Here is a 202,643-nt window from a genome sequence, read left to right as displayed (position 1 = left end):
TGCTTTGGTAAATGGTTCCCAAATATCCCAGTCCCTTGCTTTCTGAGAAAGGATGAGTGAGCTGGGGCGTGTAGGGTGAAACAGTTGGAATGGCAAGGGCAAAAAATAGGAACAGTTCCTTAAAATGCCTTCATTTACTGTTAACATATGTTTTTTAAATAAATATTTTGGGATCTACATTATCACAAAATTATACAAAATATTTTTTACAAGTATATACATAAGGTATCAGAACAAACTTTAAACTCACAAGGTTATAGCTATACATATATATTCTCACATTCTGAAAAATAACATTCTAAGAAGTAACTAACTCCACAGAAAATATAGTTATTACTGAAGATAATTTTTTAAATGTAAAAGTTAGATTTTTTTAAATGACAGACTGTATAATTACAGAGATCAGATGGGTAAACTGCAAAATAGGACTAAACTTTTGGAATACTGAATGAAAATAGGCTTTTGTATATGTGGTTTTAAAACTGTTAAGGCAAGAAGTGTCCAATGCTTTAGAATTAAATAACGGATCACTGATTTTAAAGACGATGTAGTTTTTTAAAAAAGTAAAGCTAAAAGTTGGTTAGAAAAGAGTTAATGCAAAAGGGATAGTAAAGACTCAAAATATTCTCAGGACCAAATTAAACTATTAAAAAAAAAGTTCATTGACTTGCTTAGTCATATACCCAAGGGATAATAAAACTACGTATGTAAAAGTCCACGTTTCAGAGCCTAAAACCAGCAGCCTTGTGGCCATCTCTTTTCCATTGAGAGAAGAAAGAATTATCCAGTTATTAAAGTTGCACTTAAAGTCTTTTAAGTTGCACTTTGCTGTGCTTATAAGACTTGAAACATTAGAAAAAGTGCACACAAGAGCATGCATAAAGCTATCAATCATGTAGTTAGTTAGGCTTGGGTGAAATGAATGACAATTCCACTTCATTCTAAAAAGTTTTCTTCATTGAATTGAAGGTATTTTTTCATTCCAGTGTTAACTTACTTGAGATGCTTTACATCTGTGCAGAAGAAATTTGATTTAAATTGTATTTCCAGAAATTTAAACAGACTTTTTAGTATCATTACTTATAAATGGAGTATAGTTGCATTCTCATAATTTCACTGTAAAGAACGTAACTGGGAAACAAGAGCTTAAAGTGGTTTTAGTTCAGCCATTTTACAGGGAAATAAAAACATGCTAAAATCAGATTGTTTTTTTGCTATTTAATAGACACAGCCTGGAGACACATTTAAGAGTTTTTTCCTTCAGTTGCTATGGTTTATGGGCAAGCTAAGGTTGACTCTAAAATATCTGTTGGGTAACTTGGTCCAAAATGAACCATCATCGAAAAAGATCACCAAAAATAAGGGAACAGACGTGGCTAGCATTCCACAGTGGAACCAGGGTGCAGAGGGTGCTCTGGCATGCATCTGCCAGAAACAGGACTAAAGGTGCTAGGAGAAGGCTCAGGTTACAAATTCGGGAGTTTAGTCAAATACTGCACACAGAAGTAATTCTCTGGGTTAAAAAAACATAGGTCATAATCTACATGGCCTACTGTGGTTATTCACCTTCCCGTAGTTGATGGCTGCTATAAGCAAGGTGGCTGTGGGATGACTACTTAAAATCAACGTGACCTTTAATCGGGAAACTGACAACAGTGATTCAGGCTGGCTTATCAGGTTGGCCACTGGGAAGAGCAAAAATGCAGTGGAAGCAATTTTATCCTATATAGTTTATTTGCTTAAGGTTATAGTTGAGTTTCTACCCGCACTGTAAAGGAACTGGAATTTCTCTTTAGCCAAAAGCAGGTGAACTTGACTCAAAAGGAAAATTTGAAACTGCAACAGCCTCAAAAATAGAGGGAGAGGAGAGTGTGGTTCATGGGAATTTTTTGCTCTAATTTATTGGCTGCTCCTTTATAATACACGTGAATAGAAACTTAATATTAGTGTTTTGTCAAATTGGGCTTAGTTTAGGAGAATCCATTGATAAGAAAAATGAAAGAAAATGACCTTAATGTTTCAAGCTTCTTAACAAACACCCCAATCAGTCCTTCAGACACAGCTATTCAGAGCTTTAAAACTGGCCAGGTTCAATCACTGCTTAGGCTTTCCATGATAAAATTCAGCCATATCTGTTTTTAATATTTACAAGGTGTTGCACATAGAAAACAGATTTCCAGAAACCTGAAGAAGGGGTCTATTACGCTACGAAGATATTTAACACATTAAAGTAAAAATTATAGGACCAAAAGAGCATCTTAAACTTCTTCATACTTAGAAAAATATATTTTTAAATAGCAGTCTGCATAACTTCCAGTCTTCAGGAAACTACAGATAAGCTAAACAGCAAGTTCCTGAATGGCAAGTACCGATCTTTGGCAGCATTTAAAGTGAATAGGAGTAAAGATCTAAGGGTTCAGCCCCAATCCACCAAAAAGGAATTTTTATAGACAAGTTTTACAAGTGGACCTATCTTCATTCCTTTTGAAGTCAGCCGATGGGGTGACATACATCTAACTAAACAAGTTTTTCCAATAGAAAAAAAAGGCTATAAAAATTTTATTTCAAGAGTTAACTAAACTGTATAACTTCGTAAATGAGAACTTAACGCTTTAGTTTACATGTTAAACAATGTTTCTATTAGACTACATCTTTAAATACTCAGTATTCTCTGCCAGTTAAATACTATTGCTATATAAAACCTTAAACTGTACACCACTGGAAATGACTGTTCATCATACTGCTTTTTCATTAATGAGGCCATGATCATATTTTACTCTTTCAATTATAGGGATGAATTCTGAACACAAGATTGACAGCTCAAAAATGAAAATGTAGCGATCATACACTACTAACTTTGGATTTGTTCCTGAATTTAAAATTTCCAGGAGAAAAATGTCCCTTATAAACAGGACTTTATTAATGCTTAAGAAGCATCATGTTCTCCAGTAAAGCCTGTGTGTGTTTTCTTAGGGAAAATAATGTTTGCCTTTTAAAACCTGTGATCCTTTAGGGTGATGGTGTATTTCCTTATGTGAACACAAGGATAAAATATTTTATTAAACAGTTGAAACTTGAAAATAAAATATAAATTCTAAAAAGAAAAAGCTTTGCTAAAAAGAGGAAGAAAATTATCCAAGTTGGATTTTTAAGGTTTTGGTTCATTTCTTTGAGGAGCACTGTCTGCCAAACCTCCCCAGGAAGTCTGCCAAATCTGCATCCTCCCTAAAATGGGGGGTGGCTTTTACCAGCAAATATTTATTCAGTCCCTCCTTGAAATGTAATTATCTGGCAGTGTATGGATTATGGACAGTTATTTAGTGCATATAACAAATATTTTGAACTTATCAATCTTTCTACTTTAACAAATTTGGATAAATCCCTGTTACAGTCTTAAGTTAGCACCACATGACCATGCAGCGTTTGGTTCTGGTTTTTTCCTCTTGTGTAGTTCTGGTTTCTCAAGGCTGTTGCTTTATGGAGTCTTCTCAGCATCCATATCTTTCAATGAGGCATATGTACACATTTCCAGACAAACAAACTGCAATCAGAGAAAGAACTGCAGTGAGTTCACTATATTTATAGATTTTCAGAACAGTTTACAATGTTTTAAATTAAGCTTTCAAATCATACATGTGTAAAAACTTTACTCTTTCAACTCCTTTTATTCTGTATTTACATAGTATGTGACCCCAAGGAGCCATATGGTTAGGCGACCTTTTTATGATGACTAGCTGAGTCCATAAACTGAACCTGTCAAAGAAATAGTAATAATCTCTTAACTAGTAAAAGACAGTCCCTGCTCTTCTTGGGCTGAGAAAGTTACCAACCTGCAGTCATCACCTCCAGCACTAATAACATGTCGATCACCACTGGTAAATCGAATATTTGTCACATGGGGTGAATGACCCAAGAACCTTTTGTGCTTCGCCTAAAAAACAAGAACAAAGCTCAGGGTGTGTGATGAACACAGAAGTCAAAGGTTCTTAATCAGGAGCTATTATCTCCATCATGAGTGCTGTGGAGAAAGCAGTTTGGAGCACAGCTAATGATGAAATGCTTTCTCAGAATCAGTAATGGATCTGCATTGAAAAGCATTTGAAATTTGGTAACTGATTAAAGGTTTGATAAAAGACTAATCACAGGATAGTCTGCGAAGATGGCGCGGCTTGGGGGCAAGGGGAGATAATTTCTAATAGCTTTTATTTCAGAGTAATGGATTTAGGAAGTTTGGAGAAAATTTTAGAATCACAAATTTAAAAGTATTTTCAAATCATGAGACAATAACATTTTAGCTATTATGTGGGAAAAAGTACTAATGATCAGAAGTCTAAATCAGGAGTAAAGTTGCATAAAATACTAAACCCAACGTAAACTTACAAATTTTTCAGGACATGGGAAGTCAAATAACTTAACCATGCCAAAGTCATCTCCTGTTACAAGGCTGATTCCTGAATGAGAGACGCAGGCACAGGTGACATCGGCTTTCTCAGCATGTCTGGACCAGATTCCCATAACTTCATCTCCTAGAATGCTAGAGAGAAGGAATAAAAAAATCCACCATAGCACATACAGGTTTACCATACTGAAAAAGTTTCTTGGTAATTAACCTCTGAGTACCTAGTTATGTTATTTAAACACAGGAATAAGTTATGACAAGGTGTTACCTTGTCATAAGCCTGAACCTGCCGGGATGGCACTCCCTCACCCCCGATACACACACCTTTTCTCAATGAAGTTCTATAATTTTAAGGGTTTATAGATTAATCCTTTATAAAGTCAGTTAATACTTTATGATAACTGATAGAACTATCTTAAAATTAAAAGTGTTGATGGCATTTTTCATTTTCATTGATGGTTATGCATGGTTATCTGTTCTACAGCCAGCAAATTTGAACCCATTTTATAAGGTTTCATTTCTAACAGCTGCTATCAATAGCATTCCTTTAGACAGGGAAATAATACAGTTGCCTAACAGTACCCAATACATGTTTTCATTATCTGTTATTAAACCTACTTATGTTAAGGAAGTATCAGGGCATCTTTAAAGTCACAACTTTGATTTCCTTTAATTAAAAGAACTGATAAAGCATAGAAATATATTTGATCAAAAGGGGTCCCAGCATGAGTAAGTATATCGTTGTCTTCTTAGGAAGAATTCAGGATGGTAACAAAAACTTAAAACTCAATTACTGTTCCTTAGTGGGAATGGCTCTAACTGTTCAGAAATAGGATTTTCCAGTTTTCCTTGCTGACCTTCAGTCAGCTCTTCCCTTCTGATACATGAAATATTTACCTAGTCCATGTAGCCCAAGTAATTCTGTCAATGGCAGCCTGATCCATAAGATGTTTTCCTGAAGGCACTTCATAGACATGCCGTTTATAGCAACCAGTGGAGACCTTTCATAATATTAAAATGGAACAATTCCATCATGTGAGAGGCAAAATCCAGAAGTAGTTTATAGTAAACTGGCAAAGTGCTACTTGATTTACATTTCTAACATTATTAAGACTAAAACATGACTACAAAAATCTGTGAGCAAAAAAAATGAAGAAAAGGACTGGTAAGAATAGATTAGTAAAGAATTTATGCAGAAACAGTGAATAGTAGTGAATAAAAGGCAAGAGTTGAGAAGCTCTGGAACTGAGGAGTTTTAAAAGCACTCACTAACAAAATGTAAAGACTATTCGAATAGTCTTGGTACTGTACCTGGAGATGTCTGCTATCTGCAGAGAAGTCCATTTGAATGACAAAACTTGGAATGTCTTTGCAGTAGCTGATTCTATTAAGGGTGGGACCCAATGTTAGGTCATAAAAATCCACTGAATTCTCACTGGAACCCACTGCCAGAAACCGGGAATCTGGACTAAATCTGAACATGTAACAAAAGATTCCATGTAAAAATGCATTAGACCACATGAAATAGTATAAACATTTAAGACCACTGACTTTTCAGTTCTCAAAAATAAGTATTTGAGACAAATAATGTGTGATATGGCCTCAAACAGATTTACCTGATAGTCACAACAGATTGTGTACACTGATATTTGTCTGTGTTACAGAAAACAGAAGGTTTATATTTTACTTCAACATTAAGTGGTTCCTGAATTTTCATCTCCTAATTTCTTTAAAAATAGCTCAGTTTTTTAAAAGCCACTAACAATTTACATATATTCCTAAATTACATAATTCAGTACGATAGGATCCTTTCATCTGGAAAGATCATATCTTAAGAGCAAGGGACACAGACCAGCTTAACTCATGTAACGTTATTAGATGAAGTGATACTACTTGAAGCTTGGAAGAAGTTATTTTAAAATAATAAAGTACTATTTGCCTATCGATGATGCAAAGCAGTATGGGACAGTTCAGTTTTTTGAAAATACTCCATAAGTCTCGCTGATGTACCTTTGGGAAACTGGAGAGCTGAGGGAAGCCATAATTACTGTTTTATATACTGAAGATCTGAGGAAGGCTTCATTTGTAAAAACGGTTTTACTGGTGAAAACAGTGCAAGCTTTTGACAGACCTGGATTCAATAATCTATCTTGATCACATAGAAGTGCTCAGTAAATGGTAACCACTGTTAATATAAGCTTAAGCACTGAAAAAGGCTCAAGAAAAGTTTTAATTAATTCATAATCTGGGGCATAGATGTTCAATGGCTATGGATTAAATGAATGAACTATATAGTCAGTGGAAATGAAGAGAAGTAAAAGACGTTTGGGGTTATAAGTTTAATTTTTCAGGCTTTCTAAGAGATGTTTGGGGTTATAACTTTAATTTTCCAGGCTTTTTTGGGGGGGGCTGCATTGGGTCTTCGTTGCTGCATGCAGTCTTTCTCTATGTGGTGAGTGGAGGCTACTCTCTGTTGTGGTGCGCGGGCTTCTTATTGCGGTGGCTTCTCTTATTGCGGAGCACACGCTCTAGGCACACGGGCTCAGTAGTTGTGGCTCACGGGCTCTAGAGCACGGCTCAGTAGTTGTGGCGCATGGGCTTAGTGGCTCTGCAGCATGTGGGATCTTCCCCAACCAGGGCTTGAACCTGTGTCCCCTGCACTGGCAGGCGGATTCTTAACCACTGCGCCACCAGGGAAGCCCTTCCAGGCTTTTTTTTTTTGCCACGCTGTGCGGCTTGCGGTATCCTAGTTCCCTAACTAGGGATTGAACCCGGGCCATAGCAGTGAAAGCGCCAAGTCCTAACCACTGGACTGCCAGGGAAGTCCCTAATTTTCCAGACTTTTAAGGGCAGATGGAAGATAATTCTTGGCAGGATGAACTTACTGGACATGTCCAGTGTGATACTAATTCATCAAACATTCCCTGAATACTTGCTATTATAAGGCACTGTGGCTGGTGCCCAGTGGACTCATAATTTAGTAAGGAGAAGTAGCTAAGTATACAAACAGCCATATTTCAGCATACAATTTATGATGTGTTGAAATGCTACAGGCACTAAGGACCTTTTTTCCAAATGCAAGCCGGGTCATTTAAAGAGTATCCTTGACATACCATTCCATTTGTTGACTAACCTGATATCGTGGATTGCACATCGTCTATCTCTCTTCTTTCCCCATATCTTTAGAGAGCTCACAAGTAAAATAATAAATTCTCCATTTTTCATTCCAATAGCCACCATGTCCCCTTCAGGGCTATAACACACAGTACGAGCAGCATGTCCCAAATTCACTTTGTTCAACATCTTCTGCATAAGAACCAAAAGAATCACAGAGAACTACATTAAGCAGAGTACTTACAAAGTAAACCAGTTTCTCCCCCAAGTTCTCAACACAATGCTGAGATAGTTCTTTAAGTGCTAGCAATTTAGAACTTTGCTTCTTAGAAATTGTAACATCTTTTAAAAAAAATTATACTTACTTTATCAGCAATGTCCCAGAGTCTCACTGTCCCATCTTCTGCAGCAGAAAGGAAAAAATCCCTGGAAGGATGTGTCGCCAGTCCCCATATAGGTCCATCCACATGACCGGTAACTAAAATATTACATGCTGCATTTTTCTCTCCAACTTCAATTATTTCAGCATTCCTTGTCCCTACTAGTATCTTGCCCTGAAACACAAGTGGGGCCAATATATTTAATGGAATACCACAGTTGCTCTTCTTAATAATAATGAGAACGACCTTCTGGCCTATGTGATACTGTGACTTAGAATAAGAAATATACAGATCTTCCTCAACTTATGATGGGGTTGCATCTGATAAGCCCATCATAAGTTAAAAATGTCATAAGTTAGAAGTGCATTTGACACACCTAACCTATCAAACATGATAGCCTGGCCTACCTTAAACATGCTCAGGACACTTACTTGAGCCTCTAGTTGAGCAAAATCATCTAACACAAAGCCTATTTTATAATAAAGTGTTGGATACCTCATGTCGTTTATTGAATACTATCCTGAAAGTGAAAAACATAGTGGTCGTCTCAGTACAGACAGCATGGCTGTAAGTGAATTGATTTTTGGCCCTTGCGGCTGACTGGGAGCTGTGGCTTGCTGCGCTGCCCGGCATCACGAGAGGATTGTACCGCACGTCACTAGCTGGGGCAAGATAAAAATTCAAAATTCGAAATATGGTTTCTACTGAATTTGTATCATTTTTGCACCATCTTAAAATCGAAAAACTTTAACTTGGGGATGGCCTATATATTTGGTCTGTCCCCGCTTACTGGCATGAAGCTCCTAAAACCCTTGGGATTTCCTAAGTGATGAACAAAAGAGGGGTATCTTTTGTTATGGACCTCACCAAAGGATGGGGGCTGGTTGCCAGGAGACCCAACTATGTGATTAGGGGTTAGGAACTGGCAGTTTCACTCTCTCCTCTCCCCACCTCGGGGATGGGAGAGGGGCTAGAAGTTGAATCAGTTACCAATAGTGAAAGATTTAATCAATTATGACTATGTAAGAAGCCTCCATAAAAACCCAAAAGGTCAGGGTTTGGAGAGCTTTCAAGTTGGTGCACACGTGGAGATGCAGGCTGAGTGGTCATGGAAGTTCCTCTCCCCTCCCCATATACCTTGCCTTGTGCAGTTCTACATCTGGCAGTTCATGAGTTATATCCTTTTACAATAAACTGGTGATCCAGTAAGTAACATGTTTCTCTGAGCTCTGTAAGCCACTCTAGCAAAATAACTGAACCCGAGGAGGGGTCGTACAACCCTCTCTAATTTACAGGCAGTGGGTCAGAAGGACAGGTAACTGACTGGTGTCTGAAGTCCAGGAGGAGTTGTTGGGAACCCCAAGCTACAGCCGGTCAGAAGCATAGGTAAGAATGTGGCATCTGAAGTGGCGGTGAGGGGAGCAGTCTTGTAGGATTGAACCTTCAACCTGTGGAATCCAATCCCTTCTCTGGCAGATACTGTCAGAACTTAGTTGAATTTTTGGACACGCTGCTGGTGTTGGAGAATTGTTTGGTGGTGTGTGGGAAGCACCCCCAAACTCAACATACACACATTGGATTTGGGTCCAAAACCAAAATAACATACTTTCAGAGAATTTTTTGCTTTGACTAATTTAGTAGCAAGCCAGCCATTAGCTCATGCAAAGCTTTCTATGACCAGAGGCGCATCTGCAAGAGCACTGAGCCAGGCTGCATGTGCAAGCCCACGCTAAAGATAATACACCTCGCTTCTCCAGTCATCAAAGTTTTGACTTTGACTATGATATATTAGTCTGAAGATCTCCAAAGAGGTGTAAGTGCATTGGGATACAGGAAGAAAGTATTGGATTTTAGTTAAAAATAACTATAAGTAAAAGTAAGCTTAACTAATATTTAATACACAGGATAATACATGTATGTAATTTATAAACACACTTATTGTGAGTGCATGCACAGTCAAATTTTTTAGAGCAATGTGTTTTTTTTAAACAAATGGAGACAGCTGCTTTAATCAAAACGAGTCAACTGGCAAATAAATTTAGCTGTCTACCAGAGTTGAATTAGCAGATGCAAGAAAATAAGGAGGTTTAGATACAGTGCTTAGGAGAACAGCTTCCTGTCTTTCTGCAAAGAAAGCAGCAGAGAAGAGGCAGAGGAAAAGCGGCAAGCAAGTCCATCTTTGAGTTATTATTCATCAAGTTGCGAAGGTGAGAGAATCACAGGAGTAACTGTTTTCTACTGTCTGCTGCACTGTAATGCCTCAAGAAACATCTTACCTTGCCTCTGCACACAGAACGGACACAATCTGTGACTTGTCCTGTCTCAAGCCTGAAGGCGCGGCATCGCCTCAGTTCCTGATCCCACAGTTTGACTGCTCCTCCTTCTTTTGACCTAAGAAAATAACAACCCAAACCAAAAGAAGCATTTATTATTGGCTATTACAAATAATTTTTATTATAAACAAATACTAAATTATAAGCAGAACAGAAAAAGAGGCTCCAATCTTATATTCTTCTAAACTTTCTATGGCAATTTTTAGATATAGTGTCTCAAACATTCAGTTTAAGCAAATTTTATTTTATGAACACTTATTTTTCTGACATCAGCATAAGTTTACTTAGCACCGCCCCCTGCCCATACATCATATATCCTCTCTCATAATACTTCTTGACTGAGGAAACGTGCAAAATGGATTTTTTTTTTTTTTTTTGGCTGTGCATGTGGCTTGTGGGATCTTAGTTCTCTGACCAGGGGTTGAACCTGGGCCACAGAAGTGAAAGTGCCAAGTCCTATCCACTGGACCGCCAGGGAAGTCCCCAAAATGATTCTTAATGTTAAGAGGATAATGGAAATGCAAGGCTAGATAACAGGATTACAGATGCTGTGCTACAGAATATATTTTCAGGGCCAAAAGAGCAGCACATTTCTTTCCAACCACTATTATTAAATATACTACTGAACAGTTTAGTAGGTTACTAGTGAGTAGGAGTGTGCAAGACTAGATGAGGTGTGGAAACACGAGTGTCAGAGTAATATGCAAAAGATAAATATAGCCCATTTATGTTTTTTTCTCTTATACAGTCTTCCTTTATGTGAAAAGCAAAAGCTGCTGCATATTTGTGGTTCTTTCAATGCTGTATAGGAATGTACTTACTTCCTGGTCACATATACATTCCATTTTAACATGCATATGAATATGCTAGTAGGAAATCAATGATAAGTATCTGGTTTCCACTGGGAGATTTGAAAACCACTCAGAAAAAGGCCTCTCCTCACACATTTTGAGGTCTTGTCTTAATTTTATCTAACAAGTTTGCCTCAAGCAAAAGCAAACAAGGCAAAGTTTATTTTTAGTATCCTCTCATCCTTTTCTAATGCAGCAGTATGAATTTTATCCCTTAGTATCCAGTTTGAACCAAAAAGAAAGCAGGCAGTCGAGATGCATCCTGAGTCCAATGGCAAAGATTCCCCCATAGATCACCACCTGCTACTCAGCCAGTATTTATACAGGCAGAGAGGCATTAAGAAAATCAATTCCTAACCTGCAAGATAGCTACCTATCCATACCTCAGAAAAATGATCACCCAGTTGGAGTTTAGACTTACCTACAATGTGAAAAACATTGGGAGGGATTTAAGACCAGAAATAAAAATCAACAAGCTGGTGCATAAAAGGCAGTAAAGGAGAAGCACATGAGGAGGAAGGTCAGAGGATAATCCATGTGGCCTAGACATAACTAACTGCAAACCAGAGGCATCACAACGCATGAATATTCAGTAAGGCTGTAAAAAGAAAGAGGACTCACGGCCTCTCCTTGCCACCAGTGACAATAAGTCCGTCTCGAAGGGTGGTGTACATGGCAAACACAGGCCCATTGTGAGCTTTGGCCACGATTCTGCACAATATGTGGTCTTTCCACACACAGACATCTCCACTGATGGTACCTGTAAACGTCAAGTTATTCTGAAAAGGAGTGGGGAAGGGGGAGATAAACTCATGAAAAGTTCAAATAGAGTTCAAACAGCAATTCTCTATGTAAGTGTGAGCCTATGTCACTTTTTTTTTTTTGGTAGTGAAGTGTTTATTAGGAGGAAAAAGGGTACGTGTGGAGAGACACATGGGTGGACTCAGAGAGAGAGTCACGCTATGTCACCTTTTTGATACAAAGAGCATGGGTGGCGGGAAAACAGTAGAGTCCAGAGTCAGAAAACCTGAAGTCAAGGCTTAGCTTTGTTAGGGCCATTTCCTTTTCCAGGTCTTTTGTTTATTAGCTGGAATAACTTTGGTCAAGACTTTTAACCTCTATGAGTATCAACTTTTTCAGTGTAAAATGAGGGATCTCTAAATCCCTAAAGTCTCTAAGGTCCCTTCCAATTCAAATATGCTGTAATTCTAGTTTATATCACCTCTTTGGATTGCTTCCCTGTAGCTGCCCAAGAAATAACTTAAAAGTCATTAGTAACTGAGAGTAAAAAAAACAGAATAGGAATAGGGAGTGAAAATAACTTTATTAGGTTTGATAAGGTATTTTGTCATGGAAAGTAAAACTATTATCTGTAGCAAAGTTGTAGTTTTTCAGAAATTGTATATGAAAATATTTGCCATGATTTCTTAAAATCAAAACAGCAAAAGTTACTGCCTTTCTGCAATGAATCCAAACTAATATAAACGTGTTAAGGCACCGAAAGCTTAAGAATGACTGAGGTGCCTGAGAACTGCAGTCCTGATGCAGTTCATTTATGCAAAAGCTGGAGAAAGCAAATCCTGCGTTATGTGCTAGTTTCGTCTCATTTTAGCTTCACTTTTAGAGCAACTTGTATAAGATCCTTCACCAAAAACAATATAGAAAGAACCAATAAGAAAATAAGATTTTGGATTGTATCAAAAACAGATTTTCTTGAATCTTTCTGAGAATACTAGTTTGTAGGCTTAATTTCCCTACAATTTAATATTACTTCAAATTCCTCAGCATTTATACTTAATCTCTGTATCTTTTATTTGGAAAACAATGATTACATTGGGTTGGCCAAAAAGTGCCTTTGGCTTTTAAGTAAAAATAAAAGACACATTTTTCATTTTCACCAAGAACTTTACTGAACAACATATTCACCTTTTTGTTCCACCACCTTCTGCCATTTTTCAGGCAACTTCATAATTTCATCTTCCCAAAATTTTTTATCTTTTTGAGCAAAGAACTGTTCCAGGTGCCTTTTACAGTCTTCCAGGGAATTGAAATTTTTCCATTAAGAGAATTTTGCAAATACCTAAATAAATGGAAATCCGAAGGTGCAATGTCTGGTGAATACGGCGGATGAATCAGAACTTCCCAGCCACGCTGTAACAGTTTTTGCCTGGTCATCAAAGAAACATGTGGTCTTGTGTTATCCTGATGGAAGATTATGTGTTTTCTATTGACTAAGTCTGGATGCTTTTCGTCGAGTGCTGCTTTCAGTTGGTCTAATGGGGAGCAGTACTTGTTGGAATTAATCATCTGGTTTTCCGGAAGGAGCTCATAATAGAGGACTCCCAATCCCACCATATACACAACATCACCTTCTTTGGATGAAGACCGGCCTTTGGTGTAGTTGGTGGTGGTTCATTTCGCTTGCCCCACGATCTCTTCCATTCCACATTATTGTACAATATCCACTTTTCATAGCCCATCACAATTTATTTAAAAAATGGAACACTGTCATTATGTTTAAGTAGAGAATCGCATGCAGAAGTACGGTCAAGGTTTTTTTTCGCTTAACTTATGTGGAAGCCAAATATCAAAGCGATTCAAGCTGGTGCAAATGATTTTCAGCACTTGATTTGGATATTCTGAGTATGTTGGCTATCTTCCTCGTGGTATAACGTTGATTGTTCTCAGTTAATGTCTTGATTTGATCGCTATCAACTTCAACTGGTCTACCCGACTGTGGAGCACTGTCCAGCGAGAAATCTCCAGCACAAAACTTCACAAACCACTTTTGACACGTTCGATCAGTCACAGCACCTTCTCCATACACTGCACAAATCTTTTTTTTGCATTTCAGTTGCGTTTTTACCTTTCTTGAAATAATAAAGCATAATAGGCCAAAAATGTGGCTTTTTTTCTTCCATCTTCAATATTAAAATGGCTACACAAAAATTCACCAATTTTGATAAGTCTTTTTTTAAATGCACACTGATGAGACAGCTGTCACATACAATCTAACAAAATTGTTTCTAATGACGTTAAAGACATCTAAGTGCTAATAGAGCCATCTTACAGAAAAAACTGAACGAACCTTTTGGCCAACTCAATACTTGTCACATAGGAGCATCTTTAATTCACGCCTTATCTGCGACTGGAATGTAAAAACTAACATTTTACTTCGTCTGCTCTTTTCATAGCCCCCTAGCATAGAGGATGCTCAAAAAGGCTTAAACTGAACATCAACCCATTTTATTATATAACATTCGCACTGATTGCACTGTTGCTTCAAACATAAAACGTCAATTATGACTAATATTCTTTTTTTATGAAAATATTGAGAAGGTTTTTATTTAGGCAAAAGAAAAATGAACAGGCAATAGTATCACTCTTTTACTTATAATTTCTAAAGGCTCCTCACATATGACTAACAGTATAATCTTCAAGTTTATTTTCTATTGGGAATGGGCAATTGACTAAATAAGGAATTTTATACACAAAGATTAGTTAACGTAGATGGGGCATATTAAATGTATGCAAACACTTGAATGCATAAGCTTTTCTTCTGGAAAGAATTACTGGTCTTGTATTAAGAATCTCCACAATATTTAACTGAAGTTTGACATGGCACAACCAGCACTTTCAATGGTCTCAAAAATATAAGTGTTCTTTAAGAATCTAGAATTATAATTTTCTTCCTTCGGGTATTACATACCCACATAAACACTTTAGTAAGAAAACCGACTTAGTTTTTTGATGCACCAAAGGATTTAAAAAGCCTGGCCAGGGCAAGGTATTAAAGGAAAGAGATGTGTCTTATAAACCACAAGCCCAGATGGAATGGGGGAGGGGAGGGGAGGGGAGGAAATGGCTCTTGAACACTCTTTCTAGTAAACTAGACCAGGAACTGAGCTCGCCTTCTTCCCTTTAATGAGAGACACTGGCCAAGAGCACTTCCAGCTACATAATAAGCAGTGAGTTAAGATGATAGGAAGCAAAGGAAATCCTAAACCAAGTACCACCTTAAATACTAGAAAAATCACGTTTCATGATTTATCTTTCTCCTATTCTGACAAATTATTATAGGACCTAGGAGATTCAGGGTGACACTTATAAAATGAAGGCTTTTGAGAATGGCAGTGGCCCAAGGACTCAGATGTTTTATAATCCTTCTCCCTCGTTAACTCTCTTTCCCAGTCCCTGATTTCTGAAAGTATCAGAATTTGAAAGCTGAAATATATGCATGACCAGGACATATGTAAGGATTAGGGGACTAGAGTGCCATATAAACAACATTCATGTGGTTCATCTATCTAAGGCAAGAAAATTCAAACTCGTCCAATTTGGGTAATTCACAGTTACACTACCACATGCATTTTAAGAGACATACTGCACCAAATGCAACAGCAAGCATGGTCTGCATCCGGGCATCTTGCAGTGTGCTCAGTAGCCCTTTTTTGCTAAGAAGAGCTCTTCCTGCCAATGTCCAGAACTTAACATGCTTTACTCCCACAGAGACAAACTGGGAATCTGAATCTGGTCGGAATTCTGCCACAAAAATACGTTGGTTGTGACCAGCTCTGCTGGCAATTTTGGCACCTGATAAAAAAGATACAACAAAATTTTCTAGGTTAGTATAAGAACTAAGCTAATTTTTACAGGATCAAACAGTTATTGAAAATATATAGTTCAAAAAATAAATGCTTATAAAAAGAGAGAGCAGGGAATTCCCTGGCGGTCCAGTGGTTAGACTCAGCGCTTTCACTGCTGAGGGCCCCCTGATCGGGGAACTAAGATTCCACAACTTGCGCCGGCACGGCCCCCCAAAAAAGGGAGAGGGCATGTCCCTTGCACTGCTACCTAGCAATCACATGACATACAATTAATAGTGTAGAGGGTCCTTTTTACATATTTTTGCAAGTGATGTGTGATTTATGGAAAGCTTTATTATAATTTAAGGGGCATTTTAGAAACCATATCTTATTTTTTTCTGTGTAGCTCTATGAATTTCACTTTTTTATAATGGCTATGTAACTGAAAAGTTTTGTCCGAAATGCGTTAAAGTAATATTGCCCTATTGCCCTTCCATTATCACTTAACAATATAATTCATCGCATTCTCGAGTAAGATCCTCTACAACCAAATAATAATTAGCAAGACACTTACATGCATAGTTTCTTACTGAAAGAACAGTGAATCATTTATAATATTAATAACTTTCATTAGTTTATACTTTGTTTACAATTTCACTGGGTTTTGAAAGTAGAACATACCTACAACTGTGTATGGGTATTGAGTAAGGCTTAATAGTGAATAATGGTTTCAATCACCAAGTTAACACAAATATGAAATAGAAAATCCCTATCACCCCATTTTTATTTTTTAAAATTACAAAGAAAAAAATTCCTACCTTCCTGCCATCTCCAAATGGTAATTGTATGTTCTGGGTCTAGCCCCACAGATAGCAAGAGTTTTCCAGTAGCACTGAAACTAACTGAACACACTCCCTTTGAATGGTAGCATCTTAGTATAGATAAAGTCTGCTTGTTCACTGCATCCCAGATGTGGATAGAAGGAGCTGTAGCTAAACAAAGATAAAATCCCAAAGTTGTAATACACCTATTACAAATGTTTCCATTTCTAAGGCTGATGCATACTCATCTCTGAAACACAAGAAAAATATGTACCAAAGAAAGACTGTACTTAATAAAAAATAGCTCAAAACTAAGACTGAATTAAAAAGAAAGAAAGAAAAGGGAAGAGAAAGGAAAGGAAGGGAGAAAAATACAGACTACTTCCTCAGGCTATAGTCCAAATTGCACTTTTGAGAAAATAGCATTTAGACAAGCAAATTAGGTAATCACAACTTTAAACAACTTTTCAAAAAATAATGTATGTTTTAGATACACGTTAAATCTTTATATAATTATGTGGAGAAATATAAAACCATTATACACTTATGAAATACCAGGATATATTTATTACCTATTTATATGAAGGAGAGATAGAAAGTGAATACAAATTGAGAAAGGCAGTAGGTAGGAAACCATGTGAATAGATCACAAAGGAAATCTTCAACTGCATAGGCATATATCTGGTAAAAAACTAAGTTCATATCACTTTATAAGACAGTAGTTTTGTTTTTTTTAAACAGGATTTCATGGAAGAAATTAAACTGCTAATCTTTTTAAGAAATTATATTTGTTGTTTTTTTTCTTTTTTAGATTTTTAAATTTATCTTGTCCAGCCTTTTTCTACTGCTTAAAATGTCTTCCCAGTTCTCTGTATTTCCTAGGTTAAAAAACCATAGCTTTGGACTGTCCTTTTTTCAAGAATTGCACCCTATAAAAAGGAATAGGTAAGTCAATTCAGCAGCTAATTCAGTCTCAGAACATAAGTACTTTTAGTAAAATAATCAAAATATGGAAGAGCATTTGCTTCAAATTATAAATGTGATTATAAATTTAATCTCTCCAATGATGGACTCTGCACTTAGCACGAATCCACACTCCTCTCCATGATCGGCAAAGCCCTACGTGACTGACTCCTGCCCCTCTCTAGGTTCATCTCAGAGGCCTTACTGCAGTCACACGGACCTTCCTGTTTCTTGGTTCAGCTTCAGGGCCTCCCCAGGAGGGAGTTAACAGATGCAGGACTGAGGTTACTATCACTAGAATGGCCTGCTTGCTAGTGTGTGAGAACTTGACTTTTGAAATGTTCCCTATGTTGATAAGGTTATTTTGTCCACGGGGGGCACTGAATACCTGCTTTCTTCTGGGACTATGGTATTTTAGTAGTTGTGGCTTTGTGTCTATGTGACCAGCCCCCAGTAAAAACCTTGGTCTCGGAGTCCTCAGTGGGTTTCCCTGGGCAGAAACACTGCACCTGCATTGATACATCTGGCTGCTGGTAGAAGAAGCAGGTTCTGTGTGACCCCTGGAAGAGTGTGTTTTGTTTTTTGTTTTTTTGCGGTCCGCGGGCCTCTCACTGTTGTGGCCTCTCCCGTTGCGGAGCACAGCCTCCGGACTCGCAGGCTCAGCGGCCATGGCTCACAGGCCCAGCCGCTCTGTGGCATGTGGGATCTTCCCGGACCGGGGCACGAACCCGTGTCCCCTGCATCGGCAGGCGGACTCTCAACCACTGTGCCACCAGGGAAGCCCTGGAGGAGTGTTTTGGAAGAGACATAGAAAGCCTGTGCCTCTATCCTCTAGGCTCCACCTGATGTGTCTTTTTCCCTTGCTGATCATTGTAATAAGCTACTGCACCGTAACTATCTCTGGGTCCTGTGATTCCTTCTAGTGAATCACTGAATGTGTGGGTGGTTGTAGGATTCCCAAACCAGGCCTCAGCCTAGAGCCCCCAGGTCACCCTTCAGGTATCACTGTTTTGTATCATTCTTGGCCTAGCTAAATGTTACCACCTCTGAAAAAACACTGTTTTGTGGCCCTCGCCCTATTTGTTGTTTTTATCACATTTATCACCATCTTAGATCATGTTATTTAGGAAAAAAAGTACTTATTTATTGCCTGTCTCCCTCTAAAGCAGACGTCAGCAAACTTTCACTGTAAAGGGTCAGATAAGAGACAAAATTGAAGGTATTATGCAGGTACTTGTGTAATAAAACAAATTTTCACAAAATTTTTATTGGTGAAATTCACTGAGTGAAATTTTTTATAATATAGATCTACTAATGAGAATGAAATTTTTTGGGGGGGATAATTCACTTAAGTAGGGTTCAAAATCAGAGTTCTTTATTTTTTTAAAAAAATTACAAATGTTCATCTGATAATGATCTATAATAATTTTCAACTTTGAAAATGTCTCACACAGATAGGTACTGTCAAATATGAATATCATCCAAAAGCATATGATTTTTTTTTTTTTTCTTTTGCGGTACGCAGGCCTCTCACTGTTGTGGCCTCTCCCATTGCGGAGCACAGGCTCCGGACGTGCAGGCTCAGCGGCCATGGCTCATGGGCCCAGCCGCTCCGCGGCATGTGGGATCTTCTCGGACCGGGGCACGAACCCGTGTCCCCTGCATCAGCAGGCGGACTCTCAACCACTGCGCCACCAGGGAAGCCCCGAAAGCATATGATTTTAATTGAGCATATTAATCACTTGGAAGGCATTCAGAAAATTCTATTAGAGTCTTATCTTGATATTTGCATTTTAGCATGTATTACATTGCAGAATAATAACTTTAAATTGAAGGTTAGGTGGAAGTTCCTCAATTGTACAGTTAAACAGATTTTTTAAATATGGAAATTTTCTCTACGCTTGTATCAAGATCTAAAAAATGCTGCTGGAACTGTAACTTGAGCCCAGAAAATACATTTGCTACAAATTTTTGTGGGAATGGGAATCTCAGTTCTCATCTTAATTTTTGACAGTATGAGAAGCATATAGTGAAGTTTGGTGTTACTTGTGAGTCAAAGATTAGTTGCCATCAAATGACTTTCCTGCAGTATAAGTTTCACATATATGCACTGTAACTGAAATTTCAGGTTGTAATTGTAATTTCCCTGTTATTTCAGGTTGAATCATTAAGAAACATTATCAAGTATGCAGCAAAAACTAATTTCCAAAGCCACTGAGTTTTCCATAACAGAGACTGAGGGCAGTTCTTCTCACTCAGAAAAATTTCAGTCCTGGCTCTGAGCTACATAAATTGCCAAAAAAACAAAAAAACCCAAAATGTTACCACTGCTAAACCACTGAACTGCTGTGGGGATAAGGCAAGTCAGGACTTTCACCTTCTATTTCTAACATAAATTAACAGAACTGATGATGGTTAAGTCTATGGGAGCAAACAAAATTAACTGTTGACTCCAAATAATAAAATATTGAAGTTCAATTACACATGACAGATTGAAATATTTTCCACAAACCACCTGCTGACAAAGAACACAATGAATAGCCATAAATGCCTTAAATGATTATAGAGGCAAACTTCAGTCACTTAAAAGTCTGCACCGATTCCTCAAATAAACAACTGGCAACATTTGTCAACCCATCAAGAGCCAAGGGAAACCATTAAAAATCATCTGCCTTTTTCTGGCTTTGTTTTTAGAGACTACTGATGTTGTTCCCAATGTCCTCAGTTCTTTTAGAAATGGTTTTTGCCAGAAAGCTAAGAGTCTTAAGTTTATTTTCTCTGGACACTTGTTCGTTGTAATCAAACATGATTTAATTAACTCACAGTAATAAACAGCTTTTCTTGATTAGCTAACAAATGAGTCATTCAGAACCTTACTTAGGTTGTAGCCACATTTTATTTTATTTTTTGAAGAAATTCTGTTGTGATGAGATATTGTTTTAAAGTTTCTAATTTTTTCTGATTTTTGCTTTCCTGTGAACTGGGAATACTGTGATAAAGTTTAGTGTGAAAATGTTGACATATATTGTATTCTTTCAGCACAGCTATAGTATCATTGCATAATAAACACAATGTTTTACCAACTAATTTCATAACAACATAATCCACACTTCACTGTGCCTTTTGAGTTTGACATTTGAAGTCTATTTTCCTTTCCTCTCTCTTGTTTTGACATGATAGATATACCGTGGTTAAAAAACAAAAAAATGGCAGCAATGTGGATGGACCTAGAGAGTAGCATATTTAGTGAAGTCAGATAGAGAAAGACAAATACGGTATGACATGACCTATATGTAGAATCTAAAAAACAATACAAACAAATGTATATGTAAAACAGAAACAGACTCACAGACATAGAAAACAAACCAGTGGTTACCTAAGGAGACAGGAAAGAGGGGAGGGGCAAATTAGGGATATGAGATTAAGAGATGCAAACTGCTTTGTATAAAATAGGTAAGGATATATTGTATAGCACAGGGTAATTATAGCCATTATCTTGTAATAACTTTTAGTGGAGTATAAGCTGTAAAAAAATGAATCACAATGTTTTACACCTGAAACTAATATGTACATCAACTATACTTCAATAACAAAAAAATGTTGTGGAATAGCAATACACGTAGCACTCAAAACCTGTCAAATTTTAAAAGAGAATCACTGCAATTTGCAGTGTGCTAAGCAGCAGTGGAAAGCAATGAGAGTGTTGTAAACAGTCTCTGTTGCAACTATTCAACACTGCCATTAAAGCACAAAAGCTGCCATAGACGATATGTAACTGAATGAGCATGGCTGTGTCCAATAAAACTTTATGGATACTGAAATCTGAATTTCATATACTTTTCATGTTTTGTGAAATTTTATTCTTCTCGTGTTATTTTCCAACTACTTAAATTAATAAAAACTATACTCAATCATGGGCTGTACAAAAACACGTGCTGGATCAGATTTGGGCCAAGGGCTGTAGTTTGCTAACCCCTGCTCTTGAGTGTAGACCAAGAGAGCAAGGACCTTGCCTGTTGTGTTGAATAAATTTGTAGTTAAATAGTCAAATCACAAAATCATGCTTTACCCTGGAGGAGGGGAGGGAAATGGATACAAATCACATAAATTGGTATAAATCAAATAAATGTTTTCTTATCAAACTGCTAATTCTTACTATATTATGTAAAGTGAAATACAGTTGAAAAAGCGTAGTTATTATAATATCTAAAAACAACAGGCACGCATTGTTCATCTAACAGCTTTTTAACTTCACAAAGCCACGGTCAAAATCAATAACAGGGCTTCCCTGGTGGCACAGTGGTTGAGAGTCCGCCTGCCGATGCAGGGGACACGGGTTCGTGCCCCGGTCTGGGAGGATCCCGCATGCCGTGGAGTGGCTGGGCCCGTGAGCCATGGCCACTGAGCCTGTACGTCCGGAGCCTGTGCTCCGCAACGGGAGAGGCCACAACAGTGAGAGGCCCGCGTACCGCAAAAAAAAAAAGAAAAAAAATCAATAATAAAAAGTTATTTTCAAATCTTTAAATGCTCTGTTGATCTAGTATGTGCAATAATTAAGATGGTTACATAAAAATAATAAATTTTTAAAAATTTTGTTTCTAGGCAATACAATTTATTGATTCATATTTAAGATCAAGTTTTAGCCCCACCTTTATTCTTACCAGCTATGTGATATTGGCAAGTTAATATCTACTATGAAGAATTCTTGTGATGACTTACAACAATGCTGGGCACACTAAGAAGGTCAAAATATATTACCTTTTTTTAAAAAAAAACTTATTATTGCAGATAGGGCTCAGCATCATGACATTAAAATGCTGTATTCTTAATTTAAAAGAAATCCAAAATAGGTTCAAGTATCTTATTACTCTATAAAAATTTGGGCTATCATTACTTAACAATACGACTAAAATAGAAAATGATTAATTTCCTTACCTGACATGTCTGCTGAATCACCTATAATGGAAATATAGCAGAATAATAATTATCCATAAATACTATAAGCAAAATTTGTAAAAACTCACTTATCATAAAATGATGATTTTAAGTAATTTAAATAATCGTTATATAAAAATTAATTTTATTATGCAAAATTGAGTACACTGTAAGTAAAGCCACTAATTTCAATTATATATGCATATTAACATTCTATGCATATGACCTTTCAATCTTTGGATCAATATTTTCTTTATATATAGTGAGTCACATGAAATTTTAAATATAACAACTTAAAATAATATTGATATGGTTTAAAATTGATATGACTTTATTTTGGTTTAAAAAATGCCCTGTTAACAGGTCCTTTGGGCTTTAATGGATCTCTACATGCAGGGAAGAATTAGATCTAAACCTTCTGAGAGAAATGATGGCAAAAGTTAGCATGTAGCTCAAGAAAAAAAAAAAAAAGCTCTTAATTCAGGCCACAAATTAACCCCTTTCTTATTTTTTTTAATTAAACATTTTCTGTATGAGTAAAAGATTACCAAAAAAGAAAACACGAAACTCATTATATTTGCAGTGGAAATATTTATTAACCACAATTTTAGAAGCAATAGTCTATTGCAAGAAAGAAAGCAGAAAAATTTAGCAATCTTTTCAAAATAGATGATTGTTCTGTGCTTTGGTAGAGCTTTATATCCCTATGAAATAATTATTTCAATGACATATGTAGACCTATCGTATCCTGACCTGGAATACGAGAGAAAAGGTAATGAAGTACTTGACTCTGCTGAACAGACCAGTCAGGATATAGCACTTTTAGTTTTGAACATGCTCTGATAACAACCAAATGATGAGAGGACTTGAAACTATGTCACATGAAGAATGGTTTAAAGACTGAGGGTGTTTGGTTTTGGCGATCAGGCTTATCCCAGAATATCTGCAGGGCCTGGGACAATTAAGAGTACAGATAAAGATCTAAACATCACAGGTCTAAATATTCTGGGTGCCCCAAAATGAGGACCAGTGAATTGCAATGAAAGAGAAATAAATTTTGGTTCTATATGAAGAAGCACTTTATAACAGAGCTTCCTGGGCTTCCTTCGTGGTGCAGTGGTTAAGAATCTGCCTGCCAATGCAGGGGACACGGGTTCGAACCGTGGTCTGGGAATATCCCACATGCCATGGAAAAACTAAGCCCATGTGCCACAACTACTGAGCCTGCACTCTAGAGCCCACAAGCCACAACTACTGAGTCCATGTGCCACAACTACTGAAGCACGCGTGCTTAGAACCCACACACTGCAACGAAGAGCAGCCCCTGCTCGCCACTCGAGAAAATGGCGCAACTTGAGAAAGCCTGCGTGCAGCAACAAAGACCCAACACAGCCAAAAATAAATAAATAAAATAAATAAGTTGATTAAAAAAAACAAACAAACAGAGCTTCCTAAGGAGAGGTTAGGTTACTCTGTTAGGCATCAAGTGATAATGGGGTTCAAGCACGTGTAGGAGGATCCTTAATCAAATATGTAAAAAAGGAAATTCAAACATCTAATGATGGACAGCTAATGATGGATAAAATGATATATTTGGCTCTGACATTCCAAGAAAAAAGAAAAGTTTGAATGTAACTGGCTAAAATACCACAAAAGCAAATATTTCACTTCCTCTATGATTTACATGACTTTTTAACAAAGAGAACCATATGCATTTTAGAAAGTGTTTTCGTGCTTTGTGGGTTTTAAACAAGCCTGGCATGCAAAGTACCTACTGATTCAATTTTCTTTAGGTTCAGAAGAGAAAAAGTCTCTTACTCTTTGATCTTCTCTTGAGTCTGTCTTACACTTAATTAGGCATCAGTAAAGAACTTTATGTCTTGTGGAATGGTACAAGTAGGGCAAGGCACAGAACTACATACATGATCTAAAATCCATCTCTGTACTGGCTGAACTTTGACTTGGAAGGAGAAAGAGGGGGAGATAATTAGCCATTCCACATTCTCTATAGTGTTGCCTTTCAACAAAAGAGAAAGAATACAAATATCAAATCATGCATTTGAAACTAACATAATATTTTATGTCAATTATATCTCAATTTTAAAAAAGGAAAGAAGTAGAGGTCAAATTTTATGAAAGATTAATTTGTGACATTTCTTAATCAAAAGAGAAAACTATAGCCCTAATATGGTAAACAAAGTTGCTTTTTCTTTTCTTTCTTTTTTTTTTTTTTTTGCGGTACGCAGGCCTCTCACTGTTGTGGCCGCTCCCGTTGCAGAGCACAGGTTCCGGACTCGCAGGCTCAGCGGCCATGGCTCAAGGGCCCAGCCGCTCTGCGGCATGTGGGATCTTCCTGGACCGGGGCACGAACCCGCGTCCCCTGCATCGGCAGGCGGACTCCCAACCACTGCGCCACCAGGGAAGCCCCCAAAGTTGCTTTTTTAAAGGGAGAAAAGGGGAAAGAAAAGGAGAAGGAGCAAAGCTGGGAAATGGAAGAACCATACCTTCTAGGATTCCATTCATCCACTAACATAGAGATTTTGTCTTTTTTTGTAAGCTGCTTATACCCCGAGCACCAAGAACAATACCTTGCACGTGGCAGATACTCAGTAAATTTGTTGAATAAATGAACTTAATAAAAATTAACTGATCAATAACTATATGCCAAGAGGCACTAAACATGATGCTTTCATGACCAAAATGGTAACTTGGTCTCTTATTCCTCATGCAAAGTGAAAAGAAGACTTCAATTTCAAAAACTTAGTGTGAAAATGGGCTAGATCTACGTATTTATATTCAAAGATTAGAAAGGCTGGGCCTCCCTGGTGGCGCAGTGGTTGGGAGTCCGCCTGCCGATGCAGGGGACGCGGGTTCGCGCCCCGGTCCAGGAAGATCCCACATGCCGCGGAGCGGCTGGGCCCGTGAGCCATGGCCGCTCGGCCTGCGCGTCCGGAGCCTGTGCTCCGCAACGGGAGAGGCCCGCGTACCGCAAAAAAAAAAAAAAAAAAAAAAAAGATTAGAAAGGCTGGATCAAGAGGCAGAATAGAAGGATGTGGAGTTCACCTTCTCCTACAAATACATCAGAACTACATCTACATGTGGAACCCTTCTCACAGAATACCTGCTGAACACCAGCAGATCTCATAAAACCAAAGTTGCAAGAAAGATCACCACGTAACCAGGCAGGATGAAAGAAAAAAAAAAAAAAGAAGAATCAGGACAGGACGTGTGCCCTGGCAGAGAGCTATGAAAGAGGAAAGATTCCCTCACCCTGGGAAGTCTCTTCACTGGTGGTGAGATCAGCTGGGACAGAAAGGGAGCTTCAGAGGCTCAGAGAAGAGTAGAGCAGCCGGTTTACAGCAGGCAGAACAGATAGAGACCAATACAGAGGGTCCTGGCCACCTCCCTGCCCTCCCCAGCCTGAGATGTGCATCTGCTAGTGTGTGCGGGGGTGCTGGGCACTGAAACTTGGGTTTCAGAGGACAGATCTGGGGAGAGGACTGGCGTTGGTTGTGTGGAGACAGTCTGAAGGGGCTGAAGTGTGGTCCAAGCCACAATCAGGGGTGTGCGCAGGAAGGAGCTTGGGTCTGCCACTGAAGTCCCATTGTTAATGCTCGAGGGGAGGGGCAGGGCCCCTGCCGTAGCAGCCTCCCATTCTTGGAGTGCTCGTGGTGGTGCAGCTCTGCCTCTTTGAGCTCTGGGAGAGTGTAAGTACCAGAGGATTGTCCACACTTGGAGGCAGGGCTGAAATCCAAACCGATCCCCAGGGGCCGTGTGACTTTGGAAGCAGGGCTGAAATCTGAGTGTCCCAGAGGTTGTGGGATCTGTGAATTTAGGCACTTTGTAAACTCAGTGCCCGTGGGACATCCGAGCAGATTACTGGTGATCTTGTGGATGGGGCGGGTCCAGCGATAGTGGCTGTGGGCTTTTCCACAGTCTGGGCTGACTCAGTAGCTCTACAATGGGTCCAGGTGCAAGACTTTGGCAGTCCCGGTACCTGATCTCAGCAGTTCTGCACCAAGGGATCTGCGCTAGTGGCTTTGTGAGCACAGCACCTGAGGGACACCCAGGACAACTGCCTGAATTCCCACAGTTGAGGTGGGGCCGAGGGCAGTGCCAAAACAGTGTACTTTGTGAATCCACACAACGGGTAACAGGCAACATCACAGAGCGCACTTCCTGGTGGACAGCTCCTACAAAGCAATACTCGGTGGCTCCTCTCCCTGCTCCAGCCCTGCCTACCTCACACCGCAGTTCAGAAACGGATCTGGGGGTGTCTACTCCAACAAGTGGGGAGCAGACTTTGCCCCCAACAGGGCTGTGACAAGCACAGACCAAAGAGGAGGGCCCATTCAACATCCAGTGCAGGCTCTGGTCACCACAACAACAATTACACCCCCTATCAAGGGGATAATGGTCAACACACACTGAGGAAAGATGTGGCAGGTATCCATACTAAAAACAGCCCTCGCACTAAAAATATTAGACTCATGGAGCATACACAGGGACAATTCCACATAAAAAGAGCCCTTCAGGACCACAGTAGATAACTGTTTCTCTTAAATTCATAAAGCCAGAGAAATATGAGTAAAATGAAGAAGCAGAGGAACCACTCCTGATTTAAAGATCAAGAGAATTCCCCTGAAAGAACAAAGAATGAAGCAGACCTCTCCAGTTTACTAGACCCTGAGTTCAAGAAGGAAATAATGAAAATACTGAAGGAATGAAGAAGGGCTATTGATAGAAATGCAGATTACTATAAAAAGCAATTAGAAACTATAAAGAGGAGCCGATTAAAATTAGAAAACTCATTTGCCAAGACAAAAGCTGAGCTAAAGGCAATAAATAGCAAACTGGATAATGCAGAAGAATAAATAAGTGATCTGGAAGACAGAATAATGGAAATCATCCAATCAGATCAGCAGACAGAAAGACAAATGAAAAAAACAATGAAAGCAACATACAAGACCTATGGGACAATATAAAGCATCCCAATCTATGCATAAGAGGGATCCCAAGAAGGAGAAGAAAAAGGGATTGAAAATATATTTGAAGAAATTATGGCTGAAAATTTTAGAAGGAAACATATATCCAGGTACAGAAAGCACAGAGGGTCCCAAACAAGATGAACCCAAACAGACCTATACCAAGACATATTATGACTAAAATGGCAAAAGTTTAAGACATAGGGAGGATTCTAAAGGCAGCAAGAGAAAATAAAGAGTAAATGACAAGGGGACATCCATAAGGCTCTCAGCTGATTTCTCCACAGAAACACTGCAGGCCAGAAGGGAGTGGCAAGATGTATTCAAAGTCCTGAAAGGGAAAAACCTGCAAAACAGGATACTCTACCCAGAAATATTATCACTTAGAATAGAAAGAGAGAGAAAGAATTTCTCAGACAAGCAAAAACTAAAAGAATACAACAATACTAAACCAATCCTAAAAGAAATATTGAAAGGTCTTCTCTAAATAGAAAAGAAGCAAGAATCTACAGGAAAGAGAAAATCACAATTGGAAAGTAAATCAAATAATCCAATAGACAGATTTTTAAAAAATCAAAAAAAAATTTGTGAAAGCAATAACTACAATGAACATCAAAAGGATAAACACAAAGATGTAAAAGATGACATCAAAATCATATAATGTGGGGGAGGAGAGTAAGAAATGTAGATTTTTTGTAGATTGTTTGTTTGTCTCAAAGTCTCTTTATTCCTTTGCTCATTCTTTATTATGAAATGCTTGAGACATGTCAAGTGGTTTTTTTTTTTTCTTTGTGGTCACACTGCACAGCTTTCAGGATCTTAGTTCCCTGACCACAGATTGAACCCAGGCCCCTGGCAGTGAAAGCACTGAGTCCTAATCACTGGGCCACAAGGGAACTCCCAATTTTTTTTTTAGAATGTGTTTGAGTCTACTACCTAGTCTACCTAGGTTTGAGTCTACCTACCTAGTCTACTACCTACTGGTAGTAGGACTACCAGTCTAAAGCAAAAAGATATAGTAATGAGTTATCATACTTGAGAAACAGTGAAAAACAGAGTAACCACAAATCAAAAACATACAACAGATTCACAAAAACCAAAAAGAAGAGAACATAAGCATAATACAAAAGAAAATCATCAAACCACAAAAGAAAACAAAAGAAAAAGGAACAAAGAAGAAACACAAAAACAACTGCAAAACAAGGTTTAAAATGGTAATAAATACATATCTATCAATAATTACCTTAAATGTAATGAACTAAATGCTCCAAACAAAAGACACAGAGTGGGGAGGGGATAAATTAGCAGTTTGGGATTAACATATATACACTACTATATATGAAATAGCCAACAAGGACCTATTGTATAGCACAGGGAACTATACTCAGTATTTTATAATAACCTATAAGGGAAAAGAATCTGAAAAAAATAGATATATGTGTATGTATAACTGAATCACCCTGCTGTACACCTGAAACTAACAAAACATTATAAATCAATTATATTAATAGTTCAATAAAAAAAAAGAAAATCATATGTACTCTCAAGTACAGCTGTAAATTAGTAATTATGCTCCTAAGCCTGAAAAATCTCAACCAAAGCCTTAAAACAGTGTGAAAAACATAAGAAAAGTCTCCATGATACTAAGAAAAAAAAAAAAGGACACAGAATGGCAGATTGCATACAAAAAGCAAGAGCCTACAATATGCTGCCTACAAGAGACGTGAAAGTGGTTTCAGGCGAAGAATACAATAAGTCCCCTATATACGAACAAGTTCTGTTCTGACAGCGTGTTCGTAAGACCAACAAAGTTAGCCTCGGTATCCAACTAACACAATTGGCTATACAGTACTGTACTGTAATAGGTTTATAATACTTTTCACACAAATAATACATAAAAAACAAACAAACAGAAAAAATAAAGAAGACTTTTTTAATCTTACAGTACAGTACCTTGAAAAGTACAGTAGTACAACAGCTGGCATACAGGGGCTGGCATTGAGTAAACAGGCAAGAAGAGTTACTGACTGGAGGAGAGAGAGGAGCTAGGAAGGAGAGAGTAGAGCTGAAGGATCATCAGCAATAGGAGATGGAGGGCAAGCTGCAATTTCACTCACATATGACGCTGATGGAAGGCATGTTCGCATCTTTGAAAGTTCACAACATGAAGGTTCGTATATAGGGGACTTACTGTACACATAGTGAAAGTGAGGGGATGGAAAAAGATACTTCATGCAAACAGAAATGACAAGAAAGTGAGGAGAGCAATATTCACGTCAGACAAAATAGACTTTAAAACAAAGGCCATCAAAAAAGATAAAGAAGGCCACTATATAATGATAAAAGAATCAATACAAGAGGAGGATATTACACTCGTTAACATACCTGCACCCAATATAGGAGCACATAAATACGTAAAACAAATACTAACAGACATAAAGGGAGAAACTGACAGGAGTACAATAATAGTAGGAGACCCCACTCACATCAATGGACAGATCTTCCAGACAGAAAATCAATAAGGCAATGGAGATCCTAAATGGCACAATAGACCAATTGGATTTAATTGATATTTTTAGGACATTACATCCAAACAGAATACACATTCTTTTCAAGTGCACATGGAACATTCTCTAGGATTGACCACATACTAGGACACAAAACAAGCCTCAACAAATCTAAGAGGACAGAAATTACTTCAAGCATCTTTTCTGACCACAACAGCATGAAACTAGAAATCTACCACAGAAAGAGAAGCGAGAAAAAATGATTACATGGAGACTAAACAACATGCTACTAAAAAACCAATGGATCAATGATGAAATGAAAGAGGAAATTTAAAAATACCTTGAGACAAATGACAATGAAAACACAATCATACACAATCTATGGGATGCAGCAGAAGCAGTTCTTAGAGGGAAGTTCATAGCGATACCGGCCTTCCTCAAAAAACAAGAAAAATCTCAAATAAACAACCTAACCTACCACCTAAAAGAATTAGAAAAAGAACAAACAAAACCTAAAGCCAGCATAAGGAAGGAAATAATAAAGGTCATGGAGGAAATAAATACAATAGAGATTTTAAAAAACAATTGAAAAAAATCAATAAAACCAAGAGCTGCTTCTTTGAAAGGGTAAGCAAAATCGACAAGCCTCTGGCCAGGCTCACCAAGAAGAAAAGAGAGAGGACCCAAATAAACAAAATAAGAAATGAAAGAGGAAAAATAACAACCAATACTGCAGAAATACAAAGAACCGTAAGAGAATACTATGAACAATTATATGCCAACAAACTGGAAAACCTAGAAGAACAAGTTTCTGCAAACCAAAGTCCAGGACCAGATGCCTTTACTGAGGACTTTTACCAAACATGCAAAGAACTTATACTGATCCTTCTCAATCCCTTCCAAAAGACTGAAGAGGAGAGAACACTCCCAAAGTCATTCTATGAAGCTGTCATTGCCCTAATACCAAAACAAGACACAGACAATACCAAAGATACTTGCCTGGTGGCGCAGTGGTTAAGAATCCACCTGCCAATGCAGGGGACACAGGATCGATCACTGGTCCAAGAAGATTCCCACATGACGTGAAGCAACTAAGCCCATGTGCCACAACTACTGAGCCTGTGCTCTAGAGCCTGCAAGCCACAACTACTGAAGCCCACATGCCCTAGAACACACGTGACACAACTACTGAGCCCACGTGCCACAACTACTGAAGCCAGCATGACCTAAGGCCTGTGTACTGCAACTACTGAGCCTGTGTTTTGCAACTACTACAAGAGAAGCCACTGCAATGAGAAGCCCGCACACCACTACAAAGAGTAGGCCCCGCTCATTGCAACTACAGAAAGCCCGCGTGCAGCAACCAAGACCCAATGCAGCCAAAAAATAAATTAAAAAAAAGAGACAATACCAAAAAAGAAAACTACAGGCCAATATCTTTGATGAATATAGATACAAAAATTCTCAACAAAATATAAGTAAACTGAATCCAACAACACATAAAAAAGATCATAGGCCTTGATCAAGTGGATTCATCCCAGGGTCACAAGGATGGTTCAACATACACAAATCAATCAACATGATACACCATAACAAGAAAAGAAAAGAAAAGGAAGGGGAGGGGAGGGGAGGGGAGGGGAGGGGAGGGGAGGGGAGGGAAGGGAAGGGAAGGGAAGGGAAGGGAAGGGAAGGGAAGGGAAGGGAAGGGAAGGGAAGGGAAGGGAAGGGAAGAAAAAAAACAGAAGGGAAGGGAAGGAAAAGAACAGAACAGAACTACATGTTCACCTCAACAGATGCAGAAAAAGCATTTGATAAAATGCTTTTGGATGCTTCAACATCCATTCATGATAAAAACTCTCACCAAAGTGGGTATAGAGGGAACGTATCTCAACGTAATAAAAGCTATTTATGACAAACTCACAGCCAACATAATATTCAATGGTGAAAAGCTGAAAGCCTTCCTGCTAAAATCTGGAAGAAGACAAGGATGCCCACTGTCACCACTTCTATTCAACACAGTATTGGAAGTCTTAGCCACAGCAATCAGACAAGAAAAAGAAATAAAAGGTATCCAAATTGGAAGAGAAGAGGTAGAACTGTCATATGCAGATGACATGATATATATAGAAAACCCTAAAGACTCTACACAAAACTACTAGAACTGATAAATGAATTCAGCAAGGTAGCAGGATACAAGATTAACATACAGAAATCTGTTGCATTTCTTACATTAACAACGAAATATCAGAAAGGGAAAGTAAAAACACATTAAAAAAATAAATTTATTTATTTATTTATAGCTGCACTGGGTCTTCATCACTGCGCATGGGCTTTCTCTAGTTGCAGCAAGCGGGGGCTACTCTTCTTTGTGGTGCGTGGGCTTCTCACTGTGGTGGCTTCTCTTGTTGCAGAGCATGGGCTCTAGGCGTGCGGGCTCAGTAGTTGTGGCTCACAGGCTCTAGAGCACAGCCTCAGTAGTTGTACGTATGGGCTTAGTAGCTCTGCGGCATGTGGGGTCTTCCTGGACCAGGGCTTGAACCCATGTCCCCTGCATTGGCAGGTGGATTCTTAACCACTGCGCCACCAGGGAAGCTCACACATTCTCTTTTAAAATCGCATAAAAAAAAATTACTTAGGAATAAACCTGACCAAGGAGGTGAAAGACTTAATATGCTGATAACTAAAACACACTAATAAAGGAAATTGAAGATGATTTAAAGAATTGAAAGATATACCATGCCCTTGGATTGGAAGAATTAGTATCATTAAAATGGCCATACTACCCAAAGCAATCTACAGATTTAATGTGATCACTATGAAATTACCCATAACATTTTTCACAGAACTAGAACAAATAATCCTAACATTTATGTGTGACCATAAAAGACCTAGAATTGCCAAAGCAATCCTGAGGAAAAAGAACAAAGCAGGAGGCATAACCCTCCCAGACTTCAGACAATGCTACAAAGCTACAGTAATCAAAACAGCACAGTACTGGCACAAAAAACAGACATATGGATCCATGAAACAGAACGGGGAGTGTAGAAATAAACCCACACACCTACAGTCAATTAATCTTAGACAAGGAGACAAGAATATACAATGGAGAAAAGACAGTTTCTTCAGCAAGTGGTGTTGGGAAAGCTGGGCAGCTGCATGTAAATCAATGAAGTTAGAGCACATCCTCATATTATACACAAAAATAAACTCAAAATAGCTTAAAAACTTAAATATAAGACATGACACTGTAAAACTCTTAGAAGAAACCACAGGCAAAACATTCTCTGACATAAATTGTACCAATGTTTTCTTAGGTCAGTTTCCCAAGGCAATAGAAATAAAAGCAAAAATAAACAAATGGGACGTATGCAAACTTATAAGCTTTTGCATAGCAAAGGAAACCATAAATAAAATGAAAAGACAACCTATGGACTGTGTGAAAATATTTGCAAATGATTCGACCAACAGGGCTTAACTTCCAAAATATACAAACAGCTCATACAACTGAATAACAAAAAAATGAACAACCCAATCAAAACTTGGGCAGAAGACCTAAACAGACATTTCTCCAAAGAAGACATACAGATGGCCAACAGGCACAGGAAAAGATGTTCAAATCACTAATTATCAGAGAAATGCAAATCAAGACTACAATGAGGTATCACCTGATACTGGTCAGAATGGCTATCATCAAAAAGTCTACCAATAATAAATGCTGGAGAGGATGTGGAGAAAAGGGAACCCTTCTACACTACTGGTGGGAATGTAAATTGGTGCAGCCACTATGGAAAACAGTATGGAGGTTCCTCAAGAAACTAAAAATAGAGTTGCCATATGATGCAGCAATCCCACTCCTGGGCATATATCCAGAGAAAACTCTAATTCGGAAAGATACATGCACCCCAATGTTCACAGTAGCACTATTTACAATAGCCAAGACATGGAAGCAACTTAAATGTCCATCAACAGATGAATGAATAAAGAAGATGTGGTATATACACAATGGAATACTCCTCAGCCATAAAAAAGAATGAAATAATGCCATTTGCAGTAATATGGATGGATCTATAGATTATCACACTAAGTGAAGTCAGAAAGAGAAAGACAAATACCATATGATATCACATGTGGAATCTAAAATATGACACAAATGAACTTATTTACAGAACAGAAACAGACTCACAGACATAGAGAACAAACTGATGGCTACCAAAGGAGAAAGGGGGTGGGGGAGGGATAAATTAGGAGTTTGGGATTAGCAGATACAAACTACTATATATAAAACAGATAAAAAACAAGGTCCTACTGTATACCACAGGGAACTATATTCAATATCCTGTGATAAACCATAATGGAAAAGAACGTGAAAATAATACATACATTTATATATAACTGAATCACTTTGCTGTATACCAGAATCTAACACAACATTGTAAATCAACTATATGTCGATAAATAAATAAATAATATATTCAAAGATTAGAATATTTTGTATATAACAGGTGAAGTATTGGTCTACTTTCTTTTTAAAAGTAGAAAATTTTACAGAAAGGAAGATTACAAAGGTCTTTGTGGCATAACTGTAGAACTAATTGATCAGAGAACAAGTTTCTAACTGATCAGTTAGTAATTTATGAAAAATGGAGATATTAGAAGCATAAGTTATCTTATTCAAGAAGAAAAAGACATCTGGAAAGCTGGCTTAGCAATTGAGGCCCACTGAGATCCAATAAACCCAATGATTTTGATAATTTTTACAAATTATACCAGGGTTGTGACAATGTGACTGACCGCGTCTATTATGTAGTAGTCATAGTGATCAATGACTGGTAGATATGTCCTAAAGAGACCTACTATCCTCTCAACATTTTGCTTGTGGAGTTACAGCCTTCGTTTAAGTTTTCTATAGAGTTGAAAGAAAACAGCAAGATAGGGGATTTCAAAAATAGTTGGCAAATTAGATCACTGCCAAAGAAAAGGGCAGAAGGGCTCTACTAACATGGAACAGACTCGGCTTCTCTCTTCTTTCTAGATTATGCCCTGCTGAGGCAGATGTGCTCCCCCTCTCAGTCCAGTTACTTCTCGGCTCCTCTTATTTACCATTCTCTCCTCAAGTTCTTCTTTTCTGCTTTATATGCTATTGAATAAAAACTTTTTGCTCATCAGAAATTTCTGCTACAGGACTAAATCCAACTATTTCAACTACCACAGAATAGCTTCTTCTTAATTCTGAACCATCTGAGCCAACTCAGATAACCCAAGTGAGAGAAAGGTGCCTGGAAGCAAATAATATGGTAAAAATGAGTATCTGCTTTATGTATAAATGCATTTTGAACAATACACAAATATGTTTTAGTTTTTTCCTAAGATATTAAATTAATTTGAACAAGACAATTACTTAAAATTGTTTCTTTTTAAAATATAGAAACATACCTACTTGGCCAGTTGCCACTATGTTGATAAATTTGGGGTGCTGATTTACAGTGAGGCACAGAATATCATCATTATGTTCCTGATAAAAACTCTGAGTCCCTAGAAAAAAAAGAATTTGAGAATTAAATCTGAAAACTTTAAGGTGAAATAGTCAAATGCACTTACATAGAGTAATAAACTGCTGTGTTTAACTTACTTGCTTATTTAACACACATACATGTATATATTTTTTGTGGCCGTGCCGTGCGGCTTACAGGATCTTAGCTCCCCGACCAGGGATCGAACCTGTGCCCCCTGCAGTGGAAGCGCCAAGTCTTAACCACTGGACTGCCAGGGAAGTCCCAACACATATTTTTTGAGCACAACATATACACTTCATCCTAAGGATGGAAACATGACCAAGAAATCCTTAAAGTAACGAACCCTGAAATGCATAAACCACGTAATACAAGGTTGAAGACATCAAGTGGCACAAAAGAGTTAAAGATCAAAATGCTATGGAAATTTGTAGCAGATTCTTCTTCTTACGAGCAGATGGCACTTCTGGACTGACACGACAGATTCTGTAAATGTGAATGTGAGTGGGGAAGGGCCTTCCAGGGAGAGGGATACTTGAAGCAAAGGTACAAAGGCAGGAAAGTACTGGGTATGCATATAGATGGCTCATTTGGCTGAAGTGTAGGGTAACAAAAAAGAAAAGAAAGAAATAGGTTGTGCAGGCAAATTGGAACTAGAATTACAGAGCATTTTGAAAACAAGCCTATTATTAAATTTCATACTTATTCTGTAGTCAGTGGGGAGGTACTGAAGAATCCTGATCAAAGAAGTAATGTGATTACTCTAGCAGTAGTGACAGTGAAGAGACCTTAGCAGACTATGATTGTGCAGGAGGCAGTAAAGGTAGGCTTGTGCAAGTAAAACGGAGGGGTGGGAAATGAGGTCAGCACGGTAGACTGGGTCCAGATGATAGAGTACCATCAATACTAGGTCCTCCGAAAAGCAAAACAAAACCAAAGAAAACATTTTTAAAATGTCATTTAACATATCTAACATTACTTTAAAGGAACTTCTCGCAGTGAAATGGGCTTCATATTTCCCAGGGCTGAGAGTTCAGTTAAAGGAACAAACAAGTAATTATATGTGCTGTTGGCTAAATTAGTAGATCAGCTAATAGGTCAAGACTTCTTGGACTGTAAACAGAGCAATGTATCTCCATAATGGTGAGGGGCCAAATAACCAGGACTGGAGCAGGTGCTTAGTCTTCCCTCTGCCATCTCTCGCTACATCCCATCATTAGAAAGATGATTAATTAAAAATCAGGAAATTAAAAATAAAGAAAATTACAAGTGTAAATATGAAAGTGTATTTATACTTTCATCCCTATGTAATTTGTCTTTTGTTATCGTCCCTATTCTCTTTGAAGGATAAGTGAAGCCTCAAAGAGGATTTTCTTTCTAAGAGGTATTTTTTTTAAATGACCCAAATTATTAAATGGAAAATTGCCACTGATTTGTGTAATACTGATAAATCTTTTTCTTAGGGCAACTAAAACAGAAATATCATATTAATTATTAATACTGACCAGGGGTTGGGGGATTATGACTCACATAATCCACTCTACCTAATTAGAATGAAGCTACCAGAGGAAAAAGCCAGAAATGTTTGGACTAGATAATCTATATTTTTACTTCTAACTTTTAGACTTTTATGAAGTTTACAACTATATGTAATAAAATAGAATTCAAAATTAATACTGAGTATTACTAGTAGAATTATCACATCATTGGTCATCAAATGATGCTCAGAGAACTTTCTTTGCTTTTCAACAATCCAATCAGTTAAAGAGAAATCAGGAAATATTTTCTCATTTTCTTGAATCTAACAAGGTATCATCAGTCAAGTCACCGGCAAGCAGCTTTCTTAGTTAACCTCCTCGGCTTTCCGAGGGCTCAGTGTGAACATTGCCACTCCACCCCGCTCCCTAGCAATCACTCATCCAACGTGCTGCTTTCAGTCACTAACCGTCAAAGACAACCATCCAAACCATCCACTTATGCGTTTAGGTTATGGGGAAATAGAATAAAGTCACAAATGGTTTCACTATAAAACGTGCTTTCAACATACAGTAATCCTTTACTTCTCATCGAGATCTTTGAGCACTTTGCGTTATGAAATCCTTTTTTGCCGTGTTAAATGTCTTCAAGACTGTAAATTTGTTACTTAAAATATTACTAGAAAGTTCTACAGTATGAAATATTTATATTCTAGATTCACATATTTTAATTATTTATATTTTTAACAAAGAGTTTTAAGATGCTAAATTAAAAATTCTAAATTTTAAAAAGTGGGGAATGGAGAATCAGGGTTTCCTACCTGTAGCAATGTTGTGCACAATTCCCACGGATGCAGTGTGATAAATTATATCATCACCATCATTTAAATAATGAACATTATTCCTACAGTCTCTGCCTCGATAGCCAAAAACAAGCTCCAACACAAGGTCCTATAACAATGATAAAACCATTATACAATTCCTCATGTCTAAATGTTCACCATTATTTTGTTATACAGAGTACTGGTGTCTTCAGTCAAAATGGAGGATGCATTTTTGATGTTTTACAAATTTCAAACACAAAATTAACCTAGATATACCTCTCTATGTAACCCGTTTTGGGCAGCTGAAACACACATTCCATACTTTTCTACATAAAGTCATAAAAATGAAAGGAGAACCACAAGGTCATCTGATTCCAAGAATTTTAGTTCTTGAGATTTCATGTGTTAAACATTGAGATACTTCTTGTGTCCAAAAGAAGAATATTTCGATTTGTGTTAAACTGTTAGTCAAAATATTTGATCTGCGTACGTAACTCAGGATAACTTATGTCCAAGTGATGTACTTTCAAGGATCCAGACAGTATATCAGCTTTGTGCACTAAGCAGGCTGTCTCTGATAACTCATGCTAAAGTTCTAGCAGATAATTCTGCTACTCCAAGTGTCCATTTTCACTGACCCTGTGAGGCTGAGTGGGGTAGGAAGTACAACAATCACCCTCCCACAGCTTTATGCCTTGTTTTAGACCTCACTTAGCACAGTTTGCTTGTTGCTGCTGATACTGAGATTATGAAATGCCTTCCTTTTTTGCTCAATTATTGTGCAAAGGTTTCTTTGCTTTGAAGCAGAACCTTCATTAAACCCTACAGTGAATACATTACATGGAGTAAAAGTTCCTGATTTGGTGTAAGCATTAAACCTTTAACTTATAAATTCAAACTGCTAAGTATAAGACACTGCCAAAGTGCCTATGCTTCCATAAACCACAGATCATTTCATACATTTACATTTAGAAGTTCTCTGAGATACAGTTCAATTTAGGGTATTATTCATAGAAAACTAAAAGAAAGACTAATAAAAAAAGGAACAGGATATCCATCCAAGACTCAGATTTGACAGTTAAGCAATCAATTTTTACAACCAAACAAAAAAGAATATTCATCAGTACATTTATTTTCATAAAGAATAAAGAAAAGATTTAGATGTTTTCCAAAAAGGAAACAAACTAAACCCTGTATACATTTTAAGGTACCAATTAACACCGGGGAGTGGGATTTTCCTCACCTCTATGGGTCTCTTTTTCTTGCCGACATTGTTGGTCTGGAGTTTCACTGGCTGTGGCGGGGCCCTGCTCACAGGAGGCCTGAAACAGGTAAGTGGGAAAGAGGAAAGGAACCCATCACTGGGTGCCTTCACTGGGCTTCTCTCACCTGCCCTCCAGAGGCAGATGTCTCTGACACACCTTCACAAAAATGAACCCAATCTGTGTTTCTCACTAGACTCCACCCTCCTTATCTTGATATCTTCTAAAGCAGAAAGGTGGAAAGAAAATATTAGAACTTCTATTCATTTTTCTTTTAAATTCTTTGGTGTATGTTTCATAAATGTAACTAATATAATAGCACAAGAACATATAGATGATAAAAATATACAAATGTTAGTTTTACACACTCAAAAACTTCTACATGGTGTACATTATCAACAAAGCCTAGATTACTGCTCTAAAGTAAGCTACCTCAGTATCTTTCACATGGCAGGTACTCAATACATTCTTCTTGAATTTTGAAAATATTTGTATAAACTTTCCATACTGTTGGCAACATAAGTCATGTGTGAGTTCAAATCTGTACTCTTTACCTGCTCCTCTGTGCCCTTTATCTTCTCTTCTTCTGAAGTCCCTAGTATGATTATGGCATCACCTTCAGTTAGTCAAGCAAGACATTTTACAGTTACAAAGCACTGTAAACCATACAACACTCTGTAAAAGGTTATTACTATTGTCTCCAACTCCTTCTCTCCCCTTATTCTCACTATTAACTACATATTTTTCAACTTTACCTACACAGTAGCTCTCAAATCTATCCCTCTCCTTCTCTGTTTCCATCACTAGTTCAGGATCTATTTATAATGAATGTGTCATTAGGTGTATAGAGTTCCCATTTTCTATTATTTAAATGTGGAGACTCTTCCCTAAAAAAAAAACCCTTTGTTTAATTTTTTAAAAATCCACACACATCATTTAGTTTAGTTTTAACTCAGAGAGCCGTTATTCAAATGTTTAGTAACCTAAATACTGAATCTAAATCAATCATATATCAACTTCCTCTTTCAAATTTTAATACTAATTTTGTAACAACTAAATCAGAAAATGATGTAAATTAACTTTCCAGTGGAAAACATTCCAACGTTTCTGAATAAATCCATAAAATTAAAGGCATAACAATATATTTGCATTTTCAAAATGATTTTCAAATTATACATCTATAAAAAGTAAATGAAGTGTTATATCTTGAACATGTAATATAAGAGAAATGTGTATTTTCATATATAATGTGAAGCAGTATGTAGAAGTATAGAAGCATGACTGGTGACATAAAAGTTAAATGTACTTGCAACACTCTATAAAGAACTTTTCAAATTATCACAAAATTTTTTGGTTTCAAACCTTTTTCATATACTTTTTTGAATATCTGTAAGTAATAAATATAACTCACTTTATAATATTTAAAAATATTTCTGCTAAAATCATTTTGAAGAATGACAGAAGCTTTGGCTTTACTTCCAAGTCAATTTTGTTGAACTTTATTCAACATTATTGTCTGAGAACTTTAATAAATGTATAATTTTTATCTATAAATCCTGTAAAATGGTTAAGCATATTTTAATTTTTATAAAGATAATTTATGTAAGATATATTATTGCTTGAAATTCTACAACTTGGAAAATTATACAAGTTGAATGAATAAAGTTTTAGTAAAGCAGTTACTTATATAGTACAAATCCAATAATTAAGATGTAGTCATTTCACGCATACTGATTTCAAAGGAGAAAAACATGGAAAACTGTGAATAGAAGTAAAGAACACCAAATAACATAGCTTATTAATGGTAAGTACGAAAGATAACAAAGATACAAAATTGGGTCGCATAGAGCATAGCAAAGAGAGAGGATTACCTGGAACCTCTTTCCAGCAGCAGATAAAAAAGGGAAAAGATTACAACACAGATTTGCATTTAAAATAGTAGTACAATATCTCCTGTAATAAAATATGTTTACAAGTTTAATGCAGATAAACTATATTGTATATAGTAAAGGGCTATTGTTTTTATTTATTGCTATATATAAGAAAAGGCCTAGGCTTAGGGCTACTCCATTCATGGCAGGGAAATCAGAAGAAAGAAGATGAAAAAGAAAAGAATTCAATATGTTCTATGTTGTAAACATTAAAGCTTGCCATTCTTATTTTTCCACAGTGCAGTCTGAATTTCAAACAAAATATTTAAGCTTACTTAATGTTTATTAACTTAAATGGCTGGTAGCCCTGGCCCTGCTATTAAGGACTGCCTAAGGAACCTAACTAAGCTCCCCCTCCCCTGACCCAAAAGGGATTCCCAGTCAGCCAGTCTAACCAAGTAGGCAGAGTGAGTCTCGGGACCATGCTGGATTTGGGACTTTTCTAGCAAAGGAAGTAACTTAAAAGAAAAAAAATTCCCCTTAACAACATAATGACTGAACAGAACTGGAAGGGATCACAGAAGTTAATCTTATCCATCCTCCCAGTGAAACCAGGAATCGTCTTTACATGTCTAGAACATCCCTTCATAGCACTGATGACAAGTGGTCATTTACTAAACTCTGCATGAACACTGCTCGTCACAAGGAGGTCACTCCTACAGAAGTCATTCATATCTAAGACAGCAATTATATCTCCACTTTGTTTTCTTTTTTTGAAACTAGTGATTCCCAAAGCGATGAATTATTCTTTGTGTAAAGTGGCCTCCCAACATTCCTTTACCCTCTGTTTCCTTCTAGATCACTGTAAACTGCCAATGTCCCTTTAAAATGCAGAGATCAGTCCTGAATAAGCTACTCCAGATCTGACGTTAGGTCTGAATGTTTTATTTCTTTTAAAATAGTATAAGATTATGAGGGCTTTTTTAGAAGTCACATCACAGTCTGGACTCATATCTTTGCACACATCACCTCCTGCTTAAAACAGATAATGAAGTCCTGATATCTGCCAAATTAATTAAGGAGTGCCTTATATTTGATGTGTTGTACAATCTGATCTCAAATCGACTTTTTCATCCTATCTGCCAGCATTTTCCTACTGGTACCTTTTTTACTTCTAAAACAGACTAGGCTTTTCCATATTGTCCTGTTTCAGAAACTGTCTGAAGACATTTTTATCTCACTAAAGGTAGCTACAAAAGCACCCTAAAGAGTCCCTTCTTGCACATATCATTTTATTAAACATACAAATATCATTACTGCCCATATGTGAATGTTTTGAAATTAATGAATACATTAAACAAGCATTAAATGAAGCTAACAGGTTTGTTATCAACTGAAAAAATTTTCACTGATAAATATGTGTGACTAACTGTTTTTATGAGTCTTTGAAATTTAAGGAAAAACTAAACTATTAGAGTATAGGAGTTTGTGAAAAGTCATTTGTAAAAACACTGATTATAATGAAGACCCTCATAACAACACCCACATATTGTATCTATAAATGCAACTCTTCTGTAGGATTTGTCCTATTTCACTTTCTGGTTCTTTCTCAACAAATGTAGTTCAATGTTTTATAGGGGAAAAAAACAAAACAAAACCGTAAAATACCACAAAGACCAAAATAGAAGAATAAATTTTTGAGTAAAGTATTTTCTTTAACAAAATACTTACCTTACTACTCCCTGCCTTCAAAAGGAGCAAGAGGAAAAAAGTAAGGAGATATACATGAAAACTGATGATGAATAAAATGTAGCAGTTTACTAAACAGATTAAAGATAATATGTCAACAGAATTCTAATGAAATACAAAAAGGCCTAAATTTTATGTCACATTGTTTTGAATATTTTTATTCAAAAATACTGGAAATTTGATTGACAAGTAACTACTTAAAATACATAAGATTAGCTATAAAAATATTTATAGAAAAAGAAAAACATAAAATTATTAATGTCATTTAGGAAAAAGACTCCATGAAAGTGTCAACTAAATAAAGTTGTCAAATTGTCATCAGAAATATTTTCCTTTTAAGTGGATATTTGACAAGCATTTGTTTTGTTTAAAAAGTGCTTTGTTTTGTATATGACAATATACTTTATTTCAAACATGAAAACAATTATGTATACAGACCATTTTATCTCCTCACAAAAATTCAAAGCTGATGAAAAGAAATATCTCTTCATTTTTATCTCCTTTGATTCCTGCATTTTATGAAAATGAAGGCTCCTAACTATGAATCACAATAATGACTTCTTCTGCGTTGGCATTTTCAGAAGAATTTAGTAGAGGTGAATTGTAAAATAATTTGAGGACAAAATGCAAAATAAAAAATAATTTTGAGAAAGTTAGCTATAAAAAATGCAAGCTAACAGCAAAGATTACAATTATGACCGTGTCAACCATTCTTTGTGAGCAGTAAAATGTTTCCATCTATCAGAACTCAGGTCTCTGCAGCAATGAAGGAGGAAATTTAAGTGTTTTACCATGAGAGATGGCCTACAGATTAAAATTAGGTCACATTTTCTGACATACCAAATTTATCTGATAAGTGATAATATTTTCTTCAAAAAATCAATATAATAAATGAAAAAGATTAATGGGAATGTCTAGAGTTCCTTCTTCCCTAAATTACATTTTTCATTACCTGTGAGGTATAATTTCTTTTAGGTAATATTAAGTACTATACTGCAAATATTCTAATTATGAACATCTATATTTGCATACTGATATGTACTCTTCTGATTAATAAATATATAGGTAGTGTTCATTACTTTGTGGATATTTAATTTCAGTACCAAAAAGAAAAACTGTTAGAGAGTTCCCTGGTGGTCCAGTGGTTAGGACTTGCCACTTTCACTGCCGTGGCCCTGGGTTCAATCCCAAGCCATGCGGCGCGGCCTGAAATGAAATGAAATTCAATTCAATAAAAAGGAAGTGTGTCAGTATTAACCAGGTATCTCCTTAGGTTACCTTGTATTTTATTCCAAGGAAGGGGCGAGTGAAGACTTACTACTTAAATTCTTATATACATTATTTCATTTCATGAAGTACTCCATAAATTGGGGATTATAATGCTTATTTTTCCTTTGTGGAAACTGAGGCTCAGAGAGAATGGTTTCTCAAGGTCACACAACTGGCAAATGATAAAAATGAATATTTTAACCCATTTATCTGATTCCAAAAACCATGTCGTTTGCACTATATGACGTAGCCTTCTACCAAGTCATTTCAACCTTGCTCAGCTTTTAAAAAACATACCTCTAGTTTAATAACTTGCCTCTTTATAAGTGATGAATAAACGGATAATCACTGTCTACCCTCTTTCTGTAAGGTGACCCCCCATTGCTATTATCTGAGGTATACCACCATCAGCAAATGGGGCACCTGGAAGAGGAGCTGTGGAGGCATCATGACCTCAACCTTCTACCTAGAATTTCAGTTCAACAGCATCTCTAGTTCTCCCCCCTTTTCCATCAATAACATGTATCTCACCCTTCCAACTTCATTCTTTTCCCTGGATATTAAATCCATAGGTGCAAACTCAAATTCCTCTGCCAATGCTTTCTTTTAATATTATTTCTATCTAGCTGGGCTCCAATGGTCTTTAGCACTATCCTCACTAACTATACATTCACTTGAATTTTCCACAAATTCTGTTCACTGTGAATGAATTCCCTTTCATTTTTAGCTTTTCCCTCAAATACTAACTTTTTATAATAACATTTTCCTCATCACAGCTTTCTACAGAAGAGGTCACTGCTGTTCCTACCTCCCACTGCTTCTTTGTTCTTCAATGTAGTTTCTGAATAATTTTTCCTTTATCATTTCTTAAAACCTCTTCATTTCTGAAATCCATGCCATTCACTGATCCATATGCCTCTTTATTGCTTTCTATCTTCTCTAATGATTTTAAAAGCATCAGGCTCACAGTTTCTCTCTTTCCTCATAAAACTGCAGTGCACATAGCCTTACTTTTGATTTGCTGATTCTAGACAAAGACCAATAATTCCCATTAGAGACAAGCTATACTTCAACTTGCCTTTTTGGAAAAATTTTAAAATAATGACTTTCTATCCTTGATCAAAAAGGCACATGGATAAAAAGGCCTTTTAAAAATTTAATCATCTCTCTGCTCATGTGCTTCCTAAAACATAATAGGTATTGGATTCAATTTGTATTACTTCTTGAAACCCTATCACATATATTTATAAAAGTTAGCAAATAAGATTCCTTTAATCATATAGACTTTATATGTAGCATCATTCCCTAAGCTACTTGCAAAAGACAGTGTCATTACCAAAAAGTATTTAAGGACAAACATGCTTTCTAAGAGGTGCTGGGAACTGTAAAATGCAAGAGTACCACTGTTACTGAGTTTTTGCAAAAATTCATTCAGTTAAACAATCAATTCAAGTTTTAATACCAATATCTTTTTCTTCATCTAGTTTTAAACTTGATTGTTACCTCTCATCAACTGAGGGTTCTTTTTGTTGCAAATGAGGCTTGATTCCAAACACTGGGCGAATATTTGTTGATAAGGCTCTGATGGTGTAACTGATTTCATTCTCCCTTGTGACATCACTGTCATAGCCTAACATCAAAATATAAGAATTATTCTCTATGTTATAACTGAGGAGCTCACTTATGATCTTAAAAATTGGATACAAGGATGTTCAACAATATGAAATAAGTTTAATACACTGTGTTATAATCAAATTATGCAATAACATACAGCCAGTAAAAATGATGTAGAAGAATATTTAATGATAAAATTCTCAAAGTATTGCTAAGTGATAATAGCAAGCTACAAAAAATAAACTCAATATGATATCATTTTCGTTAAAAAAATATAATGTATATAAACGCACATACCCCTATGGGTATGCCCCAAACGCTCAACAGAGATTACCTCCAAGTGGTCAAGTTATGGATGCTGTGTTTATTTTTTATTGAAAACACACTTTCTAATTTTTCTGTAATGAGCTGGTATTACTGGTATATTAGGAAAAAACCAAAATTAAAGTATGAGGCTCAATGCTATAAACTTATTTTAACAGTACTAATTTAAAGTATGATTATCATTCATTGGTAAATGAAGAATATCTAAGTTATTAGTATATGACAGCCTGTTGTTTTTGATTCACAAAACAAATTCTGTTGTTAAATAGACCGAAAGGACTAAAACCACAATTATTCAAGTATTATTATTACTTATTTAATTTCCACAGTTTAAATCAGTTGTGCTAAATTTTTTCTATGTTTTCGTTAAACTAAAATATTTTAAAATGACATACCCCCATCTTCTTCAGAATCTATATCAGATTCTTCACTATCACAAGGCCTTTTTTCTCGATATCCCTCCATTTCATTTGTCCAAACCATTAAAGACATATCTGTACCTCCTAAGGTAACCAACATGCTGTCATCAAAAGTCCAGCGCACATTTGTGACATGTGTACTATGGGCCACATACCTCTTAAACTTTCCAAATTTTCCCTAAAGGTAAAAAAAAAAATTCAAAAAATCTTTCTGAGAAATTTTATTACTTGAAAACATTGTTATAATTTTGAATTTATTTCTTAATCTGTGATTAGAAATTAATCATTACAAGGCACCTTGTAAAAAAAAAAAAAAGAAAATACTGAAACTCACTAAAATAAAAAATAACAATTCCCAAACCTGATGAGGACAGGATAAAACTAGTAGTTTTGCACATTGCTAGTACTATGGGCATAACTTTTTTGGAAATCAACTTGGCATTCTACATTGAAAAGCATGAAAATGCTGACCTTTGTCTCACCAATCCCTCTTTAAGAGATCTATGCTAAGACACTTTCTGTGCAAAAAATAGTTGCTACAGTATTTACTTATAGCAGTGAAACATTTTAAATACCTTAAATATTCAACAGAGCAATAGCTAATTACAGTGGATATCTTTGGAATAGTACACATCTGTTAGAACAATGGCTAAGCAGACATATTGTTGGAAATAGACACAATAACTGGGAAAATCAGTATATAAATGCCTATGTACATAGAGCACGGCCATATTAACAAAAAGTAATTAGCAAACATTTCGGTATATACCCAAGTAAATATCTTTCATCGTAGTTCATTACTGTTTTTGTTTATAAGCAGATGTTACACATAGGAATGTATTTTTCTTGTAAATATGAAGAAAAATCCAAGTTATAGATACTGGCAACTTTTAAATCTAAACACTAGCATTACCAAATTTCATAAGTAAATTTCAGATCAACATATCATAAGCAGGTTTTAGATGGACATCTTTTCAAGGGTGTTAAAATAAGAAATGTCTTAAATATACAAAACACAGTAATAGCTAAATCAGTGAATTCTTTGGAAATGAAGACTCTTAATAAAAATTAGCTGAAATAGAAGGTGAATCTGTCATCAAAACACTGTAAGAAGGTAGCTTCCCTAAGATTTTGTGGTTCTTGCTACAGTAAGGTGAAGAAGGAATCTGCAGACCAATATCCTAGAACGTATTTTTAAGGTTCCTATACCATCTAGAATATTGAGAATGATGTTTTTGACTAATAAATGTTCTATTGGAACACATTCTTATACAGAAGGTACTACTACTTAAGTGTATCTAAAACAAGGATTTGTGAAATATTTTCTTGGGTGCCTGAGTTCTCTACAGGAATTTTTAAACTTGTGTTTTCATTTCGATGCTGATCTAAAAATATTCATATGAGCAGTTAATTAAGACCACCATGCACTGAATATCACGATTTCAGTGCCATATTTCAAATTTATATTTATGTTCATGTTGGTACTAGATTACAACATATATTTGAATTTGTGACAATTAAGAAATAAATGCATCTATACTTGATATATGAATTTTATTTTTGTGCTAAGTGAAAGCCTAATGTTTCCCAGTGGTTTGAATAAAGGAAAGCAATAAAAGAATTTAGTCATCACACAGCACACAGTAGCATGGGCATGCACATTCCAAAGAATCTCTACAGTTTGGTTTTAGGAAAATAACATCACTCATTCACATTAAACCAAAGTTATTTTGACTTTATAGGTAGTGTCATTTATAGTATTTTGTATTTAATTTGTTAGAACATTTTAAATGTTACAGTTGTAAATATCAAAAGTTTATATTTCCTGTTAATGGTATATATGTAATCAAAAGAATACTAAAATTCTTTAATATTAGGGCTAAAAGAATGTTTCTTCTAAAAGGGCTATGGATACTCCTCAATACTGAGAAACTGTACAATATAATATATAACTTAAGGCATAGGATCATAAATTATAATACTACTTCATAAATTATAATACTACTATTATCTATAGCTAATACTTTTTATCTATAGATAAAAGCTATAAATATGATGTCAAGAATAGGAAACGTAATTCTGAACCTTTCATATTACAACATTACATATTCCATGTGTAATATTCATATTACAAAAAGAAATGCTATGAAAGGGCATTACTTTAACCATTTTTATAATTATGATCATTAGGAGAATTAAAGAAAAACACATACTTTAGCAGGATATCTAAATAACTTCACAAATCCCAAATCATCCCCAGTAGCTAGGACTGTTTTGTCACTGGTGAGGCAAGAGGCAGTTACATCTGTGACTTCTCCAATTACTGGCCAAATTCCCTCACAACATAAACCAAGCACACTTGTCCATGATGCCCAACCAATTTTTTCTACCTAAAAAAGAAAAAAAAATGCTCTAAGGTTATAACATCTAACCCTAAAAAATTAACAACAAAAAATCTGAATATTTTTCTTTGTAATTAATATATGTCACAAATAAATTAAAAATTTTAATAAAAACAGTTAAACAAATTAGTAGCTGTCTTGGTTTTGTAGCTTCCCAAGTCCACTAGTTCCTACAGAAAAATTTTAACATAACATTATTCAAGATGTATTTATTATATATCCACTGTGTATTCTAGATGCGGAACGTACAGTGATAATATATAAGACTTTTTCTGCTTTTAGAATAATCAAGAAATTTATTCTTACACTTCATGTCTAAACTTCTACTAATAGTTTATAAGCATATTTTCCAATTAATCATTACTGGAAATTAAGAATTTTACTTACAGTCCCTCTCCTTATTAAGCTACTTTCACGTTATATTTGTTTAGCTTCTCTTCCTTGGCCATGTCAAAAAATTTTGCTAATATATCAGCCACAAAACCAAACACATTTTTTTCTTTTTTTTCCCCCTCAAACGAGAATTTGCCAATAAGCATCTTAGGCACATGGGTTCTAAAAGATCTGACAGACATGCAGTACTCCAATCTTAGATGGCATGTCTTTTACATGCTATTGCATGCTTCTTATCCTTTGAGGAAAGTAATTAGAGAAGAGCTAGACATACAAGCAAGCAATTTATTTCTTTTCTTAATATAGAATCTCTTCCTTTACCCAGATAGGCATCAGCTTTCTAACCACTTTCTGTCATATCAACATTACAAGCACTACTATCTTCCTACCTCTCCACTGGGGATGGTTTGTTTTTTCCCTCTGGGAGCTTCAAAGAATAACTGTTCTTTAGCACCAGTGTTGACCTGTAAAAGCTTCCCTTAAAAAAAAATTTTAAAATATACACATATATAAAATATAAATACATATACAGTTAGTATGATATTTAACTTTTATGGGAAAAATTAAGCTTAAACCCTCTGCAGTCAACCATATATATAATAACGTAAATAAACTCATAAATGGCTTAATTTGTGTGTGTGTGTGTGTGTATATGTGAACTATTTCTGTTGTTATACATCCCAATCAATATGGGTTATGTAATTGGTAGTGCCTTTGCATATTCCTACTCGTAAAAATCCTAGAAATAAAATTTGAAACCTTTTTTTAAAGAGTATTTTGTTAAACTACATTTGGAAAAACTTTAATTTACAACACGAGATTTATATAGGTGACTATCTGAAACAAAAATTCCTAAAATGGAGCATTTAAAATATTTAGCATTTATCTAAATTATTAAACATTGCCATATGCCACGCATTCTGCTAAAAAACAGATACTCATTAAATTCTGTATGTTATACAACTATGACAATTTTAGGGAATGTATTTTATTGAATGCTGGGAAAATTACATTAAAACTGGGAGTTCCCTGGTGGTCTAGTGGTTAGGATTCCAGGCTTTCACTGCTGTGGCCTGGGTTCAATCCCTGGTTGGGGAATTGAGATCCCGCAAGCCGTGGGGCGAGGCCAAAAAAAAAGTGGGGGCAAATACTGTTATTAAAAAAAAAAAAATCCTCATTAACATAACTATTTTCCAAAATTTCAGTTACTATTTATATCAAGCTCATCTGACAAAACCAGGACAAATGACTAAAAAAAATTTGTATAATATTTAAATTACTTTACAAATTAAAGAATTTATCACTTACTGTACTATCATCTGAATTACATTAGAAGTATTGCAAAGTCTAAACTCACAGCATTCATCTTTAGGTGTGAAATAAAGTAGTGGAAACCATTTTGAGAATAATGTTTGTTTTTCACAATGCTTTTGAACTCATCTGTTGAATTACTTGTTTCTCCAAAATAGCTATACTAAGTCAAATGAAACTTTTATCAAATAGTAAGTTATTTAGAGTCTTACCTCTAACATCCCAATCAATATGGGTTATGTAACTGGTAGCGCCTTTGCATGTTCCTACTCGTTTACTACTCATTACGTTGTATATATCTATAAAGCTATCATGTGATGCTACAGCAAGATATTTCCCAGAACCTGTAATAGAAACATATTTGCTTGAAATTTTCTACCCTTAGAAATATTTTTTACACTCTACAACTAGGGTCAATTTTCTTAATTTTTTTTTGGAGGAACTCTTAGATGTTTCCTAAGTTGTAACAAGACATATGAGTCAAACGACAAATGGTAACATTTTCATGTATATTATAATTAACACAATTAAATAAAATTTTAATGTAGTGAGGTAGTTCAGTGGAAAGAAAATATCAAAAATTATATACAAAGTAATTTTCATATTCTTTGCATGTAACCAGAAAAAAAAATCTCTAAATTTACAAAAAATATAAGTAAGCCAACATAAGTAAATTTTGCCTTAACATTAGTAATCCTGTATTATAGTAGGTTTTGTCATTGGTAATGAATATATGGAAATTGAAGAAGCAAAACTCATGTAATTTCAAAAGCATTAAGAATATAATGAAAACAGTTATCCAATCTGTCTTACATTATAAATGAGGAAAATGAAGCTCAAAGAAATGCCTTGGCCCAAGTCACACAGAAAATTTAGGGACAGAATTGGCACTAAGCCAGATATTTTGCCACTGATCTAATATAGGGCTTTTACCTCTCATTATACTGCCTCTTCTAGTAAAAAACTAAAATTCTGAGATAAAATAACAGTTAATAAAAATCACACATTGATACATTCACTGCCATACTCAAGTTAATAATCAAGTATGATTTCAATGAAATCTTACCTGGTGAAAATCGAATATCTGAAATAATGTCTTTTCTGTGGTGAAAAGATACAAGATCCTCCAGAGTATCTGCATTTGCCATTAAGAAACTTCCATCATTGAGACCTACAGCTAAAGCTTTACCATCAGGAGAAAAACAGCAACATCTCCCACCTAAAAGAGAAAGAGAGCATGTATCAGGTAATTTCCTTTTATTAAAAAAAAAAGTATATGCTTAAGGAAACTTTAATTTCAAAGAGGATTCCTATATTTATTATGGTTTCTAATCAATATTAGAAAGAAATAAAGATGCAGATAATAAAGTTTTCTATTGAGATCAATGGTATGGCATTCCAAGCGTGAGTTAATACAAACCATTTCCTTTTCTGAATGTAACAAAAGTGAGTACTGATATTTACCTTAAAAGGAATTAAGCTGATGAAAAGAATGAGAGATGACTAACATAAAAAGTCAATGATATATGTGGAAAAGTTGTTGTTCGGGGAGTTTGCTACCTTAGTAGTTTCTATCCAACAAAACAGAAATTTAAGAAATAAGGTCATCTTTATAAAAATGTTTTCAAATTAAAAAAAAATCTGACAATAGGCAATTATCAGTTTAAGCTCGGAAGATTTATACATATTTCAAAACTATACATGAAGAAATAGTGATGTTAATATTATTAATTAAAAAAAAATAAGGGTGAATGCTGTATTGGCAAACACAAAAAATGGGCTTAACTTGACGGCAAGGGATGTAGCAGGCATATTCAAAGCCCTAAGGCTTTTGAAGTCTTGCATAAAGTTTGGAGTGGGAGGGATAGGGTACACCTGTTATAGAATGTAAAGTTATAGAATGAACTGAGAATAAGCAGTCATGTAATTATCAAGCATACATTAGAAATCTAGGATGTGATTTCTGATACTTAAGAGTCAAGAGATGATGGTGACCTGAAGCAGGGTAGCAGCAGTGGAGGTAGTGAGAAATGGTAGGATTTGTATATATTTTGAAGAACGAGATGGCAGGACCTTGACCAACTGGGAGTAAAGTAGGAAAAAGAGAAAAGTAGAGGCTATTTTTTCGTTTGATTGATGATGTCATTTGCTGAGATGGGAAAAACTAGGGGAGGTACAAGTGTTTGGTTTTGTACCTGTTATGAATGCCTGTGAGAAGTTCAAATGAAGACATCAAGGAGCCAGTTTGATACATTAATACTTCTCTGGAGTTCAAGGGAAAAGATATATACAGGCTAGAGATATACATAAGGGAGGTAACAGCACACAGATAGCAGTTATAGCCATGAAACTGGAGAAGGCCTGATATTAATTTATTGCCTCTCAGCTCCAAATCCACCCTCCTTGTTCCTGCTATATGATTACTGGAGCAGGACCCTATGGACATTTTTCCATTGCCAGTTGACTTGGTTTTGGCCAGTAGAGGGTGCTGGAGGGTTCCTGCAAGGCCAAAGAAGAAGGAAGGGACTTTTCTTCCTTCTGCTGTGCTGTAACCAGTGGATCAATTAGCGGACAGGAACTGGGGGAACAGGGGGGTTTCTCTGCCATCATAGCAGATCTCCTAGATCAGCCCTCCGGCAAGTTTCTTTTCCACTGGCAGGTTGTATGTTCCTGAGGCACCTACGCCCTCTCCAAAGAGATCTCAATCTCAGCCTGGGGGAAGAGGGGAGGGTCCACCCTGTAAGTTCATTCCTTGATCACCATCCACTAGCCCTATGGGTAGTAGCTGCTTTCTGCATCTGCTACTTCTATACCCCTTAGAATCCTCTTTCACACCTTTTAGTAGTTAAATCACCGTTCATTAGCTAACACTCCATATTAAATTTTCCCTGTTCAAATTACTGGGGTGGTTTCTGTCTCTGATTGATACAGAACTGGTACTGAAGTGGTCACAGGAGACAGACCATTAAAGATGGGGTTTGCAGAACTGGTTTAGTCATGCCTTTCTTTGGGCTTGAGCATAGTGCTGAGCCCTTGTCAATGGGAAATGGATGCTAGCAATCCAAGGTATGCACTGGCATAACAATTAACGAAGCTATCTCCTGTGGTTGACTGTGAAGTATCCACTGAAGCTGAGTGCCCTGGGAGTCCAAGCGGCTGCTGCCCTTGACCATTACAACAATAATGGTGACCACAAGTTCTGTGTTTGTACAAAAGATTACACTGAATACACAGAGCATTTACAGAAAGAAGTAACAAGCGCAGGTTCTTTTAAACTCTCAGCACGAGTCATGGTCTGAGTAGAGAACTTCCAAGACAAACCTAGAAGAATTTCTGACAGGGCTGATATTGCTGAATATTTACAATGTCAATTGAATTCACACACTCACCAAGTTTTCTTGTGTGAAAGTTAGGCCGCTGATTGGGAAGAGAACCCTTAACCGTGGAGTGGGAGCATCTGGCTGGACTCAGACAAAACTGAGAATCTTGAACTTCTGAGTTATTTGGAGTTTCACTGGCCAATGCAAATAGCTTCCTCTCCAGTGTCTGAGAACACACACCTTCTGAAACAGATGCCTTGCAGAGGATGCTTAACCTTCTGAAGAACCATCACAATCATTCCTTTGCTGTCACTAGACCCCTAACTCGGATCAAATCTCAGCATGCCCTAAGGCAGAGGTTGGCAAACTTCTTAAAGGACCAGAGAGTAAATATTTTCAGCTTTGCAGACTACTCAACTCTGCTACTGTAGTGCAATAGCAGACCTAGACAACACATGAAAGAATGAGCATGGCTGTGTTCTGATAAAACCTGATTTATAAAATCAGGAGGTGGGCTGGAGTTGATGTATGGGCTGACCTCTGATATACGGGAAGAAATCCAAAACCCTAGGGAGGTAAGAATGTTGGAGGAGATTTTTCACATGCAAACTGCATACCCTCCCATCAATTACATCCCTTGAAAAAGTCTAGAAAATAGTCCCTTCATGAAAGCACTGAGAAATACATTAATTAAGGGCAGCACCTGCATCACTGAAAAGCTCTGTGACTGTCCTCCCATAAAGGTCAGGAATGGGAAATGTTACCATTAATATGGGCTCCCTGATTCAAAAGATAATCCTGGAGAAGCAGAGGTCAAGCAGCAGCACTTAACCAACAAAAATAAGGTAGATTATTTTATCAAAAAGGGCAGCAGGGATGTACTAATAACCAGAATGTGCTGGCCTGTGGAGATTTCTGTTGGTGGCTAATTAATCATGGTGTCTCCAGGAACAAAATAAGTAACTTACTAGATTAGTGTTTGATCTGTAAGTAGGAAAAACTCCAGACCTGGTGGCTAAAACACCTGACTTAAATCACCACAATGGAGAGTCACAGTTTCTCAACAAGTTTTCAGACCTAAGCCAATTCATATACTCAGAGCCCCCTGATTGAAGGAGGGCCAAGTTCCAATGAGGAAGAACCCTGTAGCACTGTCACAAGTGTATAACATAAATCTTTCTCCAAGGATCTGTGGCCGCTTAGTAGAATGACTGTGAACTGAAGGAAAGGAAAGATCCAAACTTTCAGGAATTACTGGACATGGGCTCTGAACTGACACTAGTTCTTAAGAACACTAAAAGCTGCTGTTGTACAAGCAGTAAAAGTGGGGCCTTATGGTGATCATGTGATAGATGGAATCTAAGTCCAATTTTGAATCATAGTGGACCCAGGTGGTCTGTGGACCCCACCCAATTCCTGAAGTTGAATAGATATACCTGGCAACCTGTAGAATGCTCTACGGCTGGCTCTGTGATCCATGGGGTAAGGGTCATTACAACAGGAAGAAGTAAGTACAAACCCCTGGAAATTCCTCTCTACTAAGACAACCAGAAACAAAACCATAAGCCTGAGAATTGCAAAAATCAGTGACATTACCAAGGACGTGAAATATGCAGGGGTAAGAATACCTATCACATCATCTTTGCTTGTTTGGTCTGTACTGAAATAAGATGGATTTTAGCTAATAACTCTGGATAATAAATTTAATCAGGTTATGATTCTAATTGAAGCTACTCTTCCAGATCTTTACTAGAACAAATTAACACAGTCCCTAGCATTTCGCTGCAGTTATTGCCCTGGTTAATGCTTTTATCTCCATACCAATTTGTAAAGACCACCAGAAGCAGTTTGCTTTTACCTGGCTTGTATCTGTGGACACCTTCAAATCCTTGCCTCAGGGCTATTTCAACTCTCCTGTTCTTTGCCATAATACAGTCCACAGAGATCCTGATCATCTTGACATTCCATAAAACATCTCAATGGTCCACTACATTGATGACATTATGCTGAATGGATCTGGGGAGCAGGAAGCAACAAGCATAATACTTTAGATGCCTTAGTAAGACAGAAGTGAATCAAGAGAGTGGCAGATAATTCCCACAAAAATTCAGGAACCCTGCCACCTCAGTGAAGTTTCTGTGGATCCAATGATCTGGAATATGTCAAGACATTCCCTCCAACTGAAAGACAAGTTGCTACACCTCCCATCACCTACCACGAACAAAAGGAGCAGAATGCTTGGTAGGCCTTTTGGAAAGCAACACATACCACATTTGAGTGAGCTGCTCTCTCCATCTATCAAGCCACTTATAAGCTTCCAGTGGGGACCAGAACAAGAGAAGGCAAGCTGATCTTCCACTTTGGTCTTATGATCAAGCAGATTCAATGATACTCCAAGTGTCTATAGTAAATAGGGATGCTGTATGGAACCTCTGGAAAGCTACCAAAGAAGCATACTTCGGACTGGGAGAAATTCCATGCCCTCCTTTACAGATAACTATTTTCCTTTTGAGAAGTAGTTTCTGGATTGCTACTAGGTCTTATTAGACAGTAAGTAAATGCCTAACTATGGGATATCAGGTGACTGTATGTCCTGAGCTTTCTTTCATGAACTGAAAGCTACATGACCAACCTAGCCACTGACTGGGTGTACACAACAGCAATCTGTCATCAACTGGACACAGAATAGAAAAGACCAGGCTTAGAGAGATCTGGAAGTTACAAGTAATTTATATGAACAACAGGTGGCTCAGAATCTTTCAGCAATAAATCCTATAGTGCAAGGCCTCTTCTCTCTCTCAATCTACACCTATGGCCTCATAGGTGTTCATTATGATCAGCTGACTGAGGAAGAAAAAATCCGAGCCAGACTTACAGATGTTCCAACACAATATGTTGGTACCTGCCTGAAAGCATCATAGCCCCACTCAGGGGTGACCCTGAAGGACAGCAGTAAAAGTAAAACTTCCCAGCGGGCAGCCCTTCAAGCAGTACATCTGGTTTACCACTTTTGTAGTGAGAGACAACTAGATAGACAGATTTACACTGATTCATTAGCCACTGTTAACTATTTGAATGAACAATCAGGGATGGAAGAAACAGGATTGGAAGATCAGAGACAAGGAAATCTAGAAAATAGATTTGTGCGTAAAACTCTCAGAAAGGGCATAGGCTGTGAAGATTTTTGTGGCCTAGGGAAAGCCCAATAAGGGCATCCACTGCAGAGGAGGTTCTCAATAATGGTCAAAATAATATGCTCTATGGACATCAGGCAGCCTCTTTTCCTAGCCAGCTAGCACTTGCTTAGTGAGCCAAAGGTGGCAAGGACAGAGTCTATGCTCGGGTTAAAAAAACATGGACTTTTCTTTACAGAGGCTGATCTTGCTACCACTACTGCTGAGTGTCCAACCTGCTAACAGTAGAGAACAACTGAACCTCTGATATGGCACCATTCCCCAGGGAAACTAGCCAGACACCTGGTGGCATGCTGATTACACTGGACCTCTTCCATTATGGAGAGGACAAAGAGTCATCCTCACTGGAATACACATGAACTTTGGATTCACCTTCCCTATTCACAGTGCTTCTGCTAGCACCACCACCTGTGGACACACAGGATACCTTATCCACCATCACTGAATTCCGTGTTTCTGATAAAGGAACTCATTTCAGAGCGAAGGATGTGCAGCATTCAGCTCATACCCATGGAATTAACTAATTTTATCACATACCCTCATCACCCACCGAGGGCTACTAACAGAATGATGGAATGGCTTACTGAAAACTAATTTATAGCACCTTTTGGGAAACAGTATCTTGAAAGACCAGAGTTTTGTCTTATAGGATGTGGTATATGCTTCACAGCATAGACCATTATATGGTGCTGTCTACCTCACAGGCAGAATACATGGGTCTGGAAATCAAGAGGTGGAGGTGGGAATGGTTCTTCTCACTATTATATCTAATCATATCAAGTATTTTTGCTGTAAGCTTCTTTGCCATAGACATTTTGCCGCAAACATCTTTGGTACATAACTAATTGACTGTGAGGCAATTCTGCTGTAGAAGATAAAATAACTGGTTGACAGTTTGGTTTGACATATACAATACAAAAAAATATGTATGATGATGATTTCTTATTTTGAAACACACTACATTGGAGGAGAAAGAGGCTGAGGGCCTAGAAGGCACAGAGTTGAACCCACAATTCCTATGGAACTTTATAATGTCTATCAACAGGTGTGTGACAATCCATGCTCATGGATTAGTAAAATATCTACACTACCCTAAGCAATCTAGAGATTCGATGTAATCCCTATCAAAATTCCACTGGCAGTTTTCAGATACAGAACTAATAATCTTACAATTTGTATGGCACTACAAAATACCCCGAGTAGACAAAGCAATCTTGAGAAAGAAGAACAAAACTGGAGGCGTCACACTCCCTGATTTCAAACTATAGTACAAAGCCATAGTAATCAAAACAGCATGATACTGGCATAAAAACAGATGCACAGATCACTGGAACAGAATAGAGAGCCCAGAAATAAACCCATGTGCACATGGTCAATTAACTTACAAAAGAAGTCAAGAATGTACAATGGGGAAAGGAGAGCTTCTTCAATAAACTGTGTTGGGAAACTAGAACAGCCACATGCAAAAGAATGAAACTGGACCACTATCTTATACCACACACAAAAATTAACTCAATACGGACTGAAGACTTGAATATAAGATATGAAACCACAGAACTCCTAGAGGAAAACTTAGGTGTTAAGCTCCTTGACATAGATCTTGGCAATGATTTTCTGACTGACAGCAAAAGCAAGAACAACAAAAACAAAAATAAACAAGTGGGACTACATCAAACTATAAAGCTTCTGCACAGGAAAGAAAACCATCAACAAAATGAAAAGGCAACCTACTGAACTGGAAAAATAATTGCAAATTATATATCAGGTAAGGGATTAATATCCAAAATAAATAAAGAACTCATAAAACTCAACAGCAAAAAAACCACATTGATTTAAAAATGAGCAAAAGATCCGAACTGACATTTTTTCAAAGAAGACATACAAATGGCCAAAAGGTACATGAACTGATACAGAGAACAGATTAGTGGTTGCAAGAGTAGTGGGGGGTGGGGGTGGAGGAAAAAATTCAGGTTTGATTATAGTTAAAAGCTAAAGCCATAAATAAGAGTTTTTAACAGGAATTTTCCAATATGTCATTATACAGAAAAGTGCAAAGGCTAGCAAATATTTGGAAAATACTGACTTTATACACATTAAGAATTCAGACATTAATTCATGTTGCATATTTATACTTTGGTTATTCTATAACTAGTTACCATAAAATTGGATAATTTGGCAAAATTTTCATAGGATAGTTTATATTAACTATAACGACTTAGGGCTTCCCTGGTGGTGCAATAGTTAAGAATCCGCCTGCCAATGCAGGGGACACGGGTTCAAGCCCTGGTCCGGGAAGATCCCACATGCCGCTGCCGCGGAGCAACTAAGCCCGTGCGCCACAGCTACTGAGCCTGCACTCTAGAGCCTGCGTGCTGCAACTACTGAAGCCCGCGCACCTTGAGCCCATGCTCTGCAACAAGAGAAGCTACCACAATGAGAAGCCTGAGCACCACAATGAAGAGTAGCCCCCACTCGCTGCAACTAGAGAAAGCCCGCATGTACCAACAAAGATCCAACACAGCCAAAAATACAAATAAAATAAAAAAATGTCTTAGTTATAAAATGTTAAGCCTCAGGACCATAATCCTTGCATGTTCATTTTCTGAAGAAAACAGTATTTACTTACTGAATGTTTGAAAGAGATAACTGTGTTTTATAATATTTAAACCACTATGACTTCAGTATTTTGTTATAATTACGTCAACCAGCATGTCCCTTTAAGGTTATGAACCATACATGTCCCTTTAAGGTTATGAAAATCCACTTGTCTTCCTCTTGAATTAATGATGATGAAGGAAAAATGAAGTGAGTATAGAAGAATATTTAAAAACAAAAATACAGAATCATGACTTTTCTCTACAACCTAATATAAAGATCTACTCCTAGAAGGAGCCAGTAATACTGGTAGACATTTTTTCTGGTCTGATATAAGATATAAGTCCAAAGATTCAGGAAACACAACAAATCCTAAATAGAATAAATAAATAATAAACCACATACATGCACAATGTTATTAAACCTCAGAACTGCAGAACGATGTAAAAGAGAACAATGGAAACCATAGGAATAATAATTCTGAATCAAGAACTCTAGAAGCAGTTAAATTAGCATTCAAGAATGAGAGTAAAAAATGAAAACATGTTCAGACTAGTAGTATACCAAGGGCAGGGCAGTGGAAACAGTTCCCCCGAGGGGCAATATATTGCCAATCAAAAATTTTAAAACAATAAAACTGAATAAAATTTCTTTTGCTTTTAAAGAATTGCAATGTCAGTGATAAAATATTTCTCCTGCCAAAATAGACCACTCCCACTGTCCTAGTCTTATATGCCACTGGTTCATCCAGAGGAAGATGAGAGAATTTCCAACAAGTCCTTATTATGGATATTCTAAAACTGTATTTTAGAAGAAAATGACAAAAGAAAAAGTTTGAGATACAAGAAGAAAAGGTGAACAAAGAAATGCATAAGCATAGATAAATCTAAGTAAACACTGCATGAAACAATAATAATGTCCAATTGAAGGGAGGTTAAAAAAACAAACAGAGATCCTCAAAAAGTTACACTCCTGGGTATTTATCCGAAGAAAACAAAAACACTAAGTCAAAAGGTATATCAACCCTCATGTTCACTGCAGCATTATTTACAATAGCCAAGATATGGAAACAACCCACGTGTCCACGAATGCATGAATGGATAAAGAAAATGTGGTATAGATATGTCTGTATGTATATACATATATATGCATACATACACACTGTAAGATTACTCAGCCATAAAAAAGAATAAACTCTTGCCATTTGCAACAACATGGATGGGCACTGAGGGCATTATGCTAAGTGAAATAAATCAAACAGAGAAAGACAAATACCATATCCCACTTATATATGGAATCTAAAAAAAAAAGCTCAAAGATACAGAGAACAGACTGGTGGTTGCCAGTGGGGGGTGGGCAAAATGGGTGAAGGGGGTCAAGAGGTACAAATTTCCAGCTATAAAGTAAAGAAGTCATAGACATGTAATGTACAGCATGGTGACTTCAGTTAGTAATACAGTATTGCATAGCTGGAAGCTGCTGAGAGAGTAGATCTTAAAAGTTCTTCTCGGGCTTCCCTGGTGGCACAGTGGTTGAGGGTCCGCCTGCCGATGCAGGGGACATGGCTTCGTGGCCCGGTCCGGGAGGATCCCACATGCCGCAGAGCAGCTGGGCCCGTGAGCCATGGCCGCTGGGCCTGCGCGTCCGGAGCCTGTGCTCCGCAGTGGGAGAGGCCACGGCAGTGAGAGGCCCGTGTACTGCCAAAAAAAAAAAAAAAAAAAAAAAAAAAAAAAAAGTTCTTCTCACAATAAAAAAAAATTTGTAAGTATGTGTAGTCATGTTATTATGGTGATCATTTCACAGTATTTACAAATATTGGATCAATATGTTGTGCACCTGAAACTAATGTAAAGTTCTATGTCAATTATATTTCAATTTAAAAAAGGAAAGAAAATCTGATAGGTAATAAAAACAAGTGTGTTCCAAATCTGACTGGTCAGGACTTCCAATGGACTTGGGAAGGAAAGAATCTTTTGACACAGTGGTTTTCTGTGCACAAAGAGGTGTGACTGTGGTTTTGAAATCTTACTATAACCCTTCACACCGAAAGTTCATGTACACAACCACTGGTAATTCTCCCTAGTTTTTCAGAAAAAAACAAAAGAATACAACACACACACACACACACACACCAGAGAATGAAAATGCTGAACATCAATAACTCAAAAAAAAAAAAAAGAAAAAAAAGGGAAGGACAGTGACTAGAGCTCTAGAGTTCCAGAGATTGTGATTAACTTCAGATTTTTAGTTAAGCATATATGTTAAATATTTAATAACAGCACTAGAAAAAGAGAATAGACTTCTATTGACTTAAAAGTCAATATAAGGAAGCAAAAATAAATCAACTGATTGAATTATAACATGTTACCTAACTTCAGCTTGGTCTCTACATTGCTAGCAATTCTTACTTTCATCTGCTTAAGCTATCACATTTCTTTCAGTCACAATTCCCAACTTTTTCAGCCAGAGCTCCTCCTACAATATCCTCATGCTATAAAATAATATTCCCTACCACTTTACTAAGAAATTTGAAGCGGGTGGGATAGGGAGGGTGGGAGGGAGGGAGACGCAAGAGGGAAGACATATGGGAACATGTGTTTATGTATGACTGATTCACTTTGTTATAAAGCAGAAACTAACACACCATTGTAAAGCAATTATACCCCAATAAAGATGTTAAAAAAAAAAAAAAAGAAATTTGAAGCTATTGTATATCCTCATCTGGCCTAAGTTAATAGTAACAGTCTTGCTCCAACAATTGAAGCTCTTGTCGCTCTATATTGATAGGGTAGCCTCATTTACCTCCTACAAATGTGTTCAGTTCTGTTTCATCCCAAAATATCCTCCTCTCAACTCTGCTACCCCTCTTTAAGTTAAGGCCTTCCTGATTTCTGATTCTGAATTATATATAATCCATAGTCATAAAGGGTAGAAAACTTAGCTTCTGTTTTCATCCTATATTCTTTTTTCCAAAATGATATTAAAAACTGACTCAGCGTAGGCATGATCATAGTAGGTCCCATAAAGCAAAGACCGGGTATAATTAATTTTCTTCATATACCATCATGAGCAAATAGACACAGAATAAATATTTTAAGTCTTTTTTATATATTTACTATTGCTTTCTTACATTTGTGAGGGTTAAATAATTGTGACAATTTGATCTATGCTCAAGTCTGAGAGGCACTTACCTTTTTTAAGTTTCCGGACAGCCAACATACAATGACTAGGAGAGAGATCCCATATTCTTAAGGTCTTATCATCACTTACAGTAGCACAGATGGGCAGATAAGGATGTGTAGCCAAACCCCACACCTCTCCTTCCATGTGTCCCTGTAAATAAAACATAGTTAAGATCAATTTAACCTAAAGATACTTGTATTTAGAAGAAAACTGAAGACAACATTCAATAATATATAATAATGATAGGATAATGAATAATAGATAAATCTAATAAAACTTTTCTCTTTATCTTTGGAATACACCTTAAAATAACTTCGTAACAGTTTTATCTCCACAGTTACAATATAATCAAGTTGCTGCTGAAAATTAGCTTCAAAATCCTACAACATTTAATGTAGAGAAAATAGGAATTGGCTGCCCTGGAATGCTAATAATTGTCATACAGGAGGGACTTCCTGCATGACAAAGTAAGGGAGTACTGCAGACCTGTGCACCAGTGAAACTGGTAGAAATTATTAAAAAAAAAATTAAGTCTCTGGAAATGGTTTCGAGGAAATAGAACAAATGAAGAAACATTTACTCAAGAAAATCTGCTAAAATTCAGTAAGAACAGTGAGTTTGCTGTATTTGAACCGAGACACCCCTTTTCTCCCTCTTCCCCACTCACTGACATGAAAACTCCATACCAGATTGATGTAACCAAGAACAAGGGTTGTCTCTCTCCCCAGCCACTAGGGGAGCTTTCTTCCCAGAAGGGGCAGGGGTCAGCATTTCTCATCCTCCCCCAGCTACCTGTTATTGAGGCTAAATTCTTGGTGATTGCTGCTGAGAGGTGGGAGCTCCCTCCTTCTATCCACCCCCTATTCTGAGATGGAGGCTCTATCTTAGGTGCAGTGGCCAGTAAGAATACTGGGGCCTCAATGTCAACTCAAGAAGACCTGAGGCTACTTGCTCCCTCCCCACCAACTGAGCACTGAGATCTAAAGCAACGGACACTCAGAAAAAGGAAGCATTCCACTGTTTTCACCCTCAACTACAGAGCCCTGGATCAGAAATTTTTCCGGGAGAGAGAGAGAAGCAAGCCATAAAACAGCTCCTAGCCGCTTTTCAAAGCAACTGACTTCATTTACTACAACGTGGAAAAGTTGAAGCCTAAAGGTGCTCTTGAAAACAATGGAGGTTGTTATGAAAGTTAATTGGGAGGCAACTGACAGACTCACTGGACATGTCTAAAATGAAGGCCAGCTAGTCTGTCTAGGAAAAACAGGAAAATCTCATAGACAACGGGAAGAGACTGCTTGACTTCAGAACAAATCTCAAACAGTAACCTAGGGAACTGTCCCTTTTAAGAAGCCTGAATTTGATTGGTTTAGCCTGTAAAGGAATTTATTCTCCAGGAAAATGCTGGAAACAATAATCAGTGAGCAATTAATAGAGTTTAACAGCTGGATGTGGTTAGGGAAAGAGGCCATCAAAGAGGACAGAATACTTCCTAAATCATTTTATGGAGCCAATATTATCCTGATACCAAAACCAGACACATCACAAAAAACTACAGACCAATATCCCTTATAAACATGGATGCTAAAATCCTCAACAAAATACTAGCAAACTTATTCCAACAACATATAAAAAGAATTATATACCATGACCAAGTGGGATTAGTCCCAGGGATGAAAGGTTGGTTTAAAATCCCAAAATCAATTAATGCAATATACTAATTGCTTTTGACAAATGACACAATCTTTTTTTTTTTAACATCTTTACTGGAGTATAATTTCTTTAGGTTGTTGTGTTAGTTGCTGCTGTATAACAAAGTGAATCAGCTATACATATACATATATCCCCATATCTCCTCCCTCTTGCGTCTCCCTCCCACTCTCCTCATCCCAGCCCTCTAGGTGGACACAAAGCACCGAGCTGATCTCCCTGCGCTATGCGGCTGCTTCCCACTAGCTATCTATTTTATATTTGGTAGTGTATACACGTCCATGCCACTCTCTCACTTCGTACCAGCTTACCCTTCCCCGTCCCTGTGTCCTCAAGTCCATTCTCTACGTCTGCCTCTTTATTCCTGTCCTGTCTCTAGGTTCTTCAGAACCATTTTTTTTTTAGATTCCATATATATGTGACACAATCTTTTATGATAAAAATAAGCAACAAACTAGGAATAAAAGAGTAATTCCTCAACCTGATAAAGGGCAAAGATGAAAAATCCACAGTTACCATTATACTTAATGGTAAAAGACTGGATGCTTCCTCCCTAAAATCAGAAACAAGACAAGGATCTTTACTCTCATTACTTCTGTTCAACATAGTACTGGCAGTTCCAGGCAGCATAATTAGGTAAGAAAAGGAAATAACAGGCACCCAGATTGGAAAGGGAGAAGTAAAACTATCTCTATTTGCAGATGACATAATCTCTTACAGTATACAGAAAACCCTAAAAAATTCACCAAAAAACTATTAGAAGTAATATGAGGTAAGTTATTTTAACAAAATAACTACAAGACATGTACACTGAAAACTATAGAACATTGTTGAAAAAAGTTAAGGAAGATCTAAATAAATGGAGAGATCCATGTTCATGGATCAGAAGATTTAATATTGTTAAGAGGCGCTAGTCCCCAAACTGATCCACAGAATACTGCTGCTACAAACATTGTTGTACGTGGTTTTTTTTGGTATATACATGAATGCACTTCTACTGTGTACATACATTCCCGCACTTTTAATTACTAGTTTTATATTATCTTTATTTCTAGCACAGAGAGTTTCTCAAAAATTTCTTGACTATTTTTGAATAGTTTCTCTTCTAGATGATTAAACAAAATCTTTCCAGAATTTGTGAAAAATCTCATTAGGATATGGATTATGATCATACAGAATTTATTTACAGCTTTTATGCGTTTAGTACAATTTTATAGTTTTCTTAATACACGTCTTGCATATTTTTAGCCATCTTTATTTCTGGTTACTATATAGTTTTCTTTGTGAGTACCATTTTGTGTCATATGTGTTAGCTGATCATTGCGATATGTAGAAATACTACTGACTTTTACATGTTGACTTTGCATATATGCAATTTGTAGGACTCTTTAATTAGCTCTAATAATTTTTCAGTTTATTCTCTTGAATATTCAAGGCATAGGGTTATAATATCCGCAAATACTGATATCCATCCAGCGTCATCCATTTGCTTCCAACATGTACACCTTTAATTGTTTTCTGTTTTGTTTTGTTTTACTGGACTGGCTAAGACCTCACATACAATGTTGGACAGTAATGGTGAGACCTGGTATCCTGTCTTGTTCCTGACATTTAGGAGAGAGTAGATATGTGAAATCTTAAACTTTATAATAAATATTAAAAAAATAATGTCATTTATGACTTCTAAAAATCTCTTCTTACAATTATGAAATTGTATTTTTGAATAGGTCCATCTATGGATTCATCTGTAAAAGTGTATTTGTGTTTATATTTTCCAAGAGACCATAAATGCGTTAAACACCATGACTCTAACATCTTTTTACTTTAAAGGAACATCATGTGACTGAAATTAAAGAGTAAGACATGAAAGTTTGACAGTTAATTTAATATAAAATGTTTTTTTATTTGCTTACAAATTCTCCTTGTTACATCAGGATATTATGTTAACCTTAAAGCATGTGCAATGTTCTCATCTACATGTGCTCTTTGGTGTCTTAACAGGAGTGAAGTGGGGGGTTGGAGAAGAAATCAGTCTGTATTAAGAAAGAACATAATTCTTTTTCAGGGTAAAAGGCAAACCCAAAATGTGTTACTATACAGAGTTGCATGAGGACAATTTTTCATTAGAGTAAATACTACTTCACCTGCTGTGTTTTATAGTATCAAAAACCATAATATACATAGGAAATGTAAACCTGAAAATTAATACAGCATTCCTGATGGAAATGTTAAGGATTAGCTAATCCTGCTGTTTTATGTTATATTTCTGCCACACAAAGTGTGTACTTCTGGATTTTCAAAATCACTAACATATTTTCACGGATAAATGTTTTCAGCAGTAAAATTTTAGCGTACATTCATTTTTTACTTTTCTAAGTTAGAAACTTGAGAAAGAATGAACTAAACTGAAGAGTTTCATAGGAAAACAACTGCCTTAGGGTCAACAAATGTACTTCAAAGAAATAAAATTAAATATGAAATAAATGGACTGGGTTAAATTAATTACAACTCGCTTTTCTTTCCATTGGTTTCTTGCTTTGCAATAAGAAATTACTGAAAATATTGGCAATTATTCTACATGATAATGTGCATATTATTTACAGATACTACTCATTTAACTATGATTAAATTTATGTTTTGTAAATATTAACATTAACAAATATTTCCCTAAATAATTTAACATTATTTTTCACCACTGCCAACTTCTGGCTCTTATGTATTGAATCAACTGTATACAAAGGGAAAAGAAAGCATATTAACATTTAAAATTACCTGGACCAGAAGTGTTATTGGGCCACTTTTATCCACTTCTAGTATTTCACCATTCTTTGTACCAACTAAAAGATGACCATGTCCTAATGATATGGCACGTATAGATGGGTTATCTTCCAAGAGAAGACCTAAAATGTTAAACGGAGATGTTCTTCTAGGTATGAAGTTACTATAATACAAGGGTGTATATATTGCCAATGATGCTATTTTGACAATGCAAATCATGTTACACGGTTGCTTTCTCCTATATTTTAAGTATTCTAATAAATGTACCACATTTTCCCCAATCATTCAATTTACTAATCTCAAAAGTAAGTACCATTTATATGCTACAATTCCATGATTCTATATTATTCCAGATCCCCTACTACCAGTCTGACAGCTGTTTATTTTCCTTTTACATTTGCTCCTCATCCACCTCCTGACCCTCTTAGAGCATGTACAATATTCTGGTTAGTAATTTTAATTCAATTTGATTTAAGATTAATTCATTTATGTTTACTGTACCCTAGGCAGACTTCAGAGATATACTGGTAAACGTGATAGAGCCAAGCTTCTGCCCTCACAGAGCACACAAAGAGGAAAACAGACCTTGTGTGAGGAGCATATTGAAAATGGAACAAAAGGGAATTCAACCTTTTGTGAGGGGGAGAGGGGATGGGAGTGTAAGGAATCATTCTAGAAGAAACAGTGTTTGAGATCTGAAAAATGAGCATATGGTCAAGAAACTGGAGGAAGCAGGAGGGAGGAGAAAGGGAAAATTCTAGGCAAAAGTGACAGCATACAGGAAGGCCTGGAGGCCAGAGACAGAGTGCTGTAGTGCCTTAACGCACCATGAGAAAGGGTAAAGGAAGAAGGGCCTGCAAGGCTAGAGAGGGAGAGTCAACAAAACACTAAGATGAAACAAAAGGCCAAGTTTGAAAACAATACCCTGACTGGTGGAAAATGTGACACTCACATGGCGATTTTCTTTGAAAAATTAACATTGATAATCTTGTATTTGTTTATATATTACTATGCGTATCACTGAAAATAGATTTTGAAAGGACAGCAATGATTCTGGCATCCAGTTAAGTCGCTTCTCTTACTGAACTCTGATGCCTGTCTAGTAAAGAAGGAAAAATATACCTTACGTGCTCCACCTCAGTGCCCACCATGTTAATAAGCAATTAATCTTTTTTCCTACAAATCTCAAAATCTCAAATCACCTTTAGATCCTGGGGCCAAAGCAGCTCTTTTTATAGCATAGGTCTTGAGACATCTTTCAAAGGAGTCATCCCAAAGAGCTACTACCCCATCTTTCCCTCCAGTTACGAATCCCTACAAAAGTAAAAGTTTTAAGTTAATGAAGATCTAAATATTTAAAAAATAATAACCTTCTTTTATATTGAAAAACTCTGGAGGAAAGAATATTTATAGCCAAAAGTTACAGCTTGTAAAAAAACAGAAATTAGCATAGAATCCATTATGTTTTTTTAAACATCAACATGGAATTTGCAAAAATATTTACCATGACACAAAACATTCTACTTTTAGAATAGGACTTTAAAAACACAGTTTGCAATTTAGAACCATAAAGTAGCTCTACCACTTTCAGCACCTTCTCCTGGAGGCTTCATAATCCCATCCTTTAAAAAGAGGGGATAATAATAATAGCTACGGGACTTCCCTGGTGGCTCAGTGGTTAAGAATCTGCCTGCCAATGCAAGCGACACGGGTTTGAGCCCTGGTCTGGGAAGATCCCACATGCTGCGGAGCAACTAAGCTCATGTGCCACAACTACTGAGCCTGTGCTCCAGAGCCCGTGAGCCACAACTACTGAGCCTGCATGCTGCAACTACTGAAGCCCACATGCCTAGAGCCTGTGCTCTGCAACAAGAGAAGCCACCGCAATAAGAAGCCTGCGCACTGCAACGAAGAGTAGCCCCCGCTCGCCACAACTAGAGAAAGCCCACACGCAGCAACGAAAACCCAACACAGCCAAAAATAAACAAATAAATTTATTAAAAAATAATGACAGCTACCTCACAGGATATGGTGATAACATATAAAGTACCTAAACAATTTTTGACTCAGAATAAAAGATTAATAAATACTAAGTTAAACTTTTTTTTAATAACAGCAGACCTATTTCACTCTGGGTTCAGGAGTTTGAAAAGAGGAATAAAATACAGTCAGGAAGACTCTAGCTCACATATTATTATTGGGTAGCTCAGCTAAGTAGAAAGGTAGTGTCCCTGTACTTGTGAAAATGTTCTGCACTCCATGATCAAACTATGTTTAACTTAAAATTTATTTAGGTTACTTACTTTTTCCAATGCATGCATACTGAACACTGGTCCATCATGTGCTTTAACTGTCTTTACAAGAAAGATGTCTCTCCAGATACACACGTCTCCTGTGGATGTTCCAGAAAAAGCCATCTCTTCAGTCCATCCATATACTGCACACATCATTGTGTCATTTTTCCCTGGTGTGCCTACGTAGCCTTTTCTTCCAATCAATCCTCCCCCTGGTTCATAAAAAATATTATGAAAGTACCACTCTCAAAACGTATAAAATTCAAAGCAATAAAATTTCTTTTCGGCTGTTTTTCTTGTTTAAAGAGAAAGACATGTAACAGTAAGGAGAGTTAAAAAGAAAAATAAAGGTCTCTCAATCAGTGACTTGGGCAACACCTTGCTTGGCTGCGGCAGGCATACCCATGGCTGCTTTCAGGTCATAGCTTTTTGGATAAACAAAAATATGTATTAAGTCAGTTTAAATCAGTCTTTTGATTAATTTTTTAAAAATTATATTATGACATATTTAATACAAAAAGTAAAAAAAATACAATAAGCTCTTCTATATCCATTATCAATTTACATAAAATTACTAAACAATCAAAACGTATGCCAATCCCATCTCCCTTCTTCACCCGCTACTATTCTGAATGTGATCTTGATTATTCTCACACATTCCCTTATACATATTTTACTACTCATTTTTGAATTCTTAGGTAACACGTCATTATTTTTCATGTTTAAAATTGTCTATAAATACATATCCTGTATGTATTCTTTTGCAACCTGCTTTTTTCACCAACAATTTGTTGTGGAGTTTTATACATGTTGATTTGTACCCCTAGAAAACTCATTTTCCTGACTATATAGCATTCCATTATATAAATACAACATTTTCCTATTAATGGGGACTTAATAAAATTGCTTCCAAGATTTTGCTATTGAAAACAATGCTGCTTTAAACACTGCTGCAAGGGCCTCTTCTATAAAAGTGCAAGAGATTCTTTAGGAATGCCTAGGAATGGTCATAGCGTATTTGCAAAAGGAACAGCATGTAGATGAGAGGTATCATCTCTATGACCAAATTGTCCTCCAAAGTCGATACACCAACATATACTCCCATTAATAGTGAAAGGAGTTCCTGTTGTTTCCTACCTTTCAGAACACTTGGTATTATCAGACTGGGGATGTGAAATATCAACTGAATTTTATTGTGGTTTTAATTTGCATTTCTCCAATTATTCATAAGCTTTATCATCTTTTCCTATTTTTATTGGTCATTCATTATCTCTTGATATCTTTTGCCCATTTTTCCAAATGAACTCATTCACTCATTCATTTATTCAAGAAATATATATAGATACCAGACACTATTTAAGGCAATGGGGGCAGAGCTATGAACAAAACAGACAAGACAACAAAATTCCCTGCTTTCATGGAGCTTCCTGGTGAGAGACAGTCAATAAATATGACAAATAAGTAAAATGTGCGGGATGTTAGATGATGACGGGTGCTATAGAGAAAATGTAAGCATAAAAGGGAGATAAGAAATGAGAGGGGTCCATTTTAAGAAGGGTGGTTAAGAAAGGCCTCATTGAGAAGGTGGTATCTTCATGAAGACCTGAAGGAGGTAGCAAGAGCAAGCCATGCAAAAAGAGCATTCAAGACAGAGGAATCAGCAAACGCAAAGGCCCCAAAGCAGGAACGTGACAAGAATCTTCAAGGAACAACTAGGGAGGCCAGTATGGAGTAGCAAAGAAAGTAAGGGAGGCAGTAATGGGAGATGGGGTCAGAGAGGTCAAAGGCAGCATTACAGACCATTGTAAGGATTTAACTTTTACTCTTTATGAGATGAAAAACATTTGGGTGGTGGAATGACAAGACTTGGCATATTATTTATTACCGGGTTCATTCTGATTTCTGGGTTGAGGGTAATTTGAATAGTGGCAAGGACGAAAAGAGTTAGAAGGCTATTTCAAACATCTGGGCAAATGCTAAGGGTGGCATGGGTCTGGTGATAACATAGAAGATGATGAAAAGTAGTCATATTCCAAATGTATTCAGAAGATTGTCTTTTCTTAACATAGCAGCCAGAGTTGTTAGTGCACTTGGAAGGGCAGTTAAGTCAAGTGGTGAAGGGGAAAAAACAGGTTAGACTTCTCTCAAAAGAAGGAGAAGATAACTCACAAATTTAAAGTGTAAACAACTGTGTGGATGTGTTTTAGTACATAGGTAAGAAGAGAAATTGATTAGCAAATGGAAGGTAGAGCTCAAAGAGTAGTTTTGTTTGGTTTTACTTACTTAAGATGGAGAAATAACACCACATTTATATACTGAAAGGAAAGAGTTGGTAGAGAGGGAAAACTGATAATGCAAGAGAGAAAGGGAAGAAGAGTTGGAATGATGCCCTTGAATAGCTGAGAAATGGGATCTAGTGCACAAGTGGAGGGGACTGGGTTTCACTAGAGCATAGATTATCCATCCAGAGCAGGGTCAGCAAACTATGGGCTGTAGGCCAAATCCTGCCATCACCTGTTTTTGTTCAGTGCCCACTGGAGCACAGCTGCAGTGGCTACGTCGGTTTTCTTCTCTGCTCCCAGAGCCTGCCTCCCTGACTTTTGGCTGCCAACTAGCAGCTGCCTAGGGCCCGAGCTGGTCACCATCCACAAGTTGAGGACTTTGCTATGGAAACTTCTGGGCACCCAGCAGTGAAATCACAGTCCAGGAGTTGCCTTGCCTCTGGCCATCTGCCGAAGTTGAGAAGGTAGGGTTCTCCAGGAGGAGAAGACACACTAGAATCAGTGTGTCGCTAGGGCAGAGTGAAGCTGACTATGGTCTCCCCCGAGTCCAACCTGCAAGTCCTGTTCACTGCAGCAGGCTGATCTTGGAGGGAATGTCTCCAGTTAACGGCAACTGGGTGCAAACTGGGTACGGCAAGGCAGGAGTTCTCTCTCTTGTTCTCTAAGTATCTATATAATATTCTTGATTTTGTCTCTGTGTCTGGAAAGTCTAAAATATTTACTATTTGGCCATTTACAGAGTTTTTCACCTCTGGTTTAGATAATCATTATTGAGTTTTCTGATACACACAGCATAACATGTTTGTATTGTACAAGGTCATACCAGCCATGGAATAGAGTTCAAATTCCTTAGAGATTAATAATTCATAACTTGCAATTCTCAAAGGCTATATCTGGGATAGGAGGTAAGAAGCTCCCTTTTAGCCTTAGTCCTAAGTCATCTTTAACTTAGTTTACATAAAGCTATGCATTTAGAGGGAAGACAGATGGCATTTATTCAGATTAATAAAGTGGTTACTTATTTCCCAGTTGACTACTGAACTCTGGATCAGAACCTCAAAGTGAGGAATGCTGAAATGCACTGAAGTCTTAACATTTATCCTTTTATGGTTCAGTTTCAGGTCTACTTTATGTCAAATCAAAGTTAAAGAAAAAAGTTATTCAACTGCAAATCTTTTCACTTTAAGGCTATTTACTTTCTTTAAGTCTCTTATTTCAGACAAACTTATAGTTGTTTTTTTTTCCAAAACCTCAATAATAGCATTACTTGCTGGGTATTTGCAAGTCCAAGTGACTAAGATACTCAAAAGTTTCGTTTAAATGAATGGGAATGAAAATTACAAATGTGAAGATACTTCTTTTTACTTTGTAAATGTATATACACTATGATCTGATGAGTCTGTGATAAAGTATTAAAACAAGTCTGAAAATCGACTCATGTCCTATGTAGTTTACAATTTGAAAGTTAATTCAACTTGGGAAATATCTTCACTAAGCCTATTCTTTTCTAACCTATGTCTCACTTCTCTCTATAGCTATGTATTTTATCTGAAAGGTTTAAGTGTACTAAGACTTTGTCAAATTGCTGGAATTTATAAGTATGCTATCCGATTTGGAAAAGAGACTTTTTAATTTTAAAATATGAACTTCTACAGTCACTAATTTACTAAATGACTAAAGTAATATAACATTCCATTTCTATATCATTTTATAGCACATAAAGAATTTTGACACAATTTCTCATTTTTAGTTTAGACTAAAACACATGTCTTCAACAGAAGAACGAAGTCTGGACATCACTTGATTAATCTCATAAGTTAAATTCTTTTGCAAATATGAATGCTATATCAATGCAGCCAATAATGATAAAATAAATCTTAACTTTGTTTAAAATGTATCAAGACAACTGTGAATCATTCTTTTAAAAAAATAAACTTTTCACTTTTGAGAATTTAGATTTTCATAAAAGATGCAAAGATAACACAGAGTGTTCTCATATACTGCTCGCCCACCCAGTTTCCCATAACATTAACATCCTACAATACTACAGACTACTTGTCAAAACTAAAAAATAGACATATTTGATATATTACTATTAACTGAACTCCAAACTTCATTCAGATTTCATCTATTTTTAACTAATGAAACTTCTGTTCCAGGATCCAATTTAGGATACCACATTGTACTTAACACCAAATCGCTTTTAAAAGTAATAGTAGTTCTACCAAATGTAAAATAGATAGCTAGTGGGAAGCAGCCGCATAGCACAGGGAGATCAGCTTGGTGCTTTGTGACCACCTAGAGGGGTGGGATAGGGAGGGTGGGAGGAAGACGCAAGAGGGAGGAGATATGGGGATATATGCATATGTATAGCTGATTCACTTTGTTATATAGCAGAAATTAACACACCATTGTAAAGCAATTATACTTCAATAAAGATGTCAAAAAAAAAAAGTAATAGTTTCTTAAATTTCAAAGGAGCAAAAAGAAGCACTTCCTTACCTGCTCTACGCCAAAATTTCATGTGTTTAATTCCAGCTGTAATTAATTTATCAGGCACGTACGGGTTCATCTTTACAACAAAAATCTTATCTTTACTTCCTCTGAAATAAATACCAAAATGTTTTAACTCTGAAGATAAATCTCTCCTGTAATAACCTTTTGCCTAATCCAAACCCTATCTTGATTACTCCATTACTAAATGCTTGGCCCACTTGTCTCTTAGGTTTAGGCTACGTAATCATGCATTTGTACATTTGTTATTTTGTTATTATTTTAATTTATTAACTCCTCTCAACAGAATCTTAAAAGATAGGAACCGTGAGAACTGAACTTCTTTTGGATAGTACCAACTATAGTACTGTACATAGAGAATGCCATTTGTGGCATGAATGAGTTAAAGAAAAAAAATTTTTTATGGTACTCTGTTACAGCTTAATATAGTCTTTCCAAATACAAAATCCTCTTAAACTATCTTTTATTTGGGCCCTGTCTATATACTCTGCAGAAACCATTTATCTATATTTTAAAGTGCTTTTATGTGTCACTTTAGGGAATAGGAAGTTAAAAAAATAGTCTCTGAAACTGTTGACTATTTCCTCCTTTAAAGCAATTGCTAATATTTTTTAGTATTATAGAAATAATAATGCTCACTGTAGAAAATTTAGAAAATGAAAACTATAACAGAGAAAATAAAAATAATCTATAATTTCTTTGTGATACATGTGTGTATGTATCTCCTTTCACTCAAATATATAAAATGAGTATTTTATCATGTTTTCAATGACTACAGAATAGCTTATCTTACAGTGGAATTCACTCTACCTATAAATGGAGATTTTTGATAATCACTACTTCGAATATCATATTACAGTTACATTAAAAAGTGTGTGCACAAGGGATAAACCTACAATGAATCATGAAATCATTTGTCTTTTTACCACAATTATACTATTTATTCAATGGTAATAAAGACGGCAACAATTTAAAAAGTTACGTTGGCTTGATTTCAAAACCGTTATAAGTAAAAAAAAATTTAAGTCCAAGGTAATTTCAGTATTTTGCCAATGTGATATCAAGTTTTTTCCCTACCTTGCTATCGAAAGTTTCTCTCCTTTTTTCCAGTCCCATAGCACAATAGTGTGGCTATCATCTATTCCAACTGAAGCCAAACGTTTCCCATCCGCTATGAAAATTAATCACAGAGATAGACTGATCATTAACATTCAGAAGATAAAAAACACTCAGTACATATTCTGATACCACAGCACTATATTTAAATTTTTATAAAATAAAATATTGTTAAATGTTAGGCATACATACAGCTATGAAACAAAAAGCAGAATTTATAAGGAAGGGGAAGAATAGTGTCTCAATGCATCTAAACCTATCTGCTGACTTCTTCCTCTGACTTCACTTACCTCATCTTCTACCAGCTTAAGACAGGGGAAAGGAGGAAGATAAGAAAAGTAGAAAAAAGATATTTAAAAGATGAGAAGGAAAGGGAAAACTAAGAAAGAAGGAAGGAAGAAGTGATATACGCCAATGAATTTCACCATAGGAACTCTACTGTGATATAAGAAGTCATAGGGATTACAAAAAGCGAATCAAATGCAAAAGACACAGGTTACAAATACATATTGCTGTTTAATATGACTGTTGGTAGTGAAGGTCAATTATTTTAGTTGTTACTACCATCAAGCAACAAGTAATGACTATTAGACAAGAGATTGCGCTAAGTCAGTCATGCTGGCAGGTGTGCATATGTTTATAGGTTGTAAAGGCAATCTATAATAAAACATTTGCCACTCTGCCACACTTTTTGCAAACCTCAACTAGTATGTTATCGCTACCAGTGGTATTTTTCTTGTTGACTCCTTTACCATTCAGTTTCTTCACCTTTGGCAGATTTTAATATGTGTATATACAATTCCCCCCACAAACTATAGCAATTCACTATCACTTCAGTCAGAGCAGCAGGAAGCACAAATTTACTGTTTCTTAATATAAAATTCTCTATTAATGGTATTTCCCCACTCTTCCCAATCCATACCCCAGCTTTCACTGTAGATCTATCTGTAGTTGTTAAACTTTTATATATGTAGCAAAGAGTTAACATGATCTGAAATTATTTTGATAAGACAGATTGGAATTGTCACTTCATAGAAATGTTATACAACAAATATATCAGTTCTCACCTCTTTCTTAGCTTTCACCCTAAACATTTTCAAAGTTTACTCTGTGGCTGCAAAACATTAAATGAGATCAGGGTTTGCCCAAGGTTGGAAATACATACCACTAGTGGTAACTGAGACGGTTTCAGAGGTTATGTAGACAAACATTTTTTATTTTAATAGAAACATCTTTATAACAATGGGTATTAAAATTACATTTCATTAAATTATTATTATAAAACAGCTAGCAAACCCACACTTTCAGAGCCTTGATTGGTTACGACAACAGTATGCACATTTGATAAAAAATTGTGAAGGTTACTATTAAATGACAAGTTTAGGCAACACTAATTTAGACTAAAATGCCATGTATTGCCTCTGCATTTTGATCATTCTTACTGAGGCAGAAAACTGCCTTACCTGAGAAATCAACAGCACAGACACCATATTGGTGGTAGCCCTTTAATATCGACAATGGTTTAATGGTCTCTGTGTCCCATATGTGAACTGAGGGATCCCTACCTACCTAAAATAGAAAGAATTATAAAAGTCATTTTATGCAATTAAATTGTTTATTTTCATATCTATAAAAGGAAAACAGGAGATTTAACAACCTTTGTCATATTTGCTATAAATATTTATCAAATAAAAAGTATAAAGCAGACTGTATACGTGATCAACATTTTTCCCTTACATTTGTTGAAAAGCTAATGAGACTAGGCTCAGTGTTTCAAGGAATGTTCTACAACTACGTAGCTCCTAAACCTTATCCTATACTTCATCAATAAAGATAATGCTTACCAAGCATCTATTATTGGCAGCATTACTATGCTAGGTACAATGAGCACTAAGACAATTAGACAAATTTTGCAAACTCATTGGGAAAACGAGATATTTTCCGTTAAAATATGAACATCTGGTAATACATGCTTAATGGGGATGAAAAGGTTGTAGAGAAAATCTTCATGGAAGAGATGCTACTTGACGTGGGCCTTCAAAGAGTGTAGGTCTTAGATAAAAAGAGAAGTAAGCAAGTATATTCTAGGCTAGGATAATAGTGTAAACAAAATACAGAGGGGTTAAAGCGCCAAGCAGGTTAACACAACTTAATTCTTTATTCCTTTAGACTCAAGTAATCACTTTCTTTATACAGATTAAGAGATATAATAACTTTGCTTATGAAAGCAATTCCTGAAATAACTAACATAGCTGCCAATTACTGTTAATTTTGAGATTGGTTTTATATAAAGACATAACAAAAAACAATACTGCAATCGATCAATATTTCACTAAGTTATTAACTGCTTTCCTCTGTCCTGTCATTTGTCTACAGATCTACTGTTTTCTATATAAGCTGGAGTTCTAAACCATTTTGAGTTACTTTTGGTTTAGGTTTCTCCCAGGTGATATGAATTGCACCTGTTAATAAACTTTTTGTTTTTCTCTTGTTAATCTGTTTTTTTTCTTTGGCTGTGCCTCATGGGTTGTGGGATCTTAGTTCCCCGACCAGGGATCAAACCTGGGTCCCCTGCAGTGGAAGTGCAGTGTCCCAACCACTGGACCACCAGCGAATTCCCCTAATCTGTCTTTCTGTTAGAGTTCTGGCTAAAAGTCTAGCAGAGGAAGAGGTCATTGGGTATCCAGGGATGTCCTGTGGGCATACTGACTTATAGTTTAATTTGGCCCAAACTCCCTAAAATTCCAGAATTATGGTAGTAAATGACCAGTTTTTACAGTCTTCATTCCAGTAGTAGCAGAATAATGTCCAAACTCCTTGCAACAGCACAATGGGTACATAATCGTGTTTTAAGAGGAACCATTTATATAAACTAAAGGTGAAAGTAAATGGTGCCCCTGAGGCCTCTGCCAGCCCATTTAATTCGTTCTTCCGCTAATGTCCATCATGCACTCTAAGATTTGAATACTTTGCGTTGCTCACAGTTATTTAAAGAAGTTGTATTTTTATTTTTTTATTTTTTCCCCCACTGTTACACGTGATATGACACACTTAAAATACATTCCCCAACCTCCCCTCTATCAGGTAAACTACTCAGCTCAAATGTCATCTTCTCTATGAGGGTTTCCCTGATTCCACTAGGCACAATATATCAGTCCTTTATAATATTTCAAGAGAGCTTTATACATATCTCTAGCCTAGTGGTTCTCAGCAGGGGGTGACTTGCCTCCCAAAGGCTGTCTGGAGACATTTTTGGTTGTCACAGCTGGGGTGGGTGGTGTTAACTGGCCTCTAGTCCGTAGAGGCCAGAGATGCTGCTAAACATCCTACAATGCACAGGATGGCATTATACACAAAAATGCAATTATCTTTACAATAAAGAATTATCTGGCCCAAAATGTCAACAGTGCCAAGGTAAGAAGCCCTGATCTATACTTATGACACTGTATCACAATTTTCTTGCGTGTTTGTCTTCCCCCACAGAGTATGAATGTTTTACCATGGCAAGGTGTTTTATTTATATTCCCAGAGTCTTTCCTGGTACACAGCACATGCTCTATGAATGTTTCTGAATGAATAGAAGAAAGGAGGGAGAAAAGGAGGGAAGGAAAGGAAGGAGAAAAGGAAAGAGTCAGGGGAGGTACAAACAGAGTGAGGGAAGATGGGAGAAAGAAAAAGGGAAGAGCTTTCTCTCCTTTCAGGGAAGCTACATAGGATGATGCAAGTTTCCCACCCCCACCCTCAATATATCCCAGAAGGTATACTTACACAGTATTTAAAGCCAAACAGACTAAGGGCTTTAGGCTTTACCACTTATTAGCTGACAGATCTTTGAGAAAATTATCTAATTTCTTTAAACCTAAACTTCTTCATTTATAAACTGGGGGAAATGGTTTTACTCTCATAGAGATGAGGTGAGAATAAAATAAATATACATTAAGAAACTAGTAAAGTGCTTACACACAGTGAGAATTTATAAATATCACCCTTTCCCTTCCTTCTCTAAGAATATCCATATAGAGAGGTATCAGTTATGACTTTTCTCCATGTTTTCTACTTTGGTAAACCCGAATATGTTACTATCATGATTGTAAAATAAAAACATAGTCATCCTGTTTGTCACAGAACATTTCTTAGATAACTTATATTATTTAAAATAATTAAAAAAACAGATTTCTAGTCTTTATGGTTTTTGTAATTTTTACTCATAAATTTAAAAAATTAATATTATCCTGACAGAAAGGTGTCAAGCCAGAGGTCATAGTTCCAAATTCAAATTACAATAAGTAAAACAATAAAACTCTAAGGAAAACTATAAGAAAAAAGTTTTATTTGTAATATGAAAATAAAATCCCATTCTAAAGAATTCTTCATTTCCTAGAATACAAAAGATAAGGAAAAAAATGGACTAACTTAACTTTAAACCCAAACGAAGGTCTAACCTATCTGGGCTGTTGTCGCATAGTCTTTCAAAGGACCTACCTGGCCTGTTGCCACATAGTCTTTCACAGGATGAATAGCCAGGCAGAGAATATCATCATCGTGACCCAGGTAAAAGCGCTGTGTGTTCTGTTGTCGATTATAAATGACACCCACTGCTGCCACATGGTACACAATTTCACCAATTTGAGTATAGAACAGATTACTTCGACAGTCATACCCTCTGTAACTAAATATAGAAAAATCATATAACATTAACTTTGGCCTTTTACTGATAAATATGGACTATACAGAGGACATTCAATTTCCAGCTTTACAAGATACTGAACAATTTTAAAAAATACAAATATCTCAGATCCCATAAACTTTTGTGAACTGCTCTGATTACAAATAGCTAAATCCAAGCATAATACTAAATTTGTATACTATAAAGCAAAAGTTCCTTTTTTACAAGTGAAAGGGTATAGAAAAGAATATATATTTGTATTTGTTTGTACTATATTATACATAAATATTTCTGAAACTAGGTAACAGTGATTCCCTTTGGGTGGGGGGGAAATGATGGCTGGGAGGGCAGAGGTAGGAAGATGATTTTCAGAGTGTATCCTTTTATACACACTGTTCAACCATGAGAATAAAATATATCAATATATATTACAAAAATAAGTTTTAACAACAATTTAAAAATATTATACACATCCAGAAAACAAGTAGTCAAATCCCCTCAAAAATGATCAATATAGATAAAATAGATAACTAATAAGGACCTACTGAATAGCAGCACAGGGAACACTACTTAATACTCTGTAATGGCCTATATGGGAAAAGACTCTAAAAAAGAGTGGATATATGTATATGTACAACTGAGTCACTCTGCTATACACCTGAAACTAAAACAACATTGTAAATCAACTATACTCCAATTAAAACACACACACACACACACACAAAATGCTTCCAAACAAACAAACAAAAAGAAGTACTGTCTATTTTAACACTGGAAGAAAAATATTTTTACTAAATAAATCTGTTTTTTTTTCAAATTCTTGAAAACATTATAAGCCAGGTAAGACAATGATTACTAGGTGAGGGGAAGGAAAGAGTTGGACTGGAGACTCTGTTTGTCCTGGGATAAAATGTGAGATCTGTATTGCCAGATATTCTAAGAGAATCCAGAAACTGTATTTTATTGAAATTATAATATATAGGCCAAAATGCTTAGGCCAAAACAAGCCACAATATCATTACAAATTAGACATATTTAGGGGAGATGATAATCTCTCACATTTCACTTATTTTGTTTAAAGAGATCCATTTCTATAAATATAACACTAAATTTTCATAAGACAAATTAATTTTTTCTTTAATAAATACTTATATAGTGCCAGAAAACATTCTAAGTCACCACAAGTATTGACTTATTTACTCCTCACCAGAATCCTATAAAGAAAAATACTGTTATCTCCATTTTACAGATGGTAAAACAGAAACACAGAGAGGTTAAGTGTCTTGCTCAAAGTCACATAGCTAGTAAATGTGAACCAAAATTCAAACACATAAATGAAAAGTAGTCGTTTTGTACCCGTGAACAAAGTGTAATCGAATACTATTTCCTGGAGCCCGCTCTCTTCTTTTAGAAGTACCACTTTTTTGTTTCTCTTTGTATTGTTCTTTAAGCTGAGGTAGATCTTCCGTGTAAACCTTTAAATAATGTACATAAGTAGAAATATTCTTAGAACACAAATTTATAGAGGTGTTATATATTCCTAATGTAACTTCAGACATTGTGGTTACTATGATCGCTAAAGTTTTAACAACTGTCTTCAGTAGGAAGATTCTTTATGAAATTTACTTCCTTGGAAAGACAAAGGTATTTACATTTTCTAAGTATCACACTGACAAATACACATTTAGTTTCCATGAAATTTTTATACTTCGTAAGAGAGTACTTTAAAGGAAATAAATGTAAGTGTACTGCGACAAAAAGCACATATAATATATAATACAATACAATACAGGCACAGTTAGTATATCAAGCACTTAATATAAATAACATTTTACACAAGTATACTTTAACTCTTAAAGGGGGAAACAGCCATACATTTCTTGGAAAATTAAAAACTGCAAAAGATAACAATAGATGAGTAAACAACAGGGAGCAAGATAAAGAAGAAACTAGAATTTTTCAGGAAAAAATCACGTGGTAATAAAAATTACCTGCCGACGGTAGGTGAGCTGTGTCTCTTGTTCAATTTCAGAGTCCAGTTCTGGAACATCAGACAGATCTGAATCTGATTCATCACTATTAGAGTCAGCCAGATTTTCTGTAATTTAAAAAAATGAAACATTACCTGTTTAAAGAAGATTCATTTTCAAAACAGCACAATAAAATTAATGATTAAGAGCTGACTGTGCCAACTGACATGGAGACAAGCCATAAAACAAGCAAATGAAATTACCTATTCAAGTGACACAGATGTCAGTAAACTGTACTACAGATTATCTTCCTCTCCACTCACTGCAAACTCAATAGTTCCTTTAAATCCCTTCACTGGCTCCCCAATGACCGCTACATCAAATTTAAATGTCTGTGCAAATATAAGTGAATATAACCTATAATTAACATGAAAAATAGCTAGAAAATACCATAATGCAACAGATGAACTGACATTAGATAATTTTTCTTTGTCAAAAAAACCATACTGAAACCTAGATACCCATCTCCCAGAGAATATATTAAATGTTTGTTTTACTAATGCATGTTTTTTACTCATCATTTGATAGATGAAAGTGTAACCAAAAGTACTTTGTAGTCCATGCTCTGTGACAACTGAGTTTAAACATATAGACCTAATATTTTATTTAAAATTTCCACTAATAATAATAATCTATACTGTTAACATACGAGGCTTGTGTATGTTTCAAGAGTAAAATTGTTATTTGGGGGTTACTGAAGAGTTATTTGACAGAGAAATTGTTTAGGCAGTGTGTTCTACTCACCTTGGGGTGCTATGTGAAGAGCATCTTTTAGTTTTCTTTCAGGAATAAATTTCCACTGAAAGACAGAGTGATCTGCTCCACCAATAGAAATAACCCACTGATAATCATGTGACCATCTGACATTAGTTACATGAGCTGAATGGCCAATGTATTTTTTAAACTTGGCCCCTATAACAAAAATATACCTTTAAATTGATAAACAAATGCCAATACACACACACAAAAACACTATAAACAACAATTTCTATACCTGAACCAATGCATCCTATTTCTATTACCTTAATTATGATGAACGGGGAAAAATGTTAATTCAAAAATTCACTGAGTGAACAAATGAATGAGTGTACATCAAGGGACATAAATCTTTGCTCTACTGATTCACAATATAATTTGGTAAGAACCACAAGAGCTGTGAAGCATTATCTTACTGCTTTGAGAAAAGCCTGCAGCTACAAGGGGATCAATTGTTTTTATATTCAGATATTTGAATGTTTTGGCCTGACACCTTTGATCTTAAGTGATATTGACCAATCTCCTCCCCCACTATTCTCAGCCTTAGCTGCGAAGATCCTTTTAAAGCTTAAGCCATCAAGAAAATATTAGCAACATATAAAAAGGACTACACACCATAACCAAATGGGATTTATGCCAGGAATGCAAGGTTGGTTCAATATACAAAAATCAATCAATGTAATATACCATACTAACCAAAATAAAATACATCCAGTTGTCCCAACAACTATCTTTTATAGTCATTTTTTTAAACCTAAATATTTGGTATAATGTCCTTCAATGTGGGTTTATCTGATGTTTCTTCATGATTAGATTAAGATGTGTTTTTTGCACAGGCAATGTTGTGTCCTTTTGGATCCATCATTTTAAGGGGCACCACAGTTCTATCACTAGTGATGTTAAGTAGCAGCATTTGGTTAAGGTTTTATATACCAGACTTCTCCAACTGTAAAGGATTTGTTTAACTTTCTGGCTAATTTTTAAAAAATCTGTGCAATGATAGGAACCATTTTTGTGGTTCTAAGTTCAGAATACATTTTCTATATCTTGCTTAGATAAACTTGATATTTGGCAATATGTATATGTTCCTGTTAGAGTACACTAAACACAATAATGTTTGGTTTCATTTTGATAATGTTTTAGAAGTTTTATTTGAAGCTACAGAAGGCTTGTATTTCAGGATGGCAAAGATCCATCAATTACAAACTGGAGAAAAACCTTCACCTTGGCCATGAATTTAGGGATAGCCATCTAATCAAAGCATAAAAGATGTGACCCAAACTATATAGATTACAATTTACTGCTACCTGACAGTAATGTTATTTTTTTAAGAATCAATTTTTTATGTAGCTTAACAGAAGTCAGTAACTTTCTAGATGGGTAACTTGCCACAATTCACTCCACAAGTCCAATAAGGTAAAATTTAGTCCCATCCCTCTTATAAGAGAATGCATTATTTGCCTGTCAAGAGGACTCTGGCTATTACTTCCTTTGATGGGGCCCTTACATACTCTTAGGCAACAGAGAGACTTACAAGGTAAAACCAGAAATTTCAGCAAATAAAATTCCAAGTTTTTAAGGTGTACTAATTTTGTTATGTTTAGAGCAAATGAAGAAGAGTTATCTGAGCACCTATTCTAATTGACTATATTGGGTGATAGTTCCAAGAGAGGTGTAGATAATCCTATAAGGCCTTCCAAATGATTTTCTCTGTGACTTTTCAAAGATCAATTCCTCTGGAAGAACCAAGGCAATTCAACAAGAAAGCTATGGAATAAGTCTAAGGGAAGCCAGTTATTTCTAATCGAAGTGACTTTATTAATAATTATTCAATAGCCAGCACTGCTTATCTAACTATGATAAACAGTTTATCTTAAAAGTAAACCTAGATATCACATCTTTTAAGAAGTGACCATGACTCACCAAGACCAATCATATCCTCTTATCATGCTTCCAGAATTCCCTGTTATTACCCCATGTATTTATAACACTCAAATGTAATAGTCTAGGGAAGGCGGAAGATGGCGGAAGAGTAAGACGCGGAGATCACCTTCCTCCCCACAGATACACCAGAAATACATCTACACGTGGAACAACTCCTACAGAACACCTACTGAAGGCTGGCAGAAGACCTCAGACCTCCCAAAAGGCAAGAAACTCCCCACGTACCTGGGTAGGGCAAAAGAAAAAACAGAGACAAAAGAATAGGGACGGCACCTGCACCAGTGGGAGGGAGCTGTGAAGGAGGAAAAGTTTCCACACTCTAGGAAGCCCCTTCGCGGGCGGAGACTGCGGGAGGCGGAGGGGGGAGCTTCGAAGCTGCGGAGTGCACAGCAACGGGTGCGGAGGGCAAAGCGGGGAGATTCCCGCACAGAGGATCGGTGCCGACCGGCACTCACCAGCCCGAGAGGCTTGTCTGCTCACCCGCCAGGGCGGGCGGGGCTGAGAGCTGAGGCCTGAGCGCAGGGAGAGGACTGGGGATGGCGGCTTGAACATAGCCTGAAGGGGTTAGTGCACCACAGCTAGCCGGGAGGGAGTCCGGGGGAAAGCCTGCACCAGCAGAAGAGGCAGGAGACTTTTCCTTCCCTCTTTGTTTCCTGGGGCGTGAGGAGAGGGGTTTAAGAACGCTGCTTAAAGGAACTCCAGAGACGGGCGCGAGCCGCGGCTAAAAGCGCGAACCCCAGAGACGGGCGCGAGCCGCGGCTGAAAGCGCGGACCCCAGAGACGGGCGCGAGCCGCGGCTGAAAGCGCGGAATCCAGAGACGGGCGCGAGCCGCGGCTGAAAGCGCGGAATCCAGAGACGGGCGCGAGCCGCGGCTGAAAGCGCGGAATCCAGAGACGGGCGCGAGCCGCGGCTGAGGGCGCGGACTCCAGAGACGGGCGCAAGCCGCGGCTAAAAGCGCGGACCCCAGAGGCGGGCGGGAGACGTTAAGGCTGCTGCTGCCGCCACCAAGGGGCCTGTGTGCGAGCACAGGTCACTCTCCACACCCCTCGTCCGCGGAGCCTGTGCAGCCCGCCACTGCCGGGTTCCCGGGATCCAGGGACAACTTCCCCGGGAGAGCGCACAGCGCGCCTCAGGCTGGTGCAAAGTCACGCCGGCCTTTGCCACCGCAGGCCCGCCCCGCACTCTGTGCCCCTCCGTCCCCGCCGGCCTGAGTGCGCCAGAGCCCCCAATCAGCGGCTCTTTTAACCCCATCCTGTCTGAGCAAAAAACAGACGCCCTCCAGCGATCTACACGCAGTGGCAGGGCCAAATCCAAAGCTTAGCCCTGGGAGCTGTGAGAACAAAGAAGAGAAAGGGAAATCCCTCCCAGCAGCCTCAGAAGCAGCGGATTAAAGCTCCACAATCAACTTGATGTACCCTGCATCTGTGGAATACCTGAATAGACAACCAATCATCCCCAATTAAGGAAATGGACTTTAGGAGCAAGATCTATGATTTTTTCCCCTTTCCTCTTTTTGTGAATGTGTATGTGTATGCTTCTGTGTGAGATCTTGTCTGTATAGTCTTGCTTCCACCATTTGTCCTAGGGTTCTATCCGTCCATGTTTTTTTTTTAATTTTTTTTCTTAATAATTAATTTTAATAACCTTATTATACTTTACCTTCGTTCTTTCTTTCTTTCTTTCCGTCCTTCCTTCCCTCCTTTAGACAACGAATCATCCCAAATTGAGGAGGTGGTCTCTGACAGCAAGATTTAGGATTTTTCCCCATTTACCTCTTTTAGTGAGGGTGTATGTGTATGCTTCTGTGTAAGATTTTGTCTGTATAGCTTTGCTTCCAACATTTGTCCTAGGTTCTTTCCGTCCCTTTTTTTTTTTTTTTTTTTCTAAATAAGAAGTTTTTAATTCAATAACTTTATTATACTGTATTTTATTTTTACTGTATCTTCTTTCTTTCTGTCTTTTTTCCTTCTTTCCCTCCTTGCTTCCTCCCTCCCTCCCTCCCTCCTTTCTTTCCTTCTTGCCTTCTTTCCTTCTTTGCTTCTTTCTTTCTTTCTTCCTTCCTTCCTACCCTCCTTTCCTTCTTTCTTTCCTCATACTTCTACTAATTCCCTCTACTTTTTCTCCCTTTTATCCTGAGCCTGTGGATGAAAAGCTTTTGGTGCTCCAGCCAGGAGGCAGGGCTCTGCCTCTGAGGTAGGACAGCCAACTTCAGGACACTGATCAACAAGAGACCTCCCAGCTCCACATAATATCAAACGGCGAAAATCTCCCAGAGACCTCCATCTTAACACCAGCACCCAGCTTCACTCAACGACCAGCAAGCTACAGTGCTGGAAAACCTATGCCAAACAACTAGCAAAACAGGAACACAACCCCACCCATTAGCAGAGAGGCTGCCTAAAATCATAATAAGGCCACAGACACCCCCAAACACACCACCAGACGTGAACCTGCCCACTAGAGAGACAAGATCCAGCCTCATCCACCACAACACAGGCACTAGCCCCCTCCACCAGGAAGCCTACACAACCCACTGAACCAACCTTAGCCACTAGAGACAGACATCAAAAACAGGAGGAACCACAAACCTGCAGCCTGCAAAAAGGAGACCCCAAACACAGTAAGATAAGCAAAATGAGAAGACAGAAAAACACACAGCAGATAAAGGAGCAAGATAAAAATGCACCAGACCTAACAAATGAAGAGGAAGTAGGCAGTCTACCTGAAAGAGAATTCAGAATAATGATAGTAAGGTTGATCCGAAATCTTGGAGATAGAATGGACAATAGATTGGACAAAATGCAAGAATCAGTTAACAAGGACCTAGAAGAACTAAAGATGAAACAAGCAACGATGAACAACACAATAAATGAAATTAAAAGTACTCTAGATGGGATCAATAGCAGAATAACTGAGGCAGAAGAACGGATAAGTGACCTGGAAGATAAAATAGTGGAAATAACTACTGCAGAGCAGAATAAAGAAAAAAGAATGAAAAGAACTGAGGACAGTCTCAGAGACCTCTGGGACAACATTAAACGCACCAACATTCGAATTATAGGGGTTCCAGAAGAAGAAGAGAAAAAGAAAGGGACTGAGAAAATATTTGAAGAGATTATAGTTGAAAACTTCCCTAATATGGGAAAGGAAATAGTTAATCAAGTCCAGGAAGCACAGAGAGTCCCATACAAGATAAATACAAGGAGAAATACGCCAAGACACATATTAATCAAACTGTCAAAAATTAAATACAAAGAAAGCATATTAAAAGCAGCAAGGGAAAAACAACAAATAACACATAAGGGAATCCCCATAAGGTTAACAGCTGATCTCTCAGCAGAAACCCTACAAGCCAGAAGGGAGTGGCAGGACATACTGAAAGTGATGAAGGAGAAAAACATGCAGCCAAGACTACTCTACCCAGCAAGGATCTCATTCAGATTTGATGGAGAAATTAAAACCTTTACAGACAAGCAAAAGCTGAGAGAGTTCAGCACCACCAAACCAGCTTTACAACAAATGCTAAAGGATCTTCTCTAGGCAAGAAACACAAGAGAAGGAAAAGACCTATAATAACGAACCCAAAACAATTTAGAAAATGGGAATAGGAACATACATATCGATAATTACCTTAAATGTAAATGGACTAAATGCTCCCACCAAAAGACACAGATTGGCTGAATGGATACAAAAACAAGACCCTTATATATGCTGTCTACAAGAGACCCACTTCAGGCCTAGAGACACATACAGACTGAAAGTAAGGGGATGGAAAAAGATATTCCATGCAAATGGAAGCCAAAAGAAAGCTGGAGTAGCAATTCTCATATCAGACAAAATAGACTTTAAAATAAGGACTATTAAAAGAGACAAAGAAGGACACTACATAATGATCAAGGGATCGATCCAAGAAGAAGATATAACAATTGTAAATATTTATGCACCCAACATAGGAGCACCTCAATACATAAGGCAAATACTAACAGCCATAAAAGGGGAAATCGACAGTAACACATTCATAGTAGGGGACTTAAACACCCCACTTTCACCCATGGATAGATCATCCAAAATGAAAATAAATAAGGAAACACAAGCTTTAAATGATACATTAAACAAGATGGACTTAATTGATATTTATAGGACACTCCATCCAAAAACAACAGAATACACATTTTTCTCAAGTGCTCATGGAACATTCTCCAGGATAGATCATATCTTAGGTCACAAATCAAGCCTTGGGAAATTTAAGAAAATTGAAATTGTATCAAGTATCTTTTCTGACCACAACGCCATGAGACTAGATATCAATTACAGGAAAAGATCTGTAAAAAATACAAACACATGGAGGCTAAACAATACACTACTTAATAATGAAGAGATCACTGAAGAAATCAAAGAGGAAATCAAAAAATACCTAGAAACAAATGACAATGGAGACACAACGACCCAAAACCTGTGGGATGCAGCAAAAGCAGTTCTAAGGGGGAAGTTTATAGCAATACAAGCCCACCTTAAGAAGCAGGAAACATCTCGAATAAACAACCTAACCTTGCACCTCAAGCAATTAGAGAAAGAAGAACAAAAAAACCCCAAAGCTAGCAGAAGGAAAGAAATCATAAAAATCAGATCAGAAATAAATGAAAAAGAAATGAAGGAAACAATAGCAAAGATCAATAAAACTAAAAGCTGGTTCTTTGAGAAGATAAACAAAATAGATAAACCACTAGCCAGACTCATCAAGAAAAAAAGGGAGAAGACTCAAATCAATAGAATTAGAAATGAAAAAGGAGAGGTAACAACTGACACTGCAGAGATAAAAGAGATCATGAGAGATTACTACAAGCAACTCTATGCCAATAAAATGGACAATCTGGAAGAAATGGACAAATTCTTAGAAATGCACAACCTGCCAAGACTGAATCAGGAAGAAATAGAAAATATGAACAGACCAATCACAAGCACTGAAATTGAAACTGTGATTAAAAATCTTCCAACAAAGAAAAGCCCAGGACCAGATGGCTTCACAGGCGAATTCTATCAAACATTTAGAGAAGAGCTAACACCTATCCTTCTCAAACTCTTCCAAAATATAGCAGAGGGAGGACCACTCCCTAACTCCTTCTACGAGGCCACCATCACCTTGATACCAAAACCAGACAAGGATGTCACAAAGAAAGAAAACTACAGGCCAATATCACTGATGAACATAGATGCAAAAATCCTCAACAAAATACTAGCAAACAGAATCCAACAGCACATTAAAAGGATCATACACCATGATCAAGTGGGGTTTATTCCAGGAATGCAAGGATTCTTCAATATACGCAAATCTATCAATGTGATAAACCATATTAACAAATTGAAGGAGAAAAACCATATGATCATCTCAATAGATGCAGAGAAAGCTTTTGACAAAATTCAACACCCATTTATGATAAAAACCCTGCAGAAAGTAGGCATAGAGGGAACTTTCCTCAACATAATAAAGGCCATATATGACAAGCCCACAGCAAACATCATCCTCAATGGTGAAAATCTGAAAGCATTTCCACTAAGATCAGGAACAAGACAAGGTTGCCCACTCTCACCACTATTATTCAACATTGTTTTGGAAGTTTTAGCCACAGCAATCAGAGAAGAAAAGGAAATAAAAGGAATCCAAATTGGAAAAGAAGAAGTAAAGCTGTCACTGTTTGCAGATGACATGATCCTATACATAGAGAACCCTAAAGATGCTACCAGAAAACTACTAGAGCTAATCAATGAATTTGGTAAAGTGGCAGGATACAAAATTAATGCACAGAAATCTCTGGCATTCCTATATACTAATGATGAAAAATCTGAAAGTGAAATCAAGAAAACACTCCCATTTACCATTGCAACCAAAAGAATAAAATATCTAGGAATAAACCTACCTAAGGAGACAAAAGACCTGTATGCAGAAAATTATAAGACACTGATGAAAGAAATTAAAGATGATATAAATAGATGGAGAGATATACCATGTTCTTGGATTGGAAGAATCAACATTGTGAAAATGACTCTACTACCCAAAGCAATCTATAGATTCAATGCAATCCCTATCAAACTACCACTGGCATTTTTCACAGAACTAGAACAAAAACTTTCACAATTTGTATGGAAACACAAAAGACCCCGAATAGCCAAAGCAATCTTGAGAACGAAAGAAGGAACTGGAGGAATCAGGCTCCCTGACTTCAGACTATACTACAAAGCTACAGTCATCAAGACAGTATGGTACTGGCACAAAAACAGAAAGATAGATCAATGGAACAGGATAGAAAGCCCAGAGATAAACCCATGCACATATGGACACCTTATCTTTGATAAAGGTGGCAGTAATGTACAATGGAGAAAGGACACCCTCTTCAATAAGTGGTGCTGGGAAAACTGGACAGGTACATGTAAAAGTATGAGATTAGATCACTCCCTAACACCATACACAAAAATAAGCTCAAAATGGATTAAAGACCTAAATGTAAGGCCAGAAACTATCAAACTCTTAGAGGAAAACATAGGCAGAACACTCTATGACATAAATCAAAGCAAGATCCTTTCTGATCCACCTCCTAGAGTAATGGAAATAAAAACAAAAATAAACAAATGGGACCTAATGAAACTTCAAAGCTTTTGCACAGCAAAGGAAACCGTAAACAAGACCAAAAGACAACCCTCAGAATGGGAGAAAATATTTGCAAATGAAGCAACGGACAAAGGATTAATCTCCAAAATTTACAAGCAGCTCATGCAGCTCAATAACAAGAAAACAAACAACCCAATCCAAAAATGGGCAGAAGACCTAAATAGACATTTCTCCAAAGAAGATATACAGACTGCCAACAAACACATGAAAGAATGCTCAACATCGTTAATCATTAGAGAAATGCAAATCAAAACTACAATGAGATATCATCTCACACCAGTCAGAATGGCCATCATCAAAAAATCTAGAAACAATAAATGCTGGAGAGGGTGTGGAGAAAAGGGAACACTCTTGCACTGCTGGTGGGAATGTGAATTGGTTCAGCCACTATGGAGAACAGTATGGAGGTTCCTTAAAAAACTACAAATAGAACTACCATATGACCCAGCAATCCCACTACTGGGCATATACCCTGAGAAAACCAAAATTCAAAAAGAGTCATGTACCAAAATGTTCATTGCAGCTCTATTTACAATAGCCCGGAGATGGAAACAACCTAAGTGCCCGTCATCGGATGAATGGATAAAGAAGATGTGGCACATATATACAATGGAATATTACTCAGCCATAAAAAGAAACGAAATTGAGCTATTTGTAATGAGGTGGATAGACCTAGAGTCTGTCATACAGAGTGAAGTAAGTCAGAAAGAAAAAGACAAATACCGTATGCTAACACATATATATGGAATTTAAGAAAAAAATGTCATGAAGAACCTAGGGGTAAAGCAGGAATAAAGATGCAGACCTCCTAGAGAACGGACTTGAGGTTATGGGGAGGGGGAAGGGTGAGCTATGACAGGACGAGAGAGAGTCATGGGCATATACACACTAACAAACGCAGTAAGGTAGATAGCTAGTGGGAAGCAGCCGCATGGCACAGGGATATTGGCTCGGTGCTTTGTGACAGCCTGGAGGGGTGGGATGGGGAGGGTGGGAGGGAGGGAGACGCAACAGGGAAGACATATGGGAACATATGTTTATGTATGACTGATTCACTTTGTTATAAAGCAGAAACTAACACACCATTGTAAAGCAATTATACCCTAATAAAGATGTTAAAAAAAAAAAAAAAAAAAAATGTATGACTAATAAGAACCTGCTGTATAAAAAAATAAATTAAATAAAATTCAAAAAAATTCAAAAAAAAGAAAAAAAAAAAAAAAAAAAAAAAAAAAAAAAAAAAAAAAAAAAAAAAAATGTAATAGTCTATTTACTTGTTAACTCCTCTAATAAACTATAAGCTCCTTGAGGGCAGGATTGTATCTTGTTTATCATACATCCCTAATGCCTGATACATAGCAAACATTCATTAGGTATCTGAAGAAAGGGAAAGAAAGGAAAAAAAAAAAGAAAGATCATATTTTCCCTTACTCTGCCTATACACTTGAGTTGAAATGCTAGATTGTAGAGGAGGGAAGAAGAGTAGTGAAGGAGACTGAGAGGGCATGAACTCCAACACTTACAATTCATTAAAGGGGACAAAAAGTCTGATGTAAAGAGTATTGGAGTTGAAATCAAAAGACTAGGTTTGAGTGTCATCTTGACTACTTAATAGCACAGGAGCTTGAGCACATCAGTTAACCTCTCTTAGACTCCATTTCCATTTTAGTATAAATTGGATTATAAGCTCTCAAAGTCCCTTCATTATTAAAAACTGACATATGATAGGAAATGATAAAAGAACATTTAAGGTCTAAACAGTATGTCATCAATTAGGCCTAACATCTCAGAGAAAAGATTTATCAAAGCAAGCTAGAATGGTCATAGAAGCATTCCTAATTTAAATGAGAACAGAATGATAATTCTTGGTGAGGATAAAGCAATAGACTGAAATATTTATGCTTCAATGATCCCATGTCTTTTCTAATTTATTTTAGGGTATATTTTAACACAAAGTTAATATGAGTTAAATCTCTTCAATAAATTGTAGCAATATGACAAAAGATTTTTTTCCCATTTAACAATGTTTTGATGACCTTAAAACTTCTAGATATAAAATATATGAGAATATCTTTTTTGACCCTAGTAAAAAGTAGAATTCCTTAATACATAAAACAGCATTGTTCAGAAAAAAAAAGAGAAACTGATTTGACTACACTGAAATAAAAACTAGTCGACAAAAGACATCATTAAAAAAAATAACTAACAAACTCAAAAAAAGGCATCTGTAATCCATAAAAATTACAAATCATTTGTATCTATAGTATATAAAATTATTTCTATAAAACAATAAAAGAAATAACTCTAAAACATAGGCAAAAGATATGAACTTGTGTTTGATAGAAGAGGAAATGCCGAGAATCAAAAAATATTGGAAAAGATGGTCAATCTCATTAGTAATTAGATAAATGTAAATTAAGACAATGTGACACCATTTACACCAACTAGATTTACAAAAATAAAAAGTGTGGCAATGTCAAGTGCTTAAGAGGATGTAGATCAACAGGGTTTGTAAAATGGTATAACCATTGTGGAAAACAATTTGGCATTTTCTTATAAATTCTCTATGACCCAGCAATTTCACTCCTAAGTATACATCTTTGGAAACTTGTATATCATAGCAAAAGACTAAAGAACCCAAATGTCCACTGACAGGAGAATAAACACATGAACTGTACCACATTTTCACAAGTATTTTACAGCAATGAAAAACAAATACACTAGAGCTACATGCAACAATATCTTAGAAATCTCAGAATCTTAGAAAAGCGGTGTTGAATAATTCCCCATCACAAATCTGTTTTATTGTTTGATATTTGTTTTTCCAATGAATTTTCTTCTGGAATCTAAAAAATATTTTTACCAAATAGAAATGTTCATTTGTCAATAAGTACTGAAAGAGTCTTGGCAATTATTAACAGTGATGAAGGTGTCAGATTAAAGCAACCATGCCCTCACCTCTCCATCCTCCCCCACCCCACCTTCTCACCCACCACCACAGCCTCTGTGCTGCTGCCTGGGAACAGTCTGATTATTTGAGAGATTATGGTCAAGAGCAGGAGAATCTAGAAAGAAAGAGGATAACAATGGACAAAAAAAAAAAAAAAAATAAGAGGAGTAATACTCCTTTGGCCTGGGATTTGAGGGGGCTAAATGTGGAAGAGGAACATTCTGGGCTAATCTCACACATTTTGTGCTGCAATTACAATGATTCTATAACGTAAGCTATTTCTATTATTTAACTTCTTTCCACATTTTGTAAAAGCTTCACTTCTTAGAATGTAATGGATATTACTTAAGTGGACATCTAAAGTACATTAATACATCAGACAATCTTTTCTCAAACTTAAGTTGGATCAATAGTACAACTTATTGTAATGAAATAATGTACAACTTCATAACTAATCTAAAAGAGAGTTTTTCTAGTAATACTACTAGCTTTATGCAACTATGTAAATTCAATAAATACAGAATCTTAAAATACTTCTACTAATCTTTGTCTTCTTCTCTCCCAATTACCTACCAATAGTCTCAAGCTGACTCACAAGTGCCTAGAAATAAAAACCCTTACCATAAAATAAATGTCTAACAAAAATCTAAAAAAAACAGAAAATAAGAAAAACAATTTATATTCTTGAAGCAGTAACTGAACAAGACTAACTTCTCTTAAAGACTTTGGTAAAATATTCCTACAGCAATTCAGAAGACTACTACACATTTTGTAAATGAAACAAAATTATTGAGCAACAAAAATATTGTCTTCCCTGTTGCAGAAGATAAAGCTTGTGAGTAAATCCCATGCATTTGACTATGAAAACTCAGAAAATTACTCTTTTTCTGCAGAGAGGTCAGTGTATGAAACAGTGAGTAGAAGCAATGTCTAAGATTAATATCACCATGGTTAATCTTACTAAATCTCACACCTTCTAACTAGGCAAGTATCATTTTGAGTCACAATACAATTTGTTGTGCCTGGTGACTCTCATGTCCTGGCTATGTGGTGGGATCCAGAAATACGGTACTTCAATTGCTAGAGATTTGTTAGCCTTTATTAACACCCTTAGCATTACTTATGGAGGTACTTTCACATGCACCTAGGAAGCTGACATGTTGCAGGCAGGAAGTGACAACATGGCATAGCTGGTAGGATCTGGAACTCACCACTTTACTGTAGAGATATAGCAATTACCAGTCTAGACTTCTGGGAAACTTGCGCCCTTAAGTTTAACATCAAGGGGACTACCTAAACTATTTGAATAAAACTATTTCTGCTGTTTCCAAAATTACCTTTTTACTAAATTGCATTTTAACATTTGTCCAACAGCTTTTATTAACCGGGTAAAAATCATGACTGCATCTGCTATAGATGTTGATACTCTATGAATACACTCAGTGCACCTAATATAAGGCCCTATATTATGAGAGAGTTCTTTGAAAATTAAATCTCAGAAGAAACTTGGCTTTCTCTGAGCAGTAATAAGTATGCTTTTTTTTTTTTAAATAGCTAAAGTGAAAATTATTTTGTGCCCTGCTTTATTTTATTTTTGGTTTCCAGGAAGCTCAGATTCAATTTTGATGTTTGACTACTGAAGAAGAAAATGTCAAACATTTTCTTTATCTGATTTTAATATAATATTTCTATTTATACTTCCCCTGGTATGAATTATTTACTCATATAATTATTTTAGTACTTATGGACTTGTTATAAGCTGACTCAAATACCTTCTGGAACAAGGCATGGAACAAATAAATGACTAATAGAGCATTTCATTTAATTATTCTCAGGTCTATTAACAGAATGATTAATATCATCACTTTATAAGAGATCCAAGAAAGAGAGGTGATACATATTATATATAGAAAATAACCAGTGATAAGACCACTTATTTTTCTCCCACCCCCAGTTATGAAAAATAAATGTCAAAACAATACATGTTAAGGATTTTAAGCAAAAACACACTCTCAGATAAAAACCAACAAACAAACCAATAGATTCCAAACTGTGACCTGTACTCGCACAGCTGACTACTTCATCAGAATTCTTGAGAAAATGACATAAGAAAAATGTCTCCTAAAAGATATATGTTCAACAAGTTAAATGATTAAAGATAATAAGCCATAAAAAAAGTATAACTATCACTGTATATCCCAACTATATGAAGCAATTCTGGAAGTGGGGAGAAAAATGATTCTTTAAAAAGAAAGAGGTAAAGTATTAGCCCATTTATAATATATGAATTCAAAAATAATTTTCTAATAAAAACTTCATATCCCAAAATAAATGTAACATATGACAATAATTTCTGAATTATCAAAATACTATAAATAATTCTGTTCATTTTCATGAAATCCTTCACCAAACCAACAGCACCTCTCACTGCTGTGGCCTCTCCCGTTGCGGAGCACAGGATCCGGACGTGCAGGCTCAGGGGCCATGGCTCATGGGCCCAGCCGCTCCGCGGTATGTGGGATCTTCCCGGACCGGGGCACGAACCCGTGTCCCCTGCATCGGCAGGCAGACTCTCAACCACTGTGCCACCAGGAAAGCCCAGAACTTAAGTCTTTTATAAGACAGAGGTTAATTAATAATATTTTGAAAGAAAAGATACCTTTTCTTAAACAAGGATATCGAAATAATTTTACAATTCCATAGTCATCAGCTGTAACTAAAACTTGGCCAGTATAGTTTCCATCTACTGAGTTTATATCATTGATATCTGAATACTTGGGCCAAATTCCATTTACTTCAAGGCCTGAAACACATGTCCATGAAGCCCAATGAACACCTTTTATTTCTTCTTTATTTGTCACTTCTTTTCCTCCTAAAAATAAATCACAGTATTAATTTAAGAAGTTATTTCCTTTGATTTTTACTCAAGCATAAACTGTACTGATAACATGGTAAACTCCAAAATTTAAATATCTTCTCCATCCTGTTAAAGGATAATACATGAATAGGTAAGTGAATATAGTAAGGAAAGGAGGAAATTAAGTGCAAGGAGTTGTTAAAAAGCCACTACCAAAATTATGCTGATTCAGAGACATACAGATTTGATGATGATGTAGCTTAGCAGGTTCATGCATGTGGACAGTAAAACTGAACCCTATTAAAATCATGCTACAGATCAGCCACAATGGGGTAAGTTAGAAGGAAAAGTAAAAGCTATACAAAAGTGGCAAATCAGATATTGAAAAAGAAACCTAAGAAGATACACAGTTGAGAAAGATAACTGAAAGGATCACAAAGGAAGGATGAGTGACAAGTAATACATTTATGTTAGGTAACAGGACTTCAGGATTCAGTCAATCTTCATTACATACAGATTGTTAATGAAAATTTTGGAGAGATGCATTAATTTAAATATGCAGCTACTCTTGTTAAATAAGCTATTTTAATATAGTGACTAATTCACTAAACATCATACTAAATAAAGGGCTGAGAGATAATATTTTGATGGTTGTTTTTATTCTTCTCTTTTTAAATCTTTGATAAAAATTCTGTTTTTCAAAATTAGTTTGTTAGCTATATTATTAATATTTGCAAAGTCTGAGATAACAACAAAAACCCAATTTATAGTCAGACATCTGTATCAGTTGTATTTAGTTAATTAGTTGTACCCATTAAAAATGGCATTTTGACTTTCTAATATACACTAGGACTTTACCATATACTACTCATATGGCATGGACTTCAACATAAAATAGGTCTTAGCTCCTCCAAGCAATTAAGTTTTAATTAAGAACCAAAAGGATTTCAAATGATAAGGCAGCCATAAAGATCACAATGCCTGAAATATTAGCTTGTATCTTCTTTGATTTCCTATAATCAAATGTAACTTACACTCTGCCTCTAATGAAATTCTAAGATATTTTAAAGAAACTAAAAATCTACAAATTATAAATAATTTATAGGAAATTTTTACCTGGCATCCTATAAAACAGTCTTTTACCATTCCCATCATTTGTTTGTAAATATCTACTGTCTGAGGACCAGTCCAAGTGAGTGATGAAACTAAGTGATCCAACACATTCCCCAAATTTTTTATAACGCTGAGAAACTCCATAAATATCAACTGAGCTGTCATTGCATCCAACAGCAAGGTAAGTTCCATCTGGTGAATATTTTAACTCATGAATTGCCTCCTTCCGATCTTTAATATGTACAACTTCCGTCATATCTCTGTAAAGAGAAAAAAAATGAGACCATAAACAAAGAAGTCACTACAGAATTAGTTCAGTTTTCAAATGTGTCTAAAATGACTGTGAGGCTGTATCAAGTATTTATAAACCATAAAACAAATGTAAATGAGACAAGTAGTATTAACTCAGGAATAATTTTGCCTAACAGAAATATATGAGGACAATATATGCTGGAAGTAGAGAAAAATGCTAAATTTCAGTTCCTAAATTACTTAATTTTAAGTAGTTCAGAGATTCATACTAAATTTCTGGAGTCATACAATAAAGGAAATAAAGTCATGGATTTTTATGATGAAGTTCCTTATAAGTACTGAGTTTATGAAAAATGCTTAATTATAAAAGCCATGATTTTCAAATTAAATTTTTGTAATGAAGCAAATGCATAAAATTGCATCCAGGAAATAAAGAAAGGAGAAATTGATTTGTATTATTTCAGTAATACATTTGAATATATATCTTTACATAGATACCACTAGTTACTTTTATTTCAACCTCTTTGACCTTTTTTAATAGAATACAAATTCTTCCCAATTAGCGACCATGTCAGCCAGCAAAGTTAAATATTTTTAATGATGCCTTATAACTGACTTTCCAGAAAAATAACAGGTACTGGTAATAGCCATAAAAATGGGTAAACACTTAGTTAAACACTACTGAGTTTCCAAACATGTGGAGTTGGTGGAGGGGCGGAGAAGAGAGAGGCAGCAAGGGAGAAGGGGCAGGAGGAAGTGAGAATTCTATTTCTAACTAGTGCCAGGGACTTTTTCCAAATAAATTTTGCATTACCCATCTGAAACGTTATCAACAGATAATTCAAGAATAAAAGCTTAAATGGTTATTTCCCAATTTTTACAGTTTCTAAATGGACAATTTAAAGCAATAAAACTCATATTTCTTTCAGTAACATTAAGTATTTAACGTTTTAGGCACATGACACACAAAGATGAACTCATCTTCTGTGAGAGACAGAGATAAAGTAATTATACTTTATAATTGAGAAAATGTAGTGAGTGCTCAAAAGGTTATGTGTGAAGTTCTATAAGAAACACTGAAAAATGGTTAAGACTAAAGGCAGGGGACTTCCCTGGTGGAACAGTGGTTAAGAATCTGCCTGCCAATGCAGGGGACACGGGTTCGATCCCTGGTCTGGGAAGATCTCACATGCCAAGGAGCAACTAAGCCCATGCACAACTACTGAGCCCACGATCTAGAGCCTTCGAGCCACAACTACTGAGCCCATGCACCACAACTACTGAAGCCCATGTGCTTTAGAGCCCGTGCATCACAACTACCAAGCCCACGCATCACAACTACTGAAGCCTGCGTGCTCTAGGGCCCACGTGCCACAACTACTGAGCCCACGTGCTGCAACTAGCCACCGCAATGAGAAGCCCACACACCACAACGAAGAGTAGCCTGGCTCGCCGCAACTAGTGAAAGCCCACGCACAGCTACAAAGACCCAGCGTGGCAATCAATCAATCAATAACTAAAAGACTAAAGGCAGGAAGGGACCAAGGAAGAGTGATACCTATTTGAGCATAAGACCTGAGGGGCTGGCTAAGTATAAAAGATTGAAGGTTTTCCAGAAAGAAGACACAGCATGAGCAATGCAAATACATGGCACATTTGAACAACGTGGATACAAGATAAGTGGGAAAAGCAGTGACTTGATGGGGTTAAAGAGATAAATTGAGGACAGTGTGTAACAGATCTGATACATTGCCAAGGAACTTGGGCTTCACCCTGGTGTTAATCATATAAAGAAAGAGACGAAAATCATCCCCTTAACTACAAAAGGGAATCAGAACAAAACAAAACAAAATAAATGAAGGAAAAAAAAGTACTTTTTAAAAGAGCTTTCCTGGTCAACGTCACTTTTGCCTTAGACTCTGCAACTTGCAAGGTCCTCTTCCTAAGCACAGAATAATGTAGCTACTTCTACCTTTCCCAGTGACTTCTTCCTTTCAGTTTTAATTTAAATCCATGCATCTTACCTCCCTTTCTTCATACCATTCATCCATCCATCCACTCAGCCATCCATTAGTACATCCAGCCATTCATCTATATCTATATGGAGCAAGATTTTTAAGAAAACATCTAAGACACTATTTGAAAGCTTTTCTTTTTTATACCTTCTTTATTAAAATATAATCATTCCAGTATCAATCATGAACATTAGTTAAAATGCTCCTGGAAAATTCTTCAGAATTATTTTGGTAATTTTTTTACAGCTTTTTTGTTCTAGGGACTTAACTGCTCCCAGTTAACAAGAGAAATAAGTGTGGATATCTGAGGCTGTCTCTTGCTTTCTACCACTGTGGCCCTGTCCACCAACCAACACACGCACACAGAGAAGAAACCAACAGTGAGGGAAAGAGATTCTGATTGACTGGTTTTATAGTACGTATTACGTTATTACATCAACACTATGAATTATAACTATCTTCTCTGACAAAGTTTCTTTGACAAATTTACAGGTAAAAAGACTATTATTAGATGAAAATGTATTGATTTCTAAAAATTCTGAATTAAGTCTTCTGGGAAACTGGTATGCAAATTCTGTGATTTCTTTAAGAAGCAGAGGGAGGTCAAAGCCTGGGAATACTCATACATTATCAGTCTGTAACACATCACAAAAGTAAAAGTACACAATATTAATAGAGCATATATATTGATAGAGCATATAACAGAAGAACCGTTCCTAGGTGAAGGTGTTAGAGGAAACAGACCAAAAGAAGTGGAGTTTAAACTTCATTCTGAGGAATTAATGGGACTTAGCTCAGCAGAAGACAGGAACTGGGAGGAAAAAGCCTACATTCCAGCAGAGCTAAAACTATGTGAAATTGCTGATGGCAAGAGAAAGCATTCAAGCTCAGCTTGAGAAGCCCAGTATAGTGGTACTGAAACAAGCAAAGGGGGCTTTGATGTGAGCCAGAGTCTCGCAAGGAAGACTAAGGGAAAATTATAAAAGTCCTCATACATCTAAAGATTTTTGGCCTTAACTTGTAAATATAAGCTAGGGTGGGATGAATCAATCAGATCACTAATCTGGTTCGAGAGTAAAAAACAAATTGAAGGAGTATAACAGCAGGATTAAGACCAATTAGAAGACTACTACAGATGGTGGTTGCTCAGACTTCAGAAAGAAGTGAAATGATCTGAAATATACAGTATTATACAATCCATACTATTATAGAGTATTTAGTATATGTTAAAGATATTATCATTCTAATCTTATTCACAAACCTTAACTAAAATGCTCCTAGACAATTCATCAGGTAAGTAAAATCAACAGGATGTAGTGATGGATTATAAATGGTGGTTACCTCCTAGAGAAATGGAAATAAAAACAAAAATAAACAAATGGGACCTAATGAAACTTAAAATCTTTTGCACAGCTAAGGAAACCATAAACAAGACAAAAAGACAACCCTCAGAATGGGAGAAAATATTTGCAAACGAAGCAACAGACAAAGGATTAATCCTCAAAATATACAAGCAGCTCATGCAGCTCAATATCAAAAAACAACCTAATCCAAAAATGGGCAGAAGACCTAAATAGACATTTCTCCAAAGAAGATATACAGATTGCCAACAAACACATGAAAGAATGCTCAACATCACTGATCATTAGAGAAATGCAAATCAAAACTACAATGAGGTATCACCTCACATCGGTCAGAATGGCCATCACCAAAAAATCTACAAACAATAAACGCTGGAGAGTGTGTGGAGAAAAGGGAACCCTCCTGCACTGCTGGTAGGAATGTAAACTGATATAGCCACTATGGAGAACAGTATGGAGGTTCCTCAAAAACCTAAAAATAGAACTACCATATGACCCAGCAATCCCACTACTGGGCATATACCCTGAGAAAACCATAATTCAAGAGACATGTACCACAGTGTTCACTACTGCACTATTTACAGTAGCAAGGACATGGAAGCAACCTAAGTGTCCATCGACAGATGAATGGATAAAGAAGATGTAGCACATATATACAATGGAATATTACTCAGCCACAAAAAGAAACGAAATTGAGTTACTCGTAGTGAAGTGGATGGACCTAGAGTCTATCATACAGAGTGAAGTAAGTCAGAAAGAGAAAAAATATGCTAACACATATATATGGAATGTAAAAAAAAAAAAAAAGGTTCTGATGAACCTAGGGGCTGGACAGGAATAAAGACACAGACGTAGAGAATGGACTTGAGGACACAGGGGAGGGGGGAAGGGGAAGCTGGGATGAAGTGAGTCAGAAGCATTGACATATATACACTACCAGCTGTAAAACAAAGAGCTAGTGGGAAGCAGATGCATAGCGCAGGGAGATCAGCTCAGTGCTTTGTGACCACCTAGAAGGGTGGGATAGGGAGGGTGGGAGGGAGGCTCAAGAAGGAGGGGATATGGTGATATATGTATACATATAGCTGATTCACTTTGTTATACAGCAGAAACTAACACAACATTGTAAAGCAATTATACTCCAATAAAGATGTAAAAAAAAAAAAATCGTGGTTAGAGAGAGAGAGATATCAATGATAATGCCTAGGTTTTTGGCTTATACAAGAACATGGACAGAACAGGGCCCAGAGACAGAAGATCAGTTTGGGAGGGGGGATGCTGGGTTCAGCTTTGGACATGCTGAATTGCAGATGTCTTTGAGATACCCAAGTGATGTTAAATAAGCAACTGAATATGCATGACTGGAGTTTAGAGGCGATAACAGGGCTAGAACTATGCATCTGGGATCATCAGGCTATGGGTAGTAACTGAAGCTACAGGCAGCATGAGATTACCTAGTGAGAAAATACAGAGTAAAAAAGAGCAGAAAGCCTAGAATCTGAGCTTTGAGGGACTTCAATTTTACTGGGTAGACAGAAGATAATTAGCATATAAAGAAAATGGAGCCAGAGGCTGCAAAGACAAAGAGAATTAACATCTAAAGCCAGGGAAGAGCATGTTTTGAGAAGGAGCAAGTTGTTCAAGGGGTCAAATTTACTGCTGAGAATCAATTTAGATGAGAACTGAAAAATATCTCCTGGTTTTAGTTACAGGGCACTATTAGTGAGGGTTTTCCAATTTAAAGATGAAGGCAAAAGCTATATTGGAATGGGGGTAGAAAGTTGATAAGTTAATTGGAAGGAAAGAGAGATAGTAAAATAGGCAGGTTTTTGAGATTTTTACTGTGAAAGAGAAGAGAGTAGAGATGTGATATAACCAAAGAGGGCCTCAGGCTCGAGGTAGGAATTTTAAGATAAGACATATTTGAGCATGTTTTAATAGTGCTCTTGGTGGGGGCAGAGAGACAAAAACACCTTCGATGTGAAAAAATAATGGACATAAAAGAGTTACTTTTTGAAAGCCAGGAAACAACTTTCAGAACTTATTACTCCCATGAAATGAGGCAGACAAAATATAAATATGTTGGAAAAAAATTAAATGAATGTGTGATTAGTTAGGGGAAAAATTGTCCTAATCCTTTTAAAGTTGATATAACTCAGCAGTGACACTGTCAGAAAAGACAACTGACTAGAGACTGGTAGAATCTAAAATGGCAACGTTAATATTTTTACAACTAAGTCTACCCCATACACTGCAGGAAACCTTACTCCATCTTCAGCATAATTTATTAACCATGCTCACCAAGCTCTTCCACTGAAGTCTCCCTAATTACTTATGAGAATGAATTAGCGCCTCTGAAGAGTTTGATGTTGATAATACCATGCAGCCCACCACCAGTCAAAGTTTTGTATGTATTCATATGTATCTTCTAATTTGAAAAATATTTGCAATTTTTCATTTGACTCCATGATATTAGTGTTTGTTTTAATATAAAATTATTTAACATTTTTATCACAAGGAAAAGAGACATTCTAAGAAGTTATATGATTTTGCCCTGGCACATCACCTTGTACCCCAATTTAAGAATCAGTGTGTTAGTTTCTAATCTATGCTATGTTCCTCTAGTCATAACATAATCACTCCTGTGAGGGCACTTTACTACTGCTATACTTATAAATTCTGCTCTATGATACAGAGAATATACACAGCGAACCAAGAAGAAACAGTGACCAGGTAAATTAAGAAGGATTAGGAATATTTTTGAGGGAGTTCCCTGGTGGCCTATTGGTTAGGATTCCAGGCTTTCACTGCCATGGCCCAGAGTTCAATCTCTGGTCAGGGAACTGAGATCGCGCAAGCTGTGCGACGCATGCCTCACTTACCCCCAAAAAAGAATATTTTTGAGTTGCTAAAATACTGACTTATTAGAGATAATTTATTCACCCAGTTTCTTGCATACAATAATTGAAAGGACAAGTAAATGTACAAACGAAAAAATAACAATCACTATTTTTAATGCATACCAACTATCTGACAGAAATTCTCAGGTGTTTTACATGCATCTTAAATTCTTGGTTGTAAAACAACCCAAATGTACTTAATGACACTGAGTTTTACACTTAAAAATGTTTAAAATGGTAAATTTTATATTATGTATGTTTTATCACAATAAAAAATTAGATTAAGAGAAAAATCTCAGCATATCTCATTATAGAAACCTGTCCCAGAAAGAAGAGTCATATCTATAGCAGCTCAGAAGTACAAGAGAACATGATGTATCTGAAAAAATGAAAGATGTTTTATACATGCTAAAAGAAAGAGACTGCAGTAGAAAGAAATAGGCTAGAGAGATGGGCAGGATATGCTATGTTAAGAATTATGAACTTCATCCTAAGGACAGTGCGATGCTTTTTATCATACTTTAGAAAGACGAGGGATGCAAACAAATGTGTTTTAAAAGGCATCACTATAACTGTAGAGTGTTAAAAAGGACTTGAGGAAGCAAAATAGGAGGTAAGGAGACCAGCTGAGATGCTATTCCACCAATCCAGGTAAGACATGGCAAAAGTTTATAAAAGAGTACAGTGGTGAGAGTGGAAGGAAGTAGATTAATTTGAGAGCTATTTAGGAATTAGGTTCTCCAGAATTTAGTGATTAACTAGACATGAGAGACAAAGGAGAGAAATGAATCAATGGTTTCTGGATTGGGCAACTGGGTGGATGGCCCTATGATGCATTAAACTGGATGTGAAAAATTTCATAGATACTTGTCATCGTGAACACGTGTGGATCTACAGCAAATTTTTAAATGGCTGTATAGAATTCAACTGAATGCAATAATCCAACATATCTATAATCCAACAAAAGATGCTAACTGCTTTAACAAATTCTTTAAACTTTTCTAATTACCCAAACAAAGGGAGAGATGCAGGCATGTTTTTCAAAGCATAAATCTGCAAATGACAACAAAACCATTCACTCATTTTTAACAGTTTCAAGGTCTCATTCTCCCTCTTCTATGTTAGAAGATCATTACTGAAAATCAATACTACCAAGAAATGGAAATTAAGACCCAAATTTAACTCAAAATTTTAGTCATTAATCTACTAAGCATTCTTAATCCCCCAAACCAAGGGTTTTGAGTTAACTTAATTTTCTGACAAAGCCATTTTTAAAAACATATTTTTTATACTTAATGAAACTAATATTTGAGAAAATGTATGTTAATAAGAAGGGAGGGGGTTAAAGGAAATGGGTAAAAATAAGTACTATGCACTCTATCTCACTTAACAGAAATTTACTCTCTCTACTTCTACCCTATTACATACCTTACTCTAAGTACAGTGAATGAGCCATCCTTCATTCCAAGGGCAAGATGGATCCCATCTACATTTACAGCTGCACAACGAATTGGTTCTTCCATATTACACCTTGCTATTAGTGCGTGATCAACTAGGCTCCATATCCTGTAACATTTAATTAAAATAAAAGAACAGTTAACTAACATATGCTTAAAAAATGACAGACTCTATGAAAAAACTGTTGGTTAAAATAATAATTTCATTTTAAGAAGGCAAGATAAACCTAGATTTTTAACTGTATGCTTGTGGCTGGGAATTCTTATCTACGAAACAGAAGTACTCTTAATGCTTAAAATGACAAGGGTTAATAGAATCTTTTATTTATTTATTTACTTTAACATCTTTATTGGAGCATAATTGCTTTACACTGTTGTGTTAGTTTCTGCTGTATAACAAAGTGTATCAGCTACACGTATACATATATCCCCATATTCCCTCCCTCTTGCATCTCCCTCCCACCCTTCCTATCCCACCCTTCTAGGTGGTCACGATGCACTGAGCTGCTTTCCCTGTGCTATGCAGCTGCTTCCCACTACCTATTTTACATTTGGAAGTGTATATATGTCAATGCCACTCTCTCACTTCATCCCAGCTTACCCTTCCCTCTCCCCATGTCCTCAAGTCCATTTTCTACGTCTGCATCTTTATTCCTGTCCTGCCCCTAGGTTCTTCAGAACCATTTTCTTTTTTTAGATTCCATATATATGTGTTAGCATATGGTATTTGTTTTTCTCTTTCTGACTTACTTCACTCTGTATGACAGACTCTAGGTCCATCTACCTCACTACAAATAACTCAATTTCGTTTCTTTTTATGGCTGAGTAATATTCCATTGTATATATATGCCACATCTCCTTTATCCATTCATCTGTCGACGGACACTTAGGTTGCTTCCATGTCCTGGCTCTTGTAAATAGAGCTGCAATGAACATTGAATTATGGTTTTGAATTATGGTTTTCTCAGGGTATATGCCCAGTAGTGGGATTGCTGGGTCATATGGTAGTTCTATTTTTAGGTTTTTGAGGAACCTCCATACTGTTCTCCATAGTGGCTGTATCAATTTACATTCCCACCAACAGTGCAAGAGGGTTCCCTTTTCTCCACACCCTCTCACGCATTTATTGTTTGTAGATTTTTTGATGATGGCCATTCTGACCGGGGTGAGGTGATACCTCATTGTAGTTTTGATTTGCATTTCTCTAATGATTACTGATGTGGAGCATCCTTTCATGTGTTTGTTGGCAATCTGTATATCTGCTTTGGAGAAATGTCTATTTAGATCTTCTGCCCATTTTTCGATTGGGTTTTTTGTTTTTTTGAGATTTAGCTACATGAGCTGCTTGTATATTTTGGAGATTACTGCTTTGTAAGTTGCTTCGTTTGCAAATATTTTATCCCATTCTGAGGATGGTGTTTTCGTCTTGTTTATGGTTTCCTTAGCTGTGCAAAAGCTTTTAAGTTTCATTAGGTCCCATTTGTTTATGTTTGTTTTTATTTCCATTTCTCCAGGAAGTGGGCCAAAAAGGATCTTGCTGTGATTTATGTCATAGAGTGTCCTGCCTATGTTTTCCCCTAAGAGTTTTATAGTGCCTGGCCTTACATTTAAGTCTTTAATCCATTTTGAGTTCATTTTTGTGTATGGTGCTAGGGAGTGTTCTAATTTCATTCTTTTACATGTAGTTGTCCAGTTGTCCCAGCACCACTTATTGAAGAGGCTGTCATTTGCCATTGTGTATTCTTGCCTCCTTTATCAAAGATAAGGTGACCATATGTGCGTGGGTTTATCTCTGGGCTTTCTATCCTGTTCCATTGATCTATATTTCTGTTTTTGTGCCACTACCACACTGTCTTGATTACTGTGGCTTTGTAGTATAGTCTGAAGTCAGGGAGCCTGATTCCTCCTGCTCCGTTTTTCTACCTCAAGATTGCTTTGGCTATTCGGGGTCTTCTGTGTTTCCACAGAAACTGTGAAATTTTTGTTCTAATTCTGTGAAAAATGCCAGTGGTAGTTTGATAGGGATTGCATTGAATCTGTAGATTGATTTGGGTAGTACAGTCATTTTCACAATATTGATTCTTCCAATCCAAGAACATGGTGTATCTCCATCTGTTTGTATCACCTTTAATTTCTTTCATCACTACCTTATAGTTTTCGGCATACAGGTCTTTTGTCTCCTTAGGTAGGTTTATTCCTAGATATTTTATTCTTTCTGTTGCAAGGGTAAGTGGGAGTGTTTCCTTAATTTCTCTTCCAGATTTTCATCATTAGTGTATAGGAATGGAAGAAATTTCTGTGTATTAATTGTGTATCCTGCTACTTTACCAAATTCATTGATCAGCTCTAGTAGTTTTCTGGTAGTATCTTTAGGATTCTCTACGTACAGTATCACGTCATCTGCAAACAGTGACAGTTTTACTTCTTCTTTTCCGATTTGGATTCCTTTTATTTCTTTTTCTTCTCTGACTGCTGTGGCTAAAAATTCCAAAACCATGTTGAATATTAGTGGTGAGAGTGGGCAACCTTGTCTTGTTCCTGATCTTAGTGAAAATGGTTTCAGTTTTTCACCATTGAGAATGATGTTGGCTGTGGCTCTGTCATATATGGCCTTAATTATGTTGAGGTAAGTTCCCTCTATGCGTACTTTCTGGAGAGTTTTTATCATAAATGGGTGTTGAATTTTGTTGAAAGCTTTTTCTACACCTACTGAGATGATGATATGGTTTTTCTCCTTCAAATTGTGAATATGGTGTATCACATTGATTGATTTACTATACTGAAGAATCCTTGCATTCCCGGGATAAACCCCACTTGATTATGGTGTATGATTCTTTTAATGTGCTGCTGGATTGTTTGCTAGTATTTTGTTAAGAAGTTTTGCATCTATGTTCATCAGTGACATTGGCCTGTAGTTTTCTTTTTTTGTGCCATCCTTGTGTGGTTTTGGTAGCAGGGTGATTGTGGCCTCATAGAATGAGTTTGGGAATGTTCCTCCCTCTGCTATATTTTGGAAGAGTTTGAGAAGGATAGGTGTTAGCTCTTCTCTAAATGTTTGATAGAATTCTCCTGTGAAGTCATCTTGTCCTGGGCTTTGGTTTGTTGGAAGATTTTTAATCACCGTTTCAATTTCAGTGCTTGTGATTGGTCTGTTTATATTTTCTATTTCTTCCTCATTCAGCCTCAGAAGATTGTGCTTTTCTAAGAATTTGTCCATTTCCTTCAGGTTGCCCATTTTATTGGCATATAGTTGCTTATAGTAATCTCTCATGATCCTTTGTATTTCTGCAGTGTCAGTTGTTACTTCTCCTTTTTCATTTCTAATTCTGCTGATTTGATTTTTTTCTTGATGAGTCTGGCTAATGGTTTACCAATTTTGTTTATCTTTTCAAAGAACCAGCTTTTAGTTTTATTGATCTTTGCTGTCATTTCCTTCATTTCTTTTTCATTTATTTCTGATCTGATCTTTATGATTTCTTTCCTTCTGCTGACTTTGGGGTTTTTTTGTTCTTCTTTCTCTAATTGCTTTAGGTGTAAGGTTAGGTTGTTTATTTGAGATTTTTCTTGTTCCATGAGGTAGGATTATATTGCTATAAACTTCCCTCTTAGAACTGCTTTTGGTGCATCCCACAGGTTTTGGGTTGTCGTGTTTTCATTGTCATTTGTTTCTAGGTATTTTTTGATTTCCTCTTTGATTTCTTCAGTGATCTCTTGGTTATTCAGTAGTGTATTGTTTAGTCTCCATTTTTTTTTTTGTTTTGTTTTGTTTTTTACAGATTTTTTCCTGTAATTGATATCTAGTCTCATAGCACTGTGGTCAGAAAAGATACTTGATACGATTTCAATTTTCTTAAATTTACCAAGGGTTGACTTGTGACCCAAGATATGATCTATCCTGGAGAATGTTCCATGATCACTTGAGAGGAGAGTGTAATCTGCTGTTTTGGGATGGAATGTCCTATAAATATCAATTAAATCCATCTTGGTTAATGTATCATTTAAAGCTTGTGTTTCCTTATTTATTTTCATTTTGGATCATCTGTCCTTTGGTGAAAGTGGGGTGTTAAAGTCCCCTACTATTATTGTGTTATTGTCGATTTCCCCTTTTATGGCTGTTAGCATTTGCCTTATGTATTGAGGTGCTCCTATGTTGGATGTGTAAATATTTACAATTGTTATATCTTCTTCTTAGATTGATCCCTTGATCATTATGTAGTGTCCTTCTTTGTCTCTTGTAATAGTCTTTATTGTAAAGTCTATTTTGTCTGATATGAGAATTGCTACTCCAGCTTTCTTGTGATTTCCATTTGCATGGAATATCTTTTTCCATCCCCTCACTTTCAGTCTGTATGTGTCCCTAGGTCTGAAGTGGGTCTCTTGTAGTCAGCATATATATGGGTCTTGTTTTTGTATCCATTCAGCCAGTCTGTGTTTTTTGGTTGGAACACTTAATCCATTTACATTGAAGGTAATTATTGATATGTATGTTCCTATTACCATTTTCTTAATTGTTCTGGGTTTTTATTGTAAGTCTTTTCCTTCTCTTGTGTTTCCTGCCTAGAGAAGTTCCTTTAGCATTTGTTGTAGAGCTGGTTTTGTGGTGCTGAATTCTCTTAGCTTTTGCTTGTCTGTAAAGATTTTAATTTCTCTGTCGAACCTGAATGAGATCCTTGCTGAGTAGAATAATCTTGGTTGTAGCTTTTTCCCTTTCATCACTTTAAATATGTCCTGCCACTCCCTTCTGGCTTTCAGAGTTTCTGCTGAAAGATCAGTTGTTAACCTTATGGGGATTCCCTTGTATGTTAATTGTTGATTTTCCCTTGCTGTTTTTAATTTTTCTTTGTATTTAATTTTTGATAATTTGATTAATATGTTTCTTGTCTTATGTATTGAGGTGCATGTTTCTCCCTGGGTTTATCCAGTATGGGACTCACTGCACCTATTGGACTTGATTGACTATTTCCTTTCCCATATTAGGGAAGTTTTCAACTATAATCTCTTCAAATATTTTCTCAGTCCCTTTCTTTTTCTCTTCTTCTGGGACCCCCTATAATTCGAATGTTGTTGCATTTAATGTTGTCCCAGAGGTCTCTGAGACTGTCCTCATTTCTTTTCATTCTTTTTTCTTAATTCTGTTCTGCAGTAGTTGTTTCCACTATTTTATCTTTTAGGTCACTTACCCGTTCTTCTGCCTCAGTTATTCTGCTATTCTGATTCCTTCTAGAGAATTTTTAATTTCATTTATTGTTTTGTTCATCATTGTTTGTTTGCTCTTTAGTTCTTCTAGGTCCTTGTTAAACGTTTCTTGTATTTTCTCCATTCTATTTCCAAGATTTTGGATCATCTTTACTATCATTACTCTGATTTCTTTTTCAGGTAGACTGCCTATTTTCTCTTCAGCTGTTTGTTCTGGTGGGTTTCTACCTTGCTCCTTCATCTAATGTATATTTCTCTGTCTTCTCATTTTGCTTAACTTACTGTGTTTGGGGCCTCATTTTTGCAGGCTGCGGGTTTGTAGTTCCCATTGTTTTTGATGTCTGCCCCCAATGGATGAGGATGGTTCAGTGGCTTGTGTAGGCTTCCTGGTGAAGTGGACTGGTGCCTGTGTTCTGATGGATGAGGCTGGATCTTGTCTCTCTGGTGTGCAGGGCTGTGTCCGGCAGTGTGTTTTGGGGTGTCTATGAACTTATAATTTTAGGCAGCCTCCCTGCTAATGGGTGGGGTTGTGTTCCTGTCTTGCTAGTTGTTTGGCATGGGGTGGCCAGCACTGTAGCTTGCTCGTTGTTGGGTGGAGCTGGGTCTATCGTTGAGACGGAGATCTCTGGGAGAGCTCTTGCCAAATGATATTACATGGGGCCAGGAGGTCTCTGGTGGTCCAATGTCCTGAACTCGGCTCTCCCACCTCCGAGGCTCAGGTCTGACAGCAAGCCAGAGCACCAAGACCTTGTCAGCCATACGGCTATTTTGGACTCAGCCGAATATGGAGCAAAGCAACAAAATGGATTGGATCAGTGACTCTCAATTTTTAGGGCATCAGAACCACTTGGAGGGCTTGTGAAAACACAGGTTGCTGGGCTGCACCTCAGAATTTCTGGTGCAGAATTTTTCATTCAGACTTTTCTGATTCTGACCTTTTGGCCTAGAGAAAAGTTTGACTGTTTCTGAGCTGTCTGGCTCTGCAGAACATTGCTCTCTCCCCAGCTCTAGGAATATTCTTCTGCCTTACTCACTGGGGGCTGTGGGAGGATGAGCTGGGGCCCTGTATTTCCAATTAGCCAGATGAGGAAACTGAAGTTGAGAGCAACCAGAAAACTTGCCCCAGGTACACAGGGTGTAAGAAGTAGACTCAGGTGCCAAATCAAGTCCTCTACCAACAGGGCCACTGTCATGCTGCCTCTTCTTGCCTTGAAGATAATGAAGCAGAGTCTCCGGTCCAGGTGGTCTCAACATCATATTACTCTCTAAAGGCGAGTCCTCGGAACCAGCTCCTACTGTGGGAGCAGTGGGCAGGATACCAGAATCTTTTATTTTTAAGACGATGTAATAACATTAATTTTTTCCAATCATTCATTTTAGGTGGATGATTTCTACCCTGATTAAAGGCGAGATACATATATAGTATAGTGGTGTATGGTATACACCATATTTAGTCTTTTAAGAATAACACTTCAGATTATGCAAATTTAGTCTTTTCCAGACCCTAATGTTAGAAAGCTGTAACAAGAAGTAAAAAATGCCCATTGTTTGAAAGTTAAGTATTACACTTCCAAATAACATAAAGGACAAAGACCAAAATTCTAATGAAAACTAGTAACATTTTAGAAATAAATTACAACAGAAGTATTTCATATCAAAACTTGTGGGATATAGCTGAAATAGTACTTAGGGAGAAATTTAAATGCAGATATTATCAAAATAAAGGCTACAACTTAATGAACGAGCATCTACTCTCAAAGGTTAGGAAAAGATCAGCAAAACTAAGTATATTTTTAAACATTTTATAGCAGTATCTTATTTTTAAAAATTCTATTTGTTTTTGCTGTTTTCTATGATTTTGTATATTGTTTCTATATCCAGGAATTTTGCTAAATTCTCTTTTTAATTCCAATAGTTTCTCTGTATTTTCCTTTTAATTCTCTACATATACAATTATAACACCTGCAAATGACAGTTGTTTCTTCCTTTCTATTCAAAAATCGCTCTCTCTCTCTCTCTCTATATATATACATCTATTGAAAATATATACACATATACACACATATACATATATATATACACATATATATATATTTAGGCTCACTGTGCTGACAAACACTTCTAGTCTGTAGCTGAATATAACAGTGAAGAATAAAATAATGAAAAATATAATGGTGAAAGTGGGCACCATTTTCTTCTTCCTCATTTTAAAGGAAAACTTTCAGTGTTTCAACATTAAACATGATACTTCCTGATGACTTTCTATGCCCACAGACTGTGGGCCACACTGGGCCCACTGCCTGTCTTTGTATAGTCTACAAGCCAAGAATGGTTTTGCATTTTTTTAATTGAAGTATAGTTGATTTACAATATTGTGTTAGTTTCAGGTATACAGCATAGTGATTCAGTTATTATTTTTTTTGCAGATTATATTCCATTATAGGTTATTATAAGATATTGAATATAATTCCCTGTGCTATACAGTAAATTCTTATTGTTTATTTTATGTAGAGTGGTTTGTATGTGGTAATACCATACTCCTAATTTGTCCCCCGACCCGCTTTGGTGACCGTAAGCTTCTTTTTTTTAAAATAAATTTATTTATTAATAAATAATTTTATTTTATTTATTATTTTAAATTTATTAAATTTATCAAAATAAATTTATTTATTTATTTATTTTTGGCTGCATTGGGTCTTTGTTGCTGCACACGGGCTTTCTCTAGTTGCAGTGAGTGGGGGCTGCTCTTCGTTGTGGTGCAAGGGCTTCTCATCACAGTGGCTTCTCTTGTTGTGGAGCACAGGCTCTAGGTGCTCAGGCTTCAGTAGTTGCGGCCCGTGGGCTCAGTAGAAAACAGAGAAAATTCTCTGATTTATGTCAGAGAATGTTATGCCTATGTTCTCTTCTAGGAGTTTTATGGTATCGTGTCTTACACTTAGGTTTTTAAACCATTTTGAATTTATTTTTGTATATGTTGTCAGGGAATGTTCTAATTTTATTAATTTACATGCAGCTGTCCAGCTTTCCTAACATCACCTGTTGAAGAGATTATCTTTCCTCCCATTGTATATTCTTGTCTCCTTTGTCGTAGATTGACCACAGGTGCATAGTTTATTCCTGGGTTCTCTATTCGATTCCATTGATCTCTATGTCTGTTTTTGTGTCAGTTGCATGCTGTTTTGATTACTGCAGCTTGTAGTATAGTCTGAAGTCTGAAAGGATTATACCTCCAGCTTTGTTCTTTTTTTCTCAGGATTTCTTTGGCAATTCTGGGTTCATATACATTTTAGGATTATTTGTTCTAGTTCTGTGAAAAATGTCATAGGTATTTTGATAGGGATTGCATTTAATCTGTAGATTGCTTTGGGTCGTATGGACATTTTTAACAATATTAATTTTTCCAATCCAAAAGCATGGTATATTTTTCCATTTCTTTGAATCATCTAAAATTTCCTTTTTCAATATTTTGTAGTTTTCAGTGCATAGGTCTTTCACCTCCTCCGTTAAGCTTATTCCTAGTTATTTTTTCTTTGATGTGATTTTAAATGGAATTTTAAAAAATTTTTTCTTTCTGATATTTCATTATTAGTATAAAGAAATGCAACAGATTTCTGTATATTAATCTTGTATCCTGCTACCATGATAAATTCATTTATTAGTTCTAATAGTTTTTGTGTGAAGACTTCAGGGTTCTCTATGTAGAGTATCATGTCATTTCCAAATAGTTACAGTTTTATCTCTTCCTTTATAATTTGGATACCTCATTTCTTTTTCTTGTCTGATTTCTGTGGCTACGACTTCCAATACTATGTTGAATAGAAGTGGTGAGATTGGGCATCCTTGTCTTGTTTTTGAATTTAGTGGGAAAGCATATAGCTTTTCACTGTTGAGTATTACATTGGCTGTAGGCTTGTCATAAGCAGCTTTTATGATGTTGAGATATGTTCCCGCTATATCCACTTTGGTGAGAGTTTTTATCATGAATGGATACTGAATTTTTTTAAATGCTTTTTCTGCATCTGTTGAGTTGATCATGTGGGTTTTGTCTTTTCTTTTGTTAATACAGTGCATCACAATGATTAATTTGAGTATGCTGAACTATCCTTGTGACCCTGGAATGAATCCAATTTCATCATGGTGTATGATCCTCTTAATGTATTGCTGGATTCGGTTTGCTAATATTTTGTTGAGGATTTTTGCATCTGTATTCATCAAAGATTATTGACTGGTAATTTTTTTCTGTAGTGTCTCCGTCTGGTTTTGGTATCTGGGTGATGGCTGCCCCACAGAATTAATTTGGGAATGTTCCCTTCTCTTCAATTTTTTGGAATAATTTGAGAAGGACAGGTATAAATTCTTTGTATGTTTGGTAGAATTCCCCAGTGAAGCCATCTGGTCCTAGACTTTGGTTTGCAGGGAGGCTGCTTTTTTGTTTTTGTTTTTACTACAGATTCTATCTCACTTCTAGTGATTGGTATGTTCAAATTATGTGTTTCTTCTTGATTCAGTTATAGCAGTTATACTGCTATATGGATAACTACTGTTATCCATTTCTTCTAGGTTGTCCAATTTGTTGGCATGTAACTGTTCATAGTATGCTCTTATGATTTTTTAGTATTTCTGTGGTATCAGTTGTTATTTCTCCTCTTTCATTTCTTATTTGTTTAGTTGGATCCTCTTTTCTTCTTGGTGAGTCTGCCTGGAGGTCTGTCAATTTTGTTCATCTTTTCAAAATACCAGCTCTTGGTTTTATTGATCTATTGGTTTTTTTGATCTCTATTTATTTCCTCTCTGATCTTTATTATTTCCTTCCTTCTACTGACTTTGGGTTTTGTTTGTTCTTTTTCCAATTCTTTTAGTTGGTAGGTTAGGTTGTTTGAGATTTTTCCTGTTTCTTGAATAAGGGCTGTATCACTATGAACTTCCCTCCTAGAACTGTTTTTGCTGCATCCATAGATTCTGTAAAGATGTGTTTTCATTTTTGTTTGTCTCTAGGTATTTTATGATTTCTTCTTTGATTTCATTATTGACGCATTGCATTTTTAGTAGCATGTTGTTTAGTATCCAAGTGGTTGTTCTTTTCCTGTTTTTCATTCTGTGGTTGATTTCTAGTTTCATACTGTTGGGGTCAGAAAAAATGCTTGAAATAATTTCTATTCTCTTAAATTTACTGAGGCTTGTTTTCTGACCTAATGTGTGGTCCATCCTAAAGAACATTCCATGCACAACTGGAAAGAAAGTGTACTCTTTTTTGGATGTAGTGTCCTGTAGATATTAATTAAGTCCAACTAATCTACTACGTCATTTAGGACCTCTGTTGCCTTATTAATTTTCTGTCCGGATGATCTGTCCATTGATGTCAGTGGAGTGTTAAAGTCTCCTACTATAATTGTGTTATTGTCAATTTCTCCCTTTATGTCTGTATTTGTTTTATATACGTAGGTGCTCCTATATTGGGAGCATGTATGTTAATGAGTATAATATTCTCCTCTTGTACTGATTCCTTTATCACTATACAATGCCCTTCTTTATCTTTCTATTTATTTATTTGGTTGCACCGGTTCTTAGTTTCAGCAGGCAGGCTCCTTAGTTGCAGCCTGCCTGGTCCTTAGTTGCAGCACGTGGGCTACTTAGTTGCAGCAGGTGGGCTCCTTAGTTGCGGCTTGCCGGCTCCTTAGTTGTGGCACATGGGCTCCTTAGTTGTGGCTCAACAGCTCCTTAGTTGTGGCATGCAGCCTCCTTAGTTGTGGCAATGTGAACTCTTAGTTGTGGCATGCATGTGGGATCTAGTTCCCTGACCAGGGATTGAAACCGGGCCCCCTGCATTGGAAGGTGAAGTCTTAACCACTGCACTGCCAGCGAAGTCCCCCTATTACGTGTTTTTGATTTGTTGTTACCACAGAGTTCTAGTGTGTTGACTTATAACTATATCTACTTGCTTTAAACTGACAGTCATTCAAGTTCAAACACATTACACAAGATCTACATTTTATATTCCCCTCCCCCACATTTCGTAATTTTGATGTTCTATTTTACATTTTCATGCTTTTATTTTACTGTTTATTATAATCATAATCACTTATACAATTTTTTTTACTGTTTTTTCATCTACATCTTGCTCATTTAAGTGACCTTCAATCCTTACTATATATTGCCTTTCCTATTGTGATTTTTCCCTTGCCTATAGATTCTTGCTTCTTTTCTATTTAGAGAAGCTCCTTCAATATTTCTTTCAGGATAGGTGTAGTATTGCTGAAATCTTCTAATTTTTGCTTGTCTGAGAAATTCTTTATCCCTCCTTCTATTCTAAATGATAATCTTGCTGGGTAGAGTATCCTAGGTTGCAGGGTTTTCCCTCAGGACTTTGAATATATCATGTTATTCCATTCTGGCCTGCAAAATTTCTGCAGAGAAATCAGCGTTATCTTTATGGAAGTTCCCTTGTAATGGACTCTTTGTTTTTCTCTTGCTGTATTTAGAACCCTCTCTTTAACTTTTACCATTTTAATTATGATATGTCTACATGTGGGTCTGTTTGGGTTCATCTTGTTTGGGACCCTTTGTGCTTCCTGTACCTGTGTATGTTTCCTTCTTTAGGTTTGGGAAGTTTTCAGCTGTAATTTCTTTAAATACATTTTCGATCCCCTTCTCTCCCATTTCTCCTTCTGGAACTCCTATTATGCATAGGTTGGCACATTTTATATTATCCCATAGGTCTCATATATTGCTTTTTTTTTTCATTTGTCTTTCTCTCTGCTGTTCTGATTGGGTGATGTCCATTATTTTATCTTCCAGATCACACATTCTTCTGTGTCATTTAGTTGGCTATTTGTTGCTTCTAGATTGGTTTTTACCTCAGCAATTGAGTTGTCCTTTTTTTTTTTTTGAATTGTCTATTTTTGACTGGTTTATCTTTACGGTTTCTAGTTCCTTGTTACAGTGATCTGCTTTCCTATCAATAATCCTCCTTAATTCAGTTAGCATTTTTATTATCACCTTTTTGAACTTGGGGTCTGGTAGACTGGTGAGCTCTCTTTCATTATTTGTTCCTTCAGGGAATTGCTCTTGTTCTTTCAATTGGGAGTAGTCCGTCTGCCTTTTCATTTTACTTAACTTTCTCTGTCTCTATGAATTTAGGAGAGACTGTTATTGACTACAATCTTATAGGGATGTTTTTATGTGGGAGTGTCCCTGTGCAGACTATGTGTGTCCAATGCCTTTGGTGCAAGGGCTGGTTTTGGTGTGAATGCACAACTATAAAGATGTGTGAAAGCCACATCTTTCCTCAGGGTATGCTGGCCATTATCCTCTTGATCGGGAGGGGGTGGGGGTGGGGGGGAGGGGGGTGGCAGTTGGTGCTGGAGGATCTAAAGCCTGTTCAGGGCATAAGGCAGGACTCCCTCTCTGCTCCATGGCTATTGCCACCCTGTCAGGGACAGGGTCTGCTCCTCAGTTGTCGGAGTAGAAGCCCTGAGGGTCGGGCTTGACCAGGCTCTGTTGCCCCTGAGTGTGTGCCCTGCCCCAAAGGAAGTGAGTGCTGAAGCAAATGAGGCCTGTGCACTCACAGAGGACCTACATGCCGCCTGTGTAGGCATCTGCGGCTCCACTTAGAAGCAGGCTGAGGTTGCATCCCTTCCTCTGTTGTGTTCATCCCAGATCTAGCACAAGGCTATAGTGTGGAGTAGGCTGGGGGTCAGGGTACTGTGGCTGCAGGAATTGAGGCTGCACTGCTGCCAGAGATATGGGCTGCCTCTGTGGCAGTCTTCTCCCAGGACTTGTCTGCCCCAGATCTAACGCTAATCTGCAGTGTGCAGTGAGTGGGAACAGGGCACTCTCACTGGGAGACCAACTGCTGCATGCTCCTGTGTGTGCTGACAAGGGTCACCGCCACCCCAGGCCCACAGTCTGTCTCTGCGTCTTTTCCCAGAGCCTGGTTGGCCCAGATCTCATGCCAGGCTGTGGTATGGAGCAAGCGGGGCCAGGGTGTTTGCCCCATTCAGACTGGGGAGTATGGTGAGGTGGCAGACACCAGTGCAGGGCTCTCTCCACCCTGACTATTGGCAAGTCAGCATGTGCACGCTCCTTGCAAGTAGAGTCTAGGCTGCTCTAGCCCTTCTGTCTGTCCCAGTAGTTCTCCCAGAAGGTAAGGGGGCTTGTCTCCTCTGCGCAGTTCTTAGGACTGGGATGCCCAGATGTAGCTCAACCTGCTTGCTCTCCAAGGCAAGGGTCCTTCCATGCAGACCTTCTCCTTTCAGATCCTTCCCAGGGGTGCAGGTCCTGACCTGATATCTTTTTTTTCCATCCTACCCAGTTATAGAAAAATATTTCTTGCAGTTTTGGTTGTATGGGAGTTCTGTCAGTTTCCAGTTAGTTTTCCATGAGAATTACTCCACATGTAGATGTATTTTTGACGTGTTTGTAGGGGAAGGTGAGCTCCATGTCTTCCTACTCTGCCATCTTGATCCCCCTCCTTGCTTTTACATTTTTAAACGGTTGAAAACATTTTTCAAAGAATGACATTTTGAGACATGAGAAAATTATATGAAATTCAAATTTCAGAGTCCATAGATCAATTTTTATGGGAACACAGCCACACTGGTTTGTGTTCATATTGTCTATGGCTCCCTTCATACTACAGAGGTGGACCTGAGTGCTTGCAAAACAGACAGTAGATGGTATGTGACACAGATCACCTTGCACTACTTTGGTGCACTACAAATTGCAGTGACACAATTATAACCTGATAGAATTCTGAGTCCTATGTGTATTGTCACATCATGGCATTTTATTATTTCCAGCAGAAACCCATCATGTCAAAACAAGAGAAAAAAAAGAGAAAAGTGAACTTCGAATGTTGTGTTTTTAAGGCAGTGGAGTGTGGATTACACCGCTATTGAATTAGATGGTAATGCATTATGTTTATTATGCAATGACAGAATACAAAGATACATTAACATTACCAGACTAAGCACTCATCACAATATTTTCAACTCACAGGAAAGCAATGGTCAGAAAAATCAGAAATTTAAAATTATAGCAGAATGAGGTTTTACTTACAAAAGTAAGTTTCTGAGTGGCTCATTTGTTAGACAAGCAAAGAAACTGTCTATTGGTAATGTATTAACTAAATCATTTTAGATTGCAGTAGCTGAAGAAATGTGTCCAAAAAAAAAACCTTGTTTAAGACAATTAGCCTTTTGGCAAGAACAGTTGCTTAAAGAGTTGAGTGTGTTGGGAATAACACCAACAGTTAATTTAAAACAAGGCAAATACTTTTGAGTGGTTTTCTTTGAGTCTTGATAAGTCAACAGATGTTACTAATACAACTCAGTTGTTTATTTGAGGAGTCAATGGCAAGTTTGAAGTGATAAAGAATTAGCTTCTACGAATAGTTTGCATGAAACAACTACATGCTAGAATATTTTCAAAGACATTAGTGAGAAAGCAATAATCCAATACAATGTATTTTTATACCACATTGGGGTATAAAAATATGTATGGGGAAAAATGGCTTGGACAAATTTACAAATTTACTTAAAAATGTAAGTTGTTTAAAGCCTATGAGTATTCACTGTATTATTCTTTTGCAAGTATTTTGCACACACACACACACACACACACACACACACACACTTGAATCATGTGTTTTAGAACCAATGGTGTTAATGGTGAACTTCATCTTCTCCAGTGGATTTAACCATTACTGTTTCTGAGTTTTTATCAGGAACAGTAGCTAAAAATCCTGACTTGCCCACACAGCAGGTTAATGGCTTAGCAATGGTAAAGTTTTATTATGATATTTTGATCTCAGAGCCAAGACTGAAATTTTTCTAAATCAAAATTGCCCTCAACTACCATTATTATTATTATTATTATTTTGGCTGTGCTGCATGGCATGTGGGATCTTACTTCCCTGACCAGGGATCAAACCTGTGCCCCCTGCATCAGGAGCACATAGTCTTAACCACTGGATTGCCAGGGAACTCCCTCAACTACCATTATTAAACACTGAATGGCTTTAGAAATTAGCTTTTGCTGCACATTTGATACTGTTTCTTAATAAATTCAACCTAAAATTATAAGGCAAAAGCAGAACTTATTTGAAACCGTTGGAAGGAAGGAAGGGAGGAAGGGAGGGAGGGAGAAAAGAAAAGAAACAACAGGCCCAAAATGGAGTCACTTGTGCTAAGCCTCACATCAACAAACCAAAACTTAATAACTAACCTAACTGCAGTTTCAGCTTCTCCCAGGAGTGGAATTTTAAACCAATCAGTCTGGAATTTCCTGATCAACAGTAATGAGGTAATCTGCATGATAGATTGATCACCCCCACCCCCCTACCCCCACCCCCAACCCCCGCCTCCTTCAAAGGAAGGTGACCTTGCCTGAAATAATCCTTTCTTTTGTTTTTGACTTTCTTGTCCCACTCTTTTTCTGCCTTCAAAAACCTTCCATTTTGTACAGCTCCTCAGAGCACTTTTCTACTTTCTAGATGGGATGCTGCCCAATTCATGAATCATTTAATAAAGCCATTTAGGTCTTCAAATTTACTCAGCTGAATTTTGTTTTTTAAACAACACTGTGGTAAAGTTATTGGAACAATTAATGTTGTTTGAATAATAACATCAACCTGCTTTATTTACTTCCTGTGCTATCAAAACTTGAAACAAGAAGTAAGATCTCCATCCCCACATAAATCTGCAAGGGATATCTTTTCATAGCCTAATCTATAGTTCTAGCATGGTGTTTTGGACTACTCCCCTTGGGCAAGCCCTGGTCTTGACTTCTGCCCCTATGCCCCAGTAGAAAGCCATAAAGAGCCCAAGTTTAATCAAGGGAAGAAAAATGCCCTCAGTGCAAAAGTGGCTTTGGCCCACAACTGCTCTTAAATTCCCTTTTTTTTTTTCACAACTTGTCTGATAGTTCCTTTAAACTGTTCAAAGAACAGTTTAAAGGTGATTTACATTTTAACCAGCATTTTTAGTTGTTTTCAAAGGAAGAGTTCTTTCTGAATAACTTGCCCACCAGTAATAGAAACAGAAGTCTGAGCAACTGCAAGCAGATAGAATAGTGAGTCTCCAGAGAAAGAGAACCAGGCATGGCCTTGACAGGTCATTTTTGGCCTAGGTCATTTTGTGATCTAAGCCTGGCCACACTGCTTGTCCTTGTACAGGTCTCAGTAATTAATGCCTTAAGGAAACAAAAGAATGCAGAATCAAATGACTGTTATCAATAGCAAAGATAATAAATCAATTGTAAAATCTCCCAGTTCTGTTTCAGTGGTAAAGATTAGCCAGAAGTGCTCAACTACCAGATCAACTGGAACCTAATGGATGATGATTTTGACCTTTTCTGACTCTTGTGATTTCAATCAACTAAAGCTTGGACTCTGTTGACTTTTGCCCTAATTCTATGCTGAATTCTCTTCTGCCCAAGCCCCTTCATGAATATATGCCCTTATCTTAAAACTTCCCCAATTTTGCTATTCGGGGAGACACTGGTTTGGGAAAGGTCCCTGGTGTTCTCCTTACTTGCTTCAAGTAATATAAATCCTTCTCCCAATCTTTGGCTTGATTGTGTCTTTTGGTTCGACACCCACCAAGAGGTGAACCCAGTTTATAGGTACCACAGTTACTTTTTAAAGCACCAGTTGTCCTTTTTTCATAGTTATGTGGCAGCCAATGACAGCAGTCCTCCTAAAATGCAAGAAACTAAACAATAGATCCTAGCAAACCATGTGGGTGAAGTGTAGCCCCACAGAGAGTTTCTATGTGAACCCAGAGCTATGGCATCCCCCACCTACATAAAACTAAGTAACACAGAGAGAGTAAATGGCATGATTGATTAACATACCATTTAAAATATCAGTAGTTATCTAGAAAGAATTAGGTTGCATCCCCACCTCACTTCTTATACTAAAGTAAACTTTACACAGATTAGGAGTTAAACATAAAAAATAAACCCACTAATGTACTAGAAAAATGTATTGGAAAACTTTTTAACTTTAGGGAGGATTTCTCTATGCTAGAAAACTCAGAAGTCATAAAAGAAAATGCTGATAAATTCAGCTGCATAAAACAAAACAACAACAAAAACTTCTTCATAGCAAAAAACCTAAACATAGTAAAAAAGCAAGTAACAAAGACATCAAAGTGGAAAAAATATCTCAACTCACATCACTGACCAGTAGTTCCCAAACTTTAGTGTGTATCAGAGCTACCTGGAAAACCCCAAATTGGTGGATTTCTGATACAAGGTCCTGTATAATGCATGATAATTTGCATTTCTTACAAGTTCCCCTGTAATGCTGATGCTGCTGGTCCAGGAATCACACTTTAAAAACCACTCATAGACAAAAGGCTGATTGCTGCTTTCATATGTAGACAAGTATTAGATCCTATATTAAAATAATTAGAAAAAGACCAATGTACTAATGGAAAATACGCAAAGAGCTTGAACAGACAGGTCAAAGAAAAGGAAATACAACTGTCCTCCAAACGTATGAAAACATACTCAAGACCCCTCAGTATGAGAGAAAAGCATGTTTTCAAAACATAACAAGATATCATTTTTCACCTTTTGGGGTAATAATTAGTGCTGGCAAGGGTGTGGGAAAACAGGCACTGTCACACATTGCTGTAAGGTATGTAAATTGTTATTGCCACTGTGTAAGGCATTATCTACCAAAATTTTAAATGCATATGTCTTTTGAACACTGTGAAGAATTTACCATAGAAATATTCATATTTACACATGTAAAAAATGGCAAAGGTATAAAGACATTTGCTGCAAGCAGTGTATTTAGAAGCACAATACTGGAAGAACCTAAACTCCCATCAATGATAGATTAATTGAATAAATTACAATACACAGTGGAGTATTATATAGCTGTTAAAAAGGCAATCCTGTACATTTTGATATGGAACAAACTCCAACTTAGGTTTTTAAGAGAAAAACCCAAATCTTATAAATAGTTGTTAATTCTATTAATTTTAAGCACCTATTATGTTCATCTGTTACACCATAAGCAGATAAAATTTTAAACTAAGGGTTTTTTTTTTTAAGTTTTTCTTATGTTTCCCTAAGGACAAATTCAAATTCCAGCCTATGCAATTACTTTATGAATTGCTTACCTGACTGAACGATCATCACTTCCAGTCACGGCCAAAGGTTTAGTAGGATGGACGGCAAGTGCCCAAAGTTCACCTTCACAATGGCCTTGCATAATTAGGAAAGGTTTGTTTCTTTCATGCACCACAATTTCAAAAATTTCGCTGTCCTGTGTTCCAACTAGAATGTGGTCACCTCGCCAACAAACACTCCTTACAGACAAACCTAGTCAAATTGAATTGTATTTAAGATCAGTACTGTAATAACAGAATGCCAATCTGCCTAAACCACTGTTACTTTTTATACCTTAGATATAAGATAAAAGGAAACTGAAAGTCTTGGATCCACACATTTTCTTCATTTATCTGTACTGTTTTCTATGTGGACTATTTCTATTTTTATATACTTAATTTCTACCCATCCTTCAGGGAATACACTCTTCTTCCTTACTGGACAACATCAGTCATAGTCTGACCACTTCCTCAGCCAAAGGCTTATAACAACAGTGTGCATCATCCACAGAGTAATTATTCAGAATTAAAGAACTGTATTATTTTTCTCTTATAATAATCTGACTTTTCTCGTGTTTATATTTCATTTCTTCAATGTGCTCATAAAATCATTAAGAAGAGAGACTTCTACTTTTTCTATATACAATCCCTTTTGTAACCTCAGGAAAGCTAGTGTTTTCCTCAGTTTTCTCATCTATATAGTATGGTCAATATTAAGCTCCTGTGTAACTTACAATGTAAGAATCAAATAAGAAAAAGTGTCAAATTATTTTGTAAACTTTAAAGTACAATAATGCTCAGCAAAACTAATGAAAACGGTATAACAGTTAACACTGGATGATCGTTATGTGCCAGACACTTCTAAATATTTTACATATATTAGCTCATTTAATTCTCTGAAATAGCTACTCTTATTCTCATTTTACAGATGAGGTATGCAGCTCAAGGTCACACATCTAATACTTCCAATCCTCTCTTATAATTCCACACTAGTGTATAATACGTTTACTTTTATAGTGAAAGATTCTGTTTTATTACATCAATTTTTAAAAACCCTCCCAAAGAAAAAATTATCTCCTGATTGCTGACAAATTTGGATGAAGGAAAAACACATATACATGAATTTAAATAATCCTAAACAAAAGTTCCCCTAGCTCTCAACACACTATTTTCAACAGTTTATTTGCTAAACAGTTTTTTTAGCGTTCTAATAGTAAAATATTTTCAAAATTTAAGGTTACCAAAGTAAGTACCTATCACATCTCTCTGTAGGTCCCATTATAACAGGCATTAGACATGAAAAGAACCTCTGTCATAACACTAAACATAGATGGTCTTCAGGCAAAATTTCTCCTCTTCAGCAGAAGGATTTTAATTAAAATGTATACAGTATGAAGGGGCAAATATAAGTCTCATTTATTTTACAAAACATACTTTTAAGTTTACTGAAAGAAACCAACAACCCTTGGTATATTTAGAATTTGCCTAGTAATGAGATATTTGTTTTGTTATTACCTTTGTACCCCTGGTCTGTCTCCCTGAGATCAATCACAGTTATTGGTTTAAAAGTTAAATCCCAAAGACGAATACAGCCATCTCTGCCACCAGTAGCAAAGCCTTCTTCACAAGCATTCATGCTAAAAATTCCCGCCTAGAAGAGGGAATAAAATAATTTAATAATATATACTTTTTAAGAAAATACACTATATATGATGGTAGAAATCCACTTAAAATTTTTTTATATGGCATAGGAATAATCAAATACATCAGAAAACACAAAGGATAATCTAGAAACAAATCTATGCATATATAGGAACTCAATATGTGACCAAGGTGGTATTTAATGAGATGGGCATAACATAAAAGAAAATTCAGTTAAACCTTATACCATATATAGAAATGAATTACACAAAAACAAAAACATGCAGACCAAATTCTAAACGTAAAAAATGAAACAAATATATTAGAAGAGTCAGAACACTTACGTAACTTTGGGCTGTGAGAGAACTTTTTTTAAGCGTGGCAGGTTACCCACCAAGGCATAAAGGAAAAATTTTCAATTTTTCGTATGAGAAAAGATATCGTAAAAAAACAAACTGGGGAAGTATTTGCATTGTGTATGACTGTCAAAAGGTTAATATCCCTAATATGAATAATATTGAATATGAATAATATTGAATAATAATATTGAATATGAACAAATGAATAAAGGAAAGAAAATCCAACAACAACAGTAACAAAAAGAGAGTACAGGATAAGAAAAGCCAATTAACAGAAAAGGAAATTCAAGTACAGTTGACCCTTGAACAATGCAGGTGTTAGGGGTGCCGACCTTTGTGTAGTCGAAAATTCTAGTAAAACTTAGAATTAGACCTCCACATCCAAGGTTCTCCATATCTGCAAGTTCTGCGGTATCCATGGATTCAACCAACCACAAATTGTGTAGTACTACAGTATTTGCTATTGAAAATAATTTGCATACAAGTGGACCCTTGTAGTTCAAACCCATGTTATTCAAGGGTCAACTCTAGTCAATAAATACATGAAATTTCACAAATAGACAGGAAAGCAAACTAAAACAAATAGTTATTATTTTTCACCCAGAAGACAAGCAAAAATTTCCAAGAGTGGACACAACCTCTGCTGATGAGTATGAGGAAGAAACTGGTATTTTTATATATTGATGGTAAAAATGTGAATTGCCACAACCTTTGTTAGAATCTGCTATTTCTGGTCTTTAGGCATTTTGCTTAAAGCAAGTCCTGCTCTAAGTGGTTCTTTAATATACTTAATATGTAATATATATTGAATAGTGATTCATATTAATATATGTAATCACTTTTCTACTTGAGATTGTCCTGCTACCAAAATGGCAGCTCTGTGCTCTCTAGCTCCCCTCACTATGTGAGGGACTCAACTGCTAAAAAAGCCCAAATCAAAAAACACTAAAAGGTTTTTGTTTGTTTGTTTTCAAAACTTTTTTTGGCCATACCGCATGGCATGCGGGATCTTAGTTCCCCGACCAGGGATCGAACCTGGGACAGCCAGGGAAGTCCCTAAAAGGGACTAAACACTAAAAGGCTTTAACAACAGCTTTTTTTTCCTGATAACTTATTTATATGAAAATCTCATGAAGTACAAAAATTAAATTCCTTTGCCACTCACTTAATGAATCAATGATATTAAAATTAAAAAGTTAATTTTATCCTAGAGCTATCCCCAAATTTCCCACTGGTAAATTGGCTACAAAAGCACTAGCTTTATTCTAATGTGGTTAATCTAGGATACTTTTAGGTTAAATTTAACAAACTTTTTTTCAACAATGAAAAAGACACCATACTAAAGCAATGGTTTGAACAAAATAATAATTATACTAATTTAATTGCATAATGTTTCTTCATTGAAATCTTGAAAACAAAAACAAATTAATTCAATTGTAATAGTAGTTTTCAAGTTACTGAATTGAACAGAAAGTCTGCTATATTATGGAACCTTTTGTTCTAAGACAGGAAGGTAAGTAATTAATACCTAAAAGTATTTAAAATATTTAAATATACTTACAGTATGAGCTCCTTGTATTGTTCGTATAAGATTAATTCCTTTCCAAACATATATATCCCCATTGAGTGCACCAGAATATGTTAATTCATCCCTTGCACAGGCCAGGCACAATATTGTCTGAAGGTCACCAGTCTTACCAAAGACCCCTCGTTTTGGGGTCAGAGCATTTCCACATAAACTCCAGAACTAAAAAGTACATAGTATAATCGAATTACCAAAGAATGCTCATAATATAACCAAAAACATTTCCAATACTTTGATGCTATATTAGAGCAGCAGACTAGAAATTACCTAAGAAACTCCCTTATGATACAATAGCGTTCAATGTTCACATCCTCATCTTAGTGTTGTCATTAGCTATGTTATAGCAGATAAATCACTGTTTCAATCCTTACTGTAAGACTAAGGGGGGGTTGAACTAAACTATTTTAAAAATATGCTGTGTTTTCCTTAGGTTTCTGGAAAAAAACCTACATAATCTTTTAGACAGATTAAAAAGTTGGGAAGGGTTAGCAATGAAAATGAAGCTAATATTCATTTCTTCAGTCACACTGGCAGTCACATTTCAAAAGCTCAAGAGCCACATCTAACTAGTGGTTACTCTATGGGACAGCACTGATGTGGATTCTAGAACAATGGTTCTTAACTCCTGCTGAGCATCAAAATCATTTGGATAGCTGGGCTTCACTCTCCAGAGATTCTGTCTCAATTTATTTCAGTGGGGGGTTTAGGTATATTGCGTCATTAATTTCCCCCAGGTGATTTTAATATGCAGCCAAAATTGAGACTCACTAATTTAGAAGAAAAAAATAGACTGAAATTGGGACTTACTGAAAGGAAGAGAACCAGCTATACTTATGCACAGAAATCACGGAGATTTTTAAATTTAAAAATCATACATTGATTAAAGCATTCATTAGCTATTTGAATGGATAAGTGATCATTTTTAGTTCTTTAAGGCTTCAGATTTTAAACTTAGATCTTTAGGTCTTAGAATAAGATCTTGAAGATCAGGTAAGATCTTTTAAGTACATAATATTAATAAATCATATTACTTTAAGTGGCAATTTACTTATTATAAAGTTGAACTTATTCTCTGGGCCTAACTTCTTTACGCAGAACTATCTAATGTGTATACTCCTGCCCTGCCCCATATTCATTTCTTTCTTTCTGCAAACATTAACTTTACCTGAATCCACATAAAAGAACAAAAACCCTCATCATGAAGATTTATGTTTGACTTCCCTATCTTCTTCCAAAAATGAACAAATCATTCCAAATGTGTATCTTTCTTATTTTTAAGCTTTACAAGTAAAGGAACTGCTCAGCTTTGAAAATATCAGAGAGCAACATACTAATCTCTTTTTCAACCACCTCTGTTTCTCTCTGTCTCTCTCTCACTCTGTCTCTCTCTCTCTCTCTCGCTCTCTCTCTCTCTCTATATATATATATATACCCACGCACGTATATACACACACACACAAATATGTGTGTGTATGTGTGTGTGTGTGTGTGTGTATATATATATATATATATATATATATCCTAAATTGTAGTGTGATGTGTGCTTAGTGGCAGAGAATAAGTAATCATGACTATTATAAAGCAAGACCCTTCTAGTACCTTGATATGTTTTACACCACAGCTGACCAGTTTATTTGGCTGGTACACATCCCAAGAAATATCAAATATCTGTAAACAAATCAGATTCATGGTTAAAATACTTATTTCCAGAATCATTTAAGAATCCTGTCCAAAAGCCCAAATAGCCCCAAACCCTACATATCATAAAACAATATTCCTCAATAAATAATAATCAGAACCCTACACTTCAAGATCCTATGAGAAATAAAGTATGTAAATGATAAGGAATAAAAACTATTTCTTAGTTTCTATGAACCATATGAAACTACTAGTGGAATGGAAATTAACATCTCTTTCTAATTTTTAAAAAAAATTTGGTCTATAAATAACAAGAATGATTCAACAGAAACAGGGAATGAGGCAGGTAAGTGCATAATTTCTAAAGAGGAAAGATAATTAATAGAACATACACAACACTTATACAGCCAGAAATAGAGAACATTTTTGTAGCTTTCTATCACACAGAATTACTTACATAAAAGATCCAAACATTTATTTCACAGTAAAAATTCTGTTTCTAGTTTTCAGTTTTTTTAAATTGTTTATGGGTCAAACAAAACTAACTTACATTTTGGAGATCCCCAGGCTTCATTTTTTTCTAAGGTTCCATAAATTATAAATACACACAAACAATTTTTGTTACAAAATCAAACAAGAAAAAACCCAGCTGAAATAAAATATGCATTAAATATATACTTAATAATAAATGAAAGAAAAATTAATATTTGAAAAATAATCTCATAACAGATAAAAAACAATTCTGCTATCTGGTAGTCTTTACCATGTGTCTTTGATATGTGCCTGCATAATCACCTAATATGCTTACTACCTCTAAAAATTTACCAAGTGATAGTCTTTAGTGATAATGAAGAAAGAATACATCTTATAAATTAACATTTAACAACTCACCATACATTTAATATACAGATTAAATGAAAAACATACTGATGCACCTTTAAAATACTAACCACAAAAATACTTTTCAAAAATTCCAATGACAGTACCATTTTTCATAGTAATCAGTCTATTTACTAAGTGCAAAGTACTAATGTGTGAAATGCTTTGATCTAAGTAAGTCAGAATACACAACTGTCTAATAAAATGTACCTAACACTTTAATAATTATCTAAATTGTGTTTGCGTATAACAGGCCCCTCTGAGAATCTGCTGAAAACCAAGTTTATTTTCCAAAATGCAAATACATTAAAATTTTTTATACAATTTTTACAGATTCATAGATTTTCCCCAAATAGAATCAACAACTGTAGCTCCTGTGTTGGTTCAGGTTAGGTGATTATGCAGACAGGTGTCAAAGAAACACGGTAAAGACTACCAGATAGCAGAATACAGCAGATACACCAAAAAATCAGACATTTTAAAGAGTTTAAGACAAAGTATTCATTATATTAATTTCATACAACTTGGAATAAGGAATGTATTTTTAACAAGTTTCCAAAGTGAAAAATGTTAGGTCTCTAACATAATTTCAAATTCATACGTGCAACAGTATTCACCTTAACTATGATGCATATGTGATAAATCAAACTGAATAATAAATAGAGCCTAGGCATGAACCATTCAATTTTTAAATTTAGGTTTGAATAACTTAAAACTCATCATTTTTGCCAAAGCAAACACTGGGTTAAAGGTTTTATGCTAAAACTATACATATCAAGTCATGTTTTTGAGTACCACAATACATATACGCATCCTAAAATTTTATGAGTATTTATAACTGCATTTAAAATTTTAAATTACACATGAGCAATTGGCAATAACAAAACACAGAAACATAAAATCTCCTGACTCTTCTCTGGCTTTTTCCCACGCAGTACCCATTAGAAACTCCAAAGGAGAATACTTACTCTATCTGTGTGACCTGGAGCCATAGATAACATTTTTCCTCTTTTCCAATCCCAAACGCAAACTGCATTCTTTGAATCAAGTCCAACTGAAACCAAGCGCTGAATTATGTCCAAGAAGACCAGGGAGCAGGGGGAATAAAAAAGTAAACAAATAAAAAAGGAACCAAATTATAAATGGCAAACAAATTCTACTCATGGGTATTATAAACATCAAAACTTACACACTTATATTTTATAGACCTCATAGAGAAAGGCTGGATGTATTTCATCTTGTTAATATTTGCATATATGTGTAGTTCTTCATATGAGAAACAGAAGAAAGACTTCCATTTCTAACAGTAGGATTGACAGAACACCCTAAACATCTCTCCTGCCAAAAACTAAAAATGCTAGATAAAATGAAAAAACATCTTTTTAAATGCACTGTTGAGCTGTCAAGGAATTAAGAAATCTGAGAACAAAAACAAAGTGATTTCCTATGGGAATCCTGGAAGTAAGAGAGCTCCTATACCCACTTTACTCTAAAGGTATCAGCTAACTCCTGGTAAGCCTAATTTTTGTTCTTCAGGCTAAAGAGGAATAGGAGATAAAGTTTAGGGCCTGCCCAAGGTAGGGATTTGAATTGCAGACCTTTGACTAAAGCAGTAACTCCTCAGAGTAATGGAGAACAAGAAACCATCCCGTTTCAAAGAAAGGGGCAGTGATGCATGAAGGGGAAAAAAACCCTCCTGAAAATATGTAGCCACAAACAACCTTCACATGGTTGTAGGGCCTATGTCCACCTGAATCATGAATCCTTCAAATGAAAAATTTCATTCAGAGTGGTCCTAAGGGTTGCAGAGTTTTCAAGCATTTTCAACTATGTGGCACAGGCAAATATAAATCCTATATGGAGGACTGATACATCAATCCATCCCTCGAAGAATTCCTACAAGTAGCAAGTCAATAAAAAATAAACTTAAAACAAACAACCCCCACACCCAATAACCAGAGGAAATAAGGGACCATGAGTGAGAATCAGCAAGTCACCAGAAACAGAACAATCAGTCTTGAAAAGTATCAGACATTGGAATTATCAGATAATATAAAATAAGCTTAATATGAGTAGAGAAATAAAATTAAGGCTTCAAAATATCTTCATATGAGACAAGAATGGGAGACCATAAAAAGTATCCCAGCAAATTTAAGGAAGCAAACAATTTCTAGAAATGAAAAATAAATGAAATTAAAAATTCAGTGGAAAAAAGAAAAAAATACCTCAGTGGAAGAGTTATATAGGCGATTAGAGGGAGATGAAGAGACTGAGCTGAAAAGAGGGGACAGTGAGATGAGAAGTATGAGAGAGGTTAGGAAACATGAAAGATGGCCTTTGGTCATGAAGGAGTATTAGGGTCTGAACTTGCCCCCCTGCCATAAACAACTAGAAAACTGTACAAAATATATAAAACAAATATTTTTGGACATTCTTAACAGGAAGTGAAGCACTGTAAACCCTGAATGAGGGGGAAGCAAACAAGGTAAGTTCTGCAATTGCCCCAGCCTTCATTTAGGTGGCATTTTCCAGACTATAGCACAGAAAGGTGGAAGCCAAACAGAGCCCAGAAGACTTGCTGATTTGAGAAGACAGAGCCTGGAGTTCAGAGAGGCCAAGATGGCTAGAATTTGCAGAGCAGAAAAAGAACTCTAGAAAATCTGTTTATGGGTCCCCTTGAGAACACCAGTGCTTGCATGTATAAGGTGAAATCCATGAGGCCATGCAAAGAACAAATTCTGAAAAAAGAACAATTACTGGGGAGCTAAAGCCAAACAATTCCCAGAGATCATAAAGGGTCAGGATCACTCAAATTCCCAATAGCAAGAATGGAGGTATATCCTCGAATTCACCGTGTATTCAGTAGAGATTCCAGGAGGGTCACACCATAGTAGTGAAGTTAAACCAGTGGTCCTAGAGGAAAAGCTACTCTAGGCTTGACCAAAAAAAGCTTGAAAGCAAGCTTTTCAAAAGGACCAAACTGATCGACAAGGAACTTAACTACCTACAAAAACAATGTCCAACATGCTTTAAAGGGATACAACAAAATCCAGCATTCAGAATATAATATACACAATGTCCAGCATCCAATAAAAAAAATTACTGAGCATGTTAAAAAAGAGGAAAATGTGACCAATAACCAGGAGAAAAATCAGTTAATAGAAACAGACCCAAGAATCACAGAAATGATTAAAATTAGAAGATATTGGCTGTTAAGATGGAAATGTTCAAGATGCTCCAGAATTATTTTAAAACAAACACATAAAGAATAAAAAGAGAAATGGAAGATATAAAAGAAAAACATGTTGAACTTTAAATATAAATGTTAAATTATCTGAAATGAAAATTCACTCCAAAGGATTACCAGCAGCTTAGACAATGAAGAAAAAATAAATGAACTTGAAGACACAGCAACAGAAACTATCAAAAATAAAGCACAGAAGGAAAAAGGGAACAAAGTAACAGAGCCTCAGTTACCTTTAGAAAAATTTCAAGTGGTCTAACGTACAGGTAATTGTGATTCTAAAAGGAGAAGAAAGATGGAAGAAAAGAAAAACAAAACTGAAGAAATAATGGCCAAAACTTTCTCAATTTGATAAAAAACATAAACCCACAAATCTAAGATGCTCGATAAACTTCAAGCAGGATAAATCACACACACAGAAAAAACACATCCACACACATGGGCATCAAACTGTTGAAACCAGTGCTAAAGAGAAAAACCTTAAAAGTGGCCAAATAAGAGAGAGAATTTTGGTGTGTAAGGACAAAGATTTAAAAATAATCCTGGGCTTCTCATCTGAAGCTATGCATATCAGATGACAATGAATAACCTCTCTAAAGTGCTGAGGGGGAAAAAAGTCAACACAGAATTATATACTTACCAAAAATATCTTTTGAAAACTGGGTCAAAATTAAGTCTTTTTCAAATAAACAAAAGATGAGAAAATTCATCAACAAATCAGCACTATAAGATATGATACCAGAAGTTTCTTCAGGCAGAAGGAAAATGATACCAAAGAGAGACTTAATTAACACATATCAATGAAGAGTACCCAAATGGTAAATATGTAAATAAGACTTTTCTTACTTTTAATTTTCTTTGAAAACTAACTGTTTAAGGAAAAATCACAACAGTTATAATGGAGTTTACAAAGCATGTAAAATGAATGAAAATGAAAGAAGTAAAATGAATGACAACAATAGCACAATAAACAGAAGGAGAAAAAAGAAATAGCAGAATACATATTTTCCCGTATTTTTTCAAAGTGCACAGGAAACCTCATGAAGATCACAAAATTGTGAATTACAAAATAAGCCTAAACAAATTTTTAAAAATTAAAATACAGAGTATGTTCTCTGACAAAGACAGAATGAAATCAGAATAACAGAAAGTTATGCAGAAAATCCTCCAAATATCTGGCAACTATCAGTACAATTCTAAGTAACCGCAGAGTTAAAGAAGAAATCACAAGGACCCACCCACAACACGTACTTTGAAAAGCACTGGTTTAGAAGTAGGGGTAGGCAAATTATAACCCTCAGGCCTGTACCCTGCTTTCTGTAAATAAAGTTCTACTGGAACACAGCCACACCTATTCCTTTATAAGGTGTCTATGACTGCTTTCACACTACAATGCAGAACTGGATTAGCTGTGACTCCAGCTACTGGAGTAGCTGAGACTGCATAGCTCAAAAGCTTAAAATATTTACTATCTGACATGTTGTAGAAAGTTTTGCCAATCTCTGGTTTACAGCACAGATTCTGGTACCAGACTGCCTAGGTTTAAATACCAGCTCCATCTCTCACTAACTGGATGACTTTGGGCAGTTATTTAGCCTCTCTGTACCTTAGGTTCCTCACCGCCTAAATAGGGATAATGAAAAAAAATCTCATAGGGTTAACATATATAAAGGAATTAGAAGAATGCTTGGCATAACCTTAATGTTATATAAACGTTTGTTATCATCATTATTATGATGTTCCCATAACCATAATTAACTTTAAGAACCCATGCCCTCCACCCGTCTGAATGAGAAATGTCATTTAGTACCTAGCTAGAAAGTTTCCACATAGTAAAATTACTATCTAAGTCCCCAAATGGGTAGAATGAATGGCTTGCATAAAAAGATACAGAATATATTTTGTATCTGGCTCTCCATGAAGTCACACTTGCAGAAAGTCCAAATGAACTAGAGGAGATGATTTGCTCCTCCTAAGAGTCTTTAATATTTGGGAACTAGAGAGTAATCAGCAAATATCTAGCTAAAACAAAGATATCTACCTCTCGCTATAGTATACTATGTAGAGATTAAAATTCACAAGACAAGTATAAAGTGAGGAACAGTCAGAGGGGCACTGCCCTTTCTATCAATGCCTCTTCTCTCTGGCTAAGTTCATCACACACAAAGTGAACCACAACTGGTCAAAAGCTTTAAAACTCCATGTACCTCAATAGAGCCCCAGAGCATCTGGCTCTGCACAGGCAGTAACAAAATAGACCTGGGAGCACTTCCTCTGTAGCCCTGATAAACATATCATGGCCAAAATCAACCTCCCTAACAACAGGTTAAGTAACAGCAGAGAGGAAAAGATAAAAATAACCAAGCAAATACTACCCCCTCTCTTAGCTTTCTATCATTTTTTACTTCATCATCCTTTCTCACAGGTGAGGAAGAGCATAAAGAAAGTTTTCCAGTGAAAGCAATGCTGGAACCATATCTTAGAAGATAGAGACAGTCGGGTAGAAAAATAAGAGAAAATTCACTTAAGGCCAAAGGATACCAAGATCAGACAGCTCATGGTGCTTTCAGGAAAGAGCTAGTACTTTGGTGTGGCTGAGGGGAGGAGTTGCCAACGGGGAAGTGGCAGGAGACAAGACTGGAGAGGTAGGCCAGAAACAGGAGAAAGAATGAGCTTTGTTTTTTAATGAGTTAGAATAAAGAGAGAACTCAGTTTTAAACATGTAATAAATGGTATATCTATACGACATTCAAGGAGAGTATATGGAGGTGAGGAGAGAAGCTGAGGCCACTGTTAACTGACACAGGAGTTAAAGTCATGGATCTAGTAATCACCTAAAGAGAATAAGTGAAGTGAGGGGGGCTGGGGAAAGGAAGGCTACAGACTCCTAGGAACACTGACATTTAAGAAGCAGACAGAAGGAACAGCTCCTTTCAAGATAACTAAGAACTAACAGTCAGATAGGGAGAAAGAAAACCAGATAAAGAAGGCTCTATCCAGCTTCCCAAATTTCTCCCTGATCCTATTCCCAAACAAAATCTTGGTTGTGTCCATTAATTAAACCGGAAGTATAGCTGACCTTGAACAACATAGATTTGAACTTCCTGGGTCCCCTTACACACATATATTTTCCAACAGTAAATACTACAGTACTACAGGTTCACAGTTGGTTGAATCCACAGACATAGAGGAACCGTGAATACGGAGGGCCGACTACAAGTTATATGCAGATTAACCCCTGTGTTGTTCAAAGGTCAACTGTATTTATTAAAAAGTTCTAGCACACTAAATACTCAAATGAGAAAAGTATCTTAATAGGCACAACTAGACGAATTCCATGAGTTCCTGCAAGTGTGAAACATATTCAAATAATAGACAAACGTAAAAGATTCTAATATGGGGGTGGGGGGTCCTTGTGATCTCAGTATTTATTAAGTGAGGACTAGTTGTTACAAATGTTACAAAGTAAAAATCACAAATTTTGCAAAATATCCAGGACTTAATGTAGTAAATATTGGTCAATTCATAAAGAAAGCCATCAGAAATTAGGATCTGGCAGAGCAATGGAAGAGATGAAAACTCAAAACTAATACAATAGGCACTTGAGATATGTCTAGATATCAAGAGATTACTAAAAGGTCCTTGGAAAAATCAGTGAACTCCTTTAATATTTTTGCAAATACGACTCTTCATAATCATGTACCAGCATATAATCGACAAAGTTAGGCTGAAAAATTAACATTTTATTCTTAGTTCATTCTATAAATTAGCAGAGTTTTAACTATAACTTAGATTTTGTTAAATATGGGAATGTGTTTTTATAAATCATCATTGTGTTTTCAAGATAAAGTATCAAATTCTCCTCCTCCTACCCCTCTCTACCATTTACTATGAAATTTTAATCTGTTTGATGTGGATTTATATAGCCTTTTCATGCCCTAATTATTCTCAATGAGGCAGACTTCCAGTATTAGCATGGATAGTCAATCCATTTAGAAGAAACCCTCTGGGGAAAGAGAATTCAGCATACTACCAACAGGGAGACTCATTCATTGGATAAACCTTAACTGATCATTTACAGTTTCAAATCTAGTAGAAAATGCAAAAATTATACAGTATTTCCTAATTGGTATTTCATAAACAGTTTACAGATATTAGTGAATAAATAGATATGTTCCCAAATATATTTCTTAACTAAAGCATCTTCTCATTAACATAATTTCAGAAATACTCTTAACTTAATCTTCAATTGGCAGCAGTTCCTTACAAGTTTTAACTGTACTTAAGATGGATGAATTCCTTCTGAAATATAAACAACCACCTCCTAAGTTCCATGTTTGGGAAGCAGTAGAGCATTGCGGTTAAAAACATGAGCTTTGGAGTGTGACTGACCTGGGTTCCCGCTCTGGCTCCATTTACTAGCTGTGTAACCTGGGGCAAGTTATTTAACCTCTCTAAGTCTCAGTTTCTTTATCTGTAAAATAGAGATAATAATAATATCTATTTCATAGGGCTGTTGTGAGGATTAAATGAGATAATGTAGGCTTAGTACAATGTCTGACACTTAGTATGTGCTCAATAACTTTTAGCTATTATGTTTTTTATAAGCTTACATTTTAAAGTAGCACATTCTTATGAAGATCTGTGAAAATAAAATGCATGTACCCAAGACTTTTCTTATATGTTGCTTAAAGTAAGCAAAATTTAAAGCTTCAACTAGTAAAAGCTATGGGCATGATTTCTCCTTGTATGTAAGAGAATTTCCTCAGCCATGCAATACACTGCATTTAGAAAGGGCAATTTTAAAATTAAGAAGAAAACATCTATATTTAAAGTATACAGACATTTATAGTTAAACCATTGTGGATATCATAATACCTTTGGTAAATAATTCTAAAAAACAACTTTGTTGGTTTGTTTCATAAAATATAATTTCCTGTGAAGTAAGCAAAGAGTATTATTCTCTTCCTTTTAAAAAGGAAAATGAAATTTTGATATGAGGACATTAAGGGACTTGAAAAATAACAGAAAAATGGGAAATGAATTAAGGTTCCGGAATTGCCAATCACTGCTACACAGTGGTTCTAAACCTAGAAACACATTTTTTCCCCAAATGAGAGGTTCAAGTTACATCTTTATAGATCTCTTACCGGACTCTAAACAGAAGGTATATTAATCTATGCTACTCAAAGAAGCTATTTCTCAGAGTTGAAAATAAAACATCTACTGGCTGTCATTTTCAAGTGACTAGAACAAAACGTAATCTGTTTCTGTAAAATATAGATCTACAAAATTAATTTTAAGAATTAAAAAGCAGACAACTAAAATTCTTCTAAAAGTTAAAATAATTTTTAAAGTCTAATTTCACTATAAAACTTTTAAAGACTATAAATTAACTAAATCTGCAAAACCCAACTTCTTATCACTTCTTAAATATGTTTTAGGTACAACAAGTTCCATGAAAGCACCACAAAAGAGCTGTTGGCTTAATTTTTTAAAAATCGATGACTAGAAGTAAATAATAATTTGCAAACTGATTAGTAAGTGGAACAAAGATTACACCTTTTGTTATGAACTTTGATTTTATATAAAATAGCTCATATTATAAAAACTGCATTATTTTCAATTAAAAATATAATTTTGGGCTCCCCTGGTGGCGCAGTGGTTGGGAGTCTGCCTACCGATGCAGGGGACACAGGTTTGTGCCCCAGTCTGGGAAGATCCCACATGCTGCGGAGCGGCTAGGCCCGTGAGCCATGGCTGCTGAGCCTGCGCGTCCGGAGCCTGTGCTCCACAACAGTGAGAGGCCCATGTACCGCAAAAAAAATAATAATTATTTTAATAGAAACCTTTAAAATAACTAAAAATTAAAATGTTTACAGCTCTACTTAGAGAAAGTGAATTTTCCTAAGATATCTTCCATCTTTCCTATTAACATATAATACCTGGAAAAGAGTTACACGTAAAATTTTCAAGAACAACCAGGTAATGTTCCACCGAGTCAGAATCACTTTGGCTCTAATAGTAGTAATTAATTCAACTGAAAAGTTCTTGATACAATGAAATAAAAACTCATTATTATTCTTATTTTTCTTATATATATCTACCACCCACCCCCTCTACCCACCTCCACCTTGAATAAATGCTTTTTGTCAAATGCTTTCCAATTTAATATTTACAGATTTATAATAATTTCTTATAGTACACACTTTAAAAACACAGTTTACAAAAAGAAAAAAAATTATCACATACCTGTCCATCTAAGTCAAATGCTAAGCAAGCTATACCATGTGTATGAACATCCTTTAGAACTGATATGGTCTGCACAGTGTATGAATCCCAAACACAGATATAAGGCTCTTTCCCAACTTGTCCTGTTGCCACCAATACTCGTTCAGGATGCAATGCAAGGCTGCAAAATAAATAAATAAACAGATTTAAAACTGCTTACAGAGCTGTTATATCAATGTGAAAATTAGACTTTAGTTACTTATTTACTTAAAATAATTTGGCCTTAAAATAACTTCCATAAAAATCCATCTTAAGAGTTACTACTTCAATGGTATATGTAATAATCAATTATGATAGACTTCATAATCTTGTAATATGATATAGTGTGTGTAAACTTTTCAAAAAAAGAATTCTCACAAGTAGTCAACTGAACCACAGCAATGAAGCAGCAGCAACCCTACCACATGCCAACTTCTCATCTGGTATTCATCTCATCTGTTTTAAGCCCTCTCTCCCATTTACTCTTTTATTGTATAAAGTTAGACCAAATGTTAGTGTCCAAAAATAGCACTGAGTAGCCCTCCTATTATAACATTAATATTAAATTACAAATCCCATTTAAAAAAACAGAAAGGTCACCCATAATTCACAGAAAGTAGTCTGTAAGTCTTTAAAAACAAGACAAAGACCAAATAGTTGGTAATGGTTTATGTACATCAGTAGAAGGCAAGCAATGAATATAAATTTCTCCTTGATAAATTATTCCACAAGTATATTTAGATGATCAAATTCTCCTTTGGGAGAAAAAAAAAAATCACTCCGAGCATCAGGGTGGAAGATGAACTGAAAGAGGGAAAAGTTAGGAGGGCATTAAAACCGAATTAACAGATTTGATGTACAGAGTAACAGAAAGGGAACAGTCTAAGATGACTCTTGGGTTTTTGGCTCGGGCATCTGGATGGCCTGGAGTGGTATCATCAAGTCAGGGAATACTAAGTGAGAAATTATGGAGAGAAAAGTTAAGCGGGAATGGAAGGTTGGTTCAACATATTAAAATCAACCAATGTAATAAGTATGTCATATTAATAATAACACCCAAACCCCCACACATGTTCATCTCAATAGATGCAGAAAAAGCATTTGACAAAAATCTAACCTCTTTCATAGTAAAAAACACAACAAACTAGGAATTGAAGAGAATTTCAACTTGAAAGGGCATCTATGAAAATGCACAGCTAATATCACATTTAATTGTGAAAGCCTGAAAGTTCCCACTATAAGTACAAGAATAAGACAAGGATGTCAGCTCTTGCCACTTCGCTTCAACATGATACTGGATATTTTAGCCAGGACAATTAGGCAAGGAAAAGAAATAAAAGAGAGAAGTAAAACTATCTCTACTTGCAAATGACATAATCTCATACATAGGAAATCCTAAGGAATCCACAAACAACAACAGAATAAATCCCAAGTAGAGCTAATAAATGAGTTCAGCAAGGCTGAAGGATATAAGATCAATATAAAAATACAAATTGTATTTCTATACACTAGCAACAATCTGAAAATTAAATCAAGAAAACAATTCCACTTATAACAGCATCAAAAAGAACAAAACACTTCGGAATAAATTAAACAAAAAGGTACAAGACTTATACACTAAAAACTATACAATACCATTAAAGAAATGTTAAGAAACTAAATAAATGGAAAGAAATCTCGTGTTCTTGGAGGGCCATATTGTTAAGATGGTATTACTTCCCAAACTGATCTACAGAGTCAACACAATCCCTGCCAAAACACTAGTTACCTTTCTTGAAGAAACTGACAAGCTGATTCTAAAACTCAGAACAGAAAAACAATCTTGCAAAAGAACAAAATTGGAAGACTCACACATACCAATTTCAAAACTTACTACAAAACCACAGTAATCAAGACAGTATGGCACTGGCATAAAAACAGACATGCTGATCAATGGAACAGAATTGAGAGTCCAAAAGTAAACTGATATATTTATGGTCAATTGCCTTTCCATTAATAAGAAAGGTCTTTTCAATAGATGGTGCTGGACATCTGAATATCTAGAATGAATCTGGACCCATACCTCAAATCATATACAAAAATCCACTCAAAATATAAAAGCCAAAACATAGGCATAAATCTTACTTAATTTGGATGAAACAAAGGTGTCCTTAGATCTGACACCAAAAGCAGAAGTGATAAAAGAAAAAACAGATAACATGGACTTCATTAAAATTAAAAACTTCTGTGCTTCAAAGGACAACCATCAAGAACATAAAAACACAACCCACAGAATGGGAGAAAATATTTGCAAAGCATATATCTGATAAAGGACTTGCATCCAGAATACAAAAAAAAAAAAAAAAACAAAAAAACAACCACTCAACAACAAAACCACAAACAACCCTATTTTTTATGTGGACAAAGGATTTGAATACACATTTCCCCCAAGGAAATTACCAGTAATGAAACTCCCAACAAGCAAAAGCCCATCACCAGATAGCTTCACAGGTGACTTCTACCAAACATTTAGATGAGAGTTAACACCTATCCTTATCAAGCTATTCCAAAGAATTGAAGAGGAAGGAATACTTCCTGAACTCATTCTATGAGGCCAGCATCACCCTGATAGCAAAACCAGACAAAGATATGACTAAACAAGCAAATTACAGCTCAATATCACTGAAAAGCATAGATGCAAAAAACCCTTAACAAAATATTAGCAAACCATGATCAAGTGGGATTTATCCCAGTGATGCAAGGATTTTTCATTACCTGCAAATCAATCAGTGTGATACACCACATTAACAAAATGAAGAACAAAACCCATATGATCATCTCAAAAGATGCAGAAAAAGCTTTTGACAAAAATTGAACATCCATTTATGACAAAAACTCCCAGAAAGTGGGCATAGAGAGAACATACCTCAACATAATAAAGGCCAGATATGACAAACTGACAGATAATATTATACTCAATGGTAAAAGCTGAAAGCATTTCCCCTAAGATCAGGAACAAGACAAGGATGCCCACTCTCACCACTTTTATTCAACATAGTAATGGAAGTCCTAGCCACAGCACTCAGACAAGAAAAAGAAATAAAAGGAATCCAAATTGGAAAATAAGAAGTAAAACTTCACTGTTTGCAGATGACATGATACTACACACGGAAAATATTAAAGATGCTACCAGAAAACTACTAGAGCTCATCAATGAATTCGATAAAGTTGCAGGATACAAATTAACATACAGAAACCTGTTGCATTTCTATACACTAACAACGAAGTATCAAATAGAGAAATTAAGGAAACAATCCCATTCATCATCGCATCAAAAAGAATAAAATACCTAGGAATAAACCTACCTAAGTAGGTAAAAGACCTGTACTTAGAACTATAAAACAGTGATGAAAGAAACTGAAGATGACACAAATAGACAGAAAGAGATACCATGTTCATGGACTAGAAAAATCAATATTGTTAAAATGATTATACTATCCAAGGCATTCCACAGATTTAATGCAATCCCTATCAAAATACCAATGGCATTTTTCACAGAACTAGAACAAATAATTTTAAAATTTGTATGGAGACACAAAAGACCCTAAATAACCAAAACCATCTTGAGAAAGAATAGAGCTGGAGGAGTCAGACTCCCTGACTTAAAACTATAGTACAAGTTAAAGTAATCAAATCAGTATGGTACTGGCACAAAAACTGGCACAAATCAGTATGGTACTGGTGGGATTTGTGCACAGATCAATGGAACAGAATAGAGAGCCCAGAAATAAACACATGCACTTATAGTCACTTAATCTATGACAAAGGAGGCAAGAATATACAATGGAGAAAAGACAGTCTCTTCAATAAGTGGTGCTAGGAAAAACTGGACAGCTGCATGTAAAAGAATGAAATTAGAACATTCTCTAACACCATATACAAAATAAACTGAAATGGATTAAAGACCTAAATGTAAGACTAGATACCATAAAACTCCTAGAGAAAAACATAGGCAGAACACTCTGACATAAATCGCTGCAGTATATTTTTGGATCCATCTCCTAAAACAAAGGAAATAAAAGCAAAAATAAATAAATGGACTGTACACCTGAAACTAACACAACATTGTAAATCAACTGTATTCCAATAAAAATTTTTTAATTAAATAAAAAAAGGAACCTAATTAAACTTAAAAGCTTTTGCACAGCACAGGAAACCACTGACAAAACAAAAAGACAACCTACTGAATGGGTGAAAATATTTGCAAATTATATGACTGATAAGGGGATAATATCCAAAATATATAAACTTAACATTAAAAAAAAACAAACAACCTCAGCAAAATATGGGCAGAAGACCTGAATAGACATTTTTCCAAAGACGACATTCAGATGGCCAACAGACACATGAAAAGATGCTCAACACTGTTAATCATCAGAGAAATGCAAATTAAAACCACAGTGAGGTATCACCTCATACTGGTCAGAACGGCTATCATCAAAAACAACACAACAGGGCTTCCCTGGTGGCAGAGTGGTTGAGAGTCCGCCTGCTGATGCAGGCGACATGGGTTCGTGCCCCGGTCCGGGAAGATCCCACATGCTGCGGAGCGGCTGGGCCCATAAGCCACGGCCGCTGAGCCTGCGCGTCCGGACCCTGTGCTCCGCAACGGGAGAGGCCGCAGCAGTGAGAGGCCCGCGTACCACAAAAAACAAACAAACAAACAAAACAACACAACATATATCGGCAAGGATGTGGAGAAAAGGGAACCCTCGTACACTGTGGGTCAGAATGTAAACTGGTGCAGCCACTGTGGAAAACAGTTTGGTGGTTTCTCAAAAAACTACAAATAAACCACTGTATGACTCAGCAATTTTTCTCCTGGGTATATATCCAAAAAAATCAAAAACATTAATTCAAAAAGATACATGTACCCCAATGTTCACATAGCAGCGTTATTTACAATTGCCAAGATATGGAAGCAACCTAAGTGTCCATTAACAGAAGAGGTGTTTTATACACACACACACACACACACACACACACATACACAATGGAATACTACTCAGCCATAAAACAGAGTGAAATTTTGCCATTTGCAGCAACATGGATGGACTTGGAGGGCATTTTGCTAAGTGAAGTAAGTCAGACAAAGAAAGACAAATACTGACTGTATAATATCACTTACATGCAGAATCTAAAAAATACAACAAACTAGTGAGTATAACAAAAAAGCAGACTCACAGATATAGAGAACAAACTAGTGGTTACCAGAGGGGAGAGGGAGGTGGGGAGGGGGAATATAAGGGTTGAGGATTAAAAGGTACAAACTATTAGGTACAAAATAAGCTACAAGACACGGGGAATATAGCCAATGTTTTATAATAACTATAGAATATAACCTTTAAAAACAAAACCCCATGAGTTCATACTGATACCTCCGATTTTATTTTATTTTTTTAACATCTTTATTAGAGTATAATTGCTTTACAATGATGTGTTAGTTTCTGCTTTATAACAAAGTGAACAGTTATACATATACATATGTCCCCATTTCTCTTCCCTCTTGCATCTCCCTCCCTCCCACCCTCCGTATCCCACCCCTCTAGGTGGTCACAAAGCACGGAGCTAACCTCCCTGTGCTATGCGGCTACTTCCCACTAGCTATCTATTTTACATTTTGTAGTGTATATATGTCCATGCCACTCTCTCACTTTGTCCCAGCTTACCCTTCACCCTCCCCGTATCCTCAAGTCCATTCTCTAGCAGGTCTGCATCTTTATTCCCGTCTTGCCCCTAGGTTCTTCTGACCATTTTTTTTCTTTTAGATTCCATATATATGTGTTAGCATACGGTATTCATTTTTCTCTTTCTGACTTACTTCACTCTGTATGACAGTCTCTAGGTCCATCCACTTCACTACAAATAACTCAGTTTTGTTCCTTTTTATGGCTGAGTAATATTCCATTGTATATATGTGCCACATCTTCTTTATCCATTCATCTGTTGATGGACACTTAGGTTGCTTCCATGTCCTAGCTATTGTAAATAGAGCTGCAATGAACATTTTGGTACATGACTCTTTTTGAATTATGGTTTTCTCAGGGTATATGCCCAGTAGTGGGATTGCTGGGTCGTATGGTAGTTCCATTTTTAGTTTTTTAAGGAACCTCTATACTATTCTCCATTGTGGTTGTATCAATTTACATTTGCACCAACAGTGCAAGAGGGTTCCCTTTTATCCACACCCTCTCCAGCATTTATTGTTTGTAGATTTTTTGATGATGGCCATTCTGACCGCTGTGAGATGATATCTCAATACCTCCGATTTTAATCCAAAACCACAGGGTTCATTTAATAAGGTATGCCTGTAAATAAGGTTCTTTCCTTATTTACAGGCATACCTTGTTGTACTGTGCTTCATCGATAGTGCGTTTTTTACACATTGAAGGTCTGTGGCAACCCTGCATCGTGTTAAGTCTATCAGTGCCATTTTTCCAACAGCATTTGCTCTCTTTGTGTCTCTGTATCACAGTTTGGCAATTCTCATAATATTTCAAACTTTTTCATTATTATTTATTTGTTATGGTGGTCTGTGATCAGCAATCTTTGATATTACTACTATGACTCACTGAAGACTCAGATAATGGTTAGCGTTTTTAGCAATAAATTATTTTTAAATTAAGGTACGTACATTGTCTCTTTAGACACATGCTATCACAGACTTAAGACTACAGTATAGTATAAACATAACTTTTATATGCACTGGGAACTAAAAAATTCGTATGACTAACTGCTGCTGTTTTCGCTTTAGCAGTGGTCTGGAACTGAACCTGCAGTATCTCTGAAGTGTACCTGTATAATTTCTTCCTCCAAGAGTGGAAGGCTTATTAGGCTCTCATAATCTGAAGTCTATTTATTTATTTAATTTTAGTATATATAAAGCTGTTTCAGAATTGCTAGCCCTGTGAGAAACAATTTTACTAACCAGATTATAGCATTATCTACAGTTATCTTTGTCTTCATTCTTATAGTATCCAGTCCAGATATTTTTTCAGATTTTTAGGTTAAGCTTCTCCCTGTAAAGCCCAGCAGTGGAGAGGAGAAAGCTTGTGAAACTGTGGTTGGAATTTGTTTTTCTATTTTTACTTAGTTATTTTTTCAGTTTTGGTATTCTCTGTTTAAATAATGGTGAGACTAGGGTTTTGCATAGAAACATCATAGTTGTGAAGTGAATTCTGCATTGTTTAGGGAAAAGATTCTGTGAGGTTACTACATACCTGCCTCTGTCCTCAGTTACCTGGAAGTTTGAAAAGTTTTAAATTTAATGAGGCTCAATTCATAATTTTCCTTTCTGGAAGTCACACTTTTTATGCCCTATTTCCTATACTTCTTCTCAGAAATATTATAGTGTTAGCTTTTACATTTAAGGTATATGGCTCAATTTGAGTTAAATTCTGTATATGGTGAAATATAGCTAAGGTTCACTTTGTTCCACATATGGATATTTAACTGTTTTCAACATTACTTGTTGAAAAGACTATTTTTTGAGCATATTTTATATGCTCACAGAAATCATCCAGTAGATCATCAAAAACATTGATACAGGAGACTGGGAGAATTTCTGGAACAGGGAAAAAAGGGTGGGATTTGTGCACAAGTAGAGGGATTAATGTGAGGAAGGAGCTGCATGTATTGCTGACGGATGGGTGGAATCTGAAAGTTCTCTTCTGATAGCTCCAAGTTTCTTAATGAGAAAGAAAGCAGGAGTGTTTTTCCAAAAATCTTGAAGTTAACTTAATATCTTAGAGTTAAGTTTTATCCCACATATTGCCTACTAAATTGCAGAACATATAGGGATACTCAACAATGCTACAGATTGATTTGGGAGAAAGATGATAGAAGTAACCATTTCAAGGTGTATTCCTAGCCTAAAACATAGGTGACTACCCATCCATATTGTGACATCATCATTTGAAATACATGGAAAGAACAGATTCTCTTTTAAGTTCCTTTTCCTATTACTATTCCTGAATATTAGAAATTAGGTAAGAGCACTGTCATCAGATCTGACAATCACATAAGTTATTTTAAGCATTTAATCTCTAAATTTATCATAACTATAAAGTAGTAACACAATAAACAAACATAAAGGGGGCTGTCTCCTTCAAGACAGTTATCTTCATATATTTCCCTTCTTATACACAATTGTGCATCAGCTTCTTTAAATTTATGCTCACAAATCTTAAATGTGCATTTTTACACTGTAACATAATCCTTTTAAACCCTTAGCTGATAAATTTTGCGTTTTCCTCTCAACCTCCAAGCTCCTCATGAGCGCAGTCCTCCACCATCAACTTCCTCCTTTGCAGCTGATAAAGCTGCCTTGTACTCAATGAATAAATATAGATGGAATTAGAGAAGATTACTTTGCCCTCAACAAATTCACCAACCTAAGTGCAACTGTTACAGCTGACTCTGCCCCCCCTCTTGTAAAATGGAAGAAACGTCTCTAACCCACACACTCTGCACTTGTGCTCTGGATCCCGTTCTCTTTACTTTCAAGTAAAGGAAACTTATTTACTTTATTCCTAGAGCTATGTTTTCTGGAATTATTGCTTCCTCACTACTGAGTCATTCCTATTAACACTCAAATATACTTAGTGAAAAACACTCCCTTGACCCTTCACAGTAAAACGCCTCAAAAGAGTTGTCTCAATTTTTCCACTCCCTTTACTTTCTCCACATATTCCAACTAAGCTTCCACCACTTCTCCTTCACTAAAATAGTTGTTTTCAAGGTCATGTGTGACCCTGTCAAATCTAATGGTCAACTGTATGTCCTTATTTTCCAACACTTTTCAACGGTATTTAACACAAATGACCACTCTTTCCTTTTTAGAAACACTTTCCTCTCTAGGCTTTCCTGATTCCATAATCTATTAACCCACCCTTCTCTGTCTCGTTTGCTAGGCCCTATCTTCCACACCCAACCTCTCAATGCTAAAGTGTCCGAGGGCCTTGTCTTGGCTGTCTTCCCTTCCTTTCCCAGCTGATTTCATCCAATCCCATGACTTTAAAAGCACATATATAGTGATAACACCCAAATCTATATCACCAGCCAACAGCAACAGATGTGTCACGGGCAACTCACATTTAACACATCCAGCATTTTTTTCCTCCTTAATTACCCCCCAATCCACTTCTCATCTTAGTAAATGGCATCACTATCCGCTCAGTTGCTCAGACCAAGAATCTAAATTTAATTCTCACCACCTCTCTCTTTCTTATTATTCATCACACACATTCTATTAGCCTGTCCTATTGACTCTATCATCACCCTCATCTTCTCTGCTACAACCCTAATCTGAGCCACCTGCCCTTCTTCCTCTATTGCTCCCCTTTAGGGTCTTCTTAACATAGCCAGAGTGATCTTTTAAAAGAATATAAATTTCACCTAGTTAAAATCCCCCAACAGCTTCCTATTACAATTAGACTAAAATCCAAACTATCTAACTTGGCACTTACAAGGCTCTACAAGATATACCCTCACCTACTTCTCAAACCTCAATTTCTACTATTCTCCCTTTTGTTCACCACACTCCAGCCACACTGGCCCTTCTGTCCCTTGAAAAGGCCAAACTCATTATACTCGCAAGGTCTTTGTCTAGAATGATCTCCCAAATCTTGCTTCATTCATATCATTCATGCTTCAGGTCAATGTAACTTGCTTAGAGAAACCTTCCTAGTCATCCTAACATATTCTACTCCATTACCCTATTTTATATGTAGTTATCACTGTCTAAAATTACTATCGTGCACTTATTATCTTACTCTCCTCCACTAGAATGTGTACTTCATTAGGACAGAGGATTCCCCTTTTTCTTCATATTATACCCTAAGCGCCTCGAACAATAATTAGCACACAGCAGGTATTCAATCAGTATTTGTTAACTGAATTTCCAAAGGAGCTGCTAGTGTTAAAAGAAATTTTTAAAAATGAAATAATCCTCAATACAGAAAAATCCTTATGTAGCTTTTTTGTTCTTGAATCCTTATTTATAACAGTAAAAACCTGAAAACCACCTAAATGTCCAACATTTAGAAATGGTTAAATAATTATGGTACAATCACAGGATGGACTCTCATGCAGTCATTAAAAATGTGATTTTTCACAGTACTGGAGAAAAGTTATGCTATAATGTTAAATTAAAAGCACAGAATCCAAGATTTTACATATAATGTAACCTTAATTACTTTAGAATACATGTATCAGACACAATCTGCCAAACTCTCACAAGAAGAAATCGATGATCTCAATAGGCCTGTATCTATAAGTTGAATCAATAATTAATAACCTTGAAAACAGAAAGCATCAGGCTCAGATGGGTTCACTGGTAAATCCTACCAAACATTTAAGGAAGAAATTATACCAATTCTCTACAATCTCTTTCAGAGAACAAAAGCAGGGGGAATGCTTCCTAACTCATTTTATGTGGCCAGCATTACCCTAATACTATGAAACCAGATAAAGACATCACAAGAAAAGAAAACCACACATTAGTACTTCTCATAAACATAGATGCAAAAATCTTCAACAAAATATTAGTAAATCGAATTCTAAAAAGTATAAAAAGAATTATACACGACAACTATGTGGAATTTATCCCAGGTATGATTAAAAAATCAATTGATGTGGTCCATCATATCGATGGACTAAAATAAAAATCACACAATCATATCAACATATGCAGAAAAGGCATCTGACAAATGCCAATACCCATTCATGATAAAAACTCAAGGGAAACCAGGAATACAGAACTTCATATCAACCTTATGAAGAGTATCTACAAAAACCCCACAGCTAACATCATATTTCATGGTGAGAAACTCTTTCCCACAAAGATCAGGTGCAAGTCATGAATGCCCCCTTTTACCACTCCTTTTCAGTACTGTGCTGGAAGGCCTTGTTAATGCAATAATGCAAGAAAAGGAAATAAAACGTATACCGACTGGGAAGGAAGAATAAAACAGTCTTTGTTCGCAGATGACATGATCATCTATGTAAAAAAAATGCAAAAGGATGAGCCAAAAGAATTTCTGGAACTAAAAAGCAACTATAGCAAGGTTGCAGGACACAAAGTTAATATACAAAGTTAACTGCTATCCTATACACTGAGAGTGAACAAATGGAATTTGAAATTTAAAATGCAATACCAGACTCCCTCTTGTGAGAGCACTGGAATCACAACTAACTGCTGAACAATCATCAACAGGAGGACACTGGAATTCATGAAAAACATGCCCCACATCCAAGGACAGGGGAGAAGCAGCAATGAGATAGTAAGAAGGGCGCAACCACAATAAAATCAAATCCCATGGCTGCTAGGTGGGTGACTCACAAACTGGAGAACATTTATACCACAGAGGTCCACCCACTGTAGTGAAGGTTCTGAACCCCATGTCAGGCTTCCCAACCTGGAGGTCCGGCAACAAGAGGGGGAATTCCTAGAGAATCAGACTTTGAAGGCTGGTGGGATTTGATTGCAGGACTTCGACAGGACTTGGGGAAGCAGGGACTCCACTCTTGGAGGATACACACAAAGTAGTGTGTGCATCAGGACCCAGGGAAGGGAGTGGTGACCCCATGGGAGACTGAACCGGACCTACTTTCTAGTGTTGGAGGGTCTCCTGCAGAGGTGGGGGGAGGCTGTGGTACACTGCAGGGACAAGGACGCTGGCAGCGTAAGTTCTGGAAAGTACTCCTTGGCGTGAGCCCGCCCAGAGTCTGCCATTAGCCCCACCAAAGAGTGGGTAGGCTTCAGGGCTGGGTCACCTCAGGCCAAACCACCAACAGGGAGGGAACCCAGTCACACCCATCAGCAGAAAAGTGGATTAAAGTTTTACTGAGCTCTGCCCAACAGAGCAACACCCAGCTCTGCCCACCAACACTTCTCCAATCAGGAAGCTTGCACAAGCCTCTTTGAGAGCCTCATCTACCAGAAGGCAGACAGCAGAAGCAAGAAGAACTACAATTCTTCAGCCTGTGGAACGAAAGCCACAATCACAGAAAGACAGACAAAATGAAAAGGTAGAGGACTATGTCCCAGATGAGGGAACAAGATAAAACCCCAGAAAAACAACGAAATGAAGTACAGATAGGCAACCTTCCAGAAAGAGAACTCAGAATAATGACAGTGAAGATGATCCAGGACCTTGGAAAAAGAATGGAGGAAAAGACCGAGAAGATGCAAGAAATGATTAACAAAGACCTAGAAGAATTAAAGAACAAACACCTAGAAGAATTAAAGAACAAACAAACAGAGATGAACAGTAACTGAAATGAAAAATACACTAGAAGGAATCAATAGCAGAATAACTGAGGCAGAACGGATAAGTGACCTGGAAGACAGAATGGTGGAATTCACTGCTCTGGAAGAGGAGAAAGAAAAAAGAATGAAAAGAAATGAAGACAGCTTAAGAGATCTCTGGGACAACATTAAATGCACCAACATTCGCATTATAGGGGTCCCAGAAGGCGAAGAGAGAGAGAAAGGACCCGAGAAAATATGTGAAGAGATTACAGTCGAAAACTCCACTAACATGGGAAAGGAAATAGCCACCCAAGTCCAGGAAGTGCAGAGAGTCCCAAGCAGGATAAACCCAAGGAGAAACATGCGGAGACACACAGTAATCAAACTGACAAAAATTAAAGACAAAGAAAAATTATTAAAAGCAACAAGGGAAAAACGACAAATAACATACAATTAACATACAACACATGACAAATAACATACAAACATACATTTGTCATATAAAAATGACAAATAACATACAACAGCTGATTTCTCAGCAGAAACTCTACAAGCCAGAAGGGAGTGGCATGATTTATCTGAAGTGATGAAAGGGAAGCACCTACAAGCAAGATTACTCTACCTGGCAAGAATCTCATTCAGAGTTGACGGAGAAATCAAAGGCTTTACAGACAAGCAAAAGCTAAGGGAATTTAGCACCACCAAACCAGTTCTACAAAAAATGCTAAAGGAACCTCTTCTCTAAAGAGGAAACACAAGAGAAGAAAAGGACCTATAAAAACAAACCTGAAACAATTAAGAAAATGGTAATAGGAACATACATATCAATAATTACCTTAAACGTAAATGGATTAAATGCTCCAACCAAAAGACAGAGGCTTGCTGAATGGATACAAAAACAAGACCCACATATATGCTGTCTACAGGAGACCCACTTCAGACCTAGGGACATATACAGAATGAAAGTGAGGGGATGGAAAAAGATATTCCATGCAAATGGAAATCAAAAGAAAGCTGGAGTAGCAATACTCATATCAGATAAAATAGACTTATAAAGAATGTTACAAGAGACAAAGAAGGACACTACATAATGATCAAGGGATCAATCCAAGAAGAAGATATAACAATTATAAATATATATGCACCCAACATAGGAGCACCTCAATACATAAGGCAAATGCTAACAGCTATAAAAGAGGAAATCAACAGTAAAACAATAATAGTAGGGGACTTTAACACCTCATTTACACCAATGGACAGAATCATCCAGACAGAAACTTAATAAGGAAACACAAGCTTTAAAGGACACAATGGACTAGATAGATTTAACTCATAATTATAGGACAGTCCATCCGGAAACAGATTACACTTTCCTCTCAAGTACACATGACACATTCCAGGATAGATCACATCTTGGGTCACAAATCAAGCCTCACTAAATTTAAGAAAACTGAAATCATGTCAAGAATCTTTTTGACCACAATGCTATGAGATTAGCAATTAATTACTCAGAATAAAACATAAAAACCACAAACACATGAAGGCTAAACAATACGTTACTAAATAACCAAGAGATCACTGAAGAAATCAAAGAGGAAATAAAAAAATACCTAGAGACGAATGACAATGAAAACATGATGATCCAAAACCTATGGGATGCAGCAAAAGCAGTTCTAAGAGGGAAGGTTATAGCAATACAACCCTACCTCAAGAAACAAGAAAAATCTCAAATAAACAATCTAACCTTACACCTAAAGGAACTAGAGAAAGAAGAACAAACAAAACCCAAAGTTAATAGAAGGAAAGAAATCATAAAGATCAGAGCAGAAATAAATGAAACAGAAACAAAGAAAACAACAGCAAAGATCAATAAAACTAAAATGTGGTTGAGAACATAAAATTGATAAAACTTTAACCAGACTCTTCAAGAACAAGATGGAGAGAACTCAAATCAATAAAATTAGAAATGAAACAGGAGAAGTTACAACAGACACTGCAGAAATACAAAGCATCCAAAGAGACTCCTACAAGCAACTCTATGCCAATAAAATGGACAACCTGGAAGAAACGGACAAATTACAAAGGTAAAACCTACCAAGGCTGAACCAGGAAGAAACAGAAAATATGAAAAGACCAATCACAAAAATTGAAACTGTGATTTAAAATCTTCCAACAAACAAAAGTCCAGGACCAGATGGCTTTACAGGTGAATTCTATGAAACATTTAGAGAAGAGCTAACACCCATCTTTCTCAAACTCTTCCAAAAAATTGCAGAGGCAGAAACACTCCCAAACTTATTCTACGAAGCCACCATCACCCTGATACCAAAACCAGACAGAGATACTACAAAAAAAGAAAATTACAGATCAGTATCACTGATGAATATGGACGCAAACATCCTCAACAAAATACTAGCAAACAGAATCCAACAATACATTAAAAAGGATCATACACCATGATCAAGAGGGATTTATCCCAGGTATGCAAAAATTCTTCAATATATGCAAATCAATCAATGTGATATACCATATTAACAAACTGAAGAATAAAAACCATATGATCATCTCAATAGATGCAGAAGCTTTTGACAAAATTCAACACCAATTTATGATAAAAACTCTCCAGAAAATGGGCACAAAGGGAACATACCTCAACATAATAAAGGCCATATATGACAAACTCACAGCAAACATCATCCTCAATGGTGAAAAACTGAAAGCATTTCCTCTAAGATCAGGAACAAGACAAGGAAGTCCACTCCCGCCACTGTTATTCAACATAGTTTTGGAAGTCTTAGCCACGGCAATCAGAGAAGAAAAAGAAATAAAAGGAATCCAAATTGGAAAGGAAGAAGTAATATTGTCACTGTTTGCAGATGACATGATGCTGTACATAGAGAATCCTAAAGATGCCACCAGAAAACTACTAGAGAGCTAATTAATGAACCTGGTAAAGTTGCAGGATACAAAATTAATGCACAGAAATCTCTTGCATTCCTATACACTAACAATGTAAGATTAGAAAGAGAAATTAAGGAAACAATCCCATTCACCACTGTAACAAAAAGAATAAAATACCTAGGAATAAACCTACCTAAGGAGGTAAAAGGCCTGTACTAAGGAAACTATAAGACACTGGTGAAAGAAATCACAGGTGACACAAACTGATGGAGAGATATACCATGTTCTTGGATTGGAAGAATCAATATTGTTAAAATGACTATACTACCCAAAGCAATCTACGGATTCAATGCAATCCCTATCAAATTACCAATGGCATTTTTCACAGAACTAGAAAAAAAATCTTAAAATTTGTATGGAGACACAAAAGACCCCAAATAGCAAAAGCAATCTTGAGGGAAAAAAACAGAGCTTGAGGAATCAGACTCCCTGATTTCAGGCTATACTACAAAGCTACAGTAATCAAGATAGTATGGTACTGGCACAAAAATAGAAACACAGATCAATGAAACAGGATAGAAAACCAGAGATAAATCCACGCACCTATGGTCAACTAATCTATGACAAAGGAGGCAAGGAGTTACAATGGAGAAAAGACAGTCTCTTCAATAAGCGGTGCTGGGAAACCTGGACAGCTACATGTAAAAGAATGAAATTAGAACACTCCCAAACACCATATACAAAAATAAACTCAAAATGGATTAAAAACCTAAATGTAAGACCAGACACTATAAAACTCTTCGAGGAAAACATAGGAAGAACACTCTTTGACATAAATCACAGCAAGATCTTTTTTGACCCACCTCCTAGAGTAATGGAAATGAAAACAAACAAACAAATGGGACTTAATGAAACTTAAAGCTTTTGCACAGAAAAGGAAACCATAAACAAGACGAAAAGACAACCCTCAGAATGGGAGAAAATATCTGCAAATGAATCAACGGACAAAGGATTAATCTCCAAAATATAGCAACAGCTCATGCAGCTTAATCTTTTTTTTTTTTTTTTTTTTTTTTGTGGTATGTGGGTCTCTCACTGCTGTGTCCTCTCCCGTTGTGGAGCACAGGCTCCGGATGCGCAGGCTCAGCGGCCATGGCCCACTGGCCCAGCTGCTCTGCGGCATGTGGGATCCCCCTGGACCGGGGCACGAACCCGCATCCCCTGCATCAGCAGGCGGACTCTCAACCACCGTGCCACCAGGGAAGCCCATGCAGCTTAATCTTCAACAAAAACAAACAACCCAATCAAAAAATGGGCAGAAGACCTAAATAGACATTTCTCCAAAGACGACATACAGATGGCCAAGAGGCACATGAAAAACTGCTCAACATCACTAATTATTAGAGAAATGCAAATCAAAACTACAATGAGCTATCAACTCACACCAGTTAGAATGGGCATCATCAGAAAATGTACAAACAACAAATGCTGGAGAGGGTGTGGAGGAAAGGGAACCCACTTGCAGTGTTTGTGGGAATGTAAATTGATATAGCCGCTATGGAGAACAGTATGGAGGTTCCTTAAAAAACTAAAAATAGAATTACCATATGACCTAGCAATCCCACTACTGGGCATATGCCCAGAGAAAACCATAATTCAAAAAGACACATGCACCCCAATGTTCACGGCAGCACTATTTACAATAGCCAGGTCATAGAAGCAACCTAAATGCCCATCAACAGATGAATGGATAAAGAAAATGTGGTACATATATACAATGGAGTATTACTCAGCCATAAAAAGGAACAAAATTGGGTCATTTGTAGATACGTGGATGGACCTAGAGACTTTCATACAGAGTGAAGTAAGTCAGAAAGAGAAAAACAAATATCGTATATTAATGCATGTGTGTAATCTAGAAAAATGGTACAGATGAACCAGTCTACAAGGCAGAAATAGAGACACAGATGTAGAGAACAAATGTATGGACACCAAGGGGGTCGTCATGGTGGTGGGATGAATTGTGAGACTGGGATTGATATATATACACTAATATGCATAAAGTAGATAACTAATAAGATCCTAAGATAACTAATAATAAAAAATAAACAAATTTTTAAAAATGCAATACCATTACATTAGCACCAAAAATTGAAATACTTAGGTATAAATCTAACAAAATAGATACAAAACCTATATGAGGAAAACCACAAAACTCTGATGAATGAAGTCAAAGAAGAACCAAATAAATGAAGAGATATTCTATGCTCATGGATAGGCAGACTCAGTACCACCAAGATCTCAGTTCTTCCCAACTTATCTGCATGTTGGAGGAGGTCATTGAGAGGACATGACCACTGGTTGACCTGAGAAATGGACCCAGGCAATCAGAGGCTCCTTACCCTCTCCGTGGGATGTCCATTCTGCCCACTGTTCTCATACAAGGAGCCACTTCAAGGACACAGCCTTGAGAAAGTAATGTGTTATTGAGACCATCTGGACTATATACATGACTGAACCCCATGAAGGTCTCTAGATAAATGCTTAAGATTCTGGAGGGTGGGTACGGAGATCTACTTGTCATGCAGCTGCCCAAGACATGCCTTGTATGTAAGTTCCCTTGTTTATTAAAACTGCCACCTTCCAAACTGGAGTGGTCTGCCTTTCTTCAGTCCCTCCTTGCCCTCTATGTATGGGGGCCAGTTCAGAATTTCACTCAGGGAACTCGTGAGGTTGTGAACCAACAATGCAACCTCAATCAAAATCCCAGCAAGTTACTTTATGGATATCAACAAACTGATTCTAAAGTTGACATGGAGAGGCAAAAGACCCAGAAAAGCCAACACAATATTGAAGAGGAAAAACAAAGTTGGAAGACTGACACTACCCAACTTCAAGACTTACTATGAAGCTATAGTAATCAAGACAGTATGGTACTGGGGGAGTGGCCAAGATGGCAGAGTCAGAAGACCCTGAGCTCACCTCCTCCCATGGCACACCAAAATTACAACTATTTACACAGAAACTATTGATGAGAAAGAAGGGAATACTAGCAGAAAAGATCTTCTACAACTAAATATACAATGAAGGAACCACAATGAGATGAGTAGGAAGGGTGGAGATGTGGCAGAGTCAAGATCCACACTCCCAGGTGGATGACCCACAAAAAGGAGGATAATTACAACTGTAGAGGTTCAGCCCAAGGAGCCAGTGGTCTGAGCACCCTATCAGGCTCCCCAGCCTAGGGGCTTCTGCACTGGGAAGATGAGCCCCCAGAACGTTGGCTTTGAAGGCTAGTGGGGCTTACTTTTGGGAGAGCCAGAGGATTGTGGGAAGAGACTCCACTCTTAAAGGGCACACACAAAATCGCACACACTTCAGGAGGACCCAGGGCACAAGCAATAATTTGAAAGAAGCCTGGGTCAGACTGACCTACTGATCTTGGAGAGCCTCCCAGAGAGGCAGAAGGCAACTGGAGCTTATCTTGGGGACAAGACAAAGGTAGCAGTCATTTGGGGGAGGCTGTTCTACTACATGGACGCTGGTGCTGGCAAACACCATTTCTGAACCCTCCTAGCTTATTAGTGTCAGGACCCAACCCTATCCACTAGCCTTTCAGCACCAATACTGGAATGCCTCAGGCCAAGTAACTAGCTGAGCAGAGACACAGCCCCATCCACCAGCAGGCTTGCTGCCTTAAGGTCCCCTGAGCCACAGTCACCCGGGGATCCAACACTGTTTGCCAGAGGGCCCGGGACCCAGCCATGCACACCAGTGGGCAGCACTAGCCCCAGAACCAGCCTCACCCACCGGAGGATAGGCAACAGTCCCAGGATACCTTGGGCTCTGGCCCCAGCCACCAGTGGGCAGAAACACAAACTCTAGGACCCCCAGCTCTGCCCACCCGTGAACAGGAACTAGCCTGGAATCCCCTGGGCCTCCCCACCCAGTAGCAGGCCGACACTAGCTCTGCAACACCTAGGCCTTGCAGCCAGAGACCCCAGGACCTAGCCCTGCCACCAGCTGACTGATACCAGCTCCAAGACACTCTGGACCCCTCAGCCAGCTGTCCCAGGATGTAGCTCCTCTCACCAGTGGGCCAACACAAGCTTTGGGACACCCCAGACCCTGCAGCCAGCTATGTCTGGAACTGGCCCCACCTACCTGCAGGCCGACACTATATCTGGAAGACCCCAGCACCATACCCACTCCAGAACCCAGCTCCAACCACCAGTGGGCCAGCACTAGCCCCAGGACCACTGGGCCACAGTCAGCAGCCTCATGACCCAGACCTGCCCACCAGTGGCCAGCATCCTCTACACAAGGCAATGCCTGGCAACTAACTGGAGTGTGGGCCAGCCACACCTACCAGACTCCCATAGTAGTCAGTGTGCCACAAGACAAGGACCCACACAGCCCACACAGCAGGCACCCCTAGAGCATACAGCTCTGGTGACCAGGGGGGATTGTGCTGTTGGGGTGCAGAAGAACTAAGTGACAGGAAATAGGCAATTTACTTTATAGAGAGTTCAAAGTAGTGACTGGGTGAACAGAGTGAGAAGTTAAAAGTTTCTAACAAAGAGTTTAAAAATATAAAGAAAAGCCAAGCAGAGCTGAAGAATACAATAACTGAAATGGAAAAATACACTAGAAGGAATCAACAGATTAAATGATACAGTGGAATGGATCTGTGAGCTGGCAGACAAAGTAGTGGAAATCACTTAAGCTGAACAGAAGAAAGAATAAAAAGAAATGAGGACAGCTTAAGAGACCTCTGAGACATCAAGCATACTAACATTTGAATTATAGGGGTCCCAGAAGGAGAAGAAAGAGAGAAAGTGGCAGGGAACATATTTGAAGATATAATAGCTGAAAACTTCCCTAACCTGGAGAAGGAAACAGACATCCAGGTCCAGGAAGCACAGAGTCCCACAGAGAATCAATCCAAAGAGGACCACACCAAGACATAAAAATTAAAGATAGAGAATGTTAAAAGAAGCATGGGAAAAGTAGCAATTTATGTACAAGGGAACTCCCATAAGGCTATCAGCTGACCTTTCAGCAGAAACTCTGTAGGCCAGGAGGGAGTGGCATGATATATTTAAAGTGATGAAAGGGATAAATCTACAACCAAGTATACTCGACCTGGTAAAGCTTGTGTTCAGATTTTATGGAGAGACCAAAAGTTTTATGGACAAGCAAAAGCTAAAAGAGTTCAGCACCATTAAACCAGCTTTACAAGAAATGTTAAAGGGACAACTCTAAGTGAAAAAGAAAAGGCTACAACTAGAAAGATGAAAATTGTGAAAGGAAAAAATCTCACTGGTAAAGACAAATATACAGTAAAGGTAGTAAATCAGCCATAGTAAGAAGATTAAAAGACAGAAGTCATAAAATCATCTACATCTGCAATAAGTAGTTAAGGGATACACAAAAGATATAAAACAAAAGATGTAAAATATGATGTCAAAAACAGTAAACATGCAGGGGGAGGGTAAAAATGCAGGGTTGTTAAAATGAGTTTGCACTTAAGAGATCAGTAACTTCAAGTAATCATACATACACATGCGCGCACACACACACATGCACAGAATGCTATGTACAGTGTGGGGAATATAGTCAATAACTATGTAGTATCTTTGTGTGGTGACACATATTAACTAGACTTATCATGGTGTTCATTTTGAAATGTATAGAAATATCAAATCACTATGTTGTGTAATAGAAACTAACATAGTATTGCAGGTCAATTATACTTCAAAAACAAACAAACTCACAGAAAAAGAGATCAAATTTCTTGTTACCAGAGGCGGGGGGTGGGGGTGGGGGGGAATTGGATGAAGGTGATCAAAAGACACAAACTTCCACTTATAAGATAAATAAAACTTAATAAAATTAGAAGGAAAAAAAGACAATATGGTATTTGCAAAAGAGTAGACAAAATATATCAATGGAACAGAATACAGAGCCTAGAAATAGACCCCTATAAATATAATCAGCTGATCTTTGACAAAGGAGCAAAGGCAATACAATGGAGCAAAGACAGTCTCCTTCAACAAATAGTGCTGGAACAACTGGACATCTACATGTAAAAAATGAATCTAGACAGAGACCTTATACCTTTCACAAAAATTAACTCAAAATGAATCAGAGACCTAAATGTTAAACTGTAAAATTCCTGGAAAACATAGGAGAAAACCTAGATGACCTTGGTTTTGGTGATGCCTTTTTAGTTATAACATCAAACACAGGATCCATGAAAGAAATAACTGATAAGCTGGACTTCATTAAAATAAAAAACTTCTGCTCTGTGAAAGACAATGTCAAAGACAATTGTCAATCCAGACAATACAATATTATTCAGCACTAAAGAAATGAGCTATCAAGCCAAGAAAAGGCATGGAGGAACCATAAATACATATTACTAAGTGAGAGAAGGCCATCTGAAAAGGCTACATACTATATGACTCCAACCATATGACATTCTGGAAGAGGCAAAACTACAGAGTCAGTAATTACATACACTACCATGCATAAGATAGATAGCTAGTGGGAACCTGCTATAAAGCACAGGAAGCTCTGCTCGGTGCTCTGTGATGACCTAGATAGGTGGAATGCGGGGGTGGGAAGGAGGTCCAAGAGGCAGGGAATATATGTATACATATAGCTGTTTCACTTCACTGTAGAGCAGAAACTAATACAACATTGTAAAGCAATTACACTCCAATTTAAAAAAAGGAAAAAAAAATCAGTTGTTGCAGGGAGGGGCAGTATGTGAACAGGCAGAGCAGAGGATTTTTAGGGCAGTGAAAATACTCTGTATGATATGATAATGATGGATATATGTCATTAAACATTTGTTCAATCCCATAGAATGTACAACACCAAGAGTGAACCCTAAGGTAAACTATAAACTTTGAGTGATTATGATGTGTCAATATAGGTTCATCTTTGGATAAAATGTACCATTCTGGTGAATGATGTTGATAATGGGGAGGCAATGCATGTGTGGGGAATATAGGAAATCTGTACCTTCCTCTCACTTTTGCTGTAAACCTAAAACTGCTCTAAAAAAATAGTCTTAAAGTCTTATGATACATGTATCATAAAGACTTCAAAGCCTAAATATAAGGCCAGAAACTATCAAACTCTTAGAGGAAAACATAGGCAGAACACTCTATGACATAAATCACAGCAAGATTTTTTCTGACCCACCCCCTAGAGTAATGGAAATAAAAACAAAAATAAACAAATGGGACCTAATGAAACTTCAAAGCTTTTGCACAGCAAAGGAAACCATAAACAAGACCAAAAGACAACCCTCAGAATGGGAGAAAATATTTGCAAATGAAGCAACCGACAAAGGATTAATCTCCAAAATTTACAAGCAGCTCATGCAGCTCAATAACAAAAAAACAAACAACCCAATCCAAAAATGGGCAGAAGACCTAAATAGACATTTCTCCAAAGAAGATATACAGACTGCCAACAAACACATGAAAGAATGCTCAACATCATTAATCATTAGAGAAATGCAAATCAAAACTACAATGAGATATCATCTCACACCAGTCAGAATGGCCATCATCAAAAAATCTAGAAACAATAAATGCTGGAGAGGGTGTGGAGAAAAGGGAACCCTCTTGCACTGCTGGTGGGAATGTGAATTGGTTCAGCCACTATGGAGAACAGTATGGAGGTTCCTTAAAAAACTACAAATAGAACTACCATATGACCCAGCAATCCCACTACTGGGCATATACCCTGAGAAAACCGAAATTCAAAAAGAGTCATGTACCAAAATGTTCATCGCAGCTCTATTTACAATAGCCCGGAGATGGAAACAACCTAAGTGCCCATCATCGGATGAATGGATAAAGAAGATGTGGCACATATATACAATGGAATATTACTCAGCCATAAAAAGAAACGAAATTGAGCTATTTGTAATGAGGTGGATAGACCTAGAGTCTGTCATACACAGTGAAGTGAAGTAAGTCAGAAAGAAAAAGACAAATACCGTATGCTAACACATATATATGGAATTTAAGAAAAAAAAATGTCATGAAGAACCTAGGGGTAAGGCAGGAATAAAGACGCAGACCTCCTAGAGAACGGACTTGAGGTTATGGGGAGGGGGAAGGGTGAGCTGTGACGGGGCGAGAGAGAGTCATGGACACATACACACTAACAAACGTAGTAAGGTAGATAGCTAGTGGGAAGCAGCCGCATGGCACAGGGATATTGGCTCGGTGCTTTGTGACAGCCTGGAGGGGTGGGATAGGGAGGGTGGGAGGGAGGGAGACGCAAGAGGGAAGAGATATGGGAACATATGTATATGTATAACTGATTCACTTTGTTATAAAGCAGAAACTAACACACCATTGTAAAGCAATTATACCCCAATAAAGATGTTAAAAAAAAAAAAAAAGACTTCAAAAAAAATAATCTAAAACACAATAGTAATATCTCTAGGTTACAAGACTGTGGGTAAATTTTTTCTCCTTTTTCTATATTTTTCTATTTTCTATTATAAATATGTATCAATAATTTTTAAAATATAATAACCACCCTCTAAGAGGGGACCTACCAAACCTCTCATATTCCCTATTATGTCAATTTCAGAATCCTACATGGTCTCTTTGTTTGCTGCAAAAATTGTCTTTTGCAGGTGCATGTCAACTTGCAATCTAAATCTAACATCCAGACTCTGGTAAAACTTCTTACCATGTTAGTAGTGCCACCCTCTTTGGTGTTTTGTGTGTTATATACATTGTCCACGGGTTAACTAATAATTAGAAAAGTCACACTGCAACCAGGTAATGATGACCAGTCTGTGGACTCTGTAATTAGTTGTCAACTATGTTCTAAGACTTAAAATAGCCTTCCACTTTCCACTCCTAATTGGGAATTATACCCTGCTTCCTGATCAACCTTAATATCTGTAAAAATATGGACACTGAGGTGGTTAGACCTGGTTACACCATCATCTTGTGGCTAATTTAATATTATCACAAGCAACATCATACTGAGTAAAAATTGCAAAATTCTTAGGAGTAACTGCCTGTGGCAATTGTCATTACTCTCCATAGATTGAAATGAATATGTAATGTGAGCTTCCACACCAGAGGCAGTAGTGTCTAGTACTGTATTCCTGACCAGGAAAGAAAGTCCTCTCATAGTAATGAAAAAAAGATAAAGAATGAATGTCCTCTTTGGTTGGGAGGTGAAATAGGTACGTGATTCCCAGGAACAGAGAGAGCAGCAGTATTTCCTCAACAAAGAGACCTATGGCAACCGTGCATCTCAGTTCTTCTAACTGATTTGAGGAACAGGTTATATACACTTCTCTTAACAAAAATTTATTTCTGGGCCTTTAAGTTCAATTAGGTGCTCCTGTTCTGCCACACATTCCATGTTTCCAGCACCCATGACTATGACCTCTCCCTTTCTTGGGCTCCATTGAGAGGTTGAACACCCATCTATACCTTGGCAATGATACAATCCAGAATTCTGACCTCACATCCAACCTCTTTGCTTTGTTTCTATATCCCCAGCCCCTGTATTAAACTAAAGTCAGGTATCTCTCCCTGATTGTTAAGAACAAGGTAACTTTTAGAGTGAAATGAGTTAACACCTCCTACAATCACAACCTCTTATTAGCCAATCCAGCATTATGAGCCACCCATCCCAAAACAAAAATTTTTTTAGAATTTAGTGGTGTTATGATGAATTGAGCCTGCCTGTGGCCTCAAAAACCGCTAGATCCAGGGTCCAATGTCCATCTTCAGTCCCACTGCCTATCCCCTCATTCCAAGAATTTTTTAGTATTTTTCTGCCATGCTTACTAATACAGATGGATATGCATGCCAGTGTTGTAAGGTGGGCACTATATTTCCCTTGATCTTTTAATAATCCAATACACAGAGGGTGATATTGTAGACAGGAAATCCAGGATCTATTAAGCCTTTCATACAAGTTCTTGCTGTCTTTGGCCAATATGGTGATACCATGTGCCACCTTATAATTAGAATAGATACCACTGCAGCCAAGGCAGCTTGTTTACACTGGCTAGGTGTAAACCCTTGCCAGTCCTTATACTGTTTCAGAATATTGATTCATACTGAAGACACTTGGAGGACACTTGCTGGCCTAAAGAGAAGCCAGTCAGCTGTCAGTGGCAACATGCAGTCTCAGCTACCTTGCCCTCATTGGACATGAATCTAGGGTGCTATTTCAACTGTCCTTGTGAATATGTCCACTTTAGAATTTCATAGAGGGGGGATGATCTGTCCTTCTGAGGGGCATTTAGATGCTTCTTCAAATATTAACATATTGGATATTTGGTCTATTTCTGACTGCAGATCCTGGCTCCAAAATGGAAATTTATTAATGGACAATCTTGGGCTTTCCATGGTCCAAATCATTGGCCCAAACCCACTACAACTGATCTAGGAGTCTGCTGAAATCAACACCTGGGGCATGGAGTTACACCTCAGTTGGTACCATCCAGGATGCACATAATTTTGCCCATTAAGTGAACCTTCCAGGTCCCCAGTGAGTAAGCATTTTTCTGGACTGATGATGCAAGGTATCTGTCTTTTCATGTTTTCAGCCACTGATGACACTGGGCAGATCCATTAATGGAAAACAATACAAAGGGTTGCTTTTTTTGATAAAAAATCTCCAAATGGACCTTAGGTAATAGGCCCAAATTTTTAAAGGGGTCTCAATACTTGGTAACTGATCAATATTGTGATATAATGCATAATAGTAAATGAATAAATTTGGGTAGGCCCTGAGTTTTTTGAGTTTGACTTCCCAGCCCACTACCATGGATTACTTCTATATCTAGAGCAGTGGTTTTTCACCCTGGCTGCTTATTGGAATCATCTAGGAAGCTTAAAAACAGAAGCAAACAGCAACAAAGAAACTATACCTGAGACCCACCCTAAATAAGTTAAATTGAAGTTTCTAGGGATGAGACTCAGCCGTTGGTGGTTTTATTACGTTTGCTTTAACTCTCCAAGTGATTCTAATATGCAGCCAGGTTTGAAAATCAAGAATCTAGAGCAATGGTTTTCAAACTTTAGAATACATCAATATCACATGTAGGTGATTAAAGTAGATTGCTGGGCCCCCATCTAGATTTTCTGATTTGGTCTGGGGTGAAGCTCAAGAATTTGCATTTCTAACACCTAGTTAAGTGCTAATGCTAGCATTAGCAGGTGATGTTAATGCTGCTGGTTAAAGGACCACACTGAAAACCACTGATCGAGAGTGTGCTTTTCAAATTTTGATATTAAAACCCACAACTTTAATATTTTAAACCCAAAACATTACCTGAGAACATTGTTAAAATTCAGAGTCTAATCCAGTAGGCCTGGGGTAGGGTTTGAGACCTGCATTTCTTGCTGGTCTAAGGACCACATCTTTGAACAGCAGGGATCTAGAGCTGCCATTTTTTAAATAAGCAAACTAGAAGCAAAGCAAGCAAACTAGAAGCTGCTGGAGCAAATCTTCAAGGAGGCCAGTTTTGCATACTAATAATGACATGACTCATTTTGATGACTTCTTTCTTTGTTCCCCGATCACCTGAACATACACAGTCTCCTGGACAGTCTCGTGATTACAATGTAATTATTGCGAAACAGCCAACATCTCCACTAACGTGAAGCTCTACTCACCTTACTTGATACAGCTGATCACTTCCTTCTCCCTGAAAAACTCTTTTTACTTGCCTTCCATGACCCCATACTCTCTTGGTCTTCCTCCTACCTCTCTAGCCACGTTTTTGTCAGTTCTTTTTCACCTCCCCTATATTTAAATGTTGGAGGGCTGCCGGAATCCATTTTTCAGATTCTTTATCCATACTCACTCCTTCAGTAGTCTCATCCAGGCTCATGGCTTTAAATACTATCTAGATGCTGATAACACTCAAAGCCCAGAATGCTTCCCTGGATTATAGACATGCATGTTCAACTGCCTAATGTACAACCCCACTTGGTTGTCTATTAGCATCTAAAACAGAACACTTCTAAAAGAGCTCATGATCTTCCCTTTCTCCCAAAACAGAAAATTTGCTCCTGCCAGTCTTTGCTAATTCAGTAATTGGCAACTCTATTCTTTCAGGTGTTCTGGCCAAAAACTGCAATCACCATTGATCTTTCTTTCCTGTCACAATTTATACCTGGTCCATCAGTAAATCATGTAGCCTCTATCTTCAAAATATATCTAATCCTTTCTCACTGCTTCCACTGTAACCACTCTGGTCCAAGCCACCAATATGTCTTAGAACAGTCCCCTAAGTGGTCTCTCTGCTTCCATCCTATCCCTCTCCCTCAGTCTGTCATCAAAATAGGAGCCAGAGTGACCTTGTTAAACCATTAACTCAAATTATGTCACTAATTTGATTAAATTGCTCCAATGGCTTCTAATCTCCCTCAGATGGGAAAGCTAAAATCCTCTCAAAAGCCTGTAAGGTCGTACACAATCTGTTCCCACCACCATTACTTCATCAGACCTCATTTCTTTACTACTTTCACGTGAATTCACTGCACTCCAGCCACGCTTTCACATTGTTCCTCAAGCACATGAGGCATTCCATTTCAGGGCTTCTGAACTTGATAGTCCCTTTGACTGAAATGTCCTTCCCTCATAGCCACACAGCACATTCCCTCACCTCCAAGTCTCTACTCAAGTGTTAAATGTATACTTTACAGTGAGGCGTTCCTGGCTACCCTATCCAAACACCTATCTAAACTCTTCCCAGTAGTCTCCATCTCACTTTCCTGTTTTTTTCTTAGCCCTTACATACTATATAGATATAGATAGATATACACACTATATATACAAAAATAATAGATAATATGTACACACTATATACATATTTATTATGTATATAAATATGAAATTTACCTTGTTTATTATCTCCCCCCAGTAGATACAGGTTCCATGAGGGCTGGGAATTTCACCTGCTTGGTTCACCACTATAACTCTAGAGCTAAAAATAGTCCCTGGTAAATACTAATAGGTGCTCAATAAATATTTGCTGAAAGAATAAGTAAAGCAAGAAATACCTATTTTTACACTAAGATGTGTCCCAGACACCAATTAAGAAAGTGTCTTAAGGGACTTCCCTGGCAGTTCAGTGGTTAAGTTTTCGCTTTCCAATGCAGGGGGTGCAGGTTCGATGCCTGGTCAGGGAGCTAAGATCCCACATGCCTCGGGGCCAAAAAACCAAAACATAAAACAGAAGCGATATTGTAACAAATTCAATATAGATTTTTAAAATGGTCCACATTAAAAAATATCTTTTAAAAAAAAGAAAGTGTCTTAAGAAGGTGGGTATAACCAATTGTGGCAAATGATGATAAATCAAATAAGATTAGAACAGAGAATTGACCACTGGATATAGCACTGTGGAGGTCACTGGTGACCTTGACAAGAGTTGCTAGGGTGAAATAGAACAGAGCTAAGACTGAATGGGAGAAAAAGAACTGAAGATAGTGAGTACAAACAACTTTTTCAGATATTTTCTCTTAACATAAGACGATTGCATATGATGTTACCTCGTCTCAAAATGCTATGCCTTCACTCATTTCTTCTGATGACGACTTCTCTGTTTTCTTAAAGATCCAGACAGCTTACGTATTCTATTCACTAGGTAACATCACTGTAACTGTTATGTGCCCATGTACATACCACTATCCACAGTACACATAGTATTCTAAGTGATTCTTTACTTGACTGATAGTGTCTTAAACTCCTAATACGTTAAAGCTGGGATACTTCCACAAAGATGTTCAATAAATATTTCTTTGATGAGTGAAAAGACCTTGAAAGAACAGTAAGTTAATAGTTTCTAAGAAACTATTACTTCTTAATAGCTTCAAAGAATTTATTTACCATGTTTTCCTTAATTTATATCCAAATATATTTTACTAGTTATCTATGTATTAGACACTATAAAATAATAAAGGAAAAGTTATTATAACACAAATGTAAAATTTGTCTTTTCCCCAAGTAAATAATAAAGATACATTTAATGTACATTTATGACAATTTGAACTATTATTCTGGATAATTCAAACCTTTGACTAAAAACATCTTAATTTTATCTCTTAAACTGTGCAGTATTTGAAAAACAACCATAAATATTTTGATATCCAAGTACATAAAGTGAAATCTTACAGAACAGAATTATTAAATAGTCTGTGAAAGTTCAGGTCACCAATTCTAGTTACTTAAACACAGGGACATTTTACTAAATCTGTATGTAATCTAATACTTTCTGAAGTATTGCTTCTAGATATTACACAATGCTTAAGAAAATTCTGGTATCAGGTTTGAGGGCAGGGTTTCTACCCATTTCTCAAACTGCTTATTTAAGAATTCTATGCGTGCATGTTTTGGGATACAGATTGGCAACATGTTTCCTAAACAGAATCATCTGGGGCACTGTTTGAAAAACAAATTTCTGGGATCCAGCTCTAGAGGATTCTAGCTTAGCACATTTGATGAAAAGGCTAGAAACTGGCAAAAAGTTCCTTAAACTGGCAAAAAGCTCCTGATTCTGTTGATCAGTCAAGTTTGGGAAATATTGACCATATATCTGGAAACATTAAGTAGACAACAAGTAGGTTTGCAGCAATTCCTGCCAGACCTTAAAAAGTTGCTACCCTCAACCCATAAACACAAAAACTACTGATCCACCATGGAGACATCATACATTCTGAAACGCTTTTTCAAGACAATTTTGATTTGTGTTGAATAAATGAAATTTCCATACTATAAATACAGAGCTGTTAAAAACCACTTTTACTAGATTATGATGAAGCTTGATCAGTTTTCTTTCTTCAAAACACCACCTACCACAATTGAAGAGCTACTACACCTTTCATTTTGTCTAAAGGAAAAAAAAGTAGTAACAAAATGCACCAAGCTAACTACATTCCATCAATGGTCTTCACTGGTGATATATGACTTGAAAACTATCAATAACATTCACTACTTCAAGCACAAACTTGTCAAAAATGTGTTGATGGGTAGTATCTAGAAAAATTAATTTTAAAAGCTATTGTATCCTTTGGGAAGACAGCTGGCAAAAGTTTCAAAATATAGACCAAGCTACAGATGTTCATTGTATATTAAAACTACTAGTAGTCTATTTTATAACTTAGTCTTAAGCCGGTAATAAACACTTAATAACTAGAGAATTTTATCAATATAACTTGGGACACAGGAAAAAAAACCATCAAGAAAGAAAAAGTGACTCTAAAATTCCTGTGTTATTTCTGACAGTGAAACTAATTTCTACATAAGTCAGTAATACTGAAATAAATATAACTAAAGGACAAATTACTATATATATGCATACCTAATAAAAAGAAGTAAGACAACTACATGCAACACAGACAAAATGATAAAGTCATGTGGCACCACCATTGGCAATGCCAGATGTAGTAAGATGATAGAACTGGTAAGCAACTGATCATTATTTAGTCTACAACCAATATGGCACCTACACTTTCAAAACCTAAAGACAACGACTTGCTCATTCTGGTACAGTCAGCTTCAGACTAAGTTATATTCAATTAATATGTTTTGCCTAAGTTTCAAGCAAGTATGAAAACAAAACAGATGATAAAAACTATACTTTTTACTAATGAGGCTAATATTACAGCAACAGTTTTCCACCATGCCATCACATTTATGAATATTACATTTTCTGCTGTGACAGAATTGAAAAATCACTGGAGTAGTAACTATATTTGTATTTCAAACACTGAATTGAAACAAATTTGAAAGCTTTGAACATTTTCCTGATCTATTTCACAAACAAGAATGATCTCTACCATTATTGTATGAAACAAAATTTCCAAAACAGTTTGAGCGATTTCTAAGTTATAGTCTTAGTACTGTACTAAATTTGTGCCACAATTTCAGGATGCTATATATTCAGATTTTACTACCCCATTGAAATTTTCAAGAAAACTTTTTATTGTTATAAATTATTTTAAGGGTGAATCCTTTGCATAAAATCATAAGCAAGTATCCAATTATGACAAAAATTAGAGTAATCTCACTTTTGAAACACGCTGAGATACTACATATATGGTTGTACAACTAGGTATATATTATATACCAAAGGAAGGCAAAGCATCACCTCCTTACAATTTACTGAAACACAATTATAAAAATTCAAGCGGTGTGACATAATATAGCTTTAAATTACTGCTGGAAGAATAAACAAAACATCATTTACCCCATCAAATAAATCATATCTAGTTTCAGAAGATCTTCATACCATATTGCTCTCAACTACCAAGTAGTAAAAACAACAGAAGTGCACCTCAAAATCCTTCACACCTACCTACCCCACCTACTGAATCGAACCTAAGAGACTATCTGGAGGAGGGCTTCAGTCAAGGCTTCTTCAACTATATAAGGCTACTATCCCCTGAACTGTCAGAGAACTAACACATGGAAAAGAAGAGAGAAACGGGAAAGGATCAGGGAAAAAGAAAAAGAACTGGGGTAAATTCTACTCTTGGGGTGAATAACAACAAACAACCGAACCCAAACACTATCTCATTTCCTACTCCACAATCTCAGCTTCTGGTCTCCTTATCTTTACTCCATCTTGCCCTACCTATTGTTTGTCCTAGGCCTCCTTTTCCCTCTTACAGAGCATAAACGTACAGACTTGCAAAATAGAAGATCTTCTTTATTTACAGAATTTAAGTGGCAGAGTTTTTTGCCTACAAGACATCAAACCATGATACTGGATTTGAAATGCACAATTTAAATCCTGTGGAAAATAGACATGGGGATAAAACTGAGTAACCAAATCCAATCATAGAATCTCTTTAAAAAAACCCAGAAGAAGCAAGCGCAAGTGCGCGCCCACACACACACAAACACACACATAGTCTCCAAATGTTTTAAAACACATTCTCCATCATCAACGACAAATATACTGTGCTTGAGACAATAATCAATGGACAAGAATAATTGCTGCAGCTTTTAACTTTATTTGCCACAAAAGTTCTGCTGAGACACTGATTGAAAATTACATTTCAAATACACCGCTCACTAAAGAAATGTAAACAAGCACTGGGACCAACTTTAAGATGCCGCCCACAAAAGAATTAAAATGAAGACAAAACTGTGATTTAAGTTAAAAATACAAAAGTATATTTATTTAGCATTGCTTTATTGAAAAGGAAACAGAATTGGAAATCAGAATTATTTTTAGCACCTTCCTCGGATCAAACCTATCCCCAAACTGCCTATAGGTGTGCACATTTTAAAGTCCAATGAATTGTCTGAAGGTTGCCAGGGTTTCTTTTCTATCTGCTGATAACAGCAGGGAGCGAAACCTCAACTAATCATTATGGCCAAGAGATGAGAGTCCTCCAGGATGCCATTCTGGGCGCGCTCCCCAGGACCAGCCTAGAGCTTAGGGGACTTTTATCAGTCCTCTACTAGGTAAAGGACTTCCCTCGGGCGCTTTAAGAATTCGTTGAATAAGAAATCAACGAAGGGATTTAAAGGAGTAAAACGCTACCAAAATAACCTTTCGTACATTTCACAAATTTGATGGAAGAAGAAGGGTACACAGCCAGAAAACCGAGCGCCCAGTGGATAAGCGGACTTGGTGTCACCGCACCGACCGAGAGGGAGAGACTCTAGAACGCGAAGATGGGGAAAGGCATCTAGAACGCGAAGATGGGGAAAGGCATTTCTCCGGTGTTAACAGGGTGGATTCGGGACCAGATGGCTGTGGATTTCTCTCCCGGGCGATACGCCCTGAAGGAGCGGGTCACGGGCACCCAGAAGGACCGGCAAGTGCAAACTCGGCGCGCGGATCTCAAGGGGACGGCGGCCGCCCCCGCCCCTCCGTACCTGATGATGTCGTCGCTGTGGCCCCGGTAGAACTTCTGCCGGTGCTCCCGCGGGCTGTACACCACGCCGACGCCCGCCACGAAGTACACGATCTCCTTGGCCGCCGTGTAGTAGAGGTTGTTGCGGCACTGGTGGCCCCGGTAGCCGTACACCCACTCGAGCCGCAGGTGGCAGCTCGGGGCGCTCCGGGCCGCCATGTCGGGGCGCCCACCCCGCCGTTCCGCTCGGGCCCGCGGCGGCGGCGGCGGCGGCGGGAGACAGGAGGCGGCGGCGTCCGGGCGAAACAAGCCCTCCCGCGGGCGGCCGGGACTCGCCGCCTGCCGCGTCCTCTAAGCCGCGCCTGGCAGGTGCATGTCGCTTCTCCTGCCGCCGCCGGCGCCGCCTCAGCCCACGGGCGGGAGGAAAACCCTAGCCTCGCGGAACATGCTGAGGGCCGCGGGCGCCGCCGGCCGTCAAGAGGGTGCCGCGCGCCCTCTCTTCGCCCACCTCGGTCGCCTCGTCTCCTCAGGCCGCAGCGCCCAAGCCTTGAGCCGAGCCGAGCGAGGGCCCGCCTCCCGCCTCCACGCCTCCGCCGCCGCCCTGGCACCCAGCTCCTCGCCCAGGTCACCTGCGGCGTTCACGTCCCGCCGCGGCCTCGTCCCACAGCCCAGCGGACCCGCGCCGCGCGCCCCCCAGCGCAGGAAAACGGCGAGCGCGCAGCCTCGCGCGGCTCCGCCCCCTCGCCGCCGTCGCAGCCAACGCCCGCGCTCGCCCTGCCCAACCCTGCCCCGCCCCTCCCAGCGGGGGAGCGCGAAGGCGCTGGGTGCTCCCTGGGTACCGTTGGCGGGTCGCGGTTCCCGTCCTCTCGCTCTCACCTAACGTCTAGTCCCGCTATCCTCGGCCAGGACCAGCGACCCCAGCCGCCCTGACCGCGTCCCGCTTAGGCCCCGGCGGCACTCTGGGCCACCCTCATTCCCTGCTTCTGGGATGTCTCGCCCGGGAAGCGCCTGTCTCACAAGGCCCCTGAACCGGCCAGGGCTACGTTTATGCGTGGAAGAATCAACACTAGGATGTTAACCTCATTTTTTTTTTTTTCCTGATACCTTGTGTGCGTGTGTTTTCTAGCTGCTTCGTAGTGCTCACTATACCAAACATTGAGTGGGAATAAAACCTGACTTCCTAAGCGCACATTTTCTTATTTGTATACGTGACCTCAAAGCTTAAAGTAGAATTTAAATCGTAAAATGACACGCCAGATCCAATTTCTTAAGAAATAGCAGTGGTACCTGAATTTTTTAAATTACTGTTTTGAACACCAATGAACTCGATACTTTTTGCATTGCAGTGATGTTGAAAATGTCTTGAGTCATAATTCTGGAGAATGAGCCTGTAAACACAAGTACTGGGAGCGATGACTTCCTCTGTCAGTTCCCCTCCTCCTCAGTTTTCTAAGTGCCCCCTCTCTCACAGGATTTACCAATACCTGTAAAATAATTTGAAATCCATATTTTAAAAGGTTTTAAATGCAGAATGATAACCATAAGGTTTACAACGAGAAATAATAACTTATAAAATACAAATATGAATCTTTCGTGTCTAAAAAAAATCCGTTTTGATTTCCCTGGGAAATACCAAAACTTGGAAACCTGAGAAAAGCTAGAATAAACTAACATCCTTTTAAGAAATGTGACTGCACAGAGGTGATGATTCCTAGATGGTACACATACCTTGCAATGGATGTTACCCAATCTATGCTTCCTCAAAGATGCAAATTACCAGTTTGAGACAAGAGGATACCTTTTTAGTTTTGGTTATGACTTCTAGTCTACATGCAGGAAAGAAGGGCCATTTCAGAGGAAGGAATTTGCATAAATGTCATGAAAAGTAAACTCTGAAGGAGTGAGTAGATTTGGTGAGCTCCACCAGGAAGGCTGAAAGTAGAAATCCAATCTGGTGTAGTTCAGAATAATCATCTAACAGGGTAGTGAGGAACTATGATGCAGGAAGAACTGACTGTAAGAGATTTATACAATTACCAAGCTTTCAGACATTTTTAAAAGTTTATTAGTTTTGCTATTCCCAGAGTGATTAGCTATAAAACTGTCAATAGAAATAATCAATAAACCAATCTATGATAGAAATAGAAAAGAGTTTTATTTGAGCTAAACTGAGGGCAATAGCCTGGGATACACAGATTCAAGAAGCACCTGAATTGTGTTCCACTGGACTACAAAAAGGGGGTGGCGTATAAAGGCAAAAACCATAAAATTACATAAGTTGTTTGTCAAGAATTAGGATGGGAGCTGGCAAGAAGTAAGGGTGCTTGTTAAGCAAGAATTCGTTGGGGTCCGAAATGATTGCAGAGTTACAAGGGGAGACCTTGGGACCATTAGACTGTGGCTGGCAGCCGCTAGCAGATGATTATTTTGAGAATGGCTGGTGGTGTCCTTGAGACTGATACTGTTCAGAAAATTCAAGTTCTAAGAAGTTCTAAGTGATGCACAACATATCTGAAACCACATCCACAATGGCCACCCAGCTCCATTTTGGATGCCTGAACCACAGGTTTTCCATTTTGATTTTTAAATGCATTCTTTTCTTTAATGGTTGAAGCAGATGTACAATGCATGTTTAATAGGCCACAAAACAGACTGTTCTAGTTAGCATAAGGTTTAAGTTAAATCATGTATGAGCCAGAATGACTTCCACATACCTCAGTATGTGAAAATTTCTTCCATCAGAACTCTTGTAATGAGGGCAGCCAAAAATTAGAAGGGGGTGGAGAGCAAGACTGGGGGAAATGTGCCACACTCAACAGCTTGTCTTTGGCTTCTGATAACAAGAATCTTAGCAGAAAGCGAAGAGGAATGCAGATTAGGCTTCTGGCACTTGCTGGGAAGCAAGAAAGAACTCAGGCTTGAGAAGTGGCTCTGAAGCCATAAAAAGGCCTGTGTGGGGTTCCCTGGACAAAGGCACATACAATTTCTCTTTGTCACATGTATTTGTTTTTTAATAAGAATATGTTTTCTAACTCACTACTGAGTTCCTTGAAAACCTCTGGTGAGAAAAAGAAAAAGTTGTGGCTTATTTAAATTTAAGTAGTGAACTTACAAAAGATGAAATATTTTGTTGCTGTACAACTGTGGTACATTAATTACTGGTTACATGTAAATTTTATGAGATGTAGGATAATGAGGAATAAGACATACTTTTCTCTATGTTTCGGGCTTTTTCAGTACAATGTCTTATGGATCCCACGATATATATTTAAGTAGTAAGCATATTAATAACAGATTGAAATAATTTATTTTTCCACTATCATATTTTCCATTGCAATTTTTTTTTTTCTTTTGCGGTACGCGGGCCTCTCACTGTTGTGGCCTCTCCCGTTGCGGGGCACAGGCTCCGGACGCGCAGGCTCAGCGGCCATGGCTCACCAGCCCATCCGCTTTGCGGCACGTGGGATCTTCCCGGACCGGGGTACGAACCCGTGTCCCCTGCATTGGCAGGCAGACTCTCAACCACTGCGCCACCTGGGAAGCCCCCATTGCAATTTTTAATGACCCAAGGGTGGAGTGTGAAGGAAAATCATTCTTAATTAAACCATCCTCAACTGACAACTCAAGACCAAAAGAGACAGCTGAGGCACAAGGGTGGCTAAAATGTAAAACATTCATGAATATTAGAGAGGAGAAAAAAAAAACCCTGATTAGTTCTTACCCCTACAACTTTATATATAATCTGTTATTACTAATGTCACATCAAAAAGCTTAATCAAGCTTTTATTGCTAGATGTGATTTCACCATCTGTACCTTTTGAAAGTAATGCAAATAAGGATGCAGGAGAAAGACCCCCAAATTCTACATATCAACAGGTGGGCATTTTTTAGTCATTTTATTTTATTTTATTTTATTTTGTTTTATTTTATTTTATTGCCATACGACGTGGCTTGTGGGATCTTAGTTCCCCCACCAGGGACCGAACCCCTGGACCCAGAAGTGGAAGCACGGAGTCCTAACCACTGGACCGCTAGGGAATTCCCTTAGGCATTTTAAATATAAGCTACAATACCCATTGGTAATCTATATCTTGAAACTTGAATTCCCAGTATGGAGCTTTATATTCTGAACAGTTGAAATATTAAAGTTCAAGCAAATAAATTTTTTGCTGGCTACTACTTTTAGCTACCCTCAGGTCTTTACAAAAGAAACGAAAAGCAAAGTATATAAAGCATAAAAGCCAAAATTCATGCTATTAATTCTAGCTAGCTAATTCAGCCAACTTATGAATCATAATGATTTTTTAATATGCCGTCCATAAAAATGTTTCTGTAACCATACCTTTCATTAACCTGTTTTATGTACAGAGCATAACAGTGCCTGACCCTACAGTAGATATTCCATACATATTTGTCAACCATTAAATACAAAAGAGAAGACATGTGTAGTCATAATAGGTTTCCTCTTAGTTTTATTTTGAATAGTTGAAACTTTTGAAAACTTGAACATTTTTCTGATCTTCAATACTGTATTAGTCAGGACTTTTTTAGTTGTATGTTACAGAAACCCACTCAAAATGGCTTAAGATAAAAATGGAATTTTAATGCCGAAAAGGACTGCAACTAGAACTGGTATCTATGCACTTGGATCCTAGGGCTCGAGAGATAACATCAGAACCAGGTCATCAGAATTAACTCAGTTCTGTTTTCCTTTGGGTTGACTCCATTGCCAGATCAGCAAAATAGCTGCTAACAACTCCAGTTCTACCATCTGATTCTCTCAGCAATCCCTGTGGAAAGAGTATTTCAGCAGTTCCCCTGGAAACTCCTTGACTTCAACCCCATGGACTCTGATTGGCTGACTTGAGATACATGCCCATCCTTGGATCCACAGAGTAGTGCCAGGTGCGCTAAAACCACAGGAAGCGGGAGTGGGAGAGGGGTGATTCTCCCAAGGAAAATTGAAGTGGTATTAACAGAATGAGAAGCAATGGATGCCAGCAGTGGCTATCCAGGGCTGACTTAGAATCTTTAGTGTTCTCCAATCTCCGTTTACATAACTAAATACACATGCTATCTAAATTAAAACAAAAACAGGAGTTTGCTAAAAAAAAAAAATGCAGCTTTAAGACAAGACTTCTTCTAACCAGCTTGTCACCCCAATGCCCTCCTTTTAAAAAAATTCTAAAGTTAGTCCCATATTTAGGGGAGGCAAAAGTTACAGATGTTCCCCACCAGTAAACATATTTCCAAATGCCTCTTTGATTCCACTTAAAGCCATTCAAAATAGGTGTATAATTGAAGTAAAAAAAAAGTCTCAAACCAAATTATCCTCTTCTACACATCTACACACCTTGCCATCTTCTCTTTCTGTATTAGCAACTTCAGTATTCCCCCAGTTAGGCAGGTTGGAAAGCAAAGCAGTTTTCTTTGGTTTCTCACCTCCATAATCAGCAAGCCCTTTTGACTCTATTTTACAAATATCCCTAAACTGCATCCCAATCTCTATGTCTACACCCTCCCAATCTCTATTTGCCATTTAACTTCTAATTATCTTTTCCCAAGATTCTGAAACCCGAGTTATCTATAAAGATCGTGTATCTGATCATGCCACTCCCCTGTTTCAAGAAACTTTTCTAGAAGCAATGAAGGCATCTTGAGCCTTGAAATATTCCTATCCTTTGACTCAATAATGTCTCATCTAGTTATCTGTCATAATGTAATAATTAAAAATTCAGATCAAGATTCATGTATCAAAACATTTACCATGGCATAATTTACAACAATAAAAATCAGGAAACCTGGGACTTCCCTGGTGGCGCAGTGCTTAAGAGCCCACCTGACAATGCAGGGGACACGTGTTTGAGCCCTGGTCCGGGAAGATCCCACGTGCGCCACAACTACACAACCTGTGCTCTAGAGCCCGCAAGCCACAACTACTGAGCCCACAAGCCACAACTACTGAAGCCCGCGTGCCTAGAGCCCATGCTCCGCAACAAGAGAAGCCACCACAGTGAGAAGCTTGCACACCACAATGAAGAGTAGCCCCCACTCGCCACAACTAGAGAAAGCCCGAGCACAGCAACAAAGACCCAAAGCAGACAAAAATAAATAAATACATAAATAAATTTAAAAAAATCAGGAAACCTAACTGTCCAACCATAGGGAAAACTCTAAGTAAATTGATTCAGCCCATATTAAAAATACATAAAACCATTGAAAATTAGATTTGCAAATATATTTTGGCAACATTGGAAATTTCCCATAATGTAATATAAAAAGTTTTTAAAATCCAGTTACAAAAATGTATTAATATATACAGAATGAGCCCAGTTATAGAATATATTAACAGCTAAAACAAAAGCTACCAAATATTAACCGTTTTATAATATGATGGGTAATTTTTACACTTTTATTGGTGTGTTTTCTAAGCTCTTTAAAACATACATGAGATGAGAGAATTTTATTTCTGAGATGGGAAGAGAATTATATTTGTTTGGGAAAAAATACTCAAATGCATGCTTGGCACAGAAAATGAGATCCCAAATGAGTTGAATGTAGGCAGAACTGTTCCTCGTGAGGAATGAGAAATGATTTGTTGCTCCAGGCAGATGAGGAAGGAATGAAATCAGAGAGATGGCAAAGCTGCAAGTTTTGCCATGCAACCATCTCCAAAGCCTCTCAGAGTTTCTAAACACTGAAATGTTAGTTGTTGTTGTTTTTATTGGAAACTAGAGAAACAGGGCTTCTAATCTAGATTGATGTAGTAGGAAGCAACACCCCATGAAGAGAATTATAAAGTTGCTGGGGAGGCAGTAGGGGAAGCCCAGGATTCTAAGAGGTGGTAAACTTGGGGGTCAAGCCATGTTAAACACTCCAAGTGGCAGGGAAGTCCCAGCTGACATGTCAGTTACACACACCAGTTGCTTCTATAATTAAGAAGAAGTAACAGAAGTAATCTTTAACAAACATTGGGTAGCTTCCAACGGACTACGGAATAAAGGACCATCTCCTCATTGAGACACATGAAGCCTCCAACCTGTTTGCCACAATCATCTCCAGTCAGTTCCTCCCTGCCTTGAACTAGCCCTACTAGCTATATTCTGGTCTTCCCTAAAATTAACCAGACATTTCCAAAGCTCCATGCACCCCTGTGTCATTCATGATGTGTATAATCTCAGCTCTCCACTGTCAGCCTGGCAAATTCCTACTGAAGATTTGAGGTCAAGCTCAAATGTACCATCTTCTTATGGGTTGAACTGTGTCCTCCCAAAATTATATGTTGAAGTCCTAATCCCCAGTACCTTAGAATGTGACCCTATTTGGTAATAGAGCCGTTGCAGATGTAATTAGTAAGATGAGGTCATACTGGAACAGGGTGGGCCCCTACTCCAAAATGACTGGTGTCTTTATAAAAAGGGGAAATTTAGAGAAACACAAATATTATATGATATCACTTATATGCAGAATCTGATAAAAATGATACATATGAACTTATTTACAAAACAGAAACCAACTCCCAGATCTCAAAATCAAACTTATGGTTACCGAAGGGGATTCACTTTGCTGTTCACCTGAAACTAACAGAACATTGTAAGCCAGCTCTACTCCAATAAAAAATTTTTAAAAAGGGTTAGTGGAGGAATTTGGACACAGGCACCCACACAGGGAAAATGTCACGTAAAGATGAAGGCAGAGATCTACATGCCAAGAAATGCCACAACCACCAGAAGCTAGGAGAAAGGTATATAACAGATATATCCCTCAGAGCCCTCAGAAGGAACCAATGCGACCAACACTTTCATCTCAAACTTCTTGCCTCCAGAACTGTGTGACAGTAAGATTCTATTGTTTGTGCCACTCAGTTTGTGGTAGTTTGTTACAGCAAACCAAACAAACTAATACATACCTCTTCTCTGTGGTTTGCTGTGACATCCCCATCCACTCTCCAGAATTAATCAGCTTTCATTTAAGTCCCTAGTACATAATATAAAATCATACATATTTTTTAACATCTTTATTGGAGTATAATTGCTTTACAATGTTTTGTTAGTTTCAGCTATATAACAAAGTGAATCAATTATATGTATACATATATGCCCATATCCCCTCCCTCTTGCATCTCCCTACCACCTTCCATATCCCACCCCTCTAGATAGTCACAAAGCACTGAGCTGATCTCCCCATGCGATGCACCTGCTTCCCAAGCTATCTATTTTACACTTAGTAGTGTATGTATGTCAATGCTACTCTCTCACTTCGTCCCAGCTTACTCTTTCCCCTCCCCATGTCCTCAAGTCCATTCTCTAAGACTGTGTCTTTATTCCTGTCCTGCCCCTACGTTCATCAGAACCTTTTTTTTTTTTACATTCCATATATATGTGTTAGCACACAGTATTTGTTTTTCTCTTTCTGACTTACTGAACTCTGTATGACAGACTCTAGGTCCATACACCTCACTACAAATAACTCAATATTGTCTCTTTTTGTGGCTGAGTAATATCTCATTGTATATATGCACTACATCTTCTTTATCCATTCATCTGTTGATGGACACTTAGGTTGCTTCCATGACCTGGCTACTGTAAATAGTGCCTCAGTGAACATTGTGGTACATGCCTCTTTTTTTTTTTTTTTTTTTTTTTTTTTTTTTTTGCGTTACGCAGGCCTCTCACTGTTGTGGCCTCTCCCGCTGCGGAGCACAGCCTGCGGACGCGCAGGCTCAGTGGCCATGGCTCACGAGCCCAGCCGCTCTGCGGCATGTGGGATCTTCCCGGGCCAAGGCACGAACCCGTGTCCCCTGCATCGGCAGGCAGACTCTCAACCACTGCGCCACCAGGGAAGCCCTACATGCCTCTTTTTGAATTATGGTTTTCTCAGGGTATATGCCCAGTAGTGGGATTACTGGGTCATATGGTAGTTCTATTTTTAGTTTTTTGAGGAACCTCCATACTGTTCTCCATAGTGGCTGTAGCAATTTACATTCCTACCAACAGTGCAGGAGGGTTCCCTTTTCTGCACACCCTCTCCAGCATTTATTGTTTGTAGATTTTTTTGATGATGGCCATTCTTACTGGTGTGAAGTGATATCTCATTGTAGTTTTGATGTACATTTCTCTAATGATTAGTGATGTTGAGCATCCTTTTATGTGTTTGTTGGCAATCTGTGTATCTTCTTTGGAGAAATGCTATTTAGATCTTCTGCCCATTTTTCGATTGGGTTGTTTGTTTTTTGGATACTGAGATGCATGAGCTGCTTGTAAAGTTTGGAGATTAATCCTTTGTCAGTTGCTTCATTTGCAAATATTTTCCCCATTCTGAGAGTTGTCTTTTTGTCTTGTTTATGGTTTCCTTTGCTGTGCAAAAGCTTTTAAGTTTCATTAGGTCCCATTTGTTTACTTTTGTTTTTATTTCCATTTCTCAAGGAGGTGGGCCAAAAAGAATCTTGTTGTGATTTATGTCATAGAGTGTTCTGCCTATGTTTTCCTCTAAGAGTTTGATAGTGTCTGGCCTTACATTTAGGTCTTTAATCCATTTTGAGTTTATTTTTGTGTATGGTGTTGGGAGTGTTTTAATTTCATTCTTTTGCATGTAGCTGTCCAGTTTTCCCAGCACCACTTATTGAAGAGGCTGTCTTTTCTCCATTGTAAATGCTTGCCTCCTTTATTAAAAATAAGGTGACCATATGTGCATGGGTTTATATCTGAGCTTTCTCTCCTCTTCCATTGATTTATATTTCTGTTTTTGTGCCAGTACCATACCGTCTTGATTACTGTAGCTTTGTAGTTAGTCTGAAGTCAGGGAGCCTGATTCCTTCTGCTCTGTTTTTCTATCTCAAGATCGCTTTGGCTATTTGGGGTCTTCTGTGTTTCCATACAAATTGTGAAATTTTTTGTTCTAGTTCTGTGAAAAATGACATTGGTAGTTTGATAGGGATTGCACTGTATCTGTAGATTGCTTTGGGTAGTATAGTCATTTTCACAGTGTTGATTCTTGCAATCCGAGAACATGATACATCTCTCCATCTGTTTGTATCATCTTTAATTTCTTTCATCATTGTATTATAGTTTTCTGCATACAGGTCTTTGTCTCCTTAGGTAGGTTTATTCCTAAGTATTTTATTCTTCTTGTTGCAATGGTAAATGGGAGTGTTTCCTTAATTTCTCTTTCAGATTTTTCATCATTAGTGTATAGGAATGCAGAGATTTCTGTGCATTAATTTTGTATCCTGCTACTTTACCAGATTCATTGATTAGCTCTAGTAGTTTTCTGGTAGCATCTTTAGGATTCTCTATGTATAGTACCATGTCATCTGCAAACAGTGACAGCTTTACTTCTTCTTTTCCTATTTGGATTCCTTTTATTTCTTTTTCTTCTCTGATTGCTGTGGCTAAAACTTCCAAAACTATGCTGAAAACCAGTGGTGAGAGTGGACAACCTTGTATTGTTCCTGATCTTAGTGGAAATGGTTTCAGTTTTTCACCATTAAGAATGATGTTGGGGCTTCCCTGGTGGCGCAGTGGTTGAGAGTCCGCCTGCCGATGCAGGGGACACGGGTTCATGCGCCGGTCCGGGAAGATTCCACATGCCGCGGAGTGGCTGGGCCGTGAGCCATGGCCGCTGAGCCTGCGCGTCCAGAGCCTGTGCTCCGCAACGGGAGAGGCCACAGCAGTGAGAGGCCCGCGTACCGCAAAAAAAAAAAAAAAAAAAAAAAAAAAAAAAGAATGGTGTTGGCTTTGGGTTTGTCATATATGGCCTTTATTATGTTGAGGTAAGTTCCCTCTATGCCTACTTTCTGCAGGGTTTTTATCATAAATGGGTGTTGAATTTCGTTGAAAGCTTTTTCTGCACCTATTGAGATGATCATATGGTGTTTCTCCTTCAATTTGTTAATATGGTGTATCACTTTGATTGATTTGCTTATACTGAAGAATCCTTGCATTCCTGGGGTAAACCTCACTTGATCATGGTGTATGATCCTTTTAATGTGCTGTTGGATTCTGTTTACTAGTATTTTGTTGAGGACTTTTGCATCTATGTTCACCAGTGATATTGGTCTGTAGCTTTCTTCTTTTGTGAGATCATTGTCAGGTTTTGGTATCAGGGTGATGGGGGCCTTGTAGAATGAGTTTGGGAGGGTTCCTCCCTCTGTTATATTTTGGAAGAGTTTGAGAAGGATAGTGTTAGCTCTTCTCTAAATGTTTGATAGAATTCTCCTGTGAAGCCATCTGGTCCTGGGCTTTTGTTTGTTGGAAGATTTTTAATCACCGTCTCCATTTCAGTGCTTGTGATTGGTCTGTTTATAGTTTCTATTTCTTTCTGGTTCAGTCTTGGAAGGTTGTGCATTTCTAAGAATTTGTCCATTTCTTCCAGGTTGTCCATTTCATTGGTCTATAGTTGCTTGTAGTAATCTCTCATGATCCTTTGTATTTCTGCAGTGTCAGTAGTTATTTCTCCTTTTTCATTTCTAATTCTGTTGATTTGAGTCTTCTCCCTTTTCTTCCTGATGAGTCTGGCTAATGGTTTACCAATTTTGTTTATCTTTTCAAAGAACAAGCTTTTAGTTTTATTGATGTTTACTATTTTTTCCTTCATTTCTTTTTCCTTGATATCTGATCTGATCTTTATGATTTCTTTCCTTCTGCTAACTTTGGGTTTTTTTTTATTCTTCTCTAATTGCTTTAGGTGTAAGTTTAGATTGTTTAATTGAGTTGTTTCTTGTTTCTTGAGGTAAGATTGTATTGCTATAAACTTCCCTCTTAGAACTGCTTTTGGTGCATCCCATAGGTTTGGGGTCATCGTGTTTTCATAGTCATTTGTTTCTACATATTTTTTTATTTCCTCTTTGATTTCTTCAGTGATCTCTTGGTTATTTAGTAGTGTATTGTTTAACGTCCATGTGTTTGTATTTTTTTTACAGATTTTTTCCTGTAATTGATATCTAGTCTCATAGCATTGTGATTGGAGAAGATACTTGATATGATTCAGTTTTCTTAAATTTACCAAGGCCTGATTTGTGACCCAAGGTATGATCTATCCAGGAGAATGTTCCATGAACACTTGAGAAGAAAGTGTATTCTGTCGTGTTTGAATGGAATGTCCTATAAATATAAATGAAGTCCATCTTGTTTAAAGTATCATTTAAAGCTTGTGTTTCCTTATTTATTTTCATTTTGGACAATCTGTCCATTGGTGAATGTGGGGTGTTAAAGTCCCCTACAATGATTGTGTTGCTGTCGATTTCCCCTGTTATGACTGTTAGCATTTGCCTTATGTATTGAGGTGCTCCTATGTTGGGTGCATAAATATTTACAATTGTTCTATCTTCTTCTTGATTGATCCTTTGATCATTATGTAGTGTCCTTCTTTGTCTCTTGTAATAGTCTTTATTTTAAAGTCTATTTTGTCTGATATGAGAATTGCTACTCCAGCTTTCTTTTGATTTCCATTTGCATGGAATATCTTTTTCCATCCCCTCACTTTCAGTCTGTATGTGTCCCTAGGTCTGAAGTGGGTCTCTTGTAGGCAGCATATATATGGGTCTGGTTTTTGTATCCATTCAGCCAGTCCATGTCTTTTGACTGGAGCATTTAATCCATTCATGTTTAAGGTAATTATTGATATGTATGTTCCTATTACCATTTACTTAATTGTTTTCAGTTTCTTATTGTAAGTCTTTTCCTTCTCTTGTGTTTCCTGCCTAGAGAAATTCCTTTAGCATTTGTTGTAGAGCTGGTTTTGTGGTGCTGAATTCTCTTAGCTTTTGCTTGTCTGTAAAGGTTTTAATTTCTCCGTCGAGCCTGAATGAGATCCTTGCTGAGTAGAGTAATCTTGGTTGTAGGTTTTTCCCTTTCATCACTTTAAATATGTCCTGCCACTCCCTTCTGGCTTGCAGAGTTTCTGCTGAAAGATTAGCTGTTAATCTTATGGGGATTCCGTTGTATGTTATTTGTTGCTTTTCCCTTGCTGCTTTTAATATTTCTTCTTTGTATTTAATTTGTGATAGTTTGATTAACATGTGTCTTCATGTGTTTCTCCTGTATGGGACTCTGTGTGCTTCCTGGACTTGATTGACTATTTCCTTTCCCATGTTAGGGAAGTTCTCAACTATAATCTCTTCAAATATTTTCTCAGTCCCTTTTTTCTCTCTTCCTCCTCTGGGACCCCTATAATTTGAATGGTGGTGTGTTTAATGTTTTCCCAGATGTCTCTGAGACTGTCCTGAATCCTTTTCATTCTTTTTTCTTTATTCTGCTCTGTGGTAGTTATTTCCACTATTTTATCTTCCAGGTCACTTATCTATTCTTCTGCATCAGTTATTCTGCTATTGATTCCTTCCAGAGAATTTCAAATTTCATTTATTGTTTGTTTGTCATTGTTTGTTTGCTCTTTAGTTTCTCTAGGTCCTTGCTAAACACTTTTTGTATTTTTTCCATTCTATTTCCTAGTTTTTGGCTCATGTTTACTATCATTAATCTGAATTCTTTTTCAGGTAGACTGCCTATTTCCTCCTCATTTGTTTGGTCTGGTGGGTTTTTACCTTGCTCCCTCATCTGTTGCATATTTCTCTGTCTTCTTATTTTGCTTAACCTACTGTGTTTGGTGTCTCCTTTTTGCAGGCCTCAGGTTCGTAGTTCCCGTTGTTTTTGGTGTCTGCTCGCAGTGGGTATTGTTGGTTCAGTGGCTTGTGTAGGCTTTCTGGTTGAGGGGAATGGTGCCTGTGTTCTGGTGGGTGGGGCTGGATCTTGTCTTTCTGGTGGTCGGGGCTGTGTCTGGTGGTGTGTTTTGGGGTGTTTGTGAACTTATTATGACTTTAGGTAGCCTCTGTTCTAATGGGTGGAGTTGCGTTCCTGTCTTGCTAGTTGTTTGGCCTGGGGCATCCAGCACTGGAGCTTGCTGGCTGATGGGTTGAGCTGAGTCTTAGCTTTGAGACGGAGATCTCTTGGAGAGCTCTTGTTGATTGATATTACATGGGGCCAGGAGGTCTCTGGTGGTCCAATGTCTTGAACTTGGCTCTCCCACCTCAGAGGCTCAGGCCTAACATCAGGCTGGAGCACCAAGATTCTGTCAGCCACATGGCTTAGAAGAAAAGGGAGAAAAAAAGAAAAGATAAATTAATAAATAAACAAAATAATTAAAAATTTAAAAATTACTAACATAAAAAAGTAATAAAAAAGAAAAGAAGAGATCAACCAAATCAGTAAACAAATCCACCAGTGATAACAAGTGCTAAAAACTGTACTAAGATAAACGTAAAAATCAGAAACGAATCAGTCGTAGACAGCAAACCTCAAGTCTACAGTTGCTCTCAAAGTCCACTGCCTTAATTTTGGGTTGATTCGTTGTCTATTCAGGTATTCCACAGATGCAACGTGCCTCAAGTTGCTTGTGGGGCTTTAATCTGCTGCTCCTGGGGCTGCAGGGAGAAATTTCCCTTTCTCTTCTTTGTTTGCACAGCTCCTGGGGTTCAGCTTTGGATTTGGCCCAGCCTCTGTGTTTAGGTTGCCCTCAGGCATCTGTTCTTGCCCAGACAGGACGGGGTTAAAGTAGCGGCTGATTAGGGGGCTCTGGCTCACTCAGGCTGGGGGGAGGGAGGGGTAAGGTAGTTATAACTGGAATGCAGGGCGAGTCTGCTGGCGGCCAGACTTTGCAACAGCGTGAGGTGCACCGTGTGTTCTCCTGGGGAAGTTGTCCCTGGATCATGGGACCCTGGTGGTGCAGGCTGCAAAGCTCCCAGTGGGGGACGGGGTGGGGGGGCATGTGTATAGCTACCTGTGCTTGCACACAGGCTTCTTGGTGGCTGCAGCAGCAGCCTTAGCATCTCATGCCCACCTCTGGTGTCCACACTGATAGCCACGGCTTGCGCCCGTCTCTGGAGCTCATTTAGGCGGTGCTCTGAATCCCCTCTCCTCCCGCACCCCGAAACAATGGTCTCTTGCCTCTTAGGCAGGTCCAGACTTTTTCCTGGACTCCCTCCCGGCTAGCCGTAGCACACTAGCCCCCTTCAGGTTGTCTTCACTCAGCCAACCCCAGTCCTCTCCCTGGGGTCTGACCTCCGAATCCCGCGCCTCAGCTCCCAGCCCCGCCCACCCCAGCGGGTGAGCAGACAAGCCTCTCAGGCTGGTGAGTGCTGGTCGGCACCGATCCTCTGTGCGGGAATCTCTCCACTTTGCCCTCTGCACCCCTGTTGCTGTGCTCTCCTCCGTGGCTCTGAAGTTTCCCTGCCGTCCACCCCTCATATCTACCAGTAAAGGGGCTTCCTCGTGTGTGGAAACCTATCCTCCTTTACAGCTCCCTCCCACTGGTGCAGGTCCCATCCCTATTCTTTTGTCTTTGTTTTTTCTTCTCCCTACCCAGGTACGTGGGGATTTTCTTGCCTTTTGGGAAGTCTGAGGTCTTCTGCCAGCATTCAGTAGGTGTTCTGTAGGAGTTGCTCCACATGTAGATGTATTTCTGATGTATTTGTGGGGAGGAAGATGATCTCCATGTCTTACTCCTCCGCCATCTTGAAGGTCTCCTAACTGCTTCTTAATCAGTCCATTCTGCTTTAAGTCATTTCTGCCTTGAGTCACGTGTACTTTGTCCAGATGTTCTCAACACCATAGTGCTCTCTCAGGGCTGCCTCCTTGAAGCCAATCATACATATTTCTATAGTAGCACTTATCATACTGAACTTTTGGAAATTGTTTATTTATGCTTCTAAAATGTGTGTTCCTGAGAGCATATTTTTACGTGTTTATCCTTTTACAATCTATAGTCCTCCTTCTTTACTTAGCCACTACCTCAGCCTGGATTCTCAAGAAAACTGAGACAATGATTAAGGAATGGCTCTTTCAGTTGGGAAGGGCAAACCCAGGGCAATGAGGTTGAGGAAAAGAAAGTGAGGTAAGAAAACTTGAAACAATATGTAGTACATTACTGCCTGGCTACCACCTTAGAAGATGCCTTCAAGAGACAGAGCAGACCACTATGCAGGTGCATCCACCAGGCACACAGGATTTCCCTTAATGGACTGCAAGGGCAAAGTGTGGCCTGGAGTAGTCTATGGGAAGAAGGAAGGGGAAGGAGGGGGAATTTATTTGTCCAGCTCCCTCTTGTCTCGTCTTTCCCACTGGTTAAAGTTCACCCATGGGGAGTTGGAGTTAATGCCCACACTTCCAGGTGGCATCATCCAGTTTATTCTGTGATCTCTGGGCCACTGGCTCCCTAAGCCCCATTTCCCACAGGGTAATAGAAAGAGGGCTGCACAGTAACTACACACACAGTGAGTTGCATCACAGGGAGGAATCTCTGCCAAAGTCAGGGAACCTAAATCTTTCATAATGGGCAGTAAGCCTGTTTGCCCTGAAGGGAGGTACCATCTTTATTATACTGGACAATAAACAGACTTACCTTTTGCTCCAAAGGGAGATACTAACTTTATCTTCCAGGGTTGTTCACTACACAAACATCCTTGAGAAGATTGTCTGGAACAAAGGCAGTCAGTGCCTTTGTAAACAAGTCGTGCAGAAACACAGGAGACCCATAGAGCATTGTCCCCTAACACAGATCCAATATGCAGCTGCCCAGTGCTTATTTCCTGAGTGGAAATGCTACTAAATTGTGATCAACATATAAAATACTTTTCTGCAGCAACTGCAGGTAATGCAATATAATATCGTCAAAAACAAAACTGGACAGTAGTCAAAGCTGTGAGGACAGATTTTATTCAGTAATACTATTGCAATAGGAAAGAGGGTCCAATGTGAATTGAACTCACCTTTCCTGAAACAAAGGGCTGGAGACTTAAAAGGCTGGGTGTGTTCAGGGAAAGGCACTGCAGGGGTATTAAGGGGGGTTAGTTTATGTGACTAGGACACCTGGAGTTGTTCACTGGAGTTTATCCAGAGGAGAAATAAACATCTACCTTTATGGCAGGAGGCGTTGGTGCAAGTTGAAGCCAGACAGCCACTGAAGTTAGGCGGTTATCCCCAATATGATAGCACTTATCATATTGAATTTTAGGAAATTGTTTATTTATGCAGATGCAGGGACTGAGGATGAGAGAGAGAGTTATCTCCCTGGATGTTTACATTTCAAAGAGACAGCTCTCAAGTCTTTGAAGAAACAGTTTTGGGTGGTAGATTTACATCTTAGAGGGCAAAGAAAGGATTTATAATTGCAAGCATTCTCAAGTAACTGCTCTAAGAGGGAGTTCAGGGCTCTATCACCAGGTTTTGGCTCGAACAAACAGTAAATTCTCCTGGGAGCATTGATCTTTCTCAGGGGTCTGGGGTCCTTCTAGGGACATGGCCTCAAGCTGCTAGAGCCAAGCTAGAGTTTGTTGTCTCTCTCTTTTTTTTTTGGCCGCACTGCGTGGCATGCAAAATCTTAGTTCCCCAGCATGCCCCCTGCAGTGGAAGTGCAGAGTCTTAACCACTGGACCACCAGGGAAATCCCCCTAGAGTCTGTCAAGTCTCTTAATGCATAGGTTTGGATGGAATTGCTATATGCCAAGAGTTCTGCAGTTTTCAGTATAGCAGTTGTACAACTAGCTACCAGTAAGAAATAAGAAGCATATCTTGACATCAATGTAATAACAGAAAGCATGAGAATTTTTTGTTCAACGAACTTTTAACAGAACACTTTCAGGACCATAAATAACTCTATTCAAACAGTGAAGTAACTGTAAATGCTCGCACAGATACTGAAGACATTTTTATATACTGTAGTAGCAATTATTCTGTAATAATTGTTGACTTGTTTCAAGTTGCTTCATGTTTCTAATGCCCTCAAACATCACCCCAAATTCTATTATTTGAAAGCATGCCACAGAAAGAAAAAGGTTAAGAACCACCACCATAATCTTCCCTAAACATAAATTGAGCACCAACGTGTGAATCACTGGGCTTGGTACTATGAAGGAGTAATCAAGGAGAATGAACTCACAGTCTGTGCTTTGAAGAATTTACGCTTGAGTGAAGAAAACAAGGTGAAACCATACAGACCTTTAAAGACAAGTGAAAAATATATAAACAAGTGAATTATATATACAAATTTTTAATAGAATTGAATGGCATATCTAAAAAATTACGAAAGGATTATAGAATAAACATGCTCTTATCAAGAGAGACTTTATTGAATTCTACTCATAATTAACACCTACTACATTTAAAAGATGGATGTAGGGACGATAAGAAAGAAAAGTAAATGTATCATAGTTTGTGCAAAAAAGTAAACTTAGGTGCAAAGTTTCTACGAAAAAATAAGTCTTAAGCTAATTTTTTTTTTCTTTTGCGGTACGCGGGCCTCTCACTGTTGTGGCCTCTCCCGTTGCGGAGCGCAGGCTCCGGACGCGCAGGCCCAGCGGCCACGGCTCACGGGCCCAGCCGCTCTGCGGCACGCGGGATCCACCCGGATCGGGGCACGAACCCGCGTCCCGTGCACCGGCAGGCGGACTCTCAACCACTGCGCCACCAGGGAAGCCCCTTAAGCTAATTTTGATGTAGGAGAACCTTTCCTAGAGAGGCAAATACAGTTTAGTTGTAGATAGGACTGTTCTAGAAAAAGGAGATATGATAATTAGAGCTAAAAGTAGATAAAGCTGGGACGTATAAAGGACAGGACAGTAATAAAATGCCATATATATTTCAAAGTTACAGCCTTTATACTACACTGGGAAAATATTTTGGTCAACAAATGAAATACCGTCTCTAAGTAATATCTTTACATTTTGTAATATTTGTTTTTACTTTAATCCCTGCACCCTATGAGTATTCAATAAATACTTGGTTTACATATTTTGTAACTCTTTTAAACAACTTATATCCATGCACTATGGTCTGGAGAGATTAGCTGCCTATGCCCATTCTATAACCAAGTACAAAATACTGGCATATCACTGAGTTGTTCAAATGTTGTTTACTCTCTTATTTATGATGCCTTCTAGCACATCCTGGTTTATCTTCAAGAACTTGGAGGCTTTAATATGCAAAATACAAACACTGTAGGATCTGAACTGTATGTTGCATTAACTACAATTACTCCCCCTACCATCACCAACCCTAACTTGAAATTCTCTAAAGGTTTCCCACTGCTTAAAATAAATACCCAAATCCTTAGCAAGGCCAATGACCCCAGCAGGGTCCTATCTCTCCACCTCCATTTCAGGGATTAGTGACCTTGAAGTTAAAGCATTAGAAAGTGTCTAAAATGAAGCATAAAGAGAAAAAAGAGTGGCAAAAGGAAAATGGAGCATGTAAGAGCTGTGAGACAATATCAAATCGTCGAATACAGGTAATTGGAGTCTCACAAGGAGAGAAAACAGAGATGAAGACACATTTGAAGAAATAATTTTCAAATTAATGAAAAATTACAAACCACAGATCCAAGAAGCTCAGAGTATCTCAAGAAGGATATTAAAACATACACACACGTACTCCTGGACATATCACAGTCAAACCACTGAAAATCAAAGCTAAAGAGAAAATTTCTGAAGAAAAAAGATTACATTCAGAAGACGAAAGATCCTGAAGAGTCTACCCCAAAAAGCTACCAGAGCTAATAAGTGAGTTTAGGAGCGTCACATAAACAAGATCAGTATATTTAAAAAAATCTTTTTACTAATGGTTACTGTAATTCAAAAACAGTTTGTTAAACTTTTTTGATGAAGGTCTTTGACGAAACATTCATTAAAAGCAGTGTGCAAGCAAATAGTCAACTTTGCAGAGGCATAATTCCTCTAAGGCTCTATAAAAATTTTAGGTATTGTAATTTGGATAACAATAACACATGATTTAAAGCAGTATTTCTCATTCTGGGGCCTTCAGATCATGAGAAATCTGTGAAAGTAATAATCTTTCAACTATAGAAAGGTAATTGTATACTTTCCAGCACAAGCTAAAATATCAACTTGTTTTGGACTGGATCTCACCTTGGATACAATGGTTACTTAATTTCAATAAGAAGTTTTTGTGTTCTAATTTTTAATTTTAACTTTGAAATAATTTCAGGCAGATAGAAATGATAAAAGAATTCCTGTATATTTTAATATTTATCCATATTCCTGATACCCTGAATATTAATTAGCACTTATCATATTCTCGTTACCATTCTGTCTCTCTCTCTCCATATGTGTTTATGGAAATATGTATATACATATAGGTATGTACATACATGTGTGTATATATATGCACATATATATGTATATGTGTGTGTAAATCCTTTCAGAGTAATTTGTTGACAGAATTCCCCTTTTTTAGTGTGTATTTTGTTTTAAAAATGACATTCTCTTAATTATAGGATAATTATCAAAATAATCAAATAAACATTGATACACTACTATTGTTTAATCTACAAGTCATTTAAATTTTGCCTATTGTCCAATTAATGGCCTTTACAGGAGAATTTTAAAAATCTGATCCAGGATTCTATTCATGTGTCGCATTTAATTTTCATGTCTCTTTTAATCTGGAAAAAGTTTCTAAGTCTTTACTTTTCCATTATCTTGACATTTTGAGGAACACAGGTAAGTTATTCTGCAGGATGTTTCTCAATTGGTTTTATCTGATGTTTCCTTCTTACTAGATTCAGGTTATACATTTTCGGCAGTAATACAAAAAACAATATTCTATCCACCTCAGTACATCATATCCAGAGACAAATGATATCTATTTGTTCTCTTACTGGTTATACTAACTTTGACCACTTGGTTAAGGTGGTGCCTGATGGGTTTCTCCTCTATAAAGTTACAGTTAATTAGTTAGTATCTTGTGGGGAATTAATTTAAAAGTTTTTATATGAAATTTTGATTCATAAGCACTGGAAAATAAATTGACAATAACTACAGTTTGGTACACATAATCTTTCAAGCCATGCTATTCATGAGAGGTATTTGAGGGGTAATAAAAGATTATAGACTACTGATTTAGAATATAATTATTTTAATCTCTGATTGACAATTGCATGTGACAACATCTTTAGTCAGTTTGTTAAATGATGTTTGTTAAATTCTGTAGAGCATTTTCTATGAATGCTCAGAATAAAAATCTCACTCTTATAGTAATTAAATTTGTTCAAAGGACAATCAGCTAGTCTATTACAGGTTGAAATTTTTTTTAAAAGGTAACAATGGAGCATTTTGAATATTGGCACATCTTAAAACACATTCTTTCCTGAAAATTAATTTTTGTTGCTGAGGTTTTTAAAATCCTTTTCTATTAATTTTTAAAGATCAGATAATACACAGGACTGTAAATAAAAATTTGCTTATAGAAAGTAACCACTATGAATATCTGATCATTTCTGTTGACCAATATTCCAACAGGGTTCACACAGTGACAGCGGTAGAACCGCAGGATTCTTGGAAGACTACAGGATAAATAGGTCCATTTAACTCATTATTCAATGAGTTATTTGATTTTTCTCTGCTTCTTTCCTGAGCAAGACTGTGAAAAAAATTTTAATTATAACTCGAACAATTTTGAACAGTTATTCAGAGCATTAGCCAAAAGCAGAGAAATGGGCAGAGGTTGGAGTCAATGACTAGAGTGAAGGGTGAAAACTCAATGTTGAAATTAGATTATAAAATGTATATACAAGAAAAGCAGTTTTAAAATTATAACATTGCTATAGAAATTAGGTAGTAAATTAAAGAAGGCACTTATGCAATATAATCATTTCAAAAAGGAACTGTGGAATATTCCAAAAGGAAGCAATGATTTGCTTAACTATTAATCCTATCCTCCCTGATTTCAAACTATAATACAAAACTATAGTGATCAAAACTATACACTATTGGCATAAAAACAGACACATAGATAAAGGGAACAAAATAGAGAACGCAGAAATAAACCCATGCATTTATGGTCCATTAATTTATGACAAAGGGGGCAAGGACAGTCTCTTCAATAAGTGGTGTTGGGAAAAAACTGGACAGCCACATGCAAAAGAATGAAACTAGACCACTGTCTCACACCATACACAAAAATTAACTCAAAATGGATAAATGACTTGAATGTAAGACCTGAACCCATAAAACTTCTAGAAGAAAACGTATGACATCAGACTTGATGAATGTTTGGATCTGACTTGAAAAGCAAAGGCAACAAAAGCAAAAATAAACAAGTGGGACTAGATTAAACTAGAAAGCTTCTTCACAGCAGAGGAAACTATCAACAAAATGAAAAGACAATCTACTGAATGGGAGAAAATGTTTGCAAATTGTGTATCTGATGGGGGGTTAATATTCAAATTTATCAAGAACTCATAAAACTCAATAGCAAAAATAAAACAGTCAGATTAAAAAATGGGCAGAGGATTTGAATAGGTATTTTCCCCAAGAAGATATACAGATAGCTAACAGGCAAATGGAAAGATGCTCAACATCTCTAACCATCAGAGAAATGCAAGTCAATACCACACCTTACATCTGTTAGAATGGCTATTATCAAAAAGACACGAAATAACAAGTGTTGGTGAGCATGGGGAGAAAAGGGGACCCTCAAGCACTGCTGGTGGGAATGAAAACTGGAAAACATTAAGGAGTTTCCTCAAAAAATTTAAAAATAAAACTACCCTATATCCAGCAATTCCACTTTTGAGTATTTATCTGAAGAAAACAAAACAAAGCAAAAAATTAATTTGAAAAGATATATGCACCCCCATGATCACTGAAGCACTGTTCACAATAGCCAAGTTATGGAAACAACCTAAATGTCCACCGATGGATGAAGGGGTAAAGAAGATGTGATATATAAATAACATGGACTACTTCTCAGGTGTAAAAAAGAATGAAATCTTGCCATTTGCAGCAACATGGTTGAATCTTGAGGGAATTATGCTAAGTGAAATAAGTCAGAGAAAGACAGATACTGTATGATTTCACTTATATGTAGAATCTCAAAAACAAAACAAACAAACAAATAAAACAAAACAAAACAAAAGTAACTGATACAGAGAACGGTGATTGCCAGATGACAGGGGAGTGGGGAGCAGGCGAAACAGGTGAAGGGGATCAAGAGGCACAAATTTCCTGTTATAAAATAAATAAAGCATGATGATGTAATGTACAGCATGGTGACTGCAGACAATAATATTCTAGAGCATACTTGAAAGTCGCCAAGAGAGTAAATCCTAAAGATTGACTTTGTACGGTGACAGATGGTAAATAGACTTATTGTGGTGATCATTTCACAACATATACAAATATCAAATCATTATGTTCTATGTCTGAAACCAATATAATGTTATATGTCAATTATACCTCAATAAAAAAATTTAAAGATAAACCTTATCAAAACAGGAATTAAACAGAACAAAGTATTGAAGTAAAGTAATTCAATAGCATTGATTGCTCCTACTTTGTTAGACATTAAGTGAACTTGACTCAGGTTCCAGTGAACTGGCAGATCACAGAGGAGGCCAGAATCACATAAGGAATTATATAATACTTACTGTAATTATGTTGTTGTTGTTATCAGAGATGAAGAGTAAAGATTTTTTTCAAGCAATATTACACACAGGGACTGGGAATACACCTAGATGAAAATCTGTGCCATAGAATGAAAGTTTGGATTGGTTACATATAAGCACAGGATGCACCTGCTGGAATAGAAATAACAAACATAAAATATGATGTATTAAGTTTGGATTTCAGAAAAAGTGTCAGAAATCACTTAAAAAATAATCTATCTTAGTAGGAAGAGAACATGGGATAGCTTTCCATTACATAATCATATATTGAGGGGTTTGTAGCCTTTGAACACAAGGCACCTTTAAGAAAAGCTTAGGAAGTATACTGTTGAATTATTGACCTTATCTGATGCAATTAAAAAAATAAATTTATTTATTTATTTTTGGCTACGTTGTGTCCTTGTTGCTGTGCGTGGGCTTTCTTTTAGTTGTGGTGAGCAGGGGCTACTCTTCGTTGCAGTGCTTGGGCTTCTCATTGCGATGGCTTCTCCTGTTGCAGAGCACAGGCTCTAGGCGTGTGGGATTCAGTAGTTGTGGCTCGCGGGCTCTAGAGTGCAGGGTCAGTAGTTGTGGCGCACGGGCTTAGTTGCTCCACGGCATGTGGCATCTTCCCGGACCAAGGCTCGAACCCGTGTCACCTGCATTGGCAGGCGGATTCTTAACCACTGTGCCACCAGGGAAGCCCTGACGCAATTTTTGAACAGTGATTAATTTTTCTAAGAGTTACTGCTTCTTGTGAAATATTATTTAGCTATATCATAAAAGAGGTTGAAACATTATCATTGAGATTGTCTTAATGTACGTAACAGAAACATAAAATGATATAAACGCTAGTAAAATTTGTTGTCTTCCTTTCGTGTCAGTGGCTTAATGTGCAATTAATAAAGTGACAGAAAAATATGTATTAGTTTTGAACTTTTTCCTAGAAAGCAAGCAATTTACTGACTAGTCACTTACTTGCATTCTTAACGACAGGAGCTCACACCTCTAATTTTATTTTTCTTTATAAATATAGTCATATGCTTTTCTTTCAAAACCTATAAACATGTATTGTGATTGGATATTCATTCATTCAACAAATACGTATTGAGTGTTTATCATGTATCAGGCTCTGGTCTAAATCCTGCGGTCATGACAGTTTATAAAACACAGAGTCCCTGACTTCACAGAGCTTATATCCTAGTGGGGAAAAACAGATAATAAGCACATAAATACATGTCTCTACAAAGCAAAATAAGGGAGAATAAGGAGATAAGGACTGTGGGAGTGAAGTTGCTTTTTTATGTGACATTGTCAGTGAGGCTGGCTTCATGGGTGTGTGACTTTTGTGGTGGCACAGGGCCCCATGCTTAGCAGGGTCTCGTGCTTAGCAGAGTCCCGTGCTTGGTTTGATGTTGGGTTGCTGTCTTGAAAGTCTTGATAGCAAGGGGTCCTGAATTTTCATTTTGCACTGAGCCCTGTAGGTTAGGTAGCTAGTCCTGGTGGTCAGGGATGACCACTCTAATAAGGTAACATTTGATATGGGACATGAGGGATGGGAGGAGGATATTCACATGGACCTCTGGGGATAGAGCATTCCCGGTAGAAGAAAGAGTAAGTGCACGTGACTTGAGATGGGACCATGTTTTATCAGTTCAAGGAATAGCATAGAAGCCTGTGTGACTTGGGTACAGTAAGCCAGTGTAAAATGGCATTAGATAAGGTCAGAGAGCTGGGTACAGTGAGTGGGTAGATCATGTAGGGTCTTATGAGTTAGTGTAAGAACTCTGGCTTCTAACCTGAGTGAGATAGCCAACATTGCCTGGGGCAACATGGTTTAGGTAGAGGTGGATTCTAGATCTATTTTGGAAGTAGAACCAACAGGATTTGCTGATGAATTTGGATGGGTGTGTTAGAGAAAGAGGAGACAAATATATATGTAAGGCTTTTGGCCTGGACAACTAGAAGGATGGATGGGCCATTTTCTGAGATTGGAAGGACTTCAGAAGGAACAGGTTTAGCAGTACAGAGAGGAAATCAAGGGTTCATTCTGGATGTATCAACTTGAGATGCCTGTTTGTCTCAAGTGTAGATGTCCAGTGATTCTTATGAGTCTGGGGTACAGGAGAAACGTCTGGGGGGAAAATATAAGCAACAAGTGGATGATATTTAGAGCCTTGAGGCTGGATCATACCACCTAGCGGATAAATATTGATAGAGAGATAAGACCCAGGAACTGAACGCTGGGGTACTCTTAACTTTTAGGCCTGAGTGATAAAGGCAAACTGATGAAGGACACAGAAAGAGCCAGTGAGGAAGTAGAGTTCCAGAAGGAGAGAGCTTAAGGACTGAAGGCATGGTCAACAGGGTCAAATTCTGCTGAAATATCAATTATGATTGGCCACTGGATTTGGCAAAGTGGAAGAGTGCAGTCAACTAACAAGTAATTTTTTATGGAGCATCTAGTGTCATGGTGGTCAACACTGGCTACACCTTAGAATCACTTAGGGAACATTCAAAATTTACTAATACCAAGGACTCAGTTTTAGAGACTCAGACTTAATTGGGTTTGAGTGAGATTTGAGCATCTGTATTTTGTGAAAGCTACCCAGATGATTCTAGTGGGTAGACAGGGTTGAGAATCTCAGGTCTAGGTGTATTCAGCAGTGACTACTAATAGTTAGGGGGACAACGCTACTATATATTTTTAAAAAGTTTAATTATAAAACCATGTTCAATTGGGGACATAAAAACTGCTGTGTAAGGTAGGATCACAAGTATACTCTGCAGGAATAAGTAAAAATTTAGAGAGTAGAAGCAATTTAAGCTGGGCCTAAAATTTGGTAGGTAGATAACTTGTAAAGGAGAAGGAGGACATTCCTGGAATGTGTAAAGCTATTGAAAAGAATAGGGGTGCACGTGAGGTGGAGGTTGGAAGTGTGATATTAAATTTTAAAATTTATATTATAAAACTAATACATTGATTTTCATTATAAAAATTGAAGATATATTAAAAGCATGCTTTTTTTTCCCCTGAAAGCTAAATTTCCAAAAGTGAGATCAAAGATTTTTTCTATTTTAAACTTCAGGTTATTTTCTAAAAAGGTTGTCAAAATTCCCAGTAATCCTACAATGGATGAAAGGGTTTCTTTCTTCGTATTCTTGCCGACACAATTTTTATCTTTCTAACTTTTCCTAACCTGCTGAGTGAAAAATAAGTGCTGCTCTAATTTTTATTTCTCTGATTAACAGGGAGGTGGATCAACTCCGCATATGTTTATACTTTATCTGTCATGTGTTTTACAATTTTTTTTAACTTTATTCTTGGTTTCTTTTGCTTTATAGGAGTAAAATGTGTTACATAGTCAAATAAGCCAATCTTTCAATGACAACTTTTGGGTTTTTGTGCCTGTTTGGTAAAAATTTCTCCTGCTGAAGATTAAAAAAAAAAAAGCTTTCTAACTTTTCTTCTTTTACTTTTGGAATTTGTTTTAACCAGGAGGTCTTTATTTTTGTACACTGGTGAGTTGACTCATTTTTTTTTCCCCCAGAAGGAAAGCTAACTATCCCCTACACAATCTGTTGGAAAGGCTATCTTTTCCTTACCATTTTGAAATACCATGTTTGTCGTATGTTAAGTTGTCATATATCTGCAGCCATTTCTGGCTTCTCTATTCTAGTCCATTGGTCTCTTTGGGAAACTGTTCTAGTACCTCCTTGTTTTGATTACTATAGCTTTAATGTAAGTTTTTGATATCTTGTAAGGCAAATCCCCCCTTATTATTATTCTTTCTCAATTTTGGAGGGGGCTGTTCTTCCTGATGATTGTCAGACTCAATAATTCTAGTTATTAAAAACACACAGAATTTATAGGGTAATTTGAAGAGAACTGAAACTTATCACTATCTGATCTTCCTATCTAGGAACATGGTATATATTTGTATTTCTTTTCATGTGCCCTTCAGGAAAATGTAGCAGTGTTCTTCCTGTGGAAGTTAGCTGCGTCTTGCTAACTTTCTATCAGTGGATGTCCAAAATCTAATCGTGGGAGAAAAAAAATGAGCGTGAACGTATTAGCATTTGTCAGTTTTGCTGCAATAACAAATGACCCAAACTTCTCAGGAACTTACAACAATCACATTTCTTTCCTGTTCACATTGCATGTTGGCATTTGAGGGTCAGCTGCAGTGCTGTCGCTTGGCTGTCCTTTGCTCCCCTTGTCATCTCACTCTAGAACTCAGGCTGAAGAAGCAGAGGGAAAAGAACAAAAGCCAACCACACAAAGGCTCTTAAAGATTCTGGTAAAACATGGAGTGTATTTTTTCTGCTCATAACCCATTGACCACAGCAAGTCACATGGCCGACTCCAATGTCAGTGGGGGCAGGGAAGTCACAGGGCAGTAGGGGGTGGATGTTTAATCTTCCTGTAGAGAAGGGATGAATGAATAACTGGGGACAACAATACAGTTTGCCACAGTATCCTAAGGAAAAGGAATAATGTCATGGAATTCAAAGCCCTATAAACACTTAAAAATTTGGAACTTCCAGAGTAAAATGGAAAATTTCTCAGAATATGAGGGAAGGAAAGGGGAATGCCAGTAAGTATAAATATGAGACTTGCACAAGAAGACAAAAATATGTTCCACCTTGCAGTGAGATGTTAACTCTAGCCATTCCTCCTCTTCTCAGGTGCTAGCGGGGGTTCAGGGATGGGTGGTCAGGATGTGAATGAGGTAGGTCTGCTGGGCAGATGACTCTTCTGGATTCCCTCTTCATTGTGTTTCTCTCCTAAACCCATTTAGTAAGAATACTGTAGGGTAGCACTCTGTTATTTCCTCTAACAATGGAGGGAGAGACAAGGCCAGGCATTGTGAAGAGAATAGAATAAAGGTGCAGAGGTTCTTGAGATGACAGTTTTCTGTTTGGTTTGATGAAGAGGTGTAGGTTTTATGTTCAGTTAAATAATCTACACTACCAAGTCTTAATATTTCTCAAGATACTAATTAATAGTTGGATCTTTAAACTCAAATAGTGATCCAGAACTCGTATTATTAAGTATAATATTATTGGAAAGAAAGCCATTTTCAGCAAGTATCTTTTGAGTACATATTATGTGCCAAACACTATTCTAGGCGCTGAAGATGCAGCAGACTTTCTACTCTCGGTGCTTGCATCCTGGGAAAGAGTGGGTAAGGGTAGAGAGAGACAGTAAATATATATACGCATACAAATGAAATATATCAGGTGGCCATAGGTGCTGTGGAGAAAAATGTGGCAGGGAAATGAGTTGGGAATGATTTGCAGGGAGAACCTCTTTAATAAAGTGACATTTCAGTGGGGAACTTTATGAAGTGACAGAGTGAAGCAAGTGGCTACCTGGGGGAAGAGTGTGGCTGTCAGCAAACACTATTCTGCTAAGCCCAGTCAAGGACCAATAAGGAGGCCATTGTCACTTCAGTGGAGTGAGCAAATCAGAACGGGTAAGATATGGCCAGAGAAGTAGGCAGGAGCTAGGACCTGTAGGACCTTTAGACCTTGGTAGGGAGTTTGGATGGTGGTGTTAGAGCATCACAGAACTTAATTTTTTTTAAAAAACAGTACTCTCGCCAAATCAAAGACATTTAATTACACACTGCCCTCCTGTCATAGGTGTATATAAGTGTCCTTGTGGTAGATCAAAGTATTATAGCAAGCAGGGATGTAAGAATATAATGTATATTGCATTTTAAAAACCAGTACTTTTAGTTTGCATTTTAAATATTTATACCAGGATTCCCTGTATGTAAATGCCATATGATAAGTAGATTTTGGTTTGATCACAATGTCATTATTTTAGCTAAAAAAAAATCTAGGTCTATTTTTCTTTTTAAAAATAATTTGAAAAGGATCTGCACGACCACTTACCAATGAATAGAAATAAGGCACTCTTTCATATCATGTTCAATCAAAA

The 202,643-nt window shown here is 37.1% G+C and overlaps 1 protein-coding gene across 2 annotated transcripts; it reads right to left on the bottom strand.

Annotated features, from left to right (window-relative positions):
- Positions 1-3,504: 3,504 nt before the first annotated feature.
- On the bottom strand, positions 3,505-173,482 carry EML5 (EMAP like 5; the record flags this gene model as incomplete). 2 transcript variants are annotated; one of them, XM_082681679.1, is made up of 42 exons in its annotated part: positions 3,505-3,541; positions 3,831-3,931; positions 4,381-4,534; positions 5,297-5,400; positions 5,711-5,873; positions 7,533-7,705; positions 7,879-8,067; positions 10,170-10,284; positions 11,699-11,856; positions 15,462-15,670; positions 16,482-16,655; positions 22,383-22,403; positions 35,308-35,406; positions 37,681-37,810; positions 38,927-39,044; positions 45,338-45,464; positions 46,168-46,369; positions 48,405-48,581; positions 49,376-49,464; positions 50,510-50,641; positions 51,364-51,516; positions 62,598-62,739; positions 67,072-67,199; positions 68,280-68,391; positions 69,381-69,583; positions 74,156-74,256; positions 75,245-75,338; positions 76,747-76,852; positions 79,766-79,952; positions 81,306-81,424; positions 81,941-82,047; positions 82,724-82,891; positions 96,954-97,166; positions 98,268-98,524; positions 106,221-106,358; positions 124,579-124,780; positions 126,082-126,217; positions 128,128-128,313; positions 129,751-129,819; positions 131,637-131,735; positions 140,165-140,324; positions 173,286-173,482. In XM_082681679.1, the coding sequence occupies 42 exons, from the start codon at positions 173,480-173,482 to the stop codon at positions 3,505-3,507; spliced, it is 5,949 nt and encodes a 1,982-aa protein (XP_082537805.1). The 2 variants fall into 2 exon arrangements, with proteins under 2 accessions (XP_082537805.1, XP_082537806.1); XM_082681680.1 differs by having other exon boundaries at positions 38,927-39,005.
- Between the last annotated feature and the right edge of the window lie 29,161 nt (positions 173,483-202,643).

The sequence above is a fragment of the Grampus griseus genome, assembly GCF_964374135.1.
Source record: "Grampus griseus genome assembly, chromosome: 2".
NCBI classification, from domain to species: Eukaryota; Metazoa; Chordata; class Mammalia; order Artiodactyla; family Delphinidae; genus Grampus; species Grampus griseus.
Note: the sequence above shows the minus strand (reverse complement) of the source record. Positions and strands in the feature narration are given on the sequence as shown.